Source organism: Elgaria multicarinata, chromosome 3 (genome assembly GCF_023053635.1).
Source record: "Elgaria multicarinata webbii isolate HBS135686 ecotype San Diego chromosome 3, rElgMul1.1.pri, whole genome shotgun sequence".
NCBI classification, from domain to species: domain Eukaryota; kingdom Metazoa; phylum Chordata; class Lepidosauria; order Squamata; family Anguidae; genus Elgaria; species Elgaria multicarinata.
Window position 1 is genome coordinate 22,737,263 of NC_086173.1, and position 288,358 is coordinate 23,025,620.

Genomic DNA, 288,358 nt, shown 5'->3' on the forward strand with positions numbered 1-288,358 from the left:
ACACTTGGAGGCCTTCACGGTTAACCCAGCCTCCCGTAGCCTACTTAACACTTGGGATAAATGCAATAAGTGCTGCTCCCAAGTGTCACTGAACACCGCCACGTCATCCAGGTAAACACACGAAAAAGCCCCCAGCCCCTCCAGAACCCGGTCCATAAGTTTTTGAAAGCCCCCCGGTGCATTCGAGAGCCCGAACGGAAGTACCGTAAACTGATAGTGCCCCCTGGGGGTGGAAAAGGCGGACTTCAAAGCCGCGTCCTCATCTAGGGGCACTTGCCAATATCCCTTGGTCAAATCCAGCGTGGAGATGAATTTGGCTTTCCCAAGTGTTTCTATCAGGTCATCCGTGCGGGGCATGGGGTAAGCTGCCACGGTGGAGACACTGTTTAATTTCCAGAAGTCCACGCAAAAAACGGACCGACCCGTCCTTTTTAGCCATGAGCACGAGAGGCGAGGACCATGGGCTTTGGCTCTTCTTAATTACTCCCATGGCCAGCATTTCCTCAATCTCTCTATTCACTATCTCTAACTGCTTTCCATTTAGCCGATGAGGTGGGGACTGAATTGGTGGATGCTTCCCTGTATCGATGGAATGCGTGGTCAGCGATGTCCGCCCTGGCAACCCCGAAAACAAGTCCTCGAACTCTCCTAAACACCGCTTTAGCTGCTTCCTCTGCTTGGGGGTCAGTTCCTCCGGGACCTGAACGTCTGCTAGCCCCTCCTTTTCCCGATAGTTAGCCAAGACGTCTAACCCCGCCTCCTCATCCAGGGGATCCCCCTCCCCACTTGGCACATTCGTACCCCTCGCTCGAGGAATGGCTTTATCATGTTTACATGATATACCTTGGCACGGCGCTGGCGGTCGGGGTCCCTTAGCAAATAGTTGACTTCATTTAGCTTCTTTTCTACCACCAATGGGCCCTCCCACCAAACCGCCAGCTTTTCCAGCTTCAGTGGTTTCAACACCAACACCTTGTCCCCCTCCTGGAACACCCGCTGCCTTGCCGTCCTATTGTACCATCTCTTCTGGGTTTGCTGAGCCTAAGCCAGATTCTCTTGGGCTGCCAACCCCACCTCCCTCAATAAATTTTGTAAATTTTGCATATAGGCCACCACTGAGACTGGAGTAGGAGCGGTCCGTCCTTCCCAACCCTCTCGTAATAATTTTAATGGGCCTCTTAGCTCCCGCCCGAAAACCAATTCGTTGGCTGAGAACCCCAAATCACTTTTAGCATCCCGTGCCGCAAAGAGAAGGTAGGGCAATCTGCTGCATGTTTAGTGGCATACGCTTTCAACATTCTCCCCAAAGTCTGGTTGAATCGTTCCACCAGCCCATTTCCCTCATGATGATAGGCGGCGGAGGTGCACTGCTGCACTCCGGCTAGCTTCCATAACTCTCTCAGCATTTGAGACATAAATCCTCCTCCCAAATCATGGACCAACATTTTGGGGACCCCCACTCTGGTAAAAATCGTCATCATGGCTTTCGCCAACTGCGGGGCGGAAATAACCAGTCCCAGTTCCATTCACTCATCCCTTACAAACCCTCCCTCAGGTTTTCAGTGGTGGTGCTTGACCTGAGAAGAGTTTATGTGACGGGCCTAGTGTAAAGGTTGGTGATGTCGCACAGGTCTCTTTTTTTGTTTAGGCTACCTCACAGGGTTCTTGTGAGTATTAAAATCTTAACTCCATGTATGGTGCTGTTAATTCATCATCATAATGAGAGCCAGTGTAGTGTAGTGGCTAGAGTGTTGGACTGGGCATTGGGAGATGCGCGTTCTAGTCTCCACTCGGCCATGGAAGCTCATTGCGTGACTTTGGGCCAGTCACAGACTCTTAGCCCAGCCTACTTCACAGGGTTGTTGTTGTGAGGATAAAATGGAGAGGAGGAGGATTATGTATGCTGCCTTGGGTTTCTTGAGGTGGAAAAAAGGCAGGACATAAATGTAATAAATAAATTAATAAAATCTGTGCTGGAATTGTAAATGCTGCTTGGGTTTGTTTACTTGCTATGTTATGTATTTATCTGCTGATTTTACTGTTGTTGTTATTCTGATTTCTGTAATCCACTCTGGAAATGTTATTATAACTGAAGGGCAGGAAAGTAGAGACTTTTTAAAGACCAGCTTTGCACCCTCCTCTCATGAGCCCTGTCAGCAGATTTACAAACCAAGGGTTGCTCTCAATGCTGGGCCAGATCTACACTATTGCTTTAAAGCACTTTATAACAGTTTTACAGCTTTATAACTGTTATAAAGCGCTTAAAAGCAGTAGTGTAGATCCGGCCCTGGGTAAAAGAGGGAGGGAGAAGATTCAGAATTGCCACTCCGCCTGCCCCGCCCACTCCTCACCCCTGATCCAGTGCCTCTGTCAGCAGCTTGTTGCAACACAGAAATTAAGTAGGAGAAGTTTTTCTTGGCATGGAGAAAAAACTACACCTGCTGAATTGCAATCCAGTGCACCTGGCTGCTGATCATAAGGTAAAGATGGCAACTATCTCCCTGAACTCTTTAAAACATTTAATAGAATTGTGTTTCTAAGATCTGTTGATGGTACTTAGGTGAAGACATGTTTTTGCGGTTGCGGTTATTGTTGTATTACCTTACCAGCCTTCCCCAGCCTGGTGCTCTCCAGAGTGTTTGACTACAACTCCCATCATGCTCAGCCATCATGGCTGACAATAATGGAAGCTTTAGTCCAACACATCTGGAGGGCTCCAGGTTGGGGAAGGCATGGCACCACAGAGTTTTGCAGGCAATAAAACAGACAGGAGATTACAGTCTAAGGGGATAAACAACAGGAAGAGATGAAAAGGGATGAAAACGCTTGAATCTTAGCCTACAAGACCATCTGTACAACTCTTGGCTCTGTGCTACACATTGGCTTTGACCTGCGTTGTCTTTCTGCTTGCTTCACCGTGTGCCCGGCTTTTTATCCTGAGAGATTCCTTGCTTTGCTCTCTGCCCGTGATTACAACTTCAAGGGACAATGATGCAGTCTGGATGGATTCTTAGGCTGTGTGCAGTGCCTGGAACTGGCGTATAGCAGGAATGCCTCTCTACCTCCTGCACTGACATCAATTTATGTGTGCGTATGTGTTTGAGAGAGGTGTTAAGGATTCCTACGTTCTCCCTCTGCCCGAGCAAGGGATTCAGCTATGCTGAGTCATAGTAGGTTACTTACTCACTTATGCAGCAGCTCCTGCATCTAATGGATCTGGCTACAAAAGGCACAAAGAGCTAATGGAAGGACTCTGAGCCTGGTTAATGAAAGAGGAAGAGGCTACTGGAACTCATCTGCCAGCAGGATGCAGAATTTGCAGGAGCAGTTGTGATGGGGGGGGAGTTCATCTGGTATACCTGGATTGTCACTCTTGAAGCAGATTGCTAATTTTGGTTGTCTCTGGGTTGAAGCGAAATCTCTTCATGTTGAAGGCTGAAGCGAAATCTCTACATGTTGCAGTCATTTAAAGCTCCATCCAATGAGTGTTTTATTGCACAGCTCGTTACTGGGCACTCAAGGAGTTTGCTCAGGTCCCTCACATGACGTCGTCTGCCTCCTGCATGCCTTCCTCCCCTTCTGGCCTTCCTTGCACGACAAAAAAAACCCTCATTAAGTCTGATTTTTTTTTAAACTTGGAATTGCTGCTCTCTCCTGCTGTGTGCAGGAGAAGAAGCGCCATTAGAACAGCGGACTCAATGGGCCTCGTGTGTTAACCCCCAGTGTGATGGAGCTTTTAGATAAGAGTGGCAGGGTGGGAATCTACACTGGTGTTATTATAACGTTTTGAATGGGTTACTGTGACGCATAGTGTCATGTGACCCTGGGCCTCCAACGTTGTAAATGAGTCGTACTTACAAGTTCTATTTCTGAGTTCCAGCGTGGCTACAGATTCATGTGCCTCGTTCTACTGGTAATTTTCCTCTCCCAACCCAGAGCTGCTGGGTTTGCTCCACCCACTTCCTGTTCTCCTTCCTTTGCCCTGTTTGCTATCTTATCTGCTACAGCAGATAAATCACACCAGCGTTATACTGTGCAATCACTGACAATTGTATGCAAAGGACTCAGAAGTTTTCCACTTTAGAATCTGCTTTTATTGTGAAGTACTCCCATGCATCCTGCCTTAAAATTTGAATCAAATTGGGTCATCGGTTGATTTTTTATGATTTTTTTTTAACATTTCCCCCCTCTTTGCAAAGGAGCTGAGGAGCACTCAAAGGATCGCTGTAGCTCCGTGCAGGAAAATTAACAAGGGTCTCTTGGTCCCAGTCCAAAACTCATGACCAGCGGGGCTTAAATGCGGCTGCTGCTAAAACTTTTTAGTTTGGTCTCCCATCCCAACCCTGACCAGACCCAACCCTGCTTAGCTTCAGCAAAGTGGTTGGCTCCTATGTGCTCAGGCTATTCTCTGAAACCTGCATTAAGATGTTTTGTGTATATATTTATGACTATTGCCCTGCACTGCTGGCTAAGAATGAGGCAGACAGTGGGCGGAGCAAACCCAGCAACTCTGCTACACTCAGAGGGAGGGAGAACAACGAAAGGATTTAACAATGTGCCCTGCAGTAACGTTACAGCTAAACGTAAGTAACGCTAGTGTGCCCCGTGATACAGAGAACCGATACAGAGAACCACGTTAGAAAGGGACACTAGCAACGGTATAAGACTAGTGTAGATCCGGCCAGGAACATACTTTTGATTCCTACCTGGCTGCTGTTGTCAGATTATCGGTCCAGAATAAGTTGCTGTTGATTGATTGGCTGCAGCTAACAGAATGGATGTAGCCATAATGTCGATATGCTTTACTGCAATTTTCCTATTCGTGTAGGGTGACCTTATGGAAAGGAGGACAGGGCCCATGTATCTTTAACAGTTGTATAGAAAAGGGAATTTCAGCAGGTGTCACTTGTACACATGCAACATCTGGTGAAATTCCCTCTTCATCACAACAGTTAAAGCTGCAGGAGCCCTGCCCTCTTTTGTATCCGGTCACTCTAGCTGTACTACAGATCTACCAGGCCAATTTTGCTCATTTTTGTTTTCAAGGCACAATCTTTAATAGCAATTAATTTCCTCTGTGCCAAACAGGCAGGGCAGCCCCTCTGCCAGCAGGCTGACAGAGAGCCCTACTTGACCAATCAGTGTGATGTGAAGGTGGCCCCTGGGACAGAGGTGGGCAATCGGGGTGCATGAGAGAGGGGACAGGACCACATATGCAAATTTTGGAGGGGGAATTCACTGTGCATGAGCCAAATTTGCATTATTCATAATGAGCCTCTTTATGGTGAGGGGACTAAGGGGCAGAAAAGGAGAAAGATTACTAGGGCCCATGGCAACATGGGCTTTACACTAATAAAATCTTAATACAATGCAATTCTAAAACATCACTATAACCTGAATTAAAATATTCAACACATAAACAAAAATATTTCAGTTCAACAGAAGATCAAGAGAGTGGTATCAGAAATTTCCAGCTTACCTTGTGAAGGATCAAGCACCTTCCAGAAAAGAGTTATATTTACTAGAAGTAGCAAGTGAAGTGGTTCTGCAAGTGTCTCTGGACAGAGAATTTGTCACAGCTGTGGAGCCACCATAATGGTGGCTTATTGCTTCCTGCCATATCTCAGATCGCAGGAGGCCGTGCTCAGAGCAAGAGAAAAATCTCACCAGAACAAGGAGGGATAAACTTCTCAGTGTGAGTAAATATGCAGTTAGTTGGACTGCGTGAATGTTCAGGAAAGGCTTCGCTGAAGAACAGAGTGTCAGCAACGGTCTTAAAGGAAGTGATGGGGGCCAAAATGATGTGACGGACGGAGACAACGTGGTTCTAGGCCTAAGCTACATGACGGGGCAGATAGATTAGACAAGAGTGGGAGAAGAATACCAAGGAAACATGTAGGAGAGGAGCTCATCAGGAGTGGAAGGGATTCAGGGGAGAAAAGATACTGGGAGATACTGGGATAATTTAATATTACCCCAAATCAGCCATGGCATGGGTATGTGGCAAATCCAATGTGCATGGCAGTTGGCTATGTAGTGATATTAGCGTTTATGTCAGGAATCTGTCTTTGAAGTTGTAAAGTGAGCCCCCAAACCTATATTCAATAAGTCAAGAAGACTAGCCTCCCCCCCCATCTTGGCGCACAAGACTAGCCTGGCCCCCCGTCTTGGTGCCTTACTACTGCACTTGCGTTCCTTCCCAGCATCTGCACGGGAAAGAATGCAAGTGCAAACTTTCCCGCTCTGTAAAAGTAAAATAAAAATAAAAATGAGGGGGGAGGAGAGAAATGGGACCATTCCTCCCCCCCTTTTAATTTTTTTTTAAATTGTCTATATCTGTGCAGCTGCACAGATACAGATAATAAAAGTAATAAAGGGGGAGGAACAAGGCAGCCAGAGGAGGACACGAGGAGAGGGACTCCGGGTGAACCGCCTCTCCTCCCTCTGGCTGCCTGTTCCTCCCCATTTCTTTTTATTTTTGTTATTTGTAGCTGCGCAGCTACAAATAATAAAATAAAAAGGGGGAGGATCGGTCCCATTCCTCTCCTCCCTGTTTTTTTTTTTTTACTTTTACAGAGGCGTGGGGGCCAATCAGGGAGCTCCATGGGCTGTGACAAGCCTCCACTTCCAAAAACATCAGGGTAAGTGCCCGACTTTTTTGGAGCGGAGTTTCCAGAGTTCGCCCCCTGGATGGCTTTGCAATGGCGGCTGTGTCGTGTAGATGCTACTGCAAAGCCACCCCGGGGCAAACCCTTCATGTAGACATGCCCCAGGTTGATCAGATGCAAAGTGGAATGGGGCTTGTGTACATTAAGTATTGCACAAGAGGAAAGTATATCTCAGGACTGGAGACTTGGACGGGGTAAGCTGCCCCCCCACCCCAAGAATATCCCAGGCCCACCTCCCTCAATATTTGGCTTTCCTTTTAAAACAACAACAGTAAGGCTTTAATATCATGTACAGATATAAGGAAAAGTGTGAAGGCTATATTTTGCTCAGTTACTCAATAAGGGTCAAACTTGCTTTCACCTTCTGGATTTCTTTGCAACTGCATTTGCACAAATTGATAATCCAGCATTCTGGAGAATCCTGGGGCTCGTCTTGACAAAGTGCCCTGGGGTGGATTCGCAGTAGCGGCAGGTCAATGCAGCTGCCATTGTGAAGTCATCCAGGGACAAACCCCAGAAACTCCGCTGAAAAAAAGTCGGGCACTTACCCTGACTTTTTGTCTGCGGAGGTGCGTCACAGCCGATAGCGCCCCCTGATTGGTTGCCATCGGCTGGACAAGGAAAGGGCAGACCTCCAGGAGCTCAGCAAAGCCCTGCGCGTGTCCTTGTAAATAAATAATAATAAAAAAAACGGCGGAGGAGAGGAAAGGACTCCATGCATCCTACAAATAAATAAATAAATAAATAAATAAATAAAAAGGTGGGGAGGAAAGGAACTGGACCTGTTCCTCCCCCACAGTTTTTGTTTTCATCTTAATCTGCGAAGCTGTGCAGATACAGATAAAAAATGGGGGGGAGGAACGGGCAGCCAGAGGGAGGTCAGAGGGAGGAGAGGTGGTTTGGGTGCTGCACGTCCCTCTCTTCGTCCCCTTCTGGCTGCCTGGTTCCTCCCCCATCCCCCCAGTGCTCAGTGTGGCGGCAATGATGGCGGCAACTCCGCACTTGTGTTTCTTCCCATGCAGATGCCGGGAAGGAGCACAAATGCGGGAGCCCGAGGCCTTGTGGTACCAAAGCACCACCGTCAAGACAGGGCCCTGGTTTCTATCATTCATAAGGAAGTGTGCTGGTGGCGGATCGCTCCCACTCGGCTCATCCCACCAGCAGGACTGCCTTCAGTATTGTAATCAGGGATTCACCAGCAAGACAAAGCTTAGCGTTGCGTCCAAACCCATCCAAACCTGACTCGTGGCTTGTTGCTCCCAAACAAGCCAAGGATTGTAAGCCATCTTCAAACCATGGCTTCAGAATATGACTTGTTAGGGAAATGAAAAGCCAGGACAACCCGTTCAGATGTAATGCTAAGCTTCTTTTGCCTAATGAGTTCCTGGCTACTGGACTTGCTCCCATTGGCAGGGTGAGATAAGTGAGAGCGATCGGGCACCCTGAATTAGCACGCTTGCTCGTGAATGATAAGCCAAGATCGCCCAGTATTCTGGTTTAACATTTTGTGCAAGCACTTGAGTGCAAATGTACAGGGATAACTGACAAACACTAGAAACCTTTGTAATTAATTTTTTTAAAAAAAATATTCTATTGTATATCATTAATAACTTTTGTCCTGGTTGTTTTTCATTGATTCCCACCACAAAATGTCCCCGTAGGCCCTCTCACCACAAAATGTCTTGCTCTGGGCTTTCTATCACTTCTCATGAATTAGGTGGTAAAGCCTACACTTTCTGGAATTCCCTGTTCTACAAAGATATGAATGGTAGAGGAACTCAGTTTTTCTCTGTACCCTGCCACCCTGGGGAGATTTCGCCCTTTGGCTATGTGAGAAAGTAACTGAGAATGTGCAGAGTGCATATCCTTCAATAATCACAATCCTCATTTCAACCACCTCTCCTTCTCTCTCTCTCTGAGATATTAAACCATGTGTGATGCAATAATATGGTTAAACTGATCTCACAAGCAAACAAAAGTTTGATCATGCAGGAAGGTGAGTAGTTTTCCCCTTCCTTGACGCACGTCACCACCAACTGAAAATCCAATTTGGCCAGGATACAAAACAATCCAATTTCTTCCCCACCACATGATTAGCTGTAATGTGCACTGCAGCCCTTTAGTTCATCCTTGTCAGTCCCCAGACAACGTGTACAAAAGACAATGTCAACTCCAGGGCTACTGCCAGGCTCTGTAACTTGTATAATCCAGGTTGCCAAGCTGGTAGGAGGTTTGAATCTTCCTTTTTTGAGTGTGTGTGTGTTTGTTTGGTCCAGATGTTCTGGCAACTGACAGTGAGAGAAGCCCTTGTGGCAATGCATCCTAAGGCTATGCGGGGCTGGCTTTAATTTTGGGATTGAATGCTGTTTCTGCGGGTGAATACACAGATGGGCCAGTGTAGGACCTACGACTACGAGGTTCATCAGGTTGACTCCTTGCAGCGGAGGTGGGTGAATGGTGGCCCTCCAGATGTGGTTGGACTCCAACTGCCATCAGCCCCAGCCAACATGTCCAGTGGTGATGGGAGTTGGAGTCCATCAACATTTGGAGGGCTACAGGTTCCACACCCCTGCTGAGCAAAGGGATATTGCAGGATTAAAGGCTACCCTGAGGGTGCCACTCTGTAGTTTTAACCTTAGGCAGTTTCAAGAAGGACTGGGCAAATTCAAAGGCTGCTTGCCATCAATAGAGAGCTTCACAGGCTGCAGTGCATACCTATAATAACTGGGCATTGGGATAAACTGCAAGGGACGGTTTCTTCAGATTGCACTGCTTGAGAGCTTCTAAAAGAGCATTTGATGGGTGACCCATCTGCTGGAGACAGAGAGACGGGCTGGATGAACCGTTGCTCTGATCCAGCAAGGCAATTCTCATGTTCTTAAGAGGGCGGTGATGCACCGCAGTTTGGATGTGAGGTTACGTCTCTGTTGATGATTCAAATCTTCCCCAGGTGCTGTAACGCTGGATCAGTCATGTGCCAAACAGAGGAAGCGTTGCCGTGTGGTGCAGGAATGACTTTGCCCCCTGGCTTCAAAATGATTGTGTGTAGCTCTGTTTTCAGGAAGAGGACAACGTTGGGGATTAGTGTGTATTTATCTCAGGGGTAGGCTGCCAGCGTTGCAATTAAGTGTGGCTTTCGTGAGCATGTCTGCACCTATCGACGAGCATGCAAGTCGATAGTTGTGAACGGCATTCAGCTGCTCAGCTTTTTGAGACGAGGGAAGCATTTCGCTGTTGTTTTTTGGCTTGTTTTATTTTTAAAACCAAGAAATTGCCAAAAAGAAAAGGTCTCAAATGATCCAGTCTTTTGTTGAGACCCCACACTGAGCGTGCAAACTTCCAAGGCTGCGTTCAAACATGAGGTTGCGCCATCCAGATGCATTGTAAACCATTGATGCATTTCTGTTCTCGTTCTTCCCTTCTCATTATGGGTTGATCCACAGGACCACACTTGAGGCAGATGAATCACTGCAAGGCAATGTTCTTCCTCGATGCTGACCTAATAAGGTGGGGATCCCCCATGTGGTAAAAGAGCAGGTGTCGGAGCACTTGTAAGAAGTGATTTTCAAAGAGCGTTCACTGGTGATCATGCCAGGAGGAGGAAGCTTTGATGTTGCCAGATGAGTATTCAGGAAGAAAGCCACTTCGTGTGTGAACTGTCCCTCTAAAAATAGCAGTCATTCCAGCAGGTAGTACAGATGGAGATGAGAGGGGAAGCAGGGCCATTCTACCAGCCCTGCTGAAAGACCTCTTAATCTTTTCCTCTTCCCTCCCCATCCCTTTTTCCTTGTGTGTAATGTCTTTTTTAAATTGTAAGCCTACAGGCAGGGGCTGCTATCTTGTTTTATTGGTTGCATGTAAACTGCTTTGGGAGCCTTTTTGGCTGAAGGGTAGGATTAAAAAAAAAACTTTAAATAATAAAAAATAAAAATGGTGATGGGGATGGAATCTGAGGGCCATATTATACGGCATCTTAAAAAAATAGTAGCAGGTTTTGAGGAAAATATAGTATCTTTTAAACGCCTCCTAAAAACATACCTCTTCACATAGGCTTCCCCTGGACTGTAACTTATCTGATTTTATATTGCACTCTTAGGCTTTAACATTTTAAATTTATTGTATAATTATTGTATTTTTATGGTTTTAATTGTGCACTGCCTGGAGAGCCTCGGCTATTGGGGCCTAGGAGGCCTAGTCCAACACTCTACACACACCCACCCACTCACCCACCCACCCCAGGCTTGGTACAGAAGAAGGCCAGACCAAACCTAAGTTGAATTCTTTTGAACTTCCCCCTGTGTGACAAATGACAATATCCTGTCTCTTGTGCCAAGCTTTTCATATATATATATATATATATATATAATCAGTTCTACTGCAGGAAAAGTTACATTTTGGGCCCTGTAGCCTGGTTGACACAAGAAATGGAACATGTGAATAGTGCAGCCAGTTTCAGTGGTCCAGCAGGTTCAAGTGTACTGGGCAGTTGAGGCTGGGATAGCTTTGACTAATATTACAAGCCCTAATCTCCATGACCTTGGTGTTTTAGAGCAGCATGCCTTGTGAGATCCTTGTGATATAGGGCAGGATACAAATGTTTTAATAAATAAAAATTAAAAATAAATAAGTGTTGAAATTTAGCCATAGAGATATATGATGATCACAAGATGGCCTCCTTGGGCAAGCAGGTCTCTCTCTTTGTTTGTTTAGGCTACCTCACAGGGTTCTTTTGAGGATTTAAATGTTAACTCAATGTATGCTGCTGTTAATTCATCATCATCATCACGAGAGCCAGTATGGTATAGTAGCTAGACTGTTGGACTCGGGAAGAACAGGGATTTTCAGGGAGCACAGCACATAGACACGGGAGATTTAACCCTTTCCTGTCATGAGCCCTCCCCATGCTCTTTTTAGGCAAAATCTCTGTGCCAATGGGAGCTTTTTTTTTATTGGGGCTAATAGCAATGCAGGAGGGTAGGATTTTTGTCAGGATATAGTGCAAACTGTTTGTCGTCGTCCCCTCATGCTTGCTACTCATTTTTAAAAGAAGCATGGGTTCCTACATATCGGCTTCCTAATGACACCTTTAGCATCACATCTATAGCTTCATCCCACATACCTGTTTCCCTCAAATTATTCCCTACAGCGCTAAGCTGTCACCGTTGTTGTTAGCCCCGGGCGGCCGCGGTCCTAAGATCCTTTGCATACCAGGAAATGGGTTTAAGGAGGGAAATGTAAAAAAATCATTAAAAAATCAACGGATGACCCAATCTGATTCAAATTTGGTATGCTTAAAGCTCTCCTTAATATCTATTACTGTGCCAATTTAGATGTCTTTATGTTTAAAACTTACGCAGATGTAAGCATTTGTTTAATTTTTCTTTAAACATGATCCTGCGCCCCCGGTGGCCACTCGGAAAACAACAAATGATTCGCTTGAAATCTAGTAGCTAAATACCTCAATTCTTTTCCTTTTATAGCACAATTAAAGCAGGATGCATGGGAGTACTTCACAGTCAAAGCAAATTATAAACTGGAAAACTTCAGAATATTTCACAATAAAAGCAGATTATAAGCTGGAAAACTTCAGAGTCCTTTGCACACAATTCACAGTGATTGCACAATATAATGCTGGTGTGATAAAGCTCATAGTTTGGCCCTAAGAATCAGATTGCAAGCTTTATAATGAGTGGATATTTGTTACTTGCAGACAGAAGTCAATATTTTTCTCATCACTGTATCTCCATTCCAGGGAAAGCTTTACTATAACTAAATGTTTTCTTCTGTTGCTGCCACCTTGTTGTTGTCCTCCTCTTCCTCTTTCTTCCTGTTAACATTACTAGAACTGGATTTTCTCCAGCTCTTTCCAGCTTGCCTCTGTCCATCGTAGAGGAATTTTCTCAGTCCTTTAATCCAAGCAGAGAAGAATTCTGGAATTTGCTCCCCTGGTTTTCCTCAACATTGACTTGCTTGTAGGGGAAAACTGAGTGCATACTAGTTAATACATAAAGTATATATTAGTGCTCCTGGTTAAGATTCTGATGCACAAGTGATAGTGAGTGTGAGGAAAACTTTTTTTTTTTACCAACTAAACTGATACATCAACTGCACTTGTTCCTAAACCCAGAGATTGACAACTGTAATGCACTTTGTGTGGGGCCACCCTTGGAAAATGTTCAGACACTACTGCTAGTACAGTGTCCTCCTGCTATCTGACATGCATTGTTGAAAACACATAAGATCTGTGTTGCTTTGATTTCACTGGCTTTCTGTTTGCACAACGACAGATGTTGGTGATTTGCTACAAATCCTTATACGACCTTCCCCCATAAGAACATAAGAGGAGCCGTGCTGGATCAGACCAAGGGCCCATCTAGTCCAGCATTCTGTTCACACAGTGACCAACCAGCTGTTGACGGGAGACCCACAAGCAGGACATGGGTGCAACAGTTCCCTCCTGCCATATTCCCCAGCAACTGTGTGCATATAGGCTTAATGGGTGTGGGTCCTCAGCAGGTACCCAAAAATGCCTACCCTTGACACCAGCACTATTTAGAGGGCATAATATGAATGACTGAACTGGAAGGGGGTAATTTATTGAAGGGGAATTTCATATGGAGCAGGATCTGATAACCTGGTGATAAATGAATTAAGAACTTGCCTGTTAAGATCCCACACACGGTACTTTCTGCTTGTGAAATGAAATCTGTTAGAGAGTGTCAGGCTATCAGGAGTCGGATCGTGCTGGGAAGAAGGCGGCGGGGATGTCTCCCCTTGTGCAACCTCTTTCCCAGAAACATCTGGCTCCTGAGAGTCCTCCAAACAGCTGATTGTGCTGGAGAAGAGGGCGGCAGGGGGAGACATCCCTGCCGACCCTCACCTCTAGCAGTGGTGGCCAGGGCAGCGGAAGGACTATTTAGGGAGTGGATGTGGGGGGCTTTAGGCATTCATGGCAGGCCCACATAGGTAGCCTCCAAGGCCTGCATTCAGCCCAGGGGTTGCCCAACCCTTTTGACTGGTGTTTGCTACATTTCATTTCTTCTTTGCAATGCACAAATAATGTCATATTTGCAATTACGACAGAAACAAAAGAGAGAAAAGGCAACAACAAAAAGAACATAGCAAAATCATCTCCATTCCCAGAAACTGTTAATAACACTGTTAATAAAAAGAACGGATTCCATGCTTTGATTTCAAATATATGTTATTATAAATAGTCTGTATATCTAAAAAAGCAATAAATAAATAATCCCATAAGAAAGTTCGTATTATTCCATTCGACTTTTCTCCCGCGCATAGTTTCCAGTATGGCATATGTCACAGGAGAAACATGTGTATTTTCCTGGAAATAAATTTGCATACATTTTGGGAAAGTAAAAAATAAATAAATTTTAAAAAACCAGAAGTCTGTGGACTTCTGTGTGGCCTGGGAAGGCTGGAGTGCAGCAGTTTCCGCAAGTTGGATTCTTAGAAATCCAAACTCATTTTAGTCTGTCTTGAATTTCTCCAGCGTCCCTACTGAGAGGTGGTGTTAGGTCACAGGGTAGTGTCTGCTTTTTTGGTGCTGCACTATCCCATAATGAATCCTCTTGCTAGGGAAATCCCTACTGTGTCTTCTTTGAGAAAGATGGCAACAACGTGATTGTTTAGCAGGGCTTTATCACATGATTAGAAGTTGTTCCTGACAGTGTTTCATCATGATTTAGGCTGGTGTTTTTTTAAATATATATATATTACATATTAAGCTCTTGCACTCTGTTTGCTGCCATTTGGGGAGAAACGGAGGAGAGGGATTCATACTTGCCGTCATCTGGAGGCAGGGCCGGGCAAAGCTGGTAATAGGCCCGGGCCAGATAGGAAATGTAGACCCCATTTCAAACTGTTCATTAAGTATTTTTAATCAGTTCTAAATACACATGAACTAGAATGATTTATTAAAAAGGTAATGGCAAGCACTTTTATTCAAGATATATATAAGACATCACTTCTTCATATTCAGGAATGCTTCACATGCTTTTCTTTGGGCAAATTCATCATCAACAACAGAAAAATCAAGGAACTTTGCCCATGGGTACTCAGAGTAGGCTCCCTCAAAATCATAGGCCCATGCCAACTGGCCCCACCTCTGCCCAGTCCTGTCCGGAGGCACATATTACCTAGGCAGTTACCTAGGGAGGTTGTGGGCTCTCCCACACTAGAGGCCTTCAAGAGGCAGCTGGACAACCATCTGTCAGGGATGCTTTAGGGTGGATTCCTGCATTGAGCAGGAGGTTGGACTTGATGGCCTTGTAGGCCCCTTCCAACTCTGCTATTCTATGATTCTATACGCCACAAAGAGCCTCTTCCAAAATGCCACTTGCATTGGCCCCAGCCTTGGAGGGAGCCATTCCACACCCTCCACCCCGTCCCACACTTCTGCCATGTTCCTGCCCATGCCTACTGCTTCATATCAGAATTGTCTTTCCACACCCTGCCCCCAAGCTGGTCCCACGTTGCAGCGATTTACACTCTTGCTTGCCCAAGCCCATCCCAACCTCCTCACCAACTGGGAGGGGAAAGCTGCAGCAGAAGGAGTTATGGCAGCTGTCTCTTGTGAAACCAGTGAGTTGGGTTTTTCATGTTAAATCAAGCTCTACTAGTATACAAGAATGCAGGCATTCCAAGTTGCGTTAAGCTTTTCGGCAGGAAGAACAAGAAGCATCAGTTGTTGCTTCTTTCCATCTGAAGGTGGGTTCCGGCTCCTTCAAACAGCGCCAGTGTCAAGGGTAGGCATGGTCAGGCACTTGCCAAGGGCTCACACTCCAGAGGAGCTCACTGGCAAAAGTCCCCTGCAGTTGCTCCTCTTCTTCACTGTTCCAATCTGCTTGTTCACCTGCCTCTCACTTTGGCCCAGACAATGGTGGTGGGTGAGAAAGAGGAGCAGCAGATGCTCCTGCTATTGGCTCTTTGCCTATCAAGCAAGCAAATGGTATAATGGCAAGCAAATGGTATAATGATGAGAAAGAGGAGGAGGAGCAAAAGCAGCAGGTGGCAATGGGAACTAGAAGGCGGACTCACCGAGGGAGGAGGCCCATTGAGGGTGTCTTGCCCAAGGGCCCTCCAAAACTTGGACCCAGCAGTTTTTTTAGGCCTTGTAATTTTATAAGGGGTTTATAAGGGCTTGCTAGCATAGCATAGGGAAATAATCTTTTGAGGCATAGAAGGGGTTTGAGGGATTATATTATTATTATATTTATATCCTACCTTTTGCCCAATGCTGGGCATCAAGGTGGCATTACAAAATTTAAAACATATACATTTAAAACCTATAAATAGAAATATACAAAAATTTAAAATACATTAAATATGTTCCAAGATTAAAACATTAAAAAAGACAATTTTAAAAACCCTTGGCACAGAGGGAGGTCCAGATTATTTGCCAAAGGCCTGCTGGAACAAAAAAGTTTTTGCCTGCCTTCAAAAGCACGTCAAGGAGGGAGCCATTCTAACTTCCCTGGGAAGAGAGTTCGAGAGCACTGGAGCCGCCACCGAGAAGGCCCCCTCCCACGTTCCCACCAGGCGTGCCTGTGATGGTGGTGGTACTGAGAGAAGGGCTTTTCCTAAAGATCTTAAAGCATGGGCAGGCTTGTACAAGTAGTGGGTTAACTTTAGTTTTATGATGCGTCAGTCTACACACCTAATAGGATGTATAGACTGACTGGATCTGTAACAAAGGAGGTCAGGGAGACTATGGCTTGTATTCATACTTAGCCATACTTAGAGTAGACCCACTGAATTCAATGGGGCATAAGACAGTCGTTAGATTAAATATGAGCCTTGGATGGGAGAAGTTCAGCCCCTTGTTCCATTCCCACTATTGAAGTAAGCCTCTTTTGTTAGTCCAGTTGGCTTTTGTACATGGAATGGGAGGGCCCCTGACTTGTTCTTTGCCTCAGGCAGCAAAATCTCTTGTGGCGGCCCTGTTGCCTCATGAGGCAGTCACTAGCTGTGTGTGGGTGTGGAGGATTTGGAGTGGGAAAATAGTATGGGGTGAAGAGGATTAACTCCCTTCCTCAGTGTTGCAGCTCTAATCCAGTTTGCCACTGCCTGCTGCATCTAGTACTATAAAAACACAAGCTGGGAGATCTGGTGGTATGGCCATCAGTCACAAAGCTTACTGGGTGGTCATGAGTCAGTTACTGTCTCTCAGCCGAACCTGATGGTTGTGAGAATAAAGCAGGAGAACCCCGTCTGCTGGTTAGTGCTTTCCCTCCTAAAACCCATCTCCTGCAATTCGGTTCAGTAAGTTCATTATGTAACATTGTGAGAGAGGGAAGTGATGAAGTTTGGTAATATGAAGACTCTGGACTTAATGGTCATGTAGAGGCTCCCCTCTTTAGAGGGTAAATTGTGTACTGGTTCACTTGCTTCAAAATGTGGTAAGCCAGCCTTGCTGCATTCGGAGGCCCTCTTGGTCTTTCAGTGGGGCCCTGGAGTTTGGCACCACTGAGAGGATCTGAATTTACTCTCTTCCCTGGTCTCACTTCTTCCTTTTGAACGACATCTCTGAGATGGTCAAACCTTGGGGCTGCATCCAATATTCATTTTACTTAAATTCATTTCATTTCAATGAGTCTACTCTAAGGACTTTTCTACATTAAGGCTTTTAACTCACCACTTTAATGAGGCTTCTGCCTTCAGATTCTTTGTGGGATTAAGACTGGCTCCTTTACATGTGGTTTTTCCTCAGGGTTTTCCTTTGCCTTTACACAACTGCTAGGTGCTATAGTGGAATTGCACAAATACACCAGGATTTAATGCTGCCATTCAAAAAATTACCAGACTTTCCTTCTTAGACACACCCACCCCCTTGCAAAGCATCAGAGATGCCCTGGAGGAGAATAAAGTAAAGCACCCGCAAACTACTGTGAGTGAGGCTTGTTATTCTAAGAAAGAATAACATTGTATAGAACCCATCGTTATACAAAATGTAAACTTCCTTAAGGCACAATCCTATTCATGTTTAGAGGGGGGGGGGGGAAAGCCCTATAGCCCCCAGCATTCCCCAACCAGCCTGGGAACATTGCAGCTTTAAATGTTTTGGCAGAAAAGCAGTATATAAATGTAAAATGCCTTTCAAGTGAATGATTAATACATAACGAAGTAGCAAACAACAAAAAAGGGTAATTAATAAATATACACTGTGCACATGCTCTTTTCCGTTTTACACGTTCTCCAAGGGAGGCTGGAAAGAGGGCAAGGAAAGAACCCAAAAGGAGGAGGACGCAACTTTCCCCACCCTGGTGCGCTCTACATGCTTTGGGGACTACAACTTCTATCAGCCCCAACCAGCGTAGCCAATGGTCAGGGACTTGTTGAGGATTGTAGTCGAAAACATCTGGAGGAGGCCACCAGGTTGCCTCCCGCTGTCCCGAAGACAAAGCCCTCCTCCTTCAGGCCGAGCTGCAATTCGAACCCACTTCGAAGTCGGTCTGCAGCCCCAGCTCCCCGACCTCCGAGAACACGGCGGGACTTTTTGCTTCCTTTGTAAGCGTGGACATGCGCGGCGTGCGGGCGCGTCCGCTGCTCTGCCCGCTACGCCACGCCACGCCACGCCAGGTGTGCGGTTGCGGTTCGAACCCGGCCTGCTCTCGCTCTTTCGGCGGCGTGCGTACGTGCGTGTTGGCTGGCTTGCGCGCGTGCGGCGTTCGAGCCGCGCCAAAGGTGCATTTTACCTGCTGCTGCCACTGCGGAGAGCGCGTCGGCCAGCCCGACTTTTGGGGATAGGCAAAGGGGAGGGTGGGGGCGCCCTCCCACTTTATTTTATTTTTTTTATTTTAATTTTAATAATTTGCGAGTTGGGTTCGGCCCCCTCTCATTGGGCGCCGGGGTTGACGCCGCGGCCAATGGCGAGCCAGGGAGGGCGCGCGCGAGCCGCCTGCCGGGGGTGTAGAGCAAAAGCTTGTGCTTCGCCGCGCTGACATTTTTTTGGCGATGCCTCCTTTTACTCCGGCTCTCTCGCTCGCCAGCCCTGCTGCAACCACCGGGGCCCCTGCGCTGCTGCTGCCGCCGCCGCCTACCCTGGCCCGATCCTAGCAGCGCCGCCAGCACCAGCACTACCGCAGCGGACACGGGGGAGGTGGAAGCGGCGGCGGAGGCAGCTGATCCCCTGCCTAGGCGGCTGCCATCCCTGCTGCGCCGCGGCCAGACGCGAGGTGCTGCTCCGGCAGCGTGAGCTGAACAGGGATGATTCTAGGTGAGTGACGCTGCCTCCGGTTCTCCACCCACCCACTTTGCGCCTGGATCTCATTCACTCCCCCGCCCCCCGGACCCCCGTCCTGTAGAACACCCCTCACTTATTTTCTAGGCTCCGATCTCCCCCTCCCCGTCATCCCAGCTTCCCTGCCCATCAACCCCCGTAGGAGAAGAGAACCTCTTATTCCCCAGTCCGCATCCTGTACTTTGCTCCGTCCGCATGGGAATCGGGGAACGGAATGGCAACCCCCAACCCCCACGATCGGGGAGAGGGAGAGAATTTCTTCTTCTGTTTCTTCTTCTATACCTTCCGCTCTTTGCCCCCAATGTCGCTGCCTAGGACAGAGTCCAGCCTCCCCTTCCCAAATCCGGATTGAGATTTGGGAATGACCATGTGAATGCAGTCCATCTCCAAGAGGGTGAGGAGCGAAGGGCATGTCCACGCGATCTCGATTTCCTTCCCCCCCCCCCTCCACGCCGCCCTATATAAATGACTGGCATTTCAAGGGAGGAGGGATTCCAAGGAAACCCACCTTCTTCGCCATAACGTTGCCATGTCCCTTTGCCCCTCCCCACCCCAAATCTACACAGGTTCAGCTCTGCGTCACAAGGTGGAAGTTATTGAACTGTTCTGAACCGCGGTACTTGGTGGAGGAGGGAGGGGGGAACGAGGGGATGAATGAGCCGTGAGGACGACAGAGGTTGGCAATGCAGTGGCGGTGAGGGGGGGATGATCACATGGCAGAGATGGCTGGGGGGCCCGTTTACGGGGCAGTGGTGTAAATTCTAGGGTGATAATGAAAGGCACGCTAGCATTTCCTCCTCTCCATCCCTTGGAAATAGGGCATCCTGGTCTCCGGCCGCTGGAAAAAACCCTTTCAACATGGCCTGGCCTGGCTTGGCGAGGGGGTCTCTGATGAGCCCCTTTCCCGGTGTAGCTTGCCCAACAGCTCAAGGGCTGGGGGGAGAAGAACCAGAGCTCGTTGCCAAGCAGGAGACAGGCAATGATGTGGGCGAGCTTGGGGGGGGTGAGAGAGAGAATAGATGAATCCCTTATTTTGACAAACTGTCTAAAGCTTGAAGCATCAGTGTTGACCTAGATCTCTGTGCATGGGGAGGGAGGGGGCTCTTGCATGCAAGCGGACGCTCCTCCTTTTCTTCCTTCCCTCCTTCACAGGCTCTTTCCTTTTCTGTGCATGGGGGGGAGGGGGGAGGCCAGCTCTTCCATCAAGGTCCCAATATTTGGAGCTTGGCAAGGGGAAAAGTGAATTGCAATTCCCTTTCCATCACATACAACCTAGTAGAGGTTTTGAGATGAATGGTGTGTGTGTGTTGGGGGGGGTTGATGGTGATTGGAGCTGTTGTTCTCACAGAGCAGGAATGGCCTCGAGATGAGGACACATTCCAGATCACTTACCACGGATCAGTTCCCCCTTTTTAGGCACTTCTCTGCTGGAGAGGTTAAAGGCCAGCTTTCTTTTCCCCCATGTGTTCAGCTTAAGGGGTTCTGCACATATCGAACTAGGTGCTTGGTGGTAGTTCTGGGTTACTTAATTCAGAGAAAAGGGCTACAATCTTGTCCGTGCGGTGAAAGAATAGCTCTTCTCTCTTCTCGGCTATTCTGGAGGTATCTTTCCCAGTGTAGAAGGCTATGTCTCCGTCAGTTGATCAGCCGGGGAAGGATTCCAGTTGGGAGCAAATCTGCCCTACAGAGCAGGCCCAGATGTAGGAGCAAACTGGGCAATGGCCCCGGAGTGTGTGCCTCAGCTGTGTGCATGCTTTGGAGAGAGGAAGAGAGTCTGCACTTGGAAGCAGGAGGTGCGCATGGAGGAAGTTTGCCCTCCTGGGCTGGGTGATATTCCCCCCCCCCCCGCATTCCAGGAGACATAATTGGGAGCCTTCTGATCTCCGCTGCCTGGGGGCACAGACGCAGTTTGTAAGGGAGAGGAAGTGAAGAAGTGACAGATGTTACTAATGGAAATGAGAAAACAGTATCCCGGTCACCTCTCGATCATTCCATGTGCTGCTGTAATGCTGCTCAGCATAGGGGGTGCGGGGAGCAAAATGTTCATAGGCCTATAGCAGCCAAGGGGTCTTGTGGCAGTCCTGCTGCTACAGGGCTAGATGGCTTCCGTCATACCACGCAAGAGAGACCTTGGGCCAAATGCAACAAAAAGGGAACGCCGGCGGCGGCATCCTAGATCGATGTCCTTCAATTGCACCTTTCTCCCGAGTCCCAACTGCTTTTGCCTTTGCAGACTCTCCATCCAGCTCTGTAGGTGCCCATCTTGACCTTGTACAAGTACACTTTGGAAGGCCTCTTACAGTCCTCTCCGACTGGCTGCCTGCTTTGCCTTTGGCCAAATTCTGCTTGGGACGACCAAGCTTGGTCTTGCAGGTGCATCTCCTCCCACCCCTGACCCATTCCCTGATTCAGATTGACCCCTGATCTCCCTTGCTGCGCCCCTCCATCTCCGGGAGTAGTGTATTCTGCTTTTTCTTCCACCACCCTGCACCCTCCACTACAGATTGGATCACTGCTGCTTCCGCTTTCCTGGATGTGTCACAATCTCTTATCTGAGACTGGCCCTGGGGGAAAAAAGAGGCCTCGCTGCTGTGGCTCTACTGATCTGTGACCCGTATCGCTGAAGCCTGGGGGCCACTTGCCCATCCGGCTCCTTGATTAGGGTGGCTGCTAAGTTGCCCTCCCCTCGCATTCATAGACCTAGCACTGATATTTAAGGGTTGCAGCATCTATCTTGACTGATGCCTTTTACCTGTTTTGCTATATCTCCTAGGAATAGAAAAGGGGCATGCCAGAGATTTGGTTTTTTTAAGCACTTATATATCTTGTTGTTTTCCGTCTTCAAGGAACCCAAAGCAGCTTACATGGTCCTCCTCTTCCTCTCCATTTTATCCCCACAACTACCCTGTGAGGTAGCTTAGACTGAGAGTCAGTGACTGGTCCAAAGTAACCAGGTGTGCTTCATGGTCATGTTGGGACTAGAACCCAAGTCTCCAGTCCAACTCTCTAACCACTAGACTGCACTGGCTCCCTATTTTATCTCACTGTTGGGCCCTGACTGCCACTTGGAGTTTGTGGGGGAAGCACTCTCTGTCTCTGGTCTGTGCTCACATCCCTCCTTTTCTCTCTCTCTCTCTCTTTTGTCTTTTCCCTTATGCTTCCTTGCATCATTCTGATTCTTCACTCCATCATAACCTCCCATACCTTTCCACAGTTTCTCTTTTCTGCACGTCTTTCTGTACCCGTCTGTGACTCTGCTCCAGCGCTGGGTTTCATGCAGCCAAGTAGCTTGTGTGTGTGAGCCATGGAATTGGGCCAGGGCCCCAGGTATTTCCCAGGTAGGTGCCGGACTTGCCCGTGGGGTGAGAAATGCCACACAAAGATTCCATGGCATGCCGTTATTGTACCTGTGGCTTGTTTTCTTTTTTCGGCAGTGATGGGTGCATAGATCTACTTATTTGGTTAGCACTCCCTCCCCGTCCTCCCTCCCCTGGGAAATCTTGACAAGTTCCAGTTGAGGTATCACAGTGAGGATGTTCCCAAGCAGCAATCCAGAGTCTTTCCAGATTTTGGTCATTGCATTGCGTACCTCGGGAGACCATTATGGATTGTGTTGGAATCAGTGTCAGTCCTTGGGAGGACTAGCTGATGAGGATGCTGGCAAGCCATCTTGTTTTAGAAACGGGAAATAATAAGTGATGGGATGGCAGCAGGGACGGGGAGGGAACACCACGCAGCCTTCTGAGCACTGGCAGGGCCCGCTGCTCCAGTGAAGATTCTTGAAAAAGATGCTGGTCCAGTTAGTGAACAAGGGCAGCGTGCAGAGATGCCGTGGGTGATCGTGGGTGTGTTTAGCAAGAGGAGTCCAGAGGCAGTGAGTAAATGAAGGTTCAGAGGATGGGTGAGGGTGTCTGTCATGCAGATGTTGAGCCAGGTTTTGCCAACCTGGTGCCCTCCGGATGTGTTAGCCTGCAACTGGCTCGGGCATGCTGGGAGTTGTAGGCCAACACATCCGGCCTACATCCGGAGGGTACCAGGTTGGGAAAGCAATTTTCTGGTCTTGTAATGGGATGGGAAGCCACTGAGCGCAGGCAACTGGGGAGTGGTCGGTGAGTGGACCCAGGGAGAGGATCATAGTGCAATGAACAGTGACAGCAGCTGACCAGGGAAGGCGGAACGGCTGATCATAATGCGCTGTGAAAAGTGGTGATGGAAGTCCTGTGAGCGATGTCGGTGCCTGGCAGGATAATTGCAGTGCAGCAAATCTACCGACACCGTGGCGTAGATGGTCAGTGGAATCTCAATTTATCAAGCCTGCTCCTGGGGCAGCTTAGGCTCCAATTCAACCCTTTCCCTCCTCCAGAACAGATGCTGTTTTCTCTCCCCCACCCACCCGCTCCTTCTTTGCCTGAGCTTTGTGAAAGCTTGACTCGACACAGGCTTAATTTCTCCCCAGGCCAGTAAACTTGGCTTTGAACATCACTGGCCATCCGGTGCATTCTAGGGTGCCCAGCCCACGGGAGCCAAATGGAACTTGGCCCCGCTTGCTTTGCCTGGCAGGGCAGACGGGCCCTGGTGCTGCTTATATTTCAGCTCCCCATTCTGCGGCCACATCTGCTTTGCACTGCCTTTGGCATAGCTGGCCGGTTGTCACGGATCATGCCAAGGGCTGGATGTTTTCAGGTTGTGCTGGAAGACGGCTTGCGTTCAGCTTCTCATAGAATCGGAGCCTTCTTTCCTTCTGAAGGCCGGAGCTGTGATCCTCCTGACATCTGTCTCATCCCATCCCTTTTGCGGATGCAGAAAGGAGGGTGCCGTGGGGCCCAGACGGACGGAATCATCCGGAAGCAGAGCCACAAATTAATGCAGCAACGTCGCAGGCGTCAGGGTCTAGAGGAAGGAGAGGGTGAGAGCAGGGCTTGGGCCGTCATGATCTTTGACGGTGGCCTTTGGCAGACGAAGTTGGGAAATAAATATCCTCCGATCTCTGTCTGTTTGTATCATTCCCTATCAAGATCAAGAATCCGGCTTCATATGCCAGAGGGGAAAGAGGAAGGAGCTTCAGTGCAACCAAAAGGGAAACCCAAGGCTGGGACTGTGTAGATTTTGCATGTGGGCTTGCCCTTCACAAGGTGCTCCAAACCTGCTCTTAACAGGAATGTGTGGGTCTTGCCTGGTAATTAAAAGAGGATTTGTGTGTGTGTGTGTGTGTGTGTGTGTGTGTATATATGTATCATATCTATCTTAGCATGAGTCTCTGTCACCTTTTCCCCATATGCCTGGCACAAATGATGCCAGAGTTTCCTTTAGGGTGAAACTCTGCCACCCTTTCGGCTAGGCCTTTATAGGCTAAGCTCAACCTTAAGGTGTGCTCTGCGAGGGTCTTGGGGACATCGCTGAATCTCACCTTTGTCAGATGTCTTCTTCACAGGAGATTAAAGAGCTAAGCAAAAGAAAAAGAAGAAGAATGTACTGCCCACCCAAGCGTGAGTAGGTTTGTGTGCGAGGATTGCAGGATGTTTTAAAACACACAGGGCCTGTTCAGAAGACGCTTTAACCATGGCTTTAACCACTGTGAATAAGGCCTTTTGCTTTATTCACCATGGGTAAAGCTGTGGTTTAAGGTGTCTTCTGAACACAGCCCGGCTTTCTGGCTTAACCACTGTGGTTAAAGCCATGGTTAAGGTGTCTTCTGAACGGGGCCACAGAGGGGATGGGTGGTACAAAGAGAGGGGAGGAAGGATGGAGTGGTGCAGAGAGAGGGCAGGATGGGGTGACCGAGATAGCGAGGGCAGTGCAGTCAGGCAGTGCTGCAAACTCTACCCACCATCATCTAACCTCCCCAATTAATTTTTCCCATGGGTCAACAGCCCCTCATAGGAGAAAGGCCGCCCACCATGGCCCCGTTGGTGTGGCTGCTATGGAAGTGTTTCACGTTGTAGAGGCTTCTGTGTTGCGTTTTTGAGGGCATCTTTTGTTCCTGTTGTAGGGGATCAGCCAGGAGTCCTGAGGCTTTGCTGGAACTCCATGTTAATTCAACGTGCCCTCTTTGGAGCGTGCCCAATGCTCCCTTGCAGAAGGCTCAGTCGTGTTGAACCAGCCGCCTATCAGGGGATCCTGCCTGTCATTTCTAGTCCTACCACTGAGAAACCTCCTCAAAGCTTCCAAGGAATGGCAGAGTGCACTGGAATGCTATTGGAACATCACTCCTCTAGGCCCGGGTCTCTCAGCCCTCCCAATTATTTGGAAAGCGAAACCCTGAAAGCAGAATAAATTATATAAGGGGTAAGCAATGCAGGCAAATTCACTTTTATTTCTCATAATAGACTTTGGGTTTCCTGAGTGCGGATTATTTAGAGGAGGGCCCCCACCCCTGTGGGGGAATCTTGTTTCATTGCGAAGTGTGCAGGGATGTGAGTGGAGTGACAGCAAGGACTTGGGCTTTGCTACCCCAGCTCTGTGGGGGCTGTAGTAATCCCACAGCTGCTAAGTCCAGCTGGCAGCAGGGTTAATTGAGGATGCAGAGGGGATCTACAAGCAGCAGTGGCACCAGGCCCTGACTCCTGAGTTGACTTGTGGAGGCTGCTGCCTTCTCTTGTCCCCTTTTCAAGCCAGCTATGCAGGACAGGAGCCAGTGTGGTTTGGGGAGGAGGGCTGCCAATGGAGGATCTGGTTTCAGATTCCTTCTGTGTTGTGATTCCCCAGATGCCACCATCTCTCAGCCACAGTTTCCCATCTGTAAAATGGAAACCTTAGTACCCTGTCATTCTTTCCCCCCACCCCTGTAACCCCTGGTTCTCCCTAATGAAGGCAAACAAGATATTTTATAAAATAAGTGAATGTGATTTTACCTTTTGTTGTTGCCGTGTTTTAAAAATTGCTTTTAAAAGCTTGTTAGTTACATCCCCGGCTGCTGTGCTGTTCGCCAAGCAGTCGTGGATGCATTCTGATTTATTTATTTATTTATTTATTTATTTATTACATTTCTATACCGCCCAATAGCCGGAGCTCTTTCTGTGTCTGATCTGATTATGTTGGTAGGGTAGCAAGCTTTTCGATTTCACAGAATGCTTTCATCTGAAGCAGAGTCCTGTGAAAGTGGAAGACTTGTCTTGCGTATCCTCTCTAGCACAACCAGATCAAGAAAATGCACAATCTGGGCATTTGGGGTGCTGTCTATATTTAAAACATTATATTTTAAAAATCCCAGAGCTATCCCTTTAGTCTGAAACTCCTTCACTCGTTTTCTGTAGAAGGAACCAGAGCTTTGAGGTAGCTATTCCTCAGATGCAGGCTGGATGGTGGACTCACCCATACCCATGTCTCCTTGTGCTGTCTTGGCTTGAGCAGGGTGTTGTATTCAAATGATACTGTTTAAGATTGGCTGCCCGCAAGCAACTCTTGAAGCTGGGAATGAAACTGGGGGATCTTACTGCCCTGCATTCCCAGTCTGTCTCACTTATATAATATTCATGTGCATGATGGATCTGGGGCAGAGTGGGGGCAGGGGCATTTGGTAGCCTGGCTCCCCAAAGGCCATAGAGATGAGCTCTGCCTGCTTCATCACATGTCTCCAGACCTAGATCTGTGAGATCTCAGGCTTGTGGGTTTTCCACACATATGGAGGTGCTAGCTACATCAGTGTGAGGACCTCCCTATGATGTTTGGCTTGGCTCCAATTGATTATCTATGCTTTTAAGGTGCTGTGGGCCAGTTTGCTAATTGCTGTTTTTAACTTTTGTAGTTGTTAGCATTTCCATTGTCTTGAATTGTCTGTTGCTGTTTTACATATGCTGTTGCATTATATTAGCCTTCCCGAACCTGGTGCCATCCAGATGTGTGGGGCCATAACACATAGAAATGTTGTTCTGCATGCAGCTCTAACTAATGATGAAGAGGGAATTTCACCAGGGGCTGCATGCATACAAATGACACCTGCTGAAATTCCCTTTTCTGCACAACTGTTTAAAATACAGGAGCCGTGTCCTCCTTTCCATATCATAGAATCATAGAATAGCAGAGTTGGAAGGGGCCTACAAGGCCATCGAGTCCAATCCCCTGCTCAATGCAGGAATCCACCCTAAAGCATCCCTGACAGATGGTTGTCCAGCTGCCTCTTGAATGCCTCTAGTGTGGGAGAGCCCACAACCTCCCTAGGTAAATGGTTCCATTGTCGTACTGCTCTAACAGTCAGGAAGTTTTTCCTGATGTCCAGCTGGAATCTGGCTTCCTTTAACTTGAGCCCATTATTCTGTGTCCTGCACTCTGGGAGGATCGAGAAGAGATCCTGGACCTCCTCTATGTGACAACCTTTTAAGTATTTGAAGAGTGCTATCATGTCTCCCCTCAATCTTCTCTTCTCCAGGCTAAACATGCCCAGTTCTTTCAGTCTTTCTTCATAGGGCTTTGTTTCCAGACCCCTGAAACATATGGTCACCCGAGCCTTGAGGGATCTCTACTCCAGTGTGGAATTGTGGTTGGTTTGTAGCAATTGGGTCAGAATAGAAGACTTTTCTCTCCCTTAACTTCCCAGAAACTAAGAATCCTTTGCATGTGAATTTTGGCAGATAAGAAAACGCATCTTTAACAGGCTTTTCAGCATGGTTCAGTAGAGGATAACCCATCGCTCTTAATCTGGTCCTTCCACAATATTTTTATGGCCCATATGCTGCAATTGGACCCAGTAGTGTTCATTTTTTACATTCAGAAAGCGAGCCAGGCTGCTCCTGCTAAAATTCTTCATTATCCAATCCAAAGCACAGTAAGAGGTGCGATTGATTGATCTTTAAAAAGTGATATGGCGAAGAACTTCTCCAATTCAATAACCATGGCCTTTTCTTGTGGCAAAGGCACCATGAAGAAGGAAGCATTGTATGGAGTTAATTCAACACAAGTTCACACATTAAGGTTCTTTCTTTTTAAAAAAATGTATACACTGAGAAAGCATGGATATTACAAAAGACATTTGCAAACGTTCATATAACACAGGTATGCTCATCAGAGAGCCAGGGTGGACTAAAGTAGCCTTCCCCAAGCATACGTTTTGGACTTCAGCTCGCATCAGCCCCTGCCAGCCTGGCGAAAGGTTAGGAATGCTGGAAGTAGTCCAAAACATCTGGAAGTCACTGGGTTTGAGGAGGCTGCTTTAGGATCTCTCTCCATATTGTCATGACTAGTGAATAGCAAATGTGGATTGGGACCCTAGTGTGTGTGTGTGTGTGTGTGTGTGTGTGTGTGTGTGTGTGTGTGTGTGCTAGGGTCCTGATTGGGATCAAGACCTCCCCCACCCACTCCACACAACACACTTTTTATTTTATTTATTTATTACATTTTTATACCGCCCAATAGCCGAAGCTCTATGGGCGGTTCACAAAAATTAAAATCATGAAGAACATAAAAAAACCAACAATCTAAAAACACAAATACAAAATACAATATAAAAAGCACAACGAGGATAAAACCCACACAGCAAAAATTGATGTAGGTTAAAATATGGAATTTAAACAGCAACGTTTAAATTTAAGTTAAATTAGGTGTTAAAATACTGAGAAAATAAAAAGGTCTTCAGCTGGCGATGGAAGGAGTACACTGTAGGCGCCAAGCGAACCTCTCTGGGGATCTCATTCCACAGCCGGGGTGCCACAGCAGAGAAAGCCCTCCTCCTAGTAGCCAGCTGCCTCGCTTCCTTTGGCAGGGGCTCACAGAGAAGGACCCCTGTGGATGATCTTAAGGTCAGGCACATATGGGATCTTAAGGGCAGGCACATGTGGGAGGAGGTGTTCATCACCCTTCCCTGGCAGGGTAATGAAAACTCTGATTGGCACCAATGGGAGCTTCCTTTCTATTCCAAATAGCAATCAAGACAGAAGGACTAACTATTTGAATAGCACCACGTCTAGTTTGGTCCATTCGTTGTGTGAAGTACCTGAATTATGGACCCTCTGCAAATAAATATTTAAATGGCCAGGTGAATTTCTTCCAGGGAGATTTACTGTGGCAAAGTTTGGATCTTAGTGTAGTGGGCATTTTTCATGTTCAACATTAATAAAGAAAAGAGTAACAGCCCAATCCTATCCTAGGTGTATCTACTCAGAAGTAAGTCCCTTTGAGCTCAGTGAGGCTTACTCCCAGGTGAGTGGGTATACTTAGGATTGCAGCCTAACACACTTAGGAAAGGCTAGTGCTCTGATGAAATGAGGTCTCAGCCTCTAGGCTTAAGGCAGCCTTCCCCAACCAGGTGCCCTTCAGGTGTGTTGGACTACAACTCCCATTAAGCTGGCTGGGGATGGTGGGGGATTGTAATCCAGCATATCTGGATGGCATCAGATTAGAGAAGGCTGTCTTTAGGGCAGGGCTCCCCATCCTTTTTGGACCCGTGGACACATTTGGGGATTTGAGAAACTGCTCTGGGCACCACCACAAAATGGCTCCCACAGAAGACGTGGCTAGCCACATATGGCTGTTGAGGATGTGTGGCTAGTCAGAGGGGAGCGAAAGAGGTGGTGCAGGGGGAGAGAAATGGTGAGGGTAGAGGCTGGGAATGACAGGGAAATAGGAAGGCCAAAGGGGTAGAGGGGGAAAGAAAGTGCAAGGCTAGACACTAGAAGGGGAGAAAAAGAAGACGGCCCTAACATTTCCCAAGGGATTTTTTGTTGTTGAAGGGGTCAAGGAGTGGAGAGCTTTTTGTAGGTGCCTTTAGGGCCTGCAGACAGCACATTGGGAACCCTTGCTTTAGGGTATACTAAATCTGTTAGTCTTTAAGGAGGCAGGATGTTCTTCCTTTTATCCTGTAAGAGGAAAACATGGCTACCCAATGGGAACCTTTCAGTGTGAGTGCAAATCCACAAATCATTGCCCCATGTATTGATTTCCCAGTCAAGTTGCGAGGGGCGGGCGTGATTCTTGTGAAGGCCTTTGCAATTTGTTCGCCATAGTTCCCAATCAGGTCACCACAGAGGGTGCATTGATGGCAGGGGCCAGGATATGAAGTGAGATTAGCGGGGCTGTAAAGTTGCAGGGCATCCCTTTATGACAGGCAACAGCGGGGAAGCTAGTTGTCTCCACTTCGACATGTGGCCTGTGATTCAACGGAGTTAGTCTAATTGTTTGATGTTCTTTTTGATTTATCAGAAAGTGAAAGGAGCATCTTGAATTTAATGGTGAAATCAGAAGAGCTCCGTTTGTATTGTGGCTGTGGCTGGGCCTTGGAGTGGAAATGGGATTCTCCCAGCAGCAGTCTTTGTGCTCTCTTTTCCCCCTGGGCTATTTATTTACTTATTGTAAATAAATTACTTATCCCACTTTTTTTCCTCCAAAGAACCTAAGGTGGTGTATATAATCCTCCTCCTCTCCATTTTATCCTCACAAGAAGAACCCTGTGAGGTAGTTTGAGGCTAAAAGTCCATGACTGGCCTGAAGTCACACAGTGAGCTTCCATGAACAAATGGGGACTAAAACACTCTAACCACTACACCACACTGGCTCTCTAGACCACAAGCAGTTCCCGGAGTGATCCAGAAGCATGCTATGCTTTTGTAGGACTGTGGTGGTGGGGAAGTCCTGAATGTCTACTCCTTCATCCAGGCACCTAAAACATGAATTCTGTGGCCGGGAAAGTTTCTCTTTCCCTCCTCCACACACACACTTATGGGACTGAATCAGTTTTACTGTAAACATTGCTTTAACATTTTCCTGCTTAATCAGGGCTTTGCATCCCCACCCACAAATGGTACTCAATTGTTACTTATTTGAGGCTTCCAGACAACAGTTTTACCTGCAATCACTGGTGGTATAGAGGTACATTTTGAAGTGCAGGTGCTCATCATAACACTCCCCATAGCCATGCCCGAAGGAAAGTCCAAAAATGTAGGCAGCTGTGTTGCTCCTTAATATATGTGTGTATGTGTTTTCCCAGCAGCATAATAACATATGTTGCTTGGAAAATCCACTCTCACCCCTGTAGGTACTTGCAGCAAGGCTCAGAGACAACAGGGAATTCTGGAGTGGTGGCAGCACATTATGTCGTCATCACTGCTAATAAAAAAGTCCCAGTGTTTCGACCTGGCGAGCCCTGCTCCCGTTACACCACCCACAATTGCGCTGCCTCAGTCACTGAATTTTATGGGGACGATATGCGTCACCATCTTCCCCTTGTAATCCTCCTTTTTCTGGCTGCTGCTTCTGTCTTTTTTTTTTTTTTAACCAGAAAAAAAAATCTGTTAAAGAGAAAAAGATGGAGTAGCCGCATGGCGCCTTTTAATCGGCAGCGCTAGGAGCCCTCCGTCTGGAAGCACCCATAGTTTGCACGCATTTCTTTGGGTTGGAGCAGGGGATATGGCATTTTCTCAGCACCAGTGTTTTACACGTGGGAGAAAAGCATTTCCCCCTGCTGTTCTGGTTGCCAGGTAGAATATGGTTGTGCAAGAATCACAGGTGGCCATTCTAATATCCTTTGTGAGGCCCATCAGAACTCCTTGCCCGTGTCAGCATTATTTTGTGAAGTTCATTTATTTTATTTTTTAAAATTGTTTTAATCCCTCTACTCCGACTTTCAGAGCAACACCAGGGCTGGAGCACTCATCCAGCCATCAGTAGTACATATTCCAATCCCCTCTCCCTCCAAAGGAAAAAGTAGTAAGAGCATGCCTTTATCCCATTGTCTTGAATTTTCAAAACATTTTTAAAAAATATCTTGGAGGCTGTGTCTTCCTCCCAGAGGGAGATCTCCTAGTTCTACCAGTTATGGGACATTGTGCATCAATTCCATCTCCCCCCTCCCCCTTAAGTGATTTTGTTTTGCTATATGGAAAAAGATGCAAGTTGTGCTGGGAAAAGCTTATGAATGGGAGATGATATCTAGACACACACACCCCACACAAATTCTGTGAAGGAGGCAGGGTGTTGGAGCAATTAAAGCCTTGTCTGGAAGCACCCTATGTCTATAATGAAAATTTTAAGTGGTTTAATAACCATTCCCTTTCCTCAGGAACTCCAGGGAATTGCAATTTTGGGGGAGGGTGCTTGGGATGTCTTAACAGAGTTCTCATTGCTCTGAATAAACAACAGTCCTGAGAGTCCTTTGGGAGAAACCCTTGTGGTTAAAGTGATTTTAAACTGAAACACACAGTTTCATAATGTAGACGTGCCCGAGGCTGTGTGCTAGAGTGTACGCCTACCTTTTCTCTTGAAGGGTTCCTATTGTTACAATAGGGGGCACGCGTTGTGAAACGATATAGAAAAAGGCAGATTCCTAAATGTAGAAGTTTAGGAACCTGGTTTATTTCATTCACGCTCAATTTCCCATTGATGCTGGCACGTGGCAATGGCGGGGGCTTTACCACCTGAATGGGACAGTGGCAGGCATTGATTTTTTTCACTCTGCATCCTTCTTGGTCGACAGGTCCAGGTTCAAGAATCTTAGGGGCTAGTTTGTCACTTGTAGTTTTGCTTTGCTGCTACTGCTGGCCCGTGGTTGTGCTGTCCAGTCTCCTGCAAGATCCTAAAGACTTTAGGCTGGTCCGTCTGACTGGAGGATCTCAGCTAGGTCAGACTGCCCCCCCTCCACCCCCGCACTGTGTTCTCTGTGTCTATCAGAGGCTCAGCCAGGCGCCCAGCCGGCTTTTACGTAACCAGGTAGCCACAGCTTTAGTGGCTATTTTTATCGCTTGAGCAGGATCTCATTTGCGGGCTGGTTTGTAACAATTGCCCAGCTTTTCAGCAGCAGTAAATCGACTCTTCCTCCAGAGACAGCAAGTCACGGCACTCTGCTGCTCTGTCCCAAGCAGGGAGGGGACAGTTCCAGATCTTGTCAACTTGGTTTGTCCTCTACTTTGCTGCGACCTTGAGTTGCTGGGCCTACACTGCAGTGTTGCTGTCTGGACACTCAGCTAACGCTGCAGTACCAAGCTGAACCAGAATACCCTGGGAATGGTCTGTGTAGCTACCTCCGGATGTGTTGTACTACAACTCCCATTGTGTTTGTGAAGGAAGACAGGAGGGCACCAGGTTAGAGAAGGCTGGTACAGGGATGATTTCTCTCATGTAATTCCTAAGAAGTCAAGGACTTTTCTGGTTTGGGATCCATGCGTCCAGAGCTTGCTTCTCCAACCTGGCGCCCTTCGGATGTGTTGGACCACAATTCCCATGATCCTCAATCAGCATGGCAAATCACTGGAGCTGCAGTCCAACGCATCTGGAGGGTGCCAGGCTTTGGGATGCCTGACCCAGAAGATAAGCGCAATTGCTATGGAACTAGAAAATCTAGATTCATATGTTTGGACTTGCTAATGAATTGGCCATGGGCAAGTTCCTATTTGGATGTAATCAGTGGTTAATTGAAATGTGTCAGGAATCAAACTTAACTTAGAAGTCAAACTCTTGGCCAGGGTGTAGCTGTGCTTCCTAATTCCAGGTGTCTGTCGTGTGTTGTTGTGGTTCCTTTGCCAAGTTCAAAGGCATTCTCACCTTCATCATTGGGTCCATCATTGGGAACAGTGGATGAAGTGAAGCTTTGGGACTCATAATTGGATCAATAATAAGGTCTGTGAAGTGCTGTTGTCTTGTATGCACATGTGTGCTAAATAACACGATCATCATAATACTTACTCTTCAAATTCTGCTTCTGATACACTATTGGTAATCCTTATAACAACTCTGTAAAGTAGGTCAGTGCTGTTTTTATTGCATTTAGGGTGCTGAGGTTGAAGGAAAGGCAATTCCCTAAGGCTGCCTAAGTGAGTTCATAGCTAAGCTGAGTTTTAGGGTGCTTCCAGACAAGGCTTTCATTATGCAATTGTGCTGTCTCATTCATGGAATTTTACAAGGGGTCCAGACACAGTTATCTTCTAGACCCCCTGTAACCCTCCCATGTTTTTCCATAATTTCCTCCATCTTTTTTCATACCAGCAAAACATCCATAACAGAATACAAGATGGAATCGCTATTGCTGCACAGTACTTTTGATTCTAGCACTGGGCGCTCTCTCCGTCTGGAAGCACCTTTGATCTGGGGTCTTCCTAACTCATGCTCTTCGCTATTACACCATTAACTAGCAATGCAAGGCCAATCCTGGTCACTGATTCTTTTATGTGGGCCAGTCTGATGTTTTCTCCATATGCTGGAGACAGTGCCTCTGATAATATACAGAATATAACTCCATATGATCCTTTAAAAAATTTTTTTTGCAGTAAACAATAAGGACTCAGACACCATTTTTTAGTTTATTCTGGTACTGCGCTGAAAATGTTTTTTGTTTTGTTTTTTTACACTATTCTCATTCAATTTGAGAGGAAGGAAACCGCTTTTGAAAAGACATTCAAAGGAGTAGAAAAATTTGGAGAAATTCTCAAGGGTTCTTGTGCTTATGCTTCTTCATGAGGTGGCCAAAGAGTGTATGCGAGTGCCCTGTCTTTCGTTGTACAGTCATTTCTCTGGCAGCCTGTAGCCTCCTCAGCTTCCTGCTCTTCAGTTAAAGCCCAGGCGAAGAAATCATGAGGTAATTCCTCCCATCAGGCTTTTTTGAATCAGGAAGTACAGGCAGCCTGGGAGGCTGTAGAGCAATGAAGAGATGTATAATAGAAAGATAAAGCACAAAAAGTGACCTTAGCCACATCACAGTGATTAAGTAAGCTCTAAAACACCACCAAAATAAATTCAAAATAAATTATGGAATGCCTTGAGAATAAGGCAGAGAAATGGAAGTTTCTTTCATGGGGGGAGAATTTTTTCAGGAAATTGGAGGACAGGTTTTGGCACAATACTAGCTCTGCCTCTTCCTTGGAGATGGACGCAACACTTGCCCCTTCATGCAAAATAGGGGGCCAGCCTGCCAACAGAGTTGTTGCTGTTTCCATTTGCAGTGGCAGTGCAAAAAACTAAAAACCCTTAGGGAAAAAGGAAGAAGCTGTTCTACAACCCCTACTAGTGGGGAGCCCTTCCAGTGAAAAACTGATCAAGAATTTCTCTTCCCCTGGAGAAATTTGGTGAAATGATCCTCCCCTCTCATTTTTCTGCCCACAAATAGGGTGGAGAGTTTTGAGAAGCTCTAGTTGGGCTCTGCTTTCGGATTGTTCATGGGATTAACGTCTCCTTTACGTATGTATTTTTCTAGGCGGTTTCTTTTTCTGCCTTTGTATATGTTCCAACCACTGAGTAGTGCTGTGGTATAGCGGAATGGAGCAAATGCACCAGCATTTCATGCTGCCATTCACAGAAATACTAGATTTTCCTCATTAGAAACCAAAACCAAAAATGCTATAATGTTTGCAAAGCACTGGAAGAGGCCTTGGAGGATGACGACATCGTGTAAAGCATCTGCAAACTACTGTGAGTGCCCAGTCATGAGCACACAATAAATGCCTCATGTAGAAAGGCTCTCAGCTAACCTACTTTGCTGCAAATTACATGTTTTCCCCCAGCCTACCCTATGGAGGCCCAAGTCTTCCACCCACTGTTTATTGCAATTGCATGGCTTTTTTGTACTGCCAAGAAATGTGAAGAATTTTCCTCATAAGATTTGGACTCCAGTCAATACAATATCATCCCTGGGCTACTTTCACATCATTTCTCCATAGGTCATGGAACAGAAGAATGGGGCGATCAGCCCATCATCACCACAAGTGGATGGGAAGTAATTGAGATCATGAAGATAACTTAGGGTGACCATATTTGGGAAACCAAAAAAGAGGACACCTAGTGTGTGTGTGTGGGGAAGCAGCTTTCTGAGTCCTGCAAAAAGTACGTTATTCCCCCTCCACCTTAAAGAACCCGATTGGAGTGGAGGAGGGGAAAGGATTTCATTCTGCACCACCACCATCCACTCCAATTGGGGCCTTTTCTATAATGTCCACGAATGACCCACTTTCCCCTTTAAGACCTCAATTGGAGCTCGGGGTGGGGGAATGATGTGCCTGAAGAAAGCATGTCATTCCCTCCTGCCATGCTAATGGCAGCCTTAAAGGGGAAGGTGTGTCATTCCAGGACATTATTGAAAATTATAGAAAATCCCCCCTGACACTATGGAAAGAACAAAAACCAGGACAAATCTGGGGAAATCCTGACAGTTGGTCACCCTAAGATAACTAAGCTATTCCTATATTAGCTGAGCTGAAGGAGAGTGACTTGCTCAGTAAGAGCTGAATCACACCTTCAGAAATATCACTTGTTTCTGTCCTCATTTCCCCTGTTTGAATACTGCCTCACATTAACCCCGTCCCTCCAATTCCCTGTCGATAGAAAATGAGCATCTTGGGGAGAAGGTGATGATCCCTGACATGCTAGCTTTCTTTGAGGAACTTTGGGCATGGATTGCATGCAGAAATGCAGGAAGCATGCGTGAAATGGTTCCTGAATCATTAACATTCAAAATAGGAGCTCATTGCTTACTGCACACACACACTTCGTGAGCAGATGCATGTGCTGCTTCCACAGTGATTGCACGTGCATTTCCCCTTGGGAGAACATGCTCAAACTCTCCACTTTGAACATTTATTAACGTGCAAATACAAACAGTATAGCTTGCTGAAGCTGGTCTTTGTTCAGGGTATGTTTAGCGGGTGAGAGTATCGCATCATGTAAACCCTGCCTGCATTTTGACGTGATATGTCTGAAAGCATGGCTTATCTGTGACGTAAGCCAGGATTTGAACCTGTACTTCCTAGGCCTAAATTCAATGCAAGTTTTAGCCTCAGGAAGTATGAAGAAGCAGAAGATGCCCCTTAACTGTCAACACTGGGGGAATTAATAGGCTAGTAAAAGCTGCCTGTAGTCTCTATTATTCCATTTTATGCAAACATCACACACACTACATACAACTTGGGAATTGTGGTGAGATATGGATCGTGCTGTTCATACCTTGATTCTGTCAGTATATCGGGTGACCATATGAAAAGGAGGACAGGACTCCTGTATCTTTATCAGTTGTATTGAAAAGGGAATTTCAGCAGGTGTCATTTGTATGCATGCAGCACCTGGTGAAATTCCCTCTTCATCCCAACAGTTGAAGCTGTAGGAGCCTTGCTTTCTTTTGTATCTGGTCACTCTAGTATAGCTCCAACAGCTTTCACTGTTGTGATGAAGAGGGAATTTCACCAGTTGCTGCATGCATACAAATGACACCTGCTGAAATTCCCTTTTCTATACAACTGTTAAAGATACAAGAGCCCTGTCCTTCTTTCCATATGGTCACCCTAAACAGAAGGCCTTTCATCAGCTTAGTTCAGAGTGCACTCAACCTAACAGGTAAGGTGTGTGTCAATGTGCAATCTCATTGTAATGCCTTATAACTATACCTCTGTTCTTGGGGTTACTACGCCGATACATTTTGGCTGCAGTGAGCCAAATACTATTGGGTAACCAGGTAGGCGAGTTGTTGCTAGTCTTAACTCCATTGCGTTGTTTTCCTCCCCACCTGTTTCATTGTTATGCTGCAGAGTTATAGAATGGCAGTCGTTTTAGGCCACACGATTGTGTAGAGGTGATATTTTGGGTCAGCTGGTGAGGCAACATCATACTAGGTTGCACATTTTGTAGCAAATTGGGTGTGTAGACTTCAGGCCCCAAGACTTGGTCTAAAGATGCATGAGGCAGCCTCTTTGCTGAAGCTAAGCAGGTCTGGGACTACATGTTGCCACCTTGAGTTCCATGATGGAGGAAAGGTGGGATATAAATATAATAAAGTAAATAAAAATAAATACCACTCCACTTTCGCGATACCTGCTCCTAGGCAGGATCTACACTACTGCTTTGTAACTTTATTGAAATGCACTGACAACTGTTGGGGCCCATGACACATTCCATATACTGTTTTAAAATTGCTTTCAAAGTGTTATATCCTGCTTGGTGTAGATCTGGCCCCTGTTAGGATGCTGTGAAGTTGTTTTTTTGAAAAAGTTCTGGCCTTGCTTTTGTGCCTCTAGCAACTGTCTGGCCTGAGATGACTCTCTAGACTAATTAGTTTGGAGGAATGAAGGGGTGGCAGAGGCCATTATCTTCTGCTGCTGTTTTTTGGCCAGGCAGGTCTGGGGGGGAGGCTATCTGGCTTCTAGCCTCCTGGCAGGAAAACTGCGCTCTTCCGGCATACTGGGTTGGAAGCTGGAGGGAGGAGGGAATCATTTTTCATTTAGTACCAACTGGAAGGCTTTTACAAACTTCTATTTCCAAGCTCAGGACGTTGAGCTCCTGTGATTGTTTGTTCTTTTATCGGACGGTTAATTTGCAGTGTGTTTGTGAAGCTTTGTTGCTTTTCTGGTCAGATGCATGGAGAGGAGCAGAAGAGTTAGTGGGAAATATTTCTGCAGGAGTGGCCGCTGCCCTTTTGCTACCCCCTGGAATCCTTCCTGAACTGGGCAGAAAGATTTTGAAATAGGGGGAACATTTCCCCCCATCACTTTTATCTATGCCGGGAAAAGCAGAGGTGAGGAACTGTGGCCCTCCAGACGTTGTTAAAACAACTCCCAGAATCCCCGAACATTGGCCATGCTGGCTGAAGCTGATAGGAGTTGGGAGTTCAACAACATCTGCAAGGCCATAGGTTCCTTGCTCCTATAGTAAATGTTTGCATCTGACTTCTTATAGAGCAGGAGTGTTAACCTGCAGTTTTACTGTCTCACGCAGGCCCCGGCCTAGTTTCTTGTGGGCCTCAGCCTAACTTTTAAACCCCTCTGCATGTGATCAGTTTAGGCCTCTGGCAAGAGTGGTCTGTCCCTTCCCTGGCTGCCCACTGCCTCACAGGAAGGAAGAAGGGAATTGAGGGGAAAAGAAGAGAGAGAAGAGGAGCGAGCGGAAAGAGACCCACCCCCTTTTAGCTCTAGCTTTGCCCACTGCTGGCTTCAGTCCTGCTCACCTCTGACATGAGCCCCTGACAGATTATCCATGTGGCCCTTGGCCAAAAAATAGTTGCCCACCCCTGTTATAGTGGCATAGGAGCAGCCCAAAGGAGGCTGCAGTAACCCTCTTAGTTGAGAGTTGAGAAATCTAACTCATGTTAAGCTGGCCTTCATTTCCCGGTCTTTTGTAAACCTCTGTGTATTGAAGCTGATTTATGATAACCATTCCACATGACCACACTGTCATAACCTTCCCAACAAAGGTAGGCATCCACTTTGTTCTTATGTCATGGATCATTGCCCAGGCCTTGCCCGCCAATCACACATTCTGAAGTTTTCTACTCTGCTGTATTAATTTCTTTTTGTAAGAGCTTGCCATGTACTATTTTAAAAGCCACACAGTTGTTTGTGTCCCATCCCCACCCCAATCTGTTAGTAACAGTGCAAAATACATCTATATGTATGTGCATTTAAATGTATGTGTGCTAGAGACAAGATGCATTTACCCCTCCCAGTCAGAGTTCTGGAGAGCCTGAAGTAGGAACTCAGCCTTGAACAGTGACAACTCTAGGAATTCCTAAATGGGATAAAATAAGGGCAGTGATTTACTGAGGATACACACCAGAAAACAGAGGGTTGTATCTAGTGTTAATCCTACTAAGGCTGGGGTCATACATTACATTAACCCACCCAGTGTGGGTTATCGTGTTGTCTGAACGCAGTACTTTCCCCTGCCAGCTGGGTTATCGTGTTGTCTGAACGAAGCACGCTATCAGCAGGATGGGTTATCGTGTTGTGGGAATGCAGCACGTTTTCTGCAAGGTTGCTCATTAACCATACAATGTAGCTTGTTAACCACTCTGAACAATCCAATAAGCTATGTGTTCTCAAGGTCGCTTGATCAAAAAAAAAACCCCACGCTACATGGTTAACAAGCCCCCTTGTGGAAAATGCACTGTGTTCAGGCAGCACAATAACTCATGGTGGGTTTGCGTGTTGTGGGAACCTAACCTAAGAGTATAACCAGAGAAGTGAATGGGACTTAGATACAACATAGAGAATGTCTGTAAACAGGGACAATTGGATCATATGTGTAATCATCTGATAGTAATGCTTATCACTTGATGCTATGCCACAGTAACTGACCTGAACTAGGGCTCTCTGTGTTGGCCTGATCCAGATGTAATGATCTCAGTCCAATAAGCAGTAGTTTATCTGACCAAGAATGAGCATGGTGGCCATGTGCTTCCTCCTCCTTTCTCTCTCTCACATATTATTGCAAGACTTCCAGGACTTGTTACATCACAATTTCCTGTTACTACCAAAGTGGGAAACCATTGTTTGATCCTAGTTTGGCAGTTAGGATTATAGTCAGAATTTTAACCATGGTTTCCCAGTTTGGAGGTAACAGGAAACTATGGCTTAACACACTCTGAACATCTTGCATTTAGGCATGCAAGAGGAGGGAGCTCTCGGGCATGATGTTAGTTTTTGCACCGATAGACTATGGTTTATGAGACTGTCACATCTAAATTGGGCCATTGCCCCACATTCAGCATCCTTGGACTCCTTACTTTCATCCAAATAAAATGCATGGAGGGCAAGCTTGGCAGGGTGTGGGTAATGGCTTGCGTAATTTCTGAAGATGAGGTGGGAGGGGAGAACTTCTTAGGACTTCCAGCAGCTTGGGAAAAAGAGCTTTTCATATAATTCCACATAAATTATACAATCTGTGCAAGTGTATGCAGTGCACACTTGCATAATACACAGGGGTTTCGAAACTGGCACTTCATGACAGAATATTTACTTATTTATTTATTTATTTATTACACTTATATACCACTCCCATAGCCAGGGCTCTCTGGGCAGTTTACAGAATAAAGTGCAGATTATACATAGTCATGGGAGTAGTTTTGCAGGGTTACTTCTGGAAACTTTGGCTTGTCTAGTTTCATCTGGGCAGCCTGTCTTGGGGACTTTCAGCATGCCCAGTTTCCAATCTAAGGTCACATGGCCTTAGTGCACAGCTAGAGTTGTGAAGGCCCAGAAACAAACAAACCAATAAACAAACCCAGGAACATTTTGGAAAATACACCCCCCCCCGAGGACTCCCCCCTTCATATTTTCCATCAGAAAAATTAGAAAGTTTGGGGAACACTGGGTTGAGGGGGGGGGAATTCCTATGAAATATTTTCTGTTTTGGTATGAGGGAAAAGCTTTTTTAAGACACGGTTTATTTGTGATATGTAGTAGGACGATTTTGGTGTAAGTCAACCTTCAGTATTAAAGAATGGCAATTTCTGTGTATACAGTAGACTTGTACAACACTTATGTTGTTCTAAAGATTAACTCAATATCCAAATATGCTGCTAGTCCTTAAAATTTATTGTTACCTTTATATCTCACCTTTCCTTTAAGGAGCCCAAGGGTTAGGCTACATAATCCTCTTCCCCCCTTGCCATTTTATCCTCACAACAATCCTGCGAGGTAGGTTAGGCTGAGAGACTGGCCCAAAGTCCCCCACTGAGCTTCAGATTCAAGTGGAGACTAGAACCCGGGTTTTTGCAGTCCAACACTTTAATCACGACTCCACACTGGGGCTATTGTAACTGTATGATACTGTTTCTGTTCAAATAATAGATTTTTTTGTTTGTTTACTGCAAGATTTGGGCTTTTTGTTTTCAACTCTGGTCCCCCCCTACTTTTCAGATAGCAAAATCTAAGACACCTGTACTTGGGTAGGATATGGTGCAGCAGTGTGCTTCTCTCTCTCTCCCTCCCTCCCTCCGTCTCCCCCCCCCTTGTATTGGGTATAGTCGTGGTCTTGCTCAAACAAATGAACACATTGATTCTTTTGAGGCTGCAATCCTGGGTGTGCTTAATTGAGAGAGTGTGTCTAGTAAGAGTGCATTTTCTGAGTAAACAAGCATAGGATTGCTCAGTAAGTGCCATATTTATGCCAAATAGTGCAATTTTATGTGTTACATCATCAGTGATACATTTTATGTTAAAGCAGTAAAAGAAGTTCAGGTTTAATGAGAAAGTCAGTATTGCAGATATTTCAATTTCCTTCCAAATTTCTGTTTTCTTCAGGGCTTCAACATTTCTGGGAATGTTACACCTCTATGCACAACTTTTGCTCCTCTTTTTCTTTTCTAGGGCTTTGCATTGCTTCGGCTTCGGATCTGAATTCCGAGCCGAAGTGGTTGAATTGGACTTCGGAATCTTGCTTTGGCTCTGGAGCGAGTCAGATCCAGGCTGAAGCAGGTAACCCTTACCCTTTCTCACCCTCATCCCAAGCATACGTGCCTGGGAAGACCCAGGCTATGCCCTAGCAGCACAGTCAACATAGATAGAATTGAGCGGCATGTAAAGAAACATGTTACATGGTGGTGTTGCTTTTGCCAGAGGGGGACGGGGAGAGCCATTTCTAGCACTTAAGAGTTTTGTGCTAAAATGCCAGGAAAACTCCTAAGCAGACATCTCTGACCCTGCTAGAGCAGCTTTTCGTAACTGCGTTCCCCCAGCTCTGAAAATACTAACAGCTGTACTGGCCGTGCAAGAGGAGGGGTGGGAATAGGTGAGGGAGAGACGTGTCCTGTAGTCATTATAGCGATGATGACAGATCCGTGGGACCCTTCGTGCATCAGTGTGGTGCGACAGGTCTGGAAAGGGCAAAGGGTCTTCTTCAATCTGGTGTCATTTTTAAGGCAACAGTACTGATTCGCAGTGCAGATGTGGCAGGTCAGGGTCATTTCTTGCATTACTTTTCTTGACAGGAGACGCCAAGGCTGTGCTGGGGGAAAGCAGAGAAGGCTGCGGCTGTCATAAGCTGAGAATTGTGTGTGTGTGTGTGTGTGTGTGTGTGTAATATGTAATTTGCCTTTATTAATTCTCTGCTTCATATTCAGCGGACACATCAGTCATGGTGGCCCAAATTGTATGCCGTTCATATGGCCATGCCTTCCTCAACCCAGTGCTTTCCAGATGTGCGTGACTTCAACTCTCATCAGCCCCAGACAACATGGCCAATGGTAGCAACGTTGGCAGTTGTGGTCCAAAAAATGTCGAGGGCACCAGCTTTGAGAAGGTGGGTAGGGTATCTTCTCCAGAACATTTTAAGTCTCTGTTTGAGAAGGCTTGCTAAGTCCTGCCTGCCTGCCCCAAATAGATGGTGTGGATTTGAAAGAGAGAGTCATGGATAACATTTTTGCTCTTTTCTCCTCGTGTGTGTGTGTGTATATATAAACACACACACACTCAACTGGGGCTGATGGCAGCTGAATTTCAAAAGATCTGGAGGGCCCAAGGTTGGGGAAAGCTGGTTTATACTGTAATAAATTTACTAGTCTCTAAGGCAGGAATGGGGAACCTTCAACCCACAGAGCTGATAAGGCTCTCTTTCTCAATGCTTAGCAGGGAAAGCGTTCATCTCTTATCAGCAGCTGACTGATTGGAACTAATCAGAGATAAGAGCTTTTCCTGTGGGGTAGAGAAGGTGGGGCCAAGTGAGGAAGCTGCTGCTGCTAATACTGCTGAGTGATTCAATCCTGCTTCCTTATGAGCGTTGCCCTGCTTTCTTCTGAGTAGACATGACGTTCATGCTTACTTCTGAGTAGAAATGCAATTTGAAAGTGCTTCGGAGTGATTCAGCCCTGCTTCTTTCTGAGGCGTGCCCTGCTTATTTCTGAGTAATCAGGCTTCCTGCTGTAGATTGATAACAACGACATGGGGGGTTTCTGGATTTTATTATTTTTAGCCTTGCCCGCTTAAGTCTTTGTCCCTGCCTACTGAGAGCTTCTCCAAACTAAAATCCTGCTCTCAGACAGAAATAAAGTTCCCGCCTTCCTTAAGGTGCCAGGGGCTCTTTGTTGTTTATGCTGCAACAGACTAACATGGCTAACAATGGTAATTCTCGCAATGAAGGCAGCACAAGCGGTCTTTTTATCATGGCTTTTACGAAGGTCCCAGACTTCACTGGAATGTATTCTGTCAGAAGTGCCTTTGGTGTTAGCAACAGTGATGTTTGCAAGGTCAGGTTGAGACATGTACCAACGTCAGACTCAAAGCTTGCTACTTCTTGGTTGGGCAACCCCACATCAAATGAAGTGACGTTCCTGCTTCCTCTGAAAAGTTTCTTGTTTGCTGCCAGGCCCACTCCTTGCTCCTGAGGGGATTCTCTTGTGAGAGCCAGGGGTGTGTCTTATTAGTAGTGGGCTGGAGAAGACGCATAGAGTGACTATATGGAAAAGAGGAAAGGGTTCCTGAATCTTTTACAGTTGTCTAGAAAAGGCAACATTCAGCAGGTGTCATTTGTCTGCATGCAGCACCTGGTGAAATTCCCTCTTCATCACAACAGTTAAAGCTGCAGGAGCCCTGCCCTCTTGACCAGGTACAAAAGATGCGGCCATCCCAGGGTTCGTGTGGCTTCATGAAGGACCCATTCTAGATCAAGATTTGGAAAATGCAGGTTAATCTGCTGTATGGTTTGTAGCAGGTGTGTTTAAATTCTTCCAGCCTGAAGGATCAATTTAATTTTGAAGAAGTTTTTGGGGGCTGCAGTCCAGTGGTAGACTGTACTGAAAGCCAACCCTCTTACCCCAAAATATCAGCCTTAAAGCTCTTACTTCCAATGGCTAACCTTATGGAATGGGGTGGAGACACACACACACACACACACACACACTCACACACAGAGAGAAGCTAGGAGAAAACACACAATGATTGGTGGTTGGGGGAAAGGGGTGTGGCCATGTGGAAACCCCCGGAGGGGTGGATTTGGCTTGTGGGGTGTAACTGGCAGGGCTCCTCTGTGTGTGCTTGATTTGTGCTGCGATGGACAGCCTCATCTGTAGAAAGGGACAAATCTGATGAATCAAAGCCATGGCCACACTTTGAATAGGTGGAGCTAGAGGACCGAGCAAGTGTGGGAGGGACTTGAGCAGTCAGTCAGAGCACGGAGTGGGGCTTTAAGCCCCACCATCTTTTAGGGCTAATCACCATGGATTACTTACAGTCAGGCCATTTCCTTGCTTTTTGATGCGTCTTGCTTTCCATGTTGAGATCCCAAAATCTCCCTCAAATGATCCCCTTCAGGTGTCTTGAGCCAGTCTGGATAGATGGAACCCATCTAGAGATGGCATAGTAGAGCAGTTAAACCATTTGACTAGGACTGATGAAACCTGCGTTCAAATTCTCACTCCGCCATGAAGTTCCTGGGGGGCCTCTCCCCGTCATCTCTCAGCTTAGCCTACCTTGCTGAGTTGTTGTGGGGATAAAATGTTGTGGGAGGCGAGGAGCCGTATATGCTGTCCTGAGTTTCTTGGAAGAAAGGTAGAATGTAGATGTAATCACTCCCTTCAAGAGTGAACTCAGCTTGGATGAGAGCCGAAGTGGGAACTCTGAGAAATAGGAGGGATGGATTAGTATACTCATGGAAATGATCAGTAAACTATTTAGGAATAAACCTCCAGGGAGCAAACACACACACACACACACACACACACACACAAAAAGCAGCCCAATAAGACTAAATATGCTCACTGGCCGCAGAATGGTTTGGGGAGGCGAATACATAAAATGGGAGGGGAAAAGTGCCGGTTGGAACCCTGAACCGAAGCACTGCCCTCTGCAACATTTTGTTGCGGGTCCCACTTGCAAATAAATAAACCATCAGCAAATCTGGACAAGAACTTGGTGGTAATATATCAATAGGGGCTTTTACAGCCGTACTGTGGTTAACAATTGCACACCAGCTTTATATTATCTTGCTGAAAGGCCGTTAGTGGCAGTCTCTGAGTTCAGGACATCGGAGCAGATCCAAGTTGAAGTTGTGGGCTCAGACTCTTTGAAGATGTGTCTGTTTATTTCTTTAAAGTATTTTTTTTAAAAAAAGTATCTGTATAAACCATCAGGACAGTGTGTAACAAATCAAATCAATCAAAAACATGTAAACATTGACCCAGTTTGCATGTCATGTTAACCCAGGTCTTCTGCTTTTTAAACACTGGATTATTGTGAATGAAGTGGGAGTGAGCATGCTGGTTCTTACTGCCCAATTGCTCCTGCCTCAGACAGGAGGATTGAAACAAGCCAGGGGTGCCCTCTCCTTGAGTTGTTGATTGTGATGTGCAAACTGGGTATTCTATGTGTTTTGGGGAAAGACAACCCAGAGTTATAAGCCATGCTTTAAACATGTCATAGCCCACACCGCTACAGAATCCGTGACTGCATCCAGCATAACTGAGGATAAGATTGCCAGAGTTTCATTGGCCTGGCCTGCCCCAATGTTTGAGTCCGAATAGAGGCAAATCTGAGGGAGTTTATCCACAAATAATAAAGCTAATTTGTCATAGTGAGCCGCTCAGGCTTCAGAATTGTGGCAAAGGTGGTTCCACACAGCTTGGAAAACATCACTGGCCTATTTTGGGAAGATGCGATGATCACAGAGAAGTAAGCAGGCTTCGCTGCCCTCCACAGAGCAGAGCAGGTCTCCCGTTAGACTTGTCTAGCCTGTGCTCAGTCTGATTTGTCCCAAATGTCTCTCCAGCAGCACTCTAGTTGTTCCCTCCCCCAGTGGCCACGGTGACTGGGAATTATGGGAGTTGCAGTCCAACACATCCGGAAGGCACCTGGTTGAGGAAGGCTACTCTAGTTTGTAAACTGAATATTTCTAGGGCTCCAAGCAGTGGACCCTAATGTCAGGGGCTTGAGGCCTACCTGTGGTTACCTCATAGTGAGGGAAGTGGACTCACCTCAGAAGCCCTGTGCCACTAGTCTGCGGAGGCGCAGTGAAATTCCATTTCAAATGACCGATAAAATGAGATTCCAGTCTTGAACAGAGAATGACATTTGAAACATCTCCCGGAACCTGTCGCCACCAGATCCTGCTACAAATCAAACTAGCTTAAAAGCAACTTGGGAGGCTGGACGTTGGGTGTTTATGTGTGTGTGGGGAGAATGCAAGCATCTTAATACCCAGGGCGTTGTTCCCTGGGTTGGGTGCCTCTTTGGTGTTGCCGTGTTCAGACCTGGCTGGCTGCCAGGTCCCAGATGGCCGTGCATGTGTGTTGGGGGCGGATGTAATGGATACAAGCTGGGTGAGGGTCATCTTCAACCCTGCACCAGGCAAGAGGCATCATCTGGTGCCTTGGCTGCCCTTTGCGCTTGTCGGCTGACTCCAGCACACCCTGGATGCACTTGGGATGGTGGGAGGAGAGAAGGATGCCTTGAGGGAGGTGAGGTTTGGGCCTTTGCCAGACACCTGCTGCCATGGGATTGGGTGGAGAGAGATTTCAGCTGCCAAGGAGGACATAAGGAAGAGCTGCTTTTGTGCTCCTCGTACGGATTCTGCTTTGCTTGAAGCCCCGGCCAGGGGTACTACTAAGAACAAGCTCACAGCCAGTGACCTGTATGCCCCTCCGTCCAAATAACCAGCTGGAGTTTTGAAACTGGGAAACCTGTTTTCAAATGGCTGCTCTGCTGTGAGCAAGGCCGGCTCTACCACTAGGCAGAGTGAGGTGATCGCCTCAGGCAGCAGACGCTGGGGAGACGGGAGCCAGCTGCCCCTGCCCGGCTGTTCCTCCTGAGCCCCTCAGCCATTCCCCTCTGTTGTAGAACAGAGCTGTTTATGCCTCATGTCCTGTCCTGGACCTCCTAAGCTAGCCTGCTGCCTCAGTTGTAGTGGAGGATGCTGTTATCTGGAACAGGGAGTGGCGCCATCTTGCCCTTCGCTTCGGTAGCAAAAACATCTTGGCCCGGTCACGGTCTCGCAACCTCCAGTTCTGCCTTATATTAATGCTTAGGGGGCTCGTTGTATGAATGAAATAAGGAATGCCAAGCATGCTGCATTTTCAAAATGCTCCAGTGATGATAACAGCAGGCTTTTGATCTCTAGGTTTCTTCTGTAGAACAGGGTCTTTATTTCACCTGCAGGAACACAGAGGAACATTGTTTCCCAGGGCCTAAATTCGGAGGGTCCAAGAGACGTTCTTCAAGGCGGAGATGGATTCCCTTGCCTAATAATTATTAGTTAAATGAGACTAGATAGACCAGAACATGCGGTGACATGACTAGTGATGTGAGTTTCCCTCAAAAAAACTTTAATTGGAAAGCTTTCCTATAAAAATTTAAATAATTTGCCTAAGATAATTTGCACTGGAGAATGTTATGAAGCCCTAAGGTGTGATCTGTTTTAACATGTTTATTGTACTTGTGTTTAGTAAAGAACAAAGATACAGAAAAAAGTACCCTAAGTTAATTTCTTGGCCCAATGCATCACAAGTTTTTGACCTGAAATATTTGAGACTGGGGTGGGGGTGGGGCAGGAATTAAAGCACACTTTAAATGTTATATCATGTAGATTTTTTTATTGGAATACCTGTAAATATTAAAGACAATAGCATGGACTTTCCTTATATCATTTGAATTTAAGAACACCTCCCCCCCACCGCCAAGGTATTGAACGCTGTTGGCACACTAAACATATTTAACACTCAAAGAGCTGTGCACGAGATGTTGACAACCATTTATCTGATTAAACTTTGTACAATTATTAAAAATTAGTACAATGCTTAATCATTCCTGATAAACTGTAGGTTTTTATTTGCTCCTACCTCCTGCTTACAAATCAATAACATACATGTATTCTCTCACATATTTGCTAGGGATAATCACCTGAAAAACATTAATTACTACTTTGGAACTGCCAAGCTTGTCTAATAGAGTATTAGCTATTGGCATCCATTCATTGTTGCTAATGAATGTATGCAATGGAAATTGTTTTGCAGAAAAATAAAGTGCTGGACATCTGTCTGTTTTGGAAGGCTTTCTGCCCCTCATCGCTAGCATGTACCAACCTGCTTGAGCACCCCAAATTTTGCATTGAGAACCTGCTTGATGAGGGGGGAGGGTCAGCAAAGTAGCCCTTAAAATGTAGGCAGCAACGATAATGGGCATTTCTATAGGGGCTCCATGCGATGTTACCTACCCACGTGCAGTCATGGAAATTGACAGATTTAAATGTAGGGGAAAAAAATAAGGTTCTAGAACTCATTGTTGTAAAGAGAAAAAAGGCACATTGCTCGGAGGCTGGCTTGGCAGCTTTCACGCTTGGAGGAGAGCCCTTTTCAGCTCCTTCCATCTGCGCATAGCCTTGCCCTGGCAAAGTGAACATGAGAAGAGCCATGCTAGCGCCGATCAAAGATCCATCTATTCCAGTATTTTGTTCCACATGCCTCTGGGAAGCCCACAACAGGACATGAGTGCAATAACACCCTCCTGGTCATGTACCCCAGCAACTGGCATACTGGAGGTAATAGCCATCATGACCGGTAATTATTGATAGCCTTCTCCCCTGTGCCTTTTCATTATCTCAAAAGGCATATTCCTCATTTCTTTTGCAGTTAGAACCAGGCTACTCACGTTGGCATGAACAGGCCTGTCTCAAGTAAAACACCAGTTACCTCTTCTGCTGATGTAGAATGGAATTCCACCTACTTGCCATGGCTGTTCTATGAAAACCATTTGATGAATCTAGGTAATGAATAACATTGTCTGCGGTTCCCCCCCCCTTTGTTGTTGTTGCTGTTGCTGAAATCATATATTGCCTAGTATGTATTGCAGAATATATTTGCAGAATGTAAATTTCAGGGCTTTGCTTCCCTAATCCGAGAATTGTGGCTTGCAGCATTCCTTGAAAGATTGGTCTTTGGCTTCACAAGTCACCTAAAGGCAAGCCTCTCCCCAGTTCACTGATCATAGGCTAGAAATGGACTAGAATAGTCTTCCCCAGTCCGGGGACCTCCGGATGTTTTGGACTACAACTCTCAGCATTCGAGCATTGGCCATGCTGGCTGGGACTGGTGGGAGTTGTAGTCTGAAACATCTGGAGTGCCCCAGGTTGGGGAAGGCTGGACTAGAATGATACGACGTCTGTATCCCAATGCAGGATCATCCGTACATCTAATTGTAATTTGGAGGAGGAACCACTGTAGCTCAGTGGCAGAGCAGCTGCTGTGGATGCAGGAAGTCTCTGCTTCTGTCTCAAGCTTAGAGAGAAGTGGGTAGCAATTGATATGAAAGGCCTTTGCCTAGATGGGCACTCTGACCAGGTATAAGGCAGGTTCATATTGTGCTTGCATGCCACTCTACCTCCAGGTCGTTCAAGGCAGCCTGCTTGAGACAATCCTCTTTTTTCCTCACTGTCAGTATAGGAGGACACTCCTATACTCATTGTCATGGTCACCAGCTGTTATTGCTCCTCTTCCAGTGCTACCACTTGCTTGCTTGGCAGGCAGAGAGCCAGGGTGTTAAGTAGGCCGGGGCAATTCCTGCTCCTCCTTCTCACCACCACCATTGTCTAGGCCAGTGCGAGAGACCGCTGAACAAGCAGGTTGGAGGTGAGGAGGAGGAGCAACAGCAGGAGACTTTTGCCAGTGGGCCACTGCTGGAGTGTGAGCCCTTGGAAAGTGCCTGACTATACCAAACCATTGACGCTTGCCTTGTTTGAGAGAGCCGGAACCCATCTTCAGAGGGAAAGAAGCAACAATGGATGTTTCTTATTCTTCCTCCCAAAAATGCAGTGAAGAGGAGGAGCAACTCCAAGAGGCTCTTGTCAGTGGGCCCATATGGAGGAGTGGGCCTTCAGCAGGTGCCTGGTTATGCCTACCCTTGACACTCCTCTCAGTAGGTTAAGCTGAGAGAGAATGGCTTGGCCAAGGCTGTCCAATACACTGTACGTTTTAAAGCTTGGTCTCTCCAGTGCAATCCAGCACTCTGCCGACTGTACCAGCTTCAACTCCTGTCAGCCTCATCTAGTATAGCCAATTGTCAGGAATGCTGGGAGTTGTAGTCTGGGTTGACCAAGGCTGACTAGAGTCTTCTGGCTGAGCCGGCCTCAAGATTTAGCTTCCGTGCTCAGGGCAGGAGCCAAGGAGGTGCATCACATCTACCACGTGCCTTGCAGAGCTGGTAGCGTTAGGTGGCTCTAGCCAGAGAATCCAATTGTACCTCGGACAGCATGCATTTGACACAAAAGCTGCCTCCCACATCCAGATTCTGTGCCAAAAAAAGAAAAGAAAAGATAAACACTGTGACCTATATAGATTATGCAAATTAGGAAAGTCTGCCTGTAAAGGCTTTTATTTTGCATAACAGCACACACAAACCACATACTCCTTTCTGCTGGAAATTCTGCTTTTCCCTACTCTGGTTCCTGGAATTTGATAACACATTGGTTGTTTTCAAGCCTGTCTTTGTAACCATGAGGGATGGAAACTTGAATTTTTAAAAAGGACATTGAAAACCTCAGGATGCTGAATTGTGCACCCTGTACTGAATTCTCTGTTTGCACTGGAGTCATAGAATAGCCACAGCATTAATCATCTTACATGGAAAAGAGGCGAAACCTTGGTCACCAGCTAATGTCTTTTCCTAATTCCAAAAAAAACAGAACAACGCATTAGGTGCAGATGAAATCAAAGGTCTCCATTAAACCTCCTGAAAAGACATTTTTATTGGGTTGCACAAAGCTTTCCCCCCAACACCCCATACCTAGCTGGAGAAATCTCTGCTTCTGTAGAAGAAAGGAAAGGAAAGGAACCTCTCGTGCAAGCACTGAGTCATTACTGACTCTTGGAGGGACGCCAGCTTTCGCTGACGTTTTCTTGGCAGGCCTTATAGCGGGGTGGTTTGCCGTTGCCTTCCCCGTCTGTTATTACCTTTCCCCCAGCTACCCTGTTTCCCCGAAAATAAGACAGTGTCTTATATTAATTTTTGCTCCCAAAGATGCGCTAGGTCTTATTTTCAGGGGATGTCTTATTTTTCCACGAAGAAGAATACGGTACACATTTATTGTTGAACAAAAAAAAAAGTCTTATTTTCGGGTGGATGCTTTATATTACAGCGAGAGGCAAAACTGGAAGTAGGTCTTATTTTGGGGGGATGTCTTACTTTCAGGGAAACAGGGTAACTAGGTACTCATTTTACCGACCTCGGGAGGATGGAAGGCTGAGTCGACCCGAGCTGGCTGCCTGGAACCAGCTTCCGCTGGGATCGAACTCTGGCCATGGGGAGAGTTTCAGCTGCAGAAACTGATGCTTTACCGCTCTGCGCCACACGAGGCAAACAAAGAAAGAGAAGCTTAAAAACCCCATGACTTTAGAGAGGGGCGAAGCAAATCCTTGATCCCAATGGGCTACAAGTCAATCTTAGCACAAGAGTCTTAGAGAAACTATTCCAGGATTTTCCATCCCTGAGATTTCCCCCAACCTGGATAGATGTAGGTATCATGGATCTTATTCCTCCAGGAAATTAAAAAGCACAGTAGGTGATAGCTTCCTGGCACATCCTGCAAGAGTAGGCAACCCAGAGCCCTCTAGATGTTTAGGAGCACAACTCCCATATTCCCTGACCTTTTGCCATGCTGGCTGTGGCTGTTGGGAGTTGTAGTCCAAAACACCTGGATGGCACCAGGTTGCCTACTCTGCTTAGGGGAATCTGCTCAGTTCTTCCAGCATCCAGGATTGGAATCTTGCAGTCCAGACAGACCCAGCAGTGCAGCTAGCGGTTTTCTGTACAGATCCACATGAGAAAATCTATGTGCATTTTCCTAGTGAGTCCTTACACAATGTTTAAATCCAAGATTCCCAACTTGTCTGGCTTCCTCCGCAGCCCCTTTGGTTGCCTTTCCAAAAGATGGGTCTAGAACCCAGGCGTCCTGTTACCCAGGCTAACTGATTGATTGTACTCCCCACTTCACAATTGAACGTCCTCTGCTCCGGCTGTTCAGCCTCGGTTAGAAGCATCTTTCTGCAGCTTGCTCCCTTTCATACAGTCTCTCATGTCACAAGCAGACGTGTCCTCTCTCTGTCCCTCCCCCGCGCCTTGCCACTAACCTTGGGCTCCCCCTTCACTGGCTCCTCCACACCCCTGGCTGCTGCAGCAGCAGCAGGAAACTGGGCCAGATTGTCATGACAGATCAAAGTCTCTTCTGCCTCAGTGCTTGTCTGCTCTGCACGCAGCCATGGCTGGATTGGGTTGGGGGTGAGAAGAGGAAAGAAGGGGGGTCGCATGTCATGCTGGGCAGCCAGAACATGGGGAGGAGAGTCCTCTTGTTGCTCAGACGTGGCCAAGCCTCAAGCCAAGAGAGAGCTCTGTGTGGGTGGACAAGCGACATGTGACAGGGGCTTGATCCTGTCTTGCTTTAAGGCTGTGGATGGCAGTGGACCTCTCTTCCAGGACCCCCAAACCTTGGCTTAGGAAACTGGAGCCTCCATCCCACCTCCCAGGATACTGCTTAGGCAGAAATTTGAGGGTCACCCCATACTTCAGCTCATTTAGATCCCTGCAATTAGAACTGGGGCCGAGGTGGAAGGGGTGGGGGAGAGAGAGAGGGAGATAAAAGGTCACCAGCTCAGCATCCCACAAACCCCTTGAATCATCAGTTCCAATAGATTTATCCGTTTAATCAGCTTCATTCTCGTACAGACGCCTGGGAGGCAAAAGAGTTTGGTGACGGCAAGGATGCATATTCTGTGCTTTAAAAGAAATGTACAAGATTTAAACCATGGTAAATGGGAGCGGGGGTGGAGGCTGTGCTCCAAAACAAGCTAAATTCCATGACTGGAAGAAATCATGCCCATGAAGTAGATTGACATATTTCATTATTTTGCATAATATATTCTGCTTCTTACAGCCTTGAATAGGGAAGTGACTAAACCATAATATCTTGACCACTGGAAATTCTGAGGCTTTCCATGCTTTTGAACTTTTGCCCCAGATGTCACATGCTCCCCTTATGAGGACTAGAAACTTGCTTGAAAAGGAAAATGTGGGCAGGTGTGGGAAGCTTTGATTCTCAGCGTATAGTACTGTTCCTTGCTTGCAAAATGTGATCTAGGCCACTTGGAAATCTACACAAAGCCTTGCTTGGAACCATACCTTTGCTCATAGGCAGGTGATTTTAGGATTACCGGTTTCTGCATAAAACAGACCTCTAGTTTTTTGTTTTTGTTTTAATAGTTGTTTAGAAAAAAGAATTTTTTCAGGCGCACCCTTTTCTTTTATAGAATGGCATAGGCGTGAGATGCAAGCTGTGCTTGCTGAAATCTTCTCCTTGATCATCCTTCTATTCTACTAACCATACAGCATCATGATGGAGAATCAGGGTCTCAATTTACCAAGGCTTAATTCACCCTGCAACCAATTTTTAATACCACATCTTGATCCATTGACAGATATGTGATTTTGAACATGTGCAAAATGCCTTTGCCATATCGCTGAGTAACTTAACCAGCCTCCACCCACATGCAGAGTGCTCTAAGCAATCATTCCTATGTCTGGGACAGGCTCCCATTTTTTCTGGCGTTGGGGTGTGCATGAGTTAGGGATAATAATAATATTAATAATAATAATAATAATAATAATAATAATAATAATAATAATTTATTTCTTCCCTGCCTCTCTGATTGGATTGAGGCTGTGAACCTTATAAGGTTACCTTCCTCAACCTGCCCCCCCCCCATGTTTTGGACTTCAAGTCCCATCAGCCCCAGCCGGCATGGTCAATAGTCAAGATTTCTGAGAGTTGTAGTCCAAAATATCTGGAGGGCACCAGGTTGGGGAAAGCCACTATAAAGATTCTGCTATAAAAATTCCAAGGTCTCTCAGCGTTATTCAATGGCTGGATTGAATAACTAGAGACATTCAAGAGGCAGCTGGACAACCATCTGTCAGGGATGCTTTAGGGTGGATTCCTGCATTGAGCAGGGGGTTGGACTCGATGGCCTTGTAGGCCCCTTCCAACTCTGCTTTTCTATGATTCTATGATTCTATGTGCTGCCCTGGGTTAGGATGCAGACACAGGGCCAATGTGAAGCTGCCAATAGTGTGTCTCTGTTCAATCTGCTGCCTTCACAAAACCTCTGAGAAAGCTAATGTTTGGTTTTTTTATTATCTCCCATTGTGGAAACAGGATTAATGATTGTATACTAAAATGAAAACATTACATAATATTATCTTAAACTGCCTTTACGTTGAATGATCTTTTATTCTTGCATCCCTGTCGAAGTTGATCCAAGAAGAGATGCTCTTGCTGCCCTCTAAGGTTGCCAAATGACCAGAAATAACTGACTTGACCAGTGCTTCTGCCTTTAACAAAAGCAACTTGATTTGTAGAAAATAGCTGTTGACGCTTTTCGCTGCCTGGAGATGGAAAGTTTTCACTTTCTTATGTTTAGAATGTTTTCACCTTCTTATGTTTGTACATCAAGATGCTATTAAAGGCACTGTGTCATCAGTGGTTGAAAAGATGGCAGCTCTATGCTCCACTTTTGTTTCATTGCTACATCTGGGGAATTATAGGATGGCCAGATGCAAAGGAGGACAGGGCTCCTGCATCTTATAGTGTTGAAGAGGGAATTTGAGCAGGTGTAACTGGCATGACAGGATTCTGGATTCTAGAGGGCTGCTCTTATGTTTTGTACAGGCATTGAGCTTACCCCCATGGTGCCTGTGATTCCTGCATTGTGATTCCTGCATTGTGAAGGTGACGTCTTGAAAATATGCTAAGACAAACAAAGCAATCAAGTCAATGCTGGAGACACATTTGACTGAATGGGGTTTGTGTTTATTTCTTACATTTATATCCTGCCTTTTTTCCTCCAAGGAACCCAAGGCAGCGTACGTAATCTGTACATCATCCAGCGTACCTTCTTCTTCCTCTCCATTTTTATCATCACAACAACAGCTCTGTGAGGTAGGCTGGGCTGAGAGTCTGTGACAGGCCCAAAGTCACCCAGTGGGTTTCCATGGAAGAGTGGAGACTAGAACCCAGATCTCCCGACTCCCAGTCCAACACTTTAGCTACTACACCACCCTGGCATTTGCCCAGTATTTCTCAAATGAGTACTTTCATGTTCTTTGGTGGAGATTCAATTGTACAGAATAAACTTGTGACCATCTCTCTTTCTCTTTCAAGGTCCAATTTGAAGCATGCTGGATGACACAAAAAGAGCTTACCTAGGCATGGTTCCATGTGGGTCTCTGTGTAATTGAAAGGGCCCTTAGGGCAGAATCCCCTGGGGCCCTTATGCCCCCACTGATCCTTTTCCCTTCTGCAAGCAGTGGGTCCTGCTGATGCCGTTGTGTAAATCGAGCACCCCAAATTGAGCACTTCATAGGTGAAGCCCTGAGCCGAGTATTTCTGAAAGAAGGCAAGTCGGAGTTCCCTTATGCAAGCTCCTCAGAGCTGTCCCCCAAGAAACAAGCATTTCCCCTCGTTTCAGGTTGCCCGGGAAGTGCTAAATTGCCATTGTGCAAGTGGTGGGGGCTGCTTGTGCAAAGGAATTGACATGGCAGTAGAGCCCCATGGGATTCTGCCCTATATTGGTGTGCTGCTCTCTTCCTGCTCACTGTTTGCCCAACTGCAGTCTGTGGCCTGCTGATGAACACTGGTGTAGCAGTCTTGAAATGCAGACGCTCCTCGTAACATTCCTCCGAGGAGCCACACTCCTAAGGAGAGTCCAAACATTCAGGCAGCTGAATTGATGAACAAACGAGTTCCTGCAGTCTCTCTCTCCGTCTCAGGGGAGGCTTTTTTAAAAAATAAAAAATAAATGGAGCTAATGGGTCTTAATTGCCCATTGAAGACCAAGCCATGTCAAAAAAACTTTGCATTACAGCAGGGAATCATATATCATTGCTGGGAGAATTCATTTCTTCCCGAGGTCCTGTGGGGATTGCACCTCAGCTCAGAGGGAACAGGGAAGTCTGGGCTGAGGTGGTTTGGCAGATGATGTCAGCATCTCTGCTAACCAAAAAGTGCTGGCACTGCGTCCCTGTGAGTCCTGGCTCTGCTACACCCCGGCGTGTTAATTCTGTGCAGTACAGGTTCACAGATTATGGGGCACTTGTACTGCAGACAGATTAAGCACAGACAGGAGGCCTTTAAATGAGAGACTGGGCTGCTTCAAGCTCTCCTACTCCCCCGGGAAGGAGAGTTTTAAAGAGTCCCTTTGCCTCAGCCCTCATGGTAGCCAATCCATTGGTGGAGTCCACATTGCTGCCCTTTCAACCCCTTTTCGATTCAAAATACGACCCTGGTTAAAAGTTAGTTTGTTGTTTATTCGTTCAGTTGCTTCCGACTCTTCGTGACTTCATGGACCAGCCCACGCCAGAGCTTTCTGTCGGCTGTCGCCACCCCTAGCTCCCCCAAGGTCAAGTCTGGGGTGTATATTTTCTCTTGCATGTAGGGGATGGTTGGCAGTTTCTCTCACCTCATCTTTTTTCTATAAGAACAAAGCCTTTGGGCCCAAAGTAGACGTTGCAATGGCTGTTTTTCTAATCGGGGTAAATAGTTTCAGAGGGTTGGATTGAAATAGCTTGGGGAAGGTGTATCCCACCACTCCCACTCCCGCCCCCCATATCAGGATCTTGATCTGAATTCCTCCCCCATAGTTTCTATTGGTAAATGTTTTAGCACCACCTTTCCCAACCGGTTGCCCTACAAATGTTTTGGACTACAACTCCCATCAGGTGTAGCCGGCATGGGGGATGGTCATGAGTTGGTCCAAAACTTCCGGAGGGTACCAGATTGGGGAAGGCTTTTTAGAGAGAGAGAGATACATTCACAAGTGTGTTAGATGGTCCATTTTGGCCCTCTGTTATGTGATGGTGACTTGGATCAAATGAATGGTCTCCTGCCTTGGGAGGAGGAGGAGGCGGCGGCGGGGTTGAAAGGGCTAGACAAAATGTGAGAGCCATTTGTTCCAGGGTAAATTGTGAGCTTCTATTCAGTTGGGGCTCAAACCTGGATTTCCCACATACCAGGCCAAATGCTCTATCCACAGCACCGCCTTTCTTTCCCTTTGAGCTGCTTCTCTGGCTCAGCGACAAATGCACACCACTAGCCAAGCGATCGATCTTTGTTCTGTCGTAATTACGCTTGGTGATTCTGGGATTATGATTTTTCTTCTTCTTGGCTTGGAAGCGTTGTAATGGCAAACCTTGGGGAAAAAACACGTTATCTTCGCTCAAAAGGCTGAACAGTATATGTTTGTATAAGTGTGTGTTTGTGTCTGTGTGTGTGATATTGGGGCTGTTCAGACAACACGCTAAGCCATGGTTAGGCCGCTAACACTTTTGCAGCAAATGGTTAGTGAGCGTGTTTAAACCATGGCTATGTAGTCGCCATGGTTAGAAATGGTTCTCATGGCATGCTACGTCATGGGTCACACAACATGCTAACCAATATTGTTTAGCTGAAAATGCTTAACCACTGTGACTTAGCATGTCGTCTGAACAGGGTCAGAGAGGGCCAAAGTAAAAATTCATCTAGCTACATATGGCGAAGCTACGCATGGTATTTTGATAAATAAAGACGGCCCCAATTCAGATCAGAACTGTGGTGCTCTGGGAATGAGTGTGTGTGTGTGTGTGTGTGTGTGTTAAACCTTCCCCTCCACCTGTTTTCATTCCAAAATTCCACCCTCCCCACCATCGGGTGGTTTAAAAAAAATAAAACGTCTCCATTATGAAGGTTTCACCCTGCCCTTTCCATAGCATCATGTTTCTGATCTGAATTGGGGCTACGTGTGCTTACATAAAGGTAAATAAAACTATCACACATAGCTCCACGATGCAAGATTAGACAAATCCAGAGGGGGTGGGCATGTCTACACCAGCCTTTTATCCTGGGATCATCCTGGGATCATCCTTGGGCATGCAAATGACACACAGGGGATCCCGGAAGCAGGCAGGAATGATCCCTCCATTTTCCTGGGATAATCCTTAGGTGTAGAAAGGGCCAGAGAGAGATATTTTGCAGCAAAATGCAGGGCCCATCTCACAAGGCCTTGGCATGAAAAAGAGCCCTCCGAGAGAGCTGAAGGCCAACTGGGGTAGTGCCCATTGGCACCAGTGATTATGGGCAGGGATCCATCTTGCATCCAGGCCAGGGCAGTTTGTTGTCAAGGACAGGAGCAGAGTTGCACTAATTTTGTGGAAGAAGATGTTATTGCCAAGGTGCACAGTTTAATGTCATCACTGCTGATGTGTGAAAGGAAGTCGGATCTGTCGGTCTCTGCAGTGGTCGGGGTGGGTGTGTCACCCTGCATGTATCACCTCTCTCTCTCTCTCTCTCTCTCTCTCTCTCTCTCTCTCTCTCTCTCTCTCTCTCTCTCTAACTTCAGATCCTCATGTGTGTTTTTTTAACCTGACTCCATGGGTGCTTCTAGAGAGAAGGCTGCTAGTGCTACCTATCAAAAGACATTCCACAGCTATCCCATCTTTCCTTGCTTAAAAGATTTCTTGTGTGAAAAAAATTAAGATGGAAGAAGTAGTGGGAGAATACAGGAAGCTTACAAGGTGAAGGGGACTGAATGAGTCAGTATGATTGCATAATAAAAGTATTGTCTGGTAGCACCCCATGCCTGAGGTCAGTTCCTTGTACTGGGGTCTACTAGTCTGAGACTGAAGCGAGGTGTAGTAGTACTCCAGTGTGATACTACTTAGAGCTGAGGTAGGCAAGGTCAGGCTCATGAGCTGGAACTCTGCACAAACAGGAGCTAGAAATACGGTTGTGTGTGAGAGAGAGCTACTGGGAGCTGTTGTACCAGCAAAGGTCAAGGAGAGAGCTGCTGGGAGATGTTGTACCAGCAAAGGTCAAACAGTATTCTAGTGCAGCCAGATCCTGCCCTTCTTGATCATGAGCTAGGCTTCAAGATACACCTAGCACTATCTTGTCTTGAGTAGATTCCTCCTTCTGGGTAGAACTCTGGTCCTGCATTCTCTTTACAGCTAAACAAGCACTCCTCCAATTCTGTACCTCCCTCTGAGCCCACTTTCATCTTAACTCCTGGGTCTGTTGTGTGTTGTAGGATCTTGCCCAGGGCCTCAGGTGAGCCGGGCTGCTTAACAGGTGCTTCATACGAACTGGGGCTTTCTTTGGAGTCCCAAACCTCTTCCTCTGATGAGTTTCCCCCCAAGGTCCAGGTCAGGTTGGCTTCTGACACTTCAGGGGTTGAGGGTTGGTGGGATTAATGTGTCATGACTGTTCTTGAATGTTAGTGCTTCTCAGGCTTTCTCAGTTCAGGGAGCCCTTTCTACATTTACATGTCTGCCAAAGAACCTGCTTCATTCGAGATTCTTCAGAAACCCAGGAAAATGCAAAGAAGTGACCTATAAACAGAGTATGGTTTTATTGCAACAACTTTAGTCTCAAACAGATACTTAGGGTGCTTCCAGATGGAGGACTCCTAGTGCCAACAATCAAAGGCATTGTGCAGCTATTCCGTTTTTTCCTTCCTTAACAAAAAAAAATTTCTAGTAAGAAAAAAGACAGAAAAAGTGTTGGGAAAACATGAGAGAGCTACAACTGAAAGGTGACATTGTCTGGAATCCCCATAGAACTTGTGACCAAGACAGCATCTTTGCGTAATAAAAGCTTTGTCTGGAAACACCCTTAAATTGAGGCCTGCCTCACTAGGTCTAGTTTGGGAGAGAGAAGGGAGTGTTTTGAATCTTAAATAAAGCCCATGTTGGAAGTACTCCTAGCAGATTAGAACCCCATTTGAAAACTGCTGTTGTATGTGGTCCAATACCTGTTGAGGCAGGGGATGACTCCATCATGGGCAAAGTCAGACAAAACTGGAAAACATCCAAAATCACATGGCGAAAAACTGAGATGGAGTCCTAGGACATTAAAAAAAGGGAGGTATTCCTCAGAGTAGCCCAACACATTTCAGCCCTGTACCATATATTTCTGGGCCTTCTTCAGGGGTTAAAATGCTCAAGAATTTAATCTTGGAGACAATCCCTCCTGAGATATCTCTGAAGGCTTCATTTAAACGTTTCAAGCCTTGAAGAAGGCCCAGAAATATACGGTACATAGCCAAAACATGTTGCGCTACTCCATGGAATAAAAGCATTTCTGTTTTCATATCTTAGGACTTTTTATCTCTCAACTCCATCATTTTGTGGGCCACTTGGCGATATAGCCAATGGGTTCCCAACTCTATCCTTTCCTTACATGTGGGGCAGAAGGAAAGAGACAGGAGGAGCCTGTTTCTAAGCTGACCCCTTCCTCCACCTCTTCAAACGACAAGTGACAGTGTGGAGTCAAAGTTATTGCTATGACTTTCTTGTAAAGCATTTTTAAGCAAAAGGAGGGAAATGCACAGAGAGCTTTTTGATCTGCTTTAAGTCTCTCAACCGTTTTGTGAGGCACAGCATTATAATTCCCATTTCTGGGAACAGGCCGAGAATGAGAGAGCAACTTGCTTGAGAAAACAGAGCAAGCCCATGGGGTGGCGGTGGTGTACGTCAACCCTGGTTTTGAGTCCACCAGCCTTGGTCACTGGAACACAGCAATACTCTGGCAAAAAATGCAGGCAGCCTACCTGTTGCATTAAGAGAAAATCCAAAGACAACAGCAGTATGTTGCTTTTTATTGGGGCCAGCTAAAATGTCACAACCAGTGAGCAAGCTTTCAAGAACTCTTCTTGAGGTGAAATGAAGTAAAACGAAAAGGGGAGTGGGGAATATTTCATGGCCTAACTTTAGAGCTTTTCCATCATGCTCTGAAACAATCTTTTTCTCCATCCTCTCCTTTTGTGTGTGTGTGTGTGTTACTTGAACATGCAGCTTGAAGAATCATTTTGGAGAACTAAAGAAGCTTGCTTACCTACTTCATGGTGATTTGGAGTGTGCTTTTGGGTGGCTCTTGCTCATTTCAGACTTGGGCAAAAGACTTTTCTAAGCAGGGACTGTGCCCCCATGTTAATGATTGCAAGGGATGCTGCCATTTGGATGTTCAGCTTCAGGCACCAAAATGTCTAGAGCAAACTTTGTATAAACACGCCAAAGCCAGGGTTGTTTGCATTACATGGCCGTACTGTGTAAGCATCAAAATTGGTACTGAGCACAGAATTCAGCGTCCTCAGAATCTCATATTTCACTTAAATACATTTATATGTGTTTCTAGCTCCTGAGGTGGTGAAGATAAGCTTTGAGTGTGTGTGTGTGTGTGTGTGTGTGTGTGTGTGTGTGTGTGTGTGGAGTGTGTGTGTGTAAGGTTTACACTGTAAGCAATGCCTGGTGAAATTTCAGAAGCCTGAGAGGAGGGCTGAGCAGAATAAATGATCAGGGAACAGTTATAAAGCTATGAAAGGCTTGAGTGAATGGCGTGAATTTCCAGTACTGAATTGGAAACTGCCATTGGCCCATGACTTAGGGATGTCCGTTGCTGGGAAATCCAGTTCTGTGTTGGCTCAACAGATTTCTGTGGCATGTACTTCTCACTTTGTGTCTGTGAGCCAAACTGCAGCCTGCTTCCCAAACTCCGGAACGTTTTTGCATATTTTTATTTGGGAAGGTCCTGCAATTTGCACAATGATGGCCAAATTTGCACAAATTTGTAATTTGCATAATTTCCACAAATTCAGCTGTAATTTGGGCAAATTCCTCAGACATTTGGGCAAATTCCTCAGACATTTGGGCAAATTGCAGAAACATCACCCAAAATTTCAGCAGAATTTCCCCAAACTCCTTACAGATCAAGTTGGGCACTGCAGTGCAAACTGAAACAACGTCTGCAGCTGAGGATGAGCGTAGGAAGACTCATTGAATTCTACCTCCTAATCAGATTTATCTCACATCTTTACTGATAACATATTGTGGTTGCATATCAGGCTGTTGCTCTGCCCCTATTTGCCTGGTGTTGGCAACTAGAATGGTGATGTTTGTTCCATCTAATACTGGAAGTGCCAGTCAGGACTGTGTTGGGACTGGTAGCCCCTGGGGGCAGCAAGCTTTCAGTGCTCTGCCACTTCCGTGTTCCTCCCCGCAGAACCTGTTTAATCTGTATAATTTTCCAGGATCCAATAAGGCATTGCAGAACATCCGGCTTGTTTCTATATGCAGCCCGAACTAAAGTTCCATCATGAAGTTAAATTGTGGGGACTTTGCCACTTTTTATTTTAAAGGCCACATGAATTGATCCAACTGTTGGTGATTCCACTCCCCACCCCCATTTTAGAACACAGAAACGTGTTGGAGTCTTCAGATGCTTCCAGACTGAGGCTTTTATTGTGCAATCGCAATGCCTCCTTTGCTGAATTTTACGGGGGGTCCAAAAATCAGAGTTGGTCTTCAGTTTGTAGCTCTCCCATGTTTTCCATCCATTTCTTTTACCTTTTTCTCTTACCAGGAAAAAAAAAATCTGTTAAGAAAGGAACGGTGGAATCGCTGTGCAATGCCTTTTGGTTGGTTCCGTGTGGAAACATCCTTAGTTTCTTCTGCCACTTGAGTGTTTACTTCACTGGATCCCCCACCTTTCGACTATAGGACATGGCTTGACTCACTTCCTTGAGTCATCTGATAGTGTTGCTCTTTAAGCACCTTTTGTAGCACACCCGTCCTCTGTTGGTGTCACAACAACAGGGACTAGCGGGTGGAGAAGATGGCCTCTCTGTTTTGATCCCTTCCAGGTTTCCAATTCTGTGACTCGGCCTGGAGCTCAGCAAGGGACATTTTCCTGCCCATCCTGTCACTAATCTCTACGGCAGGGCCTTTGCTCAGGGTACCTGCTACCGTCTTTGCAGATAGTGTGGCGATTGCGGCCAAGGCTCTGTAGAAATCTGGCTTAGTGCCTTATTCCCAGTGACCTTCACATCTTTGTTTTAGTTGCGGTTTAGTAATTTGAGCATCTCTCGGTCCTGACCGTTTCCTCTGCTGGCTGGAGAGCAAGTGAGTGATGGGCAGGCTGAGCTTTTGCTGCTTGCTGTCTGCTGTGTCCCCGCACAAAACGACTGATCTTGGAAGCGGCTTGAAGGGTGTCGCAAGTCTGGAAAGGAAGTGTGAGGCATCATTAACCTCTGGGACCAGGGAAACTGAAACTCAAAGCTCTGCAGTTCTGGGAGAGAGAGAGAAGTTTAGTGTGTTGTGAGGAGGAGGACTGGGCCGGGAATTCTGGGTACCATTCCTTTGTCCCAGTCAAATCGTTTGCCTCATATGTGTCCCCCACCTCACCCCCAGTGCTTGTTTTCGCCATGATTCAAGGCCAGTCATGTTAATGTTTGTTGTCTGTTGTGTGCGCCTGCATGTTCAGGAAACAAAACGTTCCCTTCTCCCATTCGGAGTGTGTCCCAGAATAGTTGCTACCTATTTTTTTCTCTGGGTGGATTGGAAAGAAACCTCGACTAAGTGTTCTCCTTGTTCAAGCAGCTTTCTTGCAGTCCCTCACTCACAGAGGAGTGGCCTGGGTTATATACCACTCCTAGCACCTGCTCTCCCCCAAACAAAGGGCTTTTGTCTCACCTGCTTCCCTCCTCCCTCTTGACCGCACTTTGACCTGGCCAATGGCAGCAAGGAGGAATAGAGCTCCTCCAAGGTTTGCTTCTGGTCCCAATCCTGGGCAGTGGGCCAGGGAGGAGGGAGGGAAGAGATGGAAACTGTGGCTGCAAGTGTTTCTATTTGTAGAGGGGAAATGAGCAGAACAGGACCTCTGCCCTTCCTCACTGAGAATTCAGTACTGCTAGCATTTTGTGGCCTGCTCCTTTCCTCATTATCATGGGAGGGCCTTAAATTTGTGGTACTGAGGACAGAGTGCTTTGCGTGAGTGGAGGGTGTGTGTATACAGAGATGCACGATGATGCAGCACACGAAATGACGTTTGTGTCATGGGTTGATGTGCTTGCCTGTGATACGTTTACTATGGACATGGGGTCAGGCATCTGGGAAACGCGATTGTTCATGCTGCTTTTGTGGTGTACCTGGACGGGGTATTTGTATTTGTGTGGTGCGCAAGTCCGGAGGATGTGGTGCCCTGCCCCCCGATGTGTCTGGTCATGAGCTCACTTGTAAGTGCGGGGAGATGTGTGCAACCGTGTGGGGGCGTGATGGACACACCCTGAGAGAGAAAGCACATGTGTGTGAGAGCGTTGTGAAGGCAGCTTCTGCAGACAACTGCACGAACGTTATAAAGTCCTGAGGAAGAACGCAACCGCGTTCGAACCGCATAGGCACCTGGCACTTTAATAAAACTTTTACTAATATTATTGTTGAAGATTACTTGGTTCCACCCTTGCCGTTGGCTTTTTTTTACTCCCCTATGGGGTTTTTCTTGCTTTCTCTAATTTCAGGCCTGACCCCTCTCCCAGCCTTTGCTAAGCCTCACACAGCCAGGACTTGCTAAGCACTCCCCACCCCACCCCACCCCCCCAGCCCAGGGACAAACTCAATTACGCTTGGATTTCATTTCAGCTACAGCTTTTCATGCCAAGACCTGCCTAGGGAGGAGAACACTTCTCAGAGGTGGCAAGGATGAAGGGGAACAAACTCCCAGTTACAGAGGAAGATGGTGGAAACCCCAGGGGCATGCTGGGAGACTGGGGGCGTGGGTGGGATTGTGAATCTCCTCTTTCTGTGATAGGTCCTGGTCTACACATGCATCAGCAGAAAGCAGTGTGAATAAGCCAGTGGAGTCCTGAGGGACTAGAATGGATTGAGCTGCTTCAGGTTGGAGTGGGGGTGGGGAGGGGATTTTTTTAAAAAATGTTCCCTTCTGTAAAACGAACACTCTTGCTCATACATTCACACCCTTACACACCCCTGCCTGCAAGTAGAAAAATCACCAGAATGACCAGGGGGCTGGGCTATACATTCTTTCTCCCTGATACACAGCTTTTGGTGTTTTAATTGCAGGGGTTTCTTGAGGGGAGACAACTTAAATGCAACCCCTCTCCCCCGACCTGCAATCCCAAATAGTACAGTCTTTTCTACTCCATGTGTAGATGAGGTCCATGTTGGATGTATTGAAGTGCATTACAGCAGGAACTCTAGGGATAGGGCTACCATGAAGACTATCCCACTAGTCAACAGCTACTATTCCTATCATGGACACCTGGTGTAGTTCCTAGGTGGGGGTCACTAGTCCTGAGTCTTCGGTTCATTGAGAAACGATTGGGGGGATGAGGACGACGGGGCCTTCTGTTTGAGCTTACTAGAATTGTCCTTTATCTCTGATCCTTTCTTCCTCCATGTTGGCAATGAGGAGATTTAACTTTGCCAAAGATTTTCATAGTGTCTGTGGGAACAGAGGGAGGTCAGAGCTGAAATGGATGGTGACAGGAGAGGTCCTAGCCGTTGGGAGCGTTGTGCTTTGTGCCAAATGACCTGGCAGTAGTTCAGCAGTGGAGATTGGTGGTTCCGATGTCAGTGGGGCAGTGAATCCGCTCTAGATTTTGGTCAAACTCAGTCAGAACTCTAAAGGAGCTATCCAAGGTGCAGAGTTCTGACTTATTTATTTATTTATTTATTTAGAATATTTATATACTGCTACCCACTGAAAAATTTCGGAGTGGTGTACAAGATAAAATGAAAATAAAAACAGAATAAAGCACTTAAAACAAATTTTAAAAGAAGCAAATACAGTGACTCAAGGCTGGATATTAAGAAAAGGCTTCCTGGAATAAAGATGTTTTCAGGAGGCGCCGAAAGGAGTACAAAGTTGGAGCCTGCCTGCCCTCCAGTGGCAGGTAATTCCATAGGAGGGGAGCCACAACACTGAAGGCTCTTACCCTGGTGGACTCCAGTCGGAGGATGGATCTATGTGGAACCACCAGGAGCAGACCCTCAGATGACCTCAGTGACCGGGCAGGTTGGTAGGGGAGAAGGCGCTCTTTTGGGTATCCTGGTCCCAAGTTGTTTAGGGCTGGTTCTGACTGAAACCCAGACTGGATTCTCCGCCCCATTGACATCAGAGCCACCAGCCTCCACTGAGTTGAGAATCTCATCTACAATTGCTTAGTATTTGTAACATTTCCTTTCCCTAGGCAGCCTTTCCCAACTGTGACCACGTTGGCTGGGAATGGTGGGAACTATAGTCCAATGCTGTGTGAGGATCGAAGGTTGAGAAAGGCTGCCCTAGATGATGCAAGGTGCTAATGTGTGGGAGGTGGCTGTGATAGTCTCTCTTTCAGAAACAAGAACACCTGGGCCAAATGTTATTTTGTCCAATGGAGAAGCCAGCCCAGGGCTGGCCACTGGGAGCTCTTTTCCTGCTGTGTTGCCAGAAATTCCTTGTTCTCAAGAACATCCTGAGAACATCCTGCAGCCCTCTGGATTTTTTGGCCTATAACTCCCATGATCCCTCACCATTGGCTATGCTGGCTATGGCTGATGGGAGTTGCAGGCCAAAACGTCAGGAGGGCCACACGTTGCCCACTCTGGCTTTAAGTAAAAAGAATGCTCCATTATCTCAACACATCACAAATCCATGGACTGTCAGGGGCGTTCCTTACTTGTGTTGCTTGTTTTGGGTTGATTCTGAGCCAGTAGGCCTTGTCCTCTGTCATAGGACAAGCAGGGTCTTCCTGCCTCCCCACAAGCATGGTTGTCTTCTGGGGCTTCAGAGAAGTTGGTTGTGCCATGAGGTCAGATGCTAATGAGCCCCGTATACCGAGGCCTGCCTGATGCAGCCTTGCTGAGTGGAAAGAACCCAGGAGTCCTAGCTCCCAGCTGTCGCTTGTGCTGTCTGCTTTGCTCTGCTCTCCTTTGTTGGATGCTCTTTAGGTTTTGTGTATGTGGAGGGGGGTTAGTCATGCTGTATCCACCCCCCCTCTCAATTTGTTCATCACCTTCTGTCCTCTTTGGAACCTGAGAGATGGCTAATCGATCTGTGTTGGTGGTATTGCTTCTCCCTCTCTCCCAGGGCCACTCCCTAATCCTCCCTCCTTCCATTCCCCCTCCCTCCTCCCCTCCCTCTGTTGCATGCATGCCCCACTTTTGAGTGTCTTTAATTGGCTGTGCTTTCTGGAGCCCATTATGAGTGGTTGTGAGTGGGTGGGAGGGAGGGAGGACAGCTTCATGGCAGCGGGGGAACGGTGGCTTGGGTTGTTGTTGTGGTGGTGGAGTGAGGGGAGGAAGGAAAAGTGGAAGCAGGAATCACCATGTCTGGGCTATTTCCAGCATTGTCCCTTTTACATAATCGCCCTCCGCTTTCTTGAATATGCCAGTAAGCGTGTGAGCGAGGGAAGCCGCCAGGAAAAAAGGTTTCGGGGGGGCCTTCTGCCAGGTAAAGGGCACGCTGCACCCCTCCCTCCCAAACCCCAAGCCAGATATTAGCTGGGACAATCGGGGGCACTGTCGCGCCTGTCTGGTCCACTTAGTCGCTTGACCTTCTGGGATTTTTGTCGCTGAAGCTTGGTGGCCCCGCCCGCCACAGCCCCTGAGCTGATGAAATGCTTCCATTGCATGCTATTGGGTAGGGGGATATGAATGGCAGAAGTAGATAGTGGCTGGCAGCTAGCCTTAACCCAGGGAAACCCTCACCCGTGACTGGTATGTTTGGGGAAGTGAGAGCAGTAGCTCTCCCCACCGCTGCCTCTGGGTTTATTTAAACCTCTGCGGTGGTTCCAAAGTTCTCTGGTGGTTTTTGACATTGAAACTGCTATGATTGGGAGGGAGGAGGCAAGAACACAGCCTCCTCCGTCAGGTGAGGGAAGGGTTAATTGCTTCTAGACATTTTGACCAAATTCAGGGGCTCTCTTATCAACCACATTAAAAATAAAAATGCTGGGAGATCTAACCAGGAATCTACATAATTTCATGTTTGATCATGAACTTGAGGAAACGAATAGGTCAGCTTGTTGCTGCCCACTAGGAATTGCTATGAAGGGGCCGAAGCCTCTTCACTGTTTGAAAGGATACGCTCCCTGATTCCTCCTGTTCCTTCTGAGAGGGAGGATCAGAACTGGGAGGAAAATCAAGCCAACTCTTGTCTGCTATATGCCAAAAGCCTGTGCCGGCCTTCCTTTGGGACGGGTGTGAGAGAGTCTGTGGTGAAAGAACCACCGCTACCTGAGCACTGCCAGAGCTGCAGTGGTAGAGCTTTCTGCAGCCATCCAGCGAGGACCTCCATGGGCAGGCAGATGGAGAGGGAGGTCTACCACACCTCACAGCCATTTAGCAGCCTCCCACTAGAACAGGGGCGGAGAACCTCTTTCAGCCCAAGGACCAAATTCCATTTTGGAGAAGCTCTCGGGGGGGGGGGGGGGACTGCATCCCAGTGGTGGGCGGGGCCAAAAGCAAAAGGGGCAGGGCCAAACTTATGACCCTAGCTTAGCTTCAAGCTCTTCCTGCCAATCACTTAGCATTCGGAGGCATTTCAACCCTTTAGAATGGAAGGATGACTGCACAATTATTATTATTATTATTATTATTATTATTTATTTATTTATTTATTTATTTATTTATATAGCACCATCAATGTACATGGTGCTGTACAGAGTAAAACTGATCAGTAGTTGGTGGGTAGGAGCCTGGCTTTCTAGGGAATCCCTGGGGACCTGATTTGGACCCCGGGCCTTAGGTTCTGTACCCTTACACTACAGCATAGGATTGCTCACTTAGATTGTTTACAAACCAAAAGAAAAAAGAAATGAGACACTGAAAACTTACAGCATACTCATTTTGGCTTGCTCTAAGAGCCGTGAATTAAATACATATTTATTTCCTACATATAGTCCTGTGAACAATGTTAATTACAACTGTGAAATTCTCCAGTTTGGTACAGGATCCAACATTCATCATGCTACTAAGGGTGGAATCCTATTCATTCTGTGCCTGATGTAGAACAGGGTGGAGCAGTGGAGGTGATCATTGCCTGTGTTGCTCCTCCCACTAGCATTTTAGCTAGAGGGGCTTTATTTGCCCATCTAATTGGGGCACACCACAGGGGTAGGGAAGGAGGCTGGAGAGTCCTGGGGAAAGCTTGCATTCTGGCCCCTCCAGTCTTGTCCCCTCCACACCCACCAGAATGCCCTCTTTCTGAGGTCATTTTTCCAACCTTGCCAGGGCAGCCAGTGCTGTTCCCGCTCTGCTGCCTGCGAAGGGGAGGGGGTGGGAAGCACGGATTCCCAGCTCCGAAGACTGAGCTGCATCTCCAACTTTGGATCCGGGACTCCAAAGTATCCTATAGTCCCCCAGACCCACCCACCCCAGACGCTATCTAGGGGTCATAGGAATGCTCTCTAATTAATTTTAGGGGTGGTGGGAAACATAAAAAAACCCCGTAGTAAATTTCTTTGTCAGAGTTTGCACCATCACCATTGGGTGGGTGGTTAGGTGGGAGGGTAAGTAGTGCAGGCCCTAGAAGGGGGACAAATGAATTTAGTAGCTACTTTCTAAAAATAGAGGAGTTGAAGGTTGACGTTTGTGGAAAGCTAAACTGTTTGATCTTGCCTCTAATCCCAGATGTAGAAAATGCTGCTCCAGACTTGCACCTGTACGTGAATATTGCTATTTAAACTTCCAGGGCTGGTCCACCCATGCAGCAAGGTGAACCAACCAGCTTCATGTGACACCATGGGTGGGGTGGGGTGGTGGTGATGATGAAGGCAGGAATTAGTGTCTGATGGTTCAGGAAGACTTTTTAAAGTGCTGCACCTAATTTGGCTGGCTGGGTAGGATGCCTTTGCGTTCTGCTTCAGGTGGTAAAATGTCTTGAGTTAGCAGTGTAAACAACACTTAATACTGCCCACAAGCTTAAATTCTGCGCTACGTGGGGTTTTAGAGATGATGGCAAGAGGTCAAGGGCTCATACTGGAGCCCTAATGTTTAGAACTGGCCCAGTCTTCAGCTCATAATGTTTCTGCTCAGTCAGTCAGTCAAATATTTATTGCTTACGGCCAAAGGCCTTTGCAAAAATTCAAAGGCACTAAAACATAGGTGATACAACAAATCACATTTGCAAATGCAGTTACTAGAAATGCTATTGCTATAAAACAGTAAGTAAAAACTGGAGTTGGAAGAACCCAATGAGCAGTAAAACAAAGAGAAAGCAATACAGTAAGTAATAAAAGTCATCATTAAATCAGGGCATCACCTTGACAATTTAAGACATTGTTTGTGCAAAAACTTTGGTATATGCAAAAAGGATCTATGTATACATCACAAAAGGGTCAGAATCTGACAATAGAGAACATATCTTTTCTGGGATAGTATTTTGAATGTAACCCCAATAAAACAATAAAAGCTTAAGATGAGGTTCGTTTTTGCTAATAGGTAGGGGAATATTCCTATATGGGTTATTTTGGATGAGATTTCTAATTCAGGAAATGGGTTCCTGGTGAGGTGCTGGGAGTGGAGGATGGTGGCAGCGAATCGACTCTGGGTTTCAGACAGAATTCTAAAGGAGCTATCTAAGGTGCAAAGCCGAGAACTCTGTCAAGCTCTTATTGAAATCTGTAGTGGATTCACCACCCCACTGACATCAGAGCCACCAGCTTCCACTGGATGCTGAGTATTATCCATCTTTCCAGGCATAGTCATGTATCCAGCAGCCCCTGAGGCGGTGGTGGCTCAGTCACTGTGCAAAGGCGCAAGGCAATCTGTCCAAATAACAAGTCCACAAACAACATGAATCAAAGATGGTGCTGCAGTGTGTGTGTGTGTGTGTGTGTTTTGGAAGGGGTGATCCTCAACAGACCCAGCCTACCCGTGAGATGACCATCTCAGACAACAGATTTGGGGTTCCACAAAGGTTGGAAGATTGGGAAATGTGGAAACCCTTCTGCGCAAACTCCACTGAGCATGAACGTTAATTTTAATGAGGCTTACACAAGAGAACTTTGTCTTGGTACTTTCAGTGGTGGAAAAGCAAACAAATAGCCAAACAAGATAATGAACTGAGAATGAACAGGAACTTGCTGATTTGGGTTTCCTACCACCAGAAGTGCCGGTTACAGGTTTTGGAGGACCTTTGGGAAAGACACTTTCAACTAGTTCAAAATATGGCAGCCAGGTTGGTCACCGGTACACCTAGGGGTGACCACATTACACCAGTCTTAAAATCCCTTCACTGGCTGCCAATTAGTTTCCGGGCGAAATATAAAGTGTTGGTTATCACCTTTAAAGCCCTACATGGTTTGGGTCCAGGCTACCTGCGGGATTGCCTTCTCCTGTACAGTCCGCCCTGCACACTCAGGTCCTCTGGGAAGAATTTACTCCGGCCAACTAAAACAAGGCTGACAACTATTACCCAGAGGACCTTTTCTTCTGCCACTCCCAGTTTGTGGAATGGCTTGCCGGGAGAGAGTCTTCAATTTAATAGTCTTCCAGAATTTAAGAAAGCCATAAAGACTTATCTCTTCCAGCAGGCCTACCCAGTTGAATTTTAAGATGCCTTTTTTTAATGGTGTGCTGCTTTTAATGATGCACTGGTTTTAAACATTTGAATTAGTTGTATGTATTTTATGGTGTTTTTATTAGTGTTGTACCCTGCCTCGATCCAAAGGGAGAGGTGGGTTGTTGTTGTTGTTGTTGTTGTTGTTGTTGTTATTATTATTATTATTATTATTGCCTCTCCCCCGACCCCTGCCAGTGAGTCTTACCTTCTCGCTGAACTGCTCTTGTCAACAGCTGCTATTGATCTTCCTCATCTTTGTCATTACTGCTATCACTCGTTTGCCTGACAGGCAGAGAGCAAGTGAGCAGTGGCATCTGTTGCTCCTCCTTCTCATCAGTGACCTTGTCTGGGCAAGGGTGAGAGGCAGGTGAACAAGTAGGTTGCAACGATGAAGAGGAAGAGGAGAAGGCTATCAATGTCTATTGGTCCTGATGAAGGCTAAGTGCAACCTCCAGTATTAGAGGCAGTAAGCCTGTATACACCAGTTCCTGGGGAATATGGCGGGGAGGGTGCTGTTGCACCATGTCCTGCTTGTGGGTCCCTGGTGGACAGCTTGTTGGCCATTGTGTGAACAGAATGCTGGACTAGAAGGACCCTTGGTCTGATCCAGCATGGATGTTCTTATGAGCAACTGCAGGGAGTTCTTGTCACCCTCAGGAGTGACAAGGTGCCTACCATTGATGCTGACCTGGGTACCAAAATGCTCTGGGTCAGTTCTGGACCTGTCAAGATACAGGGAGCCAGCAGGTTCAAATTCTTAGGTGCAATTTTGCAAGTGGGAGGGGGTGTTCCTCATTCCTAGCATCGGATTCCTCCTCCTCCTTTTTTTTTTTTTTAAACAGACTGAAAACCCAGGTGCCTGGCATTTTTCCAGGCCAGGCTCATTGTTGCAAAGCTTCCTGCCTTCCCTTCCTTACTGCACACAAACCCAAACACATGCACACACCCTGCTGTCGACACCCACACAAATTGCAGTGCCATCTTTTATTGATGTTCTGTGTGGCCTCATTAGGGGTGGGGGAAACATGCTTGTATTCACACAGGCAGATGGTTGGCTTTTTTGCTGCTGCTGCTGCTGCTGCTGCTGTTGTTGGGTATGACGGGTAGAATCTCAAACTCCTCCACCTCCGAAGTCTGGGAAATTACCTATTTTTGTCCTGAGATCCTTGCAACACGTTCAGTCAAGCTGTGCGCACTGGTGGGTGGGGAGCAGCCCCCATCCACTCCTGAGCTGTCAGTTTTCCTCTTCATAGCTGCTCCTTATCAGCATTTGCTGCAGAGGATGGTCTACTTGTCACTTCCGAGAACTGGTTGGTCTCTCAATGTTTTGGACTTACCCAGTTGACCAGTTCACAGCCTTGCTCTGCTGGTTGTTGTTGTTTTTAGCCAACGTGGGACCAGAAGTATACATTCGAAAGAGGAATCACAACATCCATTCCACATGTCATGGGGTGAGAGGAGAGTGGCTTTCCTCTTGGGAAGGGGAGATATCTATAGAGAGCATCTTACAAAGCAGGCTTAGGGTTCAGCCCTAAACACACTTACTGAGGAGTAAGCCCCATTGAACACAGTGGGACTTACTACTGAGTAAATAGGCAGAGGGTTGGGCTGTTGATTTCTAAACGTAAGCAGTGCTGGGGTTCAAGTCCTCCTGGAAATCGTGTCTCCCTATTAGGGTTGCAAGACCCAATCCGGAGATCCTGCCTAACCAAGGCAGAAGGAGCATCTGCACCTGTTGAACATGCAGCTCTGTTCCCTCCTCCTCTCCACCTGCCGTGGGGTAAGCCCTGAGTCCTGCATGCTACAGGATGCAAGGGAGTGGGAGCTGAAAAATGAGACACTAGACCCTGCTGCTCAGCTGTAGGGGATGCTTTGACCAGGGGTGAGGAACCTGCTGCCCTCTAGATATTGCTGGAGACCAACTCTCATCCACCACAGGCTGCTGGTTAGGGATAATGGGATTTATAATCCAACAACATTTGGGAGGACCACAGGTTTGAAGGGGCAGGCAGTACTTCCAGGTTGCAATCTAACCACTCACCCTAACCAGAGTCATGGCCATTGCTTGAAGTCCTTCCCTCTAATCCAAAAGTGGGGAAACTCAGGCCTGGAGCCTCCCGGGGACCCAATCTGGCCCTCTGTGGTTTCCCAGATGGCCACGACCCTTTCTCTTGGCCCCGCCCTTTCCCTTGACCACTGATTATTTGGTGGTTCTCTGGCTTCTGTGCAGTCCCCACCCCCACCCCCAATGGTTGAAATGCTTCTGGCAGTAAGAACTGTAAGCTAAAATATGCTGGTACGTTTAGCCCTGCCCTTCCCCTTTGGTCTTGCCCATCACCAGGATGGTGAAATTGGATCCGGCCCTCAATTTCCCATCCCTGCCCTAATCCGAGATGGGTGGGACTGCTTGGAGGAATAAAGGTCCCCTCCATGTGCTCAGAACATGCCTTGTGTTATCGCTTCAAAGACCCCAAGGCTGAGCCTTCACATTGGGGCTGAGGCCTGAAAGAACTAGGCCCGGCTCCTCTGGGCAGTGGCAAGTATGGCAAAGGATAACAGCACTGAGGGTATTAGGTAAGTGCGCTTGGTCTGCCTCTCTGCTGCTGCTGCTGGTGTGTGTGTGAGCTGAAATGCTGTATTATCTCCCTGCTCTCTTGGAGAGATCCTCTAGCTCCCATTCTGGAATCTTGCCACTCTGCCGCTGGGTCAAAGTGGATGCTAAGCTGCTTTAAGCCCTCGCGCCATCCCAGTGCTCCCAAGCAACTGTGCCAGGGACAGGACGGGCACAGCAAGGACACAGAGAGCCCTTTAGAGCAGCAGGTTGTTTGGGCTTTTTGCCAGGACGGGGAAACGGAGAGAGGCGACGGGCGCCCCCTTTTGAAGTGGTACAGGCCTTGTTTTTGCCCTCTGGCCGTGTCACTTTGAAGGGTGAAGCTGACTCATTTCCGACAGCTGGAGGGGGCTGTGTCAGTTTTGCTGTCCCTTGCGACTATAGCAGGAATTGTGGAGACACTAAGTGAAACCCTGGTCCGAAATCTCTGTGTCTGAGGCATGGCTTGCAAGCCCAGCTCTGCCTTGCCAGAGTGAAAAACACAGAGATAGATTTTTAAAAAGCAGAAGGCTAGAGTTGCGCACAATTGGAACATTTGATACTGAATGGAAAGCTGGCCTTGTCTAGGATTCCTTGTGGAGGCAGAGAGTGCTGCCCCTCTGTCCCTACAACTTGTTGGTGAAAACAGGGCCGAGCTGAAAGGCCTCTCACCTCCCCACCCCAACCTTTGCCACCTGTTTTGCATGCTGCAAAGCTGTGGGTGAGTTTGGGGCGATTTGGGAGGAGGTACAAAAGAGGGTGGCGTTGCCGCATTGTCCCTCATGGCCAGAACTTCCAAGATTGCCGTTGTTGCTACTGGCAGGACTATGAAACACAGGCCGTTGCTAGACGAGGAGTTAGCCCGGTGTGAGGCCCGGGCTTCCTGCTGTGCATTCAGATGACGCACAGGGGATCCCGGGGTCAGGCCGGGCTAAGTCCTCCCTTGACCCGGGATAACCGGATCCGCTTATGGCCCGGCTTTTCCACAGCCCTGGGCTGAGGCCAGGGCTGCGGAAGTTCTAGCTACTTCCGTGGCTTTTCCCGGCTGCTCGCTTACTCGCGAGTAGCTGGGAGAAGCCACGCACTGGGCACTGCACTCCATAGGAGCACTGTGCCCATCGGGCTGGAGGGGGGAAATCACTGGGGGGGGGAGATGGGGGCCGGGGGAAAGAGCAGACCCGGCAGGAGAGATGGGGGGGGAAAGAGCGGAGCCAGGGTGGGGAGATCACGGACGGGGGGGCGCGGAGGGGGCATCGGACATGGCAGGCGGGTGATCGGGTGGGCATGGCGAGCGGGGACGGGCGAGCGGGCAGGGGGTAGGCATGGCGAGCGGGGACAGGCGAGCGAGCGGGGGGCGGACATGGCGAGCAGGGGGAGGACGAGCGAGAAGGCAGGGGGGCATCAGACATTGTGGGGAGGGAATCGGGCAGGGAGAGCGGGGAACCCTTTATTTTTTTAAAAAAAACATACTTAATTTTCTGTTGGTGCGCTCCTGCGCACATGGCCCTTTAAGTCCAAAAAAAAAAAATGGAGGACGCGACGGGACTTTCCCTTACCCCGTCGCGTGTTACATGTAGAAAAGGGCGACGGCCCGCACTAGCTGTAGCGCCGCGGCGGCCCTACTCCCCACCAGATTATCAGGTAGGTCTAGCAAGGCCCACAGAGTGGGAACAGTGGAAAAGGTGAGGCAAAGGAGGTTTTGTGAAGCCTTTCACCACAACCTCCTTTCCTCTTTTGGGGGAAAAAAAATCCTGAAAGCTATCAAAAGAGCTATATCCCTTGAATAGGAAATTAACCAGTTTGCTTCTTCCTTTCTTTTTTTAAAAGTATTTATATTAACAGTTTATTAGATTCCCCCCCAAATTTTCCAGTACAAGGCAAACAGTAATCCCTGCCCTTTAGATTTTCTTCTCTCTTATGAGTACCATCCTGTATTTAAAGAGAAAAAGTTTCATGTGCGTAAGTAAAATCATAAAGCAAAAATTGGATAAACAAAGAGTTACATAGAATTAATAATTTCTATATAATTGTCATGCATGTTAGCCTAAACTGGTTGTGCAAACCAGTTCACTTTTTAATATCAGGAATGAGAATCAGGGCTGCGCTGGAATGGCATCCCTTTGGTGGAGATGGTGCAAGTTGCAGCAGGATCTGAAGCAGGGCCTCCTTGGGAGTTCAGCCTCATTTATGGCAGTCTTTGGGAGGGGCTTTGGTTCAGTGATAAGAGCACTTTGCTTGGCCTACATGAGGTCCCTGGTTCAGTCTCTGGCATCTCCATGTAGGGCTAGGAAAGTATCCTGCCTGAAACCCTGGAGAGCTGTTGCTGCCAGTCAGTGTCAACAATACTGGGCTTGATGAACCAAGGTTCTGACTCAGTATAAATAAGGTTCCCATGTTCCTTATCTTAGCTTAGAATTAGGGCTGGGTTCAAATTTATGTATCCCACCACCTGCCAGTGCAGAGGCTGCCGAGATGTGCTGCCCTGAAGCCGCTGTGTTCACAAGCTAATTTCCATGTGAACCTCCATGCCACTAGTGTCGATCCACATGACGTGTGGCTTGTGAATGTTATGGGTTCCCCGTGCGGCAGCCACAACTTGGAAGTGGCTCTTTTGGCAACCTCCACTTGGGAACCCTAAGTTTGACACCAGCCAAACTTAGGGTTGACTGTCCTTTCACTCTGAGCAAGGAGAAAGCTCCAACGCTGTGTGCCATCTTTTCTGCACACCCGCAGAGTACGTCTACATCACCAACTTTTCTGTGATTGGTGGTAGCAGCGATCAGCTGAGGCGGCCCACACTTAGAACAGTGTCCTCTCCCTGTTGGCTTTATTTCTGGGTGGTTGTGCTAAAATCAGTGTCATCAAATGTGCATTAACCAGGGCCAGCGAAGTCATTTTGCTGCAACCAAGGTGTATAGCACCCGAAGAGTCTCAAGTTATTTTTGCACCTGAATCAGAAAATCCCATAAGCACTTTGCCTCCCTTCCTGACAGTAAAAGTGCAAGAACGATAAATGAAATCACCAACAATTTGCTGCACATTCATGACACCGCAAATCAGCTGCCTGTGGCAGCTGCCTCACGTTGCCTAATGATAGGGCTGGCCCTGGCTAACACCAGGAATTCATGTTGTGGTGGCGAAAACAGAAACTTCTGACTACAGACAGCAGCCGAGGAGGAGGAGGGAGGGCCAGGGCGTTCAGGCTGGTCAAGGAAAAAATGCATGTATTTAAGAAAACTGAAAAGTGGCTTGAAAGTGATGTGTTTTCTCTTGCCCCACTGCTGCCCTCTGGTCAAATAGGTGTTGTAGGATTTTTGAAACAATCACAAAACCTTGTTGCCCAAGAGGCAAAAGTAGGTTGAGAAGAGTGGACTTAGGACAAGCAGTAAATTCTTCATTTTCTACCACTTTTAACTCACTGGGGTGGGCTGGGTGGGGACTATTGTCTTTCTCTAGCTGTTACAACTGACCAGAGAGGACTGCTCTGTCCTTGCAAGGAAAGGAAAACCATGCTGTACCTTGAAAGAGGCCCAAATTGTGCATCAGAGGTGGGCAACCTCAGGCTGTAGGGCCACATGCCACCCTTGGCCTAATAACAAAAGACTCCTGCATGTAATCAGTTCAGACCTCAGTCCTTTCCCTGGCAGCCCACTTGGGTGGGAAGGAAGAGGGAAGAAGAGAAAAAAAGTGGTGGCAGAAAGAGAAAAGGGGTAGCTCACATACTTTTGGTGCTGGCCCTGCCCAGTGTTGGTTTCAATCCTGGTCTACACGTGGCCCCCATGAGATGACGTGGCCCTCGACAGAAAAAAGGTTGCCCACCCCTGTTGTACATGACTTGCGGTGTGGTTGCCACCCCCGACATCATCTGGCTTGCAAAATGGGAGCCAAGAGGGGCAGTGAAGCAGTTTAGCAGCACCCTTCCTCACACCTGTTTCCAAGCTGTGTAATTCAATAGGGCAGCAGGCCCTGTGTGTCCCCAAAGTGAAGGCAGGCGAGAGCAGAGGTAGCATTGTTGTCTAAGCATTGAGAAGAAGCCACCAGCTGGCTGAAATGACGGTGGCTGGAATGATGGGGCTTCCATGTAGATTCATACCTGACAAACAGCACTTCTGTTTGTGCTCTGAGCAAAAGAAGTTGAAATTTTGTGTGCCAAATACATGATGCATTTGATTGAGATATTTATTATATGTATGTTGGGGTGCCAACCGATGGAGGTTTTTTGTTTGTTTGTTTTAATTGATTAACTGTCCAGCTTCTAAGTAATCAATCAATCAATCAATCAATCAGTGGCTGGTATTTAAATACTATACTGTGCCATCTCTGCTCTTGAAGGGAAGGTTACAGTTTTCTTTTAGGTAAGTGAATGTGATAATTTGACAGTATTTGGCAGCTATCTGCAACTTTTCAAAAAGGCCAGAAGGAAAAGTTGCGTCTTAAGACTTTTTTTTGTTAAATGTGCTACAGAAAGGCTGGTGCTTCTGTGAGACTTGGGCCCTCACAAGGGTTCCTAGTACCAGACTTTGCTTGTTGTCAGGGCCACTGTTTGATCATTGTGGTAGTGGCAAACGTTTACCTGTGTTCTAAAGCTTTGACTTGATTTTATGACAGCAATTCATCATTTAATGCTTGCAGCTCGGCTGCAGCTTTGCTTGATTTGCAGAAATGTTCTGTATTTATCTGTACAAATGAATATCCAGGACTGTGTATAATCTGAAGAAAAGGGAGAAAAATTGTGCATCCTGGCAATCCAAATTCTGCATGCAGAAAAGCTGAATTCTGCAACCTCCTAAGTTCTGCAATTTGCAGAATGTCTTACTTATTCTGCATTTTTTTAAAAATGATTCTACCTTATTTATTCTGATTTGCAAGTCATGGGGGTTGGGGCGGAGGCAGGGATATGTGCAGAGTTATGAAGTCCTGCTCCTAGCTATTGCCAATCTTATTCCGCTACCCCCTTTACTTTTGAGATTTAAGCTGCAGCCCTTTACATACTTAGCTGGAAGTAAGTCTCATTAAACTCAGTGAAATTTACTCTTGTGTCAAAATGTGTATAAGATTACACTAAGTGGCATTTCCCTCATATTTTCAAGAATATATTTGCTGGAGTGACCATACGGAAAAGAGGACAGGGCTCCTGTATCTTTAACAGTTGCATAGAAAAGGGAATTTCAGCAGGTGTCATTGTTATGCCTGCAGAACCTGGCGAAATTCCCTCTTCATCTCAACAGTTAAACAAAGGGAATTTTACCAGGTGCTGCATGCATACAAATGACACCTGCTGAAATTCCCTTTTCTATACAACTGTTAAAGATACACAAGCCCTGTCCTCCTTTCCATATGGTCACCCTACTAGTATGGCTAGGATGCAGAGGGTATTCCTGGCCCACCAAGAGCTAGGGCAACTTTCCCAGCTTCTGGTGCCCACTTCACCCCCACCCACCCACCTCTGGTACCCATGGAAGTTTCCTGCTTGCAGCAAACAGGATAATTTGGCCTCCTTCAGGTTGCTTCACATATTCTAGGTTTTAGGCAGGGCTGAGTAACCTTACATCTTCCAGATGCTTTGGACTACAGCTCTCATAATCCTTGAATATTGGCCATGCTGGATGCATTTTTTTGGGAGCGCCTGTTTTTAGATGTACAGCCAAAATTAAAACATGTGCAAGTGGCAAACATGTCATACAGGTACCCTCATTGGGGAGTGATTGGTTGTGGCAAGGAATGCTTGAAGAATTCAGTTTTTGCGAATTCCATCATGCACTGGCCTGATCCAAAACACACACATGCACTTGGACTAATGTGTGGATCAAAACATAATTATTTTGCACTTTTCCAAATTTTACAGTGTAGGTCTCAGCTCAAAAAACTGAACCGAAGGGTGTTTCCAAAAATCTGTGTTTCAGGATAAAGTATATTTAGAAAAGATTACAATAGCTTCAGCTATTGAGCAGTACAAAATGCAATAAATAAATAAATAAATAAATAAATACATTTTAGATAAAATACTTTTATATATGCAGACTGTGAGACAATGAATTAAAAATGTGTATTGAAATATGTATTGATATTCAAAGTATTGGGTTAATTTTTGTAATTAGAAAAATGCCTACACATTAATGTAGAAATCATATGGAACATATTTATGAAAGCTTTTCTACATGAGACATTTTTGTGCACTATTGATTCCTTACTCATGGTTCTTTCTGGGTCCTTTAGACAACACCACGATCCCCCAGTTTCACTTCTGTTTTTAAAGAGCACTTTCCCAGGTGTGTATTTTTAAAGCAGCGAAAATGGGGTAATATTTCTAAAAGCGAAAGAACAGGTAGCTTCCTACTTGTGTATCTGCCCTATTCTGCTTTAGCACAGCACCACCTAGAGGTTATGTAATAGGGGTGTGCACGAACTCCCCGCTCTGCGCCGCTCCGCCCATACTCTGCTCCTCTTCGCCGCGGAGCTCCGGCTCCAAATCGGAGCTCCGCAGTGGAGGGGAGTGGTGCCAGGTAAGGCCGGGAGAGGAGGGCGGGGGGGGGGGTTACTGGGCCCTGCCGCCGTCACCGCCCGTGCAGCGACGGCAGCAGAGCCTGGTAAGGGACCAAGGGGGAGGGGGGCCTTACCTGCCTCCGTCCGCGGTCCGTCGGCTTCTTCAGTTGAGCCCGCGGTTCAGCCAGGAAGTCTGGGCCGCAAGTGTGGCCTAGACTTCCTGGTTGAATCGCGGGCTCAATTGAAGAAGCCGAGGGACCGCGGATGGAGGCAGGTAAGGGGGGGGGGGTTTACTGGGCCCTGCCGCTGTCGCCGCATGGGCGACAGCGGCAGGGCCCGGTAAACCCCACTTACCTTTCCGGCGGAGCTCCAGATCGAGGCGAAGGATCCGTCTTCACCTCGATCCTCTTCGCCACGCTCCGCCGGCCCCCCAATCCTCTTCGCCTCCACCTTAAGGGGAGGCGAAGCACCCCGCTCCGCTTCTAATTTGCCGGTCCGATTAGAAGCGGAGCACATCCCTATATATGTAATGGGAAAGCAGGAAAAGAAAACACCTTTGTATAGACTTCAGTTCTGTGACAAAACTTAAAGTAGATCCAGTAGTTAACAGCCTGGTATTGAAAAGCTCTGAGTGAGCATGTGTGAAATTGACATGGACCAAAACTAGGCTGATCTGTAGATGTGGCTAGGGATGTTCCAGTAGTTCACCGGATTCAGTTTCCAGTGGGGTAAGCATAGTTCAGCTAATGAAGACAAATATCCCAGACCTTCCTTATTTCTGATTCTGATTTAATTTCTGACTTTTTGCGGAGTGCAGGGTTGATCATTGTAATTAGGTGGACATGCAAACTCTTGCACTTGCTGCTGAGAAAAGACAAAATGAGGTGTGGTTGGATATGTCACACCATGCAGATGTTTGGTGATGTGTGGACATGGTGCCAATGAAACTATCTCCCCTGTCCATCCTAAGGAGTTTAAAAACCCTTCACGATTTCACCCACGGTGAACTGGCTTCTCCCGTTTCACTGCAGAGGGTGAAGAGAAAGGGCATCCATTTCACTGCTGCCCTTTGGAATGGGGACTAGATAATGTGCAATTACCACTGAACTTTCCAGGAGTGACGGCTGGCTGCACAAATGGTTATGTAAGCAAGCTGAGGAGGGAGGGAAACATAGCTTTTTTGAGGGGGGGGGGATAATATGCACACGTGTGCAGAAGTTGTTCTGAAAAGCTACAGATATCAGGCATATCTGCGTTTCTGCTGCATATCTGACATTATCGAACTGGACAGTGGAAAGCACGACAGAAATAACCTGTCTGGTTCTGCACTTCCTTAACTGTTGGCATAGGTTAGTCTACCCCAACCTCATGCCCTCCAGATGTTTTGGACTTCAACGCCCATCAGCCCCAACCAAGATGGCCAGTGGTCAGTAATGCTGGGAGCTGCGGTTGAAAACATCTGAAAGGCACCAAGGGGCGGCGGGTGGCACACCCAGGTTTGCTGCTGTTTCACTGCGTGAAATCGGAGCTTAGCATGGAATTGCATTCTGGCTTGCAAGGTAGGCTTGTGGCCGGTAAGCCAACCTGTTTGCCACCTCTCCCATGGGTTCAGACCAGGCTGTGGGATTGAGGGATGACCTTGAGAGAGAGGGATGGATGACCTTGATGAGGGAGGGGGGAGTGTGAGCATCTTACTTGATCACACAGCGGCCTTCGATACCGTTGACCGGTGTATCCTGAGTCGTCTCCATGGGTTGGAGATTGAAGGCATCATTTTCCAGTGGGTCCATTCAGTGAAGACTGGTGGCTCTGGTTTCGGTGGGGCTGTGAATCCATTCACAGAACCAGCCAGAACTCTAAAGGTGCTATCCAATGTGCTGAAGCTAGTGTGTGTGTGGGGTATTTCAGGGCTTTGGGCAGTTCCTTTAGAGTTCTTGCTGGTTCTGACTGAAACCCAGAATGGATTCTCAGTCCCACCAAAAAACTGTGCCACCACCCTCCACTGATTCTGTTCCTACCTAGGGTGGGCGGTTTCTGGGAATAGCTTTGGGTGATTATGATTCAGCTCCCAGATACTTGTTTTATCCCAAACGTCTATATGAAGCTGTTGGGAGCTGTCATTAGGGGATTTGCAGCATGGTGCCATCGATGTGCTGATGACACACACCTCTGTTTCGTTGTTACATCTGAATCACGTGATTCCATGCAGAGTCTGAACCGTTGTCTGGATGCAGCGGCAGGCTGGACGAAGACCAATAAGTTGAAGTTGAATCCTGGTAGAATAGCAGTTCTGTGCGTGGATGGTTCTCAGGTCCAAGCAGTGGAGGCTGGTGGTTCCAATGTCGGTGGGGTGATGAATCCACATTGGGTTTCAGTCAGAACCAGTCAGAACTCTAAAGGAGCTACCCAAGCATTGCACCAGTTAGAGTTCTGACTGAAACCTGGAACAGATACACCACTCTACTGATATCGGAGCCACCAGCCTTCACTGGGTCCAGGAGCTGGGTAGCTTCTAGGGGTGTGCACGGACCCCCCGCTCCGCTTCACTTGCAGATCCGCCATTTTCCGGATCGGGCCGCTCCGCCCCGCCTCCACTCCGCCCGGAGCTCCGGATCCGGATCCGGAGCTCCGTTTCCCCCCCCCCCTAGGCTTGCATTGAAAGCTAAAAAATTATACAACTTTTTTTCTGTTCAAGTTAGAAACCTCATGTTTCGCACCATGACACCTCATGGGGATATACACACGCACGCCAAGTTTCAAAGCAATCCCATCATCCCCTGATTTTTGGCGAATTTTTGAAAATCGGGCACCCCACACACAACATCCCTGCGAGGTGGGCAGGGGAGGAGGGAGGGAAGGCAGGCAGGCAGCTGGCATTTCTGGGGGCATAAGGAAGTGAGCCAAGGATAAGCCAGTAATGCATATAAAATGGAATAAATCAATAAATAAACAAAGGAGGGGTGGAATTAAAAGCAGCAGTGTTGCTCAATAAACAGCAAGAAGAATTTTTAAAAAAAGGCTATATCTGTCTTTTACCAGCAATAGGGGGACGTGCCCGGGGGAGGGGGAAGTAGCTGCCAGTTCAAGACAGCCACCGACAGCTCTGAGAAGAAGTAAAACGCTCACTTCAACTCATAACAGGCATTGCTCCACCACTGAGAAGTAAACGCTCACTTCAACTCATAATAGGCATCGCTCCACCACTGAGAAGTAAACGCTCACTTTGACTCATGATAGGCATTGCTCCACCGTTTTACTCTCTTTGGAAGGCTCTAATGGCCTTCCAGTGCAGGAGAGAGTGGGGGCACGTCCACGGTGAGATGCCCTAGGGGAGCTCATCCCCTTGCACCACATCTATTCAGTTGTTCACCAAGGTTAGGGTGGGGAGCAGTGCTGTGTTTCTATCTCTTATTCTTGGCTTAGTATATGATTTCAGGTTGTGTTTGTGCATTTGGTAGGGCTACTGTTTTAAAAAACACTGGGAAAAGCCCGTTCAGATGAAGAAAGAGAAGTTTCCCAGAATCCCAAGTTACCCGTTTTGCCTATGCCCTCCTCTAACTTTGGGATCATGTGATCATGACCGGGAGCTGACTCTGCCCCTCAGCCCTTTGAAAAAGGTATTTTTCCCGCCGATTTTTAAAAAACTTGTAGCGCGCGACCCGGACAACGCAGAAAGTTGAGAGTAGTCTCAAAATGACCCGCATCCACGACTCTCTGTGCACAAGAATTTTCAGAACGATAGCTTAAAAACCAACCCAGTTATGCCCGAGTCTTTCCCTCAATGCAATCCTATGGGCGAAAAGCCGAAAACGCCGTTTGAGCCGCGCGGTTGACCCGATTTTCACAAAAATATAGCACGCGACCCAGACAACGCAGAGAGGTGAGAGTGGTCTCAAAATGACCCCCATCCACGACTCTCTGAGCACAAGAATTTCTAGAACGATAGCTTCAAAAAGAACGTAGTTATGCGCGATTATTTGCCGCAATGCAATCCTATGGTGAAATGTTTTCAAGATGGCGACCGGAGCGCTCCGCCTGAACTAGGAGCTCCGAAAAATGGCCGCTTCTCTTCGCCTTGCTTCTAGGGGGTCCGCGGTCCGCTCCTACTCCGCCTCTGGGTAAGGCGGAGCAGGCCAATCCGCTACTGCTTCTACGCTCCTAATCGGAGAAGATCACACCCCTAGTAGCTTCCCTGTTCATGCCGGGTTGCATTCCCCTTGAAGGAGGTGGTTTATAGCTTGGACATGCCACATTTAAGGTTTCAAGCCACGTTTTTGTCACTGACTTATCAAACCCTGAATAGCTCGGGGCCACTCTGTCTGAGAGAACACCTCCCTCCATATAGACCAGCCCATTTGCTGAGGTCATTGGAAGAAGCCGTCTTAGTTCTGACATGTTTAGAAGAGGTACATTTTATGGCGTCTCGAAGGAGTGTCTTTTCTGTGGTGGCCCCCATATTGTAGAATGACCTTTCCTTAGAGATCCAGGGGGCACCTACAGTGCAAATGTTCTGGTGTTTCATAAGAACACATTTATTCATGCGGACATTTCCTGGACACTGATTTTTAGTATTGGCCCATTTGAATACCTGCTGTTATATTTTATTACTGTTTTATTGAACAGGTCGTATTTTGCTAAACTGCCTTGTTATCTTTTATGAAGAAAGATGGTTTGTAAATACTTTTAACAAATAAGATATACTTGCCTGGGCAGCCCAGCTGAGTGTGCTTGTTGTAAGAAGCCCTAGAACAGCCTTCTGCAACCTGGTGTCTTCCAGATGTGACGAACCTCAACTTCCATCATTCCCAGCCAGCATTGGCCATGCTAGCTGGGGATGCTGGGAGTTACAGTCCAGCACATCTGGAGGGCACTAGGTTGGCAAAGGCTGACCTATATTATCTTTGTCAGGCATTGCCTCTTAAGGACGGTGAGTGTCCGACTGTGCAAGGTTAATGCAGTGTTTGGTTTCTGGTTTGATGAGGTGTCATTGCAGAGTTTACTTGGAATATTGGAACTCTCCTTGGATCTCAGTAGCAGCGGATGAGCCATGCGCCAACACACACTTGCATGCTTATGCCTGCTTAGCATAGGTGCAGGCATGAATAATGCCTCACTCTCATGCTTATCCTGTTGTCCCCCCAGGAGATGTGCACGCACACACTTCCTTCTTTGACTATACACTGGCATTTACTGACACGTGTGTCTAGCACACGTGCGCTTCATCCAGTGCTGTGTAGCGGACAGAGTGCTGGACTGGACTGGGAAGACCAGGGTTCAAATCCTTGTTCAGTCAATGAAGCCCACTCTGGTGTGTTGTCCTCTCTCGGCTTAACCTACTTTGCAAGTTCGTTGTGAGCATTCAATAGGATGGTCTAATCTATACTGCCCTGAGGTCCTTGGAGGAAGGGAGAGGGGAAGCAAATATAATAAAGAAATATGGTGATCCGCTTGTGCGCCTCCCTCCACCCCCATGAGGGATGCAGATGTGTGAATCCAAACTTCCACAACAGTTTCAGACACATTTGTTCTGTCTCCATCAGTTCTCCCTTTCCCATCCCTGGTGTGGCTTTAGATGTTAGAAACAGTATTTAAACCCTTCACAGCGAGTCAAGTTTACATGCTACATAAAAAAACACTCCCTTAAAAATTTGTGCTTAGCCCTATGGGCTGTTGTAGGGTTCTGGGATGGCTTGTTAACCACAGCAATAAGTCACTCTTGTCAGGTCCACATGACACGGCAAGTTCCCTTGGCACACAACCGGCACATGTGGGTGGGTGGGTGGAAATAACTCATTGTGGCTTATTTCACCCTCCGTGACATGCTAATAGGCCCGCTGTTTCGTCTGATCACATATTTGGTGCAAGGGTGTGCCTGGAGCTCCAAACTGAATGCCCTCAAATTAAAACACCTCCACACACAAGATTGCAATATATCTGAACAGCCCAAGCTCGCAACAATCAGAGTGCTAATAATGGTAGGGAAGCTGTGATTTTGAAGGAGGGTTGCTCAACTCCCAGGATCCCATCTCAGCAGACAGGTAGGGGAGGTTTAAATCTCCCTCTCCCTGCGCGCTGAGATATGTGTATGTATGTATACGTGCATGCACGTGGCCCCTGCCCCGTCACCTGGCACTGAATAGGGCAAACAAGGTGTGTGTCCCCACCTGCAGTTGTAGGCACTTCAGAAATACTCAGTGTTGTTGATGAAGATAACGTGATTTAAATCTCCCCCCTGCCTTTCCGTTCTCATTCAGCCCAGCTTTCTTGATGGCCTTGTGTGGCGCTGTAGCATCTTTCCCCCTTCCTCCGCAACCTGACCTCCGAACAGCCCCGATTGCCCCCCGGCAGAACATTGACGCTTCTCCTTGTCTCTCTTTGCCTAGGCAGCCTGAGCCGGGCGGGCCCAATCCCGGCCATCCTGCGCCCGCCGCCAGCCATGATGCAGTCACCCCTCGATCTCAAGCCCTTCCTGTCGTTCCCCATGGAAGCGCAGCCAGCCGTGGGCCTCTTCCCGGGTTTCAACACGGTAAGGCCGTGGCTGCTTCCGGCCCAGGAGGTGCAGGCTCGGGTAGGACTGTTTGTATAACTCCTCCCACTTTTCTCCTTCTCTTCCTCTGCCCCCACCAGAGAAAGGGGCTTTGACCAGGACACCTGGCCCCTGGGAATGCCAGGTGAGGCGCCCCAGGGCACACACGCCAAGGGGATGGGGGCGGTGGTGGTAATGGGAGCGGGGGCGGTGGGAGGGGGGGTTACATTGGCCCTTGGAGAGATTAGCACACAAATCCCAGTGAGGGAAGCTTAGCTGCTCCTGCTCTCTCTCTCGCTTGCTCTCTTGAGATCTGCTCCAAACAGTTGGCTAAAGGAGGGCTGCCCATATCCCTCGCCAGGACTGAGTGCAAGGGTCTGTGTCCATCAACCCCTAGACCCAAATCTATTTTCTAGGGGCCCAGATCTATTCCCTATAGCAAGGGTGGGTGGGCAGAAAATAGATCTCTTGATGCTTTCAACTCCCAACATTCCTGTTCACTGGCCATGCTGGCAGGGGCTTCTGGGAGTTGAAGCCCCAAAGATCTGGAGATGTACCTTTTGCCCACCCCTGCCCTAGAACTCTGAATGCCTGTTGGTGCCAATGGAAGGTTTTCTTCTCAGCTTAATTGCCATGCGGGGTGGGGTGGGGTAGATTTTCAAGGGGGGTTGCAGAAGGGGAGGGAACGGTTAACACCAGTGGAGGCTGGTGGCTCTGATTCCGGTGGGCTGTGTATACATTCTGGATTTCAGTGAGAGCCAGGCAGCACCCTAAAGGATCAGCCCAACTAGGATCAGCACCTTGGATGGATCCTTTAGAGTGCTGGATGGTTCTGACTGAATCCTAGAATGGATTCACAGCCCCACCAAAATTGCCACATGCTACAACACACACACACACACATTTCTCCCTGCATGGCAATTAACTTTTTCCCATTGGTTTGGGACAATCTGGGTCAGGATGCAAATTGATTGCAGAATTTATTTTTACTTGAGATGATTTGGATGAAAAATGAACTGGCTGTCCTCGCCTCCTGTGAAATTTAAATAAATCCAAGTAATTATTTCCACATTTGCATATAGAGAGATCTAAATCAGCATATGCATGTTTTATGCAGATTTGTGTCCTCTGGGCCTGTGCTGGGCCCCAAATCTTTTAAGTGCCTCCCAACGCCCCTGGTCGAATGGGGGGGGGGGTTGGCTAAAGGAGGTTGCTGGGATGGAATGAGGGATTGGCTTATCGAGTGGCTACCCGCCCTCCGGAGTCAATTGCGACTCGGCAAATGGTGGTCCGCATCTATCCACTCAGCGCCACAGCAGAATCTGGTGGGGTGGAGACCCTGGCAAGGGTTGGGAGTTGAGGTCAATAGGGAAGCAAGACTTGTCCCTTGGTTTGCCTTGGAGGTTCTTGGCTTTTCAGGCCTTGGGACTGGCTACCTGTGAAAGGTAAAAATAGAAATGGCTGATTGGCAACACTAAGCCGGTGGAGGACCGGCACAAGGGTGTAGCCCTCCATGAGTGTGGGTTGAGAGGATCAGATGCAAGGCCGGCCCTACCATTAGGCAGGGTGAGGCAGTTGCCTTAGGCGGCAGATGCTGGGAGGCAGCAGCAAGGTGTTCAGGGAGAGAGCTGTGTGCCTTTCAGCCTACTCTGTGCCCCTTACGTTCGCCTTCTGCCATCAGGGCCTCTTCCACACATAGCCTTCGGGACGCCCTGAAGGCGCCTTGGGGCGTCCCGAAATCGATAATGTGTACCCTACCTTAATCGTTCCAAGAAGAGGCGGAGGAGGAGGAGGAGGCCGCGCATCGCCCCTCGCGGGGACAGGATGAAGAGTTGCCGCGCTCGGCTTCGCCAGGGAATCAGCTGCCGCCCACCTACCCGCCGGCCTCCTTTTCCCGGCGAAAGAGCCACCCGGGCCCACCCGGGTCGGAGAGCTCGGCAGAAGAAGCCGCCGCCGGCTTCCTCCCGGGTCATAGAGCTCGGCAGAAGCTTCTTCCGCCAAGGTCTCCGACCCAGGTGGGCCCGGGTGGCTCTTTCGCCGGGAAAAGGAGGCCGGCGGGTAGGTGGGTGGCAGCTGATTCCCCGGCAAAGGCGCCGGGGAAGGCAACTCTTCATCCCGTCCCCGCGAGGGGTGATGCGGGGCCTCCTCCTCCTCCTTCTCCTCCTCCTCTTCTTGGAACGATTAAGGTAGGATACACATTATCGATTTCGGGGCGCCCCAAGGCGCCTCCAGGGCGTCCCGAAGGCTATGTGTGGAAGAGGCCCAAGTTCAGTGGGCGACATTGCCTCATCATTAGTGCTGTAGACAGATTCATCTGCCCGGGCCGGTTCTGATCAGAGGCACCGTGTTAATGCTCCTCACCTCCTTGGTCGATACTTGTCAGTACATGAGCACATCTGAACTCTAAAACATTAAGCACCCTCCTGTGGCTGTGCCTCGTTGTCGCTGCCTCGTTGAGGGTTCTGGTCTCCACCCTGGAGGACAGCTTAGGAATGTTCCCAGGCAATTGTGCTCCGACGTTCCGTTGGGAACCAGGTCTCGTGCATGGTATGCCGAGAGAAAGAGCAGTAATCCGTCTCTCTCACAGTCCCGTGGCTCCATTCCCACTTCTGCAGGGGGAGAGGGGAGGGCATTCCCACCCAGGGGTAGCGGTGTGTCTGGATGCGTTTTAGTCATTTGGTCCATTTGCCTGTGTTGGAGTGCCCTCTGCTGGTGGGAGTCAGAAACTAGACGGCAGCACGTGGCTGCAGGAAATTGGGCAAGCGCGACCCCCTTTAGTGACTTGGTGGCTAATTTTCGATTATGATCCCACCCACCTCCCCAAACCAAATCTTAAAAACAGGCTCTCCAAAGGAAGATAGATAGATAGGTAGGTAGATAGATAGAGCAAACTGTTAGGTCTGAGAGCAATACTAGATTTAATTGGTAGACTAAACCTGGTAGTTTACATCTGAAGCGACCTGGTTCTGAATGCCTTTCAAGCAGGGGGTCATGAACGTTTTTTCTGTCGAGGGCCAGATTGCTTTTTGCGGGGGGCAGTTTCCTGGGTGGAGGGAGGCCTCCCAGTTTCAGGGGGCGGCAGAAGCAAAAGTGGATGGGAGCCAGCCCCTTTCTCTCTCCCTTTCTGCCATTCCCTTCTCTCTCTCTCTCTCTCTCTCTCTCTCTCTCTCGCTCGCTCGCTCGCTCGCTCGCTCGCTCTTTCTCTCTCTCTCTTTCTCTCCTCTTCTTCTTCCTCACTCAGTGGGATACTGAGGAACAGACCCAGAGGCCAGAACTGTTTGCAGAAGGCTTTTGAAATTAGACCAACGGGTGCATGCGGCCCACAGGTTGCCAACCTCTTGCATTAAAGTAAACAACAACAGCAATGCTGATTGGATCCTACTGGCACCAGCTCTTTCCGCCTTGTGTTGCCAGGTGGCTGCCGGCAGGGGGAGCTACTATTCCCGAATGCCCGGCTGGGATGGCAGGTACGGTCCAGCCACAGTTCTCTGGGACGGTGGCTGTCCGGGCAACGATAACTTTATACCGAGGAAAACCCAAGGGAGCAAGTGGAGGACCATCTGTCCCAGTTGGAGTCCCCTAGTTTTGGAGGATCAGAACCCCTGTGGTAGGATTGCAGATTCCCATCAGCAAACAGTAGAGTGACTCAAGCTCTGCAGTGTGGAAATGTTAATTCATAGGCATTTTCCTCCTGCGGCATCCAGTTCCTTAGAGCAAGTTATATGTCCTTATTTTTATCTTCATAATTTCTTTGTGAAGGATGTGAAGCAGAGAGAGAGAGAGAGAGAGAGAAAGTGTGCAACAGTGCATCATTTTCCCACGGCTACCTGACGAGCTTTGGGATTGTATAGATTCAAACAGGGATCTTCTAGCTCCAGACTGAGTGCCCCCAGTTCCCCCCCTCCAAAAAGCCTTCAGATAACCCCCTAAAATGCTTTGTTCACCACTTCACAAAGACAGGCTGTTCTAATCCTTTATATTTCCCCCCACTTTTTGGGACAACCCCTCCTCTGGAGAAAGTTCATTTCTGCAGTTTCCAGACAAGAATTACCTCCCTGGGGCTGATACGATGTTTGGGGGATGAAATGTAAAATTGGCACGTGGGAAATGTCAAATTGGACTCTAAAGGAGCCATGCAATGTGCCGATCCTAGTTTTGGGATAGGGTTCAGCACCTTCGATAGCTTGTTTAGCTTTCTGGTTGGTTCCGATTGAAACCTGGAATGGATTTACAGCCCCACCAAAATCAGAGCCACGAGCCTCCACTGCTGAAATCGTAGCACCATCATTACGACAGGAATAACATGGAGCTTGCTTGTGCTGCCCTGATCACCTTCAGCTCCCTGGGTCCCCCACCCCATCCCCAGGCAGGTGGGTCAAGCTGCACCACTGCGTGCAGCTCCCTATCCCCTGAGCCCCTCTGTGTTAGGTAAACTCTAAGCTAAGGGGTACATTGAATCCCTGTCAGCTCACATGTGAGTGCTCCCAAAACTTGCTTGATTCAACAGTTCTGTCATCATCATCAGGCCATTAAGAGTAATGCCAAGCATTCCTTGGTCTTCTGTTCCTCTTGGGACTAGGCGTGTTCAGATATCAAAAAAACCCCCACATCATCATCTTGTAGTGCAGGGGAGCAGAACCAGTGGCTGGGGGGCTGCATGAGGCCCCCAAGGCCTTTGTTGCAGCCTCTCTGGTGCCACCATATCCCCCTATCCCCTGATTTCTCTCCTGCCTGTATTCTCCACTTCTCCCAATGACCTTCATACAGTTCACGGAATCATAGAATAGTAGAGTTGGAAGGGGTGTACAAGGCCATCGAGTCCAACCCCCTGCTCAATGCAGGAATCAATGTACATGGGGTTCTCAGGTAGTCACCCTTCCAGAAACTGACCAGACCTCGATCTGCTTAGCTTCATCAAGGTTGCAGCATCCTGACTCTTTTCCACTGCTGTGAGCAGCAAGGAAACAGTGATCTGTATCAGGATCCACAGGTGTGTGTGTGCAACCCCCCCAACCTTTGCTGCTCTTAGGGCTGAAAAGGGGGTGCACCCCTACCGCCATAGTATGGTCAGCTTAGAATTTTTTTCTTGTGAAGGATCTGTTTGGGGAGCCCAGGATTTCATCGCTTGGCTTTTAGGAAATGCTCGCGAAGCACAATACTCACAAGGCCAGCTTCCCCCATCCACAGCAACACTGGGAGTGAACAAACAGCAGTACCTGGCATTTGTCCATTTGATACCGCTATTACAGGCACAAAAACTTCATCCTGGATGGACTCTGGAAATCCAGACAGTTGCATGTTTCACTCATGCTGTCTCTCCCATGTGAAGCCATAATATTTATCTCAAAATATTTAAGCACCATGGCTTAGCATATCATGTGAACAGGGACATTTTCTTCTCTGCCTCCCAGTGTGGTCAGCTCCATCATTTAATGAAGTTAATGCTTTAAAAACTGTGACCATTACTTGACCCATCAATTTGCCAACTCTTTTTTTTTTAGGTAACTGACCAGATGCCAAACCCTAACTGATGTTGTTATGAAGCTTTATTGGGATAAGTTAGTAAGTTAAATCTTTGATGGATTTCTCAGTGAGAGTGTGGGAAGAAAGGTTGCTCAACTGAGTAAGACACAGAGGAGGAGAAAAGGGGAGGCCCCACTATTGCTGCTTGATCATGAAGTCTGCTGCCTACCTCAGTAATTATTATAATCTGCCTTGGTCTGATCTCTAACAAAGCACTTTATAATTTATTGGTAGGCTTGCTAGTTTTGAGCTGACTGCACTTTGAGCGTCATCACACGGAGGAAAATCGTGTTTCCTTACCGTCGCTTCTCTGCCCATGCGTTTGTCCCTCAACATGCACGTGGCCCATTCAGTGGACCATTTTGATCGCGTTGCTTCTCCTGCACACAGCAGGAGGTAGTGGCAACTTCTGTCTCAAAAAATAAGTCGGACTTACTGGGGGTTTTGTTGTTGCGCAAAGAAGGCTAGAAGAGGCGGAAGGCACACCGGATGCAAACGACGTTGTGAGAGGGACATGCAAAAATCCGTGGGTGCCCAGTAACGAGCGTGCAATAAAACGCTTGTCTGATGACGCCTTTTACTTCTTGGCACTTCAGTGTGATGGATTGCCCTGCACGTTTACTTGATCTGACTGCATCACACTTTATTTATTATATGTTTTTTATTCTTTTCAAACCTTAAACATACATCAATACAGTACATATAATTGAATAACCTTGTAACATTTTCTAATTTAATATTTTAACATAATCATATAACATAAAGTGCACCCCCCCACCCCGGGATCTATTCCTGTTTCCAGAATCTCATTGTTTCTTTTAACATTGTTAAAGTTCATCGCACTTTAACGTCTGCACTTTAGCCCACTTCTATTTGAACTAGACTGTGTTTTCAGTTCGCTGCCTTAGAAGGTGGGGTTGGTTTTGTTATGCGCCTGGGCATCAGGAATAATGGGGGGGGTGCCCCTGTTACAGTAGTCATGGGCAGTGGGAGACATGGTACAAGAGGTTGGACTAGCCAGTTGAGGAGAAGAGTGGCAAAATATATTGAGAGCTATCCCCTCTTCTGGTCCAACACTCAAACCCACAGAATTTGGGTCATCCTGTTAACCTCCCCTCTAGCCTGGAGGTGGTGCTTGCGAATGCCAGGTTGGTCTATAAGAAAACAATTCTCATCCACCATTTGATTGTGATGAAGGGGCCAGCCTGGTGTGTGCCACTGAGACCTGGCTAAATGAGTTGGATGGAGTAGATCGGTCCCAGCTTTGTCCACAGTGTAGCACCAACATAGGCTAGTGGGGTTGCGGAGAGGGGTTGTTCTCATCCACGAAGAGTAATTTTCTCTCTCTAGAAGGCCAGTCTGCTCAGGTGCTGGGTCTGAGTGTTTGTTCTTGGTGTTGAGTCAGAAAGACAGGTTAGGAATTCTATTGATGTGAGCCTATCAGTCTCTCTGCTCAAGCTGGCTGAGGTGGTCTCAGGTGGGTGGGGTGGGTGAGGTATTGGAAAACCCCAGGACCCGAGTATTTCACTCTTCATGTGGGAGACACCTGAGGGGCCCAGCTCAGGACTTTGTGGCTGCCATGACAACCACAGGGCTGTCTCAGTAGGTCATCAGTCCACAGGGCATACTCTTGGTGTTTTCAATGGAGTGTGAGGCTGAAGTCCTGGGATTAGGGAGGTTTTCTGTGGCCTCATTGTCATAGTCTGGCTACTTCCTGGTGAAGTTTAGATGGACAGTGACCATTTCCTTCTGCGGGGTGATGGATTGATAAAAGTGGTCCACCCCAGGAACCTTATGGAATCTGAGGGATTCCTGAACACTCTTGGGGAGCATCTGGTTAACATGGCTGATGCTCTTATCAAGGCCATGATGAGACCTTACCACACCATGGTATGGTAAAATGGAAGGGCTACTGACACGATCTCTCCCAAGTGTCCTCTCCTGTGCTGTCATGCCCAACTGGCTCCCTGGCATAGTGGGGAACTACGTGTGGTGAAACAAGCTAGATGATGACTAGAATGCAGATGGTGCCGGTGAGTGTGACTGAACACTAGCAAGAGCAACTTTGTGGCAGTAAAGTGGTCTATTTCTCCACCTCTGTTGCATCTTCAAGTAGCTGTCCAGCAGAGCTCTCCCAAGAGGTGACTCTGTTGATGAAACCAGATCTTGGTGGGGATGTGGTGGAAGCCTCAGAGTACTGCTTGGGACAGGTTTGCTGGGCAGTTTGAGGATAAAGTTCCTTGTAATCACTCTGAACTTGATGCTCCCATTTGTACAGTTCCGGTGGTGGTGTCCAGAGTGCCACCTAGCCCAGTTGTGTGGGATCGATTTGAGGAAGTGGACAGGGGAGCTGCTGGCCACCTGTATCCCTGATCCTTGGCCACTGACAACTCACCAGGGTGGGGTGGCTGGATCCAAGAGATAGTTAATGCGTCTTTAAGAGAGGACTTGGTACCAGCGGCTTTGAAAGGCGGTTGATGAGGCTTATATCCCTGAACATCTGGAGAATACCAGGCTGCCTACCACTGCTTTAGAAGCTCCAAGGTACCAAGAGAGGGTGATAGGGCTTCGCCTCCTGCCCCACTGATCCCACCCCTGTGCCTTGTGCTCCAGTCTGCTGTGGACCAAAATTAGGGTCGTCACTCTTTCCACCCCCTTTCTTCCTGGAAAGACTTTGTACTTGTTGTGCAGGAGGGGGCAGTTTGGGTCCCTCCAGATGATGGTGGATTGCAACTCCCATTGTCTCACCTGCGCTGTGCTAGCTAGGGCTGATGGGAGTTGTAGGCCAAAACCATCTAGAGGGTCACAAGTTGCCCACCCCTGCAGTAGCTGCCTATAGACGGTAGGGATGTTAACAGGGAAATGACTCTTTTCTTGGCATGGATCGGAAGGCATGGGATTAGCTCAATCAATTAATCTCTGCATGCCAGGGTGAAGTTAAAGGTTGGAGGTCTGTTTGTGGTGTGTGCAATTCTTAGCCCCATCGGAGCCTCGTTGTTTCAGGGGCAAAATGGTGGTGCAACTTCAGCCTCTCGGATAAGGAGCCCCGTGGACCCTTGGCTGTTTGTGAAATCCCTCCGTAATGAGATATTGGCAAAGAGGGAGGGGCCTGCTGTATTTATGCAGATCAGATGTAGTTTGGATTAGCTGTTCCGTGCGTATTAAGTGTCTCTTGTTGGTGCATGGGAGATGCCTAACAAGGTTGTTGCTACATGTCCCAAATGTATCCTTTCCAAAGAATGGCAAATATTCCCCTTGCGGGGTGGGGGTGGGAGGGAAGGGAAATAAGGGTCTTTCTGGCTGTACTTTTTTACAGCCATGTTCATACACCATTTACGGGGCCCCACCCCACCCCACCCCACCCCTCCCCTCCCCTCACTGCCCCTGTTCCGTCCTGCCACGCGCTTTGCTGCCTACATTCTCTGGAGTATAGTGGAGTCAGGGGAGTCAAGTGGAAAGCAGAGCACCGGATTTCTTTCTGTCACCAAGTTCACTTTGCACCTGCTGCAGAGCAGTAGCAATTCAATACGGCACGTGGCTCCGCCGGCTGTGCGGCAAGGGCGCCTGTCCCTTTCTCAGAAATGCTTTGAATGGCCGGTTCCAGCAAAACGATTGGTGCTCGCACAATGGCTCTTCAAAATCCGCCTGGGCATCACGTACAGGTGAAAATGTTACACTGAAAGGGCCTTTCCCCCACAACCCCTCCCTGTAGGGCTTGTAAGGAGGTTTTTCATTGATGGAAGGTCTGGTGTTTTTAAATGTTTTACTAGAAAATCTTCCATAGAGCACAAATGTCTCAAAGAGTGTGCTGTTCTTTTGAAGCTGCTGAAGTAAGCGATGGGGGGTGGGACAGTTTCTCTTTGAAAATGCGAAAGGATGTGGGCTGAGTTCACATGCAGACAGCAGAGGGTTTAGGAAAGAAGTGTCTGGGTTGAGCCCCTTTGAGACTGCCAGTGGAGAATCAGGTGGGGTACCTGTGGCCCTCCAGCCGTTCTTGGACTGCAGATCCCATCATCCCTAACCATTGGCCATGATAGTTAGTTAGAGTCTGATGGCAGTTAGAGTCAAGCAGCATCTGGTGGGACACATGCTTCCCACTCCTGGCATAGTCAAATTCTTCTCCCTGGAAAGTTTTTCCTTTTCATCAAATTCGTAGACACAAGGAGAATGAAACCAATGCATCTCTGTGTTCTGGGTGGAGCCAGTGGTGGTTAAATGCCCATTGGGTTTGGTGGGGCAGGGCACCTAGATGTGGGCAGTAGGCGGAGCCAATTAGAGTATGAGTACAAAGCAGAGGGGAGGGAGAGCTCAGCCACAATTGGGTGTCCTATTCCCTGTCCGCCCCAAAATGATAGCTGTTTCTGTGGGGGGCTATGCCCTTTCAGAGTCCCAGTTCCCAGAGTTATGGCTACCCATCAGTGCTGAAGGCTGACACACACACTTCTCTCTCCCCCCACCCCCACATTGAAATGGGAAGCACATTTCATTCTTATACCCCAAATGGTTTCTTTTTAGAGTGTGTATGAATAGAAATTGGCTATCGTTGGAGGAATCCACCTTTGGCTTTCAGCCTGTCATGTTCTAAGCATGCCTCCTAAACATGCAGAGTGGTGGTGGGGAGCCCCCTCTGAGTCTCTGCAGTCACACTGGATGTAGAGGCACAATGGAAATGCCAAACTCTTTTCAGAGGCTGTTTGGAAAGAAGAAGTGATGTCATTCAGCACTGCAGCAGGCAGAGATGCAGTGGGCAACCGGCTCTGCGGATTGGACTCACAGGAGCCTTTAACATATTGAGTGGACATACTGATTTATGAATGAAACTGCTTCTCACTGCCAGTAGTGGTTCTCTTGTGGCACAAGTTTGCGTGTGCCTGGGCATCAAATTGAGTGATGAATGACTGTTAGGGGGGGCTGGCGTCAAGGGGAGGTATGCTTGGGCATCTACCGAGGGCCCATAATCAAAAGGGGCTCACTGACTGGAGCCCCCTGGACTCGCTACTGCTCCTCACCCTTGCAGCCTGCTTGTTCACCTGCCTTTGGCTCTGGCCCAGACAACAGGTGTGAAGGAAGAGCAGCAAGTGCCATGGCCTACTGGCTCTCTACTTGTCAAGCAAGCAAGTGGTAGCAGTGATGAGGGAGAAGATGCAGAGCAATAGCAGCAGGTGACAGTAATGGTGAGAAGGTAAGACTCATGGAGGGAGGGGGCCATGGAGGATGTCTTACCTAAGCGCCCTCCAAACCTGGAGCTGGCACACTGCTCGGCTTTTTCAGCCTTCCAATCACCCACGAACCCAGATAAACCCATTCATCAGAAGCTTGTCTTTTTCGTTCCTTTTGAGGCCATTTTTAGCTTGAAAGTTTGAGCAAAATTGCTGACTTGGGGGCAGTTGAGATCTTGCGGGACTTGGAGCTGAGAGGCCCAGTTAAAATTCCAGCTCACGCACTTGGTGCACCTGGACTTCTTTACCCTTCCTCTAGGATCAATGTAGGGTTGCCACCTCTTCAGCTGACCCATGTTGCTGTGCCTTTTACAGCAGCTTGATGCCCAGACATTAGCAGCTGATGATATTTCTCTTTGGGCTGTAAAAAGCTTCGCCTGTTTGGTTTCTGGACATCACCGCTGCTCTTAAAGGCACAAAAACAGGCCAGGCTGGGGCAACCTGTTGACATTCCATCACTTGCTTAAGGTAGCAAGAATTTCAATAGCAGACAGGGAAAGGGGAGATATGACTCTTCTTGGAAGGAAAGAAAGAAGGGTGTGGGGGGGTCACAGCTGTGGTACCTCCGCTGCTGCATATGAGCTGCCAAAGGTTGAGGCGTGATCTCTGCTTTCTAGCTTGGCAACTTGAAGTATTTAATAATTAGGAGTGGGGAAGGTGATGCTTTGAGTTAGATGCAAAAGCAGAGATGGACCATGTAGTGAATGGTGGGCGTATACTACTCTCTAGAGGGCAGGTGTCTGTGTGCGTGGTTTGTAAAAACAACCACCAACAACAACTTATTTTTAAGATTCAGAACTAGAGATTAATTTGTAAAGGAGTATTTGGGGCTGAAGTCTTTTAGAAACCATACCCTTCAACTTAGAAATTTCCTATAGTGCAATTCTATACATGTCTACTCAGAAGCAGGCCTCATGGAGTTCAGTAGGATTTACTCCCAGGTAAATGCATATAGGATTGCAGCCTTAATCCCAGAGTTAGGGGTGTGGTTGTCATTGGTGAGACAAAAGTCCTCTGCACATTCTCAGCGGACTCCTGTTAACTCCCCATATTACCCTGCTAAAGTAGGGGCACTGAAAATAGTTTCCAGGGCCAATTACTTAATGACCAAGTATGAGCTGTGAGCCAGGAACTTCCTGGTTCAAATTTCAAACGCTTTGGGTATCCTCACATAAAGCTACGATTTTCTCAGCCTCAGCAGCACCTTTCACCCTGCAATATTGGGGGGAAGTTAATAATATTGGCCTGCATAACTCAGCTGCTTATAAAGATTATGGAGCGATTTCTCAAATTGGCTTCCTGGGGCAGCATATGCACAAACGAAGGGTTTTCTTAAATGGTGCATAAGTGGATTTTTTCTGTTGTTGTTCTACAACTAACCCATTTATTCCAGGTCTGTACCGCTATATTTTGGGGGAGGTGAATGTACTCTGTGCATGCTCAGAGGCCCTCCTTACTTCCCATGCCACCCGGGCTGCGTCAGAATGCTGCAGAGAGGTTCCGGAGTCGATCTCCCGGTTCAGATTAATTCCTGGCTAAGGGGGCTGCCAGGGGGGACGGGGTCGGGACCAGTGCATCACTCAGGCGATTCCAGGGCAGGAGATGGAGGGGGGTACCTCTCCGGTGGGCCGTGCTGCCGGCTGGATTAACCCAGTCGAGGAGTGCGTGAATTGCAGATGGGAATTCCTGGCCCTGCCCTGCTTTCTGCGGCCCATCGTCGGCTTTCGGGCCGGCCGGAGGCCCTGGTCCTTCGGTCGGTCTGGTGGGAGGGCGGGTGGCTCGTTCTCTCTCGCTCCTCCCCGGCCTGGGAAGGAGGAGGGCGCTCTCCTCCCGCGCTCGCTGCTGGGATGCGCCGGCAGGCCGCTCAGCCGGTGTGGGCAGCGCGGTGAAGCTGCACGGGGTAAGAGGCACTCTCTGATCCGGATTAAGGGGGGGGGGGGGCAGCGGCGCGAGATCGGGGCGCTTCGCGGGCGGGGTATGGGGTGGACTTCTCAAAGCTGGGAGCTGTGAAAAAATATACATGCCATCTCCCAGCCCTGCTGGGTGTTTTGCTGCACTGCCTTCTCGGACCATAGAAAGCGCAGCCTTTGGGCTTTTTACTCCGGAGCAGTCCTCCCCCAACCTACGCGGCCCTTTCTACGTCTTCTACCCCTACCCGCTGCTTTACTTGAACTGTGAGTAAAGTTCGTAAGCAAGGATGCAGGAGGAGATGCCGTGTTGGGGCGGGGGGCGGTCATGTAAGAATCATCCATCAGGCACTAACCGACCTGCAGCAATGAGATTGAATGGGTGCGTTGTAATGGTGGTGGTCACCCTTTTCTAGCAACACCTTGCCCTGCTTTCATAGATAAAGTAAAAGAAGGTGAGCTTACATATGTCAGAGGCAGCCATAGAAGAGAATCCAGCCCAGGGGTCCCGGTGATTTACTCTACCCACTAGGTAACACCCCTTTCTTCTGAGCTGGGAAGAGATTCCTGGGTTGTTAGTTCACTGCTGGAATCAGCTATTCCTAGCTCTCCTCTGAGGACTTCTAAGCTTTTGATCTACTCTTAACCCTACTCTCTTCCCCAGAACTGGGGGTAATGGAGGGGGGGAATTTCAGGGTTCTGCCCTCATCAAAAAAAACCTCTCTCTATATATATATGTATGGCAGAGAGGGGGCAATTGAAATAGGGAGTGTTGTAACAAACACATCTCTCTGTTGGGGTTTGTATCCATCTTGCCAAGAATTGAAACTTGCTACTCTCAGCAGGCAGGCTGATCATTGCATTATTTCCCCAGGAACACATTCCCCCCCTTTGCCAGCTGCTTTGATAGAGTTTGAAGGCAGGGATCTCGGCAGAGATCCCTAGCAGCAGCCTCCCCGCCCCGAGACTCCAGTTAGAGCATTTGGGACTGAGATTTATGTGTGAATATCGCTGCCTGTTACTCAGTTATAATGCCCCATGTGCCCATCCTCCAGGGCAAACAGGTGCTTTTGCACTGGATCTAGTGGCTGTCCTGCCATCATTCATTTCAAACGTTTGCATCCCGCCTTTCGTCCCAGGGTGGTGAACAGCAAATACATCATAAAACACGAAAGCTCCTCTTTTCCCCCTTCCTGCCTTCTGTTCAGTGGCCAGAGCTGTGCTGAGCATCTACGGGGCAGCCTTATAGTGTATGCGCTATCCATATATATGTACATGCGCAGATTCTAGAACACAATCTCCAGATTCCTTGATGAGTTGCAAAACACCAGCAGTCCACTTACCTAGCAGAACAACCAGGGCTTATTGTGTATCTCCATCCTCTTTCTCCCCTCCCACTGTGCTCTCACACATAGGACTTCGAAAGACTCCATAGCCCTCCCTTGCCCTTCTCAGCCCTCTTACATTTCTCCCTTCATTGCCCTCCCTTGCCTATCTCCCTTCCACTCTCCAAACTGATGAATATACCTGGTATTGGGTGTTTTGCACCCTACTGGCTTTAGCGGATGCCTCCTGCCTTGCAGATCCTACAGCTCTCCTGCCACCCTCTTATACCTGCCCCCAGAGATGTTATACATGCCCTGTTCCTCTTCTGATCCTTTCAGCTGGCAGCTGGCTTCCCTGCCGCTATTCTTCATTGATGCTCATCTCTCTCTCCTCCCCACCCCCAGTTTTCTGGCTGCTTTTCATCCTGGCATCTGAAAGCCTTTGCAACTGTTTGGTCTCATAATGTTCTGGCCAGGCAGCAGAGGAGGAAGCGGGAAAAGGAAAAAGACAAAACTGTCCAAGGCCGGGGTTAGAGACTTAGCAGGGAGCTTGGCTTCTGGCCCCGCATCCAGCTTGAACTCTTAGTTCTCTCGTAGAAATATGTATGTAGAGTAGAATCTAGGAGTTTCACACCCTACCGTATCATCCTGATGCTAGAATGATTGCTGTCCCAGAGATGGAACAGGGGATCTGTCCCCCAGCCCTGCCCAGCCCTCCTGTCTGTAGTTGCCACATTTGGGGAACAGAACCTAGGGATCCTGGCTTTCCCCTCCCACATCTCCCATCAGTGCAAAATGTATTTTCTAAGCTGGGAGTGGCAGGCAGGAGCCCTTCCCACTCTCATGATCTAGCCTAGTAATTGCCAAATTGTGGACTGCATTGAGCAGGGGGTTGGACTCGATGGCCTTGTAGGCCCCTTCCAACTCTGCTATTCCATGATTCTATGATATATTTAAAGGCTCCTTTGAGCCTACAGAGGAGGCTGCCCACTGCATCTCTGCATGATCTGTTGCTCTGGCTTTGCCAGTCAGCCTTCAGTGGGAGAACACTTATTATTATTATTATTATTATTATTATTATTATTTATTACATTTATAAACTGGCTTTTTTCCTCCAAGGAACCCAAGGCAGTGTACATAATCCTCCATTTTATCCTCACAACAACAGCCCTGTGAGGTAGGTTGGGCTGAGAATCTGTGACTGGCCCAAAGTCACCCAGTGGGTTTCCATGGGCGATTGGGGACTAGAACCCGGATCGCCCAACTCCCAGTCCAACATTTTAACCACTACACCACACTGGCTCTCTGCATCAGATGAGATCAGATCATTCTCTCACTCTTGATGCAGAGATGCAGCAGAAATTCCTGCCTCCAAAGGAGGTTTTATGTTGTATCTCTGTGTGAGTCACTGCTGAATCTATCTCTCACCCAGGAGGCAAGCTTGGAACAGTGATTAACACAGAAACTCAAAGGGTGAGGATGGGCGATTCCCACTGTGAAAGTGAGATTAGAGTGGATACAAACCGTTTCAAGTCAAAGGCTGACTTTTTTTAAAAAAAAATGTGCTTTATTGTTCAGACGTTTGTAATTCCGTGCATCTCCTAAATCTGACAATAAAACGCAGGACTCCTGGTTTTTATCCTGTCTTGCCTTTGCTTTTGTATATGTATGTGTACACACACACACACACACACACACACACACATACAGATGCAGTAAATATACAAAAAGTTTTAGAGCACAACTCTGCTCTTCTCCTAGAAATGGAATTTGGGTCTCTCAATTCATTTCCCCAATACATGTCACCCACAAGGTCCTACTCCTCTTCCAAGTTGAGAATGCTGATTCCTATTCTGTGTAGTTGTTTTTTCTTTTCCTTTAAAAAAACCCACACCCTACCCTAGACAGCATTCCTCTTAATTCCCAGGTTTTACTTCCAGGCGGTTACGCAGAAGATACAAACCTTTAAGGGGGCGTTGGGGGGGATGTGAAAGACGTTCAGTATTCAGGCAGGACGGATTGTGGACTGGTGTGAGAATACTCGCTGTCGAAAAAGCAGACCATGCTGTGCTGACATGGAAAGTGTTTTTTTAAAATAAATCTGGGAATCCAGGCTTCGTGTGTGTGTGGAGGGAAGAATGGGGCACATGCACCTCACTGTGTGTTTGTGCGTGCGCATGCACACACTGGGAAAGGAGGCACAATTCCTGGGATTGGCTAGTGTGAGGTGTGCTTTTGAGGCTTAGTTCTCACTGAGGTTGTAAGCCTGTGTCAGGGCTCTATTGCTTCAGACTGCAGGTGAGGGTGCACCTGACTGAATAATGCAAACTACAATTCATTCCCTGCAGGAATGAAAACTAGCATGCCAGGGCAAACAGTGCTAATCTAGCCTTCTTCCTGACTTTCTAGTTTACTGTTTTCAGGAAATATATTTTTGTGCGTGGGAGCATTCAGTCTCATGAGCCCTCCCCCCACCCACCCTGGTCATCTGAGAGAGGCCCTACCTCAGTGTGATAGAGCACTTGCTTTGCATGCAGAAGGCCCCAGGTTCAATCTCTGGCTTCTCCAGATAGGGCGGGGAAAAGAACCCTGCCTGAAACCCTGGAGAACCATTGCTGCCAGTCAGAGTTGACAACGCTGGGCTAGATGGACCAATGGCCTATCTCAGTATAAGGCAACTTCCTATGTACAGCTACGTCACAGGATTACCACCACAAGTGCCTCTTTCTGTCTCCTGCCTAGGAGGGTAAAAACGAAGAGAGAGGGGAAAACGTCCTCATCTCTGTCCTGGTTTGCCAGGGTCAGATGCTAAGACCAGGGTGGCTATTTATGGCTTGGGTATTATTTTGAGCTGTTATCTGCTGAACGCGGGGTTTCTGCTTGTTGGATGTCATGACAAGATGTAGTTACATCCCCACCCGGTGGGTGCCAGCTCTGTGCTCTAGAATAGATCCTGCCAGCCGCCTGCAGCCAAGCGCGGCCGGCCGGAGACAATCGCTGCCCTCCCTGCCTGGGTTTGCTTATTTGTTGTCATAACGGGGGAGGAGAATGCTGGACGGACAGCTCTCCTAGGATAATCCTGCAGTTTGGGGAGCCCAAAGGCATCTGATAATGAGACATGCTTCCTGGCCTGGAAAATCTTCTTTCACCACAAGGAGCCTTTGGGCATGCAGCTGCTTCTGGGGAGGAGCTCTCTGGGCATGGATCTGTATGTGTGTAGCAAGAGGACAGACTGGCTTGCACAGCAGAGTATCAAAGAGAAGTGGGCAGAGGAGTCCCTAGGGACTGTCTTCCGGCTCTTGCTGTGCTCCCTGCTGAATTTGTTGTGGCGTTGGGCTCAGAGTTGCCAGGCTTTGAAAGAGAGAGAAATGATGCCCCTTTCCATTAGGGAACTTCATTTGGCGTTAAAGTCCTAACTTCAGGAAAACCTCTCTCTCTCTCTCTCCTGACTCCCCTGAAAGCAGCAATTGAATGAAATTAGTGCTGTCCGCTGCACACGTGTTCCTGGCTTTACAGACCTTTTCGAGGGGCTGGCAGGTTGCAGGGAGCTGCTACAGTTGACAGCCCTTTGTGCAGCAGTACAAACCTGGCTTGAACAGAAACGTTTTGGGGCAGGAAACCTATGGATGGAAGGTAGGGGACCTGGGTATCTTCTGATTGGTGATGTGGTGGGTTTCCTCCTCATGGAACAATGATATGAAAGGGCTGGAGGGGGCTCTAAATACCCTGGAAGGAGAGTTGGGGAGCAGGAATGTTTTGGAAACTCCAAATCTGTTCGGTATTCCCAAGAGCACAATTGCTCTAGTAGCATATCAGGACTTCTGGGCTCTGTTTATTAGTTCTAGGAAGGGAGGAGTGGTATGTATGCGAACAGTGGAGCCAATATTGCTGGGTTTCTGCTCCTAGCTCTGGAAGAGGGTTGGGGTCCGTTTGTTATAGTGGCTGGGCATCACGTTGCCAGTTCAGGCCACGGCTCGTCGTGTCATGCGAACCTGGCGAGGGTGGATTGTTGGTGTGCTTAACAAATCATCCGCAATGCTAAAACAGCCCATGAGTTTTGTATAGTTTGTTAACCATGCAACAATCCACACTTGCTGGATTCAGACGTCATGATAAGCCATGGCAAATGCCCAGCACAGCTCGAATATTCAAAATGGCCACCTGACCACACCACTAAGCCCTGGGTGTTAATTAACCCATGGTAGGGTGACCATACGAAAAGGAGGACAGGGCTCCTGTATCTTTAACAGTTGCATAGAAAAGGGAATTTCAGCAGGCATCATTTGTATATATGGAGAACCTGGTGAAATTCCCTCTTCATCACAACAGTTAAAAATGCAGGAGCTATACTAGAGTGACCAGATTTAAAAGCGGGCAGAGCACCTGCAGCTTTAACTGTGGTGATGAAGAGGAAATTTCACCAGGTTCTCCATATATACAAATGATGCCTGCTGAAATTTCCTTTTCTATGCAACTGTTAAAGATACAGGAGCCCTGTCCTCCTTTTCATATGGTCACGCTAACCCATAGTGGATTAGTGTGCTGTACAAACAGGCTTGGTGTTTCTATGTGTATTGGGAGTAGGGACATGTAAGGCGAAGGAGCCAGAATTACTGAGTCCTGTTCCTTCTCAATGTTGCTTACTGTGAACCAATAGCCAGGTGCACTCACAATCAGGATGTCCCAAAGATGTCCCCCATCTTTTCCTCCTGTCCTTTCACTGCAGGCTTAATGTAAGTGAATAAGGGCACAAGGAGGTGGAAGTTGCCCCAAATCAGTTGGCATGCAGGTTTATACCCATGTTATCTGTATGTGGTGTTTCAGAGGAGTGTAGGCCAGTGGTTATAGCCTAACTGGGATAGCTAACCGCCCTGGATTCCATTCCCAGCTTGAGAAAAGTAGATAAATGTTGGAGTTTCTTGTGTATAGCATTGGTTTATTGGGAGGGTAAGGGCAGGATTCTAGTCTCAGTGTCAAGATTCCTGAATTTTCTCCCTAGCACTAGCAATGACAGTGTTGTTGCTAATAATAATAATAATAATAATAATAATAATAATAATAATAAATTTATTTATTACCCACCTCTCCTCCTGGATCGAGGCGAGGAACAACACTAAATAAAATATAATACATAGAATTAGTTAAAAGAGCATATAAAACCAATACAATATTAACAATTACAGCATCTTAAAATTCTTAGGTTTAAAATTCATTTGGGTAGGCCTGCCGGATTATTATCGTTGTTGTTGTTGTTGTTGTTGTTGTTGTTATTATTATTATTATCATCATCATCATCATCTACTGCCTTTCTGAAGCCAACCAAGGTGGTTTACAAAATGTCCAGAAAATAATAAATAATAATTAAATAAAAGCATAGTAAAACATTAAAAGCAACCTTAAGAACCTTAACAACAATTTACAAGGCCAAATGGAAAAGAAGTGGCTTGACCCCCTTCTTGAATGTAGAGAGAGAGGGGACGAGTTGCAACTCCAGAGGAAATGTGTTCCAGAGTTTGGAAGGAACACAGGAGAAAGGCCTTTCCTATGTGCCTGACAAGTGGGTCTTTGCAAGAAGGGGTGTCTTAAAACAAAACAAAAAACCCCTCACCTTAGAGTGTATCTTTGCAATCTGGGAGAAGAGTAAACGCTATACCGGAGATGGGAAGCTGTGGTCCTCCAGGGGTTGTTGGACTCTCAACTCCCATCAGCCACAGCCTTTGTGGCCAATCCTTCTTGAATTGATAGAAGTTGTAGTAGTGCAATAACATCAGGAAGAGCCCCCCCGCCCCCAGTTTCCCCATCGCTTCCCTATAAAAACGTTTACAGTGGGACAATTCTGCCTCCCTGGAGGGGATGACACCTGCCTCTCCCCAAAAAAGGAGTCATAGCTGCAATAATGGAATTTAAAAGCAGATCAGGTTGTTTGGATGATGGTTGAAGCTTTTGGAATACTCACCCACTCATTCTTCCTTCTCAGATTGACTCTCCTGAAACACTAGTTACTGAGTTGGGGAATACAGAGTGTTTGCATATTAGTTGTTGTTTGTGCTGCTGTGTAAGCATTAACTAGTGCTTACACAGAGTGGGGGAGGTATGTTTGGTAGAACAAGTGAGGAGGGAATGGCAGTACAGCAGCCTTTGCCAACCTGGTGCCCTCCAGATGTTTTGGATTTCAGTTCACCTCAGTTCTAGCTAGCATGGCCAATGGTCAGGGATGCTGGGAGTTGTTGTCCAAAACATCTGGAGAACACCACTTGGGGAAGACTGCAGTTGAGACTCCAGCATTCTATCCCTTGTTTTGTGAGCGGTGCCTGCCCCCCCCCCCCGCCCCATGCCTTATTGCTCCATGCAGCTGCAGCATGGTGGAGATGTACGATTTGCCAAGCAGTGAAATAGGGAAGACCCTGGAATGCACATAGTGCAGATGTTTTGGCTTACAACTCCCCATCAGCCCTAGCGAGTGCCGCCAACAGTGAGGGATCCTGGAAGTTGTAGCCCAAAACATCTGGTGGGCCAGGGATGGCCCACCCCTAGCCTAGAGATTGCAGCAGGGGAGACCCTGAAGGAAGGGCTCCTCTGGGCTAAGTCAAATGCAGACTTGCTTCTGGGGCAAAGGAGATTGCACAGAGTTCCAGCTCTCTGCCCTTCCTGGCCCAAGGTACTGCTGTCATGGGCAGTCTGCCAGGTCATCTCAGTTGGGAAAGTTTCGCCATTGAGCCCCGCTGATGTGCAAGTATTCTGAAGCCTTGTCTTACCAGAGGGAGATGCTGGAAAGACTAGGCTAGAGGGAATGGCTATTTTCTTGGTTTTTGTTTTTCTGCGGCTTGCACACTGGCTGCTGTTTGATAGATACAATGGCCTATTACAGCCAGCTGGAGAATATTTAGGTGGGGGAGGAATCCTTAAGAATCCTTTAGTCTAACTTGAAAGCAAGCCAAAGATGAGCTCTTCTGCAATTTGATTTCAGCAGTCAGCCTTGTAACATACAAAGTAATAATAGAATGCCTCTGAGCATGGGCAGGATGTATTTTCCTCCACAGTAAGGCAACCAGTGATGCACAGCCCTGGGCTTAAGCACCAAGCCGTTGGCAGCTGCTGCTCAGAAAATATGGGATTCCAACGCATCAATGTAGGGGAGAAATTGATTCCTGGGCCTGCCAGGCTACAACCACTAGCCCCCTCTCCTTTGAAACATCACATACAGATAACATGGGTATAACCCTGCATGCCAGTTGGTTTGGAGTATCTTCGAGCAGCGGCTGCCCATGGCTCCCCGATGCCCTTGGCTCATGTTGATTCTTGGGGAACCACTTGGATTGCAGTCGGTCTCCCAGGTCAGAAGATGTGGCTTCCAGACAGCAGCCATACCCCTCCCTTTTGAGACTTCAACCACAGAGCAACTCCCTGCCACAGTGAGATTGTTTAGTCTTTTAAAGCTATCTCTGACAGCAGCTTGCTCAGCCTCATCTTCAAAAATTCCCCCAAAGGAGGTTCCTGAAGTATCCAATTGCCCAATTGTTCCCGTTAGATAACAGAGATGGAATTTGGATGGAAACTGATGGATCATGCTGTCCAACCTTTTGCCCCATGGCAGGATATCTTCTTCTTAAAGCATCTCCAACAGATGGCCTGTTCAGTCTTCCTTTGCGCACCAACAAGGGACAGCATCCCAGTCTTATACTGTTCTATTTAGAAAACAACTCCTCCTCCTCCTCCTCTTTACCCTAAATCTTCCTGCCTTGTAATTTTGAAATCCAGCAAGGAAATGTGTAGTGATGGGAATTCTAAAGAATTACTACACTGAAGGAGCATGTTTGGTAACCGGGGAAGGTACGCACAAATTGGGGTGGATTTAACAGAAAAACAACTTAGGACGTATCTACACTACAGATTTAAACTAGTTCAATAGTCATTTACTCCCTCCAGGGAACTCTTGGAATTGTTATTCTGTGGGGGAAGTGGTGGTGGTGGGCGGATGGCGATCTCTAACAGAAAATCCTGATTGCTCTCATCAAGTTACAAATTCATGAGATTCTCTGGGGGAAGCTGTGATCATTACAGGCCGTCAAGCGGGTCCTAAAGATTCCCGTGTTTAACTTGGCTTATAACTGAGTTAGGATCCTACTGGGGCTCTTGTGTATATTGTACAGCCTGGATTTAACTGTTAGCTTTGATTTTATCTCTGTTTTTATTCTTATTGGTTTTTCATTAATTTTTTATTGTAAAATTTCAACAATACAAAAAAAATAAGAGGGGCAAAAAATTTAGCTACCTAAATGGGATTATATCAATTTCAATGCATACATCTAAAATGTGTTTGTGTGTGCATGTGTGGACAGATTTCTGAGAATTACTAGTGAAAATCCCACGTTGCCATGGGGGCTAGTAGTCTGAGAATGATTGGATAAAAATATGTTTACCTGTTTCCTTTGCAACTTGAACAACTTTATACTTTTAAATAAATGTACTACAAATAAACTGACAAAAGTGGGGGAGGGGAGATGTTCTTTTTGAAAAGATTGTTGAGCATTTGAAGATTGAGGGTGAAAACACATGATGTAAGATTGTCCTCTCTGTTTCCCCTCTGGTGTCAGTTCAGCTATTTCTCTTCCTCCTATTCTATTACCAGCTGACTTTTCTTCAGCCCTTTTCCTAGGGTGACCACATGAAAAGGAGGACAGGGCTCCTGTGTCTTTAACAGTTGTATTGAAAAGGGAATTTCAGCAGGTGTCATTTGTATATATGGAGAACCTGGTGAAATTCCCTCTTCATCACCACAGTTAAAGCTGCAGGAGCTATACTAGAGTGACCAGATTTAAAAGAGGGCAGGGCTCCTGCAGCTTTAATTGGTGTGATGAAGAGGAAATTTCACTAGGTTCTCCATATATACAAATGACACCTGCTGAAGTTCCTTTTTCAATACAACTGTTAAAGATACAGGAGCCCTGTCCTCCTTTCCATATGGTCACCCTACTTTTCCCAACATTCTGTGCCTCTCCTTTCATTGGCCCAGGACTCTTAAGAGCTCACAGGAAGAAGCATTATGACACCGTCCAGGCACACACACACACACAGTGTCACTTGTTACATTGCATTCACAGCGTGGGGCATCTGCATTAACCTCCCCTTTTCCTCATCCTTCTCCCTCCCAGAGCTTCCTAAAACCTGAGCTTTGAATGTTTTCAAGCTTCAGAATTTTGTGCACATCTACACTACTCAAGCTTTAATAACAAAAATGAGCAAAATCCGTCTGGTAGATCTCCAGTAATAAGGCTCAAACTACCATATTCTTACATAAGATACATAAACTTCAACAACATTTGCAGGTAGCATTTATACAGCCACCTGTTCAAATGTGGAAAGCGTTGTAAAGTCTTCAATCCATTGCATTGTAAGGAGGCAAGCATTTATCCTTCCAGTGTTGTAATATTAGTCTTTGAGCACAGACTCAAGGGTACAGAGAAGCCATTTGCACTGACTGTGCGTTGACTGCCAAGAAGCAGTTAGATAATTTAAAAGGACATGTACATCAGTAAATATTAAGTGTTCCAATACAATGTTTATCTGTACAACTATTGGGCATTGCCAAAACATATGGTTAAAGGAAGCATTAGCTGCGTTACACCTCCTGCAATTAGCCTACTTAGACAAATCCTTATTAAAGAGATAGTGTAGCATTCATTAGACATAGAATAAGAGTTTTTTTAGCTCAATAAAGTGTAACCCAAGTTTTATTCTTGTTCTTATTCTTATTGTTTTATTACTTGTGGTTTTATGTTTTGTGTTGTATGCCATTTTGGGAGGGTTTGCCCTAAAAGTTGGCTTATATATAATTAGTTTAATCTAGGGTATAGATTTATACTGTAAAGATTTAGTACATGAGAAGAGAACAGAGCAATTGGGTATGCTTAAGCTTTGGTTGCAAACCATTTCCCCATATTCCTTTTTCTGAGAGGATTCCAGAGAAGGCCTTTATTATGCCATCTTCTCTCTTCATTTACAGAATTTTGCAGGGGGTCCAAAAATCGTCTTCATCTTGTAACCCTCTTGTAACATCCTACTGGTTCTTCGCACTCCTTCTTCCTTGGTTATTTTCCCCCCTCACTAGAAAAAAAAATCCATTAGCTGCACAATGTCTTTTGACTGGTGGCACTAAGGATGTACAAGAACCCCATTTCTATTTGTTTAAGACCCGAACGTGCTCTGCTCACATGCCCAAAGGTGAAGGTGAGGGCATTTTGTGAGCAAAGCTCTCATATTCCAAGCTTGCGATGCTCGTTCACAAAATGCATGTTTTAGAAAAATGGGCATTTTAAAAATGAACATTTTGTAAGAGGATGTGCACCTAAGTGCATACTTTCTCCATACGATTGGGGAATAAAGAAGTTCACGATCAGGAATGAGGCACAGCAAACTTCGAGGTGGAACATGGACAATGTTGATACGCTCGAGTCTTGATGATTCTCCCATCCCTAGTTTATAGCAATGCAACTGGAGGAGTTCTTGAAAAATGGAAGGATCATGTTCTTGGGTCATTAATCCCACCCACCCAACTCTACCCTCCCAGGAGAAAGGTTAAAATCCTAATGGCACAGCTTCCTCTTCCTAACCACAGGAAAATTTGCTCAAGTTCAACTCTACACTGGCTTCTAAGATTTCACTTGCTCAGTGCTCGTATTCCCATTAGGAACATTTTGACAAAGTACCACATGACATTCTGATTAACAAACTAGCTAAAAGTGGGCTAGATGGAACAACTGTTAGGTGGATTCACAGTTGGCTACAGAATCGGACTCAAAGAGTACTTATCAATGGAACCTTCTCAAATTGGGGAGAGGCAACGAGTGGGGTACCGCAGGGCTCAGTCCTGGGCCCAGTGCTCTTCAACATTTTTATTAATGATTTGGACGAGGAGGTGCAGGGAACGCTGATCAAATTTGCAGATGACACAAAATTGGGTGGGATAGCTAATACCCTGGAAGACAGAAACAAACTTCAAAGTGATCTTGATAGGCTGGAGTGCCGGGCTGAAAACAACAGGATGAAATTTAATAGGGATAAATGCCAAGTTCTACATTTAGGAAATAGAAACCAAATGCACAATTACAAGATGGGGGATACTTGGCTCAGCAATACTACAAATGAGAAGGATCTTGGAATTGTTGTAGATCGCAAGCTGAATGTGAGCCAACGGTGCGATATGGCTGCAAGAAAGGCCAATGCTATTTTGGGCTGCATTAATAGAAGTATAGCTTCCAAATCATGGGAGGTACTGGTTCCTCTCTATTCGGCCCTGGTTAGGCCTCATCTAGAGTATTGCGTCCAGTTCTGGGCTCCACACTTCAAGAAGGATGCAGACATGCTGGAGCGTGTTCAGAGGAGGGCAACCAGGATGATCAGGGGTCTGGAAACAAAGCCCTATGAAGAGAGACTGAAAGAACTGGGCATGTTTAGCCTGGAGAAGAGAAGATTGAGGGGAGACATGATAGCACTCTTCAAATCCTTAAAAGGTTGTCACACAGAGGAGGGCCAGGATCTCTTCTCGATCCTCCCTGAGTGCAGGACACGGAATAACGGGCTCAAGTTAAAGGAAGCCAGATTCCAGCTGGACATCAGGAAAAACTTCCTGACTGTTAGAGCAGTACGACAATGGAATCAGTTACCTAGGGAGGTTGTGGGCTCTCCCACACTAAAGGCCTTCAAGAGGCAGCTGGACAAGCATCTGTCGGGGATGCTTTAGGGTGGATTCCTGCATTGAGCAGGGGGTTGGACTCGATGGCCTTGTAGGCCCCTTCCAACTCTGCTATTCTATGATTCTATGAACATAGGACACTACTTTATGCTATTTGTCCATTTAAGTTCACATTGTCTATGCTGACTGGTGATGGCTCTCCAGGGTTTCAAGCAGGACTTTTTCCAGCCCTACCTGGAGATGCTGGGGATTGAACCTGGGTCCTTTTGCACTCAAAGCTAGTCTTCTGCTGTTGAGCTGCAGTCCCTGCTCTTGATGTTGTCACCCCTACCCCTGTCTTTACAGCCTGGAAGGAACAAAACTGGTAGGCTAAATTCTGTGCCTGATAACCAGGCCGATGTGAGAGAATTCTGAGTAAATCCAGGGGAGTGGCATCTGCTAGCAGAACAAAGTGACCCTCCTGCAACCCCTGTGCCCCCAAATCACCTGCAGAGCAGATTTCAGGAGAGGAGAGGAAGAGGGGAAGATAGGATGACCATATGGAAAGGAGGACAAGGCTCCTGTATCTTTAACATTTGTATCAAAAAGGGAATTTCAGCAGGTGTCATTGGTATACAGGCAGCCCCTGGTGAAATTCCCTCTTCATCACCACAGTTAAAGCTGCAGGAGCCCTGCCTTGCATGACCAGATATAAAAGAGGACAAGGCTCCTGCAGCTTTAACTGTGGTGATGAAGAGGGAATTTCACCAGGGGCTGCCTGCATATGACATACCAATGACCATGTACATTGATGGTGCTATATAAATAAATAAATAATAATAATAATAACCTGCTGAAATTCCCTTTTCTGTACAACTGTTAAAGATGCAGGAGCCCTGTCCTCCTTTCCATATGGTCAACCTAGGAAAGGGAAAGTCCTGTTGCACAGGTAGATGTCTGCATGTGGAACACTTAGTAACCCACAACTTGTTACCCCCTTCTCTGGATCCCCAGCGGTTCCTCTTTTGTAGAACACAATCACGTACACAAAAGCTGCTGTAAAAGCACGCTCTAAGCTCTGGTAACTGCCACCCCTTCAAACTCTTTCCGCCATGTTCGTTGCAGCAAAAGCCAGAGTCTTGTGTCACCTTAAAGGCTAACAAATGGCATAAGCTTTGGTGGACCACCAGATAACGGAATGATGGATTGCAGTCCACAAAAGCTGGTGCCATAATAAATGTGTTTGTCTTTAAGACAACTCAAGGCGTTCTCGTTTTCCCTTCAAATGAGTACTCTTATCGCCCCAGAGGTGATCAGGTGTGAAGGCAAGTGAGGATGCCTTGCTTACATTACATCCTGGAAGGGCTTCTAGCCGACTCCTGTAACACCTTCAGCCTGGTAATGCAGCAGAGATGGTAAATGGCTGTCCAGTCAGAAACCGTTCCACATTCATGTTATCAATGTTATTCAGCTACAGATCAGAATGAAGACATCTTTAGGAAAGGCAGAGAAATAAGGCAAAGCCATTTTATAACCAAGTCCTGCATTCTTGCTCTTGCTACACCACTAGAATGATGGTTACCTTACTACAGGGAGACTTAAACTTGTATAGCTGGTGTCCTCCGATGCAATGTGATGCAGTTTTGCTTGGAAGCACGTCCCACTGTGTTCAGTGGGCCTCACTCCCTACCAAGTTAGTGCATTTAGGATTGTAGCTTAAGGGCGCAATCCCATGTATGTTTAGACAGAAGAAAGCCCTACAACTCCCAGCATGCCCCAGCCACCATGCTGGACCTTTTTCTGTTTATACATGCATAGGATTGCCCCCTAGCTGTGGGGACTGTCATGAGGAGTGCCTGCACTTCAAATTTTATTATTGCACCGTTGCATTTAAGCTAATAGCTGTGTTTGGATATCACACTAAACTGTGATTTAGCAAGACGTGAATGAATCAGTCTTTTAAGAAAAAACAAGAAGTTTCTCATTCCTGTGGCTTTGACCATATGCGTTAAAGCATGTGGGCAACGTTGGGCTGAAATCTCAGACGGTAAAGCGGGGACTGAATAAGATTTTCAGTGACTGGCAGTGGCTTTTCAGAACTTCTTTCCTATCCCAAGACTAGCAAAACAAATGCAGAATTGTGCAAAAGGGGTCATAATGCAAATTTGCACAACATATGCAAGTCACAGAGCTCAGCTTCTCTTAGTGAGGAATTAGCATTGCCTGGGCACAGAATTATAGCGTGTGTGTGTGTGTGTGTGTGTGTGGAGTATATATCATTCTTCATCTGCCCAAGCACTGCCTTGCTACAGTGGTGTAGCAAAATCAAGTACACACAGCCTTCATAGTACTTCAGCGAGCTCATCTTCTGCCATCTAGGATGCTCCACACTCTGTACTTCTCGTCAGTTTTGTTTTGTACTTTTGCTCCTCCTTGCATTTGTTCCTGTTGAAGAATTTTTTTATATAAACACAACTACTAGGTAGTAATTGTAGTAGTACTTTCTCGGGTGCTCTGCCTAGATGGATTCTTTTTTAGGCATCTGTTGTGTGCCTGGCCAGGCTCCTTCACATGAACTGAGGCCAGATCTTGCAGGCGCCAGAAAGACACCGAGCCAGCGTATGGTCTTTGGCTTGGATGCTCTGTGGAGGTAGGAGACATTGGAGTAAGACTGTGGCATACAGATGGTGGGTTCTATACAGCACTTTTCACACATTTCATTGAAGGTGTGGAATGTGCTCGCATATATCATCTCCGGACCTCTGCACATTCGGTTTGTGTATAGATCCTACATAGGTGCAGCTTTGCCACATCATTGGGTACTCTTCAATGCATAGCCCCTATATGGATATGCTAAGCGAAAGTCGGGGGAGAAGACCTGTGCGATCCTCCTTCTCCCTGCGCCATGCATTCAGTGTAACATGCAAAAAAGTGCTTGCAAATCTTCAGCATGATGTGATGGGAAGGGAAGAGTCAGTGGTGTAGCTGGGGCTGGTCTCTTGTGGCCAGATGAATTACCTGGGAGCAGTTAATGCGTAGGAAGCGAAGGAGGCGTGGTCCTTATTAATGCCTGGATGGGAGAGCCCCATCTAGGCTGCTCCTAGTTTTCCTAAGGAGAGCATCTATAGCAGAGATGGGCAACCTGTAATGGGTTCTCATTACAGGTTGCCCATCCTGGTTTCTTTTTTCTTTTTTTTTTGCCGGCGGGAAATAAATAAGAGCCCCCGCCTTGCTCAGCCTTCTTAGCTTGGCTTGAAAAGGCACTTCTTATTGGACGGTGGCCTCCCATCCTGGTTTCAAAGCCCATCTGAATGCCATCTAGCAGCCTGCTGCACGAGAAGGGAGAAGGAGAGGGAGAAAAGGGGTGGGAGAAGGAGAAAAGGGGTGACCCACCCACTTTTGGCTTTGGCTCTGCCCACTACTGACATGCAGCCCCCGACAGATTACCTGTGAGGGAATGTGGCCCTCAAGAATGGAAAGGTTGCCCATCCCTGATCTACAGGCCATTTCCAAACCTGGACAGTCTGCAAATGATCAAGGAAGGAAAATGAGGCAGGAGACTTATTCCTGGAGGAAATTGGGCTGTTCCTCCCACAGGGTGATCCTTGGTGCTTGATATAGGCTCACAAGTGTGGTGTGATGTGCTATAATGGGTATGGTGATGGAAGTCAATGGAGTCCCTTCAAGAGGAACCCATTACAGGGCTTCTCTCCCCTTTCCACCCCTATACCCCCAGTTAGTGGTATGGGGAGGGCAAAGAGCGGGCCAGTAATTCCCAGCAACTCACTATTTGGAAGGGACTCTTGCTAAGAGTTGGCCTACTTCAACCTTCGCCTACTTCAACCTTCGCCAACTTGGTGCCCTCCAAATGTGTTGGACTACAACTTCCATCAGCCCCAGCTAGTATGGCCAATGATCAGGCATGGTAGGAGCTCTACCACCTGGGGGGCTCCAGGTTGGGGGAAGGCTGGCCTACTTGAATTAAAACGTGGGGCTCTCTCCAAATCCTAATGAACGTTTACTGACGAAGGGGTGCCAGGCTATTTGGAGGGCCCGTGTCTTGGGGAAACGGAATTCTGTTTTTGTGTGGTTGGACAGCAAGGCGAGCAGGTTGTTTTAGTTTTTATTTATTTTTAACCTTTACGTACGACTGAATATAATAGAATCTCTCAACGGTTCACAACATTAAAATACAATATTAAAAACACAATATTAAAACACAGCATAAAACACTTCCAACTTCAGTAATGGAGCAGTAAAATGACATGGCATAATTACAGCTCAGGGAAAGCCTGTGTGAAAAGATATGTTTTCAGGAGGCTTGAAAGGATGTTATATTTCCCGCCTCCTGAACCGCACGAGGGAGGGTTTCCTACAGGGCGGGTGCCACTACAGAGAAGGCCCGCCATCAAGGTTCTTCGTGATCTCCTCTGCTTGTCTTAAAGGTTACCTGGGTATGTGTAATGTTAGGTTTGAAGGAAATTTGTTGGGCTGGGGCGGGATAGAATGGGATCATGGGAGTTTTGTTTTGGGAGAAAGGGATAAAAATATTTGATAGGACAATTACTTGGACATTTGGTGGATTTTTACAGTAAAACGTTTAAAGCTATATTTGAATATTTGTCTGTGTACCCCATCCAACCCCACCCACCCAAGTATGCAAAGAAGAAGGTAGGGGATTATTCCTTGTATCCTAGAAAGCAGGAAGTCTGCCGATAAACAATGGTTTCAGAGGGTCAAAAAACGGCAAAGGTGTAAGATATTCACAGCAGCTAAGGAGTTTGAGGGAAGCCATTATGACATCACCACCTTGTAATGTCATGCAGCACAATTGGTGCCTGTCAGCCTTTCCAGACCTCAAATAAGGGACAACCCCAAGAGGAAAAGTATGTCTGGATGGAGCAGGACAATTGGGGAGAATGGGCACTCCTGACGGCCTTTTCCCCAGCCTAACAGGTGAGAGGATTGTGTGTGTTTTAAATAAGATAGTCAGTGCCGTGATACGGCTTTTAAGGGGCAGTACTATCACCTGGATGACCATTTGCCAAGCGTTGTGGTTTGTTTTTCTATTAGAATGGCAGTGATCAGATAATACTAAAGAAGAGCAATTCATGACAAAGTAAAGGAGGCTTCAAGATTGGAAGCTAATGAGCATTAATTTCTGCAGCACTAAAAACAACAACCCATTTGTCACCAAAAATTATCCCATTGCTGCCCTTTTCCTCTCACTCAAACATAGCTAGTCAATTTTGCCTTTAGTGTCAAATCGCCACATCTCCTGTGTAGATTTGAGGTGTCCAACAACCAACTGGCCAGATACTGTCAGCTGACAAGCCAAGGGACTGCCTGTTTCTTGGTCACCCACAAAATGGCGGCGGTGTGAATAGTAGGCTGTGTGTGGAAGGTGGGCACATTGAGGACCAATGTCAAAGTTGGAAGGTAGATTTCATGGCCTGCTGTAACAGAGTCCCCACACTTGACTTTTCTCCGTAGCAATGCATAGCCGCCATTTGCTTACACAGGAGAAAGTAAATGGGGTGCCCATGGGAGGGGTATAACCCTGGCCCTGGTGACCCCACAGTCATGGAGAATCAAGCCCGCTCTGATCTGCACAGTCCTGTCCTGTTCTCTTTCTCAGTTGTGCTAGAGCAGGCTTTATATGCAGTTCAGCTTTGTATCATGATGTTGTCCGATCACAAAGGGGGTAATGAGGGGTCCTTGCTTCACAGTGGTTCAAAAGTCAGGGTCCACCCTCATTTTGATTTCGATGCAGGCAGCCTCTGCCCTATGACTATGACATTAGAGCAGCCTCCCCCAAACTGGTGCCCCCCAGATCTTCTGGACTACAATTCCCAGCATTCCAGACCATTAGCCCTGCTGGCTGGGCCTGATGGGAATTGAAATCCAACAATGTCTGGAGGGAAGCAGGTTGGGGAAGTCTTCATTATAATGTAATGTAATAAATAATAATTATTATCATAGTCAGTCAGGCCTTATCAAGACAACGGACACATACCCCTTTCTTCTCATCCATGTGGGAACAAATGATGTCGCCAAGCAGAGCTACGAAGAAATCATTTCAGACTTTGAAGTTCTGGGAAGGAAACTGAAGAACTTTGGGGCCCAGGTAGTTTTCTCATCCATCCTCCCGGTTCTTGGAAGAGGATTAGAAAGGGAAAGAAAAATACTCTGGATGAACGACTGGCTTTGAAGGTGGTGCCGTCGTGAGAGTTTTGGATTCTGGGACCACGGGCTACGCTACTTGGAACATGGACTGCTGGCAAGGGATGGGTTGCACCTCACAAGGGCTGGAAAGAATGAGTTCGGCCACAGCATGAAGAACTTGATTAGGAGGGCTTTAAACTGAATCTTATGGGGGTGGGAGACGTAAATTTTGAGGCAACAATGGATGAAGGCCAATGCACCACAGTACAGAGAACAGCTCCAACAGTGTCCCAAAATAGTGTCTGCAACAAGGTAGGAACAAAGCCAGACTATAAAACACATGGTCTTCGATGTCTATATACTAATGCCCAGAGCATGGGAAACAAACAGAATGAACTTGAACTCTTATTACATGAAGGCAAATACGACTTGATAGGTATAATGATAGGTATAACTGAAACTTGGTGGGATGACTCCCATGACTGGAATATAGCAATTGAAGGATATAACTTGTTCAAAAAGAACAGAAGAAATAGAAAGGGAGGTGGAGTTGCACTATATGTTAAAAATACCTATCCCTGCACAGAAATACAGGCGGATGAGATTGCGAGCCCCGTAGAGAGCGTCTGGATTAAAATAAATGGGGCTAGGAATAAAAAGAATATGATAATCGGAGTCTACTACCGACCACCCAATCAAGGAGAAGACAAGGATGAAACTTTTGAGAAACAAATTACCAGTGTTTCAAGGAAGTGTGATGTAGTACTGATGGGGGACTTCAATTACCCTGATATCTAATGGTTGGGAGACCATTACTGCCAAAAGCGGCCCTTCCAAGAAATTCCTGACATGTATGGGTGATAACTTTCTCCTACAGAAAGTGGTGGAAGGAACTAGAGGATCGGCAATCCTTGACTTGTTATTGACCAATAGGGATGACTTAGTGGATAAAGTGGCAGTTACGGGAACTCTGGGGGAAAGTGACCACGTCATACTTGAATTCTTGATTATGAAGGAGACAAAAGTCGAGCGTAGCCATACACGTACTCTGGATTTTAGGAAAGCTGATTTTAATAAACTCAGAACTATAATAAGTAAGGTCCCGTGGAAAATGAGCCTTATGAGAAAAGGAGTGCAGGATTGGTGGGAGTATCTAAAAAATGAAATTTTAAAGGCACAGTTACAAACAATTCCAACAAGGAGAAAAGATAGAAGACAACAGAGGAAACCAATGTGGCTCCACAAAAAGCTTATTGATGAACTGAAAACAAAAAGGGATACATATAGGAAGTGGAAGGAAGGCCAGGCTACAAAAGAAGAGTACAGACAAGTGGCGTAGAAGTGCCGAAATGGCGTCAGGAAGGCTAAAGCTGTGAATGAGCTGAGATTAGCGAGGGATGCTAAAAGCAATAAAAAGGCTTTCTTCAGATACGTGAGTAGTAAAAGACAGAGGAAAGAAATGGTGGTTCAACTGCTTAATGAGGATGGCAAATTGATAACAGATGACAAAGAAAAGGCTGAAGTGCTCAATTCCTACTTTGCCTCGGTCTTCTCCCAAAAGCGGGTCTATGACCCCCCTGGAAAAAGTGAAGCAGAAGTTGAGGGGGCAGGATTGCAGTTTGAGATTGATAAACAAATGGTCAAAGAACACCTAATTTCCTTGAATGAGTTCAAATCTCCAGGGCCCGATGAACTGCACCCAAGAGTAATGAAGGAGCTAGCGGAAGAACTCTCAGAACCTTTGTCTATTATCTTTGCAAAATCATGGAAGACGGGTGAGGTGCCGGATGACTGGAGGAGGGCTAACGTTGTCCCTATCTTCAAAAAGGGCAAAAAGGAGGAACCTGGGAACTACAGAGCAGTCAGTCTGACATCCATCCCTGGGAAAATTCTGGAGCAGATTATAAAGAAGTCAATCTGTAAACACCTTGAAATCAATGCAGTGATTACTAGAAGCCAACATGGATTTGTCAGGAACAAATCCTGTCAGACTAATTTGATCTCATTTTTTGATAGGATAACCTCCCTTGTGGACTGTGGGAATGCTGTGGACGTCATATATCTTGACTTCAGCAAAGCTTTTGACAAAGTACCACATGACATTCTGATTAACAAACTAGCTAAAAGTGGGCTAGATGGAACAACTATTAGGTGGATCCACAGTTGGCTACAGAATCGGACTCAAAGAGTATTTATCAATGGAACCTTCTCAAACTGGGGAGAGGCAACGAGTGGGGTGCCGCAGGGCTCAGTCCTGGGCCCAGTGCTCTTCAACATTTTTATTAATGATTTGGACGAGGAGGTGCAGGGAACGCTGATCAAATTTGCAGATGACACCAAATTGGGTGGGATAGCTAATACCCTGGAAGACAGAAACAAACTTCAAAGTGATCTTGATAGGCTGGAGTGCTGGGCTGAAAACAACAGAATGAAATTTAATAGGGATAAATGCCAAGTTCTACATTTAGGGAATAGAAACCAAATGCACAGTTACAAGATGGGGGATACTTGGCTCAGCAATACTACAAACGAGAAGGATCTTGGAATTGTTGTAGATCACAAGCTGAATATGAGCCAACAGTGCGATATGGCTGCAAGAAAGGCAAATGCTATTTTGGGCTGCATTAATAGAAGTATAGCTTCCAAATCACGTGAGGTACTGGTTCCTCTCTATTCGGCCCTGGTTAGGCCTCATCTAGAGTATTGCGTCCAGTTCTGGGCTCCACAATTCAAGAAGGACGCAGACAAGCTGGAGCGTGTTCAGAAGAGGGCAACCAGGATGATCAGAGGTCTAGAAACAAAGCCCTATGAAGAGAGACTGAAAGAACTGGGCATGTTTAGCCTGGAGAAGAGAAGATTGAGGGGAGACATGATAGCACTCTTCAAATACTTAAAAGGTTGTCACACAGAGGAGGGCCAGGATCTCTTCTCAATCCTCCCAGAGTGCAGGACACGGAATAACGGACTCAAGTTAAAGGAAGCCAGATTCCGGCTGGACATCAGGAAAAACTTCCTGACTGTTAGAGCAGTGCGACAATGGAATCAGCTACCTAGGGAGGTTGTGGGCTCTCCCACACTAGAGGCATTCAAGAGGCAGCTGGACAACCATCTGTCAGGGATGCTTTAGGGTGGATTCCTGCATTGAGCAGGGGGTTGGACTCAATGGCCTTGTAGGCCCCTTCCAACTCTGCTATTCTATGATTCTATGATTCTATGATTGTTCTGTGCGTGGGGTTTAATTTCATTTTTAAAAGATTTTGTAACTGTTTGTGCTGTCTCTGGGGTTCTGGGATAACAGCCAAGAATTGTTGGAATTCCTTGCTCATTCATAGCTATTTGACTTTGCATAACATTGTTATGAAAAGTAATAATTGCAATGATTGAGAATCGTATTTCACTGTGTCGGTACAGTGGTGAACTACTTTTGTTTTCACCAATTTTTGGTGTCTTTCTTTTTATTACAGTTTTAATAAATGAATACTTGGAATGTCTGGCCATTAATTTGAGCAGGCGATATTTGAACAGGCGACCAACCTTAACCCCAGGCTTTATCAAGCAAAATGAGATAGGCAGTGGGTGGGTGGGTTCAGCACATTGCAAAATGTACATCTGAAAAGCTTTTGAGGCAGGGAGAGATTAAATTGAAACCCATAAATAACCATGGGAAGTGAACCCCTTTCAAAGTTGTGTAGATTTCGCAGGTGCTTAAATACTCCTGTTGGGATAAATGGAAGTGTACAGTGCTTCGCTTCAACTTGATCATGTCCCTTCATTTTGTTGCCATAGAAAAGCCTTGGCTGGTCTGCTGCAAAAAAAGGCATGTTTTATCTTGAACCCTACCACCGTATTTAAAACATACACCTTCTCAGGAGCCCTCTGTCCCTTTTAGCAATATATTGTCAGTACTCTGAAGACGTTTGAGCTCTTACGCTCATCCATAAGGACTAGAAACTTGACGTTTCACTCATGAACTCTCAGAGTCTCAAAGTACTAAATTGCCAGGTTCTTAATTCTGTAAACGCACGTCCCTCCTATGGGCATATGAGACACATACGTAAGCTCCTGTTTTTAGTCTCTGCTCCATCATTTTGGACCTGCTGCCTGCTCTGGAGAAGTGGCTACAATTTGCACATAATCAGAGGAGGTCAGTGTCTAAAACAAGTCCTTTTCCATCTGTCTTGCTCACTGGCTATGTGATGACATTCTCTGTGGCCTTAAGTAGCAGTGGTGTCTGTTACATGCTGGGCAAAGGCAATGGAAATGTTAACAGGTAGAGTGACAAGGTCTGGGAGGTTGCCAGTGCCCCTGGGTTGGTGAAGCCAGGGGGCAGCTTGCCACAAACTAGGACTCCTGAGTTCTCTCTGTCCTCTCTAGGAGAAGAGCGGGATCTGTGGCAGGGCTAGGAGGATCATATGAACATAAGTGCCAGGCTGGATCAGACCAGGGGTCCATCTAGTCCAGCACTCTGTTCACTCAGTTGGCCAGGGACCAACAAAGCAGGACACGGTGCAACAGTAGCCTCCCACCCATGTTCCCCAGCAACTGGTGCATATAGGCTTACTGCCTCGGATACTAGTGGTAGCACAAGACTAGTGGCCATTGATAGCCTTCTCCAGGAATTTATCCAACCCCCTTTTAAAGCCAGCCAAATTGATGGCCATTACTACATCTTGTGGTAGTGAGTTCCATAGTTTAACTATGTGCTGTGTGAAGTACTTCCTTTTATTTGTCCTGAATCTTCCACCAATCAGCTTCATGGGATGATCTCAGGTTCTAGTATTAGGAGAGAAGGAGAAAAATGTCTCCCTATCCACATTCTCCACACCATGCATAATTTTGTAATCCTAAATCCCTGGGTCCTTGCCATGCCTGTGGCTTACCTCTGGTGACCTTGGATAACCAGGGCCCTGGCGTGGTCTCCTATGACTTCCAGGTCACAATCCATTTGGCTCAGAGCTGAAAGCGGCATGATGTTGAAGGTCTGTGATCTGATCTCCTGACTTAAAAAACCAAAACAAACCCAACTTTAAACCAGTCACAAGGAAATCTGAGTGCGTTTGTGTGTGTGTGTGTTTAACCCTTTCCTCCCACACGGGTTTACCAGTCTAAGCCATTCTACCCTCGAGCAATAGCAACTGTGGGAGACAGGCGGTAGAAGGGTTTGGTCTGGGGAAGTTGCTTTCCCCATTGGAGGAAACATACAGGTGCTTATATAGTTGCCCGTCTTTCTCTGCCACCCAGGGGTGGGGTGGGGTGGGGTAGAGGCATACAATTTTAGTTAGAGGAATGAGTTAAAGACCTCCTCCCCCAACACCACTTCCCCAGTTTGAAAGTTGGAGCTTCTTGTGACTGCTAAATTTAGGAGAGCCGTCGATCACGGATTCCTGCGTCGTGTCTGCTTTGGCCCTCAGAAGTGTGTATTCTTTGTAACCGAAAAAAGAGAGCAAAACAGGGGCACAGGAACCCCCATACAGGGATAAATGTTGGTGCAGCAGGACTAGGATTTGTGGTTTGTTTGGGCTTGTAGCCTACACTGTCAGCATTTGTCTGGATTGGTTACCCATTTATTTAGGGTGAAGACAGGTGTATTTTTGAGCTGTCACAGCAGGCTATCTTAACTCACAGCGTGAGCCTGGCTTTGCGGCTGGCAGTACACAAACCTGCACATCATCCTGGCAAATGCTGGATTGGTGAGTAAGTCAGCCCTGTCCTTGTGTATTGTGCAGGGTGTCTGACATGTTTAAAATTTATTTTTGGAGACACACATATTCATTTGTGCGTGTGTGTATTCCCTGGTAACATTCTAAATCTTTCAATCCTTTGAGCAGGTAGAGCAATTGCTAGGAAGCGGGGGCGGGGGAAGAGAGGAGGGAGGGTTGGAATTTGTAAGGTCAGGATACAGATTCACACAGCCCTACAAAAAAGAATTACCACCACCACTTGCAGGGAACAATTCTACCTGCTCGAAGGTGCCCATTGCAGTTTCTAGTGGATTGTGCCTTGGAATGATCAGGAGCTGCAGCAAGACCCCTACATGGAAAGGTTACAAGGTTTGGGGTGGTTCATTTCAGGGGAACAAGACGATTAAAGGGGAGGCATGAGATGAATTTATACAAATTCTGCATATGTGGAGGAAGTGGCTAGAGAATTTGTTTTTCCTCTCATAAGACTAGACCCTGGGGTCATCCGGTCAAATTGAAGAGATTCAGGACAGATAAAAGAAGGGTGAGATAGAAGTTTTTGAATCAATCATCAATCAATCAATCAATTATCTTGTAAGCCTTTGGTCTGATCCATTAGGGCTCTTATGTTCACCCCCATGCTATTGGCTAATATTTATTATTTATTTATTTATTACATTTTTCTACCACCCAATAGCCAAAGCACCAAATCTTTTATCTTACTCCTGTGCTGTACCTGTCCTACCCTAAATGACTCATGTTCAGTCTCTCAACACAAAAGGCAACTTTTCTATGTGATGCCTTTTTGCATTTTTTAAAAAATTAAGTGTAATCAGTCTTTCAAGAGGCTGCTAGGTTTATTTCAAGTGATAGTGTTTGGAAGTGTACAGGTTTTTGTTTTGTTTTAATCCTAATGAACTGGTGGGTGCACATTACCTTGTTTTGTGAACAAATGTGTGATTTTAAAAGTTGCACATTTAGAAAACTAATAACCAAGCTTTGGTCCAGGGGAGAAGACAAAGGAACAATGTATGTGAGATTTGTACAAGCTTTTTAACAGTGCAGTCTTATACATGTCTACTTAGAAGTAAGCCCCATTGAATTCAATGGGCTTGCTCCCAAGTACATATACATAGGTTGTGTTGTTTATTCGTTCAGTCGCTTCCGACTCTTCATGACTTCATGGACCAGCCCACGCCAGAGCTTTCTGTCGGTCGTTGCCACCCCTAGCTCCCCCAAGGTCAAGTCTGTCACCTCCAGAATATCATCCATCCTTCTTGCCCTTGGTCAGCCCCTCTTCCTTTTGCCTTCTACTTTCCCTAGCATCAGCCTCTTCTCCAGGGTATCCTGTCTTCTCATTATGTGGCCAAAGTACTTCAGTTATATACATAGGACTTCACCCTAAATGTGTCTATGTGGAGTTATTGTGCAGATGCAAGGAATGGCCAGAGGTGGCCATACCATAAGGATGTGAAGCAACCCCTTCTAGCGGTGATTTGCCATGCCATTCGGATGGGAGATCTGACTCACATCTCCCACTCCCTCTTTAAGCATTTATCCTCGATGCACCTATATTTCTCCATTTCTATTTCTCAAGATGCTGTGTCCCCTCCTCAAAGACTTGTCTCCTTAGCAAAGCCTTTCTAGAACCTTCTGAGGGCCAAGACAGACATTACTTTAAATGCGTTTCTAGCAGCTATGTCTTATTTTCATTTTTACTCCAGAGTAGGTGCAGGGGGCAAGTCCAGATCTTAAAAGGCCACCCACTTCAAGGTCCTGATCTGCATTTGGGCACCTGTGCCTATTCTAGAGTAAAAATGGGAGCAGGGGAGATGTAGCTGCTAAATACATTTAAATAATGTTTTTTGGGGTCTTCATACTGCAAACCTACACATCTTTTCTCATAAGCAAGGCCCATTGTGTTAAATGAACTTAGTCCCAAGTATGGTCCCCATGTCATGTAATTCTTTTATACGATTCATGTGTCAGCTCTTCCTTGGCCTCTTCGTAGACACAGACTTATCTTAAGGCGGCAACATGGGAGAGAGATCTAACCCCTGAGACACAATCCACCAGGACATTCTCCTGCACAAGCATCCTTGAAACGAATGTGCAAGAGTGCGCACGCGTACACACACACACGTGCGCATGCTGTCATTTGGATTTACTGCCACAGTCACCAAACTGCTTTGGGCTGCCTCTGCCTAGCATCATCACCTGTCTCTTGTCCGTTTGTCATGTTAAATTGTAGGCTGTGTGGGCAGGGAGGCCTGTGGGCAGGGAGGCATCTAACCATGTTGGTGAAGCGGAATACAGCGCTCAGCAGCTGGGCAAACGGCTTGCCATCAACCCATAATTAATCCCTGCAACATCATCACCCTTTCCTGTTCTTCGGGGAGATGATTACACCCGGCCAGTCCGCGCTGCAAAGGGATCGATAGCAGCCTCCAAAGTCACCTTTCCCAGCGTGGTGCTGACTGCAGTGACAATCCTCTCCCTTGAGCCCCCTCCCCTCCACAAACTGACCTTGCATCCTCCCTCAGCCCCCACTCCCTCCACAACAAGGATGGGTTAGATGCCGCCTTATCCTGGTCTCTCGTTTGCAAAAGTTGGTTTATTTTGGGTGTTTATATAGGGAACGTCTTAAAACAGCTGTGACTTCCCCCCTGTTTTCCCTCTACATTTCTGGTATTTTTCCTGTCTCTTTGCCAAGCAGCGGGAAGTTCAGAGCAGCCTTTGCAGAATCAGTGTCCCTTGGAGAAGAGACCGCTGAAGATACAAGAGGATAAGAAATGCTCTGCTGGGCCAGATCAAAGTGCTGTCAAGCCCACTGCTCTGTCTCCAGCGGTTACCAGTTGTATGGCCCAGGGAAGCACATAAACAGAGAAAGAACAAATAGCTGTCTCCTGTTGTTTGTCCCCAATCTCTGGTAATCAGAAGTATACAGCAGCTGACTACGGGAGTTGCTTTCTGAGCAATCAAGGTTAATAGCCAGTGACAGATAACTTCATGAAGGATAAATCTGATCCTTTTTAAAATCCATGTATATGCCAGTGCTCTTCACAGCCTCCTGTAGCAATTAGGGCTGTGAACTGATGATAATAAAAAAAAAGTTTGGATAAATTATGTCTTTTAACTGATTCATCGATTAAATTTAAGTTTAAATTATCTTTCTAAGAGTTTAAAGGACGTTTAAGATAACTTCCTCATTTGATAAACAAAAGCAGTCCCCTTTTGCAAGCAAGTGAACAGACATCCGCTGTTGAAATGGAATGGCCATGATTTATGTGCATTGTGTGATGAAAGATGTTCATTTGTTGTCGGTTTTCTAATAGTTCCATTCAGTTTCATTTGATGGTCCTGAGTTATAACCTTTGGGAAACTGAAGAATTTTCCCTCTTGCTTTCTCTGTTCCGTGTGTGTGTGTGTGTGTGTCTTTTTGTGTCCCTTTTTAAAAGCTCTTTTGTGTTCCCCCTTGGGATGAACGTGCACGTGTATGTTTATGACTGTCACAGCAAGTGATTATATTGGTATGGGAAATGGGCCTTTAAAGATTAAACACCACAAAGGAATTTTTTCATATCCTCTGCCATATTTTAAATAGAAACAATTTGCACATTAATCTTTGAGTAATCTAGTGACAAACCAAATTGTGTACATGCATGAATTAATCGATCCTCAATTAACCTCCTCCCCATAACTGTTCCAACTCTTTAGAGCAACTTTGAGCCCTCCAGATGCTTTGGCCTACTACTCCCATCATGGCTCACATTGGCTGTGCTGGCTATGGCTGATGGGAGCTGTAGGCCAAAACATCTGGAAGGACACAAGTTGTTTGGGCAAGAGTCTGTTGTACATCTCACCGCATGTCCTTGTGACTTATGATCAAAAGCACTAAAATGGCAAGTTCAATATTTAAGTGACAGCCGTATAAGGATACATAATTTATTGTAAAAAGCATTTTTGCTCATATAAATGTACAGATTGAAAAGGGGCAATAGCTCCATCGTATAACATGTGTTGTGTATGTGTACTGGAAGTCTTTGAGATTTCCAGTGAGTCATTCACGAGTAAGTAGGGCTGGGAAAGAATTCTGTCTTGATCCTGGAAAATTGCTCAAAACAGACTTTGTTCAGATATCATAGCCAGACCATGGTTTGCCCATCAGGAATGTTGTTCTGGCTTATATGCTTCCTCCTTCTCTTGTGACATCCCAGTTGCGCAAACGATGGTACCTGCTTCAAATCATGGTTTCTGATTCTGGTTTGGAGGCAAACTGTGGCTACCAGTGCAAGTCAGGAACTAGAGGAGCACATTGATGCAGAGGCTGGAGCATTCTCCTGGTGATCACATGGCCAAACCATGGCAGTTAAACTGAGCCTTAATGCCAAGTATTGGACTGGATGGACAATTAGTTTGACTTGATATGAGCCAGCCCCTTATATCCACAGGCAGCATTTAATCCCAAGACAGAATTAGAGAGGTAAAATTTCTGGAAATTTTGAAGCCATGGGAAAAAACTGGTTTCCCCCCTAATTTTTCCAGTTTTTTTCCAGGCCTTCACATCTCTAGACAGAATCCATGCTGGGCCCAGCCTTGACTCGCTCAAACCACGAGAACAAGCTGCTTCTCAACCTCTTTTTTAGCTGTTAACACCATAGAATTGCCTTCTCCAATCTAATGCCCTTGTTGGACTGCAACACCAGCATTCCTAACCGTTGGCCATGTTGGCTGGAGCTGATGGGATTTCAAGTCCAAAGCATATGAAGGAAACTGTGTAGGGATTCAAACACAGCCCGTGAGTAGGCAGGCAGGGAGATGAACAGACTTGGCGTGTGGGCAGGGGAGGGAGAGACCCGGTAGCAACAATGGCATATGTATGTGCTCCTGCTACAGGTGGTGGGGAGCTTGTGCCAATGCTGGATGCCCCAAATAGGTTATAAGAGATGCCATCAGTTAACGGTCATTTAATTAACACAGTTAATTCCTTCCTCCTCTTTGACTCTCTCTCGCTCTCAATTTAGGTGAGTTTTCCATTGCTTTTAAACAGCTTCATATTTTGTATACCTTTGATACCTTTTGATTCATCCAGCGGAGGACATTTTTTTATAAGGGTGGGTCGGGGTGGGTGGGGGTGGGCAGAGTTTCAAATCCTGTAACTTTCTGAGATCTTTGGCCTCGCTCACAGAACCACAATTCCTGGGGTTCATTGGGAGAGGAAAAAAACATGCCGGTGAATTAATCTGCCAGAAATTCTGTGTAGTGCTTCTACTCTAAAGAGGTGTTTAGATTTAGTGATCATCATCACCCCACCCCCACCACATCTCTACTCCGAATGGTAACTTGATTGTGTTCCCATAGTGGCTCAGGAATAACGAATTCATTTTTGCAGCAACTTTGCACCCACAAGGGTGACCCACGCATAACGTGCCTTTTCTAAAAACTAGTTATCTTTCCAGATTAAACCAGTAGTAATTACATTACTTCTGTTCCTCTTTTCCTATCTCTTTATAATTTCCCAGCACATTATTACTGCAAGCTTTGCTCATGTGCAGCAACTGTGTAACTTCAGCAAATTAGGGAGCTCTCTGCAACATAGGTGTTGAAGCAATGGTGTTTCAGAAGCACTTAGGAGGGTGTAGACAGCATCCTGTCAGATGGTATTCTGTAGGTGGAGTGCTAGCTGTGGAAAGGGCCTCATTTTAGTTGCAGGCAGAGCATGCGCACTGAGAAGTATTCCATATAGAAGGTCCCATTTTAAATACAGTGACCATATGGAAAGGAGGATAGGGCTCCTGTACCTTTAACAGTTGCATAGAAAAGGGGATTTCAGCAGGTGTCATTGGTATGCATGCAGCACCTGGTAAAATACCCTCTTCATTACAACAGTTAAAGCTGCAGGAGCCCTGCTCTCAGGCAGGGCTCCTGTAGCTTTAACTGTTGTGATGAAGAAGGGATTTCACCAGGTGCTGCATGCATACCAATGACACCTGCTGAAATCCCCTTTTCTATGCAACTGTTAAAGGTACAGGAGCCCTATCCTCCTTTCCATATGGTCACCCTATTTTAAAGACTAGGCTGTGCTCCTTAGAATTGGAGCAGGAGTGCTGAACCTCTTTCAACTCAAGGGCATAATTCAATTTCTGAGCAGCTCTCGGGGCCGACATTCCACTGGAGAACATGACCAAATATGAAAGGGATAGAGCCAAACCAACCAAAAATAGCGGCATATTTTAGCCTAAGGCCTTAGGAGAGGCATTTTGACCTTTCAGAAGGGGGAAAAGACTTCACTAAAGCTGGAAAGCCACCAAACAATTACAGTCAGGGGAAAGAGGGGTGGGACCGGAGGAAGGGATATGGCAATCTGGGGAATTCTGGAGATCTGGGTTTGGCCAGCAGGCCTGAGGTTCCCCACCCCTTACTTAGAGAGTCCTTTTCCTCAGACCCAACTTTGCCATTCCTTGTCATAGTGGAAAGGAATGGGGTGTGCAAATCACACCTAACTCCATTATAAAGGGACTTTTTATCACAAGGCTACCAGCAGTTCATGACTGGACTTAAATTAATGCCTTTTAGCCCCCCACATAGAGGCCACATGTATCCTGATTCTGTAAGAGCTGAGATACACAGTCATGAGAATTGTGTGGCACAGGTCTTGCTGGACTGTACCACATCAGACTAATAGGGAGTCACATGTTTGGATGCCCCTCCATACGAAGGGTTGGAGGGAGCCAAGTTCCCTGAACATAGAAAACTAACATCTCAAAGAGAAACACACATTCAAGTATTTCCCCCTGACTGGCCAGTTTTCTCTGTTTGGGGGTGTGGGGACAGGGAGAGAGGTTCACCTACAGTGTAAAATGGTCCACTCCAGCAAGTATTGCATAATGACATCCTTCGGTAGTGTATCACACTTCCGAGTCTGGAAAGATCCTACCTTTGTCCAAGAGACAAACCTGGAATCTGCAAATCATTTCTAGCAGGGTGTAAACTGTGCTATATCTTCTTCTTCTTCTTCTTCTTCTTCTTCTTCTTCTTCTTCTTCTTCTTCTTCTTCTTATTATTATTATTATTATTATTATTATTATTAATCATATTTATACCCCGCTCCTCAGCCAAAAAAAGGCTCTCAGAGCGGCTTACATTAGCAAAAAAGATATCTTCCCTCCTCCACTTCCTTTACGTCCCCCTGCGAATCTTGAACATCCTGGCCAGGCCTGAGACATGAAGAGGGAGCTGTTTGAACAGCTGCCGCACCCTCTTGACTACCCTCCCCACCCCTGTGGAGGCGTGTGAAGTGGTTCCAGTTTACGCAGACCCCTAAGGCCTGCTGGGCTGACAGGCTGCTGGCTCTCTTGTTCTCATTCTTTCTGACATGTGTCTTGAGAGCAGGGCGGCTCCTCTCCTAGGAGGCTGGGAAATTCTTGCCTTCCTAGCAAATGCCTGGAAAGGCCTGTGGGGCTTGGCTGTGGACCCCTTCTGCTCATCTACTCTGGTGTTCGGTTGCTTGCTTGGCAGCTTTCAAGAGCGCTGGGTGTTTGCAGATACCCCATGCGACACTAGCTGAATGGCCATTCTCTGCCATCTCTGCAGGTCCCTTCCTTACCTGTGACAGGCTAGAATTGGGGGCTGTTTTTGCAGCAGACCTGCAAAAACAGCCCCCAAGTGTGCATTGTACATTTTAAAATATCCAGTATAATAAACTATGCACATGCGTTCGCTCTGGAGACTCAACTCAGTGCCCATGGCCACCATTGGCCCTGCAGACACCTCTCTTGGTGTCCACCAAGCTCCCTGGCCCTCCTGATCTGTATTTTATTTTAGATTTTTTTAAAACTTTTTTTTAAAAAAAGGAGAGTTGACATGCTGCAAAGCGGCTTCCAGCACTATCTTTATTTCCAAGAATGCTTCCTAATGAAATTACTTGTCTCTGAGCCTCATCAGGTTGTACAGAAAACCCTAACCCTAACCTTTAAGTAAATTACTTCACTTTTAGCCTCACCAATTAGCCTTCTAGGAAATGGGTATTTTGTGACTGGCCATCCCTACCATGGCAACATTTTTTATGAAAGGCCAACCCCCTACCATGGCAGCCATTTTGTGAGAGTGCCCACAACATTATCTCAAAATTCCAAATGTGCTCACTGATCCAAAAAAGGTTGAGGATGAGAAAGGAGTGAAAAGAGAACACAAGCATTGGTCCCTCTTTAAAGAAAAGTACTCCTCTTTGTGAAGTGTTTGTTTATTGGAGTTGGGGGTCTTCTCCGATCATTCCCAATTCACCCTAGACATCCTCTTGGAAGCAAGTCTCTATGGCAGATGCTATTAACATATGGACAGAGTATGATCAAATTAGGATGATTCCAAAGCCACCATGATGGTGAAACAGAGGACATGTCTACATGAACTTGATTCTCCCCAGGAGAATACAGCTGATAATTTTACCACACATCTGTGCCAGATGTATGGTTAAATTCTCTTTTATATTTGGCAGGATGATAACGTGACCCAGCCGCCCCAGGCTGAGAGAATTTACGTCAGAGTTGTTTGGTCATCTAATTTGGCTCTTCTTGAATAACACCCCTAGAGCTACCTACTGATGATTGTATTCAGCCAGCCTTTGCCTAATCTGGTGCCCACCAGATGTGTTGGAATTATGCTGGTTGGAGAAGATGGAAGTTGGAGTCCAACACATTTGGAGGGCACCAGGTTGGGGAAGGCTGTGGAGTGCAATGAGACAAACATGCTGCAATTTTAAAATAGTAAGTGGGTGAGTAAAATGATAATTTCATACGCATTGTGTGGAATTGGCTGGTGGAGCTCTCAGCCACTAGGCTGGAAAAGCATGCAACTGTCATCAGGAAAGGACTAAGCAAATTAATGGAAAATGGAAAAAGCCAACAGGGCATGCGATGCAATGCATTTAAGGTAACTTTAATCAAAAGTGGTCAATATTTTCAGCACTAAGATCGCCAACAGAAATAAGAGAGTTCAAAGAGTTCAAGAAACTGTCATGTCTCATTTGCATGTAGTCAATTTCTCCCGCATATAAACTTTCTGAACTTGCTGTTGCAGCTGGACCTGTTGAGGTTACTCAAGAATAATTCTCTTTTTTTTACTGTTACCCTCAAATAGAAAAAAAGTTTGTACCCATCTTGATATGCCGATCTTAGAAATGTTGAAAGCTGAAAAAAAGAGAGTGAAAGCTGAAAAAAGAGGGTGAAAGCTGCCTCTTTGTGGCTGTTCAGACATTACTTAGTCCATGAACTGAGAATGGCAGTGGACCTGCTTTCCATTTCATCGCCCTCACCTTGAATCCAAAGTAATGGAAATTCCAATAGAAAAGCAAAACCCATCTCCACAGGGTCAGGGTGATCCAGCCTTCAAATAATCTCAAGTTTTCCCTTTTCACTAGTTACCTTCTAGCCAAGATGGAAGTGTCCAAACATGAGGCCTACTCCACAATATAATCATATCCCCTTGAATCCCAGGTCTTAAGTAATGTTGAAACAGCTCCCTTGTTTCCAGTTCTTCAGTGCTTGTTACCATAGCACACTCAAATAATTATTTAGAAACCATGAGCAAGGGAAGACTTTTCTAAGGGTCTGTCCAGACCAATACTTCTATTATTTTTTCATTTAATTTTAATTTTGCTCCTCAGTCCCAGAATAAAACTTTTTGCATTTTCAGTACATACATGTTTCCTTTTCCCGGAACAGCACACCTTGGTTTATTGTACTTTTATCTCCTAATAAAAAACAGATTTTCTGTGATTACATCATACATAATATACACCACCCCATAAATTTGATCCAGTTTGTCAGAAAAGTGGGAGGGGAGAGGGAACTTTCACACGGGACTGTGAAGTGGCTGGGCTCTGGGTTTGCCATGAGAGGAAAAAATACCCATTAAAAAAAACTCATATCAGAGGAAAGGCAGGTCAGTGCCTAGTCAGTGGTTCAAGTATTTATTAGTTATTTATTTAAAATAACTTTTAGGCTGCCTTTAAGGATAACATTCTCAAGATTAAACTCTCTCTAAAAGAGGACAGCACAAGACATCTGTCCAGACCAATCATGCAAAAGCTTGTATCTCGTTAATAAAATTAAGAATTTTGTGTAAGAAGTGGAATACAGTAACAGGCCCCAAATGAAGTGTGGATGGACACCCTCCTCGGGCAAATCAGTAGCCATTTTCACACATGAGGCCTAAATTGCCTCTGAGCCTCAAGCAGGCTTCTGATGCTAACCTCATGATCATTCCTTGAGCATGAGAGAAAATGGAGAAGGAAGATTTGTAATGCAGATGAGCTTTTGGACTGAAATAAAGTTTCACATTTTGCCCGCCCAACTGAAGCAAGACCTTTTAAGCCTCCTGTGTGAAAACATCTTGAGTGGGTTCCAATTTGGATGGAGACACACAGTTGAGGTTATGCCATTTCCCCTGTATGGTACTTAGGGCAAGGACTGGACTTGCCCATTGTACCTTGAGGGTCCCCATATGGTGCTGTGTCGTAAATTTCTTTTGGTACGTTCTTAATCTCTCTGTAATGAATCAACTGGCTCTGGAGTTGGCTCCTGCCTTTCTAGCAGCTGCCTGTTGACAATTTATATCGTAATCACAGAAACTAGGGCCAACCAACCAACCAAGCCCGGGCTCTGCTCCAGTATTATGCCAAGAATTTTATTAATTATGCTGTGCACTGCCAAGATTCTCGAAAAGACACTTCTAACCAATGAAGTGGTTTCTTGCAGTGGTTCCAGCCCAATCACATTTCTGTGTGGTGCTGCCAGCCAGCCAATCGGAGCTTTGCCTTTGCTGACAATGGCTGGGAAGAGCACGCCATAGGGACTAGCCACTCTAGTGAGTTAGAGCTGAGGTGGGGAGGGAGCAAGATTCCTGGATCTTGACCTACCTGGCAACATCACAAACTAGACAATCCACATGAAAGACCTTGTCTCAACAAGGTGTCATCCAAGACGCTGTGCAATGATGGAGTTCTAGAAGCTGTCCAAAGAGTCACAACTGGGATATTGGGGAAGGCTAGAGTGAGAGCTAGTTCTTCCAGGATACAAGAGTGTGAAATAGATAGGCCAAAGCAGTAGCCCAGGAAACGCCTAGCATCTTTTGGCCTCCTGGCTAATTGATTGAATAAAGGCCTCAAATTCAGTCATGCCGTTGCCAGAAACAACACTGAGCTAGATTGCGCAGGCCTTAGTCGCTTGCTGCTGTTCTTGGTGTCAGACCGAAGTTTCACAATACAGTTCAGAGGAAAGCCAATGGGCCTCCCCCGGGGCAATAACAAATAAGAGATATCAGGTAAAATAGTTCATTTCTGCAGAATTCACATCCGTAGTAGTTCTATTGAAATTATTTAACTCCCAAACCTCAATCCCGTCTTCCTTGGTCTTTTCCTCCCTGCCCCGAATGAATGTTTCATGCTGAAAGAGGGGAAATGTTGAGAATTGCTCATAATCCCCTTGCAGTGTAGGGGTGGCACACCTAGTAAAAATAACAATCATCATAAGCATTTGTGGAATACTTCAGAGGACATTACGTACATTACCTCAGTAATCCTTAGAAGAAGAGAGGTGACTTACGAAAACCAGCATGATGTAGTGGATAGTTTTGTGACTCGGAGTGAAAAGAGCCATGTTCAGAACTCTGCTCATGGGGACTGGGGTGAGTGGGGAGTTCAGGTAAGTCACTGTCTTAGAGCTAAACTACCTCACAGGCTTGTGAGGATATCGTGGGATAAACCCATCTCTGCCACCCTGAGCTCTTTGGAAGAAAGGCAGGATAGAAAACAAAAATATGTTTATTTAATTTCTCTGGGTTGAATCCAATGGTGCCATTCCACCGATAGAAGCACTTCTTTCAGCAGAACCGGAAGTGGAGCAATGATGCCCCTCTCCTTCAAATCTCCTTGCACCTTCAGAATCTGCTCCAGAGAGCTGGGAAACTGCCCAGAGCAGGTTTTCGGTAGGTGTGTAATGCTGCATGGGGGTGGGGGAGAGGAAGAAATCCAACCTAAATTTGGGTTTAGCCTTGTCTTATCCCCACCCCACAATGTTGCAGAGGATATGCTGAGGCTGAGAGAAAGCAGCTTGCCTAGTGAGTTTATGGCTGAGGCAAGATTTGAACTAGGAACCTTCCAGGTAACAGTACCTCTCCGTTTTGGTCCTTTTTCACATCTATGCCAGGTTGTCCTGTGTTTCAGTTTCCACTATCCCTCTCTTCCCTGAGTATCCTGTGCTTGGTGTTCCATTCCCCTGTCAAACACAGGGCCCAGGTTTTTAAGGCCGTTACATATCTCTCTCATGCTGAACGTGGCTCTGCCAAAGAGTGGAGAGAGGGAGAATTTACCCAGGGCCTCTAAGCCCTGTGGCAGTCAAAGCCAGCCTAAGACATTTCAGTGCCTAAGGCTGAAAATATAAATATATCTATATCTTATAGCAATAATCGTTTTAAAATGGCTGCCTTTCAGTGGCATTCTGTAATCTGTTACCTGAGTTAAGCCACCTTACCCAGTATTATGTAGGGCTGGCCCCACACCTCAGAAATCTCCTAGCTAACAGGCCTATCAGCCTATGGAGTGTGTGTGTGTGGGGGGGGGGTGGTCATGTGTATGCCATTGCTGCCGCCACTACAGGCTGATTCTTGTCCAGGTTGGCTTTTGACGCAAACTTGAAAAGGCTCAAGGATATCCTGCCGAAAGTCAAGATGAACTGAATTCAGGCTGTGGTGGTGTTGGTGGCATGTCCACGGCCACCTCGGCATGGGCTGATGTGTCTGGATGTCAGCATTGGCTGTCTGAAACCAGTAGCTGCCATAGCTTGAGAGGATTATGTGATCTCATGTCCAGCTACATAAGAAGTAAACCTTAGGAATAGCAGATGGATATTCACTGACTGCAACACCTGTCTCTCTGTCCCTTTGCTTTCCCCTGGCAGATGGACCCAGTGCAGAAAGCAGTGATCAACCACACCTTCGGGGTACCCGTAGCCAAGGCCAAGCGCCCCATCATCTCTTGCAACGTCTGCCAGATCCGCTTCAATTCTGAGGTGAGTCTTTTGTGGAGATGGCAGTGCCAGATTTGCATTTAGCCTTATGCTATGGTTTTTTATTCTTGCTGTGCCGCCTGTGTTGGCAGCTTGGGAAGGTTGTAATGGGCAGGAGATGTGCACATATTGAAGATTAGTGCAAATCCCGTGTCACCACAGGGGCTAGATTGGATCAAAATATGTTTGCCCATTTCCCTTGTTCTTTTTAAAAAGTTTGTTTACCATTTCTTGAAGTTTGAGGTTGAAAACACATGATTTAAGTTTTCTCTTTTCTCCCTCTGGTCCCCTTTCACCTATTTCTCCTCAGCTTTTCTTCCTCCTCCTCATATCACCAACTGACTTTCCTCCAGTCCCTTTCCCAACATTCTGTACCTGTCTTTTCATTGGCCCAGGTCTCTAAGAGCCCACAGGAGGAAGCATTATGACACTGTGTCACTTGTTACATTGTATGCACAGTGTGGGGTATCTGCATTAACCTCCCCTTTGCCTCATCCCTTCAGCTTTATAGGTAGAGATTCATGGAGTGATGTTGCTCAGATCACATGAAGTGATTCAGTTTCATTAACTTAAGCTGGATTCTTAACTTAAGATGAATTCAACATATCAACAAGACTTGAGGAAATGGAAGGGACTGTGTGCAAGAAACCGGATCATAGCAGATCTTTGTAGGATTGGATTTGGAGATAATCTCTAAATTATAGGGTGCAAAGATCAGGCTGGTCATTGTCCAACCACCTGTCCCAAGGCAAGGTTTTCTACATCAAATTTACCCCTCATAATATGCCACAGATGGAACAAAGAAGCCAAGAAGGTGCACCACATCATTAATCCACAAATTAACATCTACAAACATTCGGAACTGCCTTATACTGACTCAGACATCCGGTACATCTAGTCCAGTGCTGTCTTGATCAGCAGAGGCTCTCCAAGGTTTCAAGCAGAGATCTTTCCCATCCCTGTTACTGGAGATGACTTGGGATGTACCTGGGATATTCTACATCCATGCAATGTATATGCTCTGCCCCTAAGCCGTGGCCCTCCATAGATAGCTAGAAATCTGCCTTCCCCAACCCAGCACCCCCCAAATGGTGATTGGATTGCAACACATCTGGAAGGAGCCACTGGATGGGGAAGGCTGATACAGCTGATGTAAGCAAGTTAGCCAAAGGAAATGCAAAGGAAACAAATTGCTATCCAGGTTTGACCTGAGAAACAATTTGATTCCAATCAGGTCAGGTCAAATTCAAAACATCCCAGGTACAATCCCAAGGATCTCCAAGTAGGGCTGGAAAGAACCCTGCCTGAAACCCTAAAGAGCCGCAGCCGGTCCGTGTTGACAATACTGGGCTAGTTGGACTAATGGTCTGACCCATTATAAAGCAGCTTCCTATGTTCCAAGTAACGCCACAGTCCAACTTACCTGGTAGTAAGGCCCATAGAAACCAATGAGACTTCTGAGGGAACACGTTTAGGTTCTTCTTCGTGGTCTCTGTGCATCACACATTCCGCTCTGCGTTGCTTTCCTCCTCTCTTTCTGGTAATGTGTAGCACAGGGGTGGGGAACCTCTTGTTGGACTGAAACACCCTGACCATCGCTATGCTGGCTGGAGCTGATGGGAATTGAAGTCCCAACACCTGGAGAGGCGCAGGCTCCTGTCCTCTGGTGCAGTCATGCCATGCATTTCCTTCCTGCCAATGCAAGACGGGCAGTGGAGAAATGATGACGTCATTGTTGTGCCTGTTTTTATACTGTACCGGAAAGAAAGGAGGAAAACATACACTAAGCTGTGGCAGCTCTGTACTTCTTGTAATGGACTACCCTAATTGTACAGGATGGGACAAAAAACACATGAGACTGTCAAAGTTGAGGGATTAGGGACAAGTGACCTCTTAACGGCCCCTTGATTAGCCTCGCTTAATTGCTCCAGTGTCAATTTCTGTTTCTGGGGAAGGGGAGGAAGCTTCGATGACCGATTTCCCCTCTCTTTTTTCTTTTTTCTTTTCATATTTCAATGAAAGAGTATAGTGTGACATTTTGCCAATTAAAAAAAGAGAGCTGTATAGGAAATAATGCTGTCTAGGAAAGAAAAGTGCTATGTCGCTATAAAAAAATGAAAAGAAAGTAATAATGAGTAGAACCCAGTAATTAAAACCTTCCCTCTCCTGAAGAGAAAGGGCAATTAAGAGAGGCTATTTAAGGGGCAATTAAGAGGCTATTTATCACTAATCCCCCAGCTGCGATCAACAGGAAGCAATAAAAAACGGACAAGGCCTGCAAATCGGAAACTTTTTCATGAAAGGCAAACCTGGGAAGCCTTAATAATGCTTTGCTTGCTCATGCTGGATAGTTGTGTTTTATCAGCAAAAAATAAATAAAAAAATGCCACCAGTAAGGTCTTGGAAATGTCTGTAAAAAACATGGGAGACTTCAACTTTGCACCCTGGAATGCCACAGGTTAACAACCATGTAATGTGGATGTCCTATAAAAAGTGAGTGAGCAAAGGTAGGCAAGTCCAAAAGAAAAGGGCTAATGTGGAATTACCTCTGGATAGTTTTATGGCTTCCTAATGAAACCTGGATTAGCCAGGCATGCACTTTTAACATGCTCAGAAAGGCTATAAACACAAACAATCTGGGTGCAGTTTCAGACAACCAGGGCCGTTTCTATACACCTCTGTTTTGGCTCTCCATTTCTCCTAAAACCCTGCAGCATTGCTGCTGCGAAACAGCATCAATAGAGTTAGATGGCAGGAAGCCGTTTTCAGCTGGAGCCTCATCTTTTCCCCTGGTGCTGGGGGAGAGAATCAGATTTAGCCAGTGGGGGTGGCATGGATATTCCTAAAACCTTTGACCCATTTTGAATGGAGAGCAGAAGCACACTGTGACCAAGAATGCATTGCTGTTTGCTGGGTGCCTGGGATGCTTCGGAGCAACTGAAAGAGTCGTGGTGAAACGACACTGTGAAAAAGCGCAGTTTCTGGGGTTGGGGGGGGATAGACCGATGTGGCTGTGAGTTGGCGGCTGCGTCTTTTAAACAACGCAGCGCCACTGTGCAGCCACAACGTTTTATACAGGGCATATAGACAAGCCCCAGCATTCCTAACGATATCGGTTTGGGAGTTGGGATGGGGGGGCTGCTGCTGCCTGCTGAGGATGAGAGGCACTGTGTAGAGAAGGAAGCTAGGTCAACAGAACAGAGGCATGCAGGCGAAGGTCTCTGACTTTGTTTGCTCAATCCCTTATATTTTGCCTCCTTTGCACAGAGCCAAGCTGAAGCACACTACAAGGGGAACCGCCACGCCCGTCGAGTAAAGGGAATTGAGGCAGCCAGGACGCGGCAGAAGGAGTCGGGCACCCGCGAGGGAGACAAGCCGGGGCCTGTGGGCAGTCCGTCCTCCAGCACCGGGGAAAGTGATTCTGACCGCACAGGTACGGAGTTTCTTGTTGTCTCATTATAGTCCTGTCAAGCCCCCCTGCTGGTATGGGCCATGCCAGGGATGATGGGAATTGTAGCGGAAGTCATCTGGAGGTGTCAAGTTGGGCAAAACTGCGGTATTTCCCTGAAGGAATTGAACAGGGCCTTGTCAACTCTCTGTAGCTTTGTTTGCTCCGGAGCATCACTTCAGATGCCCTGGAACATATGAAACAAAAATGAAGAGGAATGCACTGAGCATGTGCAGAGAGCAGCTGAGTCAGTGTGCTGTAGTGGCTAGAGTGTTGGACTGGGAGTTGGGAGACCTGGGTTCTAGGCCCCACTCAGCTATGGAAGCTCACTGGGTGACTTTGGGCCAGTCACAGACTCTCAGCCCAGTCTACCTCACAGGCTTGTTGTTGTGAGGATAAAATGGGGAGGGGGAGAAGGATTATGTATGCTGCTTTGGGCTCCCTGAAGGAAAAAAAGCAGGATATAAATGTAATAATAAATGAAGAACCTCGGCCTGGCCCTGGCCACATGTACTTTGGGGACTGAAGAAGATAGTTTAAATCCTGTTTTCGTCAAGAGAACATGTTGCTCTTCCCCTTGTTGCCAGGAAGAATTATGAACCCTTCTCCTCTCTGGGGAAGGTTGATCATGGTTGGGAAAGAAATATGGGGCTTGGGCTCTGCCTGTATTCCACCTCAATTACAGGGTTCAGCAAGACATTAGCTGTATTCTGTAGCAATTACAGGGTTGAGGGTGAAACCTTTGTGCTGCAGGTGGGGGAGGGGGGAGCTCGATCTCGCCTCCTGTCTTTGACGTCCTGCCTGTCCCCCTGGCGCTGGGAACCTGAGCTGGCTGGTTGGCGCTGGTGACGGCCAAGCAAGCGGGTAATTAAATCGCATCTAATTAAACATTGATTACGGCTCTGATGGCTGGTGGAAATAGAGCCGCTCGCTTCGGGGACTCTGTCTCCCAGCTGCGGAATAGGAAGTTTCATGGCCTGCAAGGTGACTACTAGACTACCCCCGCCTCACTTCCACGCAGGTTCACAACCTCTGCTGTATTGCGCTGGCACTGTCCTCCCCATGAGACTGTGGCCAAGCGTGATATCTAATCTGGGAAGTGTGTGTGTGTGTGTTTAAGGGAAAGAGGTAGAAGAAGGAGCCGAACAATGCAAATAAAATAAATAAATGAGGACTAATAGCTGTGTTGGGGCCTTTGGCAAATGGAAATGTAGGGTACCAACAGACGCCCATCTTCCACAGAATGGGAAGGGTAAGGAAGGGAGGAGCAGTGCCATCCCAGCTAGAGGCATTTGTTTGTATGTCAGGATCATCTCCATGGTTGAAGTGACATCCTAGTGTCCTCCCAAAAGCTGTCTTACTATGCTGTAGCTCTATACTTAGCCCAGGGGTATGCAGAAGGTAGGTCTCCAGATGTTTGGATATCAACTCCCACGATTCCTAACTATTGGCCATGCTGGCAGGGGTTTATGGGAGTTGAAGTTCAAAACATCTGGAGAGCCAACTTCTGCCTGCCCCTGTCTTAACCTGTGTAAAAGCAACTAACAGCCCTGTAGTACCTTAAAGACTAACAAATTAAGTCTATGAAGTTGCTGGACATACATCCACCTCGGAAGGGGAAGAGGGTCCTACTTAGAGCCATTAAAATGAATGGGGACTAAGTGAGTCAACTCACCTAAGTCCTCTTATTTTCAGTGGGTCTTCTCTAAGTAAGTCTAGCATTAGATTTAACCCAGAGTCTACTTTACAAAGCGTTTAAAAGGAACACATTCTGAGAAGAGGAACAATACATGAGTCAACCCACTGAAATTCAGATTCATCACACGTCAACAAGCTTGTAAATGTAGATGGGCACAGACACACCCAACCTTTTCAGGTTGATGTTCCGTCTATCCAACATCGCATGTCAGATAATTACTGTTTGCAGCAACTTAGCCAACCCAGGTTGGTCTTCAAGCCAAAAGAAATGATGCCGTGTCTGTCAGTGAGCTCTGTTTAGCAGCCTCACACTCTAGCAGCCTCACACTCTCTCCACTGCTACTTAGTGGACAGTGTTGGTTTTGGGGTGTTGATGCTGCCAAAACTCAGAATTGATTGATTCTTAAGTCGATTCTGCCATGTTCATAATTCTTGAATGCATAAAGAATCCAATGAACTTCTAAAATTTCCATAGTTCAGACTGAGTTTAATTTATTCTTTGCCATCAGCTATCATGAAAGGCCAATTTTAAAGGTTTGCACTTGAGAGCCTGTCTGTGCATTAGCAGTGCAATCGAAACACTACTTCATATCCTTCTATATTGGAATTTCTATAGAGATATGAGAGCTCATGTTATTTTCCCTGAGCTTTGTTTATATCCAGGAAGCTTTGGTGATTCCTAGATTTCCAGTGGAGGCTGGTGGCTCTGATGTCAGTGGGGTGGTCAATCCTCTCCGGGTTTCATTCGAAACCAGTCAGAACTCTAAAGGAGCCATCCAAAGTAGCTCTGACTGAACCTAGGGCAGATCCACACATAGCCTTCGGGACGCCCTGAAGGCACTTTGGGGCATCCCAAAATCGATGATGTGTACCCTACCTTAAGCGTCCCAAGAAGAGGCGGTGGAGGAGGAGGAGGAGGAGGAGGAGGAGGAGGCTCCTCGCGGGGACGGGATGAAGACTTGCTGCGCCCGGCGCCTTCGCCGGGCAATCAGCTGCCCCCCTCCCCACTGTTTGCCTGGGTGAGATGTTCACTGCCGTCCACCTACCTGCCGGCCTCCTTTTGCCGGCGAAATAGCCACCCGGGCCCACCTGGGTCGGAGAGCTTGGCGGAAGAAGCCGCCGGTGGCAAAAGGAGGCCGGCGAGTAGGTGGACGGCAGTGAACATCTCACCCAGGCAAACAGCGGGGGGCGGGCAGCTGATTGCCCGGCAAAGGTGCCGGGCGCGGCAAGTCTTCATCCCGTCCCTGCGAGGAGCCTCCTCCTCCTCCTCCTCCTCCGCCTCTTCTTGGGACGCTTAAGGTAGGGTACACATCATCAATTTCGGGACGCCCCAAAGCGCCTTCAGGGCGTCCCGAAGGCTATGTGTGGATCTGCCCCTGGAGTGGATCCACCACCCCACTGACATCGTAGCCACCATCTCCACTTCATATTTCTATACTTACGGCAGATATTAACATCATGATCACTGAAAACACCCACTTATTTTGCCGCAACTATTTGAACATGGACACTAAGTGAGGTTGAGTCATTTTGAATCTGATATTGTTAATAATGTAATGTTGTACTAACAAAATGTATATGTTTTAATTTTGGCTTGGTTTTTTTTTGGTGCCTGAATTGTTTGTTTTTTATGGTCTGTGTACTAGAATTATTTATTTATTTATTTATTACTTTTTTATACCGCCCAATAGCCGAAGCTCTCTGGGTGGTTCACAGAAATGAAAACCATAATAAAAACAACCAACAGTCTAAAAACACAAATACAAAATACAGTATAAAATGCACAACCAGGATAAAACCACGCAGCAAAAATTGATATAAGATTAAAATACAGAGTTAGAACAGTAAAATTTAAATTTAAGTTAAAATTGTGTTAAAATACTGAGAGAATAAAAAGGTCTTCAGCTGGCGACGAAAGGAGTACAGTGTAGGTGCCAGGTGGACCTCTCTGGGGAGCTCATTCCACAGCTGGGGAGCGGCTGTGGAATGAAGGAGTACTGTTATTTAATGTTTTGTGCAGCCTGCATGGTGGTGGTGGGTTCTTAGTAAACTTATGCAAGGTAGTCTTGAGAGCTTTTAGACTTTTTTAAAAAAAAACTTTCAAAGTCAGTGTCTCTTTGAGAAACTAGGAAGAGCAGCTCCTGTCGTGTGCTTTCCAAACAGGGCCAGAATTGTCTGTAGCAATGGTGCTACGTGATCGTGTAACATTTATAGGGAAATAAAAATAAAAAGATGACTGCCCTTATTGGCCTATTGAGCTGTTAATAATGATGACCCTGTCTTTGAACGTGCGGAGAAGGAGAAGGGCGTTAGGAGAAACTTCCTAATGGGAGATGCTGTTCGGTAGTGGAACAGGTTGTCTCAGGAGGTAGTGAACTCTCCTTGGTGAGAGGCATTTAAGCAAAGGTTGGACAGCTGTCTCCTAGAATTGCTGTAGCTGCATCTTGTGCTGCAGATTCTGCACTGAGCAGGGAGTTGGACTTGGTGCCTTACAAGGTCCTTTGTGTGGTTCCACAAGAAAGCATTTCCTTGATCACCATGGAGTCAATATCAGCCTCCAGACATCTGGAGCAAAATGACCTAGCTTGCCAGGTTAGAGGATTAAGGCCCTTTTAAAAAAAATCCGTTGCTAAGGTGCATGCATGACCTCACATCACTCCACGTTCTTCCTTCTCTGTGGTTTTCCCCAGTAGTTTACAAAAACAGCTAGAAAAGACACAAAATAAAACAGGAGTAGCAAAGCCACATGAAACAATTAATTAAGACCAATTCATGTACAGCAGCACTTCTGGCATCAGCTGGGGCCCAGGAATGCCTGCCGTAGCAGGATGGTTTTTGCCAAGCTCCTAAATACCATCAAACAAGTGTGGCCAGCAGGCTGTTTCGGGAAGCAAATTCCAGGCAAAATGGAAAATCCTAACATTGATCATCATTGGATGTTTCAAGAAGTCTTTAAGGCTTTAAGTTGTGTTTTTTTTTAAAAAAAAATCTAAGCTTGAAAAAGTTTGATTACCCCCTGCCCTTTAATTAAATGGCTGCATTTTGACTTTATTTTTTTTAAAATTGCATTTATATCCGGCCTTTTTTCCTCTTAAGGAACCCAAGGTGGTGTACATAATCCTCCTCATCTCCATTTTATCCTCACAACAACAACCCTGTGAAGTAGGTTGGGCTGAGACTGGCCCAAAGTTACCCAGTGGGTTTCCATGGTTGAGTGGGGACTAGAACCTGGATCTCCCGACTCCCAATCCAACACTTTAGCCACTACACCACAGTGGCTCTTTGGTGCAGTCCCATTTCACTTTTGCAGCTGGTGGCATTGCCTGGAAAGCAAACAACCAGGCCTGCAGACAGTGTCTCCCAAGAATATTTGAGGAAGGATTATAGATAATTGGTGTTCAGCACCTTCTCTGTTTGCAGAAGGTTTCAGGTTTGATCCTTGGTGTCTTCATCCCTAGTTCGGGGGACAACCCAGGGGAAAGCCCTTTTATATGTGCGTGGCCAATGGGGGTGAAGGCACCCTCAAAAGGCACTGTCCTGAAGATCTTGATACCTGGGCAGGTTCATAGGAAAGACATGAAGGATGTGCATTGAACTGTTCACAAGATGAGTTCATAATGTATTAAATCTACTTAAAAGAATCCACAAAACCCCACAACTCTTTACTGTGGGAGCGTGCGCTTGTTTTCCCTTTTTTGCAAGGTGTGTCTCTTAGTTACCCTGAACTTCACACAGCTGTAACAGGCCCTCGGTGGAAGGTTTCTTAAATTCTAGGAAATGCTTGGCATGGATGCTGAGGTTGTCATGAGGTATAGAAGAAATTATAGGAACCGTTACTCAGGGCTGCTGACTTCTGGCCACCAATGACCTCAGAACTATCTGGGCTTTCCCACCCTCTCTGAGCAAGATCCTGTTGCTTTTCAGGCCCTGAGAAGGGATAGAGGTGATGAGTCTGGGTGACTCACCAAAGAAGGGTGTAACTTACGCGGAGCTCACGACGCATCCTCGCCATGTGTCTTCTGGCTAGGCTTGGGTTGATGAGGATGTTGTCATAGCAACCCTGGGCAGAGCTCCAAAGTCGTGTTCTCACCAGGGGCCTTTGTTTGAGACCTTTCATACTCTGCTCCAGAAAAAATCCAGGTGGTGCTCTTGGTAAAACCAATGCTCTGCAGATGGGTTGGCCAACAATTTTCAGCATGCTGGGAGTTGTAGTCTAACACAACTGCAGGGCACCAGGAGAAAGATGCTGTAGGAGGTGTCTTGTTTTTGTAAACTGGCTCGGCTGGCTTGTTTTGGTTCAAACCTGATTTGGGGGCAGCACAATTTCCTATGTTGCCTTTGGCACAATCCCCTAGTCTCCCACTCTGCTCCCACTCTGTAATTAAACCTAATTACTGGCCACTGCAATACCTGCATATTCTTTCTCTTTTTACCCCTGCCTCCCTTTCCACCATTGTTTCACTGGTATTAGAGTGACCATCTGAAAAGGAGGACAGGGCTCCTGGATCTTTAACAGTTGCATTAAAAAGGGAATTTCAGCAGGTGTCACTTGTATGCATGCAGCACCTGGTGAATTTCCCTCTTCATCACAACAGTTAAAGCTGCAGGCGCCTTGCCCTCTTTTGTATCTGGTCAAGAAGGCAGGGCTCCTGCAGCTTTAACTGTTGGGATGAAGAAGGGATTTCATCAGGTGCTGCATGAATACAAATGACACCTGCTGAAATTCTCTTTTCTGTACAACTGTTAAAGATACAGGTGCCCTGTCCTCCTTTTCATTTTTTTTAATAGTTTTTATTTGAATTTTATTATACATACAATAATCACGTTACATCAACTTAATATACCACAATAATAAGATTTAAAAAAAACTAAAGTAATATAGAACTATCTCGTACACCCCACCGGGACCCTTATTCTCCTTTCCAAAATTGTAATGTATCCTGCACCAGTTTACTCCCTTTCCCTTTTTCCAGTACAAATTTAACAAATGGACTCCAAACCTCATCAAAATAATTTTGTTTCAAAAATCCTCTCTTAACTTTAATACTACATGTAAGTTTGTCATTAATAGCTATACCCCAGACTTCTTTGTACCATTCTTCTATTTGGTAATCCCTTTATTCCTTCCAATTCCTGGCAATTATTAATCTAGCTGTAGTTAATAAATTGTTTATTAATTCTTTACTATTTTGTGTACATTTAACCCCTTCATGTATTGATAACAGTGCTGTCCTTGGCCCTAACTACCTTCCACCCCATTATATCATTTATCTCTTTGAAAACCATTTGCCAAAACCTCTGAATAACTTCACAAGTCCACCACATATGGAAATAAGTGCCTTTTTCCTGACAACCTCTCCAACAATATACAGAATACTTTTTATCCATTTGGTGTAGTCTTACTGGTGTTAAATACCACCTCCATATCAATTTATAATAATTTTCCTTTATTCTTACCGACATAGTCTTTAATAAACGTTGGTTCCATATCTATCGTTGGTCCTCCTTTTCAGATGGTCACCCTAACTGGTATCATTTCTAGAATGTAGGCCCCATGGCACAACGGACCTGCCCTCTAATTCAGCATGAAATGCCATGTACATGGGATGGCACTATGGAAATAAAGTTTGCAGGATCAATGGCTCCCTGTTAAATATCAGTCCACCTTTATTCGTTTGGGACAGAAGGCTCCTTCCATCCCAAAGTTAAGACTCTCATTCATTCTTTGTGTCAATTAACTTTCCTAGAAAGGATGAAACCTGTACTTCATAGTAAAGGAAGTTTGGTGGTTATGGTGAGCATGAAACATCAGCCTACATTTGCCTATGGCAGGGGAGGGCATCTTTTGGCCCTCCAGATGTTTTGGTCAACAACTCTCATCATCCCACACCATTACCTATGCTGTCTCAAGAAATATTTTTGTAAGCCGCCTTGAGAGCCTTTTTGGCTAAAGGGCAGGGTAAGAGTGCTATAATAAATAAATAAATAAAATAAAAAGATTAGGAGGGCTACACGTTCCCCACCCTGGCCTATGGTTTACAAAGAGCTCCTTGCTATACTAAAAGAGGAAGAAGTGCTGTGCAGGAATCGGCTACTAATGAGGCCCGATCCAGATAAAGTTAGCTATGTGCCTTAAGTTGGTTGCTGTCTTATGATTTCTTACCTGTAGTAAGCCCCACTGGAATCGCTGGGAGGCTAGGCCTGAGTACACAGGCAAAGAATTGTACTACAAGTCCCATTAATTGAAACCAGCAGAACTTGTTAGTTGCAACTAACTGAAATTCCATTGCTTTCCATGGGACGCACATTGCTTTCAACAGGACATGGGCACAATGACGTTTAGTTGGATTCAGGCCATGGTGTTAGGTTTGCCAGCTTCTTCAGTGGCCCAGCTCCTGTGCCTTTTAACAGCAGCCTGTCACACAGAATTTAAGTGGCCAAACTTTTTCCCATTGCTCTATGTCTATGGCAGAAAAGTTTCAACTGTATAATTTCAGCATGACCATTTGCTGTTAAAAAGTAGAGACCAATAAAAAGATGGTCACCCCCAGTTAGGCCCTGACCTGGTGAAGTTTAAGCCCATGCCCCGATGCAAACTAGTTTTGTGGCATAGTTGAAGTCAAAATGGTCAACTCCCTCCTCCTTCCTTTCTGGCAATGCTTCTATTCCTGATAGGCAGAAATTTAGCAGAGGGGTTGGAAAAGCTTCCTTTGTAATCATCATCATCATCATCATCATCGTCATCATCATCATCTGTCTACCATGCAGCTTTTTAAAGTCTCAGGAGCAGGACTGGTAAAAAGTTAAAAGAAAAATGAGTTTAAAGAAGAAAGTTAAAAACACTGGAGCCCTGCCAGAACAAAACTTGCAACCCTTGATGGTCTTGCGCAAAATGTTATCTTCATTCCTATCAAAGTGGAGCCTACTTAGCTGTTAGTATTGTGTGGATTTTTAAAAAACAACAACCAGAGATTAGGATCATACAGTCACTTTTGTATGTTCAGGTGGTTATCGAAATAATTAATTGAAAATATTCACCATGATCAGGGTTCTTATCGTCTCTCATCCCGGATGCTCCCAAATTCTGTGCCCAGAATGCCAAATTCTAGTAGCTGAAGAACCTCTACAAATGCATATGTCAGGCATGGGGAACCTGTGTCTCTCCAGATGTTGGACTCCAATGCCCATCAGCCCCAGCCAGCATAGGCAGTAGTTGGGACTAATAGAAATTGGGAGTCCAGCATCTGGAGGGGCACAGGTTTCCAAACCCTGGTGTATGTATTGGGATTTTTCAATATATATATATATTCCTTGTACATCAGCCCCATAAGGCAGAATATTGTACTCTCCCCCCCCACACACACACACACTTGACCATTCAGCTCCCTTCTGGCTTCTGAGATGTTGCCAAGAACTCCCTTCACATTTTCCAGCTTATCTCCATTGCCATAAGGACTTGAAATGTGGGTTTAAAAGACAAGGCTGGGTTTCTCAAGTTGTTGGATTGGGCACCAGCCATCGCAATCCACACTCGGTGCAGAGCTATTGCAGGGCAGAGCATCCACACAGCACTCCCTGCATTCTGCCAAGGCTGTTTCTCTCTCACACATGCCCCAACCCTGGGCCACTCTGGAAGAAAGGGGCTGCAGTTGGGACAGGAAGCCTGCCTTCCAGCTTCTGCTCATTTCTTCCTTTCCGGGAGAAAACGGACAACCGGAACTTGGTAAGCTAGGATTCATCTATGCTTGTGTTTGAATAGAAACCACATGCCAGATTGGCAAGCTCACAAGTTCTGTCTCAGGGGCTGTAGGGGGGATGTGTTTCTGCAGTATCTCACACACGCACCCTTTAAGATCCTGCAGTGCTTACGGGATACAATGCAAATGAAAACAAACAAAAGCTGAGAATGCCTGGAATCTAGCTGCTTCTCCAAGCCAAACCCCTTTGCCTTGCAGTACAACCACAACCATGAAGTAAATGAAGTTAATGTTCATGGGGAAAGCAATAGGGTGTCTAGCACAGTAGGCTTAAAAGAAGCAAAAACAGAGAGCTTAAGGTTGCCAGGTTGTTGTTTTTTAACTGGGTCTATTCCTATACCTTTGACAACAGTTTCATCCACCCAAATAAGTTGGTGAAGTTTTCTCCATCGTTTATCTTCGTGCTAGGGAAAGCTACAGCTCTGTCAGGCAAAGAGCTCTGTCAGACAAAGGAGCAGGGCTATTTAAGAAAAAAAGAAAAACAGAAAGAGCCACCCTTACCCAACCCCAGAGCTGGTTTCAACATCCTGCCTCTACACATCTGGAATTCAGATCCAGGATTTCCAGGCAGACTTAAACCAGGGTGGGCAGTTGCAATAGAAGACGGGGGCCATACCTTTAATAGTTATATAGGAGGGAGAATTTTGGCAAGTGACATGGTGCAGCAAAGGTGATAGAAGGTGCAGCTACCAAAATCCCCTCTTTCTCTATAGCTATTAAAGGCCCCCTCTGGCATCCAGTCATGCAAGCTTGAACTGCAGCACCTTTCTCCATTTAGACCTTTAAAAAGAGTTCATTGCTCTACTCTCTAGATCAGTGACATGACATCCTCTCTCATCTTCACTTATCAGCCATGGAGTTTCCAAGTTGAAACCAGAGCTGTCCTTCTAATGGAAGAAGAGATCCTTTAAACCCAGCCAGAGAGATTGTCAGGTGCAGGTGACCACGATTGGGCAGTGACACTTGCCCCATCCTACCTCTTCCCTGGGTAAAAAAGCCCACTGTAAGGCCAAAGCAGCACACTCACTGGTCTTACGGTGCCGTCAGCGAGCATTTTGTTTCTGTTTTATTTTGTGGCTGTGTTAATGAAATAATGGGAGGGGGGATGATTTGGAACACATGCCTAGCTTCAAAGCCAAGCCACTTTCTATTATATTGACAGGCTGGGGTGGGCTGGGCTGGGCTATGCAGGCATCTACCCAGGCCCAGAAACCATCAAGAGCAAAGTCTGATTCTAATTGTTGAAAATTGGGCCTAATAATAGCTGCGTCTGCTTCCAGGCAAATGAGAGCGCCAGCCATGATCCCGTGACGCCACAGCATAAAATGCACGGCTCACGGAAAGGAGAAACTGGCAGCTGTTCTTGACTTAAGAGTTCCTTACAGACAGGTTTCACTGGTAGCAGGGAGAGCTCCAGGCTGTGGGGGAAATGGCCACACTATCCCCATCTGTAGGCTTTCCCAAAGGCCTTCATGGTAAAAATGGTGTGCGGATTATCCATTTCCTGCTAGGGATACTGGGACATGTAGCCCCATCCCCAAGGAGAAATAATTCTGCTGCAGAATAGGAGCACTTGCCACCTCCCCTTAATCCTAAGTTCAATTAAGGGGATAGATGGCAAAGAAGGAGGGATCTCATCAGCATCTCTAGCAAAATTTTCTCACAAGAATTCAAACAGGACTGCTTGCCTATTCAAGCAAGCCAATTCAAATGCTCATAGCATCCCTAATTCAGTCGCATACTGCCTCTCTGAATCTAGAAATTCCACTTAGCTACCATGCCTAAATGGCCACTGATATATAGATCGCCTGCTATGAATTTGTATGGTCTCCTTTTTAAAGTTGTCTAAGCCATTGTCTGTCACTACGTCTTATAGCAACAATTTCCACAAGTTAATGATGTGATGTGTAAAGAAGCGTTTCATCACTCAAAGCCTTAATTTTAGCTGAGTCTTGGAGGTGAGCCCTGGATCCTATATTCCACAACAAGGCTCAGCAATGCAGTTTATAGGCAGTAATACATAACAGCATGGTTTTCAGCACGTGGTTGAAAATAGGTTTAAATTTTAGCTCTGTTGAATCAGAATCATAGAATCATAGAATAGCAGAGTTGGGAGGGGCCTACAAGGCCATCGAGTCCAACCCCCTGCTCAATGCAGGAATCCACCCTAAAGCATCCCTGACAGATGGTTGTCCAGCTGCCTCTTGAATGCCTCTAGTGTGGGAGAGCCCACAACCTCCCTAGGTAACTGATTCCACTGTCGCACTGCTCTAACAGTTAGGAAGTTTTTCCTGATGTCCAGCCGGAATCTGGCTTCCTTTAACTTCAGCCCGTTATTCCGTGTCCTGCACTCTGGGAGGATCGAGAAGAGATCCTGGCCCTCCTCTGTGTGACAACCTTTTAAGTATTTGAAGAGTGCTATCATGTCTCCCCTCAATCTTCTCTTCTCCAGGCTAAACATGCCCAGTTCTTTCAGTCTCTCTTCATAGGGCTTTGTTTCTAGACCTCTGATCATCCTGGTTGCCCTCTTCTGAACACGCTCCAGCTTGTCTGCGTCCTTCTTGAATTGTGGAGCCCAGAACTGGACACAATACTCTAGATGAGGCCTAACCAGGGCCGAATAGAGAGGAACCAGTACCTCACGTGATTTGGAAGCTATACTTCTATTAATGCAGCCCAAAAGAGCATTTGCCTTTCTTGCAGCCATATCGCACTGTTGGCTCATATTCAGCTTGTGATCTACAACAATTCCAAGATCCTTCTCGTTTGTAGTATTGCTGAGCCAAGTGTCCCCCATCTTGTAACTGTGCATTTGGTTTCTGTTCCCTAAATGTAGAACTTGGCATTTATCCCTATTAAATTTCATTCTGTTGTTTTCAGCCCAGCACTCCAGCCTATCAAGATCATTTTGAAGTTTGTTTCTGTCTTCCAGGGTATTAGCTATCCCACCCAATTTTGTGTCATCTGCAAATTTGATCAGCGTTCCCTGCACCTCCTCGTCCAAATCATTAATAAAAATGTTGAAGAGCACTGGGCCCAGGACTGAGCCCTGCGGCACCCCACTCGTTGCCTCTCCCCAGTTTGAGAAGGTTCCATTGATAAGTACTCTTTGAGTCCGATTCTGTAGCCAACTGTGAATCCACCTAATAGTTGTTCCATCTAGCCCACTTTTAGCTAGTTTGTTAATCAGAATGTCATGTGGTACTTTGTCAAAAGCTTTGCTGAAGTCAAGATATATGACATCCACAGCATTCCCACAGTCCACAAGGGATGTTATCCTATCAAAAAATGAGATCAAATTAGTCTGACAGGATTTGTTCCTGACAAATCCATGTTGGCTTCTAGTAATCACTGCATTGATTTCAAGGTGTTTACAGATTGACTTCTTTATAATCTGCTCCAGAATTTTCCCAGGGATGGATGTCAGACTGACTGCTCTGTAGTTCCCAGGTTCCTCCTTTTTGCCCTTTTTGAAGATAGGGACAACGTTAGCCCTCCTCCAGTCATCTGGCACCTCACCCGTCTTCCATGATTTTGCAAAGATAATAGACAAAGGTTCTGAGAGTTCTTCTGCTAACTCCTTCATTACTCTTGGATGCAGTTCATCGGGCCCTGGAGATTTAAACTCATTCAAGGAAATTAGGTGTTCTTTGACCATTTGTTTATCAATCTCAAACTGCAATCCTGCCCCCTCAACTTCTGCTTCACTTTTCCCAGGGGGGTCATAGACCCGCTTTTGGGAGAAGACCGAGGCAAAGTAGGAATTGAGCATTTCAGCCTTTTCTTTGTCGTCTGTTATCAACTTGCCATCCTCATTAAGCAGTTGAACCACCATTTCTTTCCTCTGTCTTTTACTACTCACGTATCTGAAGAAAGCCTTTTTATTGCTTTTAGCATCCCTCGCTAATCTCAGCTCATTCACAGCTTTAGCCTTCCTGACGCCATTTTGGCACTTCTGCGCCACTTGTCTGTACTCTTCTTTTGTAGCCTGGCCTTCCTTCCACTTCCTATATGTATCCCTTTTTGTTTTCAGGTCATCTCTAAGCTTTTTGTGGAGCCACATTGGTTTCCTCTGTTGTGGCTTTAAAATTTCATTTTTTAAATACTCCCACCCATCCTGCACTCATTTTCTCATTAGGCTCCCTTGCCACGGGACCTTACTTATTATAGTTCTGAGTTTATTAAAATCAGCTTTCCTAAAATCCAGAGTACGTGTATGGCTACCTTGAGCTTGCTCCAGTGTGCTAGTGGTGGTAACCAGAAAGGACCCAAGTCAGAAAATACATTTGAAAGATTTATTCAGTAGCTACATTCGCATATACTGCTAAGACATGGTTTATGTTTGTAATGGTTTGTTGCTTTGAGAGAAGTATAGATTTTGTTAAATCCGTTCGGTCTGTGAGCAATCAAATCATGTTTTGTTTCCCTATTTCTAGTGTGTTTCTCTCCCGCCAAACTTCAGAGCAGTTTGATTTTGGGGCTGCTCTTGAGAGGCACCTCTGTTTCAGGGCAGAAAGCAGGGCAAACAAGCTATAGATAAGCCACAGTTTTGGGTTTGGACATCACATCAAACCATGGTTTAGACAACCCAGACTTCATAAGCCAGCATGCCACTGTTTCTATTTGTGGTTTGTAGCTGGTTAACAAGCCATGGTTTGCTTGAGGGCTGAGTTCACACAAAATGACTGGATTTGGACGACATGCCACAGGCACTAGGTTGCATATGTAACCCAACTCAGTCGCATTCTGCGAACCTGGCAAGCATGAGTTAAATAACCCTCGCATAATACTAAAACAATCACTCAGGGCTTGTTGTATCGTGCAAACCTGGCAGGCATGGCTTATGCAAAGGTTAATCACTTGCTGGGTTTTTTAGCCCTTGCATAACCCATGGTCACTGGGTTCACATGGCATGGCAAATTTCTATTACTAAGCCCTAAATTGCATCCACCTAAAACTTCCATGTTCAAAGCAGTAAAATCCTTTTTTTTTTCCAAGGGAAGGCAAAAAGGCAAGCTAGAATGGAAAGGCCCCAGAACAAGCAAAATTGGAACTAAGCAATAACATGAAATTGTGAAGCACTGGTAATGAGGTGCAATCCTTTTGGGGTCTACTGATGCCCCCCATTTTTTCCTGCCTTAATGTCTTATTGCCCCCTTCACCATGCTCAACCTAATGGGAAATTTGATTCTGGATAGGTGAATGCCTGCTGGCAGTGGGGAAGAAACTTGTGAAGACAATTTTCCATTGTTTTAGGGGGTTGACATCCCCAAGGCCTTATCAGGGTACAGGGGGACACTCTGAGCTCCTGGTGATGCTAGCTTCATTGTGTCTTTTCATTCTGGTCTGTGATTCCATGGCTTGACCAAACTTTGTCAGCATAACTGTCGTTTTCCTATGTCTCAGATTCCAGGCAGTGAGAACTTTCTGCCCTTGGGGAAAGAGAGGCCTACTTGTGAACCAAAGTTTGGCTCTGATTTCATTTCATCACTTTCTTGTATGCCCTCTGCCCCCATCACCAGAACACACACACACACACGAGACTTGAGTAACAATGGTCAGTTCTCCTACAACAAATTTGGGTCCCTATTTGGGGTCCCTATAGACATTTCTATAGTGAAATGGGTGAAGTAAAAATCAGTGAAAAGGGTGAAGTAAAGGTTGTGGGAGTTTCCTTAACTCTGTCTTCCACTCTTGCAGGCCAGTGAAATGCACTGATAGAAAAAAACAAGGAAGATGAGTCCGGAGGGAAGTGAGGCTTCATGATCCTCTTAATATTTGGAGCTGGGAGCCAGCTGTTTTTGCCGCTGACTCAGAATTCTGCAGAAGCATCCTTGTTTGTAGATCTGACTTTTGGTCCCTTTTGGCTCAAGGCTATAGTGGCTCGCTCTGCGTCAAAGAGGGCAAAGCCTTTCCCCTTTGAATTGTCCAGGAAAAGAACAAGCTTGCCGTAAAGGGCTCTCCAGGAGCCCAGCCCCTCTCCCTGCCTTCCTCAAGGCCCATAAACCCCATGGCCATTCAACTTGGAGACATAACAAACATGGCTCAAATCCCAGAGGAAGCTGGAAGCTGAAAGTGCTGGAAACTCGGGTTCATTCTCATCCTGCTGATGGAACCCAGCTGGCAAGAACCACAGCCACGTGAAATGCAGCCCAAAGAGCATTAAAGGGGGGCTATGGGTGCTCAACTGGTTGTACATGAGTGTGGGGGAAGCAACCTCTCAACTCCCCTTCAGGCCAACCTGAAGGGGAGTTGAAAGGAAGCACTTAGCAAAGGAAGGATCTACTGCTAGGCCTATTCAGGCCTGCTGCTCCTAGGCCAGTTCCTACATCCTGGTTATTCTTTGCAGTCAGGAATACTTATGGTTTCTCAGCTGTGGGGATATCAAAGAGAAGAGACCTAGCTTGGGCCCTCAGGATAAGAACATAAGAAGAGCCCTGCTGGATCAGACCAAGGGTCCATCTAATCCAACATTCTGTTCACTCAGTGGCCAACCAGCTGCCCACAGGAAACCCACAAGCATGTGTGCAACAGCACCCTCCCACCCATGTTCCCCATCAACTGGTGTATGTAGGCTTACTGCCTCTAATACTGGAGGTAGCTTAGAGCCATCAGAAGTAGTAACCACTGATAACCTTCTCCTGCAAGAATTTGTCTAACCCCCTTTTAAAGCCATCCAAAGAGGTGGGCCTCATTTTATCCAGGTCTCTGCAGCTGTCTCAGCTATACTGAGCTGCTGCTTCAGCTACTCTGTAACATTTATTTAATGCGGAATATTGCCAACTCTAAGCATAAGCAATGTTAGTCGGTACTGTGCTAACGTTGCTTAACACTGCAGTCTGAGGCAAGCAAAGGTGCCCTACAGAAGCATAGAAAGCGCAACAAAATGGCAAAGGCTGATCGTTGTAAACAAGTAGAAAAGGTGGCCCACTGGGACAGATTCCCCACCCCCACCCCCCATTTCACATATATGATGGTAAGGGAGTCTAAACTTGCAGTGACGACCTAGAAAGAGATCTTGGGGTCATGGGAGATCGCTTACTGAAAATTACTGTGCAAAAGCTATGAAGAAAGCAAATCCCATGTTAGGGATGATTAGAAAATGGACTGAAGACAGAGTAGCCATCTTCATAATGGGCACGGTAATGGACTGGATGAGGGCTAACAAACTGAGACTCAGTCTAGACAAGACGGAGGTACTGTTAGCGGGTGGTTCATCTGTCCGGTGAGGTGATGTTTGCCCTGTCCTGGACGGGGTTGCACTCTCCCTAAAGGATCGGGTCCGTAGTTTGGGGGTGCTCTTGGATCCAGACCTGTCACTTGAGGCACAGGTGAACTCAGTGGCAAAGAGCACCTTTTATCAGCTTAGGTTGATATACCAACTGCGCCCTTATCTGGACAGAGATAGCCTAGCTACAGTTTATCCATGCTCTGATAACCTCTCGTTTGGATTACTGCAATGCGTTATACGTGGGGCTGCCTTTGAAAAGGTCCGGAAGCTTCAGCTGGTACAAAACAGGACAGCCTGTTTACTAACAGGGACTGGCTGGCGAGATCACATTACACCAGTCCTTTAACAACTTCATTGGCTGCCAGTCCAGGTCCGGGCCCTATTCAAAGTGCTGGTATTAACATTTAAAGCCCTAAACGGTTTGGGGCCAGGTTATTTGAAGGAACGCCTCCTCCCATATGTACCTGCCCAGACAGATCAGAGGCCCTTCTCCATGAGCCCCTGCCAAAGGCCTACTAGGAGGAGGGCTTTCTCCACTGTGGCACCCCGGTTATGGAATGAGCTCCTCAGAGAGGTCCGCCTGGCGCCTACACTGTACTCCTTTCGTCGCCAGCTGAAGACCTTTTTATTCTCTCAGTATTTTAACACTTAAATTTAACTTAAATTTAAATCTTACTGTTTTAACTCTGTATTTTAATCTTATATCAATTTTGCTGCGTGGTTTTATCCTAGTTGTGCTTTTTATATTGTATTTTGTATTTGTGCTTTTAACCTGTTGGTTGTTTTATTATGGTTTTAATTTTTGTGAACCGCCCAGAGAGCTTCGGCTATTGGGTGGTATAAAAATTTAATAAATAAATAAATAAATAATGCCTAAGGTGCAGCTGCATTTGGGCTGCTGGATGTCCTGTTTTCAAAAGGGAGATCATAGTGCCAGAGAAGGTTTAGGAAAGGGGAAGCAAAATGTTCCGGAGGTTGGAGTGCTTTCCTTTCTGAGAAAAGGCTAAAGTGTTCAAGAGTAAGACCATGGGTCCATCTAGCCCAATGTTGTCAACACAGACTGGCAGCCATGGCTCTCCGCTATCTCAAGACGGGTCTTTTCTAGCCTTACCTGGAGATGCCAGGGATCGAACCTGGGACCTTCTGCATGCCGAGCAGGCTCTCCACTTTACCTGCAAAAGGCCCCATGTTCTGTCCCTGGCATCTCTAAATAGGGCTGGGAAAGAATCCCGTCTGCAGCCATGGAGAGATGCTGCCGATCAGTGTCAACAGTAACTGAGCTAGATGGACTAATGACCCAACTAGATATAAAGGCAGCTAGCTGTGGTCCTAGTCTGAGGTGGAGGGGAAGAGGATTAGGGGAAGAGGATTATAAAATGATGCAGGCATGAAGAAAGTAGATAGAGATATTTTTTCTCCTTCTCCCATAATGCTAGTAGTCTGTGGGATCACCCAGTGACATGGACTGGCAGGAGATTCAGAACAGCCAAAAGGGCAGTGCATAATTAACTTAATGGAATTTAATGCCACAAGGTGCCCTGATGGCCATTGGCTTAGCTGGCTTTAAAAGGATGCTGGGTGACTTTCTGCATGCTATTCATAGGTTACTTGTGCTATTCATAGCTTGACCAAGAGCTATTAGCTAGGGTAGTTGCCAGATCCTGTTTATTCTTTGGCTTTTGCCTTTATGGGGCTTCTTGTCTGTGGGCTTCTCCTACACATCTGACTGACTGCTGTGAGAAGCAGGATGTTGGGCTTGACGGTCTGATGCAGTAGGGCTCCTCTTCTCATTTTCATACATCAGGCCCTTCTCATGCAGAAACATACATCGTGGTTCAGCAGACCGAGTGTTAGGTTTGCGTGTAGGAGGCTCATTCAACTCCTACTCCTCCTTCCTGGTCTATGAAGCTCAGGGGGTGACTGTGGGCTAGTTGCTCCCACAGAATTTCAGAGAGGATAATGTAAGATCCATTTTTAAAAAATACATTAAAATGAATCAGCTAGGGCGGGGGTCAGGATTAGACCTTCTCTTGGGTTTAATTTACAGGAGGTTAGATTTTGGTTGGACATTAAGAGAAATGTCTTGACGGCAAGAATAGTTAGACTATGTAACCAGTCACTTGGGCCTCAGCTAGACGAGGGGGGTCGGAGGGAGGTCGTAGCCCAGGTTTACACGCAGCTCGTGACATTGAGCCCACCATTTTGTTTTTTAAAGAAGAAAGAGCGCACAAGCGCTCGTGGGCAAAAGATTAGTTTTTTTAAATTAAATGAATTTCCCTGCTCCCCCCACCCCACCACCGATTCCTATCTCCTCGCGAGGAGCCAGGACAAACCAAGATGCACGTCCACACATTCCACGGTCTTGAGATCATCCTGAGACTGCGGAAAAAAACAGACTACAACTGTAGGGCAATATTCCAGGGCAAGGGAGGGATCATCCCTCCCTGTTCCCAGTATGCCCTGTGTGTCATGTGGATGCACAGGGATGATCCCGGGGCAATCACCAGGATATTGCCCTGTCTAGCTATGGCCTTGATGTGGTGTTTAGCTCTCCCATGCTGGATGTCTTCAAGCAAAGATTGGGCAGCCAAGAGCTACAGCACCCCCAATTCTTGCATCGAGCTGGGGGTTGGACTAGATGGCCTACAAACTCCCATCCCACCCCCAACTATGATTCTATACTCTCACTATTGGTATCTGAGTAGGTATTACCCAAGTACCTTCTCCCAAGGAAAAAACACACTGTCCATTTTAGAGGCAAAGGGTTTTATCGCATCTTCAGCCTGCTTCATGCACAGAATTTGACAAGGGGTCCCGATGACATCATCTTTCACGTGTAGCCCTCAAGTGTTTTTCCACCATGGCTTCTGTTTTTTTCTTTTTCTTTTTCTTTCTGCAAAAATCTGTAAAGGAAGAAAACATGAAATGCTTTCTGATTGGGAGAGCTATGAGCCCTCCATCTGGAAGCACTCAAAGGCTTTTTGCTTTAGGCTTTAGGCGGTCTGCGACGTCAATTTCACTTTTTAAATCTCATTTGAAAACGTTTCTTTTCTTGAAAGCTTTTAAATCATAGTGTGATCATACTAGTCTATATTTTAGTTTTAATGCCCCCTACCCCGGTTGTTTTCCCCCCTCCCTCCCCTGTCTGTTACTGTATGGCAGATTGTCTTGTTTTGTTTTATTCTGTACAGCGCCATGAACATTGATGGCGCTTTATAAATAGATATTAATAATAATAATAATCTTCTTCTTCATCATCATCATCATCATCATCTCTTGAGTCAGCTGGGATTATTTTTTATCGATCAAAAGAGTTCCATAACACAATCCTATGCATGTTTACTCAGGAATAAGTCCTCTTGTGTTCAGTGGAGCTTACTCCAGTGGAAAAAAAGGGCACAGGATTGTAGCCTTCCCGTGGAATTCTTTAAATGTTTAATTGGAAGTAAGTTCCATTGTGTTCACTGGGGCTTACTTCCAGGGAAGTGTACATAGCCTTACAAATTATTTCAAACACAGACATTTAATTAGGCTGCAATCCTATACCCATATCCCTGGGAGTAATCATTGAACTCCGTGGGACTTACTTCTGAGTAGACATGCAGGAGACTGCTCTATCAACGATGAGTTGTCATTGAGCAAGGTTGAAGGCCCTATGACTAACATTGATCAGGACATGTCTATGGAGTTCTTACATTTTTATCTTTCCAAATAACTCTGGCCTTAGCTAGACAGGGCGAAATCCCAGGGCAATCCCTGAGATAGTCCCTGTGCATTCACATGACGCACAGGGGATCCCTGTGCGTCAGATTATCCCTCCCTTGCCCCGGGATCTTGCCCTACACTTTAGGCCAGCTTTTTCTGCAGTCTCGGTCTGAGCCCGAGACTGCAGAACGTATGTGCGGGCATCGCGGTTTGTCCCGGTTCCTCGTGGTTCCTTGTGAGGAGCCGAGACCTGCACACGGGGCACAGAGGGAGCAGGAAGAATTTTTAAAAAACTTACCTTTTGCGCATGAGCGCTCGTGCGCATCTTCTGTTTCTTTAAAAAAAACCAAAATGGTGGGCACGACGTCCTCTCCTTCCGAGGCTGTCGTGTGCCACATGTAAACATGGGGGATCTTGCGATAAAAACATCGTGAGATTTTCACCCCTCTGTTGCACAATAACAGGTAGGTCTAGCTGAGGCCTCAGACATTTTAGCCTTTCAACAGTCCTTTCAACAGTCCTATGAAATGCTGCTTTGTACGTGGATTTAAAGGTGGAATGCTATGAGAAAGGGACGTTTCCATTTGTTTTCTCTTTGTTATTTTTTAAAGTTTGTTCTTGTTGTATTTTACACTCATGATTTGGATTATATATCATTCTTCTAACAAAGTGATAGAAAGAACAAGGAAATGGTATTCTCAGATATTTCAGGTATATTTCTTTGGATTATCCTGTTTACTATCCTTTATTTATGGTACCATCTGACAATATATTACTAGAGCAGGAAAACAGTTGTGGATGTATTTTTTTTTTTTACTAATTTAAGTATTCTTCTGTGTAATAAGATTTGTGCTTCTAGCTTTGCTTTTGCTCTCTTGTTACTGCAATTGTTGCGCGATCCTTGAGATGCGTTCTGACATTGACAAGGAGGCTCACTTTAGGTTTGTTTCATTAGGGCTGGTTTGCAAGACACCACAGCCTACTGCGGGTCATTTTACTTGCGAGGGCTGTCACATTGTGCCAGGCGCCCTTGGGGGCAGTTTTTGCACCCAGTGACATGCCAACCAGGAACTCTGACTTGTCTTTCCCCTGATAAGCTGAAATTGGAACTCGGGGTTCGTTGTGGCAAACAGACCACAGATAGAGCATCCGTAGGTTATTTTTCTGCTCCTGCTTGCAGCAAGAGCGCTTAAGCAGTTTGTACGAGCACACTCACTTGTTCAGGACAAGCCAGGGTTTAAAAACCCCAGGTTGTGCTGTGTGTGAATTGGGCCAGTGGCTTGTGCTTCATAGCTGAACTGTAGTTTCCCACATACAAACACAACACTCTAGTCTAGTCATTGCACTGTTCTAGCTACATTGGATATGTTAACCTAACAGTTTTGTGTAGATGTGAAATCTATACAGTACGCATGGAGATAACTTATTGTTCATGCTAGCCAGTCACAACAAACAGATACACTTAAACAAAATTTATTATTTAGCATGCCATGAGTCACAGCAGTAATTCAAATGAGGCATATTAGTTACAATAAAGCACATTACTGGCATCAGTTTCTCCCCACTGCCACAAATTACATAACTCTGCAAGTAGCATCCACAAGGGGCCGGCAGCTCTCATTGCAAACTGTGCTGCCGTGGTTGGAAACAAACACATCCGAATGAATAAATCAGTTTTGAATTTGGTGGGATGATAAAGTGGCCTTTTAAACGTTAGTTCAAGCAGTTCTTCCCTGATTGAATTTTACAAGGGCCGTACTAGCAAGTAGCAAAGTAAATGGTCCATTTCTTGCATACCACACATACAGAGCCTTTCTCCCCCCCCGCCCCGGGGAGTTTTTAAAAATAAATAAATCATCACTTCATACATATTGGCAGTGGCATGTGGAGGAAAGCGTGCTGTAAACGACAACTCATTGTGCTACAAAAGTTAAAAATGCAAATTCACAGTGCAAGCCTGTGCATGTCTCCCCAGAAGTAAGTCCCCCTGAGTCCAGGGGACTTACTCCCAGGGAAGTGCGTATAGTAGGACTGCAGGGTCAGTGTTATTGACCGAACCAAGGGAAGACTTTGCTTTAATGGGCGTCCTGGGCAATCTTTGTTGTGCGTTTACGTTAGATGTAGGCAGAAGGTAGATTGGAATCTACTAGTAGGTCACTGATGATTTCTAATAGATCAGAAAGGAGTGACTCCCAGTTGTTTAACAGTAACAATGACCCGCACAGGTTAGAATTTTGCATCTGGCTCTGCTAAGGTAGCCATATTCCAGTTCCCCAAATCCTGGCGCTTGCATATTATGCAAACTATTGATTTTATTATGCAAACAGTATGATGCTTAGGAAAGTGATAACCAACCCCCCCTGCCAGTTCTAATTTTCCAGTCCAAATCACCTCTTTCAAAGTTGTTTTGTTAGGTAGGAAATAGAAGGCTGGGTTTCCTTGCATGCTTTTGCCTTGATCGGTATCTGAACCCTCAAAGGTTAAGTAAAATATGAGATAATTAGAGTGCAATCCTGTGGTCCATTGGGGAGGGTTCCCGGGGCCATAAGATACTTTGGATCTCCAGGCAGAAAGGGAGATGACCCTTCAGAGATGGGAGTCCTCTACAGAGAAACTGCCTTGACTGGCAGCAGGAAGCCCCACTCCCCTGGCTGCCAAGCTGACTGTGCATTGAAGGACAAAAGGGGGTGTTTCAGGAACATGTCAGATTGGGGAAGGCTTTGAATCTGCTGGATCAAAAAAACCTTGCTCCCTGGATACAAATCTGGAAATGGATGAAGGGAGAAACTATGCTGCCTGGTGCAGTTACTTCCCTTCCCATTTGAACCAAGGGGAGAGGGGGAAAGGCAGAAAGGTAAAATGCTGTCTCTGCACCTTCTTGCCTGTTCAGCTGTGAGTGTGGCAGAGGTTAGGAAGTGGCAGTCCCCCCCCCCACTCCACCCCAATTTCTATAGGATTATTTTGCCCTATATTAAGAAGTTTAAAGCTGCCATCCTATGCACATTTTCCTGGAAGTAAGTCCAATTGAACACAGAATTGAACTGTTAATAGAATTGTTTTATATGTTATTGTAAAGCGCCTCGATGCTAGAAATGGTGAGGCGGCGCTATAAAAATGCTTTAAATAAATAAATAAATAAATAATGAATCTATTTATGTATTCTCAAACCCACCCATTCCCAGCAACTCATATGCAAAGGCAGCTGTAGCTTCTGTTCTTCTTTTTCTTATGCATGGAAATTCCTTACTCATTCTTCTCTGTATTTAGTTCGGTGCTTTCTTTTTATCACTTTTAGTTATCCTTTTTATCCCTGGCTCTTTATATCACTGTAAAAAAACTAAAAAACAAAAACAAAGAACAGTTCCATTACCAAGTTTATGCGAACTTGCCCTTAACCCTTTTAGAACCTATAACTACTATTCTGCCTAATGTACAACGTACATTAGGGGAGGGAGTTAGAAGCAGAATGGGGGTGGGAGGGGGAGAGGGAGATCAAGGCGATCAATAAACATCTTTAAATGAGCATTTTACAGCATGCTCGTAACTAGCCACTCATGGATGTTCGCGGGTCATTTTGACAATGCCGTCAGCCTTCTGTGCCCCTCTCCCGTTCCATTTCCCGGTTTTAGCGATAAAAAATAAACCTCAGAAAACCCGATTCTTCTGAGATATATTGGTATTTGTCAGGATTTCCTGTTGTGTGTAGGTGAAGTTGCACTATAAAATGGCCACTAGAGGGTACTGTCCCGTTGAACTGCACAAACCAAGAGGTTGCTGCTCTCTTCCTCGTGTAATTACAGCTCATTGCAAATGCGAAAGAGAAGCAGGAAGTAGAGACACAGTAAGGAAATGTGATTTCCCCCCATCTGAAAGAGCCCAATCGCTACTAGTCATAATGACTATGTACCTCAAGTGTCACAGGAAGTTTTCCTATCAATACCAGTTATTAGGGAACAGGAGCAAGAGGGTGATATTGTGCTCGTGTCCTACTTGTGAGCTTCCCATAGGGATATCATAGAATCATAGAATAGTAGAATTGGAAGGAGCCTACAAGGCCATCGAGTCCAACCCCCTGCTCAATGCAGGAATCCACCCTAAAGCATCTCTGACAGATGGTTGTCCAGCTGCCTCTTGAATGCCTCTAGTGTGGGAGAGCCCACAACCTCCCTAAGTAACCGGTTCCATTGTCGTACTGCTCTAACAGTCAGGAAGTTTTTCCTGATGTCCAGTTGGAATCTGGCTTCCTTTAACTTGAGCCCGTTATTCCGTGTCCTGCACTCTGGGAGGATCGAGAAGAGATCCTGGCTCTCCTCTGTGTGACAACCTTTTAAGTATTCGAAGAGTGCTATCATGTCTCCCCTCAGTCTTCTCTTCTCCAGGCTAAACATGCCCAGTTCTTTCAGTCTCTCCTCATAGGGCTTTGTTTCCAGAACCCTGATCATCCTGGTTGCCCTCCTCTGAACACGCTCCAGCTTGTCTGCGTCCACTGTGGGAAACTGGATTAGATGGACCTTTGGCCTGACCCAGCATGGTCCTTCTTATGTTTTTATGATCTGGGATTAAGTGGAAGGCTGTGTAGTTACATGACTTTTCCTGTGGAACTGATGCAGTAGCGTGACCTGCTTTAGGATATTAGGGCAAGGAAGAAGCAAAAGTTGACCGGAGATAAGCTTGATGCACTTTTGCTCCTAAGAACACAGGTTGAAGGGTGGGGGTGTCTGTGTCAAACAAAGGTCAGACTCAGGCTTTCCAATGAAATGCAATGTCTGCTATTTAACTTGTTGCATCCCCCTTATGCACTTTGGCAGAAGTAAACCAGATTATCGCCACAGTAAAAGGTAACAGTGACACACTGCCCAGTTTAAAGGTTGACCTCGTCTAGTCAGAGGATGGTCTACTAGGGTGAAAGTACAATGTATAGGTATCTGTATACAGGTCAACAGAGCATGAAGCTTCTGCATGCAGCTGAACACTGGATTTAGTCTAAGACAGGGCAATTGAACTGTGACCTGAGGGGTGTGTGTGAGAGAGGGGGTGGGGGCAAGGACAAGTTACTTTTGGCTGGAAAACTTAACCAGCCATTGGCAGAAATAGATATGCTTAGATACGGCAGCATAATGGTGATAACAACCTCCACAGCATTTTAATTCACTGTTTAACCATCCTGAGGCTCAAAATATACACCTGGTTGCTTCAGGATTTTGAAAATAATTTAGAGGTCTGTTGCCTCTGAACCTGGATGTTCTGTATTCTCAACATACCTAGCAGCCTTTGATAGACTTGTCTTGAATGAATTTGTTTCATCTGTGGACTTGTGAGTAATTGAACAGAACGCCGCTTTTTGACCACTTGTCAGTAGGTGTAGGCCGAGGAGGGCTCACCTTGTGGCGTGCTGGGAGCAGGGACTACTCAACCTGCACCTCGTGCCTGTACCTGCCGTCACCCCTTTCCTGCGCCACATGAAGGGCTCGCCAAACTTACCTGGGGCCCAGGAAGGGGGAGGGGAGGGGGAGTAGTGCTGCTTATCAGTGAGCCACCTTTCCTGCCAAGGAGGGACTGGAACTCCAGGTTGCAGCCCTCCTAGTGGGAATGGAACTCATTTTGCCCAAGATGCTGGGAGTAAGGAGGTGGGGTGAAACTCCCATTTTCAGCATCCTTCTTTGGTGAGAAAGGCTGAGGAGCTAGAGCACTGCCATCCCCTCCTGGGGCCCCTAGTAAGTGTGGTGGATCCTGGAGTGGGGGCTGGGAAGGGAGAAACCCCCATGAGAGTTCTGTGCTCTCCGCTCCTCTGATGCCATGCTTCTCGCCTGCCCAAGGACCTCCACTTCCCTTACTCGGCTTCGTCCTTTCTTCTGCTGCCCCTTACGCCTGGAACGCTCTTCCAGAACACTTGAGAACTACAAACTCAATCGCAGCTTTTAAAACTCAGCTAAAAACTTTTCTTTTCCCTATAGCTTTTAAATATTGAGTTTGTTCTGACTCTATACTGTTAGCTTCACCCTACCCGGTGCCTGTTTACCCTACCCTGTGCCTGTTTGCATTCTCTTTCCCTCCTTATTGTTTACTACAACTTTATTAGATTGTAAGCCTATGCGGCAGGGTCTTGCTATTTACTGTGTAATCTGTACAGCACCATGTACATTGATGGTGCTATATAAATTAATAATAATAATAATAATAACAACAACAACAACAACAACAACAACAACAACACTGGTTCTTTGCACTTGTGTTTGAAGCTGATGCAAAGAACTGAGTCCCTTTATGGTGAACAAAGGAATACTTGTGCTGGTCCCCTTTAAAAGCCAGGGCAGTGGTCCATTGTGTGTTGCATGAGATGCATTTCCTTTTGTCTGTCCTGAATCTACAGGCCATTGATGTCATTGGGCAGTCTAGGGATATGGCTGAGGGAGAAACATCATCTGATTACTGGTGACAGAAGACATCATCCCCAGGTTTTGAGCTCCCCACAAACATTTGAGAGTGGCCACTCTTGGTGACAGAATGCTGGACTAAATGGACTTTTGTGGGATCCAAGGAGACACATCACGGGCTTGTTGAGTGGAAACGGCGAGCTAATCTTCATAGCGATGTTGGTTTTAATTACTTGGTGCTAACAAGCGAAATAGGTACTATTAATAGATGCAAGGTCACACGTCATCTCTGTAAGCCTGAATCGTCTCTTTGTGCTGGAACTTTGCAGACCCAGTGCTTAGGGATTCCAGGTGACTCATCAAAACCTCATCCAGTTGGATAGTTTTCTCCACGTTGCTTGCCCAAGAGTTTTTGCATAGACTATGTTTTGTGATTTGTTCCTCAGAACATAGCTTCGTAAGCCTGTCACTGTACATTGCGTGCTTTTTTAAAAAAATGATATATATTTTTTAACACAGTAGGTGATATATCAAAGTTCAGGCTCCGGGAAATAGTTTAAAATTCACCCACTGCCTCTAAGAAACGAGAGGGGGGACGACGACAGGGTTATTAGCTAGTAAACCAAGGATTACTCCAGTAAACGTCTTTTTGAAAAACCTCCAGCCCCTGAATGTAACAATGACTGTTTTCTCTGAAGGTTTTGGGTTGTTGTTCTTTTAGGACCAGAGCTATCGAATGATGCCATCTATCCTCCTAAGTCATATCCTGCTGTGCAGCTCCCCTCTCCAAATTAGTTTGCTATCTGCTCACCCGGCAAGGGCTGATGATACTGAAACCTTATATCCTCCAGAGCAGGCAGGAACGGAGCAGCGAGGGAATGTTGTGTTGTTGTAGGTTTCTGTGAGGCTTGTCAGTCTTGCACACCCAGCAGCTTTTCTGCCGTCGAACCAAACTCGGAAGCAGAGCAGGAGCCCCTCAGTAAAGATGGCACCTTTCTCCCCCCCCCCCCTCTGAAATTGGGAAAAGCTTTCATGCAGAGCTAGCGCAGCTGGCTGTTAAACTGGCAGTGAAGTGGCCTGCCAGGAGCAGAAGGGAAATGAACGTTGATGGTACTTCTGAGCCCTTCTCAAATGTCCACAGGCGCGTGCCTTTGGAACAGGGTTACAGACTTGTGCTTTTCAAAATATCTGGGGCAGATCAGGGAGCAGGGCCTGGGTTGGAACCTGGTGGCTTGGGTATATATTTATTCTATTCCTTGCAGACGGGTTTTGCATGGGTTGGAATAGCCCTTAGTTTGATACAGTGAAGCTTTCATGCAAATTTACGTAGCTGTCAGAGTTGGACACATTGTTAGGGTGACCATATGGAAAGGAGGACAGGGCTCCTGTATCTTTAACAGTTGCATAGAAAAGGGAATTTCAGCAGGTGTCATTTGTATACAGTATATGAAGAACCTGGTGAAATTCCCTCTTCATCACAACAGTTAAAGTGCAGGAGCTATACTAGAGTGACCAGATACAAAAGAGGGCAGGGCCCTTGCAGCTTTAACTGTTGTGATGGAATTTCACCAGGTGCTGCATGCATACAAATTACATCTGCTGAAATTCCCTTTTCTATACAACTGTTAAAGATACAGGAGCCATGTCCTTCTTTCCATATGGTCACCCTACACATTGTGCTTGTCCCATCTGAGTGAAACCATGCCTGCTGGCACCCCTAGGCGCAACCCCTGCCATGGTGCACACCTATAGCTCCCTGGGGAAGGGATTTGTCAATTTCATTCCCCCGAGCGGGAGGGGGCTGCCCTACAGCAGGGTGGAGGAGACAGGCATATACCTCTGTCTCTCAGCTTATCTCCCCTGGTTTAAAACAGCCTGGTTTAAAATGCTGGTTAAGGAAGTCTGCCCCTAGTGACTGAAGATATTAATGCAGGCTTCAACCACACAAACACATTTAAATTAATGCTTATGAAACAAATCCAATAACCCCAAGATGCACACACCCTAGGGTGCCCTTAGTATGCCTTCCAGGTTTCAGGTGTTTAGGTTTCATGGTCTCGGCACTATGGTGCTGACGGATGGACGGACAGGCACACATCCTCTTTTATTGCTATAGAGGCAGCTGGACAGTGGACAACCATCTGTCAAGTATGCTGTAGGGTGGATTCCTGCATTGAGCAGGAGGTTGGACTCGATGGCATTTTAGGCCCCTTCCAACTCTACTATTCTATGATTAAATTTACATCCTGCCTTCCCACCAAACATGGTGCTTGAGGCGGTAACGATAACAAAATACAAATTAAAAACAGAATATTAGCTAAAGCATAACATAAAAACAAATCAATCAAAAACACAATAGAATGAAATATGGTAGAAAAGAGGTAGATCAGGGCAGAGCCTGTTGAACTTTAAGGGTCAGCGAGTGTAGACCCTGGCAAATTTTGGAGGGAGAGGGTGGGTAGGTTGAAGGAAGATGGTGGTGGATTTTGACAGATTAGGAGGGAAAGCCTCATCTCTAAATCAGGGTCAATGTGTATGTGGGGGTGGGGGTGGATATTCAGGGCCTTCCCTCCAGAGCAAAATAGCTGTCTTAGGGAGCAATTCTATGCCCCTAGATACATTTTAACCCCAGGGGTTCAGATTTGGACCCTGGGCCTGAAGTTTTTCACCCCTGATCTACAGGTTACGGTCTTGAGCCATATTTACAGTACTGTCTCAAAACAATAGGCCTTTGCTCGCCATAGAGAACCCTGGGAACTGTAGGTCTAGCAGATAGGTTGCCTTTTCTAAGAGAGAAATCACAAGGAAACTGCATCTATATTGAAGGTCCACTCTTTGATCCAAGTATTGATCTGGGACTTCAAATGACAGGCCATTTCCAATTTGTAATGCTATGAGGATTTGTTTGTTTCTGAATGCATCTATCTCTTCAACTTTCTAGGGAATGTTCCAGTATTGTACTTGTTTGGGGAGTTCCTCTTTTGTTGAATTACCTGTTAAACGGGCCAAAATAAAAATGGGCTAAGTGCAGGTTGCTTTTTACAAATGCATTCAGCTGAAGGAAAAAAAAGGGGGGGCTTTCTGAGATTGCAGTGAGAGAGGATGAAAGTGCTCTCCTGTTTCAGAGTGAGAGGAATCAGTGAGCCCATTGGCTGTGGAGGAAGCATTGCCCTAACTCACTGTTGGTTTGATTTGCCTTCCGTGACACCAGGTCACAGCCAAATGTGAATGGCCACATAATGTCATGGCATCATCGTGTCCGCTAAATGATCCCTGGTTGGCTGGTAGCGGCGGAGAAGACGCCCTAGCAATTTTCTGCAGAAAAGTTGATGGCTGTGTGTGTTACGGCTGTGAACAGGCATGGTGAAAGGCAAACATCCTCAAAGATAGGAGAAAGAGGATTGGGAAACATTTTGGGTCTCCCAAAAGTACTGTTTTTGCCTCCCAAACCTGAACATGGAAAACATTTAGTGCATCCTTAGTTTTACATTCTAGACACCCCCTCCCTCCCTGCTCCCTGCCCCCCAAAATGACGAACAATGTTAAGAGGTGAGAGACTTATGTGCTCAAATATATATGTGTGTGTGTGTGTGTGTGTGTGTGTGTTTATTTAGAAAATGCTTGCCCCACTTTTCTCACAGAAACTCAAAGCAGCTTCCAATAAATAATGCATCATGATGCAAATTGGGTGTTTTCTATTGTCAATATACCCTTTGAACCTCTTCATTTTCTCATTCCCAACACACCTTGTCAGTGTGTTTTTGCTTTCGGTGACTTTGCTGCCAGCACTGTTTGCCGCAGTTTGACTGCTTGCAGAGATTCTAATTCCAGCGTTTCCACTTTCATCTTGAATATCTCCTGGTGCTTCACCGACTTGGAAGGAGAAGGGGCTGAATGGATGCTGCCCCCTGGGCCAATCAAAGCACATCCCCCCTCATGCCCTAAATTGCATCCTTGTTGTTCTCCCCATTTTAGTAAGCTGGGCAACCCATCAAGCCCTGCTTCTGTCTCCACAGTGGGGGCTAAAGTGGGTTAGAATCCACTGAAAGGCTAGGGAAAGCCCACAACGGTGAAGCTGATAGAGGGGTTAATTTATGTTGAAAGGCAACTAAGCTGAGTTAAGTGATCTTTCGTGTGCATTCCAGCAGGAATAAGGGGGATCAGGCAGCTGCCCACATCTCCCTAGGGAGGCCCACTTCACACTGATCAGAATGGCTAAATTAGACCATTCAAAGCCTCCTGGATGTGGATAATTAATTCCACTGCCAACCTAGCCTTGGAAGGAGTCATAGCTCAGTGTGTGCAAAGAGTACATGCTTTGCATGCAGAAGGTCCCAGGTTCAATCTCTTGAATCTCCAGGTAGGGCTAGGAAAGAACCCTCCCTGAAATTCTGGAGAGCAGCTGCCAATCAGTGTCAACAATCCTGGGCTAGATGGAGCAAGTGTTCAGCTAGTGTTCAGAGGCGCCCAGTAATTTGCCCTGCAAGAGCTGCCTGCCATGAAATCCTCTCCCATCCCTGAGTGTGACTAAGGATTTATAGGCTGTATTCTGAGTGATACAAATTCCGGATGATGCGTATTCTGTGCACACTTGCAGATTTCCCCTTGCAAGTTTGTGAAATGGGACATTTGGTATAAAATCTGTCAGCCTGAGAACCTTTGCCCTGAAAGCAGCTTTCATATCCTTATTGCAACAACAACAAAATCTGCTGAAAACATATAAGCAGGATCTCAGCAGAATTCCCCAGGAGCCACTTCTCTTTCCCAATTTTGTGGGTATTATTTATGGATCTGAGCTTTAATCCATTTAATCAATAGATTATTCCTGAAGCCATTTTGCCTCTGATGTGTTATGTTATTAGGAACTAGGGCAGGAAAAGAATATTAAAAAATAACTTTTCCTTTTATAACAACAAGTAGTAGATTTTGTTTGTTTATATTCTTCCTAATCTTCTTTGATCTTTGCATTCTCATTTGTTTGCTAAAATTATTTAAATTTTTAATCTTGACAGCAGAATGAATTATGCCCAGCTCATGAGCTGTGCATGTACATGTGTTCTGAGTATAGAATTGAGGTCTCCTGAGCGTGGCTTTTGCACTGAAAAATAATAATAAATTAAATTTTTAGCAGGCAGTATTACAGCCTTGCTCGGCTTGCTTTCATAAAGAGAAGGTCTCCCTAATCCTGCCCCATGGGCAAGGTTTAATTGTAAGGCAGGATTCAACTCTGGAACCTCTTTTGGATGCCAGGGATCAGATCTGAAACATGCCAAGTGAAAAATTAATCCATTAGCACTGACGTCTCCTGCTTAGAGTAAGAGTTTCCTAGCTCCAACTACCTAATTTCTCCAAGGTTGCCTATTATAGTATAATGGAATATAGAAGCAGAGCTTCCTATTGTGGAGGTCAGTGTTTATATAGTAAAACAGAACATATCTGCCAGCTAGGTTCCTATGAACTACGCATTTTCAAGAAGGTAATAAGATGCTTCAACAATCCATTTGTGTTGGAGGTGGGGCAGGAGATCATTGGGTCCAGAAGACTAGAAAATGGATATCAATACAGGGCCCAGAACCTCCTAAATCATGCATTTCTTTGTACTTGTTTTTCACTACATATGGGCTGAAGAGAATGCCTCTGAGAATGTATAGCAATGAATGAATAACCTATGGCACTCACTGCCACATGATGTTGTGATCACCACTAGTCTAAGTGGGATGATGATTATCATAGATGGGGTAAAACTGGAGGGTGGGTCCCCCAATGGCTAGGATAATTAGGAATACAGTTTCTGGAGCAGTATCCCCTCCGATTACAAGATGCTGGAGTAGGGGAACAACTAGTGTGTTCGCACGTATGTCTGCCTGCCTGTCTATCCCTATCTCGTCCTGCTTGTGAAAGCCCCTAGGACAGCTGGCAGGCTGGCCAGAGGTAGCCCTTTGGTCTGGCTCAGTTTGACCACTCTTATGTACAGCCAGTCCTGACGATGAGAAGGCCAGGAGTGCCTTGCCTGGAAGACAAGGCCTGTGATGGGGTGGGGTGGGATCTACTGGTGTAAGGCTTGCAGGGCAGCTTGCATTTACTGCTTAGTTTCTTCACTGAGAGAGGTGCAGAGGCTCAAGGACTCTAGTTGCCCTGAGATAGAAGAGCAGGAGGGGAAGTGCACTCCGACTTCTGCCATCAGAAGGCTGCACCCACTGTTTCCCAGGAATGGCACACAGCCAGGGGGGGAGACTGTGACGTACCCCCTTTCGGTCTCCTTTATTCCACTCTATAATCAAAGGATCTACAATCACATCAGCAGAATGCTGCTCACTGACCCTGTGACTCACTGACGCTTCTTGGCCTCATAGCTGCCAGCCCAGCACTCTTTATTCACCCTTTTCCTTCACTGCTGCCACCATATAACACTGAATCTTACCTCCGGTACTTCAAGAATCCAATCCAGTTTATGAAACAGAATAACATTTAGTTAACAATAAGTACGTTTATACAGTTTACAAAGCTTGTGGTTTCGTTTGTCATCCTACTTGTTTGTTTCAATACAGTTTCCTATGTAAGCTTGCCTATGCTACCCACCATCTCCTACCATTCACTCTGTTCCCAAAATAATAAAAGACGTTGTTCCTACTCTGTTCTAGACCTTTTCACAGACAAACCGAGACTCTCACTTCCTCTCTCCACACACAAGTCTCAACTGCTCGTCCCCTAATTCCTCCCTCTCACTGCTAACTGCCAATCCAAACCTTTGAACCACCAGCCAATCAGCATTCCCTTCACATTCTATTCACTTGCTCCCCCTCCCTACAGAATTAACCACTTACCAACCTTCTATTCTAAGTCCGAACAGCGCTTACATCCTAAATAGCAATAATAATTAAAACATTACCAGTACTTACATCTTATATAATTGGCAATTAACAATAAAACTTCACAGAGACCAACCGGGGCCATCCATCGGCCAGAGAAGGAGCAGCTGCAAGGAGCTCACTTCACCACTCCCTGCCAGAGGGAACCCTCGGCTCCAATTGACAGTTTCCCCCTGGGACTGCAGAAGGTCAGAAAAAGAATGCTGTGGCCTCGTCCATCAACCAAAGGAACAAGAGCCACCAATCACTGTCCAAGCAGGAATCCCCCAGCAAGGGCAGCTCAGCTCAGCCCAATCTGCATTTCAGTGCCTGCTTATATCTAATCTTGCTTTTCCCTCCTCTCCCCTTCCCTTGTGTGTCTTACCTTAATGATTTGTAAGTCTGACAGCAGGGCCTGCCTCTCTTTTTTAATTGATGTGAGCCCCTTTGAGAGACAGTAATTGTACGAAAAGTGGGATAAAAAGGCAGTAAATAAAATTAATAAAGGCGTGCACTTCCCAAGGTGTCTAGTTTGACCCTCTGTGGTGAGGGGCAGGTGCACAGTCAGGGGCTCTCTGTGATGGCTGCACTTGATCTCTGCTTAAGCCCCTGAACTGAAAAGAGATTCCGGGACTGAGCCCTGGCGAGCCTTAGCTGGAATTAATACCTGCTTGAGCTCCACTACTCATTTCGTAAATTAAGTCCTTGCTCTACATCTGGGTTGCTCACCTCCTTCTGCCCCAGTCCTAAGGCCGCCTTCTCTCTTTTCCCCCCTCTTGCAGCCGAGCAGCTGAACGGCATCGGAGGTTCAGTGACGGTGCCTCCTGTGCCAGCTCCTGCCTCTCCGGATAAGCAGCCCTGCCTGGCGTCTCCAGCCGCTGCCCCAACACCCCACTCGGCCCTCTGCCTGGAGCCCAGCCAGAATCCCAAGAGTGGGCCAGCCTGGGGGACCAAGGTGGCGGAGATCTCAACGGCGGCGGCCCCAGCAGCAGCAACGGCAGCCCCAGCCACTCCAGGGGGGGCTCCCCAGAGCAACGGCAGCACCAAGCCTGATGAGGAAAAGGCCAAGAAGCTGCTGTACTGTGCACTCTGCAAAGTGGCTGTCAATTCGCTGTCTCAACTTGAGGCACACAACAAAGGTATTCTTCTTATTCTTATTCTTAACTATTATCAGCGTCGTCTTGTTTATTTATTTATTTGATTTATAATCTGCCTTAGTACCAAAAAATGGCACTCAAGGTAGCTTACAAAACATTTTAAAATAGATTAAAACAATAAAATACAATAAAAACATAGCAATTACATAGCATAAAACACACACCCAACCCACAACCCCCCATGTACAGGCCAAAGGCCTTCTTGAATAAGGTGATCTTTGCCTGCTGCCGGAAGGGTAACAGAGAAGGAGCAAATGTGGCCTCCCTTGGGAGGGAGTTCCACAGCCTGGGGGTGGCCCCCGAAAAGGCCCTCTCTCACGTCACTACCAAACACACCTCTGATGGCGGTGGTCTCAAAAGAAGGGCCTCTCCAGAAGATCTTAAGGACTAGGCAAGCTCGTGTGGGATAAGGCTGCCTTTCAGGTAGGCTGGTCCCAAGCTGTATAGGGCTTTATAGGTCATAATCAAAAACAGGGAGAAAAGCACCCAAATCAGGTGAAAAGAAGGGAGAAACGAATTCTCAGGATGTTGAACTTCTTTATTTATAGGTGGAAAAGCCCAAGGCTTTCTTCAGGGGGCTGTAAACATTTAAAATACATTCTGTAAAAACTGGTAGGGACAACATGTAGTAAAAATACATTTTTATTGTAAAATTAAATTGACATATTGCCACAAGGGCCTATGTACATATGTAAATTGCTTGAAACATTTTTTAATTTATCATATGAAAACAAAGTACTCTGTAAATTAATATTTCAATGCATACATACATTTCTTTTCAAAAGAATATATTATTATTATTATTATTATTTGCATTTGTATACCGCCCCATAGCTGAAGCTGTCCGGGCGGTTCACGTATATCATACTTGTGGATATGATACCACCATTGACTGTCACGTTGTCTGGATGCAGCCTTAGTCTAATGTGGCTCTTCTATGCTCTGCTAGATGTAACAGCCCTTGTTCCGTCTGCTGTATTCTGAGACTAAACATTGTGTCTCCACCACCCCTATTCACTTAGCCCAGCTAAGCCTTTGCGGGGGTGGGGGAGCCCTCCAGATGTTGCTAGACTCCAATTTCCATCATCACACGCCACGTTGACTGAGGCTAATGGGAAGTGAAGTCGCTGAATTTTTGCATTGTGCAAGTGTTAAGGCCACAGGAGCCCAGCCAGAAAAACGAAGTGGCAAGCTGGCCGGCCGGCCTTTCCCTCGCCCACTCTCCTGCTCCATGTGCGTGTCCAAAACCTAGCTCTTTTGTCTCCTTTCCCCATAACGCATTACATCTTTGGCCTTGTCGCTGTGGAAACAATAGCAAGAGCCCTGGGTGTGGTTGCAGAGCCCCTCTTGGCAGCGAGACAGACATTCCCCACCAAATGAGCTCACAGGCACAGCAGCTTCAGTCTCCTCTGGAAAACGGGGGCTCCCCTCTTCCGACCAGCTTTCCAGGACTTGCAGAAGCAGAGACGGAGGCCCCGATATAGAAAGCCCGGCTGCCTTCCTGCCAGCAGGCCGTAGCCCCCCCCCCCCCAGCCCCCGTCATCCCTTTGCTCGCTTCACCTCAGCCTGTCTTTTCCACTCCCGTGCCTTAGCATGTCGTAGAGAGCTGCAAGGGCTGTAGCGGAGGGCCAGCTGTGGAGCTGTGAAGGCAACTTAGGAAGCAGAGGGCTCTGGGGATCAGAACTGTGGCGCTAAGTCAAGGCCAGGAAAGCACCCAAATGGTGCCTCTCCCCACCCCACCCCACCCCACCCCACACCCGCCCGTGTCCTCCAGTAGTAAAAATATATCCTAAAATAAATGATGGACAATTTCTCACCTTCAGTGGCAGCCAGCATTTATTACCTCAGGGGACTGCCTCATTCATCCTCACGTTAGGGCCAATCCTGGTAGCAGGTGGGTGTAGAGAGAACTCTGTCTTCCATTTTATATATGGAAACCTTTTATATCACTGAGAATTGGTTAGAACAACGCTGTAGTTACCCATTGTGCTATAAGTACCTTACAGAGCAAGGTGTGACACGTCAGCTTGAAATCTCTTCTGAGGCCAATGATGTAGTGGAGGAGGGCTTTCTCCGCTGTGGCACCCCGGTTGTGGAATGAGCTCCCCAGAGAGGTCCGCCTGGCGCCTACACTGTACTCCTTTCGTCGCCAGCTGAAGACCTTTTTATTCACTCAGTATTTTAACACTTAATTTTAACTTAAATTTAAATTATACTGTTTTAACTCTGTATTTTAACCTTATATCAATTTTGCTGCGTGGTTTTATCCTGGTTGTGCTTTTTATATTGTATTTTGTATTTGTATTTTTAACTTGTTGGTTGTTTTATGATGATTTTAATTTTTGTGAACCGCCCAGAGAGCTTCGGCTATTGGGCGGTATAAAAATGTAATAAATAAATAAATAAATAAATAAATAAATAATAGTGTAGCTGGTGCTCTCTGTGACATAGAGCTGGCACTGTTGGATCAGCAGTGGCACTGATGTCATCTGCTACACTCCTCCTACATCATAGAATCATAGAATATCAGAGTTGGAAGGGGCCTACAAGGCCATCGAGTCCAACCTCCTGCTCAATGCAGGAATCCACCCTAAAGCATCCCTGACAGATGGTTGTCCAGCTGCCTCTTGAATGCCTCTAGTGTGGAAGAGCCCACAACCTCCCTAGGTAACTGATTCCATTGTCGTACTGCTCTAACAGTCAGGAAGTTTTTTCCTGATGTCCAGCTGGAATCTGGCTTCCTTTAACTTGAGCCCGTTATTCCGTGTCCTGCACTCTGGGAGGATCGAGAAGAGATCCTGGCCCTCCTCTGTGTGACAACCTTTTAAGTATTCGAAGAGTGCTATCATGTCTCCCCTCAATCTTCTCTTCTCCAGGCTAAACATGCCCAGTTCTTTCAGTCTCTCTTCATAGGGCTTTGTTTCCAGACCCCTGATCATCCTGGTTGCCCTCCTCTGAACACGCTCCAGCTTGTCTGCGTCCTTCTTGAATTGTGGAGCCCAGAACTGGACGCAATCAGACTTTCCTGTTCCCTCTGAACTTGGCTGCAATCCCCACAGTAGCCGTGGGGAAAGGTGGGGGGGTATGCATTTCCCCAGCCACAATAGATTATTTCCTGTTGTAATGCAAAGTGTTCTGGGGTGGCTAGCTCTTGACTTGGTAAATTGAGACCCACTAGCTCTAAAAAAATACATGTTCCTGAGGAGAAGAAAACTGCTAGAAATAGTTTGTTGACATGGATCAATACAGCTGCCTGCTTTTTTTGGACTCTCCTTGGGACTATGAGAATTGTCATGGTGAGCTCCTGCCCTTCAAAACTTTACCATGCGCCTGTGGCGTAATATTCTGGGACTTTTTCCCATGTGAATTTCTTTAGCTCTCTCCATTATAGTCCTCCTGAGCTTAGAACATGGGCGCCTGAAGAGATGGCTTCTTTAAGAGAATGAGAATGCGCTTAGCACACTTCTATAATGCAGCCCAATTATTCAGAGCACTTCATGTATGTCACCTAAGGGCCAAGCCTTATTAACTAAGGTGCTTTGAACTGGCCACATCTTTTTCTTCAGGGGAAAAAAGCAGGCATGGGGGGGGGCAGTTTGGAGTGGGTGTGGGGAATTTAAGCCTTTCCTGCCTCCACTGTTTTTCCATGAAAGCCCTACGTGCATCAGAGTCGCCCCGTTGCGAGCAAATAGCAGCTTGGGTGTTGTTAACAGGAAAACAATGTTCAGGAAAGGTTTGTGCTCCCCTCCCTTACTCCATGGTCCTGATCCAGATCAGCCACACACACACCAGTGCTTCCCACCCACCCTAAAGGTAGAGATGGGGCACTTGTTCTAAGCACATTAGTTAAGAACACTTTTACTGGTGGTTTGGACCTAAGTCGTGTGTGGACAACTTGTGGCCCTCCAGTTGTTTTGGCCTACAGCTCCCATCATCCCTCACCATTGTCTGTGCTGGCTGGGGCTGATGGGAGTTGTAGGCCAAAACCTCTATAGAGTGCCACAAGTTGCCCACCCGTGCCCCAAGTAGACCTTAAATCAGCCCTGGACGTAAGTTTTGTGTTGCAGATGGGGCGACAGGATGTCGAGTGGCTTAATTAAGGCCACCTCATGAGTGAGCTCGGGGCTGAGGTGAGATTGGAGCCAGTTATTTGCTGTCCACACAACTCACACTCTTCACTGACATGCTACGTTAGGGGAGCGCTTTCCAACGGTTTCTAGAAGCAGTGAAATTTAAAGCCATAAAAAGCTGCCTTCTTGTCCATCTAGCCCAGAAGTCTCTGCTCAGACTGGCAGCTGCTCGTTAGGGTCTCGGGCAGGAAAGGGACTTTCTCAGCCCCCTGCTGCCTTACCTGATCCTTTTATGTGGAGATGTCAGGAATTGAACTTGGGACCTCCATGTGTTCTACTCCTGAGCTATAGGTCCTCCCCCTTGGTAGCCGGGCCAGTGTGAGGTCCAGAATGCCTTCTGTGCAGCAGGAGATTTCAAGGGTGACACAAGACGGAGTGAACATTCCTTTGAGATGTTGCTTGCATTTCTTCTTCGTGGTCTCTGTGCATCACACTAATGGGCTCTGCGCCTGCGCGGAGACCAATCGGGAAACTTCCATAGCCTAGAGTTTTGGCGGGAACCCCTCCCCCCCTATATATATATCAGGGGTCCCCGCCCTAATCCCTCAGTTCTTCGTTGACCGCCATTGTGGTAGACCAACTTAGGGCTTCTCTGCTTTAGCAGCGCTTAGAGTTCATTATAAAAGTTTATATATTTTTCTTCTATTCTGCTTCTATCTTCTTATATTTCACCCTTTCAGTTTGCGTTTTTCTTTACTCTCGGACTTATTTGCGATCTCTGATCGCTCGGCCTTGGCGCATGGCCGTCAAGGCGCCTTTCCGTAAGTGTGTTCGTTGTGGAAGCAAACTTCCACCCTCGGACGGACACTCTTTATGTGTTTTATGTCTTGGTGAAGGCCACATTGTAGATTCCTGCCACCACTGTATGGCCTTCACCAGACAAACGAGAAAACACCGTGCGGACCGACTACGCTCTCTCCTTTGGGACAAGGCCCTTCAGGCCGTAGACGCCCAACCCCAAAAGGCTAAAACAACATCTAAAATGAAACCTGCTTCAACCTCAACGGCTACAAAGCCCGATAACCCCTCAGCGGCTCAACACAGCCTGAGAATTATACAGGTTTCCCCATCAAAATCAACCTCTGGCCCAATGCTAACGCACGAGCCAGCAACTCCTAAAGCAACACTCTCCTTGGAACAACTTTCTAAAAAGCCCAAAAAGCCGAAACATTTGGACCCACGGAAAAAGAAAAAGCGAAGGGAGCAGCCTCTCGAATCTGCCCCTAGAACGCCCATACACCCATCGACACCAATCACCACGCTACCGATGCCTTCGACACCGACAGCAGTACAACCGATAACATCGGTACCGGACCCTATGCCGACTGCTTCGATCTCTGAAGGAGAACTTATTGAATCTGCGCCAGCAAGCCTTACTACACAGGCCATGGCAATTGCGTCTCCTCAGAGACAACAGCCTCTAATCTCCGAGTCGCCGGGGAGAGGCTCAGAACGAGGATCTCAACAGCCTCGATACCGTACCGACAGATCTAGATCCCCTCATACAGAGTGGGACAGATCATCGGTGTACTCCTCCTACAATTACAGAAGGGATTACCCTCCGTGGGAATATTACCGACCTCCTCGCTACGAATACGACACCAGGGAATATCCTCCTCGACGCTCCCCACCACGCCGACACGATAGATCGCCACCTAGACAGGGACAAGACGAACAGTTTATGCCTCCTCCACAATTACCACCTCGCTCGGAGTCGAGACATAGATCACATGATGACCATGTGCCCATACCGACGCCTCGATTAAGACATACAAACTCACCTGCTGTTGCCGATACCGCCCTCCAGCGTCGACAACCATACATTACCTCTCTTGACTCTCCCTCTGATGGATATGAATCTGACTCTCCTTCAGAAGTATCCATTGCTCCATCGACACCGTCTCCCGATGCAGCAGTAACTTTACAGGAACCTGTTTCTCCTCCACAAGATGTTGTAAACTTCTCCGACCACATTCTTCGAATGGCCCAAACGCTTGGGCTAGAAGTACAAAAACAAATAGAGAGACCTAAAGACCCTGTTTTCGATGCAATTACCACAGAAAGTGCGACATCGGTAACAATACCGTATCTCCCCACTTTGTTACAGACTGCTCAACAATCGTGGAAGAATCCTTCCTCCCTGACTCCAGCATCAAAGAAATTAGAAAACATGTACAAAGTACAAGAAACCGATGCTTCATTCTTACTAAAACACCCACCACCAAACTCTGTGATAGTAGAGTCCGCACAGGGAAAATCTCATAGAACCCATTCCTCTCCTGTCGATAAGGAGGGCAGGAGACTAGACTTTATGGGACGTCGCATTTATACATCAGCATCACTGGGCATGAGAGTAGCTAATTACCAGGCCACCATGGCCCGTTATCAGCTGTTCTTGTGGGAAAAAATAGGAGCTCTTTGTGATGACCTCCCAGAAAATCGTAGGGACCTGGCTAGAGTCTTTCAAAACGAAGCGTCTGAACTTGCCAAAATGCAAATTCACTCCGCTATGCACCAGACAGACTGTGGTACCAGGACCATGATGGCTGCCATCGCACTACGCAGACATGCCTGGCTCCGATCTACCTCACTAAATCAAGAGGCCCGAACAAGAATAGAAGACCTCCCATTCGATGGTCTAGGACTATTCCATGCCACCACGGATGACACCATGGACTCAGTACACAAGGCACGTACCACTGCCAGAAAAATGGGTCTGACACAGGCAACGCAACCATTCAAACAACGTCCCTGGTACCGACAACAGTACCACCCAAATACGCGATTTCGATCCGACCGCGTTTTTCGCCAACAACAACAACAACAACCACAACAGGGAAAGAGACAATATAATGCAGGAAAATATCAGTCCTACCGCAAACGCCAGGAACCCTCTAAAAAGCAGCGACTTTGACTCATGCATCGAGGTCTTAACCAGTCACTCCATTACTTTCGATGGCCACCTATCAAATTACCTACACGCGTGGGAATCCATCACCACCGACAAATGGGTCCTAACCATCGTAGAATCAGGATACATGATCGAGTTCAACGACCTCCCTCCTTTTTCCGGAATAAAGGTGACCAAACCATCACCAACACTCACACAAGAAGTACTAACCCTACTGCAAAAGGGCGCCATCCGCCCACTACATCCTCACGAGATACATACCGGATTCTATTCAAGATACTTCACAGTCCCAAAAAAGGATGGAGGCCTCAGACCGATCTTGGACCTTCGAAATGTCAACAAATTTATAACACCTCAAAAGTTCAGAATGGTTACCCTAGCACAGATAACTCCCCTCCTGGCCAAAGGAGACTGGTTCGCCACCATAGACCTCAAAGACGCATATTTTCATATCTCCATAAGACACCACAGCCAACAATATCTACGATTCGCCATAGGAGATCAGTGCTTCCAATTCCTAGTCCTTCCCTTTGGATTGGCAACAGCACCACGCGTCTTCACCAAATGTATGACCGTGGTATGCGCCCACCTAAGGCTACAGGGAATACAAGTATACCGTTACATAGACGATTGGTTGTTGGTTGCAAAGACTTACCACCAACTCCAACAACATCTCAGCATAACCTTACAACTTCTGCACAAGCTCGGATTATGTGTAAATACAGAAAAATCCATCCTTCAACCCGCTCATACTATCCGCTTCATCGGTATAGACATCGACTCCATCTCATGCAGGGCATACCTCCCAGAACAAAGAGCTCGAACCCTCGCAACTTTAGCAAACAGACTTCGGCATCGTCGGTCAACCACTGTCCACACCGTCCAAAAACTATTAGGACACATGTCAGCAACGACTTCTGTCGTACAATTTGCAAGACTCCACATGAGGCGATTACAAAATTGGCTGATAAGGGCATACAACAATCAACGAGACGATCAACATCTCATCCTTTACATACCTACGAAAACAAAACAATCCCTAGCTTGGTGGGAAGATCTACGGAACCTCACCCAAGGACTTCCATTCCAAATACCAGCACCCACCAGAACAGTGGTGACAGATGCCTCTCTATCAGGCTGGGGAGCACACTGCGGTCCTCTAAGCGTTCAAGCACAATGGTCAAGGACCGAATCGCTCAATCACATCAATGTCCTAGAATTACTTGCCGTACAAAAAGCATTGAAAGCCTTCGTTACCGTACTTCGAGACCGATATATTACAGTCGCATCAGACAACACAACCGTAGTGTTCTATTTAAACAAACAAGGAGGAACTCATTCCTCCCGCCTCTTACACCTTACGATGGATATATGGCATTGGTGCATCGACAACCGCATCTACCTCACGTCTGTATACATAGCGGGTCGAGACAACACCTTAGCAGATCAACTAAGTCGCTCACCATCCACGACACACGAATGGACACTTCACCCCAACGCTCTGTCAGACATATTCAAAAAATGGGGAACACCGACAATAGACCTCTTCGCTTCACACCACAATGCTGTTTGCGAAAGTTTTTGCAGCCGAGCGGGCACCAGCCCAGGATCCCTCGGAGATGCTTTCAACATGAAATGGGACGGAACACTATTCTACCTCTTTCCACCGTTTCCCCTCATAGTCAAAGCCTTAGTAAAGATAGAACGCGACAACACGAGCTGCATCTTCATCGCTCCCTGGTGGCCACGCCAACCATGGTTCACCAGGCTACTTCTCCTTTCAAGGAACAAATACTACAGACTCCACCAAAGACCAGACCTGTTGACGATTCACCAGGGCAAGGTCAGACATCCCAACCTCAACACCTTGAGACTCACAGCATGGAAAATCGAGCAGTAACTTCAGAGACGCTTCCTGTTTCCATCCAAAATATCATACTACAATCTAGAAAACCCAACACCAGAAAATCATACGCAGCAAAATGGAAACGATTCTCAAAATTTGCGGCTGAGAATAATTTCAATGCACTATATCCCTCTGTTACGGACATTTTACAATTCCTCTTTACCTTATATCAAAATGGACTAAAACCTAGCTCCCTAAGAGTCTATTTAGCAGCTATCGCAGCTCACACCAATCGACACAACAACCCACCTTTGACCACGCATCCGCTAGTCAAAGGTTTCCTAAGAGGGCTAAAAAACACAGTGGGTACATCACGATCGATAGTCCCAACATGGAGCTTGTCAGTGGTTCTTCACGCTCTCACAAAGCCCCCGTTTGAACCCCTGGCAACGACTAACTTAAGACTTCTTTCTCTCAAAGTAGCATTCCTAATCGCGATAACCTCCGCACGAAGGGCAGGAGAACTAGCCGCCCTGAGAATAGACCCACCTTACCTAGCTTTCCACAAAGACAAAGCAACCCTACGACCCGATGTGACATTCCTACCCAAGGTAGTGTCCAATTTCCACCTAGGACAGGATATCATTCTACCTTCATTTTTTCAATCACCGACATCACCTCTAGAACGTACAATGCACACCCTAGATGCTCGCCGGGCTTTAGCCTTCTACAAATCGAGAACAGAAGTATTTCGAAAATCACCAAGGCTCTTCATTTCCTATGCTGGAAGGTCTAAAGGATCACCCATTTCATCTCAAAGAATTGCAGCCTGGGTTGTTCAAACCATCAAACTGGCTTATGAGATTGCCCAGTTACCAATACCGACACAGGTCAAAGCCCACTCGACCAGAGCTGTCGCAACTTCGGTTGCTTTTGGAAGAGGCGTTTCATTACCCTCTCTTTGCAAAGCAGCCACATGGGCCAAGCCATCCACGTTCATACGACACTATCGTCTTGACGTTCGTGCCAGAGAGGACTGCGCTTTCGGTAGAGCCGTCCTGTCTGAGATTCTTCACTGACGACACCAACCCTCCTCCAAGGTAGGATAGCTGGCTAATCGCCCATTAGTGTGATGCACAGAGACCACGAAGAAGAAAGTCAGGTTGCTTACCTGTAACTGTAGTTCTTCGAGTGGTCATCTGTGCATTCACACAACCCACCCTCCTACCCCTCTTGTGTCGTTTATATGCATATGTATGTCCCCTAAGGGGAGGCCATTTACTATATTATCCATATTAATATCACTTCGGTAACCCTTTATTTGATATAGTCTATGTCAACTGCATAATGTATAAATTCATTCTCTTGACAGATTATTGGCATTAACCATTATGCCACCATCTCACATCTCTTGGTTAGGGGGCCACAATGACGGTCTCCTAGAAACTGAGGGATTAGGGCGGGGACCCCTGATATATATATAGGGGGGGAGGGGTTCCCGCCAAAACTCTAGGCTATGGAAGTTTCCCGATTGGTCTCCGCGCAGGCGCAGAGCCCATTAGTGTGAATGCACAGATGACCACTCGAAGAACTACAGTTACAGGTAAGCAACCTGACTATGTGGCTGGTTTCATTTGCCTCTGGCCCCTCTTTGTAAAAATCAGCAGATGAGCGCAGGTGGTCATGCCGCACAAGTGCAGAAATTAGTACAGGGTGCAGCATCCAGAGGATCTCAGTGTAAAAAAACCCACACGTTTCTAGTCCTCACGGCTGCAAATATAGGCTTGGTGGTGTGCCGGCTATGTCTGTTACCACCGAAACCCAGAGGCTGGTTTCAGCAAGGTTTCTAGCAGAGGGCAAAATTTCCATGTCTTGCTTAGCTCATTGCTTTTCTCCATGACTAGCAAAAGCAGAATATTTTCTGGCATATAAGCACATTTGTTTAATTTGTACAAATGGCAGAATGTAACTTTCCTTGGGGCATAATTTGGGTTATCTTAGTTCAGAGTTTAAAGTTTCTTTCTTTCTTTAGCACAAACTATGCACACTCCTTCTTTGTCCAAAATATCATGTCCTTTAATCTGACAAGACCTGAATTAGAATATTGTACTGCAAGGCAATTCTTCCTGCCATATGCATATAGTATACAGGGTGAATGTACAGACACCCTTAAACCTCTGTTTATTTTGTCAGGAAAGCCCAAACTGCCATTCTCACAATATAAAAACAGACAGCAGAAGTTCAATATGGCCATGCCATATCATACCCCATTGGCTAAAAAGCTCTTTGAAATAAAAACTTTTCTTTGCTGGTAGAAGGAACTACGGGAAGTTGGTTCTATAAAGAAAGTGCCACCCCAGAAAAGGCCATGCTCCATGCCTCCACTAGGTTAAATCCCTATAGATGTAGGACTGTAAATCCTGTAGTTACAATTACAATACTATACGTAAAAGATAAATTGCTGTATTGCAAAGGACTAGGTGATAATAATTGATTTTCGCAGGGCACTTGCTATGTTTAATGGACATTTCTCAAGACGTTGCTTTTAGTCTTTACAGTGACAGAACCGTTTCCTGCTCTCTGCCTAGGTACAAAGCACAAGACTATCCTGGAAGCGCGCAGCGGGTTGGGGCCTATCAAGGCATATCCACGCCTGAGCCCCACAGCTGGAGGGGAGCCAGGCAGCCAAGACCCCAGTGCTCAGGAGAGAACCTTCCACTGTGAAATCTGCAACGTCAAAGTCAACTCGGAGATCCAGCTCAAACAGGTGCGGGGCCCAGTCTCACCACTGTGACAGGGTATCTTGCTATAGGTGGCCTGCCTGCTTCTTCAGAAAACCGTTCAGATGGGACACAGAGTAGCCAGGCCCTTTTGACAGTGCTTGCCATGATAGAGCTAGATGCTAAAGAAGACCATGCCTCTGAGCATACAAAGAGTGCATTCCCCTCCCCACTGAGTAATGGCAGCTAGCCCTCCTGTGTCTGGGATTAGGGAGTGGAGGGCTCATGTCAAAGCCTTTAGCTTCCAGGTAATCTTGAGCTGCCCATATCAGGGCTACTTCTTTCAGAAATGTAAGCACTGGCTGTATGCAAGTCACTGGGGTAGAGTCAGCCCTTTCAAGTTGAAAAGTCTGCCTTCAGTGGCAGATTTTGGTCTCTGTCAAGAGCAGCAGTATGTGGGGTAGATCTGGCCCATGGGGCATAGTAGTACTCTTGCCCTGCACTGGGCTATAGGCTGCTGCATGTAAGTAACGCATTTGCACTCCCATGCGTTGGTTGAGCCCCAAGGTGTGCACACAAGGTACCATTCCAAGTGCACATATTAGCTAGACCCAGAAGCAGCTCCATGAACATATTGGAACCTCATTTCATGGGTCATGAAAGACTGGGGATGGTTGCAGCTATTGAGTCAGGGAGCCAGGATACCTTGATTGCTCCCAAGCATTATCCCTGGTTCTTTCTCTTTGCTTTCACAGCACATTTCAAGCCGGCGACACCGGGATGGAGTAGCCGGGAAGCCCAACCCCTTGTTGAGTCGGCACAAGAAGCAGCGAGGCATGGCAGAGCTGCCGGTGAGTAGACGCAGGCACTTGCCCAGATAGGCAGGGCTTGTATGCATCTCTCGGTTTGATAGGTGACACACAGTGCTGGTCTTTGACAGCCCGTAACCCAATGATAAAAACCAAACAAATAGAATGGTGGGGGTTAGAAAGCCAGAATTTGGGTACCAGTGTAGATGCTGAACATTTTAAAAACCTTGGCATGTTGTCAGATTTTGAACCTTGCTGAAATCTGGTCTCAGTGCTGTCTCGTGACCCGCCCACTGAGCTTCGTGGCCGAATGCGGATCCGCCTCTGGTTTTCCCCACGTCGGTGCTCAAGGCCCGTCTTTGATTGTCCCTGACATCTCTTCTCTTTTCTCTTGTTTCTCCACAGGGCTCCCTGGCCTTCCACAAGGAGCTTCCCAAGTCACTGGCAGCTGGATTGCTGCCCAGTCCACTGGCTGTAGCAGCTGCCATGGCAGCCGCCGCTTCCACGCCCCTGACGCTGCGACCAGCCCCAACGCCGCCACTGTTGCAGGGCCCGCCTCTGACGCACCCGCTCCTGCGCCCGGCTCCGGGGCCCATCCGAACTGCACATGGACCCATCCTCTTCTCGCCGTACTGATGCCGCCCTTTCCGCCCACCCGCCTGCCACAATCCTGGGACTCCTGGCACCACTGGAACCGCCCCCCGGCAACTAGCAACCAGTCCCGGCAATGTCACACGGCGTCCAGTCCCATCCAATGGGAGCATTTTACTTCCCCCCCTTTCCCCCTTTTTTTCTTTTTAACTGGAAATGGAATTATTATTATTTTTGAGAAGAGAAAAGGGACAAGCCCACCCTTCCACATGCACACACACGTACACAACGGCCGCTCTCCGCCCCATCCAGGGTCCTGGCCGTATCTGCACAAGTGCTGGGTTTGCCCGCAGGCTGGGCTGGGGTGTGTGTGCGTGCGTGTGCGTATGTGTGTCAGTCACATCTCCCGAGGTACAAAAGGTTGGGGAAAGGTAGTACCTCCCCAGGGCTCCATGGGGTGTTGAAAGGGGAGGCAGTTCTGGTACCTCAGGGACTGATCAGCAAGCAATCTCCTATCATCCCAGAGCTGGGGAAGGAGGGCTTTGCCCCTTGCCCCCCCCACTCATACAAGCCATTGTCCACTTGCACTGAGAGGGGTGTGTGCGTGTGTGTGCGTGTGTTGGTGTGTGTGTGTGTGTGTGTGTGTGGTTGCGGGACAGAAGACAAGGGCCTCCGGAAAAAGAGCCCCTACTGCAATAATGCTGGCCGGCACCTCCATGTACATATCCCCTGATTCCCCCCACACCCCCTGTGCTGGCCCCACCCTTACTGCGCTTCCATGCAATGGGGGCCCCCTCACGGGCCCCCCGCCGCTGCACTTCAAGAGACTGGCCGAGCAAGTACTGTGCTCCCATTTCCCACCCCCACCCCAATTTTTTCTGCACTAAATGGCAGACGGACATCAGCCCCACTCAGTCACGTTTATCAAATCCAGAGGAACCAGGGAGCCTCCCTCCTCTGAGTCGAAGGAAGAGCGCCCCCCCCCCCCCATCGCCTAGCCTGGAAACAGACATGACGGTCCTCCGTGAAGAGCGGTCAGGATCCCTCCTGGGGAGTTGCGTGCATCTCTTTCTGCCTGTAGACCTTCCCTTCGGCTTCTTTGTGTGGTTGCCCCAGCATCACAGCCTCTGCCCCTCGCCTTCCCCCTTGCCCGTTTCTGCAGAGTTGGGTCCCCTTCCCTCCACCCTTCTCTTGAGCGAGTGGGACGTGAACCAAGAGGCCAGGTTGTTCGTTTCCTGGAGATTAAGCAGCCCGCTCCTCCTAAAACCCCACCCCACCCGGAGCGCATAAAATTCCAGATGCTTGTTAAACTCCCTGGCACGCATCCCATTTGGCGCCTGTCGGCGGATTGTCTGTATGTGCGCGTGCATTTGCATGTGTTGATTAACAAAACAGCGGAGGTTCAGGTTTGCTCTTTCACGTGCACACCGTGGTCTGCAGTTTCCACTCTCCCCAAGCAGAAGAACAATGCGAGGCTCCAAACAGAACCCCGTAGCCCAGGGTGGGAGGTCTTCCACGCCATGGCCGGTCCCCTGGCCACCACTGCTCTCCTCTACCCCCTTCTGCCCCTTACAAAACTGTGACTGAAGTTCAGAGCAATAGAGACACTGGCGTGCGGGGCGGAATGGGACCCACCTTCCCCCCAACCGGCATGAATCGCGCCAGGCCCGTCCCGTGTTACCTCAGTCCTTGATGCCCACAGGGCAACGTGTCCATCTGCCCGCTCTGCCCATACCACAAGTGTCCTGTTCACCCCAGAGTGTCTGTCTCTCCGTCCACCATCCATCTGTCCATGCTAGACTCTCTCCCTGCCTGTCTCTCTCTCTCTCTCTTGCTGACACCAATGCCTTTCTGCTTCATCCCACATCGCACCTTTGATTCCGCCCCTGCCTCCCCGCCCCTTGACAACAATAAAAGAAGTGAAAAGGCTCATGTGCACCTGCATTCGGTCTGTCTTCGTGTCTGTCGGGGACTGCTGGGCATGGACTGGGAACTCCGTGGTTTCAGGCTGGAATAAATCCTAGTAAGCTACTGTGTGGACTCCAATCCTAAAGCCCATTTCTGGCACAAGAGATGTATTCAATCAGCCCCTGTGGCAGGCAGGCAATATGAAAGCACTGGATTGGCTAGGCCTGGTGGAAATACTAGGAGTCTTGCTTTTCTGCCTTTTTTCCTGCTTGCTCCAGCTCCGCTGGCCTTGGGGAGGTAAAGGGGTAAATTTTAAATTGCAGGGCCTTATGACAGTCCCCTTAACTACGAGTTCAAGGAGTTTTGAAAGGTTCAGGCAGCTGTCTTGATCCATAGCAACAAATCAGTTCTCACAGGTTTCCCCCACCAGGAGCAGGTCTTCAGTAAAGCGAATGAGTCCTTACTGCCCTTTCAAGACCAGGCCACCCCAAAATACTTTGCATTACAACAGGACAAAATACATTGTTGCTGGGATAATTCATTTATCCCCAGCTACTGTGAGGAGTGCAGCTAAACTCAGGGGGGATAGGGAAGTCTGAAGGGGTGTGGGAGGTAACATCAATGTCCCTGCTAATCAAAAAGTGCTGGCACTGCATCCCTGGCTCCATTACACTGCTGCACTTAGCTGGACAATACAGCTGAGCCTAGATTTGGGCTCTTCAGGGAGCTTGCACTGGCCCGGATGATGCAGGCAGTCAACTTAGCACCGCTGGCCCTGAACTTGTCACTGTGCAAAATGCCGTAAGCTCTCACAGAGCATTGGGAGATGGGGAGGGATTTCAGGGAGAGCAAACGCCCTCTCTCCCTGCCACTTCAGCCCCCACCTACCTGGCAATTTGTGAAGACCCTGGTGAGGAAAATGTGCTGCTTATTAGCTTGCTAAGCTAAGTTGCAAGCATCATTGATCTACCCAGCTCAGCTCTTGCGCAGCTTTAATTGCTGTTATCATCAAATTAGAGACGTCGCTGTAAATTATACTGATCGTGTTACATCCCAAACCCAGGAGCTCATATCTCTAAAGAGGAAGGGAAGGACACTAGCCCTAAAATGCAAGCTCTCCAATTGAGGGCCGTTTCACTCATTGTGATATGAATGGGCTCTTGATATAGATCCACATTGCGCCTGTTTACTTCTTGAAATGTTTGTGAAGCATATGCAAGGATGTGAGCACATTAAGAGTTTTAAAAGGTGCACATCACTGGTTTTTAGCATGCACCCATTCAGACTGTAATTGCCCTTGGAGAGGGAGATTTTACTAGTTTCATCAGCCCACACTGCACACAACCAGAGGCAAGGTCAGGCCACTTCCTCAGGCAGCAGGTTTTAGGTGCCATAGTGGGAATCAGACAGATGAGACCCCCAGATAGGGATGGTGGAGAAATCCACAATGGAATCAAATGAGTTCAGATTTCTACTTTTCCTGACTTGCATGAATTCTGTGGACTTCCAGACTGGTGGTTTGGTTTGGTTTTACTTTTTTTTACTTTCTGGAATTTTACACACATTTAGAAAAATACGTAAAAAATTTTTTTAAAAAAAAACCCGTCTGAAAATGTGCATTTCCCTATATGCTAAAGTATGAAAATTTGCATTTTAGAAGAGAGATTTTTCACAAGTGCGAATTTGCGCAAGTGTGGATTTGTGCAAATTTGAGAAATTGGGGAAGAAAATCCAATTCCACCAATGAATGAACGATGGAACAAAAGGCTTGCAACAGTCTGCAAAATGCAGGCAAACAGATTTTACGTAATCTGTACATCGCTATCCACAGAGCACAATCCATTGGGTAGTTCTGCACAAGTTTATTTATTTATTTATTTAAGGATTTTTATGCTGCCATTCAGCCAAAAAAGGCTCTCACGGCGGCTTACAAAAGTATTTCTTGACAGTCCCTGCCCACAGGCTTACAATCTAAAAGACATGACACAAAAGGAAAGGGGATTGGGAGGGAGGAGGAGGAGGGGGGAAAGGAAAGCAAACTCAGGCACTGCAGTCTTAGTTGGAAAGTTCAGCAGTTACAGGTGACAGCAGGAGGGAGGGGGCTCTCAGCTGGAGCTGGACCCAGGCACGGTGGAGAGGTGCCTGGCTGCTGCTTCCTCCCTCACTGGTGGCCTCTGCAGAGACAGTTGGTAGCAGGAGGGAGGGGGCTCTCAGCTGGAGCTGGACCCAGGCACGGTGGAGAGGTGCCTGGCTGCTGCTTCCTCACTCACTGGTGGCCTCTGCGGAGACGGTGGCAGGAGGGAGGGGGCTCTCAGCTGGAGCTGTACCCAGGCACGGTGGAGAGGTGCCTGGCTGCTGCTTCCTCCCTCACTGGTGGCCTCTGCAGAGACAGTTGGTAGCAGGAGGGAGGGGGGTCTGAGCTGGAGCTGGACCCAGGCATGGTGGAGAGGTGCCTGGCTGCTGCTTCCTCCCTCACTGGTGGCCTCTGCAGAGACAGTTGGTAGCAGGAGGGAGGGGGCTCTCAGCTGGAGCTGGACCCAGGCACGGTGGAGAGGTGCCTGGCTGCTGCTTCCTCCCTCACTGGTGGCCTCTGCAGAGACAGTTGGTAGCAGGAGGGAGGGGGCTCTCAGCTGGAGCTGGACCCAGGCACGGTGGAGAGGTGCCTGGCTGCTGCTTCCTCCCTCACTGGTGGCCTCTGCAGAGCAGAGTCACCAAAATTAACAAGAGATGCACTAGAGCATAGTAGTAACCCTCCTTTTCCTTTGAACCAGCAAGCAGAGTGGATTAGGGATTGTGCTGGGTCCAGGTTTCCATTTTAGTAGTTCCCATCCCTGCAGTTCATGTGACTTTAGTCAGAGCTGGTCCAAGGGACTTTGGCGTCACATAGATGCATGCATAGGGGTGTCCCCAAAACATTTCCACAGGACATGTCCCATGCTACTGGGTGTATAGTGCAGTAAACTGCTGTGAGCTCAGAGAGAGAGAAGCGGCTTCTGGCCCTCTGTACCTATTAAATAACAAATCTTTGCTGGCAGCTCTCACTCAGTGCTGACTCCCACCAGCAGGGGGCAGAAGAGCACATGTTTGTTCTGTGCAACACAGTACCTTTATCCAGGTAAACAAGTTGCCAGATTTCTTAAAACATTGCAAGACCTGGACTTGTGGCATTTTCTAACCCGTTTCACTCAAAACCCTAAAAGCTCATTGCTGGAAAAGGGACCTCAGACAAGTGAACAATGGAACACATTGATCTAACCATTCTAAATGACATGGATCATAAGATGTGACCATCCTAATAACTGTGAATAGATATATAGTAAGGATGAAGAAATAAATCATTAAGTTTGCATTTAACATGAATTTTGCTCTTTCAAATCACTATTCAAACATCTTCAGCAAGCCAACCAGGGCCAAATCCCTGGATCTCTGAGGGTGACCTACTATGGTGCCAGGCATTGTGGGAGGGGGTGTCCTGAGAGATAGCCTGGGTGCCTCAGCAGATTGCCTGTGAAAGGGGGTGTCCCTGGAGGTTGCCTGGGGGGGATCTACACTACTGCTTTTAAAGCACTTTGAAAACGTTTTGAAAACTATATGCAGTGTGTCCTGGGTCCAAACAGTTCTCAAAACTGTTATAAAGCGCTTTAAAGCAGTAGTGTAGATCCCCCCGGAGAGGAAGTCCCCCTTAGACCCAGGCATTTTGGCTTCACCATCTCTTTGAAAAGCTATGCTAGCTGCTTTTTAAGTCCAACACAGCTCTTCAGATAGTAGTACCAGTGGTGGCAGCAATGGGAGGGTAAGGTGGAGAGCAGCAGAGAGGGGAGAAATGCTGTGGGGAGTGGGGAAGGTCATGGCAGAAGGCTGGGAGATACACTGGAGTCACATGTATGCTCTTGCCTTAGGCAGACAACCAAGTTAGCAACTGGTTACATGCCCACAGTGGTATGTTACCATTTGCTTACTAATTGCCTGCATCCACCCATGTTGATACAAAACCCGTGTCAGGCTGCTAACTTGGAAACCGCCAATTGCTTCTAGAACTCAAGAGGCATCAAGCACAAGAGAAGGGTGGCTGAAGGGACCATTGAGACAGTTGAGGGTGCCATTGCTGCCGCCTTTGACTTGTTAAAAGTTCACACCATGCATAATGAACCTGTGGAAGTCACTGTTGCAAGGTGTGATGGCACTAGTTTAGACAGCTTTTAAAAAGGGTTAGACAAATATGGAGATTCACGTATATCATAGAACCTCTAGCCAATTGAGAGAGCAGCCGGGGGGCCCTGAGGATTGTCTTAAGGAAAGGAATCTTGGGATGGCAGTGCTAACCCCAGGCCTCCTAGCATTACCTGAATGTATGAGGAGAGACAGTTGTTATTTATTTATTACATTTTTATACTGCCCATCAACCAAAGCTCTGGGAAGTGCACAATTAAAAACCATAAAACAAGCATAGATAAATTTAAAAACATTAAAAGTTTTAGAAAGCAATATGAAAACCAGCTAATTTAAAAATCGGGGAAAGCCTGTGTAAAAAGGTATGTTTTCAGGAGGCATTTAAAAGATGTTATGTTTTCCGGCTCCTGAACCGCATGAGGGAGGGTCCTCCAGAGGGTGGGTGCCACCACAGAGAAGGCCCACCGCCGAGGTTCTTCATGGCAGCATTCTGTTTGTTTCGGAATGGCCAGCAGGACTTCCTCTGAGGATTGTAACTGTCGTTTGGGTGTAATAAGGGAAGGCGGTCTACTAGGTATGCTGGTCCCAAGCTGCTTAGGATTTTGTAGGATAGCAGCATAACCTTGTATGTTGCTCGGTAGTTAACAGGCAGGCAGTGCAGTTCTTTTAATACAGGTTTTATATGAGCAGAGCTAGGTGTCCCCATGAGCACCCTAGCTGCTGCGTTCTGCACTAGCTGCAGTTTCTGAACCACACACATGGGTAGTCCCACATAGAGTGCATTACAGTAATCTAATGTGAGGTTACCAGTGCATGAATGACTGTAGCTAGGCTATCCCTATCCAGGAATGGGCGTAATTGGTGTACCAATTATTATTATTATTATTTATTTATTTATTTATTTATATAGCACCATCAATGTACATGGTGCTGTACAGATTACACAGTAAATAGCAAGACCCTGCCGCATAGGCTTACAATCTAATAAAGTTGTAGTAAACAATAAGGAGGGAAAGAGAATGCAAACAGGCACAGGGTAGGGTAAACAGGCACCGGGTACGGTGAAGCTAACAGTATAGAGTCAGAACAAACTCAATATTTAAAAGCTATAGGGAAAAGAAAAGTTTTTAGCTGAGTTTTAAAAGCTGTGATTGAGTTTGTAGTTCTCAAGTGTTCTGGAAGAGCGTTCCAGGCGTAAGGGGCAGCAGAAGAAAAAGGACGAAGCTGAGTAAGGGAAGTGGAGGTCCTTGGGCAGGCGAGAAGCATGGCATCAGAGGAGCGGAGAGCACGAGCGGGGCAATAGTGTGAGATGAGAGAGGAGAGATAGGCAGGAGCTAGACTGTGAAATGCTTTGAAGATCAACAGGAGAAGTTTATATTGGATTCTGGAGTGAATTGGAAGCCAATGAAGAGATTTCAGAAGTGGAGTGACATGGTCAGAGCGGCGGGCCAAGAAGATGATCTTAGCGGCAGAGTGGTGGACAGAGACCAGCGGACTGATGTGAGACAAAGGAAGGCCAGAGAGAAGAAGGTTGCAGTAGTCCAACCGAGAAATAACCAGTGCGTGAACGAGAGTCTTGGCAGAAGAGACAGACAAAAATGGTCGAATCCTGGCAATATTATACAGGAAGAAACGACAGGATTTAGCTACTGCCTCGATATGAGGAATAAAGGAGAGCGAGGAATCAAATACCAACCAAAGTTGATAGTGGGCGCTCTAGACCATCAAGTCTCTTGGGCCTCCAGTGACAAAGATGGATCCAGGAGCACCCCCAAACTACAGACCTGCTCCTCCAGAGGGAGTGCAACCCCATCCAGAACAGACAAACACCCTGGGAACCACCAGCCCACAAGGCCTCTGTCTTATCAGGATTCAGCTTCAGTTTGTTGGCCTCCATCCAAGCCATAACTGTATTCAGAACGTGCCTGGCCTCTACCGATTCAGATGTTACAGAGAAATAGAGGTGTCATTCTATCTAGGCTAATGACCTGTCAGAACCTGGCCATCAGGCGGTGGTTAGTGTGTACTGCAAGACATATAAGTTGTCTGCATCCTTGGGTGACACCAACAGGAAAGTTCTAAGCAAGCAGCATTCAAAAAAATGGGAAAATCAGTAAGATACGAAGCTCTTTTATTACAGGGAGACCTGGGTTCAAATCCCAGCGCAGCAGTGGGTTCTTTTGACTCCATCTTGTATGACAGCCAAAATTTAAGGAGTGCAAAAACAGCTTCCCTTTGGAAGCGCTGAGAACCTGCTATGAAAAACATGATGTAGGTTGCATCTCTTTCCCTCAGCGCAGACTTTGAAATCTCCATCCGCAGTGGGGGATACAGGAATTGCTCCCGTGCATTTGCTTCCTATCTCTCTCCACCCCTCTCACATGTACTGTACCTAGCAGGGCTCCAAGTGGGGAGAAGCAAGCAATAGAGAAGGGGCAGGAGCAGCCATGGCTGCTTTATCTCCCTATGGACCTCCAGGTGTTTTTGGATTCCCAACGCCTATCAGCTCTAGCCAGCAAGACCAATGATCAGGGGGGTGATGTGACATCTGGAGGGCCCCAGGTTCCCTGCCTTTGTAACAGCCTCATCTCTCCTCCTTTAAAGATGCCCAATTAGCACTGCGCCTCCCATTTTTTGCTAATGCCTCCTCTTGTAAAAGTCGGGAAGTGCATCATAAAAGCAATTGCAAGTTGGAGGGGCTGTGGCTGAGAGAAAAAGCACTTGCTTTGCATGCAGAAGGGTCCCAGGTTCAGTCCCCTGCATCTCCTGCTATGGCTGGAAAAACTCTGCCTGAAACCCTAGAGAGCTGCAGCCAGTCAGTGTCGACAATACTGGGCTAGATGGACTCCGTATAAGACAACTTTCTACATACCTTTTTTTTTTTTTTTACATGTATAGAGCTTCTTTTTCTTCACTATTTAGCAGCCATGGCCTTGCCCCCCCCCCGGCCCTTCCACACATACATAAAATTAAGGAACGCAACTTTCAGAGCAGATGGTTTGGGCTCCTTTACAGGCCTGGGCTGAGATGCTGCCCGCTTCACCCGCCAAAGCAAAACAAAACGAAGTGCTGCCACAACTTTCTTGACAGCATGCTGAGAACACTGTCCAAAAATGCTTTTAAAACTCGTAAAACTTAATAGCGTAGGGCAGTGTTCCTGTACTGCTGCTGAACCTTCTGCCAGGGCTCTTGTACCCAGCAGCATCCAGTCAAGACCAAAGGAGTTGGGATCCTCAGGGACCTTCCATGTCACCCCCTCCAGTCTGACCCTCCTCCACACAGCTGTGGACCTCCTGACCTCCACCAACTGAGCCTTCTGGGCCAGCTCAACGCCTCCTCCCCAAATTTCCTGACTCGTCCAAATAGCCTTCAGCCTCTTGACATATGTTAGATGTAGTGGGATAGCGTGTTTTTTGCCTTATTTGCCTGCAATCCATCCTTCCCTTCCCTTCCTCTCTTGGGGATCTTTAAACAAGCCGCTCTCCTTCCCAGGCCACATTTTCACATCAGGCAAAGGCCCGCATTTTGCCTCACTGAGGAACAGTTCCCTAAGATCTCTTACAGTTTTCTTACCCTAAAATCACACACTCTTACACTAAAAGGTGAAAAACTTTTGTGTTTCTTTTGACCCAATGGTGGCGAAATAGTTTGGGGAGCGGGGTGATTTCTGAGTGGGCTAGAGGCTGACCCTTGGGGCTCTCTGGTTTACATTCACATTGACAAAGTCTGAAGGACGCTTTGTGAGAGGCAAAAGGCAATGACCACTAGGAGCTCCTCGGATTATCTACCTACCGGTTAGAAAGTCATCTGTAGGTATTTCCATGTGAAACACGAAACTTTTTCTTGCCACACAGATTGAATGAGGCACTCATTGTGAAAGGGGCCGTAGCTGATTGGCAGAGCACCTGTGGAAGGGCCCAGGTTACAAGATCATGGGGGAGGGGGAGGGGAGTGAAAGACCTCTTCCTAAGACTTTAGAGCAAGGGTGGGCAACCTCAGACCTGGGGGCTAAGCCAGTCCCAATCTTGCCTTTCCGGGTTCTCCAGATGGTCACATACCTTTCCTTCTGGCCCCACCCCTTTTTTCCTGATGGCCAATCATTTGGTGGCTTCCCAGCTTTTGTGCAAGATCCCGCCCCATTCTAAAAGGTTAAAATGCCCCCCTCCTCCTAAGGCTTCATTACTGGCAGTAATAGCTTTAAGCTACAATATGCTGGTATTTTTTGTATTTATCAGTCCCACACCTTTTGTCCCGCCCCCTCTGCCTTTGGCCCCACCCACCACTGGAATGCAGCCCTTGAGAGTCTCTCCAAAATTGAATTCAAACTCACCCACCCTGCTCCAGGCTGAAAGAGGTTCCTCAGCTACTGCCAGTCAGAGCTGATAGTTTATTTATTTATTACATTTATATATCACTGCATAGCCGAAGCTCTCTGGGCAGTTTACAAAAGTTAAAAACAGTAAACATTAAAAATGTACAGAATAAAAACAACAGTATGCATTTAAAAACAACAGTTCTGGGGTCCATTAAAAAACAAACTTAGCATTGTTAAATGCTGTTAAATGCCTGCGAGAAGAGAAAAGTCTTGACCTAGCACCTGAAAGATAACAGTGTTGGCGCCAGGCAAGCCTCATTGGGGAGATCATTCCACAGTCGGGGGGCTACCACCGAAAAGGCCCTCTCCCTTGTTATACTACTAGGATAAATTGCAACGGGCCTGACCTGTTGCATGGCATATGCTTTGCACATAAAAGGCCTGATGTTCAATGCTTGACAAGTCCAGGCAGGGCTGGGAAAGAGCCCTGTCTTAAAACCTGGAGAGCCACTGCCAATGTACAATACTGAACTCCATCAGCTAATGGCATGAAGCCAATGTCCTGTGTTGCTATGTGCAAACAGGCCAATCTAATGTAAGTTGCAACCCATCTCGGGCACTGCCGCAGGCCTGACACGTGCTCTCTTGCTGCCTGAAGCAGAACTCACATGGCCCCTGCCACACACCCTTTCCCCCTGCCGCATCCCCTTTTCCCCTGCTGCTGCTGCACCCCTCCTTCCTTGCTGCTGCAACGTGCATGCACCCCTTTCTCTCCTGCTGCCACCATGCACACGTCCCTCCCACCTGCCTTCCTGCAGCATATGCCTCTCCCTTCCTTACCTTAGGGTTCTCATGAGATCTCACAAATGGCTGCGAGGCTCTCGTGAGATTGTAGCAGGTTTCACAAGACCTGGACAAAGATCTGGCGGTACACAGCCGACATCTCAGTGTGGAGCACGGCAGCCACAGAGGGCTGGCAGCTGCTCCAGAGAGTCCCATCAGCCTCACTCTGAGAAATGACATGGCAGAAGAGCGGCTGATGGGGCTCTCCAGAGCACCTGCTGGAGGCAGCAGCAGGCTCTCCTGGCTAGGGTGGGAGGCAGAGAGCGGCACAATTCACTGCTCCTCTGGCTCTGCCACCTCATGCAGGCATCTCGCCCTGCTGCATGGGTGGGCCAGCCCTGCACTGCCTTTTAATCAGTCATTTGACTCACTGGCCAAATTTAGATGTGACTTGGGAAGGATGGCAGAGTGGGAGCCTGACCTACTACTTTGGTCTTTCCCATGGTAACCAGGAGCATGTCTACACAAAGGGTTTGCCCCCCCCCCCGGGTTGTTTCGCAGTAGTGTCAGGTCATCTACATGACACAGCCACCATTGCAAAGCCATCTGGGGGCAAACCCTAGAAACTCCGCTCCAAAAGAGTCAGGCAATCACCCCAACTTTTTTGGCAGCAGAGGCAGCCCCGTACCTCTAAAAAAGTTTTTAAAAAATGGGAGGAGGAGAGGAACAGTGCTTCCCCCCCCCCTTTAATTTTATGATCTCTATCTGCAGAGCTCCGCAGAAACAAATAACAAAAATAAGTGCGGGTGAGTGGGGAGGAATGGGCAGCCAGAGGAAGGAGACGCTGCTTGGTCTCCAGTCCCTCTCGCGTCCTCCTCTGCTGCCTCTTTCCTTCCCCTGTTTTTATTTTTAGTTATATGAATCTGTGGAGCTTTGCAGATAGAGCTTATAAAATTAAAACAAGGGGGGGGGTAAACAGGCAGCCAGAGGGAGGAGACATGTTCAGTCCCTCTCGCATCCTCCTCTGCTGCCTCGTTCTTTTCCGCCCGTTTCCCCCTCTCTTATATGAATCTGTGGAGCTCCGCAGATGGAGCTCATTAAATTAAAAAAGTTGGGGGGGAGGAACGGCCCCGTTCCTTTCCTTCCCCCCCCCCCAGGTTTGTTTTTGTTTTTTAACTTTTCAAGAGGCACCAGGCAGGAAAGTGCAGATGGCAGGAAGGAAGGCAAGTGCGGGTGCAAGGCGCCTCCATAAAGACAGGACCCAGGTAGAAAGCAGTGAACGTTGCACTGTAGCTGACAAATATGGGGTTGGCGGTGACGGGTGTCGAGGCTGTGTCAGGCTGGTCATGAACTCAGCCAATTCAGCAGACATGAAGGCACTGGAGACTTGGCCGTCTGTCAAACAAAATGTCTCCATTGTGTAAAGAGAGCCTGGGAAAGGCAGTTCCCATTGCGTGGGATTGCCTGGCCTCCTCAACCCTACAGGCAACAATCTGATCAATCCCTTCCAGCCCAGGTCCATAGATTGCTGTGGTTTGGGCCAAAAGAGTCAGGGCCCAAACATCGCAGAAACGCTGCAATGCTGGGAAAGAAAATGTCCACCCAGATTCAAGACAGGGCGATGAAATCTGTACGCTGTGTAATCCTTGGTATCAGAGCCAGAACCCTGTGAATTTTAGCTGGCTGGCTTTTCTTTTCTTTGTGTTAAAGAAGCAAATCTGACCCCATTTTGTAAAAAAAAAAAAAATTAAAAAAATTCCATTGCCATATTATAACAAATGATGTCTTTCCAGCCTTATCTTCTCACAATGAGTATTCCAATACAATAGAAAGGAATTCCATTTTTCACCCAGCTCCATAGAAACAGCAACATCCATTCTTTTATCTGTCAGCGTGTCCACCTCTGCTATTTCGAGGGCTTGAATTCGTCATTTCATTATTGTCGGCATTGGTGCAGTTTTCCAGTGATATCGCTGATATAATTTATGCAGCAAGCAAAATGTCTGAATGCCATACTCAAGAGCACACTTCCACAATTTTGTGTTCTCCAGACGTGTTGGACTTAAACTCCCAACACAGTCCAACACATCTGGAGGGCACCAAGTTAGGAAATGCTGCTCAAGACAATTTAAAACATAAAGACTCTCCAATTTAAACCCTGTTACTTGAAAAATAACCCCACCACCACCACACACACATCCTGACTTAAGGAGGACTCTGCCAAACATGGCTACGCCTAGTATGTTGCACATGACATTTCCAGCAGTTGCGACTGACCGACACAATGGGTCAGTTCCAGACTGAGTCATGCTTCAAGTAGGCTCACTGAAATCAATGGGACTTAAGTTAGCCATGACTAAAGGCTCCATCTGACGAGTGTTTTACTGCACGCTCATTACTGGGCACTCACGGATTACTCACCTGACGTTGTCTGCCTCTCTTGCATCTTCTGCTCCTTCTGGCCTTTGTTGCGCTGCAAAAAAACCCAGAGAAAGTCCGGTTGCTGCTCTCTCCTACCAGACTGAATGGGGGTAATTACTTCCTGTTTTCAGGAAGCGACTTTGGGGCGGTGACAGAGAAGGGACGGGAGCCATGCGTTTGACCTAGATGTGATGGGGCTTTAATTTGCCCCATTGATTACAATCGGTCTTCTCTACGCATGATGCAGTCTGGTTTCAGCCCATTCTTTACTCTTGCAGGAGTCAAGAGTCAGTGATATATTAAATTATGCTGAACGTCTCTTAAAAGATGAACATCAATCATTTGGAAAGGTAGGACTATAAGGAAAATTGAATGACCTGCAAATTTCCCCTACATTATTTATACATCTATGCTTAGCTCTGTAGGCCAAAGATGTCCAGAACACTTGTGGCAGTGCTGCTTCACTGCAGTGAGATGGCAGGGTGTGTGTGCGTGTGCTGGGATTAGCTTTACCCAGCAGAGTATGTGGGCTTGGAGATATAAAGAATACATGGAGAGAGACAAATGTATTTACTGGGGAAATACATGGGATAGGAAAGCCTCAATCTGGCCTGGTTCAGACAACATGCTAAACCATGCTACTTAACCACAACATGGTTAAAGGAATGCAGCATGGTTTAGCGTGTTGTCTGAACCAAGCCACTGTTTAATTAGAATGGAGGAGGGAGAGAGGGAGCAGCTGCATGACAGCCCTTTGTTCTGAGAGAGGGGGGGATTGTGGGAAGAAGGCAGGAAGTGGAAGTGATGATAGTCTAAACAAAGGCATCCTTAAAGGATAGCAGAGAGAAGGATTAAGCAGGGACTCTGCTGCTAGCTAGTACTATTGCATCCTATTGGTAGCCAGCAGACATAGCGAGACAATGCTAGTTGAAGCCCAACTTCTAATCGGGGGAGCCCTCCTGGCACTGGAGGGAGTGCCCAATTTGCTGCTGCTCCTATTCTACCACCTGTGGTGGGGTTTCGCCCTGCCTCATGGGAGGGCCGGCTCTGATCATGTAAAATTTGACAATCTACCAATCTAAACTGTGGACAGTGGGAGAAGGTATGGAAAGTATGGAAACCCTGGTATGGAAAGTGAGGGCTGGATTTTCCCCCTCCCCTCCTTTTTTCTTTTCTGCTGCTGGTTTGACTTTGTTTCCAATGGGGAGGAAGATTAGAAAACAGTGTCTAAGAACATAGGAAGCTACCTTATAATAAGCCAGTGCCAGAGATGGCACAGTGTTCTAGGGCCATGTCCAGGGAATGAGAGGTCTTTGAATATGGTGGATCGAAAGCCTCCCCCTGATCTGCCCCAGACACACCACTGGGCTCCCTTTTTTGGTCTTACCACTGTTGGAACAGCAATAGAGGCACAGCCACAACAGTGGAGCATTCCACCATCATTATGGGAGAAGCCCACAGTGGACCTCCGTGTCCACCCACAGAGGGGGAAGCCCACAGTATGGGATGTTGCTGGTGGGATTACAGCGCCTTTGGGGGAGCTACATGTTGTGCACCTTTGGCATTCGTGGACATTTGCACTTGATTCTTGACCTTTCTCTAGCCCTTTCATATGATGGTTAGTTCTAATTGCAGTAGCTAAAGGCTCCAATCCAAGAGCAATCAACAAGGTAGATAAGGTAAGGACATCACAACTTCCTCCTATGAGCTGATAACATAGAGGCAGAGAGAATGAACCAATACTTTAGCGGACATTGAATATATGAAATACACCTAGGTGTTAAACGCTTCTACGATCTTGAAAAATAAGGTTAGTCAGGTCTGTTGAAAGCTTTGATAGTATCAAAAAATATGAGTTTTATTTATTTATTTCATTTACATCCCACCTTTTTTCCTCCAAGGAACCCAAAGTGGCGTACATAATCCTCCTCTCCATTTTATACTCACAACAGCAACCCTGTGAGGTAGGTTGGGCTGAGAGTCTGTGGGCATAGCTAGACCAGCCGATATCCTGGGGATTGCCCCAGGATCATCACTGTGCATCCACATGACGCCCAGGGCATCCCAGGAGCAGGGTGGGATGATCCCTCCCATGGCCCAGGATATCAGCAGGCCCTTTCCCCCTGCTTTTTCTGCGGTCTCGGGATGATCCCGAGACCATGGAATGTGTGGCTGGGCGTTGCATGTTGTCCCGGCTCCTCGCGAGTAACTGCAAGGAGCCGGGAGCTGGGCATGGGGCACAGAGCTCCTTGGGAGCTCTGTGCTCATCGGGGGTGTGGGGGTGGGAGTGGGGAAATATATCTTTTTTTAAAAAAAATCCTCATATTTTGTGTTTGAGAGCTCCTGTGCTCCTACTCCTTTAAAAAACAAAAAACAAAATGGCGGGCATATGTAGACAGAGGGGGAGATCTCACGATAACCATATTGTGAGATTCTCCCCCCTCCGTCCCGGTAGACCTAGTAGGTCTAGCCATGGTCTGTGACTAGCCCAAAGTCACCCAGTGAGCTTCCATGGCCGAGTGGGGACTGGAACCCAGATCTCCTGACTTTCAATCTGACACTCTAGCACTATGCCACACTATTGACATCTTAATCATTTTCGGAATAGTATCAATCACCTAATATTACATAGGACATAAGAAGAACCTGCTAGATCATCTAGTCCAGGTTCAGGACCCAATCTGGCCTTCTGGATTCTCCAGAAGGCTCCGCTCCTTTCCCAATCGTTTGGCAGTTTCTCAGCTTTTGTGCAGTGCCCCCCATCCATTCTGAAAGGTCAAACTGCCTCTCCTAAGGCTTCTTTACTGGCACTAAGAGCTTTAAGCTACTATGCTGGCTGTTTTTGTTTTGTATTTTAGCTCCACCCCTTTGCCTTTGGCTCCACCCACCAATTCTCCAAGATGGAATTCAGGTGAGAAAGCGGGTCCTCACCCCTGATCTAGTCCAACATTCTGTTTGCACAATGGCGAATCAGGAGCTCGTGGGAAACCATAGGTTGTGCAGGAGCACAATCCCCTCCGTCTTCCTCACCAAATGGTATTTAGAGGCCAAGCTCTTGCCAATAATACAACTTGTGTGATCTGAAAAAGAATTGCTAAGCTTATGGGCAACAACCACAGCCAATATTTTATCATCTATGTCCAATAATGTTATTAGTCTAGAAGACTAGTATACCTAGAGTGACCAGGTACAAAAGAGGGCAAGGCTCCTGCAGCTTTAGGAAGAAGGGGGCATTTCACCAGGGGCTGCATGCATACAAATGACACCTGCTGAAATTCCCTTTTCTACACAACTGTTAAGGACACAGGAGCCCTGTCCTCCTTTTCATGTGGTCACCCTAACAGATAGCTATAAAATTATTGATACCAGTAGCCATGTGCTTTTTTTTTTAAGAGACTGCAGTCTGATTTATTACCTCCTGGAGGGAGATTGTACATTTAGTTCTTTGTTGTCCCTAACCTAGACTTTAGGGACCTGCAGTTTTTCTAAAAAAAAGAAGATACTTGAGAATTCTTTATTCAATATAATTGCCTTTTTAAAAGTGCTGTTAATATCTTCTATAATTTTTGCCAGCTCACCAGGGACTTTCTTGTCTACAAAAATAATATTCTCTTTCTGCTTTCTTGCTGGTTGAAACTCCAACTATTTGTTGGCTTCCACTCCTTTTTCAAAATGTTTTTGTTGCAGATATACCTCTGTCTTTCCTGTTTTAAAAGTATCCATTCAATCTAATTTCTTCCAAGCACTCCCTAGTTGACTATAAGTCCTGTCCAGATGGTCCTTTCATTTCTAAATACTACCCTATTTGTATTAACAATAAAACTATGTCCTATCATTTCCTGTTCTAGTGGAATGCAGAGCTAATCAAAGACCTACTTATTATAAATTTAAATGCATCCCTTAGAGCTGTCATACTAACTAAAAATCCATTAAGAGACTTTAATATGACTTGCAAGTTGCAACTCTTTGGCTGGGTTCACACAACATGCTAACCAACCTAGTACGGGTTGCTGTTGAATTATGGCTCATCATGTTGTCTGAACACAGCATGCTTTCCACAGGGTAGCTAGATAATCATGCGGTGTAGTTTCTTTTTCTGGAACAAGCCATCTTGAGGTGATTAACAAGTCACACTGCATGGTTAACAAACCACCCTACAGAAAAAATGCTGCGTTCAGACAACATGATAACCACCAAAAAATGCTGCGTTCAACAACAACCAACACTGGATGGGTTAGCGACTTGTGTGAACCAGCCAAACTCTAACAAAGTGATCATAAAGTAAGAGAGAGTGTAAAGCCAACCTTTTCCCTTGCTTTGACATCTGTCTGTGTACCAGTAGGCATGGGGTGGGGGTGAACCACTGCATGAATCAAAACTCAGTTATCCTTTGAAGTTTGCATTTTTATGAATTCGGCAATCGAGTAGTCCAACAACAAAATGTTTACAAAAATTCATATATTAGAGAAAATAACATTTTAAAATTTAAAATTTTCATGTGAACTTAAATATATATATATATATATATCTCAAAATGCATGATGAAATGAATTTAAGACTGGAGAAATTATTAGTTTGAGATGAACCAAACATAAAATTGGAAAAATGAGAAATTGAAAGCACAATTGACAGATTCATCCATCCCTATATACCAGCATAGATATAACCTTCTCCTGAACAGATTTTTCACACACACCCTGTTTGTGTGGCTTCCCACACACACACATGGCTCCAGGTAGTCATTTTCAAGATGACCATATATCTGGAACCCACAGGGTTGTGAGTAGAGGGGGGAAGCAGTCGGTGGGAGAAGAGTAAAGCACTCCTTTTCTCATATGAAGGTGCCTCCTCTTTATGTTGACCTTCAGAGAAGCAGCAAGTGGTTTTTTTTAAATTACATACCCTATTTCTTCGATTCTAAGACACACTTTTCCCCCCATATAAACATCTCTAAAAATGGGGTGCATCTTAGAATCACAGGTGTTTCTTAGGTGTTTTTTTTTCTGTTGGTGGTACTGAAATTAGTGTGCGTCTTACAATCGAAGAAATACGGTATGTAGACTTAGACCAGCCTTTCCCAACCTGGTGCTGTCCAGATGTTTCAGGCAAAACCTTCTCTTATCCCTGACTATTGGCCATGTTGGCTGGGGCTGATAGGAGCTGCAGGCCCCATCCAGAGGACACTACATTGGGGAAGGCTGACTTAGACCCTTGGTGGATAATTCTGCATTTCTGTAACATTTACTCTCCTTCCCTGCAAGAGCAGGATGGTGTCTCTAAATTCTGTTCTGTTGAACTGATGCAAAGGGATTAAAGAAAGCCTCCCAAAGGTAAAAACATCCAAGCTTGCTTGGCAGCCGCAAGACATGCAGCTGTGCTCAGCTGTAGCGCCCAAGCAGCCAAGCGGAGGATGGGAAACCGGAGAGAGAGTTTCCTCTCAAATGCCCCCCCGGAGAACAAGGGGCCCCCTGGAACATGAAGGGTTCTTAGTCGGGCTGTCAACAGGCTAGAGCTTTTATGAAGCAATGATCCATCTTAATGATCCAATTAATTGATGAACCAACCAATGTATTAAATCCTTTTTTAAAAAAAGAAGATAAAGAGCACCATATTTTGGCAGAACTGATATTGTGGAAGTTGAATGAAGGTAACAGTTTCTCTCCACTCAAAGGCTGCCTGAATTGAGAGACAAGATTCCCTGAAACAGTGGTCTGTCTCTCCCTCTCTTGACAGTAATTTGTCCAATTAAGAATCTGCATTCTTAATCTATTAATGAATGAATCCTTTCAACCCTTGTTCCCATGAACTCAGCAACCTTCTCTTGTTGGATGCACAGAGAATGGCTTTGGTTGGGTTTAGGAAGCTTCAAACATCAGTCCGGTATCCAATAATTAAAAGGGGCATATCATCAACACACCCGGATTATCCTACACATGTTTACAGGACCTAACTGGGTAAGACGACAGAGATGTGGGACAGGCACTTTTTATTTGAGAAAATGGCAGCCACAGGGGAGGGTTGTGTGGTGGTATGTGATTGAAATGGACTCTTGACACTGGGGGAGAGGGATTTGCCAGGGGGGGAGGAGGAGGAGGAGGAGAAGGAGAAGAAATTAAATAGTCTTTCAGCAGGGCTATTGGAAAGCCCTGCTTCCCATCTCAACTCACTCTGTACAACCTGCTAGAAACCGTTAGGACTAACTTAAATCCCATTGGTTTGTTTCTGAATACAACTAATTCAGGATCCACCCGCTCATGTGAAAGGGACGGGAGAAACAGTGCCCAGCCAGGGATTTTTGAACTCGTAAATCTGCAGCCCCCTCACTCTCAGTTGTGTGATTTGCTGCACTTCCCATGACCTGATTTGCACTCTTTAGGTGTCAGGCCAATGTTTGTTGTTGATTCTTGCATCCTCAGAATGCCCCCTCCCAATTTGCCCGTACCACCTACGGAGCACCATTGGCAGGGCAGCCACAACACCTGAGTTTTCTAATACCTGCAAATCTATGTAAACTGGGTCAGTGGCACTTAAGCCTGTGCCTATGCTTTTAATAGCAGCTTGATCTTCAGAGACCAAACTATTCACAGTATAGAGATGAACATTATCACCTGCTAGTGTCTGCACCTCGCCTTGCTGCTATCAGGACTGCTGCAGAAGCTGGTTGAAAAGTTGGCAATGGTTGAGGAACAGCTCAACCATTGCCAACAGGTTGAGGAACAGCTTTGCTTCTCTTCATGCCTGCCAACACACAAAACAAACATCCACATGTTTACATTGTGCTTTTTTAGTCTCTCATGAGCTTCTCGTGTATTGTCTTGGTGATCTTTACAACAATCTTGTAAGTTATGTCAGTATTCTTATCCACATATTGAAAAGGTTGTGGGGAGGTAACAAACTGCAGAGAGGCTGGCTTGTATAACATCACTTAGTGACCTCATAACCAGGATGAGATGTCAGTGAGAGATTTTCCAGCTCACTGTCTTAGCTACTACACAGCCTGCTTCCAGATGAGACATTTATTGTGCAATCTCCCTTCCTCAAACACAGAATTTTATGGTGTGTGTATTCAGATGAAGTCATCTATTTGTAACCCTCCCATATTTTCCCATCTCTTCTTCTGTCTTTTTTTCTTACCATAAAAAAAAAAAAATCCATTGAGGGGAAAATGGAAGAGCTGCATAAGGTTTTTTGTTTGGTAGCAGCCTGCTAGGTGGCAATGCCTTTGGAAGCCTTCTGCTGAGTGGGGCTTTGGATGCGCACCCTAAAGGTCTAACCTAATGGCACCTATAACTGTGCCTTTAACAGCAGCCTAGGATCATAGGAAGGTACCTTATACTGAGTCAGACCATTGGTCCATGTAGCCCAGTATTGTAGACACTGACTGGCAACAGCTTTCCAGTAGGATTTTTTTTCAGCCCTACCTGGAGATACAAGAGATTGAACCTGAGACCTTCTGCATGCAAAACAGCTGCTCTATCACTTGAGCTACAATCCTGAGCTTGATATGTAGGAATATTTCTGTCTTATTTGCATTGTTCCAATTGCTTCATCATCAACCTCTCAAGGGTACCCTGAGGAAACTAGGCTCCAAAAAGCAAGGTGGGATGTGATGTGTCTTGTCATTTGATTCCTCCGGTCTACATTTTGTCCTGCATCTTCCAGAGAGTTTTGGGAACAAGGAAATAGCTTCTAGTTAAGCCTTAGAAAGGTGTTTTGGCCGTTCTGGAGGTGGACAGTTTTGACTGCTAATTGCTAAATGCAAAGTGGCTGATTAAGGCACAGATACAGCAGCAAGTTGAAAAGTTGGCAACCCCTAGAGAGAAGAAAGAACAGTGAAGACTGCTGCCAGTGCTGGGGAATGGGGCCGGAAACAATAGGGGGAGCTGTGATCAATCATCACTTTATTGTATACTGGCGTTGCATATAGTACGCGCAAAGTGGTTCATGACACAAAACTCCACAGGACTTCATTCAGAGGAAGCACACTTAGAGTATTGCTGCAGCTCAGAGGTTAATGTACCAAAAACATATCTGCATGAAGAATTAGGATGGTGACAGTTTTGACCAGAGTTCCTGAACCAGGAGATAAGTAGATGTCCCAGATGAACTGGGGGTGCAGGTGGGGGAGGTCTTCCATAAATGTCAGTGTCCAAGGATTATTAAGTCTACACATTCAGTGAAGCATTTTCAAACATGGCACTCCTAACATGTGTTTCCCATCATGCAAAATAGCAATGATGTCATAAAGGGCTGTGCTCATAATGTGTGTGTGTATGTGGACATGAGCAGATGAAGGTTGACAACTGACCAGAAACAACCGATCTGGCTTGCTTCAGTGCTTTTAACTGAGGTTTGATGTGCAGAAATCGACGGGGGATGTTTTTCATGGCATGGAGCTAAACGCGATCGCATGCTGATTAAGCTGCTGCTAAAGCAGGGTGGGTCAGGACTCTTTCAGCCCAAGGGCTGAATTGAATTCTGGAACACCGCATTCCAGTGGTGGGCAGGGCAAAGGAGGCGGGGCCAAAATACAAAAATAAATAAAATACCAGGATATTTTAGCTTAAAGCTCTTACTGCCAGTAACTAAGCCATAAGAGAGGCATTTCAATCTTTTAGTTTGGGGTGGGGGGAGGGCCGGCGCTACCATTAGGCCTAGGGCGCAGACCTCAGAGGGGTGCAGTACTGCCCTTTTAGGGTCACAGTTTTATACAAATTAGCTGTTTTAAGAAAAAGCATACTAAAAGGAAAATATAATAGTTCAGAAACTCTTCTTGAACAGCTGAATCAAAGTTGGCAATTTGGGTATGGGTGTGTGTGCAAGTAGCTCGCCTTGCCTAGGGTGCAAAATAGTCTGGTACCGGCCCTGGGGGGTAGGGGAATGTGCAAAAGTCCGGAAACCACCAAATGATTAGCAGTCAGGAAAAAAGAGGCAGGATCCTTTGGGGAAGCCCAGAGGGTCACAATGGGACCCCAAGTGGACCAGATTTGGCCCAGGCCTGAGCTTCAACACCTCTGTGTTAAAAGGGCTACTTCAAAAGTTGCCAGTCCCTCAGAGACTCTTTCCCACAGGCCCTTGTTACCTGAAGATGCAGTGCAATCATTAGCTTTTCCAAGAAGTGTGTTACCCTGCAACCTATTATTATTATTATATTATTTATTTATATAGCACCATCAATGTACATGGTGCTGTACAGAGTAAAACAGTAAATAGCAAGGCCCTGCCGCATAGGCTTACAATCTAATAGAATTCCTGCAGAGTTTCCCACCTTGTTTTGCTGCCCTTGCTCCTCTGTCTTTTCACAGCATCCCGGCATGCAAAAGTTATAGCAGATAAAACTTTTCCAATCCGATGTATACCATCTTTGTATCAGGAAAGACTTCAACTGCTAGGCTGGGTTCGGACGACACGCTAATCAACTGGGGTGGGTGGGTTAATAGGAACAGAATGGGAAACAACTGTTGACTAGCATGTCGTCCAAACTTAGCCCTAATTTTCCACACACATCAGGTTGCTGTTAAAGGTAGGCCGGAAAAGAAACAAAGAAAGAAAGAGAGACACAACCCTAAATGTCTGCCTGCTAATCCCAAAACTATGTGTGGAAAGTACTCAGCAGATACCCAGAATCACTTGTTTATTAATACAACACATGTTCCAGGGTTGAGGCCTATGAAAAGAGCCCCAGAGCAGAGGCCTGGCTTAAATGAATTCCTCTTTAAAATGCCTTGTGGAAACAAACCCAGCTGAGTCCACCACTCCCAAGCGTTCTCCTTCAATTGTGCTAAACTCATGGCGGTCTCCATGGTACTTTATTTACACCAAGAAGAGACTCTCTCTCTCTTTTCTTCCCCACTCAGGCCACAGTGTTTGTGTGCAAAAAGAATACCAAAAATATATATCATGTAAACATCCCAAGATGTGCAAGGTAAACATGTTCCCCAGCCAACAGGCCTCCGCCCATCTCAGAGCAAAACACAGGCAGAGACAGTATTTTTTTTTTTATGAGATGAGACAAGAAAGAAGATGAGTGTTTTAATGGGATCCCTGCCTGAAAGACTCCTAAACCTTGGAGTAGCGGGCAATATGTGGCCCTCCAAATATTTTGGCCTACAACTCCCATCATCCCTCACTGCTGGCTACACTGACTAGGGCTGATGGAAATTGTAGGCCAAAACACCAGGCAGGGGGGAGCTCATTAGGAGTAGAAATTCAACAGGCAAAGCCCCTCTTGCATGAAGGTGGGAGAAGCTACACAATTTGTGCACTAGACTCTTGATAAGGGCAAATATGGCAATCCTATTCTGGTGTCACTTTTTCTTTTGCCAAGGCTCATATTCTGACAGAGGGGGCAGCTGCAATCGGTGAACTTTTAGCCAGATAAGCAACTGTTAAAGGTGGTAGAAACATAAATGGCGACAGCAGAATCACCTTGGCACCGTTCAGCTATCTGATAGACAGAGGAGCAAAAGGGACCGAACTTGCTAGCAAGGGATCATGGGATAGCCAGGGATGTTTGAATTCATAGAATCATAGAATAGTAGAGTTGGAAGGGGCCTATAAAGCCATCGAGTTCAACCCCCTGCTCAATGCAAGAATCCCACCTTAAAGCATCCCTGGCAGGTGGCTGTCCAGCTGCCTCTGGAATGCCTCTAGGGTGGGAGAGCCCACAGCCTCCCTAGGTCATTGGTTCCATTGTCGTACTGCTGTAACAGGAAGTTTTTCCTGATGTCCTTCTGACTTCCTGTAACTTGAGCCCATTATTCCGTGTCCTGCATTCTGAGATGATCGAGAAGAGGTCCTGGCCAAACTCCAGCTTGCAGCTTGGTTCAGTTCATTCCCACTTTTGCTTGCCTTCTGTTTTTCAGTTTGTTTGAACAGGAAAAATATTTGTGTGTGCATTTTTCAAAAGTGTGCACTTTTCCTCATTGATAAAAGTGTGTAAATGCAAAAGTGCATTTCAGAGGGCAGTTTTTTTAACGTGCATTTTCCAATACAATAGGAAGTTAGGGAATATGCCCCCCTGCTCCATTTGCGTTCATGAAGCTGATTGCTGGGAGATTCGGGATAGATAAAAGGAAGTACTTCTTCACACAGCACGTAGTTAAACTCTGGAATTCGCTACCACATGATGTGGTGACGGCCACCAATTTGGATGGTTTTAAAAGGGGGTTGGATAAATTCCTGAAGGAGAAGGCTATCAATGGCTACATGCCCTGATGATTATGTGTTACCTCCAGTATAACCGGCAGTAAGCCTATGTGTACCAGTTGCTGAAGTAATTAAAGGTTTCTGTATATCTGCTGTGCTCCCATCTTACTATCCTTTCAGTAATGCATGTTACGTATTTGATAGCTCTGTAATTTTAACCATAAGTAATTTTTACCATATGTAGTATAGTAAAATGTCAAGTTTGTACGTGTTGCAACGATCTGTGGATTGAGCAATAAACATATTGTTGTTGTACCAGTTGCTGGGAAACATGGGTGGGAGGGTGCTATTACATCATGTCCTGCTTGTGGGTCCCTGGCTGATGGCTGGTTGGCCACTGTGGGAACAGAGTGCTGGACAAGATGGATCCTGGGTCTGATCCATCAGGGCTCTCCTTATGTCCTTATGTTTGGGGGTCCGAATGGGGCAAGTTCCTATGATTTATGAACTGAAACGAAATTCTCATACATCCCTACACCCTGCATCTTCTTCAATTGGGGAAGGCACAGGATAGGTGAAGCTGCCCCAGGTGAGACATCACGTGGATCCCTTACCTAGTGCTTCAACCAGAGCTGCTTCGCTGTGGTGAATCTTACACAACCAGGGAGTGCCCATGCCCAGCAAAGCCAGGTCCCCAGTCAAAGCAGCAGTTGGAGGAGCGCCAGATGGTGCTTTGGATGGAGACCAAATTATTTCAGGAGTGTGGCCCTGCCCACTGGTGTCACTCGGCCCACAGAGGGCTGGGTGGAGGTAGGGTGTACAAGCAGTAACAGATTTTATTATCTATTCCCCCAAACAAAAGGTCTTCCTTTACAGTTCTAAGCATTTCACTTCACTTACATAAAGGTATAAATAAAACAGGATTTATTTAACAAAAAGGGGGGGGAATCAAGAGGGACAATGCATATGTGGACACAATATAAAGACTTAGATCATCTTTAAATGAGCGTTTTATATCATGCTCGTTATTGGCCACTCACACTGTTCACGGGTCATTCTGATGACACCATTGGCCTCCCTCTCCATTTCCTGGTTTAGCGCTAAAAAAAAACCACCTCAGAAAACCCGACTCTACTGGAATATAACGATATTTGTTGGGTTTTCCTGCCATGTACAGGCAAAGTTTTGCTACCAAATGCCCACTAGAAGGCGCTGTCCCATTCAACTGCATTGAGGCTGTACACGCCCCATGGTTGCTGTTCTATTCCTGCTCTCTTCCTCATGTAATTACAGCTCGTTGCAGAAGCAGAAGAGAAGCAGGAAACACAGCCATGATAAGGGAACACAATTTTACCCCCGTCTGAAGGAGTTCTATTTCTGCAGTGGCCAGCCAGATTCCTCCAGGAAACCCACAAGCAGGACATGAGGGCAATTTCCCTCCTCTCACCCCCCAGGCTAGTCCAAGATGTCGTATCGCCTGAGGTGGGTGGACCAGCCATCGTTACTTTGCCACAACCACGGCACATTCGGTACTTGGATAAAATTTACTGTGAGGACCAGTCACAAAAATGATAAGAGTGCCCCCTTTTCTGTGTTTGTGGGGTGGTGGTGGCTACTTACTTTGACTTCTCTCTCTCTCTCTCTCTCTCTCTCTCTGGCTTGTCTTTCTTTCCTTCACTCTCTCTGAGTGTTCCTTCCTTCTGGCTCCTTTTCCTTTCTTGCCTTCTGTTTCTCTGACTATCCTTCCTTCCTTCCTTTCTCTCTGGCTCCTCTTTCTCCCCCACTCCCAAAAAGAAGGGGGTGCCTCCTCCACTTGCCTTTCTGAGAGGTGTCATTCTAGGGTTGGCCAGGCACCCTTACGGGACACATTCAGCCCAACTTCAGGCCTGCTGAGGGTTTCTACCTGTGCAGTTTCCTGGGAGTGTGCTGCCCCTGCTTAGTCCTGGAAATGAGGGAGGATTGTTGTGGTTGCCTAGCGACAGTTGTGACCATCTCTCTTAGGGCAGGCCAGCACAGTACTTGACTCCCCAAGCTGAACCCAGGGCCACGACTCCTGTATGGCAGCCCACCATCAGCTGAGTGAAAAAGGGCCTGTTAATTGCTGCCTGCCTGGGACTACAAAAATATGAGCGATTGCGCCATGCATCTGGTGTAGTGGAAGCTCTGAGGTCTAGGGTGGTTAACAGCACCATTATTATTATTATTATTATTATTATTATTATTATTATTATTATTATTTGAAAAAAGGAGAGAGAAGTTTGCCACCAAATTTTGTAGTTTGCCACTAAAACTAGAGGCTTAGGATGGACAAATACATATTGTTTTGCCCCTTTGCCCAGTGCTGGCTTCAGGTTTTTGAAGGCCCTTCAGCAAGGCATCCTCTATGGACCCCCCTCCCTCAGTGAGTCCACCTTCTGAGTGCTGCTGCCACCAGCTGCTCTTGCTTGCTTGACAGGCAGGGAGCCAGGGAGCAGGTATCAGTGTTCCTCCTTCACACCACCACAGCTGTCTGGGCCAGAGCGAGAGGGAGGTGAAAAAGCAGGTTGCAATGGTGAGGAGGAGCAGCAACTGCAGGACGTACGTGCTGGGATTTGAATCTTTGGCTGGTGCCCAAACATACTTTCCCTTGATGTTGGCCCGGCCCCCCTTTTTTGTTGTTGTTGCTGTGCAGGGATGGTAGCAGAGGGAGTGTAGCCTGTGGTGGGTGTAAAAGGGGGGCGGGGATTCAGGCGATCCAAAGTCCCCCTGTCTCAGGACATCGTTGTTTGCTAGGCTGCAATCATGTTACTCTTAAGTCTTTGGGAGCTTCCCCACTAGGCCTTTGCAGAGGACTTTCTGCCATTTGTTCATTCATTCCCAGGGCTGGCGCTACCATTAGGCCAACTAGGCAGCCGCCTAGGGTGCAGACCTCAGAGGGGCACAGTACTGCCCTTTAAGGGTCACAGTTAATACAAATTAGTTGTTTTAAGAAAAAACATAATAAAAGGAAAACTTCTTGAACAGCTGAATCGAAGTTGGCAAAGTGTGTGTGTGTGTGTGTGTAGCTCGCCTTGCCTAGGGTGAAAAATAGTCCGGCACCGGCCCTGTATTCTGTTCAGAAAGAATTGTATCCCAAACTTTTATATTCTCCTGTTTTTTTCATCCTTTGTTCTCCATTTTTGCTATTGCTGCTGCTATTGCTGTATTGTCATTTTGTTTATTTGTTTCACATACGCTGGTTTAACATGATTTTTTTTAGCTTGCAATGCAATTCCACTGCAAACTGTTGCAGTGTGGACTGAAGGCTTCTCCACATTCAGCAAAAATCCCGCAGACTTACCAGGGCTTTGTCTTCTGGAGTCTTTGCAGTTTTAATGATTGGCAAAATACACATGGTTCCCCAGAGCTTGTTTTGCCAATTTCGTCCCATATGTTTTAATTCTACCACCACCAGATGGTGCTGTTTTAGAGTGCGTTTTCCATTTATTACTGTATTTTCAGGGTTTTATAAAATGACCGAGTTACACTTGAAAACAGCAGGAGAGGCATCAGAGATTGACAACTTCATGAAAAGGACCCACGAATTTCCATGAGTGACCAATCATGAGAGTGCAATTAATCGCTCCTGGGGAGAAGCTTATAGTGTAACCCTACTAGGCCCTAGCCAATGTTAATCCTACTTAAAGCAGACATATTGAAAAGAATGGAACTTAAATTAACAACCCATTGGGCCTGTTCAGAAGACACCTTAAAACCTGCTGGTTAAGGCTTTTGGTTAAACAGCAGGGTTTAAGGCGTCTTGTGCAATGCATTTTGTTAAATCCTGCTCACTCACTAACCACAGTCAGACCATCTGCAGCAGGGTTAATGGCTCTAACAGTGGCTTAAAGTGTTGTTTGCGACAGCACACTTTGTGGTTATTGCTAACTCTCTGTATCTTTAACAGTTGTATAGAAAAAGAAATTTGAGCAGGTGTCATTTGTATGCATGCAGCACCTGGTAAAATTCCCTCAACCCTCATTGAGTTGTTGCTGGAGCCGTTTTCCCTTCTACAAATCCCCCACCCCACACCCCAAATATACTTCTGCAAACTTTTCCCAAGCTTGCTGTATGGATGATCCAGTAGAATTTTAGGATACTTTTAGGATGTTTATAGGATGTTTTTAACAGTGATTTTAATTAGTAATTTATGTATTTTATGCTTGCTGTTGTTCCCTGCCTCGATCCAATCGGAGAGGCGGGTAAGAAATAAATTATTGTTATTATTATTATTATTATTATTATTATTATTATTATTATTATTATTATAGACTGGTGCAGCAGGCCTGAACTCAAGAATTCATTATCATTTGTGCTGACCCCGCCTCACCAGGCTTGCTGCAACAGGTTGCATCTTGCTTCTTGGGTTGTGTTCGTATTTCTGGTATTTACTGGAATGCAGTTGTTATTGACCAGAATTTAGACCTGATTAATTTCACAGCTGAGAATATTACTTCACTGAAGTGTGTGCTTTCAAAAAGCTTTATGGCTATACCTAGATATATATTTTTAAATGAATGAGGATCTATGTCTGGGAGACCTGAATTATAGGTGCTCAGGTCACAGGGCATACTTCATGCATTCTTATAGTTCTGCATTTGTTTGCTGAACTGGCAATTGGGTGGAAGCTTTGATGAGCCATATGTGGATCATGGGTTGTACAGAGCCTAAAGCTGCAGTGCGATCCCTAACCCTATTTACTTACAAATAAATTCTACTTTGTTCAGTAATGCTTACAGCCAAATAAATGTGCATAGGATTGCTGCTCCAGTGTAGAGCAGCCTTCCCTCAACCTGATGCCCTCCAGATGTTTTGGGCTACAACTTTCAGGATTCCTGATGATGGGCCATACTGGCTGAGGCTGATGGGAATTGAAGTCCAAAACAAATGGAGGCCCTATATATGGACGTAGAGAATGTTGCCTTTTTTTCTTTGCTCTTCCCTTTAACCAAAGTGATCCTTCCAGCACAGTTAACTGAAGCAATAGCGTCACTTGTTGACCCTTCAAGAAATAACAGCACAATGATTTCAATACACTTGGTTGCTATTCAACTTACTCCAATGATACTTGGAACAAAGCTGTAGAACTTGCCATCGTGTGAGCTGTTCTAGGATCTGGAAAACATGCAATTAGCTGCTACAACCTTAATCATTGCTGCATAGAAATTGTTATAGAGAAGCAAATGTGGGGAGGACCTCTGTGTTGCAAAGGAGAGTAGGAAAGGTAGCAAGCCGTTATGAATGCCCTGATTCCAACAATCTTAAGCTGGTCCCACTCCCAGCCTCTCATTTACTTTCTTCTTGGAATCCTTAAGCAAATTGATGGATCCATAGGTCAGTGGTACAGAATCTCAAATAAGAGCTTAAAACTAAACTATGCTGGTATTTTACCCTGCCCCTTTTGCCACGCCCACCACTGGAATGTGGCCCCCAGGGAGCTTTCTGAAAGTGCATGCAGCCCTTGGGCCGAAAGGGGTTCATCACCCCTGCCATAGATGGCCATGTGACAGAATGGCCCAATCCATACATCAGGTTGCCTTGTTCTATCTCTCAATCTGAGCATGACACCTTCTCTCTCCCGGCTCCTCTCCCTCTTTACGCCAAGCCAGCTAGTGTTAATTTTTAATCTTTTTTAACCCTTGTTTAAATTTCTGCTCTGAGCTTTTGTGGGCGAGTCTGCACGAGCCTGTGAATGCAACTTTCATCTGAGCGCTGTGAGTACACACACAGGTCGAGTGAGTTGGCATTTACAAGCCTCGGGGAAAGAGGAAGTTGCTTCAGGGAGTTTGGAAACTTGGGAGTTTTTTTCTCTCTCTCTCCTCAGACTAGGCACAAACAACCTTGATAAATAAGTGTCAAAAAAGCTGGAGACACCAAGCACTGCGGACGGTTGACATTGGCTTGGATTGCCTACACCTGATTTTCCTCAGTAAGTCACTTTCTCTCTTTTAACATATTGAACTTTGTATTCAGGAGCTTCTAAAGTTTAAACTATTATTTATGTGGGGGTCCCCCCCCCTAGTTTTTCCTGTGCCTCCTGGAAATGTATACAGTTGACATTATCTTTCAGTGTTGGTTTATCATCAGAGTGGCTAACAATGAGGGTTGCTTGTTTCTTGTGCTGACCACTGTTTCTAGGCTTTTTATAGCAGCTTGATTTGCAGACATTAACAAAGGAATAGTCTTATTTCCTTGCTGTGGAAATCTTCAGCTGATGTTTTCTAGAGATCAAGAGTGGTTAAAAGCACAAGGGCAGGTGAGAACTGCCTCCTGGTCCCTGATCAGTTGGAAATCCACAATATAGGGTGGTCAAAAAGAGGATAGGGCTCCTACACCTTTCATAGCTTAATTATAGCAGTTTTTGCACAACTATTAAAGGTGCAGGAGCCTTGTCCGCTTTTGCATCTGGCCACTCTATCCAGCAATGTGTAGACAGAGTTGCCATCAGTCTTTCAGACCCTGCTCCTGTATCTGTAGCAGTGGCCTAACATGCAGAAATGTAGTAGGTGAACCTTTCCCTGGCATGGTGGTAAAAGAATAGGAAAAGTTTCATCTAATTAATGCATAGGAATATAGGACCTTTAGAAAAATGTGGCAAATGGGCATCTGTGTTAATTTCAAATTTGTTCTCTCTGCTGTGAGCCCAGAGAAAATCTTTCTTTCCTCATTCCCAGCTTCAACACTGTCCATGGAGAAAGGTTACAGGGCTGAGTTGTGGGAGATGTCTGACTTAGTTTAAGTCTTGACTCCAGGACAGTTTAGGATACTGACACACCCAAGTCTCTTCTTTTCTACCAATTATATACTGAGGGCATTGAAGGGGATGCTGACTGCAAAGATCCTTTGGGAATCAAGTCAAGCTACAGGATTGTAGGCTTGGGTGGGAGCAGGAAGGAAAAAGCCACGGGCCAGCACCAGAGATGAAATGATATTTCACATGAATTAGAAATTTGGTAGCATTTCAAAATCTGACTTTTTGAATTCTGAACATTTTACAAACTTCACTTGTTGAATATTGGCTCTAAGAACACTGGAAGAGCTCTGCTGGATCAGGCCAAATGCCTATCTAGCCCAGCATGTTGATTCCCATAGCGGCCAACCACAGTTCCTCCTGGGTAGCCTACAAGTAGGACCCTCCTGCTCACGTTCCCCAGCAACTGGGATTAAGAGGCATACTGTCTCTGACACAGGAGGTAACAAATTGCCATCATGATTAGTTGCCATTTATAGCCATCTTTCATGCATTTGTCTAATCTCCTTTTAATCCTGTCCACTTTGGAGACCATCACTGCATCTTGTGTAAGCAAATTCCATAGTTTAACTATGTGCTGTGCGAAGAAGTACACCCTTCTGTCCATCTGAAATTTCCCACCAATCAACTAAATGGGATGACCTGGCTCTGATACTGTGACCTGTTGAAATCCTTCTATACAATCGTTAAAGGGGCGAGAACCCTGTCCTCTTCTGCGTCTGGCCGCCCTAGTTTCACATAGGGTTGGACAGATTTTGTAAAATCTGCGCTATCTGTATTTCGTGGATTGTCAGGTGCCTTTTGTTCTGTCATCCGCACATTGTCAGAATCAGATTATTAGCAATTTTGGAAATATGCAGAAATTCACATTTGTTCAAATTCGCACTTGTGGAAAAGTGCAAATCTCCCCCAGATACACAAATCCCCCCACCCAATGTGCATTTTCATGCTTTAGTCTTTGGGGAAAATCTGCATTTTTGACCAGTGGGTTTATTTTGGTTTTTACATGTTTTTTCATGACTAAATTTGCATAAAATTCTGGAAAGTAAAAAAGAAAAGAAAAAGGTCTATATGAGCTTCATCCCACGTACCTGTTTCCCTCAAATTATCCCCTACAGCGCTAAGCTGTCGGCGTTGTTGTTGTTGCTACCGGGCGGCTGGATCCTTTGCATACCAGGAAATGGGTTTAAGGGGGGAAATGTTAAAAAATCATTAAAAAATCAATGGATGACCCATTCCGATTCAAATTTGATATGCTTAAAGCTCTCCTTAATATCTATTACTGTGCCAATTTTGATGTCTTTATCTTTAAAGCTTACGCAGATGTAAGCATTTGTTTATTATTTTTCTTCAAATCCTGTCCCAGTGGCCGCTCGGATGATACGCTCGAAAACTAGTAGCAAAATATGGCAAGTCTTTTGCCTTTATAGTACAATTAAAGCAGGATGCATGGGAGTACTTCACAATAAAAGCAGATTATAAACTGGAAAACTTCAGAGTCCTTTGCATGCAATTCGCAGTGATGGCACAGTATAACGCTGCTGTGATGAAGCTCTAAGTCAGTGGAATCCATGCTGTAGAACCCATGGGACAGATGCTTAAAAATCTACCCTTATCTGATTCCATTGAGGATTTCTCTGACATCCCTCATTTCACAGCACCCTTACTGATCCTGTCCAAGATCCAACTTTCAGATTCCAGGTCTCTAAAGTAGCTTGGAGTCTCTGCTTCATCCGCCAAAACACTTTGGAACATTCGGAAACGTCTTCCTTTTAACCACCTTGGATATCAAATACAACAGGATGGATAAAGATGTGGATGAGTAACTAATCTACACTGAAATCAAAGGCTGCTGTGCTGTCCATAGGAAATAATTCAGAGTCCATATAGTGTAATATCTTTACCTGATGGAAGAGATATGGATGTCTAAAAAGCTTGCACATATTTTGTGAGCTGGCCTAATAAAGGTATTACGCTACATGGATTTTCAAATTATTCCACACGGTGTTGATTCTTGGTATGCACCTTCCAGCAGCTCTGGCACTGGAAGAATCCCCGTGAGTCTGTGGCTAGGTGGAGATAAGGACCACGAGGGCTTCATTTTTCATTTCATGATGTTGGTGTGAGGTTTTTGTTTTTCCTCTCCTCAGACCAGCTGACATTTCCAAAGGAAATGTAGCCTGGTTTTGGAGGAAAGAGGCAGGGTGCTAAAATCAGGTGGTACTTTAGCTACCTTATTTTAAGATGTTGCTACATAGTGGTTTTGAGGAGGGGCTAATGTGCATGAACTAGCCTTCCCTAATGGATGCCCTTCAGATAGTTTGGCCTACAGCTCCCATTATCCCCAGCTAGCAGCGCCCATGCACACACTCTCCAGTGCAGTACACCTGGAGGGTATTAGGTTGTTATTAAATTTATATCTCACTTTCATCCAAGGGCTTCAAGGCTGAGTACATGATTCTTTCTCCACTTTATCCGCACAACAGCCCTGTGGAATAGGGAAGGCAGGCAGGCAGGCAGATTTTCCTAAGTTGCCCAGTGAGTTTCGTGGATGAGTGGGGATTTGAACCTGGATCTCTCACCCCACCCCACCATTGTAATTTGACACTCCAAGCACCATGCCACCCAGGTATTGCCCCCTTTGTTTCTTCTTTTCTTGGCATGCTTTATGCCTACAACATCTATGCAACAGGCAGAAATTCAACAGGTATCACTGTCCTCTCTCCTCCACCATGCTGCACTTTTATATTGGGAATTCTGTTCTATGAGTTAGCCTATGGCAGACTTCCCCAACCTGGTATCTTCCAGATGTTTTGGATCTCAACTCCCATCAGCCCCAGCCAGCATGGCTAATGGTCGGGAATGCTGGGAGTTGTTATCCAAAACATCTGCAGGGCAGCAGCTTGGGAGAGGCTGACCCAGGGGTTAGCAACTAGAGGCCTCCAGGCCATTTCTGGACCCAGTGAGACACATTTTCTGGGGCCCTCTGTCGCCAACCTAGAGGAAGTGTGGAGAAAGCAGGATGTGTGAAAGCCGACTGTGGCAGCAGGCTAGTAACCCCATTATCCCTCACTCTCTTCTCATAGTGCCCACCACCCCGCAAAAAAACCCCTAGTTGCTGGCAAGGGTTTTGATGCAGGGCCAGAACTAATGGCTTGTGGGCAGCACTATATCACTCCGCACCTCGAAGGTTTTGGATGTGGTCTGTGCCAGCCGGCGATACTTGCACAGGCGCAAGAAGAGTTACAAGAGCAGCTTCCAGTTTCTTAACCCACTTCCCTCTCTCCCCCTCATCGCCTGCTTCAGAAACCACCACATGAACCACGAAAGCCTCTCTTCTTGTCTATTCATTGACTGTTGTAAGCTTTTGAGAGCAGGCAGCCCCCGTTTCCTGAACTGGAGCTAGGGAGAAGCTGCCTATTAGAGCTGTGCTTTGAACGGCAGCTTACTCTATGGGCCTTTATGTATGTATTTATTTATTGCATTTCTGTACCACTCGATAGCCAAAGCTCCCTTAGCGCATGAGTGTGTGCGTGTGTTGGGCGGGAAGGAGAGTATTTATTTACTAGCTTGACTCGCGCAAACCATCTGCGCGCTAATATTTTTATTGCTCAGTAATCATACTTTTCCAGCTTTTCTGTGGGCACCCAGAAAAGCCGAGTGCAAGGCCAACTGGGAGTCCATTGGACTCAACCCCTCCCAGGCACTCAACCCTGCTCCCCCCCCTCACCTGGCCACCAACCCGCAAGACTTAACTAAGGCCTCCCCCCACTCCAGTGAGCCGCCCAGCCTCCTCTTGGGCTCCACCCTCTCCCAGACACTCCCCCCGCTCCCTCCCAGCCACTCCTCCCACTCCCAGCTGCTCCCCCCACTCCCAGCTGCTCCCCCCACTCCCAGCTGTGTTTATATATCCTGTTGCTTAGAAACACAAAGTTCTTCTCATAGCTCAGAACCTCCATGCCACACATTGCCACACATCGTTTTAGCATTTTATATAGAGAGATTTTCATTTACATTGTGTTGGATCCAGGAACTGCCTCCTTAGAGTGAAAGAGATCCACTTCCGGAAGGTCACTCCACCTGTTTTGGGGAGATTCCTTCCTCCCCGTAGTTCGCCCCATTCGCCAGGGTCTCTCTGTGTAGCATTTTCAGGGGGGCTGGAGGGCTGCCTTAGGAAGGAGGGGATGAGGAAGCCCACTTCCGCCAGTGCAGATAATCCATCATAAATCTGGATCCAACCCAGTATCTGTAGGCCCCCTCAAGACAGCTTTGAGAATAAAGTATACATAACAATACACATCAAATATTAATCAAAGACGGTGCTAATAATAAAACAAACACCTAGCCCCACAAATACTCAAATACATAACATAAATCCAGCTAAAACCATCAGCAGCTTAATAAAAGGCAACTCGAGGAAAAGCCAAAGAAAACAAATGGGTCTTTACGGCTTTTCCTACAAGCCGGCTGCAATGATGAGGCCAGATGAACTCCAGATGGCGGTGCATTCAAAAGATGTGGGGCCAAGGCAGAAAAGGCCCTCTCCCTCATGCCAACCAAACTGTTCTCAAAAGCAGACAAGTGAGAAGGACCCTTTGCTGATGACTTTAAAGTGTGGGCATGCTGATATGAGTTCTTCAAGAAATTTGGTCCCAAACCTTTTAAGGCTTGAAAGGTTGATCCCAGCGCTTTAAATTCACTGGCAACCAGTGCAAATGGTGCAAAATAGGTGTCATGTGAACCAGCTGACCGAACCCCAAAAGCACTCAGGTGGCCGCATTCTGCATCAGTGGGCAGTCCCACGTTGATCGCATTACAGCAGTCCAGCCTGGACGCCGCTAATGCAGGGAGAACTGAGGCGAGGTCAGATCGCTCAAGATGGGGCCACAGCTAGTGAACCAGCTGAAGCAGGCCGAAAAGCACTCCTGGTACATCAGGCACACGAGAAGGCCAGGGTTTGGTTTTGCTTTCCTGGAGGGTCAGTTGGCAACCCCAAGTAAGCTAAAAAGCTTTGCACAAGGTGTGCTTCCTTTTCATCTAGGAGAGCGGTGTGTGGTGTGTGTGTGTCTATGTCTGCCTGCCTGCCTGCTTGTCTGCCTAAATCAAGTCTGAATTCCATTGGGGATAATCTGCTGTGATGTGCATGCCAGCGTTGGGCGGGACTAGAGCAAAAAGTGGGTGGGGTCAACACCCTCCCTCTCTCTCTCTCTCTCTCTCTCTCTCTCTCTCTCTCTCTCTCTCTCTCTCTCTCTTTCTCTCCTCCCCCCCCCCCCCCGCCCCGGGCAGCCCACTTTTTTCTCTGTCTTCTCTGTCTTCCTCCTTGTCCACTGTGGTGGGAAATGAGGGACACATTGCTTTTTCCAGAGGTCTGATTGCTGGCTGCTGGGGCCTTCTGAAATCGCCCTGAGGACGGCGTGAAAGTAGACCAAGGGCGGCGGCAGCTTGCCCACTATCCCTGCTCTGAAGTGTCTCCAGTCGTAGACCTTGGACCCTCTCCAATAGGACTGGTAGTGCCAGGATTTGTAAAGGCCCGTCTGGCTTTCCTAATCACCAACGATGCCTAATTGGAGCTCTTTGGGGCTTAGGCCTCCAATCGCTACCTCCCACGCATCCCATCTCCAGCTTGAAAAGGGAGCCAACCAGGTAGAGGAGGGTGCCAGTTAGGAACGATTTGGAGACGTCTGTTTCCATGGCAACGTCCCAATTAGGCCTCAAAAAGGAAGGAATGGGGTTGCGCTTTGATCTCTCGTCCCTGGAGGAAGCTGGGATGTAAATCAGAGAGCTGTGTGTGTGTGTGTGTTTGCGTGTGTGTGTATAAACCAAGCAGCAGGCCTCTGGCTTTAGGCGGGTGTGCAAGGAAATCTATTCTCACTCCTGGGGTGCCCACTACAGTTCTCTGCCTCTTTCCAATTTTCCTCTTGTGTATCATCATGGCAGAGACCCCAATTGGGATGGGAGCCCTTTCTCTCCAGGCACTGCCCAGGCATATCAGGCCGAGTATGCCATAAAGAAGCTCTGTTCCCCAGCTATTGTGGCTAAGAAAGCCAGACGGTTATCCATTTCTATTTTTAAAATTTATGCTAGTGGTCCTGAAAACTTCCTTGTGCCAAGTCATTCCCCAAGTTGATTTGGTGTTGTATGATGTACTTCTCTGGGCCTGCGTTGAAGCCACGCTAATCAGTACTTGACAGCCACTTACTTTTGCTTAATTCCTTCCATTTCCCACAGGTGCAATACTGGCCTGATAGCTCCCAACCTTTCCGCTAGAGGGCGCAATAGCCTGGAACCACTTCCTCCCAAGATGGAAAATCTTAACGATAACTTCTCCTGCTATGACTCGTCGATCGTCAACTACCGCTATGCGTCCGTGAGTTGGGGCATCGTGGTGACAATAGTAGGCACAGTGGGCAACATGCTGACCCTGGTGGCTTACGCATTAGATACCAAGCTGCAGACACGCGTCAACCTGCTGATCGTCAACCTGACCTTGGCCGACATTCTGTACTGCACCTTCCTGCAGCCCTTCTCCGTCGACTCCTACTTGCATCTCTACTGGCGGGCGGGCGCTGACTTTTGTCGGGTCTTTGGGATGCTGCTCTTTGTCTCCAACTCGGTCTCTATCTTGACTCTCTGCCTTATTGCTGTCAGCCGCTACCTGCTGATTGCCAACACGGCTCTCTTTGACCGCATTTTCTCCCGCCTTGGAGTGATGCTCATTGCTTTGGCCACCTGGGTTGCTGGCTTTGCCAGTTTCGCACCGCTGTGGCAAGTCTACGTCTTGGTGCCCAAAGTCTGCACCTGCAGCTTCCACCGCATCCGCGGCCGGCCCTATACCACCATCCTCATGGGCTTCTACTTTGTGGTGGGTCTCAGCTGCGTCGGTATCTTCTACTTCCTCATCCATCGCAAAGTCAAGAGCGCCGCCCATAACATGGACCAATACAGGCTGAAGAAGGTCAGCCTGAAGGGAGCCCATGTGGCTGGGACTAACTCAGGCATGTCAGGACACTACCAAGAGCTGGACAGTGGGGTGGACAGTGGGGGGGCTTCCCAGCATTCCTGTGAGAGTCTGCCCTCTGGGCCAACAACCAAGACCTCTGTCCCAACTGTTTCTGATAGCAGTGGGGCTCCTCCCATGTCTCAGCCTACGGCCCCACCTAAGAAAGCTGCCCCATGCCAGACCAAGGACAGCCACTCCGAATTCCGCCGGGTGACCCGCATGTGCTTTGTGGTCTTCCTGTTCTTTGTCATCTGCTACATTCCCTTTCTGCTGGTCAACATCTTTGATGCCAAAAACCGGGCTCCAACCGTCGTGCACATGATTGCCGCCAACCTCACGTGGCTCAACAGTTGCATCAACCCAGTACTTTATGCTGCCATGAACCGCCAGTTCCGCGAAGCCTACAAAAACGTGGTCTACAACTTGGTGCGGAGATTCCGACGGTGATGCTAGCTCTCCAGGGGAGCAGGCAGATGACTCCCAGTCTCCATAGGAACATTCTGCTCTGACCGCCACCACCACCCAGGTTGTCCTGGGGACAGAGAGGCCACCACAAAGTGGCCTGGACATCCATGCTGAACTAGATACAGGAAGATCTTAACTTGCATCTTCTTAGAATTTCTGTTGTTTTACTGCTGTATTCAATACTGTATTCCATATTCTGTTGTGGGCTTTATGGGTAACATGGAAATCCACTGGGATCGATTGGCTAGACCTTGCCTTGTTGAAGCTGGAGAAGCACCTCCTTTGGGATTTCCAAACATGACAGCAAATGTTGCTCCTTCGCAAAGTCTCAATGGACATTCATCTACTGTCTTTTTAACAGGCACGGACACGAAGATGCTGCCAGGTCTGCACTTTGATATATATATATATATATATATATATATATATATATATATATACACACACACACACACACACACACACACACACACCCCCCTTGACACTGTTCAGACGACACTCTAAACCAGGGTCGTTAAGCTGTTTCAGCTAAATGTTATGGTTTTGTGTGTCATATGAACCATGACTTAGCGTGTTGTGTGACCATTCCTAACACTGGTGGCTACATAACCACAATTTAAACACGCTGACTAACCATTTGCTTCAAAAGGGTTAGTGACCTAATCATGGTTTAGCGTGTTGTCTGAACAGGCTAAGTTTTGAAAATGCATATTTATATTTATCACCTCTATCCAGCACTCTGCTACCCAAGCAATTTACCTCTTGTTGCTTTGACCACGTGAGATTTACACATTGCACAATAAAAGCCTCATCTAGAAACACCCTTAGCAACATATGCAACATGCGGCCCTCCAGATGTTTTGGCCTAAAACCTCAGTCATCCCTCAAAATTGACTATGTTTGTTAGAGCTGATGGAGCTGATGGGAGTGGTAGGCCAAAACATATAGAGGGCTACATGTACAGAGATTTCTGTGTCTAGCCTGTTGTGTGATAAGGATGTTGACAGTAGCATGATTTGATCATCTTTTCCTTTACCCATGATTCAGCACAGTCCCTCATATACTCAGAATTTTCTCTTTTCCATACATGCTGTTAACAACAACAGCAAGAATCCAGGCAGAAGTGTTCTTGGTGGTTGCTCTGAAACCCTTCAAGACCTTTCCTCTGGAGCGAACAAGAAAGAGATCTTGGGGTTGTGGTGACAGCTCGATGAAAATGTCAACCCAGTGTGCGGCTGCTGTAAAGAAGGCAAACTCCATGTTAGGCATTATAAGAAAAGGAATTGAGAATAAAACAGCCAGTATCATACTGCCCTTATACAAATCTGTGGTGCGACCACACTTAGAATACGGTGTACAGTTCTGGTCATCACACCTAAAAAGGGATATTATAGAGCTAGAAAAAAAATGCAGAAAAGGGCAACTAAAGTGATTAAGGAGCTGGAGCATCCCCACTATGAGGGAAGGTTACAACAACTGGGATTGTTTAGCTTGGAAAAAAGGAGGCTAAGGGGAGACATGATAGAGGTGTATAAAATTATGTATGGTATGGAGAATGTGGACAGGGAGGCATTTTTCTCCCTCTCTCAAAATACTAGAACCTGGGGGTCATCCCAGGAAGCTGATTGGTGGGAGATTCAGGACAAATAAAAGGAAGTACTTATTCACACCGCATAAATTATGGAACTCACTACCAAAAGATGTAGCGATAGCCACCAACTTCGATGGCTTTAAAAGGGGGGTGGATAAATTCCTGGAGGAGAAGGCTATCACTGGCTACTAGCCTTGATGGTTATGTGCTACCTCCAGTATCTGAGGCAGTAAGCATGTGTGCTCCAGTTGCTGGGGAACATGGGTGGGAGGGTGCTGTTTCACCATGTGCTGCTTTGTTGGTCCCTGGTCGACAGCTGTTTGGCCACTGTGTGAACAGAGTGCTAGACTAGATGGAGCCTTGGTCTGATCCAGCAGGGCTCTTGTTATGTTCTTATTCACCAAGGCCTAAATCGCTTTTAGAAATGTCCCCCACCCTACCTCATCCCAACCTGACACACACGCCCTTGCTTCCATTTTTTCTAACTTAAAACCCCCCAAATGACATCATGGGACCTTTCCCCCTAAGGGAGGTGCTCCAGTGCCCCTATCATCAACACTGCCCCTTTCTTCACCATTTCCAGCTCTACAGTAACCTTTCTTTTTTAGATGAGGTGGCCGGAACAGTACACAGCGTACATGGGGGGTGAGAAAAGCAGAACCTGATGGAATGCCTTGTTCTTTGCAATGATAAAACATTCAGTTCCTTTGGCTTCCTCCTTTTGCATCTGGTCACTGTACCGTGGCCCCAGATTGGGCAAGAATGAGGCATATCTGTTTTAAAGCTGCTGCCCCTCCCATTTTGAAAGCCAATCTCCCTGGATTATATAATATGTCCATTGACAGTCTATTTAGAAAAGATTTCACTGCTGGAGGCTATACTGTGCATATTTCTGTGTTGTGCTTTTGTTTTTGGACTTTATTATAAACCTTGAATAAAATAATATTTTTAAAACACTGATCTCTAGGCTTAGTGTTTATTTTGACCAATTCCACTTTCATGGTAGCTTCCCGTGCAATGCTGCTGTCGGTTAAATGGCTCCAGAGCTGAGTTTAGCAACACAGCTGGTGAACCAATTAATGAAGAGTGCAATCTAATGCTCACTTACTTGGGATTGTCCTTGTACTGGGTGGAATTTATTTATAACTAGACACGGCTAGCAGTGGGCTGCAGATCTGAGCTGATAAAGAGCTCTGTTTTATAAAGGCGCTGTCACTTTCTCTAGCAGGGCTGCTGGGCTTTTTGAAAGCAGCCTGGTATGCAGGAATTCAGCAGATGCAGCTTTTCTTGGCCTCAAACTTAAAACCATCTCAGGTGTAACCCTTGGGTCGGTACCCAGGGCCGGGTTCTATGTCTAGGGGTTGTTTGTTTTTCCCTTAAGGTTAGCTCAGGCTCAAGCCCCCACCCAGGAAACCTGGGACACCAATTTAGAGATGTCTGAGTAGCAACCTCACCCACACACCTGAGGTATAAGTACTGGTATTTATTCAGTTTGACAACAAGCAACAAAAATAGAACATGGGAGACAACCTTTTGATTAACACATTTCCCTCCCAAGGTCTAGGTAGGCCGATGGAAGCCTGTGTCCTTTAGCCTTATTCACAAGCCCAGGAGACAGTGAATGAATAGGGATCCTCCAGGCATGCAATAAGGTGGATGGTAGGTGGCAGCAACTGGAACTGGGGTGCGCTGCAAAGAGAGCTGATTCAGTAGGCCCAAACCAGGAACTGGGGTGCGCTGCAAAGAGAGCTGATTCAGTAGGCCCAAACCAGGAACTGGGGTGCGCTGCAAAGAGAACTGATTCAGTAGGCCCAAACCAGGAACTGGGATGCGCTGCAAAAGAGAGCTGATTCAGCAGCATCAGGAACTGGGATGCGCTGCAAAAAGAACTGATTCAGTAGGCCCAAACCAGGAACCACCTCCAACACTAACCATGTCAAAGTTCAGCTCCTCCTTCTGCAGCCAGAGACTGTTGCATGCACAACACTATATGCAAAAGAGCTCCTTCATGTTAGGGCATGTTTTCCCTGCTCCCCCCCACCCCGGGTGGCATGTACTCATTTCTCTACTGCTTTACACAGGTCTCCACATTATTTTGCCCCTGGGCTCTTCAGGGCAGTTATGGCTAATCTATTTCATTTCTGCCTGCCATGAAATGGTCATCCCTGATGGAGTGGGAGCCATGCCAAAAAAGATCCTGGTTTTGATCAATGTTTCATTTATAACCCCACTTTTCGTCTCCCATCCAGGCACCGAGCAGACCCCGTCATGGTTAGCTTCAGCTGATCTTCAGCATCATGTGTCTTCAAGCTATAGCCACAGTTCCGTCTTGCTTTGTTTTGCTTTGTTCTAGATGTGATGAGTCTGTGTGCAAACACGGTAGCATTGTCCCTGTTGTGTGTGTTTTTAAACTGGCCCACAGACTTAAATAGCAGCTTGGTACACACACATACACACACAGAGAGAGATGAACCAGAACCAGGGAAACCATTTCCTGGCACTTATGTCTAGGCCAGGAAAACCTGCCCCTGCTTAATTTCCTCAATAGGAGGCTGCTGCAAAAAGGCACAGGAGCAAGGCCCCTATTTTAGGGCAACCATATGAAAAGGAGGACAGGGCTCCTGTATCTTTAACAGTTGTATTGAAAAGGAAATTTCAGCCGGTGTCATTTGTATATATGGGGAACCTGGGGAAATTTCCTCTTCATCACAACAGTTAAAGCTGCAGGAGCCCTGCCCTCTTTTAAATCTGGTCACTCTAGTATAGCTCCTGCAGCTTTAACTGTTGTGATGAAGAGGGAATTCCACCAGGTTCCCCATATATACAAATGACACCTGCTGAAATTCCCTTTTCTATGCAGCTGTTAAAGATACAGGAGCCCTGTCCTACTTTTCATATGGTCACCCTACCCTATTTTACTCTGTGTGTGTGTGTGTGTGTTTTGTACCCCACTTTGAGCTTATTTTATAAAGAAAAACATAATATTTTTTTTAAAGAAATAAAGGCCCTCATTCTTCGCTGTTACAAAGCATATAGTTTCTTTGTTTGTTTACTGCATCTATTTGCTGCCTTTCATAATATTCATCCCATGGCAGTTTACAATGACAAAAATCCCAATGGGTTGTATCCAGAATCATTGTTCCACCAGCAGAAGGATGGCTCTGCAAGAATAGGATTCCAGCCTCCTCTCCTTCCCTCTGCACCGTCCCCCACATCCTCCTAATCTCCTTTGAAGGGTCCCCCAACCTTCTGGAGAAGATTTGGTGGATGTGCAGAAGAGGGTGTTGGAGAGGATGCCGGACTCCAATTCTGCAAGTGGCATTCTTCTGCAGGTGGGACAAAGCTGGATCCATGCCAGAAACAATGTTGTATAATAAAACAACGAAAAATGTATTTTTTTAAAAAAACTTGGAGTTACCGATATCATGGTATCTCTTCTTAGGACTTAACTGGGTGTTTCCTCGGTGTCAAATAATGTGAAAATACATAATCACTGAATAAATGTTGACCCAGTGAGGCACAGAGCCATTGCGGCATCATGGGGAACAGAGAAATGAGGAGGGATGAGGATGTGGTGGAATAACAGGAAGTACCCTTTGGCTGTACTTCTTCATTTTGTGGAGCGTGCATCTGAGGCTTTCCAGTAGTTTGGGTGTGCTTGGCATCCTTTCCTGGTGGGTATCTATAAGAAACTCAAAGGTGCAATGGATGCAAGATATGGCTGCAAGAAAGGCAAATGCTATTTTGGGCTGCATTAATAGAAGTATAGATTCCAAATCACGTGAGGTTCCTCTCTATTCGGCCCTGGTTAGGCCTCATCTTGAGTATTGGGTCCATTTCTGGGCACCACACTTCAAGAAGGACACAGACAAGCTGGAGCGTGTTCAGAGGAGGGCAACCAGGGTGATCAGGGGTCTGGAAACAAAGCCCTATGAGGAGAGACTGAAAGAACTGGGCATGTTTAGCCTGGAGAAGAGAAGATTGAGGGGAGACATGATAGCACTCTTCAAGTACTTAGAAGGTTGTCACACAGAGGAGGGTCAGGATCTCTTCTCGATCTTCCCAGAGTGCAGGACACAGAATAACGAGTTGAAATTACAGGAAGCCAGATTCCAGCTGGACATCAGGAAAAACTTCCTGACTGTTAGAGCAGTACAACAATGGAACCATTTACCTAGGGAGGTTGTGGGCTCTCCCACACTAGAGACATTCAAGAGGCAGCTGGACAACCATCTGTCAAGTATGCTTTAGGGTGGATTCCTGCATTGAGGAGGGGGTTGGACTCGTAGGCCCCTTCCAACTCTACTATTCTATGAGCTGGCATAGTCCAGAATTCACCACTTTGCTAAGTTACTATGAAGGGGCCCAGTTCAATAGAGATGTGATTAAATGGATATTTTCCTAATGGACAGAATGCCCCAATTCTGTTCCTCATCCTGAGCTTCATTACATTTACTTGCAATTGAGAACACTATATAAATATTTTAAATAAATTATCACAAATAAGTTGGTACCCAATGACCAACTACATCTTACATAAAAAATCATGTATGAGGTTCAATATCTACAAAAACACTCCCAGTAAAGAAGATTAGCAGGACTGAAAAGCCTTCTAGGAAAGAAAGTTAGCAGGTGTACACTTATAAGTTGACCATATGAAAAGGAGGACAGGGCTCCTGTATCTTTAACAGTAGTAGAGAAAAGGCAATTTCAGGAGGTGTCATTTGTATGCATGCAGCATCTGGTGAAATTTCCCCTCCATCACAACAGTTAAAGCTGCAGGAGCCCTGCCTTCTTTTGTATCTGGTCACGGGCAAGGCTCCTGCAGCTTTATCTGTTAATGATGAAGTGTGAATTTCACCAGATGCTGCAGGCATACAATGACACCTCCTGAAATTCCCTTTTCTACACAACTGTTAAAGATATAGGAGCCCTGTCCTCCTTTCCATATGGTCACCCTAGTTAACCCTTTCACCTAGCAAATATGCCTTTGGAATTAGAGAAATGGGTGGGGAAAGAGTTAAACACCCTCTACCCTGCTAACACACCTCCACTCTGAATTTCCTTCTCTGAAAGTTTTTTTTTAAAAATAGTATCAAGGTTCAATTACATCTGTTTGAACATAAGAAGAGTCTTGTTGCCCTAAGACCAAAGGCCAATGTTCTCTAGCACTCTGTTCCCACAATGGCCATTCAGATGCTGCTTCCATGGGAAGCCCCCAAGTAGGGCATGAGCGCAACAGCACCCTCCTGTCCATGTTCCCCAGCAACTGGCATGCAGAGGCATGGTGCCTCTAATACCGGTGGTAATACACAGCTGCTGTGACTAGTAGCTGTTGATAACCTTCTCCTCTGTGAATTTGTCTTAAGCTCCTTTTAAAGCCATCCAAGTTGGTGGCCATCGCTACATCTTGTCATGGTGAATTCCACAGTTTAACATGCACAGTGTGATTATTATTGCTTTTATGCATAACATGTATGGCAGACAGGACAAGCCCAGATCAATACTATTTTGTACTATTGTGGTTGCTCTCCAGATGTTTCGGAACACCACTCCTCACTATTGTGAGGAAGGCTGATGTACTCGACATAGAATTGTCCTGAGGGTTCTTGTACCTTAACAGGAGAACTTAGATTATTTTCACCAGGTTTGGCTTTTCCCCATCATCCTGCTGCTACCAGGGGATGACGCCACACCCTGCTGGAATTTCCCCTTCTCTTCAGATCTTAAAGATACAGGTGCTCTCAGAGTCTGGACCTGTCAACCCTAACCACAAGACATGATGTTCTTGCCTTTTTAAAGCCAATAAAAAGTTACGATCATCTCATGAGCGCTGTGTCTCTCATTTCACTTTTTTGTTTAATTACAAGGTGTATCCCAGTTTAGGATGCTGCGATGCAAAGTTCAAAGCAATTCATATTATTGACAGGGGGCAAATGTGCAAGTCTCGCCAAAGCGCAGGCCTTTTTCGTGTCTGTCAAATGACAGCTGCATGAGGAACGTCACTTTTCAGGCTTTGTGCTTTTAACACCAGGACAAGAGCCTTTAGTGTAGTGGCCCCTTCTCCGTGGAACTCCCTGCCCCTGGAGGTCAGGCAGGCACCAACACTAGGCTGCTTCTGGCACCTCCTGAAAACAACTCTGTTTCAAGAAGACTTCCTCTGACTAGCCACTGTTTTTCTGGCTCCTTTGTTTTTAAAGTGAACAATTTTAATTGCGCTTTTTAAATCTTCTTTTTACCGCTTATACCTATGTTCACCACTCTGGAATCTATGTTAGACAATTGAGCAGTATATAAATATTATAGATGATGATGATGATGATGATGATGATGATGATGATGATGATGATGATGATGAAAGCAGCGTAACAGGTGGAAGTCAAGAGGTTCAGCTTTTCTTAGTACAAAAAGCTTGGTGTACTGTAGTGATTACAAGTGTTGCGCTTGGACTGGGGAGACCCAGGTTCAAATTCCCATCCAACTGTGAAGCCGATAGGGTGACTTTGGGCCAGTCACTCTCTCTGTCTCAGCCTGACCTACCTAACAGTATTGTTGTGGGGAAAGGAGGAGGAGGAGGGATTCATGTATACCACCCTGAGCCCCTCAAAGGAGGGGAAGGCTCACACCCCAAAAGCAAATAATAAACAAAGAATCATTCACATACAGCTGTTAAATGCATCCAGCCTCTGCTCACAAAAAAGGCAGCCATGCCACAGGTGGGTGACGCACATGTTTTAAGCACAAGAATGGCCCTGTTCAGAAGACACCTTAAACCATGCCTTTAACCATGGTGAATAAAGCAAAAGGCCAAAGGTGTCTTCTGAACATGGCCTGGCTTTCTGGCTTACCCATCATGGCTAAAGCCATGGTTTAAGGTGTCTTCTGAACGGGCCCACTGTGTTTGAGAGCATGGCTGATCACCTTTTTGAACAGAATCCCAAATGGTGCTTCCCAGGAAGCTATAACAATATGATAAAAGAAATAAAAACACCTTACAATGCAATCCTGTACATGCGTCCGTTCAGAGGTAAGCCTCATTTAGTTCAGTGACGTTATTCCCAGATATGTGGGTATAGGATTGTGCCCTAAATCAATTTCATGCCTTTTAATGGTAACTCAACATCTGCTGCCCAAGGTAGGCCATTTCACCCTGCAGTTTGCAACGGGGTCGGCCTTCATCACAGCCCCTTTGTGACCTGTCTAACTATTAGTCATTGCCCTATTTCCCGTGTTGAGCTCACATGTTTTCCTGTGGGCAGTTGGAAGAGGTTCGCTTTAGGCATTCCCAATAGGCTGCAATCTCTCTCTCTCTCTCTCTCTCTCTCTCTCTCTCTCTCTCTCTCTCTCTCTCTCTCTGTGTGTGTGTGTGTGTGCGTCATTTTCTCATCTTGCCCAACCGTGTCTCCTTTGTGGGTTTAGAACATGCCCTGTATCAGCAATGGTAAAAGAACACAAGATGAGACTGGGGGGGGGATTCCTTCTGGGGGTAAGGTGGCTTTCTGCAATCATTTTACTAGACCTGCTTCGGGGGGGGGGGGCTTCATTTACATGCAGAGGTGGGCAAGGTATGGCCTTCCAGGTGTTTTGGCTTACAACTGCCATTGCGCCTCACCCGTGGCTTGGGTGGGATCCAAATTCAGACAAGTGCAACTGGGCCCATTTCTCCACCCTGTCCTCTGCCCGGGAGCCCCTCCAGCCCCCTGCTGCAGAGTGAGTCAGGAGACCCTGATGAATGGGGTGCGGAAGAGGGATCCCCCCAAAATTGGCTGGAGGCGCCTTCCCTGAGCAGAGCCCTTTCTGTCTAGGAAAGGCAGATCCTGCCTCCAACATAATGTATTTAAGGCCAGCCTTCTCCAATCTACTCCCCTACAGCTGTGTTGGACTACAATCACCATCATCCCCAGTCAGCATGGTTGCCACGCTCTCATGCTCTGCCATGACGGCAAGAAATGCAACAGGCCTCTGATCCTGGCCTAAACGGAAATGGCTGCACCTGTTGAACGAACACGCCGTTGCTCAAGCCTTTGCCAGTAAAAAGAAAAGGGGCAAATCAAGGTCCCGCTCCGGCCACATCCGAGACATTGGGTACTTAACTTGGGGCAGCCCCTCCTGACGTGACATCATCAGCGGAAGTTTGGTGGTCTGGCTTTTGCGGCATAAGGCTTCTTTAACAATCATTTCCTTCCAGAGAGACATGATGTGCTGCGCTCAGAAAGTGCACGGGGAAAGTACGTGGGGAGGAAGTGAAAGAAACCTCCAGAGATTTTTTTTTGTGGGGGGGAACCTTGTGGTTGGCAGCAGCCTACTGGCAGCAAGGACCCCTTTCCCCCTCCCTCAACGCTGATTCCCCCTCCAGGAAAGGCACTGTGAGCCGCTAGGGGCTCAAGAAAGTGCATTTGAGCTTTTTTCTCCGCCCCCCCCCCCAACCTCCAGCTTCTCTTTCCCTTCTATCTCCAATCAGCGAGCCCCCCGACATTCCATTCATCCTGGAAGAACTGTTACTGGGTATTTTGTTGTTGTCATTGTTTTTTAAAAATAATAATTTAGAAACATTTATACTTCTGGGGAATCCCCCAAGTATGTATGTAGAAACCATTATCATCATTTTGGGGTGGACATATTTTGCTTCCAAATTGATAGGTGCTGAACCCCCCAATATCACTATTAGAGAGAACAAGTGAAAACTACAATAAAATGTTGCAGCGTATCCTCCCACATAAATCACAGTGCTCCTGTTCAGGGTTCTAGAAAGCCCCTCCCTCAAGGCAGGGCAAGCCACGCCCCATTTTTGTGTGTTTGATCCCCTCCCCACAACAGATACTCAACATTCCATGACCACTGAGCATGCTCAGTCTTCATTAGGCTGCTTTGAAAGGGGAGCGGTGGTTCCTCCCCAACCTTAGGGTTCCCCCCCTTTAATCTCTGCATTAAAGAGATTATTTTAATACAGTTGTGTGAACGTCATGCCTGGCAAAGGCATGCTGGGAGAATGTTAAGCTTTTCTACACAAGCATCTTAATCAGCTGTTAATCTGCTGTATCTACTTTTGGTTTCATTGCTAAATTGAGATCTGAGCACTACATGAGGAATGTTTTCTTTCCTGCTTTTCTGCTACATCACCTCTAGGTGGTGGCACTGAGGTAAAGCAGAATAGCAAAAAAAAAAAAAAATACACAAGAAGAAATGTTTGTTTTTTGCATTTGCAAATAATACTGCATTTTTCCTGCTCTAAAAATACTCCCCGGAAGTGCTGGTTAGACACAGAAAAGAAACTGGAAGGTCACAACGTTGTCTAAAGTACCCATAAACAACCATGAGTAGGAGGTGATGATCACTTGATAAATGCCTGGTGTAGAAAAAGCTCATTGTCCAACACATCTGAAGGGCAATGGATTGGGAAAAGGTTGGATTACGGTTTGGACTAAGACTGGGAGGACCTGGGTTCAAATACCCACTCAGCCATGGAGCTCACTGGGCGACTTTAGACAGATCACTGACTCTCAGCCTAACGTATCTCACAAGGTTGTTGTGCAGGAAAAATGGGGACGGGGAGGCTCCTGTGCACCCCTTGAGCTCCTTGGAAGAAAGGCAGAATGTAAATGTAACAAATACAGCAATAACACTGCAATAAATGTGTGGTTGGTAGGAGAGGAGGAATAATGTGATGATTAAAATGACCCATGGGTGCACCTGAGAAAAATTCCTAAGTACTGTTGGGACCACCACTACAGCTCTCCCTAAATGACACCCCTGCTCTTGGCTCCCCCATCATTCAAGCTGGTTGATGAAACTCCCTCAGCTATCTCCTGCTCTCCCCCCACCCCACCCCACCCACCAGAGAGAGGGGGCCCTGGCTGAGGAAAGTTGGTACTTCCCATCTTGGTACACAGAGATTACTTCCCCTGAAAAAACTCTGATGACGACTTATAAAGTTAAACCAGTCGCTTCCAGTTTCTCTAAATAACCCACAGGAAGGAGCATGTGATACAGAGCCAAGGAGGTGGGGCAGGAGAGCACAGAGAGGGGTTCCTCACCAGGGCTGGCTGGATTAGAGACACAAAGGAACCCCCCCAGATTTTAGCATCAGGGTTCGCTGCTCTCCTTATCATCAACCTTAGCCGGTCTTACCTTTTATTGTTTGTTTCATTGTTTATGCCCTGCCTTTCTACTAAAAAAATGGCAATCAAGGAGGCTCACAAAACAATAAAACACATTAAAATACAATAAAAACATAATAGTTGCAGAATAAAAACAGCACTCAACCCACAGCTCTACTTATAGGGCAAAGACGTTCTTGAACAAAGTGGTATAAATCCTTGGTAGAGGATTAGGGATTTCATGAAATTGGGGCCCAGAGTTTGTTTGTGTGTGAGAGAGAGACGGGGGGGGGGGGGGGAGAGCGAGAGCGAGACAGAGACAGAGAGACAGAGCAGTTAAACTCTAGTGATGGGAACCAATTTGGATGGCGTTAAAGGGGGGTTGGATAAATCCCTGGAGGAAAAGGCTATCAATGGCTACTAGACCTGATGGCTACATGCTAAGTCCAGGATCAGAAGCAGTAAGCTTAGGTACACTAGTTGCTGGGGAACATGGTTGGGAGGGTGCTCGTGCACTCATGTCCTGATTGTGGTTTCCAGATCAACAGCTGTTTGGCCACTGTGTGGACAGAGTGCTGGACTAGATGGACCCTTGATCTGATCCAGCAGGGCTCTTCTTATGTTCTTATGACAGAGACAAAGATTCACAAGCCAATTCTGAGCTGTTGGTACCATGTGGCCTTCTTAAACTCACTTCTTGAACGTACTTTGAACCAGGTTACCTCGGGGCTTGGCCCAAGAAACTTCTCTCATCTGAATGCCAAAACTCAGCCCTGGAGTGTAGAATGCTTCTGAGCATGTGCAGAATACATTTCCTGCGCCAATGGGAAACTGCAACCTACCCACCACCACACACACCTGCAAATGGAATTAAGAAAAGAGGGAGTCCAAGTCAGGAGGCCTGGCTCTCCTGTAAGGCTCAGACTCAGGCTCATTAGAAATGAGACAGTGTTTGACACTTGTTATGAGTGGTACAAGAGGACCACTCTTGTACCACTCATAACAAGTTCCTCCCGCTCCTCCAACATCACCATTGTCAAGGGTTGGCATGGTTGGATACCTGCCAAGGGCCACAACAGGCGTCCAAGGATAAGAGCCCCGTGGGCCGGCTCCTTCTGTTCACCTTCTTGTTTACCTTGCTCTCACTCCAACACCAACAATGGTGGAGGTGAGGAGGAGAAGCAGCAGAAGCCACAGCTTGCTTGCTCACTGGTTCTCTGCCTTCCAAGCCAGAAAGTAGTAGCAATGAGAAGGAACAGCAGCTGGTGGCAGTGGTGGTGAGAAGGTAGCATCACTGAGGGAGTCTTGCTCAAAGGCCCTCCAAAACTGACCATCACACACACAGAGGGAGAGATAAGTCATGGTGGCGGCTTCACAATGCCATCCCTGACCTTGTTCAGAAGACATGCTAAGCCAGCCTTCCTCAACCTGGGGCGCTCCAGATGTGTTGGACTGCATCTCCCTGGCTGGGGCATCCTGGGAGTTGTAGTCCAACACATCTGGAGCGCCCCAGGTTGAGGAAGGCAGTGCTAAGCCATGGTGGTTAAATACTTTGAACTAAACATTAAGGCTTGGTGTGACACATGAACCATGACTGAACATATTGGGTCAGCCATTCCTAGCCACGGTGGCTACATAACCACGGTTTAAACACGCTCACTAACCATTTCTTGCAAAAGGGTTAGCGGCCTAACCATGGCTTAGCGTATTGTCTGAACAGGCCCACTGTCACACAAGCAGCTGCATGCATCCATGGTGCAGACGGGGTGCCCTGCACCACTGTCAGCTACAGGCTGGCTGACGAAGTCTGCTTTAAAGTCACTTGGGGAGTTGGTTATTTTTGGTTGTTGTCTAAGCTAGTCCATAATACAAATGTCAAACTTATATTGGCGAGAAAACGTACATTCAGACTGCAAATGCCCCTCTTCCACTTTCTAATCTTCATTAAGAAGAATGATAACGCCCTGAGAGGAAGATGCTTAAAAAGCAATTGAGGTCTGGAAGTATAAAAATGTTGTTAAGAAAAGCAGAGTGGAGAAGCCAGAGAGGCGCTGGCTGGTCAATTACGTGCCAAGGCTGCCACCTGGTGGCTGACACGGCTAAGCGTCCAAAGGATGCGAATGATAAGGCCCGATCGTAAAACTGCCGCAAGTGCCATGGAAGCTTCCCTACTGGACGTTTTCATCAGGACATGGCTGTGTGGGAAAGGGTTAAGCCTCCTTAACCATGTGCCCCTTCCCCACCCCCACGGCTGCTAGGTACTTTTTTTAAAATTAGACGTGTTAATTGCAATCACACAATTAAGGTCACATGTAGTTTGGCCCTCAGGCATGCCCTTTCTGATGCATTTCAATGCATTTGTCATTGAAAAAGAGGGTGATTTAGTTAGCTGCAGTGGAGGCTGGTGGCTCAGATTTCAGGGGGGCTAGAAATCCATTCTGGGTTTCAGTCAGCACCAGCCAGAGCTCTAAAGGAGCCATCCATTCACAGTCCAACCAAAATTGGAGCCACCAGCCTCCACTGTGGGCTGCAGTTTCAAAACACGTTTCCGACCGCCTCCTCCATCATTTTCTTTCTCATTTACAGCTACCCTTGAGTTGGGAGCTGCCACTAATTGCAAGTGTGATGGAACAATTCTGGAGCTGCTCACCCAATCATCTTCGTCCGTAGCAGCCACGGGAGAGGTGGAGGAGAGGGGGTAATGAGCGTCTCTGGCTCTCGGTACACCATCTGAAACCCACATTTTGTTTGGCTTGCGATGCCATGCCAAAGGCAAGCCCCATGCCTAAAATGGCTACCCAGGGGTTGATGTGGCTGAGATCAAGCTGGCTTTTTCCCTATGTGGAAATTCACCAAAACAATAAAAAGGGATATTAATCTAACTGACAAAATTGCACTGCTTGTAATACCTCAGAGTTATGCAGTACGCTGTGTATAATGTATTAAAGCAATGAAACAAAATAAATGCATCTTATCTATCAATACCTATTTTTCTCTGTGTGTGCATAGATCCTTAAACCTCATTTTGCAGTGTTGTCATATGAATATGACAACCTTTGTAAATTGCTCAGAGAGCTTCAGCTATGGGGCGGTGTAGAAATGTTGTTGTTGTCATCGTCATCATCATCATCATAGAATCATAGGGTAATTGCATTTTAGAGTTGAAATAGACCCTTAGAGATCATCTAGTCCAATTCCACCCACTCGGCACAGGACTCTTGCAACTGCAGCATCCCACACAGATTATTATTATTATTATTATTATTATTATTATTATTATTATTATTATTATTTATTTATATAGCACCATCAATGTACATGGTGTTGTACAGATTACACAGTAAATAGCAAGACCCTGCCGCATAGGCTTACAATCTAATAAAGTTGTAGTAAACAATAAGGAGGGAAAGAGAATGCAAACAGGCACAGGGTAGGGTAAACAGGCACCGGGTAGGGTGAAGCTAACAGTATAGAGTCAGAACAAACTCAATATTTAAAAGCTATAGGGAAAAGAAAAGTTTTTAGCTGAGTTTTAAAAGCTGTGATTGAGTTGGTAGTTCTCAAGTGTTCTGGAAGAGCGTTCCAGGCGTAAGGGGCAGCAGAAGAAAAAGGACGAAGCCGAGTAAGGGAAGTGGAGGTCCTAGGGCAGGCGAGAAGCATGGCATCAGAGGAGCGGAGAGCACGAGCGGGGCAATAGTGTGAGATGAGAGAGGAGAGATAGACAGGAGCTAGACCGTGAAAAGCTTTGAAGGTCAGCAGGAGAAGTTTATATTGGATTCTGGAGTGAATTGGAAGCCAATGAAGAGATTTCAGAAGTGGAGTGACATGGTCAGAGCGGCGGGCCAAGAAGATGATCTTAGCGGCAGAGTGGTGGACAGAGACCAGCGGACTGATGTGAGACGAAGGAAGGCCAGAGAGAAGAAGGTTGCAGTAGTCCAACCGAGAGATAACCAGTGCGTGAACGAGAGTCTTGGCAGAAGAGACAGACAAAAATGGTCGAATCCTGGCAATATTATACAGGAAGAAACGACAGGATTTAGCTACTGCCTCGATATGAGGAATAAAGGAGAGGGAGGAATCAAATATAAAGCCAAGACTACGAGCTTCCTTGACCGGAGTAAGCGTGACATCGTTGACAGTAAGAGAGAATGAGAGGTGAGGAGAAGGTTTAGGAGGAAAAACAAGCAGTTCAGTTTTTGCCATATTAAGTTTCTTTTTTTTTTATTTATTAAATTTTTATTCATTTTCAACACTATATAAACATAGATAAACATTACCAAAATATAACTGAAACAAAACACAATAAGAAAAAAAAACATCAAATATCTGCTGCATACATATTGAATGATTGTTGAGTACAAATATCAAAAACTATTACATATACCTTATCATACTACAACATCTTCGTTCTTAACATAAAAGTGCACCCCCCACCTCGGGATCATTCTTGAGTCCAAAATCTAATCGTTTCTTCTGCTGGTGGTTTCCCACTTCCCTTAGTAAACACAAACACTAGGAACTGTTTCCAAATTCCTTCGAACTCATTTATTTTAGTTACGCCTTTTCTCCACTTAATATTACATGTCAGTTTATCATTAATGGCTATGTCCCAGACTTCTTTATACCATTCCTCAATAGAGTATTCCCCTTGGATCTTCCAGTTCCTAGCTACCATCAGTCGTGCTGCAACCAACAAATTCGATATCAGCTCTATAGTTCCTTTTCCACACTTTATATCTTCAAATAGTGACAGCAATGCTATTTTTGGTGTTTGTTCTATTTTCATTCCCACTATTTCTTCAATTTCTGAGAACACCATCTTCCATAATCTTTGTACATATTTGCATTGCCACCACATATGTAAATACGTTCCTTTTTCCCCACAACCTCTCCAACAATTTGCTGAATGTTGATCACTTATCTTATTCAATCTAACCGGGGTTAGGTACCACCTCCATAGAATTTTAAAATAATTCTCCTTTATTCTTACTGATAAACTTCTCAACACTCTTTGTTTCCATAGTCCCTCCCAGCTCTGTCGCCCTATTTGTATCTTCAAATCTGATTCCCAAACCATTTTCTCTGTATTCTCTCTAAACTCCTTCTCTAACAATATTTTATATATTTCACTCATTAATCCTTTTGAAACTATACTACCTCCTTTCCCTTCCTCCTTACTTACTACTAATTCTTCAAACCTCGTCATCTTTCTGCACATTCTATTATCTTTAATCCACTTTTTATTCCATTGCTCTAATTGACCATATTCTAGCCAAGATAGCTTCTTCTCCTTTAACAAATTTTCCATATCCTCTCTTGTTTTAATATCTCTTACCCAATCCTTTAATCTTATTTTATTTTTCTCTTTTAATATTTTACATAATCTACCCTTTAGATCCTCTGGGAAATTCTTTAACATTATTATCGGTGCTAAGGGAGAGTTGCTCGGAAGCAGCTTCCCTTTAAATTTACTCCAAATTTCCCATTGAGTCCTCAGGAGTGGATTATCTATACTTCCAACCCACTTTCTTCCTCCGTCTTTAAAAAAAACATTCTCCAAATTCATCTCTACCTTATTTATGGTTTTTTCTTCCATCCAATATAAATCTCCTACTCCCATAATTGCTTCTACAACATGTCTTAATCTATTTGCTACGTAGTATAATTTTATGTTTGGGAGACCCATTCCCCCCTTTTTTTGGCTTAGGTACCAATTATTTTTATTCACTCTTGCTCTCTTTTCTCCATTACAATATTTATTAATAATATTTTGCCAACTTTTTATCTCGGTTTCTGATATTTTTATAGGTAACATTCTAAATACAAAATTAATTTTAGCTAATATCTTCATTTTTATTAAGGCTATTCTTCCGAACCAAGATAAATTTAATCTTTTATATTTCTCCAATTTCTCTAATACCTCTTTCTTTAACCTCGTTAAATTTTCCTTTTCAAGATTCTCTAAATTTTTTGTAATTTTAATTCCCAAATATTTAATCTCATTCTTAACTTTCAATTCCATTCCCTTAAATTCCCAATCCTTTTCTTCCTTCTTGGTATAGTTAAACAACATCATCTCTGATTTAGACCAATTTATTTTTAACCCTGTAATTTCCTCAAATTCCCTCAACTGATATTTAATTCTTTCTAATTTTCTTAATGGATTCTTAATGGTCAATAAAGTGTCATCCGCAAACATGTTTAACTTTATTTCCCTTACCTCTCCAATTCCTTCTAACTCTTCATCCTCCCTTAGTGCCTTCGCCAAAACTTCCATAACCATTACAAACAGGACCGGCGAGAGCGGACATCCTTGTCTTGTTCCTCTGGCTAGTCGTATCTTTTCAGTAAGTCCGTCATTTACCACCACTACCGCCGTATTTTGGGAATATAGCTGTTCTATTACATTTTTAAATTTATTTCCAAATCCCAATTTATCTATAATACTCTTTAGTGCCTGCCAGCTCACACAATCAAAAGCTTTAAAAATATCTAATGCCATAATACCTGCCTTAATATTTGCTTTTTTTTATTACATTTATTACATTTAAAACTCTACCCACTAAATTATGCATATGCCTTCCTACCACAAACCCACATTGATCTGCTCCTATATATTCTGCCAAAAATTTATTTAGCCGTTTGGCCATAATAGATGTAAAAATTTTAGCATCCTGATTTATTAAAGAAATAGGTCTATAAGAATCGGGATTAGTCAAATCTTTATCTGGTTTTGGGATCAGAATTATCACTGAATGTTCCCATGATTCAGGTATCTTCTCTCCTGATAATATCCTATTATAAAGTTCCATTAATTTTGGAACTAAACAGTCTTTGAAGACCTTATAATATTCTGGACCCAAACCATCTGCTCCCGGTGATTTACCAACTTTTAACTTATCAATAACCTCTTCAACTTCTCTTTGAGTTATTACTGACTCCATTAACTCCTTATATTCTAATTTTATTCCCTTCTTTATAAACCTTCCAATATACTCCTCCACCTTTTCTTGTTGAATTTCTTTACCCTTATACAATTCCTGATAAAATTCCTGAAAAATTTTTATTTTAGCTTTCATTGCATGACAATAATTCCCTCGGCTATCTTTCAACGTTTCTATCCCATTCCTCCCTTTTTCTTTTTGTGTGAGCTTGGCAAGCAACCTCGAGTTCTTATCACTGTTTTCAAAATATTCCCTTTTCATATACATTAAATTCTTTTGAATCTCTTCTATATTTAAATTTTCTAATTGTTTCTTCTTAGCTTGTATTTCCACTAATTTATATTTATCTTTAACTCGCCAATATCTTTCCTCCAAGTTTTTAATTTCTATCTCTAACTTTTCCTGTTCTGCACGTTGTTGTCTTTTTAAACTACATGTTTCTCTAATACAGATTCCTCTTGCTACAGCCTTCATGGTGTCCCAAATGACTGACCCAGCTGTTCCTCCTTTTTCATTAATTTCCCATGACTCCGACAGTTCCTTCCGAATTTTATCTACTATTTTATTATATTTCAATATCTTTGTATTCAGCTTCCATCTATATGCCTCTTTATAATCTTTCTTAACTGTAAATTCTAGACTTAACAAGGCATGATCAGTTACTTTTATTACCCCCATTTCCATTTTACAAATCCTCGTTGCAAAATCTTTTGAAACAAATATATAATCTATCCTGGAGTATGTATGATGAACTGGGGAAAAGTATGAAAATCCAGGCCTATTCCCGTTAAGTAAACGCCACGAATCTAAATAATCATTTTCTTTTACTAATTTATTCAATATAGTCATATTGTTCCTCTTTTCAGCATTAGTGGGATTTGACCTGTCCCGTTTATTATCCATAACCATATTAAAATCCCCAGCTAATATAGCATACCCCTCCTTAAATTCTTCTATTTCTTTAAACAACTTTATAAAAAACTCTCTATGCCTCTCATTTGGGGCATAAACATTAATCAAAGTATAGACCTTTCCCTCAATTTTACCTTTTAACATAAGATATCTGCCCTTATCATCCTTTTTTACTTCTTCTAATATAAACCCACTTTTTTTTGAAATCAAAGTGGCCACTCCATTTTTTTTCGATGTCCCTAATGACTTTTCATAATAGGCTAACCACTTTAATTTTATCATATTCGAATTCTCGGAGCCTTGGTGTGTCTCTTGGACCATTATAATATCTGATCCCTCTTTATTAAGCATTTGTTCTATTCTCTTCCTTTTCACGACTGCCCCCAAACCTTTAACATTGAGTGTTGATACCTTTATCTTTTTATCCATAATCACCCTTTTGAAATCTCTTCCGATCCCTTGTGCTCAGCAATTCAAACTTGCTTACATAAAAAAACAAACTCCATACATAAAACCCCCACCCTCCTACCCCAATCCCTCCTCTCCTACCTTCCCCCCCTCCCCACCCCCCCACTCTAATCCCCCCCCATATCCCCGTGAGTCTAGTACTCCAGCCATCTACTTTAAAGGGGGGGGGAGGCAGTGCTGCGCCTGGCCGGCAGGTTTCTATATTAGCATTTCTATTTGCAATTATCTCCAAACATAATTAACAATTCTCTTACTCTCCAGATGTCCCAGCCTCATTCCCTCCCCCACCCACTCCAGCCCCATTTGCTTCCCCATCCAGACCCAGCCTCTTCAGCAATTCTTTACCTTGATCCAATGAGGTTACTCTGTATTCCCTCCTCCCATATGTAAATCTTAAGAAAACCGGGTAACCCCATGCATATGGAATTTTGTTCTGCATTAACATTCCAGTTATTGGTTTAATACTCCGTCTCCAATTTAATGTATGTTGAGAAAGATCATTATAAATTTGCACTGCTTTGCCTTTATATTGTAACTGGGTCAAAGATCTCAATTCTTTCATGATTTGCTCTTTTTTATAATAGTTACCAAATTTCACCAAAATATCTCTAGTCCCTTTGTAGTTTTGCCCCCCCCACGCGGTGGACTCGGTCCAGATCCGATCCATCTATTGGTATGTCAGGCATCAGCTCTTTGAACCAGTTCAGAATGATTTCTCTAAGATCTTCTCCTTGTATCTGCTTCAGCTGCTTTATTCGAATCGAAGATCTACGAGATTGGTCTTCCAAGGCAATCAGACGTAATTCCCATTCCTTAAATTGAATATTTGTTGATTTTTCAAAAGCCTCTTGCTTCTTCTGGTCCAATTCCGCTTTTGCCTCTATCTCTTTGATCTTATCCGAGTTTTCTGCGGTCTTACCCGAAAGAACACGCATTTGTTGTCTAAATTCATTCATTTGCTGATCCATTTTTTAAAAAATGATGATATTATTCTCTACAATAACTGCCTTAATTTCTGCTAGGGAGGGAAAGTTGCTGTCCATTGCTTTTCCCCCTTCAGCCATATTCTTTTCTTTATTTGGTACTGTATCCAAAGAAACTGGGTCTATAACTTCGTCTTCCTGGTCTGTTCCAGGGGCTGTATCTTCCAGGTGGGAGAGGTGGGTTAAATTATGATTTGAAGGTTTCTTTTTTTGTATATTCAACTTTTCCCACTTCTTAATCTTTTTTTTAATGTTGGACATAGGACCCTTCTGAGTAGGGCATAAATCTTAGAGCCCCCACTTCCTTAGCAACTTTTACTGGCTTCTCTTCTATGTGCCAAACACACCACCTTCTTCCCGAGGGGGAGGAAATATATTCAGTTCACAACAGCATTCACTAGAGGGGATCAGATCCAATCATTCACAGTTTCTCAAAATCCCACATCTCCCTCACAGAATGCTGTTTCTTCCCCTTCACCCCCCCCCCTTCTCGGCACACCGCAAACAGCTTCCACTTTCCACTTTACAAAGATTACAGCAAACAACTTCAAAGCCAGTATTTCAATCTTTCCAACTTAAGATAAAGGATGAGAAGTGAGGATCGCTGTAAATCAGATCAACGTCTAACAAGCATAAGTTCTTTCTTTTCAAACTGCGACATCAATCATGTTACTTTCGGTTTTGCCTCTGCAGTTTATAAAGACATTCCGTCAAGCTCACCTCCTCCCATCGGCTCTTCTCAACACTTTCCAGCTCCGATAGCTTTTATAATCATTTCCTGTCGTTTGCTCAAAGATTTATGCCCATTAAAAAATAGATAATTGCTTTTTCCGGCAAAGCCGCTCAGAGCCTCAGAAGAAACCTGCCACCGCCATGGCTGCCAAGCTCCGCCCCCTGCCATATTAAGTTTCAAACGACGATGAAGCAGCCAGGCTGAGATATCTGAAAGACATGCCGAGATACGATCGTGGACATCAGGAGAAAGTTCCGGAGATGAGAGATATAATTGTGTATCATCGGCATATAGGTGATATTGGAGGCCATGAGATTGAATAAGCTTACCCAAGGGCAGCATCTATAAAGAAAACAGCAATGGGCCAAGCACCGAGCCTTGCAGAACCCCTACTGAAAGGGGAAAAGAGGAGGACGAGCTGCCGTTAGCCGACACGCTGAAAGAGCGACCCTCTAGATAGGAGGCGAACCAGTTATAGACAGAGCCACAGAGTCCAAGGTCATGGAGGGAATCTAAGAGAAGATCGTGATCAACCGTGTCAAAGGCCGCAGTTAGATCAAGGAGAATAAGAACGGAATAATGGCCCTTAGACTTGGCAGTGAGAAGATCATTGGTGATCTTGGTAAGGGCTGTTTCAGTGGAATGCAAAGGACGGAATCCAGATTGAAAGGGATCCAGAGCAGAGTTACTAGAGAGAAAGTCAAGACAACGAGAGTAGACCACACGTTCCAGAATCTTTGAGACAAGGGGCAACAGAGAGACAGGTCGGTAGTTAGACAGAGATAGTCGATCAAGAGTGGGTTTTTTGAGAATGGGAGAGACTGTAGCATGTTTAAAAGCAGAAGGAAATGAACCAGAGGACAGAGAAGAATTAATGATGTGAAGCAAGGCCGGGAGGATAGCGGGGATAAGATTAATAAAGACGCGAGAGGGAATCGGATCACGGGAACAAGTGGAAGGCTTCGACGAGCGCAGTATTTTAGACAGTTCATCAGCTGAGACCGAAGGGAACGCCGAGAGAGTTGCAGGAGGAACTGACAGGTGAGGGACAGGAGCTGGAAGCGGAGCAGAGCTGGCCAGATCGGAGCGAATAGTTTGGATTTTAGCATTGAAGAAAGAGGCAAAGTCATTGGCAGACAGAGAGGCGGGGAGAGAGGGTGGATTAGGCTGCCCAACCTCTGCTGAAGCCCCTCCAGCGATGGGGAAGACACCCCCTCCCATGGCAGTCTCTCTCACTCTTGAACACCTCTTATCAATACGAAGTTTCTCCTAATATTTAGCAGAAAGCTGCTTCCTTTTGGTTTCCATTCATTCATTCTAGTCCTGATTAGTGGGTGGACAAATCTGACAATTTCAGGTTCTCTCTCTAGGGTGCAGCATAAAGTCAAGGGCTTGCACCGCAATCCTACACACACTTACTGGGAGTAAGTCCTTTTAACTCAGTGGGACTTACTTCAGAGTAGGCATACATAAGGTTGCACTAAGGGGACGGATAAGGTCCCAATCACCTCAGCTTTTGGTGTTGCTAACAAGGCCAATCAAAATTTGTCCCCAAAAGGTCAAAGGCATTAATTTTGGGGGTGCATGGAATCTTGGGCTCAAGTTACAGGAAGCCAGATTCCAGCTAGACATCAGGAAAAGCTTCCTGACTGTTAGAGCAGTACAACAATGGAACCAATGACCCAGGGAGGTCGCCGGCTCTTCCACACTGCATTCAAGAGGCAGCTGGACAGCCATCTGTCAGGGATGCTTTAAGGTGGATTCCTGCATTGAGCAGGGGGTTGGACTCGATGGCCTTGTAGGCCCCTTCCAACTCTGCTATTCTATGATACTACGACTATTGGACTCCCAACATAAGGAAGAGGTTAGGTTTATTATTGAATATACACAGCAGAAAAGCAAAATATTGTTTCTAACCTTCATATTTTTCCCAGATGGTATAGGCAAGTCTTTATGGTTTATATCAGTCGTCCTTAACCTGGTTTCTTCCAGATGTCTTGGACAACAACTCCAAGAATCCCCAGCTGGTTAAGAATTCTGGGAGCTGTAATCCAAACAGATCTGGAGGGCATCAGGCTGGGGAAAGCTGACTTCTGAGACTACTTTAGTGATGGCGCAACGATCCTCCTGATCCTCAGTGGGTTTTCCTGAGGGCCAAAAGTAACTTTTCCTGATGGCCAAAAGTGAACCCAGGAGGCAGAGCACCAAGAAAGGAGGCTGAGGTGACTCTTCTGTTGAAAGATCTCACATAACAAAGGTCTGGAGGAAGACACGGCTCATGCTAATATTGGGCAACTCCAAAAAAAACCAAAAAAACAATAAGACAGATCTGGGATGATTTGTCACCATCTGGAGCTGTCAAAGAACAGCATTTTGGAACAGACGGTAGTTAGGTGCACCACCTGGCCACTTAGAAACAGAGGCATCCCGGCCCCGTGGAGACACAACAAAGGATTATATATTTAACTCAGACAATTTAATCATTCCCCAATAGAAATCCAGTTTGGAGCAGAAATGGGAGGGGAGAGGAGGAGGGGAGGGCAAGAGAGCATCTCCACTGGATGCAAACATCCCCAACTCTTGCAGAAAAAGATTGAGGGATGGTCAACTCTTGCAAACCCTGAAATTGGCAACGTTCTGTGTATGCCATCATCCTGCTAAGAACCTTGGCGGCAGGTGTGAGCCCTCAGCAGGTCTGGGTTGGGATTTAAGCTAAGGCAGGGTTAGGCAATTTGTGCCCCTTCCCAGATCAGCCCTTGCCACTGGGTATGCTGGCCGGGGCTGATGGGAGTTGTAGGCTAAAACATCTAAAGCCCACCCTTCAGCTAAGGGAAGCAAGTGGCCTGTCATTTGCTTGCTTGCTTATTTATTTACTCATTTACAGAATAGTGGTAAACAACAACAAAAAATGGGGGTGGCGCCAAAGGTCAAGGCATGGAATAATTATTAAAAATAATCAAACATTTGTTTCCATTCAGCCTGGGTCTTCAGTGGGTGTGGGGATGGAAAGGCTTGGAGAAGGCACACTCTCTAGTGTACATGGCTGCAAAAGGAAGTGGACCCTTAAATGATTTTTGGGGGGTGGGATAGCCTCAGAAATGCTCACCAAAGACCTGACTTACTTGATTTTTCTGGGTGCTTTCAGCACAGTCAACAAGCACACACCCATCAGCTCTCTGCACATTGCATTTCTCTACGTGGCCAAAGGTTTACCAGATCAATCTGAAACAAGCCAGTTTCCTTTGAAAAGCTGTGTAATCCCAGTATGTACTTTTTAAAAATGCTGCTTGGTGCTCAAAGAGCTTCACAAACATTTACTTACTACAGGGGTAGGCAATGTAGAGCCCGTGGGCACCAATGCATTCTCAGACTTATTTCTTGGTGCTTGCCAAGGAGCCCTGCCAAAGCTATACTAGAGTGACCAGCTACAAAAGAGGGCAGAGCTCCTGCAGCTTTAACTGTTGTGATGAAGAGAGCATTCCACCAGGTGCTGCATGTATACAAATGACACCTGCTGAAATGCCCTTTTCTGTGCAACTGTTAAAGCTACAGGAGCCCAGTCCTCCTTTCCATATGGTCACCCTACAGGCACTACCCCTCCATTTTTAAAAGCAATGACAGATTTCTTACTAGAAGCTGGAATCACTTCAAGGCAAAGGAAGGCCAGCTTCTTCCCCCCCAGGAAGGCCTGTGGGCCTCACGTGTGGCTCACAGACATTCTCAGGAAATGAAGGTGGAGGGTGGTGCACTGCAGCCATTTTGTGGTGGTGCCCAAACACTTTTTCAAATTGCCAAATGTGACCACAGGCCCAAAAAGGTTGCTCCCCCACCTTACAACAAGCCTGTATGATAGGCCAGCATTCTTATCGCCATATGACAGAGAGAAGGCTGAGGGTGAGAGAATCGTAGCTTACCTGTGGCCACGCTATGAGTTCATTGCTGTGCTGAGCTATGAATCGCTGGCTTCCAGCTGACAGTCCATGCTCCAATCAATCAATCAAATTTATTATGATCATAGACCAGCAGATTAAAAATAGCTAGAAATACAGTAATAATAAAAGCAAGATACAGTAATTATAAAAGCAAGCCAAATTAAGAACAGGGAGACCAGAGTCGCTAACCGACAGGTTAAAATAACTACAATTACAACTATTATGAAAGCAATCCAGTTAAAGACAGGGAACAAGAGTCATGTATCTGAATCACAAGATGTCATAATAATAGTAATGTTACCTCTATAAAGGCTTACTATCCTTGATTTATCATAATTTTTCTGCAGGCGATAGCAGATGCACAGAACCAGCTGTCTTCCACGGTGCATAGGCGAGGCCTAACATGGTTAGTTCCACTGAAGAAAAGGAGCTCCTTGCGTTGCCCTCTGGAATCTGCCTAGAACCAAGCTGCTAGCTAGGCCCAAGACGTCCTGTCTCTCTTAGCAACGTCAGGTAGGCAAAGACAATGGAAGGCAGGAGGCCCCTGAAACATCTCCCCTGTCGAGCTGCATTGTGACATCACGGCAACAGGTTAACTGTTTGCTGCTTGGCTACATAGGCAGCCTGTGTGGGCGGTGAATGTAAGGAAGGGGTTAAGTGTACAAAGAATTGCTGTTTTTAAGAATCTTTATTCATTGTCTATTGTCTGTTATAGAATTGCAGAAGTACCGCTTATCTCTCCACCTGGCCGTGGGCGTGAGGCCATCTCCTGGCTCCATCAAGATGAGAGAAGTGGCCTTGGGGCAATTTGCATCTGTGAAGGGAAAAAATGGCCCATCCGGAGGGAGGGGGGTGTAGAATAGTTGAGCGGCCATAAAAAGTCTACCAAACGTGGGGCCTGGCGCCTGAGCTGAAGGACACCTGGCTGGGGAAGTATATTCTGTAACAATGTATTAGTATTGCTGGTATTGGGGTTCAGGGTGTTATTTCTGTATCAATTTTAATAGCTAATCTGATGTGATGCTTGCCTCTTACCCTTCTAATTTCAATAAAGGATTGGGCCTAACCCTTTCAATTTGAGAGCTGTGTGCTTTATTCCAAGATCTGTGCAAAATCCAGTGGGCAGCCGGTTTGGCTGAGTGTGGTTTCCTTTACATGGTGGCAGAGGTGGGATTCGACACAGATCTGGAGGAATAAATGCTGGCAAGACAAGGAGAGCAGGAGATGGAACTGAACCCTAAACCAGCAAAAGGTAGTCCAGCCAGGATGTTGCAGGGGATGCCCCTGGGAGAAGAAGAATTAGCTCAGATTCAGGGAGCAAAAGCTCCAGGAGTAGAGGATGGAGAAAACCCTCGGGAAGAAGCAGGGGGGGAGTCCAGTGCAGCCACTTTAGGGTGGGGATTGCAGGAGACACCCGGCTTCGAGGGGACAGTTCGGAGACGTTCGGCAGTGGATGCCACAGGCGGCGGACAAGGCGTGGTACGAATGCGAACTAGGAACGTCCATGCCGGCGGAGTTGTTGGCCGAGGAAGTCAAGGAAGGCCCAGTTCGCGGCGGGCCATGGCATCGTGGGAGTCCGAAGGACCAGAGGAGAATGGTCAGAAAATGTGGGTCCCGCAGCGGCAGGAGAACCGGCCACCTCTGCTCCCTCGCTCTCCAGGAAGGATGAACGGGAACAGCGGGGAAACCGAGGAGCAGAGGATGCGGAGAATGTATGCTGATTGCATGGAAATGATGGCTCGGCAACTGCAGCTGATGGAGAGGGGAGGAAACCCCGGCCCACGGATCGATAGAAGGGCATTCCCCGTGTTCCAGGAGGGGGACGATGTGGGGGCGTTTCTGGCCCTGTTCGAGGACACGTGTGACGAGATGGGGGTGCCAGTAGCCCAGAGAATGAGCTTGCTGAGGCCGCAGATTACGGGAACTTTGCGAGAAATGGTGGCTACCATCCCGCGGGAGCTGCGTAATAGCTACCCATATTTCAAAAGCTTGGCCAAAGAACAGTTTGCTTTAACAGCAGAGCACTGCCGGCAAAAGTTTTGCCGGCTGACCAAGAGTCCGAAAGAAACTTTTTCCGCCTTTGCCACCAGGATGGTGACCGCCATGGATGCCTGGATGGAAGTGGAAGGGGTGCGAGACTTGAGAGGGGCAAAAAATGTGGTGGCTAAAGAACAACTGTATCTGCAGTTTCCGGAGAAGTTCGATGCATGGGTCGGAGAGAAGAATCCGAGAACTATGATGGAGGCGGCCAAGATGGCGGACCGGCTGCAGGCGTTTGAGCGGAAGGGAGCTGGCAGGGCGCCGAGGCTGCCGGAGGGGCGGGCTGGTGTGGGCCCTGCGGAGAAGAAGCCCGTGTGGCCGGCCAAGGAGCGGCGAGAGAAGGGCGGAGCAGCAGCGGCAGGCGGAACCTCCAGCGGCGGGTGTTTCTACTGCAAGGAGCCGGGGCACATGAAGAGAGAATGCCCCAAATTGGCCACTAAGTCACCAGCCGTAGGGGCAAAACCATCACCCGGGGTGCGAGCGGCTGCGGCACCGACGGCGCCACCCTCACCTGGGTCCAACTGGAGCGATGATAGTGGTGGTGAGGCGACCGACTTGGAGTGGGAGCATATGCGAGCGGAATCAGCAGGAGTGGCCCAAGCCGCCGCGGCATCCGGGAGTCCCGAGCCAGCGAACGCGATTTCCATGCGGCTGGTGACTCCGGCGCAGCTCCGGTGGAGTCGTCGCAAATTCTGTGAGTGCGTGGTGGTCAATGGGAAGACAATTCGGGCTCAGAGAGATACCGGCGCAGATTTAAGTTCGGCCCATGTAGGACTGCTGAAACCTGGACAAAGTTTGGTGGGCCGAACCATAAAAGTGACCCCGTATGGAGCACCTCCCTTTGAGGCGCCGCTGGCCCGAGTGAAATTGGAGTATCAGGGATGGAAGGGGGAGCTAATTATCCTTACGCATCGGGAAGGGCCAGCTTTCCTTCTGGGCAACGACTTGTGCTTTAAAGTAACCCAGCTAGCGGTCATGACCCGGGGAAAAGCAGCCTGAGAGTGGAAAGATTCCCCGGGAAAGGAGGGAGCCCCTGCTACCCAGGGAGAACCGGCGCAGGAAGGTGGGGGGAAAGGGGAGGAGGTAACCCCAGAATTCCTCAAAGAAGTGCGACAGGACCCCTCTCTGCAAGAGTGTCGGGATGCCGCGGGAGGTCCCGGAGGAGAGAGAGGAAAAATGGGAAAAGCCACGTTTGTGTGGGAACGGGGCAGGCTATACCGCAGGTTTTCGCCGAAAGGAGGAGGGGGAGCGGAACGAAAACAGCTGGTGGTGCCCAAGTCAGAGCGGGGGAAGGTGCTGGAAATAGCCCATGAGCGGTTGTGGGGGGGCCATTTGGGAATCTGCCGCACATTGGAGCGGGTGAGCCGGGACTTTTACTGGTCAGGGGTGGCTCAGGAGGTAAAAGATTTTTGTAACTCCTGTGAAGTTTGCCAACGGGTGGGCTTTCCTCGGGATCACCCGAAGGCCCCACTACACCCGTCCTTGATTATGGAAGTACCCTTCGAAAAGGTGGGGGTGGATATTTTGGGCCCCTTTAATCCAGCCACCCGAGGGGGAAAGAAATCTATTTTAACCATGGTGGATTATGCCACGCGATATGCGGAGGCAGTGCTGCTCGCAGTTATTTCAGCCCCCCAGGTGGCCAAAGCCCTGATGTCTATATTTACCAGGGTGGGGGTCCCTAAAACATTGGTGCATGACCAGGGAGGAAATTTTATGTCAGCCCTGCTAAAAGAGCTGTGGCGGTTGGCGGGGATGCAACAGTGTGTGGCGGCGGCGTATCATCATGAAGGGAATGGGTTGGTGGAACGGTTTAATCAGACCCTGGGGAAAATGTTAAAGGCCTACGCGGTGAAGCACGCAGCCGAATGGGATCAGGCACTGCCCTACCTTCTCTTTGCCGCTCGGGACTCGAAAAGCGATAGCCTAGGGTTCTCGGCGAATGAATTGGTGTTTGGGAGGGAGTTGCGAGGACCTTTGAAGCTGTTGCGGGAGAAGTGGGAGGACAGTGCCTCCCCGGCCCCGGTGTCGGTAGTGGAGTATATGCAAAAGCTGCAGAATTTATTGAAGGAGGTAGGGGAAGCCGCACAGGAGAATTTGGAGCAGGCTCAGCAGACTCAGAAGCGGTGGTTCAATCGGCAGGCCAGGCAGCGAGTGTTCCAAGTGCGAGAAAAGGTGTTGGTGTTGAAACCTGTAAAGCCCAAGAAATTGGCGGTGCATTGGGAGGGGCCCTTAGTAGTGGAGAAGAAGTTGAACGAAGTGAACTATTTGTTGCGGGACGTAGATAAACAATGGCGGGCGAAAGTCTTTCATGTAAACATGATGAAGCCGTTTCGGGAGCACGGGGTGAATGTTGGTCAGGTGGGCAGTGAGGAAGAAGGGGGAGATGGAGCCGGGCTGGACGTATTGGCCCGTTACCGGCGAATGGAGGGGGTAGAAGAAATTCAAGTTCCTGGGGAGCTGAGCGCCCTGCAAGGGAAGTAGTTGCGGCAGCGGCTTGGAGAGTTTAGGGAATTGTTTTCGGGATTGCCCGGGCGAACATCATTGACTAGACACTCCATTAACACTGGGAAACCCACCCACCCCCGATCCACACGCCACCTCACCGGTTAAACAGAAGACAGTTGGAGGTGGTGAATAAGAAAGTGGAGGAAATGTTAGCTATGGGGGTGATTGAAAAGAGTCAGAGCCCTTGGTCCTCTCCCCTCGTGCTCGTGGCAAAAAAGGACGGATCTGTCTGTTTTTGCGTGGATTTCAGAAAATTAAACAGCGTGACGACCGTGGAGGCTTATCCTATGCCTCGCACTGATGATTTGATTGAAACTTTGGGGAAAGCGAAGTTTATCTCGACGTTAGACTTAACTAAGGGATATTGGCAAGTGCCGCTGGATGAGGACGCGTCCGCCAAGTCCGCCTTCTCTACTCTGCGGGGTCACTACCAATTTAAGGTTCTTCCTTTCGGGCTCTCGTTGGTACCGGCTTGCTTTCAAAGGCTAATGGATCGGGTCCTAGACGGCTCGGGAGCGTTTGCGTGTGTTTACCTGGATGATGTGGTCGTATTTAGCGACACGTGGGAACAACATCTAGAACATCTAGGGCAGGTGCTGGGACGGTTGCGAGGGGCGGGGTTGACCGTGAAGGCTTCCAAATGCCAATTTGGGCGAGGAGAGGTGACCTACCTAGGGCATAAGGTGGGGCGGGGGGCGCTGAAACCGATGGCCGCCAAAGTGGAGGCCATCAGGCAGTGTCCGCTTCCCCAGACTAAGAGGCAGGTGCAGTCTTTCCTTGGGCTAGCCGGGTACTACCGGAGGTTTGTGCCGAATTTTAGCCAGCTGGCCGCTCTTTGACGGAGCTGTGCCGAAAGAGACAGCCGCTGCGAGTCCGCTGGATAGAGGCTTGCCAGAGGGCGTTTGAGAAGCTGAAGGATCGGTTGCAACATGCCCCGGTCTTGAAAGCCCCCGATTTTGACCAGCCGTTTGTGGTTCAGACGGACGCCTCAGAAACAGGCCTGGGTGCGGTGTTGCTGCAGAAAGGAGACGGAGGGCTGCAGCAACCGGTAGCATTTGTTAGTAAAAAGCTGTTGCCGAGAGAAAGGGCTTTGGCGACCATTGAAAAGGAATGTTTGGCCATCGTTTGGGCGTTAGGCAAGCTGAGGCCATATTTGTGGGGAAGATCTTTTACGATCCAAACCGACCATTCCCCCTTGTGTTGGTTAGTCAGGGTGAAGAATACCAATCAAAAACTGCTACGATGGAGCCTGGCTTTACAGGACTTTGAATTTACAATCTCCCATATCAAAGGCAGAGAGAATGTGGTGGCTGATGGGCTATCCCGGAGCTTCAACCGAGGGGAAGGGGGGGATTGAACAACAATTAAAGATTTTACTGAGAGATGGCTTTTTCTAGAAAAGCCATCTTGAGGGGGAAGGTGTAAGGAAGGGGTTAAGTGTACAAAGAATTGCTGTTTTTAAGAATCTTTATTCATTGTCTATTGTCTGTTATAGAATTGCAGAAGTATCGCTTATCTCTCCACCTGGCCGTGGGCGTGAGGCCATCTCCTGGCTCCGTTAAGGCGAAAGAAGTGGCCTTGGGGAAATTTGCATCTGTGAAGGGAAAAAATGGCCCATCCGGAGGGAGGGGGGAGTAGAATAGTTGAGTGGCCATAAAAAGTCTACCAAACGTGGGGCCTGGCGCCTGAGCTGAAGGACACCTGGCTGGGGAAGTATATTCTGTAACAATGTATTAGTATTGCTGGTATTGGGGTTCAGGGTGTTATTTCTGTATCAATTTTAGTAGCTAATCTGATGTGATGCTTGCCTCTTACCCTTCCAATTTCAATAAAGGATTGGGCCTAACCCTTTCAATTTGAGAGCTGTGTGCTTTATTCCAAGATCTGTGCAAAATCCAGTGGGCAGCCGGTTTGGCTGAGTGTGGTTTCCTTTACAGTGAACATGTGCCAGCTCCAGGTTTTTGTGGGGCCTTGGGCAAGATGTCCTCCATGTGCTGCTCCCTCGGTGAGTCTACCTCCTCAAAACCATTGCCAGCAGCTGCTCTTGCTCCTCCTCCTCTTTCTCATCATTGCTACCACCTGCTTGCTTGACAGGCAGAGAGCCAGGCAGTAAGCAGGCCATGGCATCACCTGTTCCTCCTTCTCCCTCCCACTGTAAGAGTGAGAAGCAGGTGAACAAGCAGGTTGCAACAGTAAAGAGGAAGAGCAAGTCCTAGGAGCTCTTGCCAGTGGACTTCTGTTGGGCTGGGGGCCCTCGGCAGATGCCTGCCCATGCCTACCCTAGACAGCTACCCTGCTCTCTGACAAGCATCCAAATCATGCCACCATAACCACTGGATGCATTAAACATGTGCCCAAATTTAGATGGCTTCAAGGATAAGGGACGTCATGTCGGTGGCCATGGGCGGCATTCGAATTCAAACCCTATGCCCCTGTTCTTAGAGTCCTGTAAAATTCCAGTATTTCCTCTCTTCTGTTCGACGTGGGACCACTGAGCCAAGTGGCTAATTGCCATGTTAGATTTAGTTTGCCCCTGAGGACCTCCTCTTTTGCATCCTATCCCATTCTTCAGAACCCACGCTTTGAAGTGGAAATCATGTACGCTTCAGACAAATGACACAATGGCGAGAGTGGGACGGGGTAGGATAATCCAACATACTTTTTAATTTAATGCAGAGTAGCGTACAGCAGAGGTGGGCTGACCTCAGCCTTGCAAAGTCTACCTCCTGGGAAAGTCCTGTCGTAGCTCAGTGGGAGAGAGCACATGCTTTCAGCACAGAAGATCCCAGGTTCAATCCCTAGCAATTCCAGTTAAAAGAGCCAGCCAGGTAATGATAGGTGAAGGGAAAGGTGATCTGCCTGAGAAGCTGCAGAGCTGCTGTCAGTAAACTACATATACCAGTCTAATCTGGTATATGTAGTGGGAATGCAGAAGACCATCGTTTCAAGGAGTTAGTGGCAAACACCAATTGCTCCTTTGATAGCAAGCAATGCTATCAATTGCACCCCCAATGTTTGGAAACCCCCAAACTTGAAGGTTTAAGGTCTTCCTACGCAGGGCACAAGGAGCATGGGTGGGTGGGTGTGATCTTCGCCTCCCCATCCTCTCACCCTGCAAATTTCGCTAGATTGACTTTTTTTGGTCATCTAGCAATGGCACTTCAAAAGGGGAAGGAAGCAGGCTGGCAGAGGCTAAGGATAGTTCATACCACGGCCTCTCCGGTTTCCTCCCCTTCCCACCCACCAAAATGCCCCCTTTCTGCTCTCTTCAGGGTCACTTTTCCAACCTCGGAGGGCAGCCAGCATGGTTCCTTCTGAGCTGGCTCTGTGGGGGCGGATCTCCGACTCCCCCTCCCAAGGTCTGAAGACCCAGAAAGAGGATTTAGGAAGCAATCCTGTTGCCTCTAAACCGTGTCTGAGCACCCATAGGATACTTGGGATTCCCCCCCTCTGAGACCTTGGAGGGGGGAATCCCAAGTATCCTCTGACCCCCTCAGACAATGACTAGGGGTGACAGCATTGCTCCCTAAATCCCCTTTCTGGGCCTGGGTTCTTTAAATGGCCAGCAATGCTTATTTTCTTACTATTTCTCAGAGCCAGCTATCCGTCTGAAATGTCGCAGCTTGGGAGCCTATTATTTACCTTTAGACAATGCTTGGTGAGATTTCAAAGCTGACCACCTGTTACAGGAGTATCTAGGATGGTCATACAATTATCTTTGCTGGCTCCTTGCCACTTGCTAAAGCTAATCTTCTCACTCCCCAAAGTTATTGGAATATAATCAAAATACAGGTGTGGTTAATGCGAGCATAATGGTATATAAGTCCTTTGAATACTCTCAGCTCATAACCTCAACACAGACCGATACCTAGGAAAGGTGCTGTGTACCCAGCTGTTACTAGGGTCCGTCCGAGAAGGTGTCCGGGGACTGAAAGGACGTAAGCATTGTAATTTTGCTTTGTGATTTCTTGTTTTGTAGTTGCAGTTTGTGTATAAAATCTGTAGACCTCACCTATTGCTGCGTCCATTGTCTCTGAATCCTTTAAAAAATGGTAAGATGGTAGAAAATGGTGTCCTAAGTCCCTATGTCAGAATCCATTAAAGTCAGCTGTTATCTGCAATAGTTCCTTTTGTCTTCTTACTATTATGCATACTCTCCTTGACTTAATTAGGACGCTTCACACCGTATAGAAAACTAGGGCCAGGATCCTAAGAGCTACTACAGATTACCCTGACTTGCACATGCTCAGGTTTTGTTTTTGTTTTTTTAAAAAAAACCTTCTGTTCTCCTTTGAATAGCAGGCCCATCCTTGTCACAAAACTGCATCTGAAAATCCACTCATGTTCAAAAAGGGGTTTGCCATGTGGCACAGGAAGCCGCTGTTTTCAGAATTCCAATCCAAAGCCCCTTTTCCGGCATGCAGAACTAGGGTTTGCTCTTCTTTGGATCTCTTGATTAGATTTATTTTGGCATTGATTTGCAGGTGCTGTCCTTGGTGCTGAAGATAATCTTGTCCTCCTTCCTTCAAAAGCTGGGTATTTCCCAGGTGAGCTTGAAATAGCATTGGCTGTCTCAGCAGCCGACATTTCCGTGCAATGAGATGTGTGCAGGGCCGGCACCAGACTATATTGCGCCCTAGGCAGGCGCGTTCTGAAGCCGCCCCCGCTCGCTCGCTCGCACACCGCCCCCTCACTCGCCTGCCCACCCGCTCACTCGCTCACTCACTGCTCCCCCCCGCCCGCTCGCCCGCCCACTCCCTCCCGCTCCCGGCTTTGAAGCAGGACGCTGGTGTTGCGGGGCGAGGCAAAGGCTTTGAAGCGGCGCGCCTGGGTCACGGAGCCAGAGCGCGTCACGGGCGAGAGCTGGGCCGAGGCGAGGCGCGGCGGTGATGATGACGACGATGACGCAGGGTGGGGCCGCTGCCGCAGACCAGCCCACTGACCCCCTCACAGCCGCCGCTGCCACCGCCTCCGGGACGTGAGGAGCCGCCGCCGCCGCCACTGCTGAGGGGCTGCCGAGGCCGCCCCCCGCCCAGCTGCCCCTGCTGCTCTCTCCCGCGGGCCGGTCAGCTGGTTAAAAAAAGACAAAAAAATGAAGCGGCGCGCCTGGAAGTACTGAAGCCTCCGCCTCCAACCCCAGCATCCTGGCTTTGAAGGAGCCAGGACGCTGGGGTTGGGCAGAGGCTGGGGCGGCGGCTTGGGAACAGCACACCTGGAAGCCGCTCTAGGAGAGCAGCTTCCAGGTATGCTGTTCGGCGCCCTCGTTTGCTTGGCGCTCTAGGCAGCCGCCTGAGTTGCCTCTATGGCAGCACCGGGCCTGGATGTGTGGAACCAAAACAGACTCTCCCCAATGCAAGGATACTGAATGCAGACTCAGGGATAGGCGTACGGAGCTATTTAACCCATTCGTGAACCCAGAGAATTGCGTCCAGGTGTCTGATTCAAACATATGATTCATCTTTTTTAATGAGCCCTATTGCATTTTGGCATGAGTCACTTCCCTGGCCTTGCCTCATTCTAACCAGGAGGAGGCAAAACAGTCATTCACACAGACAGAAACATACAGATTGGCTCCTCTAAGATGTGAGTCATTTCTGCTCTTTCACACTCAAAAAGTAAACCTTTTAGATGCAAGAATGACATGTCCCTGCAATTTGATTTCTGGACAACAGTGTGCCTTGGCCTTTTTGTTAGGCTTTAGATCGCTTGTTACTATATCTACTGTATATATTCAGGCTTTTCTAAACCTATTCGAATGTGGAGAATGAATGCAGAGCATGAAAGAGGCACTCTGCCATAGGGAAAGAAGCAATGAGACATTGGTTCCAGCACACAGCTTGCTTATCTTATGCAAACAACACTGGATATAAAACATATATCCAGGAAGCTGCTGTCATCCTCAAGGGTCTTTCTCAGTGAGCTCCTGCCAAAGGAAGTGAGGCAGGTGACTACCAGGAGGAAGGTCTTCTCTGCTGTGGCACCCCAGCTGTGGAATGAGCTCCCTAAGGAGGTTCGCTTGGCACCTACATTATATGCCTTTAGACACCAGGTGAAGACCTTTTTATTCTCCCAGCATTTTAACAGTCTATAAATAAAGTTTAACTTGGTGTTTTAAATTTGTAATTTTGCATTGCTGCTGTTTTTATCTGGTTGAGCTTTTATATTGTATTTTATATTATGGTTTTATACTGTTGCTTTATACTTTGAATGGTTTTAATTTTTGTGAACCGCCCAGAGAGCTCCGGCTATTGGGCGGTATAGAAATGCAATAAATAAATAAATAAATGTGCAAAATAACTAAACTGGTCCACAGTTTCTCCTCCTAAGAGAGCAAAAACAAAAATAAAAAATGTTAACTGTTTTTATAGTTTTAAATTTTGTATATTGATTTTTAATGTCCAGTTTTTTAAATCTTTGTAAACCTCCCAGAGAGCTTCAGCTATGGGGCAGTATATGAATGCAATAAATAAATAAATAAATAAATAAATAAATAAATGGGTGGGATCCAGGATCTGTCTTCCACGAGAGGAAATGACCTTCCAGAAGTCAGGAGATCCAGGTTCTAGTCCCCACTCGGCCATGGAAACCCATTGGGTGACTTTGGGCCAGTCACAGACTCTTAGACCAACCTACCTCACTGGGTTGTTGTTGTGAGGATAACATGGAGAGGAGGAGGATTATTTATGCCGCCTTGGGTTCCTGGGAGGAAAAAAAGTGGGATATAAATGCAATAATAAAAAATAAAAGAAATAAAAAAGGCTCTGCTCACAGAAGTTCCCTCCACCCGTTTTTTTACGATACCCCCTCTACCCCACACCACAGATCACCCCATTCAACAGGGTCTCCTGACTCTCTGTGTAGCATTTTCAGAAGACTTGTGGAGCTGCCAAGGGAAGAAGGGGGCAGTGAAGCCCACTTCCAACAGTGCAGTTGATCTAGAGTAAATCTGGATCAAATCCCACGTGTGATAAGCAACTATTTATCCTAAATGGCATCGTTGTTTCTAGGGATGGCCCTAGGCTAAATAATGTCCCAGTCCCATATAAGAGCTAAATTGAAAACGTTGGGCTGTATGCTCAACCCTGTCAGAAATTCGAAAATCACTTGAGCTTAGCAGATGGGTGAGGGGAATCTCTTGCAATCATGGCTATTTTTGGTCTTGTAGCTCCAACCCGCTTCTTTTAACCATATCCATTTAGCACAGCTTTGTAACCCACCCCCACATCTATTCTCCTTCTTGAAAGAAACGTATAAAGTGTTATCATATAATTAAAGCATCTCTGAGCAAGTAAAGAGTGCAATTCCGTCACAAATTTAGAAGTTAAAAGCAGGGCTTCTTCTTAAGAGTCGATGATAAGGTTTTCAGGCAGCTGGCAAGGCCTGACATTTCTCTTTTTTTAAAAAGTAAGCACGGCCACTATTGCTCTGGAGAATACATTGCCAAAGAAAAGAATTAGGAGAGGTGTAGGAGTCTTGCTGCCTAGTAGGAATTTATTTATTTATTTATTTATTACATTTATATAACGCCCCATAGCAGAAGCTCTCTAAGAGGTTTACAAAAGTTAAAAACAGTGAACATTAAAAACAAATATACACAATTTTAAACCATCAAAAGCATAAAAACAACAATATCCTTTTAAAACAACTATTCTGGGGTCAGTTAGGGCATAGCTAGACCAGCCGATATCCCGGGGATCACCCTGGGTTCATCCCTGTGCGTCCACATGATGCACAGTGCATCCCAGGAGCAGGGAGGGATGATCCCTCCCTTTCTCTGGGATATCAGCAGGCCCTTTCCCCACACTTTTTCCATGGTCTCAGGATGATCCCAAGGCCGCAGAATGTGTGGCCGGGCATTGCGGGTTGTCCCAGCTCCTTGCGAGTAACCGCAAAGAGCTGGGACCCGGGTGGGGGGAGGGGGGTTGTGCTCATTTTCCTTTTTTAAAAAAAGGCCAAAATGGTGGCTGAGATGTTGCACACTGCATGTAGACCAGGGCAACGATCTCACGATCATAAAATCGTGAGATTGTCTCCCTTCTACCCCCTTGTCTAGCCATGACCTTAAAAACAAACAAACTCAGCACATGTTGTTAACTGCCTGGGAGAAGAGAAAAGTCTTGACCTTGCACCAAAAAGATAACAATGTTGGCGCCAGGCAAGCCTCGTCGGGAAGATCATGCCATAATTGGGGGGCCACCACTGAAAAGGCCCTCTCCCTTGTTGCCATCCTCCGAGCTTCACTTAGAGTAGGCACTTGGAGGAGGACCTTAGATGTTGAGCGTAGTGCACGGGTAGGTTCATGTCGGGAGAGGCGTTCCGTCAGATATTGTGGTCCCAAGCCATGTAAGTCTTTATGGGTTTATTTATTATTTATTGATTACATTTCTATACCGCCCAATAGCCGGAGCTATTAACCAGCACCTTGAATTGGACTTGGAAACGTACAGGCAGCCAATGCAAGCGGGCCAGAATCGGTCTGTGTGCCTCCAGCTCTGCTCTGTTTCTATATCATTCCCTCCATTTCTGATGTTCAGGCTGTGAGTGCCATTCATTTCGTAGCCAAAATGGCACCACACACACAAAATGAAGGTGTCAGCAGGCTTGAGGGACCCCCAAGGTTTGCAGAAAGAAAAAGAAAAAGATCCTTAGAGGGGGAACTCTTAAGGAGGAGGAAACCCCACAAAACTGTCCACTGAGAACTGAGCCTGCCCAGTAGCCCTGGAATGTTGACTGGCTGTTGAGGGTGGGTGGGAAAAGGTGGGAGAGGGATGGAATGGAACAGATGGGATTCTGAATGGGAAGCGCTCCAAGGGGCAAGTTTTTGTTGCAGGTCACACTTGTTGATAAAGCTGATTTTGATTTATTTATTTAATGCCACAAGTCTCTCCAGTGCTCTGTCCTCCGAAGGAAACCAAACCCAGCTTGCACTGATCCTAGACACTTGAGGAAGTGGACAACATGCACTTGTTTTATAAAAGCAACGTTTAAACATTGTAGTTCATGGTTAAATTCTCTCAGTATCCCTAAACCGTACGCTAGTACTCTATTAGATTGTGCTTCCTACTCCTTTTCATCACTGCGTGGACTGGAAAACAGATTTTGGGGCTGAGACTTCGCTCCAAATGAGCTCTCTGATCATAGCTACGGAAACAAAGCCCCCAATACTGAATTGCCAAGTGTAGCATCTCTCCTTTCTGGGAATACTGAGAATGTACACTAGAGGGCATCATGAGCCTGTTTTTCAGAGGCTAAGGCAAGCTCATCAACTTCAAGCAGAAGCAGCAGAGTTACTCCACACAAGTGACATTCCCACCCCCACCCACCCCCACCCCCATGACAATCTTCTCTTAGGAAAGAGGCAGCCCATGCTGGCTCCAGGTATTTGAGGGCCTCTGGGCAAGACCCCCTCCATGGGCCCCCTCCCTCAGTGAGTCTATCTTCTCACCACCACGTAGGGTGACCATAGGAAAAGGAGGACAGGGCTCCTGTGTCTTTAACAGTTGCATAGAAAAGGGAATTTCAGCAGGTGTCATTTGTACATATGGAAAACCTGATGACATTCCGTCTTCATCACAACAGTTAAAGCTGCAGGAGCTAAACTAGAGTGACCAGTTTTAAAAGAGGGCAGGGCTCCTGCAGCTTTAACTGGTGTGATGAAGAGGAAATTTCACCAGGTTCTCCATATATACCAATGACTCCTGCTGAAATTCCCTTTTCAATACAACTGTTAAAGATACAGGAGCCCTGTCCTCCTTTTCATATGTGAAATATAAGACACAATATATTACGAATGTGGGTGATATATATACATATGCAGTTTGTAAATAAGTATACAAAACACTTTCTCCTTGCTGATACACCGCATTAAACCCCTCCAAAAAAAAACCCAAAAAAACAACAACAACGGTGCAGAAGCCTCCACTATATCGAAAATGAAGAAAACAATAACAATAACAGTGTCCAATGTGTCAGCACTAAAGTCTCAATAACATGTTACAAAACAGCATATGGGAAAAATATTTTTGTAGTAAAAGTACAGAATTGTATCTGTGGAATTATTTAGATGCCTAGAATTGTGAATGTTTATTTAGACGCCCTGATTAGTGAATGTGTGTGGGGATACAATTCTCAGCACCCCAATTGTGTTTTTGCTATTTCAACCACCGCCTTCTATTTTCTCTCCTTTTCATATGGTCACCCTAACCACCACCAGCTGCTACTGCTTCTTCCTCATCATTGCTTCCACTTGCTTGCTTGATAGGCAGAGAGCCAGGGAGCAATCAGGCCGTGGCATCTCCTGCTCCTCCTCCTCACCACAGAGTGACAAGGAGGTGAACAAGGATGTTCCAGTGATGAGGAGGAGGAGCAACTCCAGGGGGCTCTTGTCAGTGGGCCCCTGCTGGGGTGTGGGCTCCCAGCAGGTGCCCGGCCATGCCTACCTTTGATGCCAGCCCTGGAGCCAGATCTATTCTAGGCATGAAGTGCGGCGTGCTATCTTGCTGCGACTACAAGGATTGCACAGACATAGCGTATGTGCTTGCTGCCCAGTCTGTGTCCTCATAACGAAACAAATCCATTTCCATCTGTGTTCTGCGGATTGTCAGGCGTCTTTCATTCTGTCGTCCACTCATTGATGGAATTGGATTTTTTAAAGGGATGCATGAGAATTTCATTCCATTGTGCTAATGTGCATTAGCACAAGTTGTAAGGTGACCATATGGAAAGGAGGACAGCTGCTCTACCTACAAAAACAGAATAGAAGAGCAGAAAGAGACCCGAAAGCCAGAGAACATGGGTGGAAAACGGCAAGAAAGGAATAGAACAGCAGGGTCAGGCATGTCGGTAAGAGGAATACCTTTGGGCTGCAAGATTGGCCCTGATCCACTGGAAGCGCACTGTTGACTCTGCTGAAGGCCCCAGGGAAGGTCACTGAACAGGGTTATAAGAGAGTACAGAGGAGTGTGGAGAGCTGAGAAGTCAAGGTTCCACAAAGTGATCTTCAAAGTGATCTTGATAGGCTGGAGCAATGGGCCGAAAACAACAGAATAAAATTTAATAGGGATAAATGCCAAGTTCTACACCAAGGAAAAAGAAACCAAATGCACAGTTACAAGATGGGGGACACTTGGCCCAGCAATACTACAAACGAGAAGGATCTTGGAATTGTAGATCACAAGCTGAATATGAGCCAACAGTGTGATGTGGCTGCAAAAAAAGCAAATGCTATTTTGAGATACATTAATAGAAGTAAAGCTTCCAAACCATGCAAAGTACTGGTTCCCCTCTATTCAGCACTGGTTAGGCATCATCTTGAGTATTGCGTCCAGTTCTGGGCCCTACACTTCCAGAAGGAAGCAGACAAGCTGGAGCGTATTCAGAGGAGGGCATCGAGGATGATGAGGGGGTCTAAAAACAAAGCCCTATGAGGAGAGACTGAAAGAACTGGGAATGTTTAGCCTGGAGAAGAAAAGATTGAGGGGAGACATGATAGCACTCTTCAAATACTTGAAAGGTTGTCACACAGAAGAGGGCCAGGATCTCTTCTTGATCCTCCCAGAGTGCAGGACAGGGAATAATGGGCTCAAGTTACAGGAAGCCAGATTCCAGCTGGACATCAGGAAAAACTTCCTGACAGAGCAGTATGACAATGGGACCAATGACCTAGGGGTGGGGGTGGGGCTTTCCCACCCTAGAAGCCTTCAAGAGGCAGCTGGACAACCATCTGTCAGGGATGCTTTACAGTGGGATTCCTGCATTGAGCAGGAGGTTGGACTCTATGGCCTTATAGGCCCCTTCCAATTCAACTATTCTATGATTCTATGATTTGAGGAGTACAAAAATCCAGTGAGTTGGAGCATGTAGCATTTGCTCAGCTGCCCCCCCCCCCCAATTTCTGTCAGCTCTGAGCTCATCAAGACGAAACCAGCAACCTGCAGTCTCCTGACATGCTTAGCAGTTCTGAGGCAATCAAGGCAAATGTCCTCAGCCATTTTCTCCCTGTGGGTGGCTGTGATGTTTCAGATTGACCGGCAAATCTTTGGCTGGTTATTGTATTCAGCCACCCCTCTCTGCATTCCTTCTCAGTGGCAGGCCCTCCTGCCTCTAAACCCTGTGGGACGTTTTCCCCCTTCTTCATCCTGTATCCTGGCCCCTCTTCCCCATCCAGCTCCCACTTTTCAGGTACTCTGGTGCTTTGCTTTTCAAGCCCCTGTGCAATGCACAACTTATATTTATTTATTTATTTGAGTATTTTTATCCCACACCTCAGCCAAAAGGCTCTCGGAGCGGCTTACAATGTATCAATAAAGAAGACAGTCCCTACCCTCAGGCTTACATTCTAAAAAAAAAGACATGACACACAAGGAAAAGTGTATGGGGAGGGAAGAGGGAGAAAATAAAAAGAAATTAAGGAGACTGCTTTGGCTGGTGGGAAGGCCCTGCTCCGTCCTCTCATCTTCCAATGGAGGGGCAAACCAACAGCTCCTTCTTCCCCACAAGGTGAAGATGTTAGCCCTGGGTGGGGTGGGGGTCCAACTGAAGCAGGCTCTGATGGTGCCTGCCTGCTCCAGTCTCCCTCGCATCTTCTCCCCCACAGAATGAAGATGTCAGTTAGCCAACTTCTCTTCTTCCTGCCCAGACAAGAGTTTCCCTCAGGCACAGTTTCCTCCCTCAGCTAAACTTACCTCCCACTTCCCCCCCCCCCTCCCCGGAGAAGCCTGCATTGATGTCCATCATCCCATGACTTACTTGTGGGTTGTTGTTTTTATGTTTTCTTGTTAAAATATATATTTTACCGAAACATGAATCCAAATTGAGGGAAAGGAAAGAAAAAGATTCCAATTGCAATGATCACTGGACATGTTGTGACATCACAGCAACTCAGCCAAAGAATAGAGGAGTCCAGAAAATGGGCAATTTCAATTCTTGGCTTAGCATGTGCGTGCATATACCTGCAAGCATGCAGACAACCACGATGGGGGGTGGGGGCTTAGCTGGGCCGGCCCTACTATTAGCAGACTGAGGCAGTCGCCTCAGGTGGCACATGCTGGGAGGGGGCAGCAAGGTGTGGGAGGAGAGGACTGTGTCTGCCCTGGGGCCACCCCTGCACCCCCTAAGCTAGCCTGCTGCCTTCCCGTATCGAAGAGGATGGTGACCCATTGCCAGTATCAAAGAAAGATTCAAGCGCAAATTCAGCCGTCTTTTGAATGTGGAAAAGGAGTGGGTGTGATCTTGCCCAAATTAGCCAGGGAGCCCTGTGGCTTAGGTAATGCAATGACTTGGGGTTCCTTGACATGACAGATCTGGGGCAGATGGCTCTCAATGCTGCTGCTGTCAACCCCCCTTCACCCCATAACTCCCTTTATTCGCTTTAGGCAAGGCTGTGGTTTGTTTGTTTTTAATCCAACCAGAAGCCAGTTCTGGCTGAACGCATCACATATTGAGTGGGGGCTCTCTTCCGAGTTCTTCATCTCTCCAGCAGGGGCCTCGAATTTCCTGTTCATTCTCCTGCTCAGGGCTGCATCTTGAGCGATCGTCCCCAGCAGCAGATTGGATATATTACCGCCAGTTCACACTCGAGGGCCATAAATCTCCCCATTCATCTTCAAGCTCTCCAGTAAGGGCTCTCCCAGCAAAGGCTCTTCCAAGAGGCCTCTGGGGCAGAAGCATCAAACATCTTCTTCTACTACTACTGAGTACAGGGTGGGGGGAGCATTGACTCTCAAAGTGAGTACCGCAAAAGAGGCCAAGGAACCTAGGAAGCTACTGAGTCAGTCCAGGGGTCCATCTAGCCCAGTACTGTTGACACGGACTGGCAGCTGTGGCTTTTCCAGGGTTTCAGGAAGGCGTTTTTCCTGCCCTACCTGGAGATGCTGGGAATTGAACCTGGGACCTTCTCCATGCAAAGCAGATCTTCTACCCTTGAGCCATAGCCCTTCCTCAAGGAGTGTCTTGGAAAAATAACAACTCACTTCAGTATTTGTCTACTCAGAAGTAAGCCCCACTGAGTTCAAGTAAGTGGGTGTTATCGGAATGCAGACTAAGCCACCATGTTGGATGCATCCAGACCTTGGTGCTAGGGTGGCCATCTGTCCACTTTTACAGAAGACAGTCCTCTCTTTCAAGGATGGTCAGAGGATCATTCTCTGTTTGAAGGTGTCCTCTTTTTGAAGGGCTATCTGGTCAAAGTCTGGTTGAATGCTAAAGAAACATAACAATTAATGCCCATGAGCAGTTAGCACCTTGACCTGGAGGGACTGTTGGTGGGCTGGATGGAGAGGCCTGATGGGCCAGATCCAGCCTGCAGTCCAGAGGTGAACTATTTCACATTCTAAAGATGAAGGTGGTGTGGTGAGGAATAGCCTTCAAAGAATGCACACCTATGTGTGCGTTTGCATGTTCTTTGAGTATAACTCACCCTCCAATAGGATTATTAAACTGCAGGATTATGTAGGGTGACCATTTGAAAAGGAGGACTGGGCTCCTGTATCTTTAACAGTCGTATTAAAAGGGAATTTCAGCAAGTGTCATTTGTATGCATGCAGCACCACCTAGTGAAATCCCTTCTTCATCACAACAGTTAAAGCTGCAGGAGCCCTGCCCTCTTTTGTAGAGTGACCAGATACAAAAGAGGGCAGGGCGCCTCCAGCTTTAACTGTTGTGATGAAGAAGGAGTTCCCCTAGGTGCTGCATGCATACAAGTGACACCTGTTGAAATTCCCTTTTCTATGCAACTGTATGGGAGCTGCAGTCTTACACATCTGGAGGCTTCTGAGATGGGTAAGGCTGATCTAGGGCTCAACCCAGCCAAATCAAAGCCCTTTTCTAGCCAATTAATTTATAGCCTTCTCTGCTGTGGCACCCAGGCTGTGGAATGAGCTCCCTAAGGAGGTTCACTTGGCACCTACATTATATTCTTTTAGATGCCAGGTGAAGACCTTTTTATTCTCCCAGTATTTTAACAGTCTATAAATTAATTTGAACTTGCTGTTTTAAATTTGTATTTTTGCATTGCTGCTGTTTTTATCTTGGTTGTGCTTTTATGTTGTATTTTATATTATGGTTTTATACTGTTGTTATACTTGAATTGTCTTAATTTTGTAAACCGCCCAGAGAGCTTTGGCTATTGGGCGGTATAGAAATGCAATAAGTAAATAAATATAAATAAATAAACATGGGGCCGTGAAGCACAGGCTTAATTCTCCCCTTGAAACCAATACGACTGCACAGAATGTAACTTGCTTTGAATCTGTTCAGCGAATCACTCAAAGCTGGACTTCAAAAGTAAGGCGTACCTTTCGCAAAACCCAACTTCTGAAATCTTGGGCGGCTTTTGTTTGGCCCGGCTTCAGCCTAAGCAGCCGAAAAGTGCCTTTGCTCAAAAGTGCCATGAGGTGGCAGCCTCGCCACTGACTGCCGAAGCAGCTGAAGTAAGGAGAGAGACTGGGCCAGTGGTGACTAGTGTCTCTGGTGTCAGTGGGGCTGTAGTTCCACTCTGGGTTTCAGTCAGAACTCTAAAGGTGTTCTTTAGAGATGCTGAACCCGTTTTGGGGATAGATTTCAGCACTTTAGATAGCTCCCTTAGATTTCTGGCTGGTTCAGACTGAAACCCAGAGCGGATCCACACCCCCACTGATATCAGAGACACAAGCCTCCCCTGGACATAGGGTGGGGCGGGCGAAGGAAGATGCATGTGCATGCCGCAGAGCCAGAGGATTAAAGTGCACTGGAGTTCTGCAAGAAAGTTTTTTGTTCTTGGCTCTGTATCTCATGGATTCTTTGGCTGGGATTTATTTAGAGACCTCTTCCAGCTCTGCTATTCTATGATTCTAAGTCTCTATCGAGGGATGTTCAGCCCTCAAACGTAGAATTATAGAATAGCGGAGTTGAGGGGGGGGGCTCAGAGGCCATCGAGTCCAACCCCCTTTATTACATTATTACATTATTTACTTTATTTATTATTTACTTTATTACTTTATTACATTATTAGAATGTAAGCCTATGCGGCAGGGTCTTGCTATTTACTGTTTTACTCTGTACAGCACCATGTACATTGATGGTGCTATATAAATAAATAAATAAATAAATTAATAATAATAATAATAATTTATTTTTGCATATTTGCACTGCCCAACAGCCTAGGCTCTCTGAGCAGTTTACAGCTAAAACCATAATATAACAATCCAGATTAAAACTTTAAAAAACAGAATAGGTTACAGTACAGGGAAGGCGTGTCTTAAAAGATATGCTTTTAGGAGGCATTTTAAAAGATATTACATTTTCTGCCTTCTGAGCCGCACGAGGGAGGTTTTTCCCGAGGGTGGGTGCCGCTACAGAGAAGACCCACCACCGAGGTTCTTCATGACATTCTCGTCTCGGAATGGCGAGCAGGACCTCCTCTGATTATCGTAAATGTCACCTGGGTGTATATAAGGGAAGGTGGTCTGACATGTATAGGGCAGCCATATAGAAAAGAGAACAGGGCTCCTGCATCTTTAACAGTTGTATAGATAAGGGAATTTCAGCATGTGTCATTGCAGCCCCTGGTGAAATTTCCTCTTCATCACAACAGCCAAATTTCCTCTTCATCACAACAGCCCTGCCCTCATGACCAGATACAAAATTGCTATAAACTGCCATGGAGATTCAGACTGCGGAGTGAAAGCTGAGTTTTAGTTATGGTAAATTCTAAGTTACTTGTATAATTTTCTGCTGCTCGAAATATTTATATTACTGTATATATACATATAAATATTTACTTTTGATGTATTTGTCATGGCGTTTCGCTAGTACAATAAACTTTGAACTTGTTGATCACTAACGAGGAGTAATTCCTTTCCTGCTTTTTTGCTATCTAACCTCTAGGTGGCATTGTGATTTAGCGGAATAGCACAAATACACAAGTGGAAATGGTGCTTTCCATCACTTTCACAATTAAATGCATTCACCACTGCCACCATTCCCCTTGCTCTAAATAAAACTCACCAAAAGTGTCGGTTAGACACCAAAGCAAATCTGGAGCATCACAACATAATCTAAAGAACCTTTAAAAAACCATGAATGCACAATAAAAGCCGTAAGATGTCCAAACCCTGTTCTTGGTAGGAAAGACTGGGGCCTGTTAGGTTACTGGCAATCAACAGGGTCTTGGATCTTCTATGCTGCCCAAAGTGGAAAATATAGAAGAAAATCTCTACCAAGAATGGACTTGGGAGGGAGAGAAAGAAACACATGCACACCATCAGTCTGAGGACATGCATTTTGATTCAGCACTGGATAGATGCATCACAATTGCTCCTTACCCCAGGGGGAACGCTCCCTTCCGGCCTTGTCAGAAGCAAAGGCCGCCATCAGCACAATATTTTGTGCCCTCGGCTCATGAGAAGCACCATACTGTGGGGTCCTGACAGCTCAACCCATGACCTGGCTGGGCTCAGAGACGTCAGGCCGGCAGGACAACGCCAGTTCTCCCATCTGTGCCAGGCAGCTGTGATTTACACCCCACCTCATTATACCCAAGCAGCTGCTGAGGTAAGGCTGCTGCCGTGGCAACAGCATGAACCTAAGTCCCAAGCAGAGGGAATCTTGGGAAAGAGCTCTGTTCTTTGGCTTGACCGTGGCATGAAAAATGCCCTGACATCCCCCTCACCTTTCCAGAGGATCTACCAATCGGAAAGATACAACACGGTTGTCCTGACTCCTCCTTGAGCACTCAAAACAAGATGCTTGCACCAGACAAGAGGTGGAGACATCATCCAGGAGTTACCTTTTCCCAAAATTTTGGAAGTCTCTCCAATTTCAGGAACGAGGACAAGAGTCCAGTGTTGGCTAGAGACAGACAATAGTTTTTGAGTTGTTTTTAACGGGACTTTGTAATGTGGGACAAGATAAGCCTATCTCAAAGGGTCTCATGGAAGAAGAATAGGTTCACAAAGGTCAACGAAAAGTGCAACCCTATATCTACTCAGAAGTAAATCCCATTGAATTAAATGGGGGCTTACTTCCAGGTGAGAGGATGTAGGATTGCAACCTAGAAATATCAAAGGGCCAGATTGCCTTCCCTGAAAATAAAATAAAATGGTGGTGCAATCCTGTGATGCCTTCATCCCACGTACCCGTTTCCCTCAAATTATCCCCTACAGCGCTAAGATGGCGAAGTTGTTGTTGCTAAATCACACCCCAGGTGGCAGCACTCCTAAGATTCTTTGCAAAGGGTTTAAGGGTTTAATTTTTCTTTAAACATATCAAATCCTGCTCCTGCGCCCCAGTGGCCGCTCAGATGATTCGCTCGAAAACTTGTAGCAAAATAGCTTGATTCTTTTCCCTTTATAGCACAATTAAAGCAGGATGCGTGGGAGTACTTCACAGTCAAAGCAGATTATAAGGTGGAAAACTTCAGAGTCCTTTGCACGCAATTTGCAGTGATTGCACAGTATAATGCTGGTGTGATAAAGCTCACAGTTCCATTGAGTTCAATAGCACTTACTCCCAGGTAAGTGTATAGCCATGCAGAAGGTCCCAGGTTCAATGTCTGGCATTAAACAGATCAGCTAGCAAGGAGGACAAAGATTCTCTGTGCAGAGAGCTGCTTCTTACTCGGTATTAGGCATCCTCCTATGTTCAACCACCTGGAAGCCGGCTAGATACTGAACAGTCATCATCAATGTTTTTAGGCCTGGAAGCCACCCTTCAGCTGCAACATGGGGACACAGTTATAATAGTTTGCCATTATGGGCATTATCCAATGCTGTTGCAGCGCTAGAGCTAATGACATCGCTAGTGTGATGTTATTAGCATTTGCTAGGCAATGCGGGGCTGGGGGAAGCAATGAATTGCCACCAAACTGCTGTTTCGGTGGTGCGATTTTTGGCCGCAAAACACTGTTTTTCCTTTTGCCTAGCAAGCCCTAATGCCATTGCACTGACGTTGGTTTATGCTAGCGCATTGTCATTGGCGCTAGCACTGTGACAGCACTGCATGCTGCCCAATGTTGGCTTTCCTCCTCCCCCTCCATAGTGTGAACAGTTGCAAAGGAGGACATGGCACCAGCCCATTACAAGTTAAACAGGAGGGGTGGGGAGAAGACAAGGGAAGCTTGTTGTGCAGGGATGAAAAAACCTGAACATTCTCTGTTATTTAACAGCAGAAGGTGAAGCCTTTGCATCTGATCCCCCAATCTCTCTTTCTCCCCCTCTCTTCAGTTCCTAAAAAAAACCCTAAACAAGCAAATTGGGGTGAGAGAGAGAGAGAGAGAGAGAGAGAGAGAGAGAGAGAGAGAGAGAGAATGATAGTGCCACCACTGAGACTCTCACTCTAAGATTAGAGTTCTCTTCCTCAACCTGATGCCCTCCTGATGTGTTGGATTGCAATTCCCATTATTCCCAGCCAGCATGGCCATTGGCCACTACATCTGGACAGCCACCTCTCATGGGTGGCTTGATTGGTTTTCCTGCACATAGCAGAGGGTTGGACTAGATGATCTTTGTGGTCCCTCCCAACTCCACAATTCTATGATTCTATGAAATGGAAACAGAGACCATGGCTAGACCAGGCCTATATCCCGGGATCGTCCTGGGAACATCCCTGTACATCCAAATGACACACAGGGGATCCCGGGAGCAGGCAGGGACGACCCCTCCATTTACCTGGGATAATCCTTAGCTCTAGCTAAGGCCAGAGACAGCCAATAGAGGAGTCAGGGCTGCCCTTGCCATACCACAGGGTAAAACAACCTGCTTAGGCGGCACCATGCCAGGGGTGGTGGGTGAGAATAGATGAAGGCAGGAATTGTTATCTGAATGATGCAAGACTTTTTAAAGCATTGTCCCTAATTGAGGAGTAGAGCCTTTGGGCCCCACTTCAGCTGGCAAAATATTTTGGGCCAGTACTGACAGCAAGAAAAACGAAGTCTTGGTTTCATATCATGATTTCCGCATTTAGCCACACAGCCATTCTGATCACAATACAAAATTCACGTACGAGAAAGCAACACAGGCATTACGGATGTGGCATTGTCTGGAAACCTACCACTCCGACATATTACAGATGGATTGACCAGCTCCTTATAAACTGATTGTGTGCTTGATTGGTATTATTTGAACCCATAAGCTGGGTGAGGGTTCTTTCCTGTATTCCAGTATGCACCGCAGAGGAGATGGGAGGAAACTTTGTGGTCAGACCCACTGGCATCGCTGTGCAGTCTTGGGCGACCACTAGGTGTCTCCCTTTCCCTGCTAGGATCAGCCCAGGTGGCAAAGAAGGCACCCAGTCCCCATGCCAAGCCGACCACGGTGCCCGTTATTTATTCCTTTAATGGCGGCGGTGCCATCTGCTTGGCTCGCATTAGCAATGCACGGTGAGAGCATATTTCACCGACGGTGTCGGAATGGTTGCGCCGAACACCCCGCAGGCCATGAATCCTGCAGATGCGCTGCTCTCCATCATCACAAGCTGGGAGCAAATGACACGGCCCTAGAACACCCCACCCCACCCCCACTCTGCCTCCCAGCATTGGCCAACACCCCAGCCCAGTCCTTCCACCCCATATTCAAGGAATTCACTGACACTGCAAGATCCCCAACTTCCATGACAAGGGGAAGAACAAAGATGTGAATGGAGCAGCAGCCCCAACTTGTCAAGGGATACTTCGAAGCATTTTTGGACATAAGGGGGGAAAGGAAGTCAGTAACATTTATACTGTACTCCCAGCCAATCAAAAATCTGGGGTGCTGGGAGCAATCAAGGCCTGAGAAAGACAGGAAGGTTTTGTTTCTTTCCAGCTGCTGGGGATCTGGATCTCCCACCCACTTATCCATGGCCGGCCCTAACATTAGGCACGGTTACGCAGTTGCCTCAAGCAGCAGATGCTGGAAGGCCATAACAAGGTGTTGGAGGAGAGACCTGTGTGTGACCTGAGGCCTGCTCTGCACCCCCTACATTAGCCTGCTGCCTTCAGGGGCAGTGGAGGATGTCATCCCATCATCCGCCAGCCCAGTCCACTTCTGTACCTTTGCTCAGCCTCTTTGTGTACCATTGCCCACTGCCCCATCCCTGCAAGATTGTTCAGCAGAACCCCAAGCACACCTGTGTTCTGGTAGGGGACAGCGGCAAGGCCTCCAACATCACACCTGCCCCACGTGTAAACCTTCCTGGCAGCCCCAATCCTAGCATTGAGTTTGCCGCCATGCTACAGTATGCTGCAGGCACTAGCTGCCTGCTCTCTTGCTGCCAGTGCCCAGAGGAAAGAAGGTTGGAAAACGGGTTGCCAAAACGTGGTTTTAAGGAGGATTCACCAGGGGCGAATCCATAGATCGCAGGTAACCACAGTCCCCCTCCCCTCCCCGCCCCCACTGCTTCCTGTTTCAACGTTAATTTTCACTGCAGCACCAACAAAGGCAACGAAAGATGCCGGCCAGTGGCCAAACCCCATCTCCACCCAGTCTCATTCTGGGCATGTTGTGTGTGTGGCGGGGGTGTGGGCAGCAAACAAATTCTCTTTTTCCCCCTTTTTTATATATCTCCGTGGGGCAGGGCAGAATTTCAGGACAAATATTTTAAAAGAAAGAGGAAAAACATATTGCTGTCCTGCCACTAATGGTGCTATGCTTCTCCCCAAAAGTGCTATGGATGCTTCGAGACAGAGGGCTTCTAGCGCTCATGATCGGAAGGCCTTGTGCAGCTGTTCTGTATATTTCTCCTTAATGGCGTATGTCTGGAGTTGGTAGGACACAGAGGAGGGCTCCTGTGGTAAGAAAAAAGATAGACGAAGCGGTGAGGAAACACAGGAGGCTTACAAGTTGAAGAGGACGTTGTCTGGACCCCCTGTAAAATCCTCTGAATGTGGCAGGGTGATGGCACCGTAAAAGCCTCCTGTGAAAACTCTCCCCCATCCCACTCCAGAAGATCACAGAAAATCCCTTCCATTTGCTTCCTGTGAGTGAAGCAGCGGATTTGGGTAGGGGTCGGCCATTTCACTCAGCCCTGGGAGAACTCCAAATAGTTCGCTTTGAACCTCTTTGGGACGTCCATCTGTCTTGACCCAAAGAATCAATTCAGACATTTTCACTGGCTAGTTCCAGTGAGTTCCAGTGAGATGCTAGTCCCATTGAGTTCAAAGATGGGATTCTCAAATCCAGATGGTGCTTCTGGACAGAGGGTTCCCAGTGCTACCAATCAAAAGGCATTGTGCAGCACTTCATAGAATCATAGAATAGTAGAGTTGGAAGGGGCCTAAAAGGCCATCGAGTCCAACCTCCTGCTCAATGCAGGAATCCACCCTAAAGCAGCACTATGACCAGAACTGTACACAATATTCAAAGTGTGGTCACAGCCTAAGTTTATATAAGAGCAGGATGATCTTAGCAGCTCCTTTTTCAATTTCTTTGTAGCAGGGAAGCTACATAGCAACCTCGGGGAGGGAAGCAGTTCTTTCGCCTGTCTTAGGTCAGAAACATTTGCACTCTCACATTGCGTCTTCAAGAGGTAGATGACAGCACAGAAAAAAGAAGAAGAGGTGAAAAAACGCAGAAGGGTTATGAGCAGAAGGAGAGGACACTGCAGTGTGGGCCACCAACTGAAATTCCATGAATGAGGCAGGACACGACAAAAGCCTCAACTGGAAGCATTCCAAAAAGGTCCCCTTCCTCTGATCTGCAAAGTTCAGCGATCCCCCTCCTTCCAGCATCCGTGGACGTCCGTGGACTCTTTTCTCCAGCGCATGTCAAGACGAACAGGGAAAACACCCCTGATCCACATTTCACTTTGCATTTGCAGTTTTGTAACTGCAGTCTATTACTCTCTGTGTGTGTGTGCGTGTGTGTGTATTTCCAGGTGGGTGTGCCTCAATAAACAATAGTAACGGGGAATGGAATGATTCATAGCCGCGCCTGAGAGCATTACAGATGTGTAATAGAGATGAATATGAGCCCATCATTTCCAAGCCTTCCAGATGGTTGTAAACCAGAGCTATACGCAAACTCGCTGACAATTGGTTGACTGCTTATCGCCTACCCATGGGCTGCCTGTTATTTGGGACATACGTTAGCTGCTGCTTCTGGATCCGCCAGTTGCTTCGATGTCGCTTTTCTTCTTCGGCGGGCTAACGGCTTTTAAAACACACACTTAGACGATTGCTGCAACATCGAGAACTTGCTTCCTGGGAATGTTTCTCTGATATGCCCCAGCTGCTCCAGTCACCAAAGATGTTCACGGTTATCAGGGGAAGGAAATAAGATGGGATTAGAAGACAGCAGGAAGAATGTGTGACTATGGGCACGTGGAAGCTGGGGAAATGTGAAGGGCTGTCGTAGTATCAGACCCTGGCTCCAGGTTTTCCAGGGCCCTTGGGCAGGATACCCACAATGGGCCCCCAGCCTCAGTGGGTCTAAAAACAGCCTTTAGGGACACATGCTGCCCATGGACTGTGCGTTGCCCACCCCTGGAGTAGACGAAGGATGGGCAGACTTCAGTCTTGCAGGATTTGCTTTGCTTTCCACTAGAACCCTGAGATCCACCAACTGCAGCTTGTGCAAAATATATACCCTTAGAATTAAAGAATTCTGAGCCTAGGAATTTGTCTTATTTATGTATGTATGTATGTATGTATGTATGTATGTATTTATATGTTTGTATCGTGCCCTATATCACTGGGATCTCAGGGTGGCATACGGATAAAATCATACAAACAGTATAAAGCAATAAATGTACACAGCTAAAAACAAATTAAATCATTAAACAAGCTAAAACCAGTATAGAAATTCAAACAAGAACATAACAAGAGCCCTGCTGGATCAGACCAAGGGTCCACCTAGTCCAGCACTCTGTTCACACAGTGGCCAACCAGCCATCAGCCGGGAACCAACAAGCAGGACATGGTGCAACAGCACCCTCCCACCCATGTTCCCCAGCAACTGGTGCACACAGGCTTAATGCCTAGGATACTGGAAGTAGCACATAATCATCAGGGCTAGAAGCCATTGATAGCCTTCGCCTCCAGGAATTTATCCAACCCCCTTTTAAAGCCATCCAAATCGGTGGACATCACTACATCTTGTGGTAGCGAGTTCCATAATTTAACTATGCACTGTGTGAAGAAGTACTTCCTCTTATTTGTCCTGGATCTCCACCAATCAGCTTCCTGGGATGACCCCCAGGTTCTAGTATTTTGGGAGAGGGAGAAAAATGTCTCCCTGTCCACATTCTCCACACCATGCATAATTTTGTACACATCCCCTTAACCTCTTTTCCAAACTAAACAATCCCAGCCATCAAAGGCTTTGTTAAAAAGCCATGTTTTAACTTGGCACCAAAAGGAGGCCAGCGCTGGTGCCAGTCAGGCCTCCACGGGGAGGGCATTCCACAGCCGGGGTGCCACAACAGAGAAAGCCCTCTCCCACATCCCACCATAGTATATGTCTCGCGTTGGTGGGACACAGAGGTGGGCTCCTCCAACAGCTCTCAAATCTCGGGCAGGCATATATAGGGAGAGGCGCTCCCTCAAGTATTGAGGTCCCAAGGCTTAAGCAAGGCTGGCCTCAAAGGTAGGCATAGTTGGGCACCTGCCAATAGCCCACACTCCAAGGGACCTCACTGACAAGAGTTCCCTGGACCGGCTCCCTCCCCTTCACCATGGCAACCTGCTTTTTCAGCTGGCTCTCACTGTGGCCCAGACAATGGTGATAATGAAAAGGAAGAGCAGGAGATGCCACGGCCTGCTTGCTCCCTGACTGCCAAGCAAGCAAGCGGCACCAATGATGAGAAAGATGGAGGCGGAGCAAGAGTAGCTAGTGACAATGGCAGTGTGGAGGTAGGCTCACTGCGGGAGGGGGCCCATTGAGCTTGTCTCGCCCAAGGCCCCTCCAAAACCTGCAGCTGGCACTGGTCTTGAGTATCAGAGCACATAGTCCATAGTTCAGAGGAGGCCAACCACGTTGATCAGGGTTCTGGGGAAAAAAAGCCCTATGAAGAGAGAATGAAAGAACTGGGCATGTTTAGTCTTGAGAAGATTGGGGGAGACGGGACATGATAGCACTCTTCAAATACTTGAAAGGCTGTTACACAGAGGAGGGCCAAAATTTCTTCTCGATCCTCCCAGAGTGCAGGACACGGAATAATGGGCTCAAGTTAAAGGAAGCCATATTCAGGCTGGACCTCAGGAAAAACTTCCTGACTGTTAGAGCAGTACGACAATGGAACCAATGACCTGGGGAGGTCGTGGGGTCTCCCACACTAGAGGCATTCAAAAGGCAGCTGGACAGCCATCTGTCAGGGATGCTTTAAGGTGGATTCCTGCATTGAAAAGGGGGTTGGACTCAATGACCTTATAGGCCCCTTCCAACTCTACTATTCTATGATAGTCCTTTGACAAAAAATCCACTTCTGGTCACCCCCATCCATCCCTAGGCTTTCTGCATTTCAGCAGTATAATTTAGTACAGCGGTGGGGGTGGTTTCATTTTGTTGCCGTTATTGTTAAGCAACAAGGTGTCAGAAATCCTTCCTGATCTACTGTAGATCACCCAAAGATCTAGCAGTAGATCTAGATCTACTTTTGCCCACCCCTGGACTAGACTTTTCGCAGTGAATTCACACCCTGCTTGATGTTTACAGATCTTACCCTCCTGCTACAAAGCACAGGGGCAATATTGTGACTGTAATGGTGGCAACCACTGCAATTTTAGTCGTTGCAGAGGAAAGGCAAAATGGCTGCCTCCCTCCCATTGTGGCAAAATGGGTGCAGTGGGGCACAGACACAGCAGGGGCCAGATCTCCTGTAGCAGGCCTGTCTTCCTGTCAGCTTCTCTCTTCCTCCCTCATCATGCCGGATTTTGGATTAGGCTCCTCTTACTTGGCAATGGCTAAACTTTCCGCACTCTGAACGTTTTGTGGCCGAGTAAGGCCATTTACAGCCGAAGAAGTCCAGACAGGCGGAATTCAAGGCTTTGAAAGCAGAGAAATTCCATTAACTCCCCGGGCTCCTGGGCAGGAAGTCAAGGCTTTGTGCATGACAGCCAAAAGCCCTATAAAAACAGTTCTTCTCCGGGTCAAGAAGCAATTTGAGAAGGGAGGAGAAGATGCAGCGTCTGACATTTATCAGTGGGGTTTGGGGGCAATGAAAGCAACCCTCAACCCTCAGGGCTGACTTGTGGGAGTCCGGAATGTTCCACATAGGTAGATCAACGTCACTCAATCATGGTTCATGTAACCCCTTTAAAAAGGGAAATTTAAAAATAAAAAAGTGATGAGTGCCAACAAGCCCAGCTTCTCATTCCTGCAGCAATAGCCAGCCATTTTGTGACCGTATTTTATTTATTTTTAAAAATACCACCAATCACCTTCCCCAGCAAAACTGCCTCCTCTGCATCCATCACGTGGGACAGGCTATTGTGCTAAAAGTGTGAACGCCTATTGTTATACTCTGTATCAGTGGGGCAGCACTGCAGGTGTCCTTGCTTGACACAGGAAAAACACCATTGTTTTGAAAGGGGGGAAATGAAAAGGAGACTTCATTTACCTGGGAATAAACCCCACTAAATTCAGTGGGAGTTACTTCTGAGCAAATGTGCACAGGATTACACTGTTAATGTCATGTCTAGCTTGGCCCTCGGTGTTAAGGGGAAAGCAAACCTATTTCCAATGCTCAGGGGCATTCTTTATTATTGCTTCACATGTACCATGGCTGAGCTCCAGGTAGCCTTCACTTAAATTAAGCCCTGATGGACTGGGGAGTTGTGGTGAGGCTAGCCAGTAGGCAATCATTTTAGTTGGGTTGTCACTTTTTTAAAAACACACACACAAGACAGGAGCAGGGCCCAGAACAGCATCCTGACAGAGAAGCAAATTTAGCAGGTGAAGCATTTCCTGGAAAGGAGATGAAGTGATGGGTGGGTGCGGGACGGATGGACTTCAATTTACTGATTCTCAAACTGTGTGGGTCTTGTGTGTGTAGGACATCTGACAGGAGGGTGCATGCAAAATTCCAGGCAGAGATTGGATCCTGAAGCAGCCGGTGAAACTTTCCTCTCCTCTCTAGCCAAGATATGGCAAGCTTAAAAACCTTCTATCATCACAATCGATTGAGGAAGGCGATGGGTTTCCCACTTGCCGACCATCTCCTAGTCTTCCTTTTTATTTACTCATTCATTCATTTAATACTAGCGAATGGACCTGGCTTTGTACAGATTAGAATAGCCCTTAGTTTGATACAGTGAAGACTTCAAGCAAAGATATGCAGCCGCTGACACCCCTAGGCATGGCCTTTGCCATGGTGAGCCCCTACAGCTGCCTTATGGATGGGTCTCCCCATTCCATTCCCATGAGGGGGGAGCCAAATAACTCTGTTCCTCGAAGTACGTCAAACAGTATTGACTGCAAACCTATCTGTTGCTTAGGGTAGGGTGACCAACTGTCAGGATTTCCCCGGATTTGTCCTGGTTTTTGTTCTTTCCATGGTGTCAGGGGGGATTTTTTCTATAATTTTCAATAATGTCCTGGAATGACACACCTTCCCCTTTAAGGCTGCCATTAGCATGGCAGGAGTGAATGACATGCTTTCTTGAGGCACATCATTCTCCCACCCTGAGCTCCAATTGAGGTCTTAAAGGGGAAAGTGGGTCATTCGTGGACATTATAGAAAAGGCCCCAATTGGAGTGGATGGTGGTGGTGCAGAATGAAATCTTTTCCCCTCTTCCACTCCAATCGGATTCTTTAAGGTGGCGGGGGAATAAAGTACTTTCTGCAGGACTCAGAAAGCTGCTTCCCCACACACACACTAGGCGTCCTCTTTTTTGGTTTCCCAAATATGGTCACCCTAGCTTAGGGAAGTATGCCACCTAGTAACTGAAGATAATTCTGCAAGCTTCATGCACAGAGGCATATTTAAATTAATTTACATTGATTGATGCATATAAAAAAATAATAATTCTAGGGTGCACACCCCTAGGGTTCCCTTAGTATGCATGCCAACTTTCAGGTGTCTAGGTTTTACAGTGTTGGCGCTATGGCTCTGACAGACAGACACCCACCCCGTCTTTTCTTATTATAGATCTATACAAAGAAAAATTTACACACCACTCACATTGGCTATTTATTTATTTATTTATTTGTTACATTTTTATACCGCCCAATAGCCAAAGCTCTCTGGGCGGTTCACAAAAATTAAAACCATAATAAAACCACAATTGCACCCAACCATAAAATAGACCAGGTTGGGTCTCCCATTCACAGAATGCAGCAGAATCCAGAAGAGGATGCCTGGTGGGAGAAAGGTGGAAACGAAGTGATTTTTGCCAATGCATGCTGCTGCAGTGATTCCCCAACTCCCCTTCCCTGAGCAACTTTTCAGGAGACACATGGCAGGGACTGCAGGACCAATAGCAAAGATTGCCTCCCCATTCCTTTCCTCCAGCGGGGACAGAATTCCACCAAGAGCTAATATGGATCAAACCCAATGCAATTCACACACGTATGCAACAAGCCACCCCAACTCACACACACACACTACTTTTTAAAATATCAGCATTGGCTTAGTTCCCCAGTCTTTGCATACGGCAGGATGCCAAGGTCAAAAGGTTTGAGAAATCCTGGTTATAGAGTACAATCCTATGCATGTTTAGACAGAAAAAAGGTCCTACGAATCCCAGCATGCCCCAGCCAGCATGGCTGGCTGAAGCATGCTGGGAGCTGTGGGACTTATTTTGCTGGTTGAGGCATGCCGGGAGTTGTAGAACTTTTTCTCTTTAAACATGATTGCACCTTTAATTACCATCAGGCTGCTGCTGTTACTTGCCCTGTTCTTGTGCCTTCAAAGTTAAGTTAATGGGTATGGGGGGGCGGGGGGCGGAGGATCACGTTAGGAAAGGCATGGTGTTGAGCAGGTCTTTGAAGGCGGAAAAGGCATTGGGCTGTTAGGTAGCTGCCTTATATTGAGCCAGCCCACTGGCCCATATAGCTTAGTGCCATCTCTATCACATTGATTGGCAGTGACTCTTCAGAGACATGGTTTGCACGTAACGGCAAGCCACCGGGAGTGAATTTCCCTGTGGGGCCTGCCATTTTGAATTTTAAAAATTTGAGCCATAGCAGGGATTCACTGTAGCTTGTTGTTACATATGAACCCAGCCAGTGTGGCTTGTTGGAATGGTTAACAAGCCACCTAGAACCCATGGGCTATTTTAGGATTGCAGATGGCTTGTTATCCTCCCCAGTAACCCACCCTGGCCAGACCCACAATGAGAAGCCAAGCTTCTCATTACATGAAAAAGTTTCAGATACTTTCCCAATTCCACCTGTGATATGTCAGGGGTTGAATTGGATTTTCTGAAGGCAAAGCATATGCTATACCCCTGAGCTATAGCCCTTCCTGTTCCAGGTTTAAAAAGCAGCATGAGATAATTTAACAAGAGTCAAAGTATTCAGGGTAGTAGTGCTGTTTTGTTTTCCCTCTTCCTGTGCTTTTTAGCTTCTGATGTTGGCATAGAAGCTTACACTGGCCGGGGCGTTGGATCTGCATCTCTTGGGAGATCTGACCAAGGTCATGTTAGCCTTCATTGGATTATGTTCTATTGGCAAGGGTGTGCAAACTTTGGAGCACTGCAGAGCTCTTCAGGAGGATTGTCAGGTCCCTGACATCTGGCAGGAAATATCCAAGAAACATACTTGATCACTGAAGAAAAATGCATAAGGTGCGTGGGAATGTCTGCAAATCAAAGACCTCATTGGTGCACTATAAGCAGAGCATATAGAATCTAAAGCCAAGCAGCAGTGATATTGCTACAAATGACAATTAAAGCTGCTTCCACAAAAGATTCACTAGGGTTGTAATGAGAGCTACTGTACTGCAGCTTTCCCCAGCCTGGGGCCCTCCA

At 46.6% G+C, this 288,358-nt stretch overlaps 2 protein-coding genes across 5 annotated transcripts; both read left to right on the forward strand.

Annotated features, from left to right (window-relative positions):
- The first annotated feature begins 18,831 nt into the window (after positions 1-18,831).
- ZNF385A (zinc finger protein 385A) lies at positions 18,832-189,528 on the forward strand. 4 transcript variants are annotated; one of them, XM_063119600.1, is made up of 8 exons: positions 18,832-18,903; positions 87,391-87,575; positions 137,978-138,088; positions 141,353-141,518; positions 175,929-176,285; positions 187,779-187,957; positions 188,666-188,761; positions 189,125-189,528. In XM_063119600.1, the coding sequence occupies exons 1-8, from the start codon at positions 18,894-18,896 to the stop codon at positions 189,353-189,355; spliced, it is 1,335 nt and encodes a 444-aa protein (XP_062975670.1). In that variant the 5' UTR covers positions 18,832-18,893; the 3' UTR covers positions 189,356-189,528. The 4 variants fall into 4 exon arrangements, with proteins under 4 accessions (XP_062975670.1, XP_062975672.1, XP_062975673.1 ...); XM_063119602.1 differs by having other exon boundaries at positions 87,391-87,563; XM_063119603.1 differs by having other exon boundaries at positions 87,391-87,533.
- Positions 189,529-219,912: 30,384 nt separating this feature from the next.
- On the forward strand, positions 219,913-228,683 carry GPR84 (G protein-coupled receptor 84). Its single transcript, XM_063119605.1, has 2 exons — positions 219,913-220,002; positions 227,053-228,683. Exon 2 carries the CDS (start codon positions 227,126-227,128, stop codon positions 228,269-228,271), a length of 1,146 nt encoding a protein of 381 aa, XP_062975675.1. The 5' UTR covers positions 219,913-220,002; positions 227,053-227,125; the 3' UTR covers positions 228,272-228,683.
- The last annotated feature ends 59,675 nt before the right edge of the window (positions 228,684-288,358 follow it).

Bases quoted from the DNA above. Each gene is read 5' to 3' on its own strand.
- GPR84 (XM_063119605.1), top strand. From the start codon at position 227,126: ATGGAAAATCTTAACGATAACTTCTCCTGCTATGACTCGTCGATCGTC.
- ZNF385A (XM_063119600.1), top strand. The intron at 138,089-141,352 runs GTGAGTCTTTTG...TCCTTTGCACAG, and splicing joins AGATCCGCTTCAATTCTGAG to AGCCAAGCTGAAGCACACTA. The intron at 187,958-188,665 runs GTGCGGGGCCCA...TTGCTTTCACAG, and splicing joins CGGAGATCCAGCTCAAACAG to CACATTTCAAGCCGGCGACA.